The sequence below is a fragment of the Gouania willdenowi genome, chromosome 16 (assembly GCF_900634775.1).
Source record: "Gouania willdenowi chromosome 16, fGouWil2.1, whole genome shotgun sequence".
Lineage (NCBI taxonomy): Eukaryota > Metazoa > Chordata > Actinopteri > Blenniiformes > Gobiesocidae > Gouania > Gouania willdenowi.
In genome coordinates, this window is record NC_041059.1 from 22,046,584 (window position 1) to 22,334,941 (window position 288,358).

The 288,358-nt window shown below is 37.1% G+C and overlaps 1 protein-coding gene and 1 long non-coding RNA gene across 6 annotated transcripts; both read right to left on the minus strand.

The window, feature by feature from the left end:
• Positions 1-85,932: 85,932 nt before the first annotated feature.
• On the minus strand, positions 85,933-222,962 carry LOC114478117 (uncharacterized). 5 transcript variants are annotated; one of them, XR_003675812.1, is made up of 7 exons: positions 222,827-222,962; positions 221,256-221,442; positions 194,798-194,844; positions 183,776-183,881; positions 146,261-146,373; positions 112,855-112,905; positions 85,933-86,711 (listed from the first exon to the last, which is right to left on the minus strand). It is a non-coding gene; the product is annotated as an uncharacterized LOC114478117 (long non-coding RNA). The 5 variants fall into 5 exon arrangements; XR_003675811.1 differs by lacking the exon at positions 183,776-183,881 and adding an exon at positions 221,046-221,190; XR_003675813.1 differs by having other exon boundaries at positions 221,046-221,442.
• A 6,423-nt stretch (positions 222,963-229,385) lies between these two features.
• sox4b (SRY-box transcription factor 4b) lies at positions 229,386-233,758 on the minus strand. The gene has a single exon (XM_028470856.1). It carries the CDS (start codon positions 233,244-233,246, stop codon positions 232,017-232,019), a length of 1,230 nt encoding a protein of 409 aa, XP_028326657.1. The 5' UTR covers positions 233,247-233,758; the 3' UTR covers positions 229,386-232,016.
• Between the last annotated feature and the right edge of the window lie 54,600 nt (positions 233,759-288,358).

Here is a 288,358-nt window from a genome sequence, read left to right on the forward strand (position 1 = left end):
CAGATTAAATGTAATGGACCCTACCCAAACAGCATCGCATGCTGGTTATTTTCTCTGTTTTATAGTTTATAAAGTTAGGTATACTTAGAGCCTGAAAATTTATTTTAGTTTCAGTTCAATTCATTGGTGTTATTTATTGAAAAAAGAATACATGTACAGTTTGACAAACATTTTATCTTGTACAGATTTTGAATACTATTGAATTGAGCTACTTTTTACTTGTACTTGGGTATTTTATGTATGACTTGCTTGTACTTAAAGTAACAGTACTTCTACTTGAGTAGGATATATTAGTTCTTTTTTCACCTCTGGTAATTTGCTTCTGATTAAAAGTTCCAGTTCATTATAATTGATCAACATGGCAATACAAAAGGTCTTGCCTTTAAGTTAATTTACTTAAGTTAAGAGAATAAAATGTGTAAGGCTGCATAATACCAATATATGTATTATTGGCAGTACAATGATTACAGTTCAGTAACACACACTTATAAGACATCATACATGAGTTAAAACACATTTCATTCAAAAGGTTGGAGGTTTTTTGGCAGCTCTGTCCCATTGGTGCGTGAATGTGAGTGTGAATGGGTGAATGAACTGATATTCAGTGTAGGGATAAAGCGCTACGTATATAAATCAAGTTAATTTACCATTTTTTTTTTTTATTATTATTATCAACTTTAAAGGATACGAATGAGGAGTATGACCTGAAATTTAGAGAAAAAAATAACTAAACAAGATTTTAAAGTGTACAGTACTCATACATAATGGAGCATTTATCAAAATGAAGCTAAAGTTGATGGTATTGTCACATAAATGCATTGGACATGTACCTAATGAGGTTTTGGGTGCTGCAAAGCTGTAAATAGTGACATTTTTTAATTATCAATTGAAAAGACAAAAATAGTTCTTAGTTCTTAGTAGTTAAAATTCTAGTATATGGAAAAAAAAAAAAATCCAAAATGTAGACACACATGCACACAAACTCACACACTTTCATTAGTGGAAGTAGGTAATGACCCAGTTGCACAGGACAGCTTTCTAATGAGATACTTATGCAGATTTAAGTCCATGTGCACACTGTGCTCACAAAAAGCCAACCAAATCATGCATGATATACACAATGTCAGCTCGTATGCTCATTGTACAATGCTAAGAAATGCTTTTTTGTAATTCCCTTGTTATGTGAAACAACAATTACAATGATGAATTTTGAAATTGATGTGCATGTGTACATAGGACAAACTCACTTGAGCACATAAATGCATACAGCAGTGGAGTCTATTCCCCTCATTCAACTGAGGGTTTCTCTGGCCAACTGTATGTAAGTAGCAAACAGTGGCTGCCAACTTGTGCTTATCTTCAGGCTATCGCTGCTCTTGGACAGGATACAAAAATAGTATAACTCTTGAGTATGTGTGATTATGCAGAGGCCATAGACAGAGACCAACAGATGTTATCCATACAACTTGGTTTGCTTGTTTTTCAGCCAGTGGAAATCTAAAATGATGGCTTGTGCTGTAAAACATTTTAACAAATAATAGACTATCTATCTTTGGTTTTCATTTGTAAATCCAATAATAATCATTAATGTCACTTTGTACTTGAATAACTCTAATAAATCTCTAATGGATGTGTTTTGGACCAAAGAAGAAAACTAAAAAACATAGAAACTCTTATGTAATACCCTGGCCAGATAGAGCTATATAAAACATTTTATAACCAACTTTTTTTTTCATTTTCTAATTAATTATTTTTTCTCATTTGCAATCCACAATTCCAAAACAACAGTCCCACATTTATAAAAGTATATGTAAATTACAATAAAAATCCATCATTTTCAATGTAATATGATTTACATTTAAAATAATTTTTGTGTCTACATCAACGTGTGCACACTGTTGATGTCAAACTGTGCTTTTGACAGAGATTAATCAGCAGCAAATCCATCTTGGGACATTCATTGTGCTGGAGACGCTAGTTTTGACTAAATCTGAAATAAATAAAACTACAGGGTGCCAAATTACCATTACCATCCTAGAATAAGACTTCAAGGTGATTTCTCTGTCATTCCAACATGCAGACACAAGAGAACAAATTTGAATCTTAAAGCCTTGTTTGAAAACAAACAAGGATTACAAACAGTCTTCACTAAAAAATGTCCATTTCCTTCCTTTGATGCACAAGCAGAAACCGGAACATCAAATACTGAGGTCACTTTAAAAACCCAAATTTACCAGATGGTGTTTAAATTTTTATTTTTTTCAAGGGGGTGATGTAGTTTAGTTGGCACGGTTGATGGGAATATTTCTGTAATGTGCTGTGGGAGAGATGAACCAGTGTAACATGTAGAAGGTTAAAGAGCTTATGCTTCAATCTGCTCGATCACAGCAGCACGTGGTTAAACCTAATGCCCTTCTCAGTGTCTTTTAAAAGAAGAACGGAACAAACTTGTTGTTTAGAGGTAAATTAGATAAATGCCTTTTATAATGATACATTTACATGATACATTGATAAATTTGGTGCATTTGAACTTGTTTTGTATACATTTTTACATTCGAAAATGAAAGTGATGCTATAGGGTCAGTGTATGTTTTGGTCATTGAAATTTCTGCTTAGAAAAGGAAATCGAAAAACAAAAAACAATAGGATGCTTGATTTTTGTTTTCAAATTGAAGAACTAAACTTGAAATTCGAGGCATATTTCTTTATCAGAGTCAAGAAGGGATAAACAAACATTTAAAAATTGGTTGATTTTCACTTTTTGTTTCTAAAACCAAAAAACAGAAATACCAGAGGACGAAAACAAAAAAACAACAAAAAAAAAATGCTCATTTTTTTATTATGGTGAAACCGGACGTTGTTCCTTTCAAAATAAGAGCACATATACCCTGACCATGCCCTAGCCCTTTTGGTGCCTTAGGCAAAATAACTCAATGGCGGAAAATACTTCAGAAATACTTGAGTGTAAAACATCACGACAGATTAATATGTACGAGAATAAAGTTTCAAATGAAAATGAAATAAATCTGGAACATCAAAGCTGTGTAATAAGAATAATATTCCAATTAAAACAATAGAGGTTTTCAAGTAATAAATACTTATTTAGAACATCAAAACAGTATAATGAAAAAAGAAAAAAAAAACATTTAAAGGCACTACATACACCACATCAAGTACAACACATCAGTGTGTTCTTCTTCTACATAAGATTATTATTGTCTAGTTGTGATTATGCATTACTATTATAAAAGAGAATAATTGTTACACATGCCCGAGTAATTGTTTGTTCATATTAGTTACTTAACTTCAGCATAAAAAAGGGCTAAATAGCAGAAGCACTAAGCGGCAGCAGCAACAACAGCTGCAGCAACAGTTGCAAGCACAAGTTACTGGCTTGACAATGACATCCATCATAGACACAATTGTGACTGACTTGTTTTGAACCATTGTTTCCATGAAGCAGAATAAATGAAATAATGGTCAGCAGCAGTGAGAGGAGAGATCGTTCCACTCAATCTATTCTATGTTACATTTTGTAAAAGTAAAGTTCTCTATTTTTTTTAATGGAAAATAGGTCATCCTTAAGTGAAAACTTGATATCCAATTTAAAAAAAAAAAACAGATTTTTGCTTGCAAATACTTAGAAGTTGTGATTACTATTTGTATCTATAAGCATCCGTCTTTCTGCATAATATGTGAGAAAATTGGACTTGTGTAAAGAAGCGTGTCTATGTGTTGGTGATGATAATTAGAGAACATGGTTGTATTATTTTCCTTCATTCACCAGGGAAAGCCTGTCAACACAATGCACATAGAGACAAAATCATCAGGTGGAATTTACAAGGGAGCGCAGGCAGACAGAATGGATGTTCTTAGCTCACATAGAAACAATATTTAACCAGATACTGTTACTCAGCACGAGTACAACAAAAGCCTTGGAATAATGATTCACCTGTTTGGCCTATATGAAGCAAATAATAAGAGGACCTGATAGGACCTAGCAAGAATTAGAAACTTATTAAAGATTGTATGAAGAAAGTAGCTTGGGTAGGAAGTAAATTAGGAAAGGGTAAAATATGAGGGTAAAATATATGTATTAGGAAACAACACATTAAGAAGAGAATAATAAAAGAGCAGGACAAAGAGGAATAACATCTCGTAAAAAGGAGAACAAGACAGAATGGGAGAGGGTGAATAGATTAGCTGTGGAAGACACCCAAGTGAGCCCACAAATTCCAATAAATTAATCAGATTTATGTACACAGATGCAAAGGAAATGTGCAGTATTATCAAAGAGACCATTGTGTTGGGTTTAACATAAATTAATGCCTATTAAAAGCAAAGTTCAGAATGTTGGCAATAAAGACGCATAAGCAGAGGATACATTTATCTCCCTCATGACATGAAAACATTACAGTGCTGCCATTAGTGTTAAAAGAAAAAGGGCATGGAGTTATCCTTTGTGGTTAGCAAGCTATTTATCATCTGAATTGTGCACATATAAATGCTATTTTAAATGTAACTAGATTAAAATGTGATGTGACACTAGTTCCAAAGCATATTCATGATGGACAAAAAAGCAATTCTTCTCAATAATATTGTTTTAGTTACATTGCACAAATTACCATTAATGCCAAAATACCAGGCGTCCTATTTTAATATGAAACAACCACAAGGTGGCCATCCAGTAAAAACCTACAGCAGTCCAATATTTTCACCCATGAATGAGAAGAGCTTTTCACACTATTAAGAAATGACTGATCTAGAACAGTGACAATGATACAGCCTCTATGACAACTTGCTATCATTAGAGTATCAAATGACCCCATGGGCTGTATTACAACCACCCAGTGTCACCAATTACTAAACAAAGATAAGTTGTAATATCACAAACGTGCATTTATACTGCCTGTTGTCAAATGTTAATGTAGCATGGAGGTCATTTGGGTGCACTTAGAGTCCGTGTCGGGGAATTTGATGAACGGACTTACACCAAATTGAACACCAAATGAATGGTGGAGAGGTGCTGAAGCAAGACTAGAGGTACCATTATGATTAGTCATAAAAGCAGAGATAAGAACTTAAGCTTTTGCTTTCAGAGTAGGTGAAAAGATTACCGCTGTGAAATATGAGGATAAAATCTGCCCAGTTGCAGAAGAAAACATTAATACAAAGGTAGTCCAGAGGTTGGGCGTGGCTTCATCAGAAGGCTCGTTTTATTACTAAAGAAAATGTATGTTATGTTCCTCTAACATAAATAACATGTCCTCTTTTTTTAGATGTGACTACTTCAGCCCAAAAATTAACTGATGTTACACTCAGTGTACCCCTTAAACCAATATGAGGAGGCACTACCACCTGCAGAGTCATATAAGGCAAGGCAAGGCAAGGCAAATATATTTGTATAGCGCATTTCATACACAAGGCAACTCAATGTGTTTTACATGATCAAAAAGTGCAACAGAAAACATTCAACAGCTTAAAATCTATAAGAGCATTAAATAAATCTGTATTTGTTTTCCTCATTTTGAGTTTCTCCAGGGCATTCAGGATTTTTTGACACACTTGGTGAAGCTTTAATTATTTCCAAGTTGCTTTATATTCACTTAAACTCACTGGCGCTTTTTACAGAAATATAAAATTATCACATCATCAACAGCGGTACTGTTTGTGTCAATGAGTTCACTTAGTGGGGGTTCTTCCCTACATTGAGATGAAGAGTGTATAAAACATATTAAATGACCACAAAGCTGCAGGATTAATCTCTAAACTGTAATTTACCATGAATGGGACAATTGAGGTATGGTGCACTACATGCAAAGCTGCTACATTTCTTTGTATTTGTTATATAAAAAAACTTAACATGTGTTTTAGTTAATGGGAACTTTACAGCATTTGAATTAAATCGAGAGACATGTTTTCAGTAATGCATTTTCTGTAGCTTGTATCCACTCTACAAAACAGTCCACCATGAATGAGTTGCAGAGTTGATAAACACTATTTTATTGTAGCTAAGGGGTAAATAATCTGCAAAGCAAAGGTTTAACTCCAGAATGCCACTATGATGTCCTTTTAACGGTTGGGCAATCCCTGCTAAAAACAAAACACAATCTAAAATAGTCACGTGGAACAGTTTCATTTTATTGCCCTCATTATTAAAGTCAAATAAAAAATTATTGTTCCCGTAATGTAAAATTTAGACTTAATTACACATAGTGTCTACCTTGTTGTCAGCAGGGACATAAAGATGTGGTTGTCATATCTAGACCTACTCAATCAAGATTCCCCATTTTATTTAACATGAGCATTCATAAACTGGGTCCTCAGAGCCGCTTCAACCATTGATAGATGAGTCCAGCACTATGTGAGATATTGACCATGAAATAATAGAGACCAATCAGCAGCAACTATGCTGCTCTGACTTCTTCTGAAACTATTCTAAAGTCAATTCTGACTTATTTGTCTCAAACTATCAATTGCACCATTCAGTGAGAAGCATGACCAAAATTGTGAAAGTTGCTACTGTTAAACATCTAATAAAAAAAAAAAAATAAACACTGGGATGCCTTCATATTGGATACCTGCAGAGGGCGGCCTCTGACCAACCAATTTTTGAACTCTCAAAGAATATCCAATATTCTTATCGCAATACTAAATTATATAAGGTTAAACACTGACACAAGAAAAGTGTCTCATCCTATCATCAGATATAAGTGATGCTTTTGACATTATTGATCACAAAATGCTGTTGAGACAACTGCAAACTTGGGCTAGACAAAATGGGAAAGTCTTGCAATGGATCAAGTCCTACTTGGAGGTGGTGAGTTATTTTTTTTTAAGCATCAAAAACTTTGGATCTGATGCTTAAAATAATGTCCTGATGTCCTGTGGGGTTCCTCAGGGCTCTGTTCTTGGACCCTTTCTGTTTACCCTTTATATGCTTCCTTTGGGTGAGATTCTGCAAAGCTGTAAAGTTGACTTTCAGAGCTACGCAGATGACACACAACTGTATCTATCACTGTATCCAGGTGAAAGTTTTCCAATAGAGATGTTGCTAAGTAAAACTAAACAGCTGGATAAGTGGCAAATTATTTCAACTAAATCATGTCAAAATAAAGGTATTTATTTTAGGTCAGTGATGAATGTCAATTTCTAAAAGCTGAAAACCAAGTACCAAAACCATTGTGTGTTGATTGACTCGAATCTGTTATTCAGTAGTCAGGTTAAATCAATCAATAGAACTGTTTTCTACCATCTTAAAAACAAGTTTCAGTGACCAAAAGTTTAATGACAAAGATCATGAGAAGCTGCTCCATGCTTTTATCACCAGCAGACTAGAGGTCAGAGCACATTACACAAATTTTTTACCCAAGTCTTTACACTGGCTCCCAGTTAGCCTCAGAATAGACTTTAAAGTTCTGCTGCTGGTTTATAAATCTGTAAATGGGTTTGGGTCGAGAATCCATCAGTGTGAGGTATGAACCCAGCAGGCCTCCCAGATCTATGGACACAGGTCAGATAGTGGAGCCCAGAGTTCACAGCAAACATGATGATGATGCTTTTAATTGTTATGCTGCTAAGAAGTGGAACAAACTGCCAGCAAAGGTGAAGTCAGCATCCAATGTGAACATTTTTAAATCCAAGTTAAAGCCTCTCTTTTTTTTTTGAACCGCTTAAGACTGAGTTTTTCAATGCTTTCACGGTTGACTTTTAAAATCTGAAACTGTCTCTTTTACTGTAATGTTTTTACATTTTGTATTGTGTGATTAGATTTCTGTCTAAATGTTGCATTTTCAATCATTTAAAGAATATTGAGTTGCCGTGTGTAGGAAATGTAAATTAGACTTTGTTCATCTTATCTTTCTCTAACGGCCTTCCTAATGTAGAAAAATGACCAATTCTATGTACAGCGTGGCTAATCATATATGAGAGAGTACTTACCCATTATAACCCACAGGAACAGTTGAGGTAAAAATATCGGGTAATTTGCTGAGCTAGACATATTTCTTTACTGTGTGCGTGTGTGTGTGTGTGTGCGTGCGTGCGTGCGTGGGTGCGTGCGTGTGTGTAAAGTGAAAATGTGTACATGGCAAAGAGAGAGAATAAATGACTTTAATAGATAAAGATGAACATTCCAGGGCCTTTGCTCTCTTCCGGTGTTTTTCTCATCTTTCCTTTCCCCTACTACCAGATATGTATTGATTCCAATGCATATTTATAATCTGCGTTGAACAAGCAAGTCTCTTGTGTTTTCAGAGGTTATGGGCCTTCTTTGTGCTGCAGAATCAACAATATCGAACACAACAGACTCTCAAATCCCTCCTTAGGCTGGATGATATAAAGCATTCATTTGCGACTACGGTTTGTTCTGAAAGTATGCACAGTAGATGTAGAGAAAAGGTGGCGTGAGAGTCTATGAATAAAGATTTGCACCATATTACATATCTCCTCTGTAGATTTTATTTATGCACTGTAATATAATATCTGGAGATGTTTGATTTCTCCAGTTTTCCTTTAAAACTATCGACATCATTCTGCTTTTACAGCATCCCAGACAATCGATAGGAATAATTTTATTTTAATTATGTAATTAAACGCAATTTTACACTATTATGTTTCACTTTTACATTCTCTGTCCACATTTCTTGCATTCGTTCTTCTTCCAGATGACAATGCAAGTAACCATGACTTCATCGTTTATTCCCTATCAATAGGCTCTTTGAGCATGGACCTCTCAAAGGAGAAGCAAAGGAAAGGCAAGAGACAGGTCTCCTAAGTGGCTCTTCATCTGCCTGCTGTCAAACTTGACCTTGGTCTGATGGCTTTGTATGGTTTATGCTGCTGTAATACTGTGACGTGCATTAGAAATGTGTTTTTTGTTCTTGTGTATGTCAGCTTTAAAGTCCTATTTAAAGAATAAATTGTCATCCTTCAGAATTTTAACCTCAACTGGTAAGATTAAATGCAAATCTTAGCATTCATTGGCAAGCTTTTATTTTTACATCCAACCTGAAAAGTTATACTTAATTATTGACTGGACACAAGCACCAAAAATACACTTTGTTGCCTTGTAGTCATGTGTTGAGTGATTTAGTGCCAGGTGCTGCACGTATCGCTAATGGTCGAGGGAAGATTTCCCTCGACGGCTCTTCCACTCGCTCAGTGCAGCAGAGAAGTGACAGGTGATGGAAGACTTCATCGACCAAATACTGTATACACTCCATGTCAGCTTCCTACCAATACATGAAGAAGCAACGAGCATTGTAGATTCTTCGCTGACAATGAAATAATTCACACACTTTTTTATTCTTAATTTTTTATTTTTTAAAGGGGGGGGAGGGTTTTTAAACCTTATTTTACAATGTTATGGCTTCTAGAATCAGTGTTTTTATGGCCAATCACCAATTCCCAACCTAATGATGAATTAATGATGCAAGTCTATGTTTTTGTGCATTCCGAGATTTGGTGGGATATTTGACAGGTCTGCGTGTGCATTACTCTGGATTTTTTTTTTTTTTTTTTTTTTTTTTACAGTAAACACTAATTGATGTACCAAAGTGAGTTCACTTAAAATGTATTTTGGATTGGAAGTGTTAGATTGTGGGAACTAAAGTAGACTATACTCAGAGTAAACACGAGTGTTGAGTCAAAGGCAGCTAAGAGAAAAAACATACATGGATTAGAATATTCAGTTCTAAACAATAAAATATATCTGACTGAGTTTTATTTGTAGCCCTGACTCAAAACCTAATACAACATAAAAACCAACAATCCTATACAACCAGGATTCAAGGACATTCAAAAGAATGAAGCCCATGAAGTCATAAATTGTATACCCCAAAGCATATCCTCTATTCATAGTTTATTACTTTTTGATGTCTACATCAAAGAAACAATAGATAAATAATATTTATTTAGATTCAAAATAGCTTTTTTTATGACAACTGGTGTATTTCATTTGTATCTTGTGAATTGCAAATGATAACAGAGAAATATGATAAAAATGTCAACGTCAATATTTTTTTTTTCTTTATCAATTCATTCTTTCTTTCATCATCAATCAAAACGTACTTTTTTGAGTACTTCTTCTATAGAGGTTATGTAGTTATTTTATTCACTTTTAATGACCAGGACAAAGAACAGAGAGTTATTAACAACCTACTCCAAACATAACTATTGGGTTTTTAGCTTTGAAATGCTCTTCACACACTTGTTTGGTAACTATGTACATAAATATTAATTATATTTTCATCTTATCATTAAAAATCTTGAATCATAAAGTAGTTCGGCCAGAATTAGAGAGTACTGAAGTAGTGACTGACAATTTACCATCAAGAGGTTGTTCTCAAAAACTCCACAAAAATGATTTTCAACATTTATTGAATGCATTTGGCACATCCTTGAAAATATCACCTGAAAAACAGAACTAAGCAGGCATAAAAGAGGGCAAAAAAAGGTATTAAGGGAGTGAGAGAATAGAGCCACAGTGGCTATCCAGGAAAGCACTCTCTGCTCAATTGCTTGCTCTTAGGCCCTTTCTAATGATATCTCCAGTACTAGATCGCCTTCCCTGCTAGAGTACTTGTTTGAGTCAATTGTCCCAGAGAAATGTTACTTACATGGAGCGCTTGAACATTGTGTAGGTTGAGTGAAGCAGCCTATCAGACAATGATGACAGTTTTTACTCCTGCAATCATTTGGACAGCATGCGCTCCTTTCTTTCTTCTAAATGTGTGTTACATTTGAGAAAAACAAGAAGTGAAAAAAAAATGAAAAAATGTCTCACACACCAATGGTGCGTGCAGACTAAATATGGTTATTAGCAAATGTAAAGTGGAACTGTTTAAATAGGGTTAAAATGCAATATAACTTGGTGGTGTTTAGCTCAGTGGGTTGAGCGCCCGCCCCATAAATGGAGGCTGTAGTTCCTCACCTGCAGCCGGTCCCGGGTTCGATTCCCGGCTTGGGACCCTTTGCTGCGTGTCATTCCCTGCTCTCCCTTTCCTGTCAAGCAACTGTCATATAAAGGCCACTAGAGCCCAAAAAAATCCTTTTAAAAAAAAAAAAAAAAAAAAAAATGCAATATAACTTACTATTTACCTTTACCAGTAACTTTTTACCATTTTAGCCCTATAACGCCAAACGAATCATATTTGATACATGAGTTTGGAACTCTACATGATCAGTGTGATGATTAAAATCCAATGTATATGATTATATACAAGGATAATCCACCATGAGGCTGTAATTAGTTCAGCAGAGGCCTTTCCAGAAACTCTACAAGATTGTCAATTATGACGAAAGATGCACAGGTGGTTTTAGACGAAGAGCTTTTCCAATTTGAAAAGATTAAGGTAAGAAAAACATAAATTTTTTTACTGAAACATCAATAGGAAGAGTTACTGGATTGATCCAGCATGATATTAGTTTATATTTCATAATCTCTGTTTTAGTAAAACCGTGTTGAAAATGGTGAATCAGATTTGATACAGTAGGTATATGAGGTCATGTTCTATATCAGTCAAATGTCATTTTATTGCATTTCATGCATTTTACATATCATCAAGCAACAAAAGCTTGTTTTTTTTTCAAGTAAATTAAATAAATGTTTAAATTGCATAATTTGGTAGTCAACATGGGAAACAGACAGAGATGTAAGCACTGTGCAAGCCATGTGTACTGTGAGAAATCAAGAGTTAATCTCTATCCGAACAAGGACAGTAACTGTTTTCAGGTTTAACACCACCATGCAAAACAAAAAAGTTTTTGTTCCACAGAATGAGGAAAAATAAATTAAATATTATATGTTATCGACTTCACCGTGTCAATTCCATTGGTGGATATCTCACTGTTGCATAAAAATAGCATTAAAATGTACTTAAGTATGTGTGGAATGACCAATTTGTTGACATGTTGCTTATTTATTGTGTTTTTGTTACTAAATAAAAACAATATTTGGGCTTTAAGACCGGATGTATCAAATATTATACAAATAATAGCTCAAATGGAACTTGATATTTGATTTTTTTTTTTTTTCTTTTTTTCGGTTGTTCATATGGACCAATAAAGTTTCAAGTTTCAAAACATTGGAATTTTCTGCCAATTATTTAAGGCAGTGGCTGTCCGTACAGTTGCCGTGTCAATTTACCGCCATTCTATCTGTACACAGCGCCCCTAATTGGCCAGTTTAGGTCACATGACTAAGAATAAACCCTAGAAATTGTTGCAATATAGGGTTATAACCAAACCCTAAATCTAACCCTAACCCTAAGACGCTACGTATGTGTACTTTGGTAAATGTACCAATTGCACCGGGGGTTGTTCATACGCCAACTGTACGAGTAGACACTGTCATTGTTTAATGAAGACTTTACAGGGTTTCTTCACAAAATCTCAACAAAAACGGGTAAAATAGTCTTCGTCAAAACTCATGTAATTACATAAAATGTGCAATCACAAAATTTAGAACAGTAATAAAGTTCTTTAAGTGCAAAGAAATAAATATCTTTCTATTTTTCACGCTCAATGTACAGAAAGGCGTCTCCTCTATGGAGCACGTCCCCCTGTTTGGGAACCACTGGTATATGGTATTGTGAACTCAGTGTATTGTCCCACTGCTACTCTTTACTTTTAATAAACAAAACCAATTATGAAAATGACCTCTTGAAGGAAATCCTTTAGTGTATTTGTCTGGCCAGTGTGTTTCTGCAGATAAGACTAATTGTAATGAATAAGGCTGTAAAAATAATGACCAATGCTTAACAAAGGACAAACAACACATGAATACACTGTTTTACATCCCTACTGACCACAAACTACACACTAATATTGAGTGTAATGTAGTGTGTCATGATCCTTGAGTGTGTGTGGTTTTAAGCTTGTGCGGGTTTCACTTTTAGTTAATATTCTCAGTCAGTCCCATTTATGTTTATTTCTGTAGCTTTTATGTTTATTGAACTAGAACTGTTCAATGAATATAATTTATTGTTTTGATCTTTAAGTCTTGTGTTTCTCTGTGCTTTCAGGTATTCCTACTTGTGTCTTTGCTCCCAGTCTTGTCAGTGCAACAGTGCTAAAGCGCCCTTTTGTTTGGCACTCATGTGTGTTGCATTACGTGAAGGTTTGCAGGGTCATTCTTCATGCTTCTCCCTACTTACTATATAAACTATCTGAGTGGAGGGATTTGGTTAACGAAACATACTGTACCTCTTTTTCTTTTTTTCTGTTTTGCTTTGTAGGATTACTGAACCCAGTGTGTAAGCTGTTGGTTAGAATTAGCACAACTTTCACTCCAGTTGACACAAGCTCAATGAGAAAGCCAGCCTCTGTTAATGTATTGCTGTAGTGTTGGTACCCCAGGGAGATTATGCCTATTTTGAGCATGTCCACCAATCCTCAGCTGTCCCATCCGGTTAATTGTCGTGGTCATTTTACCAATCGAAACTTTGTTCGAGTCATGCTTTGTTTTGCCAAGATGACATTTTACAGCATCCAGAAGAATAAATGTGACTTTGTCTCCTTGAGTTTTTGAGTATACTGTAGTCGACAATAAAGGTTGTTTTGCACAGTGGCTGGTCAGCTTTTGTACCTTCAAAAAAATTATGGTAAGGTGCAGGGTTGGGGTCAATTATAATTGTAATTGTGTAATTGATCATTAATTACAATTATGGAATAATTATAACTGTAGTTTTAAAAATCTGTTGCTGTCGTAATCGTAATTAAATTGTAACCGAGTTCAGATAATTGACTTTATAATTGTAATTGTTATTTCCATGAAAATTCTATAAAAATGGTCAATTATATTTTAATGCAAAACTGGGTATATTAAAGTTCTATGTACAGTTCTACATATATGTAGTAAGCAATTATTGAAATTTGTTTCCTACATTTTATTGTTTTAAAAAAAAATATTAAAAACCTATATTTTCATTGATTAGGTAGCCTAACAAAGTAACCAATAGATAGTAAAGATGAAAATACATTTGTTTTTAGTGTATTTTACAGCTGATTTTGGGCCCGTTATCATAAGAAATGCTAACGGAAAGCTAACAAATGAGGAAGGTTAACTTTTATTAGGTTATTTATTTCAGACTCAGTAATTGTGAGTAATTATAATTGAGAATGTAATTGTAATTGACTTTCTGAGCATAAACAAATTATTGTAATTTAATTGCAATTGGAAAGTATGCTTGTAACTGTAATCATCATTGAATTGTAATTGAACAAGTGTAATTGAAAACGTAATTGTAACTGAAGAATGCAATTCACTCAGAGCCTGGTAAGGGGTAAGATTTCATGTTTATGCATAATTCTAAATAAAATAAATCACAACTATGCTATCATTTAGGTTCTATTGCAATCATCGCAATACTCACTGTTCATTTTAAAAGTGAAAAATGTATTGTATTTATGGTATAAAGTTAGAGCTAGTTGTACCTCATCTCTTCAATATAGGACACTATGCTTTTACATATAATCTCTTTTATATGAATATGTGTTTCTCTTCTCTCTTTTTATTTCTCATCCCTTTCAGCCAACGATCCCTTCAAGTCGCTCCCCTTTGTAAAGGCTACAGTTTGTCACCACACCTCCCCAACCCCCTCAGGGCCAACACCCTTCGCTCTATCCCTCAGCTCACAGGAGGGTCAAGTGCACAAGCTTTTGTCTCAAAACATGTGGAGGGAATTAATTGGCTGCAGCGTTTGGTTCTTCGCGGCCGACTGCTTCTGCATGGCTGTCACCTGGTTTCACTCCCTCTTACTGTTCATCTCTCTTTTTCAGTAAATCAGCCTGTCCTTATGTCCCCCCTTTCTTGTTCTGCTTGTTCGGTCTTTCTTCCTTTGTCATGCTTGGTGCTATGGCCCCCTTGTAGGATCAAGCCCTCTGCTGCAGCTGAGGGGCTCCTCCCGTTTTATATAATGAGGGAAGATCATTCTGTGCCGTTGTAGTAGATGGGCATGGAGAAGAGAAAGACATACAATAAATGGAAGGAGTGAAGTTCACCCAAAATGAAGAGACATTTTTTATTACAAATTAAGATATTAAGTGACTGGCTTCGTTGAAGGGGTATACACTTTGGTGCACATTGCAGCCAATGAATGTACACAACTTGTGCACATGTAGTGGTCTAGCCATCCATACAGAACCATATACTGTATTTTGAACTTTACCTAACAAAACTATCTTCCTGTTTATTCATCTGCCTTTAGCCATACTTAGTTTCCTCGTACCATTCTCAAATCACCTTCCCGCAATCTGCAATAAACCAAACCCAGAAAAGTATTTGGTCAAAATCAGTACAATAATTTAATCGACTTTCTTCAGTTTTTTTTTTTTTTTCTTTTTTAAGCCAAATTACTAGACAAATCTCTTCAGTAATATCCCACCCCATCAGAACTCTTCTGAGGAAAGACACATGAATGAGACTGCATATTAATTGTACTTAAAGGGGGGGAAGGGGCATGTGCCTGGTGTACTCCTTGTTTCCATGACAACTGGCTCAGAATCCATAACGATTTGAGGGGCAAATGGGGTTGTGAGGATGGAGGTCAACCCAAAAGAGGATAAGCATATTAATATATGTCCCAGAAGTTATGTCAGATTTGTTGCAATTTTTGACTTTTTTTTATATACTTTGTCTGGAATTATTCATTTAAAAGGTCAACACCACACCACACGTTAGAGTTATGAATAATGGCCACATTCCTTTCTGTCCTAAGGATATTAGCAAGGCAGACATCCCTGTGCATCCCTTAGTCCCTCCCCAAACTACTTCAACATACACATGTTCATAGACAGACTTGATGTATTATGCATGAATTTGGATTAATTGCAGTGATCTGATTTGCATAACCTCCCCTAGTTTGATCAAACATACTTCTCTGCATTAAGCCCATCTGACCTTGGCTAGAGGCAAGTTCGATTTTTCTTGTTACTTGTGATTTTGTGCATGTGTACACATGATTCTGGTGTGGGACATAGTATTTGTGTACTTGTTACCTGTGTATGTGATACATTTTGTTTGGTATGCGTGACAAAGTCTTGCAAAAAGTGGAGAAGGTATACTCTCAATGTAAATGTGGTGTGTTAACTTGAGCCATTATCACCAGAACAGTGATTATTATTAACATACTGGCTAGACAAAGCAGATCATTTCTTCTTCAAAATGAAAACTATTAAATTAATGTAATTTGCCTTCCTATACTATGTTGTATGCTGTAATCAAACTTTTTACCCGATAGTGTTCTGCTCATTATTCTTTTACCACTTTAAACAGGTTAGCTTAGCAGTGAGCTAATATCTTTGAAACTAATTTAATTAACTAGGACATCGGAGTCAAGTTTTGAGGTTTTATCTTTCTATTTATTGACAATAAGAGGATTACACAACTGCCCAAATGCATACATGTTAATGTACACATCTGCATGGTGAGTTTATAAACATTCAAGCTAACGTCACTGAAGTTTTTCACAATAAAAGGCTGTTACTAGCAACACCGTCTCCTCCAAAAATTGTTGTTCCCACATTAAAATGCTACCAAATCTGATAGATATTTACAAATCAAATATCTTTGTAGAAATATAGATTTTAAAAAGGTTGATGTTAATAAGCTGACATTATTATGTATTTAACCACCCAGCATGAGAGTAAATGGCAAACATGTGGGGCAGAACACAAGATGTAAATAAGGTTTATAAGCTTTACATTGAAAAGCTGATGCAGTGAATACAAGCAATTAATGCCCCCTAATGCATTACCCACTTAGGGCCTATTTTACTAAAACCCTGTTACTAAGAACATTGGTTGTGCACACTAATAGATTGTACATGCTGTGTGTTTGCTATTTGTGCAAAACTTAGTACGATGACAAATTCATACAACAAGTGCAAAAGTGGCGAAGACCGCTCTGGTAAATGGACATGCTTTATATAGCACTTTACAACCATCAAGGTAGTCCCACACAATATCAGCTCATTCACACACCAATGGGACAGAGCTGCCATGCAAGTTGCTAATCAACCACTGGGAGCAACTTAGGGTTCAGTGTCTTGCCCAAGGACACTTCGACACAGAGACAGGTATAGATTGGGATCGAACCCCAAACGACTCCTCTACCACCTGAGCCACGCTCTATACGCAAATGGTCAAATATTCAAATTAGGCAATGCCGTCATTTTTTGCGACAGCCAATGCCAACTTACTGTAAAGTTGGCAACACTGCACGGTGAAATCTACAAGAAACGGCAGATGAAGTCTAAAAAAGATAGCAAGACATAAAAAGAAAAATACAAGAAAAAATGTAGTTTGTAAATGTTTCAATTCTTTTTGATTCATCCATTTCAGCACTGCTGATCGAACAAAAAAAACATCTTCACATTGGATGTGCTAAACTGATCTTTTTGCATTTCTTCCTCTCAATATTCAGCACATGACAACAGCTCCAGCCAGACTGTATATACATTAGAGGCAAACATGCTAAATATCTTGCTTGTATGACAGATGCAACCTTTAAGGTCAGGAGATCAACCATAACCTGTAAATCTTACTAGGTTTACCAGTCTAGTTTTGGAGAATCACAGATTTACTACTTTTAGGATATGAGGAAATCTTTGTATATTGTGAGAACTGTAACCATTTTCACAGCTCTTAAATCACTTCAAGAGCCCTCTGTATCACCTAGGCCTCTGGGTTATGCTGCTGTCTCGGACTCTAATTCAAAACCAAGTTTGATGGATGGATGGGCAGACAGATGGATGGGGGGATCGATGGACCGATAAACGAATTGGCAGACAGATAGAGGGTTGAACAAATGGATGGTTGGTGAAGTGATGGGTGAATGGATGGATAGATAGGCATTTTTACACACGGCTGTCTGTCTGCATCCCTGTCACGTTGATTATTCACCCAGCTGTGCGTAATGTGAGCCCATGTGTGGACGCATTGATGAGCATTTTTGCTTATTTTTAGGCACACCTCTATGCAGATGTATGTCATACAGTGGTGTTCAGGTTATCTTGGAGGAATAGGGTTCAATTGACCAGAAGATATTCATTTGATGGGCAGAATTGTAGCATGCTTTGAATTTTAGCTACCGAAGGCTACCTGCTGTTTGGACCTCGAAAAAGACTTGCAGTAACTGAAGTGGAAACAGGTTTTCTTAACCCTCCTATTATCCTCAAATATTACTAACACCTTTTCCCCTTGACCACAAGGGTAATTGACTCCAGTAAATTATTTTCCAAAAATTGTTGACCAAGTTTTTGTGTCAGGCACTTTGTTTAAGGAAAAAAAAGTTTTTACACTTTCACAAGGAGGTATTTCAGACTTTTCAATATTGAGATGTGTCGCAAAAGCAACGTGACGTACCTGGTCACATGACCACTTCTCCCCGAGTAAACATGACGCGTATGTGTGTACAGAAGAGTACTGTACTTATTATATTACTGTCACATTAGGCGTGAAACAACAAAGGAATACAGAGTGTTATAAGGAGGTTTGGAGCATCCGTCTTCCACAGCCAAAGTCTCGCGGGATGTGATTTCACAGGAGTTGCGAGGCTCATGATCTGTTCTCTAGCGCCACCATCAGGCCTAATTTTTAAATTAGAAATAATTTATCTTGAATAGTTTTCATCCAAATCTACTCAAATGTAAGATTAATGACCACAAGAGTATGAACCCTGTTGGTTGTGATGATATGACCTTTCCTGCAGCGCCAGCATCAGGTCAAACCCTCAGTTTTAGAGTTAGTGTATCTTTAAAAATTATCACCAACTGTTTTCTAATTTGGGGTGCACATTCATAGCTCTCACAGAATGAACTATATTGATTAATATTGGTGATCAATCAATCAACACAGCTAAAACAGCGGGGTCAAATTGACACCAGAGGAAATATCATCATGATTTTTTTATGCTTTTATGATTATTATGTGCCCATCAAATTAGAAAACGTCATAAAATAATAAGAAAAAAATATAAAAGTATTATTATTTGAATAATAAACATTGAATGGGATCAAATTGACCCCACGGTTAATAGGAGGCTTAAATGGAAAATAGTAGAGATTTCAATTACACTAAAATAGACAGAACTGACAAATCTTACCTGAATACCTTAATGTCCTTATTTATTAAAAAAATAAATAAATAAATATGTTACTGTCTTGCCCGTCATGATATTTCATTTTGCTTTTTATTTTTTCTACTCTCAGTTATCCAAAATTGTTAAAGATTAAGTTGAGTTTTTGTATTTTACTTATTTATAAATGTTATATTAACATATCAAATAAAACTGATTGATGTAGCTTCTAAAAAATATTGATCACACACAGAATCTGTACAGCCAAGTGCACCTGTTGGTTGAAAATACAGATAACGTTTTTTTAAAAGATGACAATTCATGATACGATTTATTGTCTTGCGCTTTTCTCACCATTGTTTACTCCAAAAGCAGTTTTGATTCATTTGGAACTTCAATAGCATTTTTGTCTGATTTAAAAGGTCTTACTTTTTTCTCCCCAGGGTCTAAAAACAAACATTTCAGGTTATTCAGATTTTTTGGAAACAGAAGTATAGTTGTTATGCATCCATTTTTTCAAGACTTGATTATTGCGCACAATAAATAAATGTTGAAAAAATTGACACAACAAAGGATCATCATTATTTATTTTAGATATCCAATCAGTCTAGGATTCAAAGCCTTAAAAAGGAAGTCTATAACTTTATATGACTGAAATGTTGCCAGGATGTAAGAGAAACATAAATTAATTTAAAAAATAAAACAAATGAATAAAAAGTAGTCTATGATGCATCAGAGTCAAGTATGTAACCCATTAAACGACCAAGCGGGACGAGTTTATAATTATGCAGACTGGCAGATGATATTTTTTAATTCTTACATTTTAAAAATTTTATTATTTAGATTATTTTATTTATTTTAGAATCTTTAGAAAAATGTGTGATTACTGAAATTCACGTGCATTTTACAAAGCAGTGTATTATGTATGTATGTATGTACATTTTAAAATATCTTTGCTGTCCTTTTATTAATTCTATAAAAATCCAACAAATAAGGATTAGCCATTTTTAGTGTTTGTTCACCTTTGCCCTTTGTAAGGTTTAAGCTGCGAATAGCCTTAACCTTACTGGAGGGGATTTGAATGAGTCATTAATTATGGGACAATGGTTTGGCAAGGGGCCATTGAGTGCAATCTATGAATTAGGATCTGGCCAGTTGTTCCATTTGCATAATACCAGGGGTCTAAATTGTGCTTCTGATGATCTATGGAGAAACACTTGTGGGGCAAAGCTAATGCACCCAAGTCAAAAGAAGCTTAGGGCAAATTCATAATAAATTATCCATCATCTATGCAATCACTTGAAGAAATGATTGCTCTCCTCTATCTCATTAGTTGTTCCTCTCCATTTCTCTTCAGTTTCTTCTTCATTCCTTCTTTACTGCATTCCTCCAATTCTTATTTGCATGTGTATGTGATTTAAAGAGACAAATGGCTGCCATTATTCAAGTGCACTTCAGTGTCTACTTCCACTGATTATTTTCTTTTTCGTTGTTAATTTTATCTTGTGTTTTTATTATTTCAATGCTTGGTGATCAAAGATAAAATTGAAAATTATTATCTGTTTTTGCAAAGAAATTCCAACTCAAATGGTGTTTGGGAATGAAGGGCAGCAGACAGAAGACGAAATGGAGCACTTATTCCATTAGTGGTTAAGCATCAGGTTTTGTTAAAATCCGTAGGATTTGTATGTAATTAGCACACACTAAGAGCCAGACAAACACTGGAAACATTCACATAGGACGTGTTCTCGCTGGTTTTTTTTTTTAAACCCTCAGAGATTGGCCTGTCATGGTCAATGTAATTAAAGCTGAGACCATCCAGCAGGAGGTCTACATCCCTCAACTCACAAAATATAATATGCCAAAGAACCCATTTAGCCTTCATGTTGCAGCAAATGTTCTTTGACATATTCTGGAAAACAATGCAGAATTAGGGTTTTCCATTGGAAACCATGCACGATAATTCTTAATATTGACAGACAGCGCAGAAGAATATGACAAATAAATTGTTTTAATCATGTAATTAAACATTTTGTTGTAAATCCATGTATATATTGACCTACTTTGGGAAAAAATGGGTAATTCATTAATCCAAACAAGATTAAAACCCATATAAAATCTTGTAGCAATATCAAGTCATTTTTTGTATGCTAGAAAATACAAAATAATGGATTTGCCATACATTTCTGCTTCGGTCAGTTTTATAAGTGGAGAGTGAGAAAGGTTTACTGAAATAGACTGTCTCACTGTAAATTTCCTGTTGTGTATAGATGCATTTAGAGGCTCCACAACTAAGATCTGGAGGATGCTAGGTATCTATTAGATGTGAGTTAGTGGTGCTGAATACATAACCATATCCCCCACAGCAGAAACACACAAATAACCCCCACTGTGCTAAAGTGCACGGTACACACACAAACACACACACACACACACGGACGCTCACAAAGACACAGACACAATCATGCAGATTCCTGTATGTAACATTTATTAGGTATCTGGGTTCACACTGGCAGGAAAATATATTGCCCCCCTGCTGCTCTGCCACAAAACTGGAAACACTGTTTGCGATGCTGTGCTTTATCGCTAGTATTATTCTGTCTCATGCCTCATACTCCACTCTTTCTCTAGCCTGTCGTTTTCTATATTCAATGGCTATTAAAGTATCATTATAATTAGTTTTGTTGCAACTTGTTGTAAATAATGAAAATATTCAACTAATGTATTTACAATACTTGTGGGTAATGATTATGGTTTCAATGAAATAAATCAATGTCCACTTCTTCATTACAGTTGACTGAATAAGTCTAAATCACAATTCTAATGCATGCATTGTAAAGTAAGTCAATTTATCACCTGATCACTTCATGAACTTCCATTTCATAGCTGGGTTGTTTTCACCAGATGTGATGGCGGCCCTGCAAAAATAGGTCACTGTTTGGTTTGGATAGATTCATCTAAATGCTTTCATTCTCTTACTTCAGATATTTGTTTAAATCTAATTCATGCACGGCCCAGTTCAGTGTTATTTTTGACTAAATAATTTGATTTAGTTTTAGTCATACTGTTTTGACTAAAATGCAACCTAGTTTTAATCAGAATGAATCATCATGTCTATTTCAGTTTAGTTTTCCAGTCTAGTTTTAGTCAACGAAATGATATTAAGATTTTAGTCGACTAAATCTGCTACAAATATAGTCGACTAAAATATGAAGCATATGAGTTGATGCATTTTTTAAAGATTCAACTACCATTTATGGGACGATATTAATGATTGTAAATACACACCAACAGATTTGATGTGATCAATGTATAGGACTACATTAGTCATCTTACTTCCCATTGGATCTCGCCTTCCACACAACAAAAGTAATTTTGATTGGAAAAAACTAAATTTAGTTTGGATCGGATTTAATCCCATGTGAACTTTATAGTTTTTATTAGTTGATGAAAATATGACATATTTTGATACAATTTTTGCTTTTTTTTTTTAATTAGTCAAAGTCTTGTTATTGTAACTAAAAACAATTGTGGTAAATGAAACATTTGCCAAAAAAAAATTTGATGGTCCAGATGATGATGTATGATATAAGCAGAATGAAATATAAAAAATGTATATGCATGTAAATATAACTAAAATACCAAGAAAGTTAGTCTTTTCTTTTTTTCCTTTTTCTCGTCTGAATAAGTTGATTCATCTTTTTTTTTTGTTTCTATTCCATTATAACTAATCTGAAATATAAGGGAAAAAATGTTGTATCATATAGATGAGCATTTACAAGCATTCACAAAAGTAAAAATCTATCAGATAATGAAGCCAACTAACTAGCTAGCCTATGTGCTTGCTAGTAATGAAGCTAACTAGGTACTGGCTAGATTGTTATTATTTATAAAACGATTAAAAAATGTTTTCTATTCAATGAGAAAGTCATACGAACGTCAAACTGTTAACCTGTCACCTTTGACTACAACAGCTATCACAGCCCCTGGTGCAGATGGAATGTGTTGTCGAGGGAACTCCTGGTTGAAATTTCATGCAACTTTAAACACATTTTATATACAGAAGTAGCTACATTAGTTAAATTAAAAAATCTAACTTTTTTTAAGGAAAAAATTAGTAGTCTCCGATGACACAACTTTAATGTAAAATGTGCATATATTTACCTTACTTTGTCATAGTAAGGGAAAAACTGTTGTTGTTTTTAAAATCTAAACCTATTTAATAAACCTCCCTACAAACCTTGCCTGCAAGATGGATTCTGGTGTTCACAAACACCAGAATTCATCTTGTGCTGCTCCAGCCCTTACCTTCCGTAAGAGAACCAAACCGGTTCGAACCAATCAGGAGGCAGTGTTGTGGTTTAGGGCGTGATATCCGGGTGTGACGAAAGCAGAAGCGTCGAAGCAAAACTGGCGCATGCACAGTTGCGGGGAGAGGAACTAGCTGGGCTACCACTATTAGCATAGCTCCGAATCAAAACAGAAAGATGTCGACACAGGAGGATGAACATACTGTATGTAAGCTGCTATAAACTCAGTTATAGAAGAATACAGCATTTCCTTTTTGAAAGAGTGAACAAACCAGTGCTCCATGCAAACCTCATTTCAGAAACTATTTCTATTCAAACACAGAGTAAAATTCTTCACTCTGAATAACTCAATTCAAAACAACCAACTCCAAACCAAAAAACATCATGGAACCGTAGTTACTTGTTTGTAAACAACAACTTCTTTTTTATCTTTTTCCTTTTTCCTCATTCACATATGCACGCTGATTTTCCCTTCAAACTTCCTACAGCAGGAAAACAGGCAGAGCCAGAGGATGAAAAAACACACCAGCAGCAGCAATAACGACAAATCTGCAGGGTGCGGGCCAAAACGGGGCCGTCCTTAAAACAACTTTAAACAGAGCTGAATCATTCTTTTTAACCAGCTTCAAGCATTCCGTTCATGTCCCTCCCTGGTTACGAAAGAATTTGCCAGACACAGTCCCAGATCGATGTGAAGAACTCGAGTTAGAGGGAGGGGCTACACATCAATCTGGCTCTTGCCAGGTTACCTCCCTACTACTTTGCCCAGAAATGTCTACAGTCAGAATGCATGGTTTATGCTGACTAAAGAAGAAAAAAAGAGTTGAAAGTCAACTCTCCCAGAGATATAATACTATTGGGTGTTTTCATCAGCAACATTTCAAACCTGTCTGTACATTAAACTCTATATTGTGTCAGTATATGTGCAGAAACCAGTACACCCATTGGACCAAATCCAATGCTGCTGCACGCACTCCGCACTCACATACACACAAGCACTGTGCAGGTGTTTAGTCTGCGAACAAGCATCTTCTCATTATTATCTTAGAGGGCCGATTAACCACTGTAATCATAACAATCATGATTGCTAATCAACTGATGAATACCACAACATCATAACTCAGGAACTGTGACTTGTCTTAATGGCATACACTATTATAATCAAAGCAGTTGCTAAACTAGTCTACACAGTCGCTTGGTATCTGTGTAAGCCATGTGTTTGTGGAACTCTAAATCTAAAAAATGGCACGTTTGGAAAGACAATCACACTCAGTGTATTTAAACAAGCTGTCTGTCAGCATCAGGCAAGATGGGCTTTTGTGTTTGGAGGGCTGCGACAATGTTTCAAAGTTACTTATTGAGACATGGATTACGCATCATAGCGTAAAAAAAAAAAGAGAGAGACCTAAACATTCCATTAGCACAGGCTTCTGGCCATGCAGGAACTATTTGGTACCAAGGGATTTACCCTCAGCTTATTCCTACGGACTAAGTAGGCGAGAGAAAAAATCAATATGTGGTGACAGCTAGTCAATCTTAGACACAATGCTGAGACTCCAGTTTCCTTAAGAGGACAGATCTTCCCCACACACATTCAATCTTAACAAGAAAGCCGATGGAGCTCAAGATGCAGAAAGCTCCATGTAAATTGGTTGAAGTAGAAATAAATCGAGTGACAGCATCACTAAATAACTTTAAGTCCAGCTGTCCCCGACTGGAAATTGGGTTTAAGTTGACTTGTACTGAAAGCATATACATGATGGTGAGCTTGCTGTGGTTTTACAGGCACATGCTCTATATGAATGGAAAGCCTGACGTATTGAAAAACTGGCTGAAGTTCGTGGGTCTTAAAAGATGCCCTTCAGCATGAAGCAGGACTGTTGTTATACAAGGGAGGGGAAAAAAAAAAAAGCAATTTCAATCTTTCATGGTGCTTGAGTAAATCAGATCATGCCTTTCTGTGTGCATGCACGAGTTGATTTATCAGGCAATATCAATGGTGTTGCAAAAAATCCCCCATTGAGCTCAGGTATTTGTTTTTCCTTGGTCTATTGCCTTGCAAAGAGGATCTTCTTTTCAAAACCTTTTACATAGGCTTATTAGGTTACAATTGTGTGCAGATTCTGATATATTGGATAAAAAAGTTTGATAGATGTTAGAGAAAGTTTGTTAACAGCAAAGACCTAGACTTAAGCATAATACATAAACTGCTAATCCTTGTTTATGGAAATAGTGTCTCAAAAAGACACCAGCTAAATCCACTGCTATTTTTAAGTTATTTACTTTTTCAAAGTATTGTCATTAAATGCTTGAAGATTAAAATTAAGTTAAAGCACACAATGAAAACAATGTCAACATTTTTAAAATTCTAATACTGTCACTAGACACACATGGGAGAACGGTCCAATACTCCCTAGTCATTTGAGGTTGCAATCATTTAATTGGTGCACAAAATAAACCATCCATCGGTGTTTAAAGAACAAAAAGATCAAAACAAGAATAGTAGAAAATATCAAACCGTGTCTTGACCCCTGCCTAGACCCTAAGATGATCAAACCCAGATTAAAGTTGCAATATGTAGAATATGCGAGAATGGAATGGAAACAACTACATTCCCCGACCTGTTTTGAATCAACACCACTGTGGAGTTGTTTACAGTGACTTTTTTGCTAAAGCGACTTTCCAACTCCTTTTACTGACTAGCAACAAATCTAGAGACTTTTTCTTGTGTTATTGGAGAGTTTTATAATGTTTTAGAGACACTGACATGAAAGCATGTATCATTCTGTAGTTTCTGTCCCCCTCAAAAAGCTCACAGGTGGTCAGGTTAACAGTAGTAGCCCCCAGCCACAGCACTCCCATCGGCATGTCAGAGCAGAGAGGAGACCCAGTCTACTTCATGCCCAGACTGCAAAAATGAGTTGCGCAAGTTCTCTCCACCTTGGATATGCTTGTCAGAGGTTGACAAGCGATCTATTCCATCTTTTATCACTCCCCATTTGAATCGTAAGCTTTTCCAAGTATCTTTGGGCCTTTACAGTGTTGTTACTCCATGTCGTTCTTCCTTTTTTTGGCTTGGCTTGCTTTTCCGTCTAAGCTGTTGTACCATACACGATGGGGACTTTTCCTGCCGAAACGCCTACCATTGCACCTTCACTACCGATAGGACGTGAACGAGCATCAACTTTTGTCAAGCAGCCAATAGTAACACCCAAAAGATTTCATGGCCCACTTGGCTTAAAAAGATCTCTGATTGGCTGAAAAAGCACCGCTCCTTGATTTTTAAAGCTTAAATATGCAGCCAAGAGAGGGCGTAGAGGTCCAATTTGATTCAATTCAATCCAACTTTATTTATATATCCCAAATTACAACAATAGTCATCTCGAAAGCAAGAAAATGTTGTAGCTGGACAATGGGGTACTTGAATTCAGAAATAAGAACCACTGCTATCGAGGACATATTGGAAATGTGTACTTGTAAGATTTTTCCATATGCTGGATCCATCTCATCTCTCTACTGTGGCATATTCTAACTCCAGAGATGAACCAACATCTAGCCTAAACTCACTTAGGTTAAAATACAGTCTGCAGCTCCTATTTTCAATGGACATACTGTATTGGTCTCTATTCAGTAGAATCAGTCCTAGTAGAGAGAAACATCTCTAGAAAAATCTGTAACCTTGAAGAAAAACCTCCAGCTTTATTCTCTGCTTCCTACTGCTGTTTTGACAAGTGAAGCCCAATCAGAGACGTTGGTTGAGGTTCCATCTCTCACTCTCTGGTGGCCGTGAGGGGGTCATAGGGTTTGCGAGAGAAGGAGAAACACAGAAAATGAAATAAATAGGGAAGAGGAGAGCAGTGTTGAGGGACACTGTGTATCATTCTGTGTAGGTATTATTCTTAAGGGTGACATTCACTTTCACTTGTTTGGGGGGCAATATGTGGTGTCTTTCAGTCCCTGTGTGCTGGAGGCATTCATTCAAACCTGGTGATAAGGGTATGATGGCAGGCAGCCATGGGCCCTTGGACCTAAGGGTAGAAAGACCTCTGACACATCTTCCTTCAGGTTTGTGTGTGTCTGTGAGGGGCATCGGCATTTATGTTTCCACCATGTTTGTCTGAGTGCACACCACACACCTTGTTTTAGTGAGGTCTGAATATTGGAGGCACACTACCTTGTCAGCTTCAACTATCATGTTTTAAACACATTTTGATACATGTTTAAGTAATATTAAGTAATAATACAGTATTTTGAGGCCGTGTGTGTGTGTGTGTGTGTGTGTGTGTGTGTGTGTGTGTGTGTGTGTGTGTGTGTGTGTGTGTGTGTGTGTGTGTGTGTGTGTGTGTGTGTGTGTGTGTGCGCGCGTGTGTGTGTGTGGGTGTGTGTGTGCGTGTGTGTGTGTGTGTGTGTGTGTGTGTGTGTGTGTGTGTGTGTGTGTGTCATGGTGTCATGGGCATTAAACTTAAACTGAAACTAACTAACACCAGAGGGAGAAATTTTGTCTTTTTTGTCCGAATTTGTCTTGATTTCTGGAGCTATGGTTGAAAGAAAGAAAGAAAGAAAGAAAGAAAGAAAGAAAGAAAGAAAGAAAGAAAGAAAGAAAGAAAGAAAGTTATAGGGATGAGGCAAAATGAAACAGAGGCTAGTTGAGCTGACAGATCACAGGAGCCTTAGAGCAGGGCCCAGCTGTCCTCTGTGTATGGCTGGCTGGGGGGTAGGTGATGTCAACCCCTGACAGGTAATTTGGTCTGAGCCAGGCTCCCTGGGGTCAAAGGCATATATATACACTCCTACACACACATGCGTGCAAGCATGGACAAAAAAATGAACATTGTACTTACAAAAAAAAAAAAAAAAAAAACATGCAACAGTGGCAAGTACTAAGAAAACAAATAAAAAATTAAATGAGTGTAAAATTTTATCTTGCAATGACGTCAACATTTACAAATCCTGTCATAATGTAATCTCTCACCTGTATGACCTTTTCAGTAATTTCACAATGAGCCTTTGGTAAGAAAAACACCTTCAGGATGAATGTGATAAGCTGGGTTTCCATTACAGATTTTGAAAAAAAAAAGCGATATTTCTAAATGTCGACAAAGTAAAATGGCGCTATGAACGTGTTTGCATTGAAGGTTGTTTTGGGAGGAGCCTCGCAACTCCCGCGTACTTTCATCCCGCGAGACTTTGCAGACAGCGGCAACAAACCCGGAAACAACTCAGAAGAGAGATGATGAATGAAGATATTCCGGCAAAAAAAACAAAGAACTGGTGTAAATACGTTGTGAAATGGGACAGAGAGTTTACCTTCATAAAGAGCAGCAGGATGTGACACAGTTACATATTCTGTTAGATTAGTAACTGAGATTTTAGCGTCTCCCACAGCGGAAGGAACCACGTAAGTCACCATGAAAAATCAGCCAATCACAAGCGCCACAAATATACACTCCTTTATAAAAGTGTTAAAGGTAGTAAAGTCTGCAACAAATGTGTCTAATAAGTCATTAGTGAATACCAGAGAACCACATGAGTGAGCATGACAAATTATAAGAAAATATGTAATGAAAATAAGATGTTAATGTCTAATTTAAAGACAAGCAACAAGAAATAACGGTAAATATGCCACGTGTTGACTCATATATAAACTGTAAGTATATTAAATAAACACATGTGCTTCATATGCACATATATGTTTTTATTTAGGCTGTTTTATAATTTAGGAGTTCGGGCTGGGCATTATGTCGAGATTCAAGATGTATCCAGTTTTCTATTTTGGCAATATAGAAAACTATAATATTTCATATATCAATATATATACATATATATATATATATTATAGCTTATACCAGTTTTAGGAGTCGTTGCTTTTACTTCTCAGAACAACATGTAAAGCTCAGTTAGATGGATTTCTGAGTGTCACAAATTGTGCAGCTGAAATATATTGAGATATGAGTTTTGGTCCATGTCACCCAGCCCTAGTAGGAATGTTCACAGCATTTTTATGTTAATAAAGGTCGACCAACCAGATTCTAATCACATAATTGTATTTAATAAATGGTTGACAAGTGGGTTTTTTAGATTTCTTGTACACTTGTCTTAAAATATAAGGGATACTGGAGCTTGGTTGGGCAGGTGAGACGGCTCGTAGTGGGCGCCAGCAAATTTACCTTATTTTCAAATTCAAAACTTGACAGGTATGAGAGGTGATAATTTACCTCATGTCATGTGACCACGTACGTCCCGTTCTGTGACGTGTCTTTGCGGAAAAAGTGTTTCCATAGCACTTTTGCGATATTTGAGTGTTTTTTTAATTGATGTGTGGGAAGTTAAGTTAGGACCGGCTAAGGAAATCCTTACAACCCTGAAAAGAATTACAGTTACATATTCATTGGTAAGTGGTAAAAAAAATTACAATTTATGTTAATAAAAAAAAATAAAAAATGTGAGCAGTTATGACAGCTAAAGGTATCTATTCTGTTGATTTCCGACCAAAATATACATCTACTTCTGCGAGAGAAAAACATATCTAATGAACTTGTTTGATAGTTTGTTGAAATTTCATTGTATATGCAATGGTTGTGTTGGCAGGATTTTAAAGTCTGACACCAATTACTATATTAGGCGCAGTAACAAAAACAGAGACACTCACCTTGTCTGCTCCAGCTGTCCATGAAGGATCCCCAGTGTGTTGTGAAAGTCATCTGGCAGGCTGGCTTGGTCAGTTATAGCTTCTTTGGCAGCGAATTCTGCAATCTGGCTCAGAGCCACAGAATTAACATAAAGGAGACTTGAAATGACATTGCTAAATCTTTAATAGAACACATGGAGGGGCACTGGATGTTGCTTTTTAAGAGCTGGAGTCACCTTTACCAGGTTTATTTCTCTTCCTGTCATTGAAATAGAATATTTAGTGTTTGGTGAAAAGAACAATAGTTTTTTTTTATAATTCTTTAAGTCAGGGATGAATAATAATAAATTATATATATATATATATATATATATATATATATAGTCCAGTTGAAGAAAATGTATCTATTGTTTTCTGTCACAAAAAATACTTACAGTTTTATTTTATTTGTATTGCACAAAAATATGAATGAAATAAAATTAAGTTGTTTTTTTTTTTTAAAGATGTCACTGTTTTTTGTACAAGCCACTGGTAGGATGCTCAGATCCTCCCCAGTCTCTCATGTCTAACCTATAGTGGAGCCTGCACCCTGGTGTAAGAACATGTCAGGATAGTAGTTGGCTGGGTCAGTACTGATTTGGCCTCGATGGACTCCCTAACTCTTAGTTTATATCTGTCTGTTTGCCACTTGGATGTGTTTGGCCTGGCTTGGGTCAGGCCTGTTTTTCCTTTGGCCGGTTCTTTCCCTTTATAAATCCCATGTGTGCTGTAGCTGTCACAAAAGGTTGGCCTGAACTGTGTTACTTCAATAAGCAATGGACACTGTATCTCAGACATAGGCAACTGGCGGCCCGGGGACCACATGCGGCCCTCGGTCTAATTCTGTGCAGCCCCCCGAGACAAATCCACCAAAAATTGGAATTGAAGAAATTGGAATCGCAATATAATACACAAAATAACTCCAAAAACACACAAAACAACAGCAGAATGCACAGAATGTCAACAAAAATACACAAAGCAACAACAACAAAAGCACAAAGAAGACTCCTAATACACACAAAACAGCCACCTAAAGTCACAGAACAACAACAATTACCCAAAATGACAAAAATACTGAAAAAAGGCACAGATTGATAATAAACATAATGCAAATATAACACACAAGAAATAACAAAAACACATATATTTACTTATGAAATACACAAAATGCCTGCAGAAATTCCCAAAATGACAGATAAATACACAAAATGACTAAAAACTCAGAAATAAATACACAAAAAGATAATAATCAACAGAAAAAAAAAAAAGAAAAAAAAAACTTTAATCTTTCCTGTGTTAATGCTCAGATTATTTGTTATTCTTAATACGAGCAAGAATGTGGCCCTTGTATCAGACAGTCACATTTTTGTGGCTCCACTGTGATAGCAGTTGCCCATCTATGCTGTATCTGTAGAAAAAAGTTTTGAAAGAAATAATGTCATGTTTGTATGACGTATGTAGTGTAGTGGGCTGTATCTACTTAAGTAGTCAATATAAATTCAAATCATTCAATTCGTAAAAGATAAAGGATTTACACAGAAGTTATTCATGAAAGTGCCCAAAATGTTACTTTTAGTATATCACAACTGCATTACTTATTTATTGTTTTATACAACCCACCTCTTACTCCCTTTTTTTACTCTTCTTTTCAATCTCATGTCTCCTCTTCCTCTACACCCCCCACAAATATCCTCTTCCCTTGAATTCCCTGAGTGGCAGCAACAGCTCTAAATACAAAGCATCAAGGAAAAGGAAGGAAAAAAAAAAAAAGACGGCGAAAAGATGAAAATAACAGAAAAGTGGAGGGAATCCTGGCACAGAAACACATGTATTTTGTTTGTTTTGTTTTGCTCTCTGCAGTATTTCCTGTTTTTAAGTTGTTTTTTTTTTTTTTCTTTTTTGACTTTTCTTACTTCCCTTTCCTCCATCCTCACAGCTTCCTCTGCCTGCTATTGCTTTTCAGTGTGCAGTGCTCGAGGCAGATCAAAATCCAACTCATTGATGTGTGACTAACAGTAGGACACACAATATGCAGCCACGAACACTTTGATCATAATTCCATTTAACAGTGAAAATGCACGCAGCAAATAAAGAATGAGAGAGGAACGGGAGAGGAGGGGGAGGGAAAATGGAGAATTTATTTTTTCATTGTTATGCTGTCTTTATGCTCCATCAAGCTTGAAACAGATGGTTTAATGTCAGGGAGAAACCAGACATACACAATGCACAATTAAAGACTAGTTATTAAAAACGTGCCTATAGCATGGACGAAATATTATTATAATTCTTATTTCTACGATATGTTGTTCACTACATTCAGAGCAATAAATATGTAAATATTTAGTAGTAGTCGTCAGGGTTGGGGTCAATTACATTTCCATCCATCCATCCATTTTCAAACCCACTTGCTCCTCTTTTACAGGGTCGCGGGGGTCTGCTGGTGCCAATCTCCGGCTCTCATTGGGCGCTGGGCGGGGGTACACCCTGGACAGGGCGCCAGTCCATCGCAGGGCAACACAGACAGACAACCACTCATTCACATTCACTCCTATGGGCAATTTAGAGACCCCAATCAACCTTACAGTCATGTTTTTGGATTTTGGGAGGACGCCGGAGTACGGGGAGAACATGCAAACTCCACACAGAAAGGCTTGAACCCAGAACCTTCTTGCTGTGAGGCGGATGTGCTAACCACTAAGCCACCGTGCGCCCTGTCAATTACATTTTTCAGTTACAATTATGTTCTCAATTTTCCAATTACAATGAAATTACAATTATTTTTTCATCCTCAGAAAGTCAATTACAATTACGTTCTCAATTCCTAAAGTTCAATTACAATTGATCACAATCACTCAGCCTGAAATAAATAACCTAATTAAGTTAACCTTCCTCTTGTGTTAGCTTTCTGTTAGCATCTCTAATGATAACGGCTCCAAATTCTGCTGTAAAATACACTAAAAACAAATATCTATCATCTAATTTCTTTCCTAAATACCTTATTAGGCTTCATAATCAATGAAACTCTAGGTTTTAATATTTTTGGTGTGGGCATCTGATCTGAGCCTTCTATTTTTTATGTTTATTATTTTTTTTAATGGAAAATGCAAAAAACATTTCAAAAATTAACTACATACGTGTAGAACTGTAGATAGAACTGTAACATGGTTCCCCAGTTTTGTGTTAAACTATAGTTGACAATTTGTGTTGTTTTATGTGTGTTTGTTTATGGTTTTTATGGACCCCAAGCCTGAGATAAAGCTGTCTGTCTATCAATAGAAGGGTTTTACAATGTCCATTATCGATTATGACAGCAAAATAGTTTTTGAATTACAATTGCAATTGTAATTACGCTATAATTGTAATTAATTATCAGTTACACTATTATCTAACTAAAAAGCAAGGGAGGTCTGTGTGTGTGCGTGCGTGCGTGCGTGTGGAGCAAATATCTCCCCGACGCGGTGCGAGTTCGACCTGAAACTCGGTCAACGGGTTCCAAATACCCCGAGTGTGTGTATCTAATTATAAATGACCCCAACCCTGGTGGTAGTAGTTTTTTGACTTACTTCATGCTACCTGTTAACAATCTGGTAATTACAATATATGATTTGTTTCTGGTTTACAAAAAACTGCATTCTTACACTGGAATCTGCCAATGAAAATTATTGGACCTTCATGCTGGTCTATATTTCCTACAATAACAGAATGTTGTGAAACTTCTACGAGTAATGCAAGCCAAAACATCCTGTCAGGAAATGATGAATTTCCGGTATGTACAGTATGTGGTTGATACCAACAGTAAAGTGTGGCGAGCATGCTATTGTAATGGTAAGATTAAATTAGACACTGTTAAGCAAACGAGGTGTAAACAATTCCCTCCACTACCTACCTACAGCAATTCTAGTACAACTACGGTGTGTAAATATTTCACAATATCACACTATACTATTTTGTGGCTCCCTGTGAGTTGATATATAACCATTATTCTGTCAGTATTGACGCCTTTATAACAATTTCAGAGGAATGGGAGAAAACAGCCATTTTTATCATCACTGTTACCCACAGAGTTTCAGAACCTCCATTTTCTCATGCAAAATGAGAAACTAGCCACTGTGCCAAGTGCTTATGTAATGGTCGATTTTAAAGTGAATGGGAAATTTCCAATAGGTGCATTTTCATGGTTGTGCGGATGTGCCACAGACCTGGGGGTGGTTTCGCAAAGTTATTTTGAGAAAAAACTTACCTATTCTGCCATCAACTCATTTAAAGACATACATATATAAGAGTTGCAGCAATAATCTACTAAAAATTCAAAGTGTTCACACACCTACAGCACAAAAATTACATTTGTATTAGCTGCAAAGCTAAGACGAGTGGAGCATATGGACAAAATGGATGTGCATGACTTTAGATGAAGCTGAGCTCCATAAGTATTCTCATAATAAAAAAAATAAATAATTAAAACAAATGGCCAGAGCTTAGTTTACCCTCTTCTTTAACACTCATGGGAGTAGGTTGGTAATAAGCAATGACAATACAGTTCACATTTGTTTAATAAATGCATATTTACCATAGTTCAATATGAAAAAAAATTCACAGGTTGCCAGTTTAACAACTTGTTGTCAAGTAAAGCATCTAAAACAAGGCCCTAATCTTTCTACTGCCTCTCACACCAACCGTTATGCCTTGAAAATATGTAAAGATGAATTTGCTTTAAAGGGGCGGTATGATGAAAAATTCACTGTATAATGGTTTTCCTACAGTAATATACATCCCTTTACCCTCATTCAGAGTGACGTCATTGGACGTCATGTGACGTTTTCAGTACAGAATTATTTTATTTTGTATTTTGGGGAATTTTGAGTCTTTAGTAAATATATTGTTGTTAGTTCTTTTTGTAAATTTCCAAAATTAATTATCTTGTGATTTGTTTTACCAACTCCAGGAAAAAGACTGAGAAAGCTGTAAATATTGTACAAAGTACTGCACGTGGATCTGGTGTCGGTAAATCAATTTTTTGCACAATAAAATCACCCAACACGAGTCTGACGAAGCCATTTAATTTTTTTGGTGTCGAACCCACTACACATGGACATAATACACGCCTCCTAGAATGTGAGCTCCTCCCTCTCCAACTATCTAACAGCTAAAACAAACAGCACGGTTTAATATAGAATATATATCATACTTTATTGCCATATATGTAAATGCAACCTACACTACTTTTTCTGCTGCCAATCGTGTTGGGAGTCACTGCTTGGAGCCACGGCCATTGTTTAAACCCGTCACCTCTTAGCACTCCGTGCTAATGCTACACCAACTGAGGATGTCGCATGGAGATGTTTACGGATTCGCGGCTCACAGCGCGAACCAATGAATATTGTTTTGCGAAACTACTATCCTTTAAGCAATGTTCTCAAAATACTACAGTAATATTATATAGGCAGCAGTTGAGCTTTCCTGTATAAACTGTATATAAAATGTTGGATTTTAAATAATGGTAAAATAGTGGTAGTTTTTACTGTAAGTATTGAGTACAAATTATTTGATGTAGTGTGAAATGAGAGGCTGAATACAGCATTGGAAAGATGATGATGATGAAATTCAGTCAATTTTATTTTCTTCTACGAGCAAGTGCAAACAGGAGGTGGTAATAACCTAGTCCTGCAATATATTTGCATAAAACACTTCAAAAAGGTGTGTGTGAGTGTGTATGTGTGTGTGTGTATGTGTGTGAGTGCCTATGAGTGTGTGTGTGTTTGGGTTGTGCTGACACTGTCAGCAGCAGTTGTCACAGCAGGTGGTCTCGGGCACATATGAATACACAAAAAGCCAAATCTTTCATTCAGTGATCACAAATGGAAGGGCAAGAAAAATAATTATAGAAATATACGTAGCTAGAGAGTCAAGAATCTTTATTTTCTAAAATTATTCATATAGCTTTTTGAAAACCAACAAGTGGTATGGCACTCACCAGTAAACACAATGATGGTGGAAGCATATTTATGACTCGATACATTATGGCAGCATTTTATCCTGTAGATGAATATGGTTGGCTTCGATAGACAGAAATAGATAACGTACAAGTATGATTTGAAAAAAAGAAATGGATGAACCAAAATCAAAGGTTTTGTAAAAGTTGTTATCACATGCACATCAAGCATTCATGATTCATTCCACTAACCCTTAATGTATACAATTAAAAACACTGTAATATAATGAATTATTAGAATACAACCTTCTAAAAACCATGTATAAAGCTCATCTGGAAGGTTTACTCGACAATTTGCAAAACAGATTTACAAAGAGAAAAAGTAGATTTGAACTAAAAGGAACTGAGGTTTTTATAAAAGATGTATCTCAATCAAAAGAGTCAGTTTGTGGAACACTATGGATTGTAAAATTAAAACTTCCAAATCCATTCATGTATTTAAGAAGAATGTTAAATATTTATTGTTACAAAAATATGTCACTGCAGAGTAGCAGATCAACTTTTGTTTATATATGTATTAGGGATGCACCGAATATTCAGCCACCGAGTATATTCGGCCGAATATTGCAAATAAACCAACATTCGGCCTTCAGTTTTGTGAGTTAAAATCAAGGCCAAATAGTAGCGTGTGACACAATGACGCAATCAAACAACGTGCAGTGATTTTGAGTCGGAAAAGTGTATGCGCGTTGCTGCAGGAGCACAGCAGCAGGAGCAACAGCTCCTCCTTCTCACACACAAACACAGCCAGACTCGCTCCTTACCGCTCTCCGTCGTCCGTCACCGCGTAAACCGTCCAATTCCGGAATTCATTGTTAGCGCTGTGAGCTACGAATCCGTAAACATCCCCATCGTTTTCCTCCTTACACTACATCGGGTCTCGCTGCATAATCTAGTGTAGCATTAACATTGAGTGCTAACAGCTGATGTGTGTGAACAATGGGTCCGTAGCTCCAAGCAGTGACTCCCAACATGATCGGCAGCAGAAAAATTAGTGCAGTTTGGGCGTCCAGTAGTGCAGCTGGTATTTATATATATGGCAATAAATTATAATATATATTCTATATTAAACCACACTGTTGTTTTAGCTGTTGGATAGTTGGAGAGGGAGGAGCTCACGTTCTAGGAGGCGTGTTAGGTGACGTCACCTGCCAACGTTGGCAAAATCCAACTCACCCGTTTGGAGCTGACTGTGTTTTTACAAAATGTGGAATAACAAGGGAGGGAGGAAACAGAACTTTTTCAATTTTGTCCCTCTGTATAAGGCTAAAGGGATGTATATCACTGTCGCAAAACCATTAGAAAGTGATTTTTTCATCATACCTCCTAGCTTTTTTTTGGAATGCATGTTTTGTTTTACTTGAAAGGCCAATATAAATGAAAAACTATGTTGTGCTTTTTATGAAAAGCAAAGGCTACTGGAATATTTAAAAAATGTCATAATATTCAATAAAAATGTAATTTCTTTAAAAAAAAAAAAAGTATTTTAGGCTATTTGTGCACTATTTAAAAAAATAGTGAAAAACTTAACAAGCACATTCGGTATTCGGTCAAGCGTTTATATTATATTCGGCTTTGGCTTCGGAAAATTTTCGTTTCAGTGCATCCCTAATATGTATTATTGTGTATTGATCTCTTGTAATTGATAAGACGGCTGCATCAGACAGCTTAAATGAACTGGAACTGTTAATGATTTTGTGTTGATAGAGGGCAGACATTATAAATTATTACTCATTTCTGCTCCTTTTCATTCATATGTTAAATGCTGCTGTTGCATTTGCTTTTTAAATCAATGAAATAAACAATAAAATAAAAAAAAAATTAAATGAAATGATTTCCAAACATGCTAAAGTAAAAGATAGATTGTCAGATTAAAAAACAGCTCCAGAACCTAAACAGGATATAGAAACAGGATAAAATGGTTAAATAGCTGATATTTTCTTTCCTCTTTAAACAAAATATCAACACACCCTGAATGTAGAAATAAAATATATTAATAACAAGACTTTACCCTTAAGGTAATCTTGGATGCCTTATTCTCATTTATTTACTAGAGTCTCAATGGATTTTGATTTTTTTTTTTTTTTTTACCAGCCCAGCTTTTATCCTATTAGCCATCTGCAAGCTAATAGAGTGCCTGTAAAAACCTATTGCTTCTATCTGTGTATTTATCACCCACCCTTGAACCCTCATGTTGCAGGTTGCGTGCTGTGAGGCTCACCTAAATGTTGTTGGTTTTTTTTCTACACTGAACGCCATTAGGTTAATTGAATTAAAATGGATAATTGCTGTACATGTTTTTCGCGTCTCGGAATTATAAAGGCCTATTTAGAACCAAGGAATGACGAGGTTATGTGGCCTTGGGCAGGTCCTACTTATTGGAGCACAAATTAGTCACACAGTGAGGCAAATTAAATCTGAAATGACCATGCATATGCAAATTAAGTTTGTGTTTGGCGTTGTATAGGCACATGGGCATGTTTCTACAGAACCTTATAGCTGGAGGATGTTTAATATGAATCTCTAATTCAGTTACTCAACCATGAGAGCAATGTTGGCCACATTAAAAGATAAAGTTAAACACAACGGAGGTAGCTCAGATCAATATTTAGGTGTTAAAGAAATAATTTCCCACTTTCTCAGGCAATGTATTTGTATTTTGACAACATTTTAACCAAAGATAGACCTTACGCCCTAGATTCCCAAAGTGGGGTACGCAAATTGTCATAGAGGGTACGTGAATGGAAATTAGAAAAACATTGATTAATGTACCCAAGTTTTTACTTTACATGACGTATAATCATACATGAAGTATGCAAGGCGCCAACAATATCCAAGCAATAAGTGACATATCAGTCCCTGCAGAATTTGCTCTTTCAAATTTCATTAATTTTGTGACCAATTTTCATTTAATTTGTAGAAATTGTGTTAAATAATAAATACATTTTAACAATTTTAAATTTAAAATGACTACTAGTCATGGGAATTGATCTCTACAGGCTTTTCTTAAACTAAAGTGCAGTTCCTATATACTTGCACAACACCCATCCTTAAGATGACCTTGTCGGACTGTTTACGTGCCCTCGTTCAACTCCTGGATGCCTGGCTTTGGATTTTTTTTTCACCATACAACAAAATAATGCCTTGCCTGACAAAGGAATGCTTTAGAACTGCTGCTACATGAGATGTTGGCAATAACATCCTAATCCTTTCCTCTATCCAACAAACTGCATAGCATAAACTGTAGAGGTGGGGGGAAAAAGCAAAAACAGATCAATTATTTTATTTTTTCATATTGTAATGCAAGCGCACCATTCTCATTTTGGATATTGCAATTACGCTATGTTGAAAGTGCTGTGAGATGTTGTTCAAAAGAGAAGCCAAAAAAATTCAGCTGCTGACTGAAATGGAAGATTGATTATCAGCAATAATTGAAAATCGAATCGATAATCGTTAATAATCAAATCGAGAATCAAATCGGGAAATTGGGCTGATTAACCACCCCAAATACATTGTAAATGGTCACTCTAAAGTCCTGCACACGGTGAAAAATACATGCACACAATAACACATGCAGGAACCAAATGTCATTTTGGACTATGGTAGTAAATCTAGGAAAACATGCAAAGTCTTCGTAAAATGACCTGGTTAATAATATGCCAACTTTGGGTTACGAGGGGCAGTGTCGTCTCCCTAAGCATCACCAAATGAAATGCTGCTGTTATCCTGTTATTGCAGGACCCTGAGGATGTAATCATTCCAGGATTGTACATATCATTGTCAGCACACAGTATCTTGTAAAAAAAATGCTGCAAGGTTAGTCCCAATGAGGATACATATGTGCCACTCTGCGAAAGATCATATCTTATTCAGTAAGTTTCACTCTCTTTCATTTTCAATGAGAAAACCCAGATAGATATGCATGAATGTATGCATTTGTAAATACATCACGAGATATTCTATACCAGTGGTTCTCAACTGGTCTCACCCTGGGACCCACATTTTGCCACAGTCATTAAATCGCTTTTCTTTTAGAATTCCAACAACCAAATTTAGTTTTTCAAAAATAGCTGTTGAAAACACACATATAATATTTTTTTAAACATACATTCAGTTTCCTGTGCAACATGCATTTCACAGCAAAATAAGTCCCAACATGAGAGACATTAAGTATTTATTTATTATTGACCCACTTTTGTGTCCCGACCCACAAGTTGAGAATCGCTGTTCTAGACAGAATCAGACCAAAGCATGCACATTTTTTAAACACCAGTCAGTTTTGGAGCAGTCACTGTTAGATTTAGCTCCAATAGCTTGCAGAGAAGGAATTATAACCTCATATGTATTTTTCTAAGATTTTAAAATACAGTGTCATCCATAGAGTTAGCTCAACCAGTTTTACATGCAAGTCTTTCAAATTACGCCAAAAAATCTGCAATAAAATGTTAAAAGTGCTTGGTATGTATTGGGTATTTCTTTGTGTGTGTTTACATGTTTTAGCATCAAAAGAGCTTCAAAGTGCAAGAAAGTGGTTGAAATGACCTCGGGTAAAGTAGCGGCTCTGGAGAGGTCGAATCAAAGCGAGCCTTGAGAGATAGCGCGCTAATGGCTAAAGGTTATTCACGATATCATGGAGGATTCTACATGAAAGGGCGCCGAGTACGCAGCAACATTATTGTGACTGCCTGGGTTCACTTAAGGTGCCTCAGTGTCATCATCAACAAAGTTGCAGGTTGCATAAAGCGAAGGCTACAAATTGCCCACAGGTGTGTTTGTGCATAAATGTGTTTCCTGCTTGCCTTCTGCTCCGTTTTGGGATACCCCCCTCCTCCCGCCTCATCCGCCTACACAGCCTGGAAAGGAATAGGTGAATATGGAAAATTTATGAATGAATGAATAATATAATAACCTGATAAAATGTGAGGGGATTTAAAATCAAATAGGCTGTGCCTCTAAAAAAAAAAAAAAAAATGTATTCCACCTTCTGCTTTGGTGAGAATTGAATTATTATGTATTTATTTATTAATTTTCTCTCTCTGAGACATGAGGAATATTGAAAGTACCCATGGCAGCAAGCCCAGCTCATAAGACTAGACTATAGAGTAAAACTAAGATAGAAGTGTGATTTTATTATCTTTGGCTTAGACTGAATACAATAGTTCAATTTGTGTGTGTTTGCCTTCAGGGTTAAACATCAGGAGCATCTTCTTCGTCTGCTGTTAACCAGAGCTGTATAGAGAGAGAGTTGCGACAACGGAAGTCCAAAATAATTGACCGTCACGTGATTCATGTAAGACTGAATTTGTTCCCGGAAGTCAGTGGCGGCCCATTCGAATCCATTGATTCCTAGTGACATAACTGGGATTTTTGGTAATTCGTTGTCAATAAGTGCATTGATTGACAATATTTATACATTACACCATCATATGTATGTGTATATATAATATATGTTTATGTAGTTCTATAAACAGTTTTTTTTTTTTCCTAACGTTAATTCGTATTAATGATTATTGTAAACAGCTAGCTTTCCTGCTTTTTTGACGTAGTTAATGCCAACATTAAGTGTCAATATGTTTTATGTACAGGATGTATTGCTTTGAATTTTCTTTAATTTTATTTTAAAAAAAGGAGTAATTAAGAAACACCACATCAGACCGGACACATTGAAAACAAATGTATTATGTTCATACATATATAAAAATAGAGGTTAAATTTTTAACTATGCACTTACTTATGTACCAAGATAAATGCATTAAATAAATGTCTAACAAAGTCAGAAACATTAATAACTTGTCATACAGTTTGCTGTGCTGTATGGGGATGCTGCACTCGTTCTGAAAAAGGAGTGAAAATGGTTGGCTTCCTAACCGAACCAGAGAGGAGAAAGAAATGGTTTGTCAAAGTCAGCAGAAGCAATCTAAAAAAAATAGAAATAAAAAAAAAATCAGGATTATAGCAAAAAAAATATCTGTCAGGCGATCATTTTCAAACACAATGGAAAATCTTATTGTTTGATAAAAGAAGAAGATATACATATAGCCTATGTGGGTAGATAAAACTGTGTAAAGTAAATGCTGTGTTTCTGGTAATGATCCTTTAATTTTATAAGAAGAATTTAGAATGTTTTTCTTTTTCTTTTGAACATAAAAACAACAGCAGTGTATCTCAAAATGAAAAAAAATGATAATAATAGTAAAAAAAAAATGAAAATAAAAATGTACTAGTTTAGCAGGGGATAATCCACTAACATGCCTTAATGCACACGTTAAGGAGTTTAGATACGCTGATAATAATAATAATAACAATAATAATAATAATAATAATAATAATAATAATAATAATAATAATAATAATAATAATAATAACGTCTTATTGCTCAAAAGTGCATCACATACTGTCTAATCAGCTCTAGCTCCATTGGCTACAATGGGAACAATTGTGAGGATCCATGAGCCGCCATTGCTGTAAAAAAAACGAGCCAATGGAGTGAACAGAGTTGTCGCAATTCTCTCTCTATACAACTCTGCTGTTACCTTCCAGGGTTAGGATTAATTCAGCTACTTTCTACTTGTACTTGAGTATTTTATGTACAACCTGCTTGTAATTGTGCTTGACTACAATTTCAAGTGACTACAATTGAACGTGGACAATTGAAAATGTAATTGTAATTGAAAAATGTAATTGACCCCATCTCTGCTAGTACTTTCTAGTTCTCTTTTTCAAGCTTCTATTTTTTTTTTTTTTTTTTTGTTATAACTGCACCAGAAACAAACACATATGAAACAAATACCCTGATATAGCTTCATTTTTTTTCATTTATTTTTAGTTTAAATGATCATTTCCTGTTTCGGTTCCGTTCTGTCTCTTTTCTGGGATTTTACTTTTCCTCCTCTCGTCTCCCTCTTTCTAGTCTCAGTTCCCTCTTTTTCTCACTGATCTGTCCTCACATTCACTCTGTCTTTCGTTGAGTGCCAGGCCCTGGTGGTTGGTGGTTCCCTGTCTCCAGATGGCCCCCTCTGATCATTTATTGATGACAGTAGAACAGAGGAAGGCCTTCCCAACTGCTGCTGCCTGGCACCACACCACCCAATGCACGTGCACGCACGCACACACACACACAGAAAGATAAACACATCTATGCACATTGACTCACAGGTCCATGTATTTAAAAAAACTCAAATCCTATCACTCATACAAACTCTCATGAAGCTTACAAAATGATCGTTGCTAATCGAAAAGGGAATGTGCTTAGACTTGCAAGATATAAGACATTTCTCTTGCACTTTATATGAGTTTAAAATAAATTGCCACCTTGTTGCTTGATAAAAGCTTGGTTGTATCAAAATGTCATTGCAGGGTTCACAGGAAGACACTATTGTTAACCTTAAACAGTGAATATGAAGACTTTAATTAACTCGACAAGCATATTTTGGCCTTTGGAGGAGAATCGTTATGCCTGGAAAATATACTTTGACTGAAAAAAAGCTCAGAACAGCATGAGGAATCACAAATAGTGTGTTATTGCAGTTTGGTAGCCTGGCAACACACAATCTTCCAGTGACCTTTAAAGAGTTTTGTTTTGGTTTTTTGGTTTTTTTAATCCGTAAAATGATTTTCTTCTTTTTTTCTTTTCTGTTAATTTTGATCAGTTCTCAATTTTGGTAAATCTCTAAAGTTCATTTAATCACTTACATAAAAAAGGCTCATTATATTTTGGAAATAGATAACATGAGATCTCGTACATCTTTTTTTGCCCTGATTTCCTACTATTTTAAGGGATCCAGTGATTCACTAACTGCTAATTCAATATATATTTTCAGCATAATGCTTTCAGTTTACATTCACCAGCAGTTTAATTCTGTGAAACCATGAATACTTGTATCACTTTCACCCTATCCATAAATGTGTACCGGTATGTGCCTTATTTATCCACATAGACCAAACAAGAAACAAAGCTCAGAGTTAAAAATGCAAATGATACTGAAACCTATAGGAGATCATAAAAGCAAAGTAACAAACACCTAAAGCGAGACACAATGCAAGGAATGAATCCAGCAATGTGTGTTATGTATAATAGGATTTAACCAGGTTGCCATGGAGGCAATAAGATCACACCCCTTCACTATATTCTTCCAATAAGTTTTTCCTAAAACTAAAAATGTGAACTCAATGAGAACGGTCAAATACTTATTAGCAAATCAAGTTTCAAAGGATAATTAATCTTGAAGTTGTATGAAAGACACAAGGAGTGAATAAGTGTCTTTGCTCTCCAGGCCTGGGGAGGTTTGTCTGCAGCAAAAAAAAAAAAAAAAAAAAAAACCTACTTCCTGACATGATATCCTTGAAATAAGAACATAGAGACATTGAGCAGTGCTTTAATACATGTCCAGTTCTGCAGCACAAAGCCATGCACATGTGTCCTTCCTGTGACTGTGTCATAAATAGCCTGAACTGAGCGAGCTGCGACTTTGAAGTTACACATGGGAGACTTCTGTGATATAGAGCTGGCCTCAGCTGGGGTACCCCCAGAGATGCATGAAAACACACACACACACACACACACACACACACACACACACACACACACACACGTGAATATGTTCTACCATACATCACACCCAACATCACGTAGAAGCTCCCTATTACCCTGGAGATGATATGGGTAGTAACACAATGTGCTGCACTCGAGTAAAGACTCAATTCCTCAGAAACTTCAAAAATATTGAAAACGTAGGATTTCATGTGCACACCAACTGAATAAACAAGAAAAAAAAAAGGTTAAACAGATTCATATCATGTAATTCATAACATGTGTAAAGTAGCCTATATATTATATATACCTATGTAACCACTAACTTTAGATTTTATTTGTTTTGCAAGGTTTGATGATGTTACAAAGTACATCTTTGTGCGTTTTTGCATTCCATGTCATCAAAAGTCATCTGTTATTTTTGTGTAAAAAAAAAAAAAAAAAAAGCTGCAAAAGCCATGTTTTAATCATACTGTCATTTGATTAAAAAATGCAAATGCACCTCTAGGTGGCACCAGTACCATGTGTGAAGTTGAAAGATTGTAAGAAGGAATTAGAGCAGGAAGTCCAGCAGGTTTCAGGCTCGCAATAAATACATGTGTGGACAGCAAGTGTGTTTACTTTGGAGATGGGAGAGTGATTTGTTTCTCAATGTCTTTTATTTTATAACCAGAGGGAGAGTTGTTATGAGTAGAAAAACAGACTTAACAGTAAAACAGGGCATAAATAATCCAATAAAATAGATGTTTAGCCATAGAATAATATGAGTATTATTAGTTCACAGTCAGAGATGGTATCATGGCTGAAGAGGTCAGTGAAAGTGTAATGACAGGCGGTGGGATTTGTCCAGAATTAGAAAAAAAAAAAAAAAAAAAAAAGAGTTTGGTCTCAGGAAACATCTGCATGTCTGTGGAAAAGGTTAGTGAGGTGGAGGACAGGATGATAAGCACACAGCCGATGCATTGGTGTGTTTGCGTGCGTTCACCCACTCATGTGCGTATTAGGGACCGAGGACAGGTTGACAGCCTGCAGAACCCTGCTGTGATTTAATCCCCCTCACAGGTCATCAAGGTCAGAGGCTCACCAGTGTGCTTATGTGTGTGTGTGCGTGGAAGAAAGAAAGTGATTGTCTTTGTGTCAACATACATATGCACTTCAGACACACACAAACACTTAAACTTAGGTATTTCCATCCTCACACTACAGGGTTGGGGTGAGCTGAGGAGCACAGAGGCCCCAGTGTGTGTACAAAGCCAACTGTACATTCCTTTCTGTCCCATTGGACTTTCACTTACACACAGTGCCATGCAGATACCTCCAACTCTCCAACAAATGTGCTGAAAAAGCACAGGCATTTATTTCTATAAGATTACCAATATTAGAAAACATTCTTGTTCTGTTTTAAGGTTACTTTTAGATTTGATGTTTTCACCTCCTTAGTCACAAACTTTAACTTGACAGCACACGTTTAAATACGTTTTTTTTGCAAACCAACCAATCTTGTCAATCCCACATATCTTTTTTTCTTTGGTTTATCCTCACCTGGTTGCCTTCATGAATACTTTCTTTGCAAAAGTAATGTATTTGCAATTATTACAATATAATTGTTGCTATTTTTCAAACACAACACAATATGGATACAGCTGTAAGGATTCTAGAAAATGTAATGTTTGAAAATTGTGTTTGAAAATGTACCAGTTGTCTACTTGGAAAATAAAAAAATAAGTATATTTTGACTTTGACCTAAATAATGGCATAAATAAATGAAGCTTTGTTCAGCACAGCTGGTGATGAAAGTGTGGAGTGGGGGTGGATGGTGGGGGGTCGATGGGGTGAGTGTGTAGTTGTTAAATGAGTTACGTTAGATTTCCTAGCTGAGTTCATGCTCAGACCGTGTGAGCGTCAAAGCTGCATCTCAAAGACTCATCTGCATGTACAGTATCTAATGTTGGAAAAATGTTGCTGACTCATTTAAAGCCAGTTATACTTGTTTTGATAAAGAGAAATAAAAAAAATAAAACTGAAATCCTATCCTTTCAGGGGCTTTCCCCAATGCATTGTGTGGACAAAGGAAATGGAAATGAGAAAAGGAGATTTGAAGTTGGTAGAATGTTTGAATCCGGTGATGAGTCAACGCCGACGTTTGTGTTAGATCACCCTCTCACTGAGATCATGTGTTTGCAACGTTTCTAATCTAAGCCAACGTGTTTTTACCTTTGGACTCAAAACCCAATTATTTCTCCTTTCTTTTGATTCTGCACAATCTAAGTATTACACTTTGGTGTCACAGTGTTTTCGGGATGCTGCTCATTGATGTGTTATAAACACGTTTGGGAAAAGCAAACCTTTTCCATAATGGTTGAGGGTTAAATATCCGTCAGCTGTGAGTGTTTAAGTCCAATAAAACAGCAGAGGCCTAATGAGTGAGCCAGAAAAGAGCCTTTAACGTTGTGGGGAAAAAGCTTACCAGAGTGCACATTTTCCATGGCACATTCAATGTGTTCTCACAGAGGCAAAGATGCTTTACTTAGAAAACCTCAAATTAAAGAATGCTCTCTTTATTTCTTGGCTAGAACAGGGTGATTAAAATAAAACTCTATAATCCAAGTGTTTTGTTTTATAGATTGTCATGGTGTCTTTTATATTTGAAGGTTTTCGACTCTTATTAAAGATTTAAGCGGATAAAAACTTGCTCACTGTTGTCCCAGTAGCCAGAAGCTTTTATGAGAATCATCTGTGAGTATTTAACGTTATTGTAGCAACAGGTCCGACGTGACAGAACTCCAAACACATGTTGGATTTTGTGTTCCTGCTACTTGTAGCAGAGGATGTTTAAACAGTAGTTTTCTGCACTATTTCATTAGGTGTATAAGTGATATTTTTACAGTCAAACTTGTTGGAAAAATCAACTTACATAATCGAACAAAATAATCAAAAAAGCTTAGTAATGATGTCACTGTGCCACATATATGAGAAAAAAGACCCTTATATGAGAATAAAAGGGAAAATATCCCAACACTTATTCATCCTGAAACATCTCTTCACCGACAGTATCTCAGTGGTTCCTAAAACTATGGCAGAACTTTCCACATCTGTGTCTGCTAGAACATACGATGTCATGGTTTGAATTGATGTTACAACTTCAAAGTAGACTACGTCTTATATAATCTAAGTAGAATATAACCAGAAATGCAAAGATATTTCTGTTTTCCAGGACATTTAATTCATTTCTTTCCTCAAAACCAGACATTTTTGTTTTAAATATACATATAATATAAGTAATGTTCACTTTCTTTCTTGTTGGATGAAAGATAAACACCATCTCCACTCCAGACAGTATGATACAGCAAGTCCAACAGTGTACCTACCATATATTATTAACTATACAACAATCAGTCAACAGGGGGAGCTATTTCACACAGGATGGACTACAGAGTGCTAACGAGCATGTCCCACTGTGGGGTCTTGAGTGCAGTGTGCTAATGGGAATTCAATGACTGGGATATCTTACAAGACAGGTGGCCATGCTGTAAGCTTTGGGTGCTACATTCCTTGTTTATTTATTACACAGCTTTCCATACTTTTGTTTACAGCTGCAGTTAAGAATAGCAGTAGGGCTTTAGGGAAAGGCTTTCAAATATGCAAGTGCAGCAGTTTTATAAAGTGCACACAAGCTGATGGAACCAGTTGTTGTTGTTTTGTTTTTGTCTTTACAATAGACACCAGAGCTGGGCAATATGTGGAGATTCAAGATACATTAAGTTTTCTATTTTGGTGACACAGAAAATTACAATATCGCCTATATCGATATTTTTTATCACCAATCTTTTTATTAAAATACTAATTTTAGGAGACGCTACTTTCACTACTTCTCAGAACAGCATGAAAAAAAAGAGTGAGATGCATTACTGAGTGTGTCCTAACTAGGCGTGGGAACCTCTGGGTACGATACAATACGCGATACAAAGCTCACAATACTGTGATTATCGATATGTTGGTCAGAAATCAATCTACAATAATCTATGACATAACAATAAAAAAAGATTAAGTGAATTTATATCTCTGAAAGACAATAAATTGAAAAAGTGTCCTATGAACAGTGACACTATTTTAGTGCAACATTTCTGTAAATAAGTGTCAACAGACCAATGTAAAGGAATAAGTATCTCCAGTAGAGCTTTCTGTAAACAAAAAATAGGTACTTTCTTACCAGTGACACCATTATAGTGCAATATTCCAGTAAACAATATATTGGTTCCTTCAAAAAACAGTGATAAAGTTTCTGTGAGGACCTACCTGCACATTTTAGTGAAAGGGGAGAAAAGTTTTTGAAAAAAAAAATAAAAAATTGATACTTGGCGGGAGCATATCGATAATCGATCGTGCGGAAAAACACAGCAATATATTGCCGTATCGAGATATCGTCACACCCCTAGTCCTAACCCAGACCTTCTCCTAAACAAGACACACAACAGAGCTCACTCACACATACTGTCTCTTACAGGGGTAAAAGCCAAATGTTGTACAAATTGTGCAGCTGTTTGCAAATAAATGTGTCTGGGGGCAAAATTTAACCAAAAATTGTTTCTCTGGTCAGACTTTATTTGGATTAGAAATATCCAGATTTATATCGTATATCGCCATTTTGAAATTAAAAAAAAAAAAAAAAAAGAAAAAAGAAATAAGAGTTTTGGTTCATATCGCCCAACCCAAATAGTTACACATCTACCAAAGGGATGAAATCAACCTCAAAACTGGAACCGGTGTGAATTAATAAAGCATATGACAGCAAGTGGCATGTCTATTCCTTAAAGCGGAAAAAACACCTTCAAATATGAAAGTAAGAATTTAGAATCCCCTTAATCCCTTTTTCCCTCTGTCAGCTGTATTATCCTGTCTTTCTAAGCCACGTTTTAATTACTTCACAGAAGTAAAATAAACAAATAAATAATGTTCAGGCACATTTTCATTCTCTGTCTGTCTGTAAACTCTTTTTTTTTTTCTTTTTATCTGACTTCTTTGAGTATCACCCTTTGAATGACATTGCCTTTAGGTACATCTGCCTTTAAAGAGCTGCCTAACCATTTCCTTTTCCTCCATCTGTCGCTCCCTCTTTAATGCTAAGCCTGTACAACATGTGTCCTGCAAGAGAACAAAACTCCAAATTTCACAGCCTCATTATTTAAAGCGTGTGTTCATTGAGTTGTAACAGTCTCTCTCTCTCTCCGTGTGTGTGTGAGTGAATCTGTGTTCAATGGTTGCCATTTTGGCTTCAGCAGGGTTGACTTTAGACCAAAAAAAACAAAAAAGAGAAGTTTGAAATTTGGCTTGGCTACTGAGTTCAGCTGTGGTGGGTGCTATCTCACACACATACAGAGTTCTGGTGGGAATGCTTTCAAAGAGAGAGATGCCTGCAAGGCACAGCAGCCTCAAGCTCAAAATTGATTTACAGAGTGAAAGAGAGGTAGAGGAGAGGGAGAGAAAAAAGGAAACACATTAGATTTAGAGCCCAGGAAACAGATACAGAGTGCTATGCCAGTATATGCCCAACAAAAATGGGAAACCTGGTTAATTCAGGGGCCTTGAATAACTATTATTTAGTTTTTTTTTTTTAAATGACCTTATTCTTATATGAGGCTTTCATGGATTTAAAGATTAGAGTATCTGGCTTTTCAGTTTGTCTCAACGCCTTGTGTTTGTTTAGCTTAACCTTGAATTACAAAAGTTAATTTCACCACCCAACTTTGAGAATATAATAAACAGGCCTTTCCTTTATTGATTTCTGAAAAGATTCCAACAAAAGTACTGCATTTAAAGTTCTAGCCAAGTGAGAAAGTCAAAACTCACACTTGAATGTTGTTTATTATTTATTTGGATTATAGTAATTGGCACTTTTTCCAACTAAGAAACTATTGCCTCAGGTTAAAGTGTGTGTTAAAGTGAGTTAGAGTGAAAAACATGGTTTGATGCATTGGAAAGAGGATTTAAGATACAATGTGTACTCATGGCCCATGGTATTAGCATTATTGATATTATTCAATAAACATCAGACAGACACTTTGGGTTTAAATTGGTTACACTATGTCATCATGTATAACACTTTAAGGGAAAATAATCAAAATAAAAAGTACAATCGCTTAAAGTCTCATAACATAATGTTCAACTGATTGCAGGAGTTGACTAATGACAATTATTAATATTGTGATCAGACCTTCAGAACATCTTGTATGTCAACACTTGTTCAGTGTTCATTTCTGTTTACACTCTCTCTCTTTTTTTTAACTGATACCCTTTTTATCCCCTTTAATAAATCCTGGGTTTCTCCTAATCACTTTTCTGCCAAATCTCAGCTGGATAAGGAGATATATGTGAGCATCAAATTTGCTGATTCAGTTGTTTTCAGAGGTCAGACAAAAGATTCTTCCTCTATGGACTGTAACATTGCTGGGAGCTTTTCCAGGGTTCGGGTTCTATCTCACCTTTAGAGATTTTTCTTCTTTTCTTTGTTATTTAAAGAGTAACAAAAACCATGAGTTCTTGGCTGACATCCCTCTAGGCTGGAAATTAACATTTCTAAGCCTTTATTATGGAAGAGGCTCCTGGAGCAGTTAACACACATCTATCCAATACTATAAAATCTCCAAAGAACAATCTATGTTTTGCTAACTACCTACTCAATATCACTATACCTCTCTTTTCACAATTATCTCAATTCAACCTACTAATCACAGGTTGCAGAATCTACAAGTGGTAGTTTTTATAGGAGGGGCGGGGCCAACAGTGATGTAAGAAGCCTGCAAAAAGTCATCAGTCTTAGGCAATAGTAAAATTTGATTGTAATAACTGGGTTTCAACCCAGAGAGGGCAGTCACTCAAAAAGTTATGCCAAATAATCGGAGTTTCTGAGAAATCTATGTTTATGATATGATTCTTTTGAAATGCAAAAAAATACCTAACTAGTCTTTTACTATGGTCTAGTGCCGGTGGTCATTCATATACATTATTGTATATAAGTCTCGCCTTCGTCCTATAGAGCCCTATACAAATGCAAGAAACTTCACCCAGCCAATAGGCTTCGACTTCCTGGAGCGAGCTACTGTCAATCAAAGTGAATGCGCGTGCACCGTCACAACAGCTAACAGGTATCACTGAGCATAGCATCATGGAAGAGCACTCTGAAACTCCACGTATAAAGCTTCCACTAAAAAAGAAAAGAAAAGTCTGGGTACAAAGCATGTGGATAAACGTCTTTGTGACCGCAACAGAATTTCCAAACACACCAGGATTTGGTGACATTTCTCATGGATGGGTAATAAACATGTTTTAATGAAAAGTTATGCCACTCTAACAATAAATGTGTAGTTTTTGTAGTTATGCGACTTTGTTATGTTTTGCAATGCGCATGCACAAACGTAGAGGCGTAGCTTCTGGTAGATTGGCAGAGGCAGGGGAGGAAGTTGAGCTGTTGAGGGCGGGACATCAAGACGTTCTCTCAGAAACTCCCTATAGCAGCTTTAAAGTGTAAGTACACCCCCAGATTTTTGCTGACCTGCCGTTAGGAGAAATTTGAAAAAAATGCCTTGATTAGGGGCGTTGCTCATAGTGTAGTTAAGACACGCCTAATCACAGTAGCCCCGCCCCCACAGTGCTGCACAGTTCCACAAGGAACTGTCAATCAATGCTCACTGAGGGCTGTGAGTGGAGGAAACCAGTCTCTCTTTTATAGGATGGGCGGGGCCAACAGTGACGGTTAATGACATCACTGATCTCCAAAAGTACGTCACTGATCTGATTTCAGCCAATAGCAAAATTCAATTCTAATAGCCGGCATTTAACCCATAGAGGGCATTCAGTATGACATTTTACAAGCAAAAACGCTAAATTTAAATACTTACACTAAAATGTGAAGAGTGGGACTAGAATTTATAAACTACATTACTTCATACCTAATCATATATGTAAGGTATGCAGTAATAAAAAGTGGTTTTAAGGTGTACTTGTACTTTAAATCAGAATCAGAATCAGAATCAGAATCAACTTTATTGGCCAGGGGTGTATGAATACACACGAGGAATTTCTTTTGGTGACCTGTGCTCTCTCAGGTAGTGTAACATTAAATAATAACAATCAACTAGAATAAAGAAAAAGAAATAAAATAAAGAAAAAGAAAAAGAAAAAAGAAGTATAAACATAAATATAAGAGTAGTTAGACTAATATGTGCAAACTAAATAAAAATAACAAGATAATAATAATAGTAATAATAATAATAATAATAATAATAATAATAATAATAATAATAATAATAATAATAATAATAATAATGAATAAAATAAGAATACAATAATAATAATAATAAGATAATAGTGCAGTAGTGCATTGATGAGTAGTGCAAATAGGTGAACATTTAAATGAAAAAATTATGTCCATGAACATTCACAGTGACAAGGTTGTTCCAGGGTTGATATGCTTAGTTCCAGGTTATATCACAGTAACAGAAACAGGTCCGAAATGGCAAGAGTTGGACAAGAATCAATTAATAACCCTACTTCATACCCAAATACATTTGTTTTCAGCAGCTTCATTATGACAATTAGACATTCTGAGTGTTTGCCTACAGATTACTCCTTCGGAAATTATTGTATTTTGTTTCATTCTTTCTTTTTTCATACAAAAATACATTTTACATAACACCATTAAAGAATCTAAACTGGTACCTGAGCAAAAGCTATTAGAGAAATCCACCAAAGAAAACATTGAGCGATAGTTTTCTAAGACAGTTAGACGATACCTTAGTATAAAAGTGGGAATCAAAGGTAATAAAATGTAATGTAATATAAATGGTGTCTAAATTGTAACTATTGCCAAAGTGCGGTTTGTTTGTTTTCTTGCTGAGTCATGAAAACGAATGGCTGACCCTTAAAAGCTTGTATTTAAATCAACTGAAAGCTGTGGGAAAGTATAGTGACTGCTGAAAATGAAATTAATGTGTGTACGTGCTAAGAAACACAATAATTCCAAGGCCACTGTTTGCTTTTCTGATGTTGATTTCCAAAAAACACATTACACCATCGTTTGGACAACATAACAAGCGCCTGCAAAAAGCACTCGTGATTTTATTAGAGGAGTTTTTAAAATGTTTTTTTTTTTTTTTTTTTCGCCCTACGTTCCATACACTGTGAAGTGCTCTAAAAAAAAATCACAAATCTGGGTTTAAAATAGTGCTGAGGCTAATAACATCAAAATGCAGATTGGGAAGCTGTGGCTTCGACACAAAACCACCTCTCACTTCAGTGACAACTGTACGCTGCATATGAACACACACACACACACACACACACAGCTGTAAGCCCCCACATACAGACATCCAAGCAGAACTGTAGAAGCAACCATTCCTTTACTCACTTAGTTTGCACAGTTGAATCAAACTGATTTGCTACCATTGTCAGAGGAAATTAGCATAACAAGGAGGGGATCAAATGAGGTAGTTACAGCTTGAATCATAAATTGCAGAATTAGCGAACGTGCGGCTGCAAAAGGATGGCAGTTCACATCAGTATTCATGAAAAGGGGGGAACAAAGTAAGCTTTAGAATTGGGTTGTTTTCACCCCTTCATTCACAGTTTTATTTAAAATCCCTGTATCTTATTTTTGTCCTCCAAATGACCACTCACAATATCTAATCAGGTTTTATGACTTTTATGATTAATACAGCACAGTATTATATTAAAAGTGAGGATGTTAGTGGTCGTTTTATTATGTCCTTATATAAGTTCAAGTCAGTGCAAACAGGTTATACGAATACATTCACATTATTTAGAAACCATATTGCTTTCATAGTATTATTACAATGTGAAAACATGAATAGCCTACTTTAGTCCAACACAACCTATATCCATGCATATGAGATAGATGTTTAAAATATTGCATTATGCAGAGAGTTAGGACTGTGATCAGCACTGAAAATGGCATTTTCTGTCAACCAATAAGTTGACACCAATGAGCCCAGTAATCATACAGTGTCTATTATACCCACAGTTGAAGTGTGGCATATATCCTTTATTATGGCCAGGCATGCATTGATAAATTAAATGTCAGCCATATCCAATTCTACCTTACTTATTTTAAATAAATTTGCAACTGCAACACCGGTGTTTACATGAGGCCAAACAATCCACAAACTAATCCTGGCGCTGTTAACGTGAGCCAGAGTTTGCTAAGTTTACGTCTCTTGAAAATCACAATGAAGTAAATCTGCACAATCTTAACATTGTGACATGAAGTTACAAAAAAAGAAGAAAAAAAATATGAACATGTTCATGTCTGATGTAGGGGGTATTTTTTTTTTTTTTACCAGTTCCTATGATTTTAACCTTTTGTCCTTTTTAAGTGGTCAAAAAACTAATCATGACAGGTTCTGAAAAGCTTGACTAAATTAGACTCTTTCTCGCTCAAAACTCTGATTAAAATTATTTCCATTAAATAATCCTATGATTACTCCTCTATACACCAGTTGTCCTTAGCTGGGTTAATGGTGGTCATTTTTTTTAAAGTAATTAAAATAGCAATTTTTACTTTAGCTGGACTTTCTTTTACCATTATCGTTGTTCTTTAGTAGAAATATGTTTCAAAACTACTTTGAATCCAACTCTGATTTTATATTGCTGTGACCTTGTACTTGTATGCCATTACTGGCCCCTGTTTATGAGACTTCTGCTCTGCACTGTCAAGGGTCAAAATCTGGTTTCTTCAAGTTTTTTTTTACTTACAGTTTGTTTCTCCTGTCAGGCAAACCCAGAGAATAAATGGAGTAGCATGCATTCTCATAAAAAGGCTGGCATTTCACATCCTATATCTATATAAATTAATGTATTTATATGCAGTAACATGCACATGACAGAAGACTGTAACATACAAAATGATATATAAATAACGTTATTGTGCTCAGGACACAATATGTATTTTATTGTGTATATAATATTATGTTACTATGATAAGTGAAGGTGACCGTGGTGTGTTTGCCTGATGCAATTACTGATGGTGCACACTGGCTTTTTTTTAATTTGAAAATAAAAAAAACAAACTTACATTACTTGCATAATGTACATTTCAATATGACGAGGTTAATGCAAAATGCCCATATGACATTTTGCCTGCTAAGTATTCACTATCCCGGATTTGAAGAGCCTAACCTTTCTTATGAATATTAGCATATTGGAGAATGCATTCTAACCTGAACGTCATACTGATAACCAATATAGAAAAGAAACCAAAACAGAAACTTTGGTCTTAATCAGAAAAGCCATCGTTGCGTATTCCGCTCCACGGCTGATAAGGATGTGTGCCTGAAAGTAATTAAACTTGAGCCTGTAAGGATAAAAAAGTAAGCTTGTTAATACGTTCTCAAGGTAATAAGAAAATAGAAGAAGAATAAAATACACACAAGTGCTGTCTCCAATTTATTGCTTTGGAAATTATATTGGTTGTAATAACCCGGAGATGGGAGACCAAATGTGCTTCTGCCATTTAAAGAAAAAAGCCGAAAGTAAAACGGAAATCATGAGGAAAGGAGTCGAGAAATATTCACAAAGTAACCAGAAGACACATTAACAATCTTTGAAAATGAACTTACATCTATTATGTGCAAGATGTGTAACACATTGAAACAGTGGAATCTCTGGGAAACCATTTGTATTGCTCTTATTCTAAAAAAAAAAAAAAAAACTATTTTAACTTTAATACTCATTAATTAAGATCCACATGTATTACCTCCTGTTTTGACATAGTCTACTGTCTTTAGTAACTTCAGTTGATCGTTATCAGCCCTATTTCTCCTTGGTACAATTTTTTTTTAATTTCATTTTCAAAATCAAATCAGAAGAAATCCACATTAATTAACAACATACCTATCAGATCTCTCTGGAGGCTTTTAGATACTTTGGTAAAAGGGTCCCTAAACCATTCAGTGAAATCCAAAAACAGTTTTACCTTGATATTGAAAATGGAGATTAAAAACTCTGGGCTTCAATGGAGGCATATACTGTATAAGTAGTCGTATGGTTATTATAATGAATGTTCATTTATTTTAGAGTATCTGATATATTTTAGATTGATTTCATACTATTTTTGAGCCTGGGTGACCATCTTCTGATAGAAAGGTTGGTTGTTTGATTCCAAGGCTCTACCTGCCCCTTGTGCCCTTGTGATGAATTTAGTAGTAATTAAAGCAGACTTATGAAAATACTATATAAATTCCTTACTTTTTTGTTGAAAGTCTTCCCTTATTTTTTTTTTAATGTTTTGTAAAGTCTTGACCCTGTCAGAGGACATTTCAAATTCAGGCATTTTCTCCCAATTTCTGCCATGATTTGGAGCTGTTCATGGCAATAACTTTTTTTTTTTTTTAAATAAAACTTTTGTGTGTGGAAGAGGATTTTTCACAAAATGGGGAAAAACTGCTCTGATCAAAACATCTAGTGAACTGTAGATGAGGCCCTTCTATCCAATGTTATTTTGTGGCGATGATTAAAAGAAATGATAATACTTAGTAACTACGAATGCTTTAAGTGGACGATAATGACGCCTTCCTCAGAAACGATGTGTTGCGACTATCAAGATATCCGCCAAAAAGATTTTCTATTTGCCAATGGCTCAATATAATAATATTTCATTTCTAATTTCAGTCTCGTATTTGATAAGGAATTCTTTGTAGATATTTTCATTCTATTTTCACACTTGATGTTTAATGCGCCGCTAGCGCTGAAAAAAAACCCAAAGCTTATTCTATCCACTAGTTAATGACTTACAATCCTGGAACTGTTAGCGTTCGCTCTGAGTTCACAGAGTTCATTTCAATTATAGTTCTCACTTCAAACAAACAGGCCGTGACTTCCTGCAGACGCCACTTGGAAACGTTCCATAGCCATCCTCTTCCTCCTGCTCCTCCCCTTCGTCATCATCATCATCATCATCATCATCATCATCATCATCATCATCATCATCACACGCTCCTACCTACATGGATGTACTGTACACGGCTGCAAAATCAATGTCACCCTGGCTATTAAATTAATGCTCACAAATGCAAGCACAAATTTCCATTCAGACACCGCACAATTTAACATGTGCACAGACTCGAGCATAATGCAACAAACACTGCCAGACATCTGCACAGACCTTAACACACACACACACACGCACACACACTGGGAAACAGCACACTCTTCTCTTTTAAAACCACACTCATTTGTTTTTAGCAATAAAAGGAAAAAGGGAGGTGATGTGGGGGAAACAGCCTCTTCAGAGGCCGAGAGACTTTACAGTGAGAAACAGTAAAGTTGTATATGGAGAAAGATGGAACATCCGACTGAGCCTGGATCGTCGTAATTGCCTGTGTCTGTACACAGGATAGAAAGGAAGAGAAAGAAAAATGATGTGTGTGCATGTGTGCCTGTGTGGATGTTGCCAGCACCACCTCCAGGCGGAACTGATGAGCTCATTATTTTTGCTCCTAGAACCCCCTCCAGTTTCTGAACTCACACTCGCACTCAGGGCTCCCTGTGAATTGCTATGTGTGTGTGGAAGGTTATGTGTGCACATGCTGGACGATGGCCTTGTTTTTTTTTTTTTTACTTCCCTTACATTTGTGAATGTAGTGGAGATAATAGAGAGGTGGACGATGTAGGAAGTAAATGAGGAAACAAGCATCAAAATGAATAAAGAGAAAAGCAACAGAGTGTGAGATCACCTGAGAGAACTATTCATTTAGGTGTATGCGTGTTGGGCCCAAAGATTAATAGACAGAAACTAATCAACTGGCAGTATTCCAGGCTCCTAAATTGTAGCTGTTACCAAGATAGTGATAAATAATGGCTTGTGATCACAGTAAAGATTCTGATAATTAAGAGGATCATAGGCTGACGAGATTAGAAGCCAGCAGCTGATAAAAGACATTATGGAGCATCCTGTCTTCTGACAATCTGTTTGTGTTTACTAATCCAGTAAGATTTTAGAAATCAGATACAGGTAAATAGTGCCTACAGTGGCAACATCTTTAAAAGAAAAAACATAGACTTCCCACTTTCTGATGGAGTTACCTTTTAGGAGTACTATCCACCTTCATCTGAGCCCTTTGTGAAAACGCTCTGGTAATATTTTACTGAAAAAGGATCTACGAAGGTCAATTTTCATCTGTCTTTTAACCAAGCTTGGGATAAAATGCTATGGAAACAATATATCATGCAACGTAACACTGTATATATCCATATTTTTGTGTTCTACTGTATAACCATTGTCTTGGTCTCTATTGATACTTTTTACTTGACTTTTAATAATGCATGCATCTTTTGTTAGTGCAACAGTATGTTACGTTCAGGTTTTATTTTTTCAGACAAGGCTTTCCAGGACATGACAAAAACTGGCAGTTGACAGTCGAAACATGTTGGGAGATAAAACAAAGAAAAATTCCTGTAAAACGATACCTCGACTTGACATACTTTTGATGGTGTGTTTTTTTCACCTTATTGTAATTTTTTTGAAGCCACTGCACTGTTACAAAAGTCATTTTCCCCAGGGATTATTAAAGTAATCTAATGCTGATGCTACTTTTACGAGGTGGTGAGAACAAATTCTAAAAGTTGGTAATTATTTTATTTGTGCTTAATTTATTTACTTTATTAGCAGAGGAACTAGTGTTACACATTCTGAAAAAGTAAGAGTTCAATAAATAATAATCTGTACTTTTTTATTCAAGCCCTTTGTTATTGAAATTGCCTTTAGTGTAGGGTGAAAATACGTTGTTTTGCCACTTCTGACGTCCTGTCCTACATGTTCAGGATGGGTTTATAACCAACATTGACTCAACACAAGTCAGAGAAAAACAGGAGCAAAAAGGGACAAAAAGTGACCATATAACAGCAGATTTGAATGAAAAAGGTCAGTAGGAATACTCTTCTAGAAAAGTCAAACCTTTGAGGAGGTTCAAAGAGGGACAATAAAGAAGCCATGGGGGGAGGAACTTCAGGGGAAGAAAGTTGAAGTTATTCCTACATTAACGTAATAAAAATGGTCCCCCCTTTAGTGCAGGGGTCACCATTCTTTCTGAAACCGTGAGCTACTTCAAAGTTACTGAATAATCCAAAGTGCTACCAGTTTGATAGACACAGAAATACAACCACAATTTCCACGTTTCATTTTAATTAGAAGAAAAGATAATGAAGAAGACTTTGCATCTACTTAAAAAGTTAAGAAATATTGAAGTTTCAACATGAAACACTTTATTTCTCTTTAATTTATGCCATTGTTTCATTTTCAAATAACCACATCTGAAACATTTCATAGGGCATCATCGTGTCCCTATTTTACTAGCCACTAACTTCTATTTTACTAGCCGAAACATGTTCTTACAATTAAACAATTCTGTTAGATTTTATAAAACGTCACTTTTTCTTATTTTATTTCATTTCATTATTGTTTTTAGAAGAAAAAAAACATCACAATCTAAACACCAAATCTGCAGCAGCTTCTGTCATACTTGAATACATTTGACCTAGTGTTTCAGTGAAAATAAACTCAAATAAATTCAAAGATGGTTAATTTATTATTATTTTATTTTATTTTTTTACTTATCAGGTCCAACAGTATCTAACCCTACAAAGGTCGACTACATCTGTCATCTTTGTGAGTTGGAAGCTGGGTAAATCAGATTTTAGATGGAGTTAACTGGTGACGAGTGCTGAAGGCATCTCACCTGGGGCCCACGAGCACCGTGTTGGTGACCCCTGCTTTAGTGTCTCTTTGTTTGAAGCTATAGTCAGACCTTTATTGTTAATTTACTCAGACAAATCCATCCCTCTCTCATCTTCATAGTCATCTTCCTCAGGGTCAACAAAGCTGTATGAAATGATCCTATGAGCAGCTCCCTGTGAGACATGACTGATAAACTTAGAAGTGTGTGTGAGTGGTGGTGCACATGTGGAAAAAATGTTGTACGCCCGGTTGAGTCACATGTGAGAGGTTTGATGTAAGATGATGTAAGTGATTACCTCGAATATTGGGTTATGTTCATGTCTGCAGGCTGTGACAAACCAACAGGGCCATGTTTGAGGATTCCATTGTAAAAGAATGCTGGCAAGGAGTCGTAACCCTTTAGCGTTTTTTTTTTTTTTTAGCTCTTTAGACCTATTTTAATTAATAAAAGTAATCTTAATTTGAAAGTATTGACATGGTAGACATTTAATGGTAAAAAAAAAAAGAAAAAAGAAATCTACATTATGATTCTAGACAGACAAACCAAGCTGTGCTTTCATGTGTTTGAGTTCAAAATAGATACGGTTGGTGTGTGTTTAATCGAGTGTTGATACATTCAGCAAGTTTTTTTCAGAGGAGAAAAATGAAAATGCTCAGGGCAGGTCATCAAAGCTTTTGATTCTGTGTATATGAGAACGAGACAATGTTCCTGACGGGTATTGTATAATTAAAAGAGTGAAAACCTCTGCTGTGTTAAAATGCAATTAGCATCAGCAGTCTTCTCTCACATCACAAAATCACAGAGAGGCATGAGCAGGATGAATGTGTGCTTTATCATTTATTAAGGATATTCTCTGTAATTATATTTGGGAGAAACGTATTTGCATCAGAGCATCTGTCATCTTTTGTCAAAACTGTGTTATCCCTCTCTAATTGGTATGGATTGGACTGTCCTTGTGCTCTATGTACCTTTGTATAAATAATAATTTCATGTTTGGTATATTATGGGGGTTTGGGGGACAAGAATATAGCTAATAAACTCACATAGTGGGCACTTACATCTAGTGTTGTGCTCATGACCACACTATCCGAGACCAAGACTTGCCCCAAGACCAGAGTGCACCAAGACCAAGAATTAAGCATAGTTATCGTTTTATCCAGTTCTTCTCCTTGTTATCACATTAAAAAAAGGGTTTCCGAAATCCTGAGTCTGGGCAATCCAAGACCAAGACAAGACCAATTAAAAAAGCCTCCAAGTCAAAGACAAGACCAAGACCATCTTGAGACCAAGATCGTTGTCACGTACTGAGTTTACCTCTATACTGAGATTATAACCCTAACTGTAAAGGGCCCATATTACACTAAATTAACTTTTCTGTGCTTAAACATAAGTGTTATTTAGGCTTCAGACACATGCCCAAAGTGTTTTTTCATCGATTCCCTCAATCATTAGTTAGAGGGTGATTTGCTCCTTTCTTACTGCAGGGTGAGCACAAACACCTCTGCCGTGATTGACATGTAAACAGAGACGCCCACAAAGGTGAGCATATCGGCGTCCTTCACGCAGTGCTATGAATGTATTTTCTACAGTCTTTGTATGTACCGGTGAACGCCCCGCCCCCACGCTCTGTCTTATGTTTATAAAGCAGCATGAGCTCGGCTACGGAGTGGGTGGGAGGAGGGCGGGCCGTCCTCTGGCCCCACGTCACCGTGCGGGGAGGAGGAAGTCAGTGTCCCGTCTATAGACACGCCCACTCATGAATATACGTACATAAGTAGGCCACAAATCAGCCTGTTTGTGTAGAGTTGCTCAGAAAGTGACTTTTCAGAGGCTAAAACTCTGGAAAACAGGTGAGTTTGGGAAAATAAACAAAACAAAAATAAACTAAAAATATTTTTTTATTTTTTGCAAAAATTAATTTTCCGGTAGTGTGCATATGCGCTCATCAGCATATATGCGCATATACAATCTCAGTACGATGTGAACTCAGTACATGACACCAGTCTTGAGCACTACAACACTACTTACATCTACAAAACCTTAAAACCGACAACGGCCCATGTTGTAAGATATTTTGAGCAGGTGAAAAAAATTACAAATTTCATCATTTTATTTATTTATCAAAATTAAAACTAAAAAAAATATACTAGAAAGCTGGTTAAACTTCAAACTTTCCTATCATAAAATAGCTTTGGTTCCCATTTCTTATTATTCCACTGGTCATCACATCAAGCCTCATGTCTGGCCTGTCAGCAGCTGGAGCTGCAAGCCTCATTTACCTCGATTCACATCAGCAATGCTGCCCCACAGTTTAGCTGATGAAAAGTATAGGAAAATAAAGAATGATAGCATCTCAACTAAAAACAAACCCATAAAAAAGTCCATTGGCCACAGCTATTAAAGTATTGTGTAAGGCTTTGAGGTGAAGCCAATGGTATTACGAATTGAGCATTGTAGCCTGGTGAAAAGGTGCTTACATGGCACTTTTCATTGAGATAAGAACTCTTTTTTTCATTAAGGTCTCACGTTAACTAAGAGAAAATAGGAAGGGTATGATGTGCCATATGGGAGAAGATGAGGACAGATGGAAGGGGAGAGTTTAAAGTCAAAGATCTAAAATTTAAAGAAATCCAGATGGTTAGAATTGCTTTCAGATGTTGTTGAGTGCAGGGAAAATAACACAGACAATTCTGAATTAAAGCATTTCATTTTATACCTATATGCATCTTTATTACAGTATTGCAATAAAAATGTAAACAAGGTCCTTTGAGTGAAGATCAGAACAAAGAAAGGGGAGGAACATGCTTTACTGTGGGAAAGTAGCATGTAACCCAGTAAGGAATCCAGCCCCTAGTAAACTGTCAAGCATGAGGGCAGTAAATATAGATTTGCTTCTCATGACATATAACAGGTTGGCTCTGCTTTACTGCAGAATCAGGCAAATCATTGGTCTATTTAATTAGCCCTCTGAAAAATGTATTATTTCGGCAAAACATTTTCATGTACAATTATTCATACTGTATATCCTTTTTTTGACTGTATGAACACTAGTGTCTGAGTCAATCAAGACTATAAACCAATAGAAGTAGAAAATATGAGTATTTACAGTTTTTTTTTCAGCAAACATGAACACTGTGCTTTAATTGACAGCTAAATTATTGAAATATTAGGCTAACAATTCAGTTTTCAGTATTTTATTAAACAAAAAAATGTAGATTTTTCCTTCCAATGGTATATGACAGTTGTTCTTTTTTGCCTCAAGTACCTCCTTTCTCTTACTTTTGAATCCTAGTACCCCCTTTGTCCGACAAGAACATTTTGCTCAGAATTCTGTGAAAAAACAACTAAAAAGCATAACGATGGAATGAATGAGTGATAACACCTATTTTAAAGAATCTAATTTTGTGAATAAGTGGAAACTGTATTCGTGTACATCACTCGCACTAACCGCTGGACCTTGGGGGACCGAGCTTTGGCCATCGCTGCCCCCACCCTTTGTTTTTTTTTTTTTTTTTTTTTTTTTTTTTTTTTTCCTTGTCTGCACATGCTTTCGAAGGTTAACACTACAAGAAGTGCAATCTTTTGACAGCAATGCATATTTTATTATTGCAATTAAATAAATTTATTTATTTCATTGCATAATTGTGACCGTCACCAGCCCTCCCTAGGGAAGGGTAAGAAATACTTTATTAAAGGGAGGATGTAAAAAAGGCTGCCCCCACCCTTTGGAACTCACTCCCACCACCCATTAGAAACTCAGACTTACAACCAAACTTCAAATCATTACTTAAAACCCACCTGTTCAAACTGGCTTTTCCATAAACCCCTTTTGTTTTGTTTTGTCTTATTTCCCATAAAAAGCGTCTTTGAGAGTCCAAAAAAGCACTATACAAATTTGATTTATTATTATTATTATTATTATTATTATTATTATTATTATTATTATTATTATTATTATTATTATTATTATTGTATTTAGTGCCTCCTGAATAGATTTATTTCTTGAGTTTTTCTCATTTCTGGTCATCTCCTGCCTGTTGTGGGCAAGACTCAGTTCATTTTCTAATCAATATAATTTCCATCATCATTTTGCGTGTTTTTGTTTCTTGTTGGTATTATTTAAATTATTCTGTGCATGTGTTTTTGGTGTCATTTTGTATGTTTCTGTTATTTTTGTGTATTATGGAGCGATCTTGTGTACGGTATTTTTCTCTCATGTATAGTGTGTCTTTGTTGTCGTTTTGTGTGTTTCTGGTAATAGTAAATATTTTTCTCTCTTAGTGCGTGTGTTTTTGGTGTATTTTTGTGTAGTTTGTCTGTTCTTTTTATTATTCACTATATTTTCTCTTATTTTGTGTGTTTTTGTTGTCGTATTGTCAATTTCTGCCAAATTTTAACTAAAAATAAACATTATAAACCCCCATATTTTTAATGAATTCATTAGTTAATTTCTCTCTCTCTCTCTCTCTCTCTCTCTCTCTCTCTCTCAAGTACCCCCTGTAGTGGAATAAAACTGGAACAGAGAAAGACAATCGGATTGGATGGAAGGTAAGAATAAAAAGTGGATTCTAGCTCGTTAAATCTTTTGTGCTCTTTCTATTTCCCAGTCAGCCCATTTAAATTTTTTCATAACATTTTGAACTTTTCACTTTTTTCCTGCAAAAAAATCTCCCATTATTCGCTGAATGGCTGATTTAGCACTTGGCCCTAAAATTCTCAGATTCAAGAAAAGCTGGTACTTGTCAGAGTAATTGTTTTTACTGAGATAAATTTAGATCACCTTAAAAAAAAAAGGGTCTGTCTAAATTATCTTTTTTGTAAAGCACACTTGGTAGAGTGTTATCAGTGCTATCTCACAGCTGGAAGATAATGACTTTACATGTTCTAACCAAGCTGTAGAAGTTTCCAAGTCTTAAAATAAAATAAAATAAAATAAAATAAAATAAAATAAAATAAAATAAAATAAAATAAAATAAAATAAAATAAAATAAAATAAAATAAAATAAAATAAAAAATATATATAAAATTATGCATGTTAAACTACTTTTCCATGTATTATTTTGTTGGGATGTTTGTGTTTGTTTTGAAGTATTGTTTGGCCATCTATATTTGAGCTTTTTTCTTGTTTTCTATTGTTCATATATTTTAGTGGATGTGTTTTTCCTTATGCCTGTTTGTGATGTATTTGCTGTCTGTAGAGCTGAAGAAGAGTAGCTTCTTTACCCTGGTGGGAGCTATTACAGATCTGAATATTATAATTATAAATAAACTATTTGATAAACCACATCACACATTGAATCAATTATTTGATATATTGAATAAACGTTCTGCATTGAAATAGGGTTGGCCTACCCAAAGAGTTTTCATTTTTAGTAGCTTAAAATTAGGCAGCTGGACTTCCTTTCAACTCTATTGAAAGACCTAAATAATTAAATCAGAGTTTACACTTTTAAAGAAATGCGTATGAGCTAAATATTGTGGTAAAGACTAAATTCAATTTTGTTAAACTTTGATTTCATAGCCACAAATACAAGTCATTTCAAGACACTCTTCATAGGCCTGGTCATTTCTTCTCCAGCAAAGTGGCAGAAACCCTATTCAGTTAGCTTTTCTTAGCTTCACAGCTGCAAACTTAATACGCTAGCTGTTGGCATAGCAGGTGGGATAAACAGTAGACAAGACACAGTTGTCCTTGGAAGCTAAAGAAGCTTGGGAAGACACCAGGCTGTTCTCATAGCTTCTTACTTTGCTGTAGTAATGCTAAATGTGTTAAAACCCCTGGAAATAAATTATTATTTCTTTTTCCAAATAAGTGAAAAATAAAGACATTGCTTAAGCAAATATTATGCCATTGAGTTATGTTTTCTAAGAATATCTGTTGTCCATTATTAAAGATAAATGGAAGAATGTGTAAAGTGAGCACTTTATAGCAGTGTAATCTGTGTCACTGTTATTCTACAGCTTTAGAAAACCAAGATCTGACTGTAACAAGTATTAACTTCATTATTTATGTTGACATGCCAAAGTTGTAAAAATGGTATCCGACATATTCCACAGTTCTGATAAGATATTCAAATTATTCACAGTCGTTTGCTGCTGTTTCTTTCCTCTTTTTCCAAATCTGTCTTTAGGATTTTCTGTTTGTTGTTATTTTAGTAAGCGTCTAGCATATACCCATACCTGTACTCACTTATCACCACGGTGTCAGTATTTTGGATATCTAAGAAGCAAAATAAAAGATTCACAGAACAGAAAAAAGTTCTTAGAAAAAGCAGTGTAGGAGAATTTTAGTATTTTTAAACCATTCCTTATACAGAGTGGATCAAAAATAATGTACGCAAGGAAAAAGAAGAGCAGGCAAGAGATAAATCAGAGAGATACTGCAGTGGGGAAATAAAAGAAATCGCAGAGACAAGAGCAACATATCAAGAGAGGAATAAAATAGAAAACACTAACAAAACCGAGACAGGTTGAAATGATAATAATAGGCTGAAGCAAAGCAGAGATGAGAATGGCGTATGAAATGAAGGCTTGATTGGGATGAAAATGAGATGACACAAATGAGACAGAGGGAAGGAGAATTGATATGCCATTCAGTGACAACACAAAGAATGCCATACACATTCCTTCATAAACAATTTAGCCATATTTCACACACAGCACACTCCTAAGTTATGCCGCACCATATGCTTGTCCCATTTACTTATGGCTTCACATGCAAGCCGTGCTGTGGCTATAATTTAAGAATAATTTGTTCCTGCTGTTTGATATGCCATCGTCTTATTGCTGCCCATATGGCCAAGCAGTGTGGCATTCAGTTTACATACAGCGTGCCTCCATTTCCAACATCTCCATCTGATAGCATTCAACACAATCACACTCGATATTGAACTGGCTATTCCTTCTCTCCTATCACAATGTTATTCTGATTACCATCAGAGGCAATATGGGACACTGCAATTCTCTTGCAAATGTTGCATGTATAAGACAGCATTATGTTTTTATTGCTGGGTGGATGTATTTCTAATATAAGGACAGACACAGAGGGGAGGAATAAGAAGGCACTGTGCTGGGTGCAGCCTTCACTAATACAATTTTGTGTTCAGCCGCAATCGAGGACTCCCTCTTGTTCCACGTAAACACAGACTGGCCTGTCAAACAGGCTTTTATTATAAAAGGCAGAGAAGGAGAGATCATCTGAGAGAGCAGGAACAATTACAGTATTATTTAGGACATGCCGATTTCATGACACGCTACTGTCTGTTTATGGAAAAAATGTGGAAGGACGTCTGTGCTGAGGTGTAATCTCAGCCTTAGTTTTTTAGGTTTAATTAGACAATGAAAACACATACTGTGTGTGTGTGTGTGTGTGTGTGTGTGTGTGTGTGTGTGTGTGTGTGTGTGTGTGTGTGTGTGTGTGTGTGTGTGTGTGTGTGTGTGTGTGTGCGACCTTGCGACATCAAAAATATTAGATCGGTAACAGTAATGAAGTTTTCGCTCATATTTTTGTACATTTGTGCTGCATTGTTGGCCTTTATTCCCATATTGTTTTTCATAAGATCAACATCAAATAGTCAGAGGCTGCCAATGTATACATCGGAAAGAACTGGCTAGTGATATGCTAATTAAAAACAGTTTATTCATCTCTTGCAGTTTGAAATCTGAAGGTAGTGATGATGATGGCAATGCCTACATTTACAGTTCAGTAGTCACTCCACTGATTATTGTATGGTATTTACTTTAATAGGATGGCATTGTTTCAATGAAGACAAATGAGTTCTTCTTATTGGCTGTGAAATGGATGACCATCAATATATTAGCTCTTAATACAAGGGATCTCCTGATCCGATATCGATATTGGATATTAGCCTGAAAACAAATATCAGATTCACATTTCCAGATTTTTTTACTTCAATTATTATTTTTTTTTTTTTCTATTATTCAATTGTAGAATACTGTAGATATTATGTTGAAGGTTAAAATGTATGTAACCAATTGGTTAATAATAAATGGGTCAGTTTTTCTCATACCTACTGTTGCTGACTGTTGTTCTCTGTTTGAGTAACATCACTTGATCAAGCTTTTTCTAACATTCCACACTACAAAATAAGTCATTATTATTTTTTTTTTATTAAAGAAAAGAGAGGAAAAAAAAGAATGTATGATTCAGGCTAGTGGTTGTCTGTCTGTGTTGCCCTGCGATGGACTGGTGCGGGGTGTACCAGGGTGTACCCCCGCCCAGCGCCCAATGAGAGCCGGTGATTGGCACTGGCAGACCCCCGCGACCCTGATAAATGGGAATAAGTGGGTCTGAAAATGGATGGATGGATAGATGATTCATGCTGATATCGAATCAATATCGGTATCGGCCGATACGCAAGGCTGCATTATCGGTATCATATCGAAAATGAAATAGTTGTGTCGGGACATCCCTACTTAATACATGTATACATGATATACAATGTATATCTAAACAAAAAGCATTGTGGAACAAATACGATATGTTACTGAAGGAGCCCAAACTGGGGATGTGTCATCAATAGTCTGGTTCTATCACACTTGGCCTGTTGCTCAGAGGTTTGGTCGTGCGCTACCACATCACACATACACAAACTGTAAATTATCCTCTCATAACTTCGGCATCCTTGAGCTTGCACTACAAAATAAAAGCGAGAAATAAAAATGGCGGATTGCTTGAAGTGTTGGGCCTGGAGTCGATGTCCTAATTTGGCAGTTCCGCTGCAAATACTGTGACGTTATTGTTCAAAAAAACGTTATAGATAATCGAAAAATCGAAACAGATTGAAAAATGTGACTAAAACAGAATATAAAGATATCAACGGAGCACCTGAAGAGACTAATTTGAACTTTTCTGTACTTCTAAACAATCTAAATAAACAACAAAATGCATTTAAGGGCTAAAAAAGTGGATTTAGCATGATATGTCTCCTTTAACAAAACAGCTCTAATAATGAAAGCTAGTGAATACAATTAATTAGGGTAAGTTTGATTAGTTTTATGTGATCTATAAATGTATATGTATATTGATAAATAACTGTAAATGTATATTGATATATTGTGAACATATTTTGCTAAATAACTCAACATCTGATTGTTAATTTGAACTAGATCCGACTGTATGAATGTTGCTTTTGTTTAGCTATGTAATCTGTTTTAGTTGTTGTCTGTTTGTTTTGTTGTGTGATGTGTTATATATAAATATATACAGCACTAATAAGACAATTGTATTGGCTGTGGACTCCAGGAAGAGTAGCAATGGCTCTAGCCAAAGCTAATGGAGATCCAAATGAACAGATACAACTCAAGTTTCACTGTATAAAGTGTTTGCATGTTAATGTAGCACCAATACTGCATGTTTTCAATGAAAATAGCTGATTTGGTTTGTTTATGTGTTGACAATCCCAAACTATTTGTGTGCCAACACCTGTCTGGCAGATATTGAAGGTTAACAGGTATGTGACCTTCAATTGCTCAGAAAAACTATAAATTTAATGGGGCAACAAAATACCTGACCTCCTTTTTATTTGTGCTTGACTCTGGCTAATGGATCCTAATGATCCAATACTGAACCCAAGCCCAGGATTTTTATAGCAGCAGCTGCTTTGCTCATACACTCTTTCCAACTTCTAATTGGACTTGACCACAAAAAAATAAGGGGGTTGTTATTTTGGTATTCAGGTTAAACATGTTCCTGTTAAATTCAGCTCATCAGGTCAGTGGATAATTTTCATTACCCCCGACATTGGGCATGTTCCAGACCACAGGTTTTGCTGAGTTGTTGGGCATTAAAACAGCTCATCAGTCATCTCAACTACAGTCCATTTAACCCTCATCTAATGCAGTTTGGCTTTAGGAAACATCTTTCAACAGAAACGGCCATTTGTTACTTCCTGGACAATATTAAAGGTGTGATTGATAAAAGAGGGGTAATCTGAGTTGTTTTATACACATAAGAAGGCATTTGACTTGGCTACTAGCCAGGTTTGGCTTAACAATTTGGCACATTTGATGTTTTCTCCAAGAACTATACAATGGATTGAATCATAGAACAAAGTACAAAGAAGATAGTATGTACAGAATACTTTAACCACTACATGCGAAAATAATCCTCAAGGTATATGCTGATGATGCAGTTGTCTTTGTTCATTCTGAAAACAACAATCAATCAAGAACTGTTATCCACAATGTGCAAAAGATCTAAATGGTTGCAGCAAAACAAGGTCAAATACTGAAGATAGCACCCGCAGTGACGATCCAGATCACAAACCTTGAAGTAGTAAACAAATATTTGAATATTTAGGTATTTTATTTGACTCAAAACTGAATCAAATAACCTGTCAAATTTCAGATAAATTCCTCAAAAATCAGACACCTGATTCAGTTAAACTGCAATTTGATACAATTGCTGTGCCACACATGATGTATAATGTGAATTGCTGGACAACAGCATCAAAGACCACCTTGCAACAGAGTGTAACTGTCTATAAACAGGCACTAAAAACTTTAGATGAGTAGGTAAAATATAACTGTTTGTCTTATGAGCTGACCAGGTCTGACTTTTTAATGTGAAATAGGAAACTGCACAATTAACAACCCAAATATCTTTCAAAGTAGAATAATAGGGCAATGTGCAATTCAATAATTTAAACCAATGTCCTCTTTAAAAAAAATAAAGACATTTGAGTTCTGTAGTGCTCGTCCACATACCATGAATATTCCTGTAAACCTGCTGCTGGAGAGAGTCCTTACAGCTTTGGACAACTGCTGAACTCTGTCACGTCTATTGTTTATAGCTGGGAACACCATCAACACGTTCTTACTGTGTGCCATTAAGTAGAAGGCAGCACATTTATAAGGAAAAAATGTGTCACCATGCACCCTAAAAAAAGAGTTGACTTCCATCCAGTGTCTTTAACTTTCCCAAAATCTATTTCCATTACTAATCAGTGGCTAAGTCGAAGGAACGAGACTAACTAACTTAGGATAAAATCATTGATTCTGTATTAAATCATGTAATATAAAACATGTTCACACACATATTTAATTGCATTGGGTATTGCACATTGATAGAGGTAAATATTCACTGTTAAATAAAGCTAATTGAATATGTTTAGTAAAAGTGCAGCTTTTTCACACTTTTAAATTCATTCAAATAATCTTTGTGTAACATTCATGTAAAAATTGTGCTGTACCATTGAACATCCTTGTAATAATCAATGGTGAAAAAGAAATTGTCGTATGATTAATGACAGAAAACGAATTTACTGCCACTAATGTAAGTTAATGGAAAGTCATTTGTTGAAGTCCATTTAGATTTAAGCTGTGACGCACAGTTTGATGTTTTTGGCATCCCACTGTTATCACTTCATTGAATATAAAATGACAAAGTAATTATCAGGTGAATGACTGGCAGCTTTAATTAAAGGATACTGTCAGCCATATGGAGTGAACAATTAAATAACTACTGTCATTTCACATCCACATTAATTAATACATCAAGCAATGTATCACTGTCCAAACAGAACAAAGTGAATCAGAATATGAAATATGCCAACGAGGGGCATTTGAAAGGCACGTTTGCTCCTGTAGATAATGACTTTTAGTATTTCTGGGTAAGTGTCTCTAAGACAGGGGTTCTCAACTGGTCTCACCCTGGGACCATTTTGCCACTGTCATTAAATCACGACCCACTTTTTTTTTTTTTTTTTTTTTTTAGAAATCAAACAACCAAATTTAGTTTTTAAAAATTTGCTGCTGAAAACACACGTGTGTAATCTTCAGGGTTCCCATAGATCCTTAAAAAGTCTTAAAAGGCATTAAATTAATCAATCTAAAAATAAGGATTTTTGTAAATAAAATGTCTTGAATCAATGTTTCAAAAGTCTTAAAATCAACACATAAGTATGAATTTATGATTGTAATTAGTCTCACATTTCAAAATAAATAGCAACGTTTGTTTTGTTTTTTTTTTTTTAAATAAGATTTTTCTTAATGGCTTTTTTTTTTATAGTTTTATTTTTTGTATTTAGTTGTGTTGTTGTTTTATAGATTTCTGGCTATATTTTTGTTTTCATCTTATGTGTTTTTGGAGTGATTTTGATTATTTTTGTCAGTTTTCTTCGTGTGTGTATTTTACTCATTTTGTGTATTTTTGCGTGTTTACTTTGGTGGCCACCAGTTGCATGTCTGCACTAGACATTGGAAAAAAGTGACCCTAACCCATATATGTAATTGATGTAGCGCATTTTCCCCTTAATTGTGTTTACTGTGAAGATGGTCTTAAATTTAAATTCAAATGGGATTAAAAAGTCTTAAAAAGTCTTGATTTGATTTGATTGAAGCTGTAGGAACCCTGATCTTTTTTTTTTTAAAACATAAATCTATATATTTTCCTGTGCAACATGCATTTCACAGCATACCTGTCAATAGAAAAGATTCTTTCAAAATAAAAGACAAGTCCAACATGAGAAACATTAAATACGTATTAATTTTTTACCAGTACAGGTCCGCAACCCACTTTTGGCTACCGACCCACCAGTTGAGAATCGCTGCTCTAAGAGATCAAAATACAGACTGCACGTTAACATAGTTTGATTGTTTTATTTTTAATCTATTTTTTTATTTTTTTGCTAATAGTAGCAATTACATTCCATTTCATGTAATTTGACCCAATAGTGTTTTGGTCGAGTCAATATATCAATCTTAAAGGTTTCATTCTAAAATATGAAGAGTACATAATAACTCATTAATTAATCCAAGATATAAACAAATTGCAAATAACAGTTTTTGACAGATTTTGGGGGATTTTGGTATTCTGATATCGTGTTTAAACCAAAAGACATAAAAAACATGTAGAAAACCTGGCCCTGATAGTGTTTCGCTATTTATTTTGTTCTTTTTTTTTTTGGGATGTTTGTTTTTCTTTTGTTTTGGCGATCATGGCTAAACCCACACATGACATAATCATGTTTCATTCTAAAGAAACATGTATTAATTTATTCAAACTTGATCAATAACCGTTTAAATTATTTTTAATGCTGCCGTTTCTTGTTAATAGTAATAAAACTGAAGCAAAGATGTTTGTTTGTTTGTTTATTTTTTTATTTCATTCAAGACATAAAAATATATATATATATATATATATTTTTTTTTTTTTTTTTTCCTCCACATTGAAAAGGAGCAGAAAGAAGTAAAGCTCATAACATCTGTCCCCTCCTTAAAAAGGAAAAAAAAAATTCATTAAACAAAGTCAAGCTGCAAGGCAGTCATTGTCAACAATAAAGTTACTCTTCAGTCTCATATCGCTCCTTCTGCTTAATAATTTTTTTGTGCCATATTTATATTATACTATTTCATATTTAGGACACAAATTCCATCAATTAAAAATAAAGTGGCAACATATTTATTAACAAAAACCTTTTATTATGTTTAAGTATTAATATATTTATAACATTATATACATATTATATATTATTGTTGCCCTTTTTTCTTATACTTACTAATGATATATGATTTAAATATATATATTTACTGTAAGAATTATATATATATATATATATATATATATATATATATAATTCTTACAGTAATAGTCATGACTACATCTAAACCATACAAAAAACTTTGTGTATATGATATAAGAAGAGTAATAAATAAAAAGTATTGATAAATAAATAATACATAGAAAATAAAAACTCAGTAAGCTCTACATGAAGTCAGCACAGAGTACAGTGAGCTATGTGGTGGAGCAGTGAAGATAGAGACTGTGTGGATCAGGAAGAGGACAGAAGGAGACATGAACGAACCCAGCCACCTGTCAGATAGCTGAAGCCCGGAGAGATGAGCTGTGTTCAGGAGGAGTTCAAAGGGGGTTGTGAACCATTGATTCAGAGCTACTGTAAAATGCAACACTCTGCTCCAGTTGAGATCCACATTTTTGGTGAATAAAATCATCATTTTTCTAAGGGTCCTGACCTTCCTCAACCAAATAAATATCAATAAAAACTAAATATTTTCATGTTAATCATGTCGACTGTTTACTCAAATCAAACTTTTTTTTGCAGCAATATTTGATTAAAACCATTTTAGTTGATGTTCAACGCTGTTGTACTTAACAATAACACACTCGACGAAGCTTTCTGTCCGACATAACCAGTGGATGTGCACTGTAGCTGTTCCCGCTCAACGTTCTTGAAGCCAAAATACGGCGCTTAGGGGCGCTTCCATCTTGCAGTTTTGGAGCCAGAGACTGCACAGCAGGGTCCGGCGGGAGGAGCCCTAGTAACACGCCCCGCCCATTTAGCGTACTGCCCTGATGACTTACGCAGTACAGTTACGCTAAGAACATAGGTATCTTTCCCGCTGGAAATTCTACCAACAGTTTACTGGAGAACAACTCATTTTGACAGCTCAAAAAAGATGAAAAAACTGAACGGAAAAGTTAAATGGCGTCTCAGCTTTCTTTCACGACGTAACTGCTATTCACAAAGAGAGCTATGCAAGATCTGCGGCTGTCAATCATTGTCATATATGACGTAAAATCCAGTTTTTAAACCTCAAATAACTTATTTAAAACAAACTTTACAGAAAAATGAGCACTTGAACACATTGTAGGGTGATAATAACTGATTATCACAGCAGAGTTTAGGTTTGGAAAAAATATACAGTTTGACCCACATCCCATCTGTTAACATTGAGGAGGCAGGGGTTTATGACCTATACTGCATCCAGTCAGCAGGGGGAGCTCTAAAATGAAAAGCTTCACTCCACCGGGGAGCTTGTCCCGTCCATTGTTCTTACTGTCTCTATGGACATAACAGTGTTCATTTTGTGAACTAAAAGTTTTCATAATAGTTTTTGTCGATTACATGTTATTTGACAACAACCAGACTACATCAAAAAGATACATGTGAACAAAAACTAAATGAAAATATATTGCTATTTTTGTCTACTAATAAAAACTAAACTAATACATTTAGATGGGATGGAAATCCAATTAAAAATAAGAAATCCAATCAGAACTATTTTTTGTTAACATACACATCAGGTTGATAAATGGTCATTGAAAAATGCAATAACTTTGCTTTATATTGTAGTCAACTATATCTGTAACGCATTTAGTCGACTACATTTTTATTTTATTTTTTAACCTTGTCTGCACATGCTGTCAAAGGTCCCCGCTACATGAAGTGAAATCTTTTTTTACGACAGCTGTGCATGTTTTGTTATTGCAATTAATAAAATAAATTTATTTTATTGCATAATTGTGACCATCACCAGCCCTCCCTAAGGAAGGGTAAGAAACACTTTATTATAGGGAGGATATAAAAAGAGAGGGCAGTGTTACACCTAGGTGGGGGAAGGAAACAGGGAGTCAGGGATGTTATGACTTGGGCTTGCATGAGCTACATGTAAAGCCCTAGGGCAACAACTGATCTTTTGTTTTTACCAAGTTATTCTAGCAAACATCCAGTAATATGTTGGTGTCAATCATGATAGTTATAAACCGTACACTCCACACACAAAACAGGAACTTGAAGTTATAAGTTACAAAATAATTAGACAAAAATGGCAACAAACATGAAGATGAGGGTGATTGGAGAACCAGGCCACAATAACAGGTACTTGCAATCACACAGAGAGGGTGATGTAAACTGCCTTCAGGCTGCGCCACAGGAGTGAAGAATCCTGGATGCATCTGTATTAGTGACAGGTTCACATTGTGTCATACATGTAAAAAAAAAAGTGCACACACACATTTCACTACTTGTACACTTTATACTCACATGCACATATGTGCACATGCTCATGCTCAATAGGTGGTCTGACAGAAGTGGTCCATTGAGCTTGAATACTCCAAAAATTGCACAGTGTTGCATCAGCCAACCGACTGTGTTTTCTACTAAATTAGTTTGCCCTTGATTTCAAGTGCGACTGAAACACTAAAGCTGTGTAAATCACACCAAAATAGCTACATGCGCATGCAAACACATGCACACAGATAATGCAGTGATACAAATACAACAATAGGTACATTCTTGCTTGAATGCTCATTTACATGACCATCAAATCAGCCGGTGAACACTGGAGCAAGTGATTATTTTACACTCAGACACGGTCAAGATGGCTCATTAAAGTTGAAATGGAGTGTAATGTGTTTAAGATTAATGTGAACTCTAAAGATAACAGTGTTGTAATGCCTTAAGCCATCCATTCAATACAACTTTGAGGTTTACAGCGAACAATCAGTGAAAATAACAGTATCCATTGGGCATCAGGAGGCGCACTTCTGTGATTGTTAGTCGCAGCAGGGCTATTTTTCATTTTTTTTTTTAGTTCAAACATTGATAACAGAAAATAATGTTTTCAGGGAACATATCTTCAGATTTCAGAAAAACTATATATCAAATAGGACTTGGTTTCTCCACAATATAGTAAACCAATACAACATGTTGAAAGGTCATTGATTTTCAAACAGAAATAGAAAATGTCTGTTTTTCTGTTTTTACACTTGTAAACCAAATATTCATTGGTTTACAACTGACTAAGAAAATAAAAAAAATATTTTGGAATGACATCCCCTGAATTCTAGCAATTGCACATCTTTAACCCCAATGTGCAAAGACCTGTATATCAACAGAGTGGGTGGGTGTGGGTGGGGGGGGGGCTCCTATAATAATCAGGAACATGCAAAGTCCTCCATAGAGATTGTCACTGTGTGAGATCACAACAATCACTGGTCATACTGCTTTGTATCAATACATAATGATACAGGAAGTAGTGAATTATGTAGTGACGTGTCACCGCTGAGCACCAACGGTAAACATACGACATTGTTTTGTTTTGGAATAAGAAACGCTGCTTGTTCATCCAATACCAAACCTTTTCAGGATTTTGTCAGCTGTGTGAAATGGTTAGCACAAAACCAAAATCCCTCAAAAACCCTAAACCATGGTGCAGTTTTATGTGCCTGAGTTTCTGTGTTTTTAATATAAAATAAATAAATAATTAAGACGTCTTCTTGGATGTAGGTGATATCTGGCCCTGCACATGTTTAATTTTTTGCTGCCTGCTGTCCAAATAAATACATTTTGAAAAAGAGTTTCTTTCTTTAGTCTTTGGGAAGCAAAGAAAAAAAGAAAAAAAATGTGTGTGTGTGTGTGTGTGCAGAGATCTGTGCTTGCTTCTGTATCTAATAGACACACAAGCAGGCTGCTGACAGGCCTGCTTTCTTTATTGAGGATACCAACTGTGTACGTCTTTTATCATGATAAAATAAATGAGCACATGTGGGCTTAGTACGGGTTACATGCACAGCCACTGCACACGGTCCAGCCCTGCTGGTATTCTGAGCTACTCTGTTAGTGTTTTTCTCTCCTCAAAGAAGATTTGTAGGATCTTCATTATTAATTCATGTTCAGTCCAAAGTAAATGCTGCAATGTGAACAAAACAAAAAAAAACAACAAAATTAAGTTTTCATTTAGGGTACATGCATATATTATTGATAGATACTTAAAAAAAAAAAACATTGGTGAGAAATGGGGAGACGGATAATGGTTTAATTTGATTTTATTTCCTACAACGCATTGGACCATTTGTGCAATTGTTTGGCCTTTAATTCAAATTTAAAGCCACATTAACATTCATTATTCTATTGCATTTTAAAAAACAAGAAACTGTGTCATTACCAGCATTTAAATACATTTTGAGCTATTGCCTGTTAACCTGTGAAATTGTCTTTTTTTTCTAATACTTCCTCTCTCCAAGATGTGTGAACTTTATTTTTCTCTCTTTCGTTTCATTTCTTGCTCAAACCTTGCATTTCTTGTACCTCCAAATCAGGTGCAGTGAGTGACGGTTATTGGCCCTTTGTCAGTAGCTCAGACTCAGGCGTTACCTCTCTTTAAAGCTGATCTCATTTCCTGCACACTTCCTGTGCTGGGTTAATGGTTGGCAGGCTCGTACACATCCTGGATGAGGCACACAGGAGGGAAAACAAACCAGTCATGGCAGCCAACAAGTGGAAGATGACATGTGCACAGTGACAGCCCATGGAGTAATTGCTTTAAAACTCTAATTAATTAAAGTTAGCAGGTGTCGTACATCACTGTGCGACTGTGAAGACAATAATTTTTCTTAATTGTCCCTCATAATCTGCCGTTTTTTAATGCACGTTCCCTCTGTGCGTGTGCGAGTCAGTTGAGCTCTTATAAATATGCGTGACACATTCCCAGCTTGTTAAAAAATGTGAGTTTAATGCAAGTAACCTTACAATTAAGCTTGGGCTGGCGGGGGATGTGATAGATGCAAAAAAAAAAAAACAGGATATAAAATGCATTAATTTTAAATATGTTCTTTATATAGAGCCAGAAACTGTCATTAGTTAAATTACTTTCAACAGCCTTCTACTGCTTAGGAGTAGAAAATGCTTGAGATATTAACATTAAGGTATTAAGACAGTGTGTATGTTCGTGCTGTTTATTGTCGCTATCTTTGCAAAGTCAATCTTGTAAATCATACGTTACATTCCAGTGGTTTTCATCTCCAGAGTTCTGCCTGATCACATCCAAACAATGATAGCAAATACTGCCAAATGTAAAAGCTTAAAGTGCCCAATAGTGAAAACAGTGTTGAATTGTTTTTTTTTTTTTTCCACACAAGAACCTCCTTCATGCAAAAACAACTTGGCAGCAACTATCCACTTTACGTACCATGCTGCAAATGATGAAGTGCCTGATGGATGTTACTGTAATGTTATCATGATTATGTGGCGGAATATTACACGTAAATGTAGGAGTTTTTTTCATCAACAAATGTATTCTACAAAGTAAAGGTAACTGGGATAGAATGAGCTGAAAGCTAAACTAAATAGTCAACAAAATGAACAACTGGTATCCAAAAAGATTATAAACCACTAAATTATCGTATTTGTTCTGAAATTATTTGTTAAGGGTGAAAACAGAAAGCCAACATCATCTTTATGTCATCATGTTGCAGCCAGCATGTTTGCATTGTGTGTACATTCACAGAAATTGGCCCGTGCATTTTTTTATGAACTCGTTTTTTCGTCATTTTAATTTAAAGGACAACTCGTGACCTAGCTGGAAGCTACAGTAACATTAGAGATGATAGAAAAACATGACTTTTGTGTAAGAATTCCAGAAAGTGAATTGACTGATTTTAACATATTATTCAAAAAGAAGACAAATAGAACTTGCTGGAATTATAAGGACACATCAAAGCGATCAGCAGATGCCTCTAAAGAAGACTGACAGTTGACAGTGTGAATAAATGAAACCTTAACGTATTGAGGCATGACTTTAAATGGAATGCATTATCCCCTAATGCTGCGTTCTCACCGAATGTGTCATGAAATGTCCGTACGTCCAGATTACATAGAAAGTCAATGGATAGATGCGTCCCAGATGTAAAATCTTTCCTGTGCAGTGGTGCAGTCCATCTGCGCGTCAAGTACGTTGGCCGTGCGAGCGCGCTCCCGATTTTTCGAAATATTCGCACATTCCCAAAAGTTGAAAATATTGAACTCCTGCGACTTTTTTGCATGACAAAAGCCAATCAGATTCTTTGTTGACGATGATGTCGGGCCGTCAATACGGACACCCGTCTGTTCACCCATTCAACCATGGAGTAGAAGCTGTGTGTGACCACCTGGAGCTGTATGACACGGTCTTTATAACTGGGACTGGACTAGGAAGGATTTGGCGTGGAGGAGAATCAGCGAGGAGGTGGTAGTAGCAGGTAAAATTTCTCTCTGTAGCACTGAGCTAGGATAGCATTAGCCGCTAATCACACCAGCTTTTTTCACTGGTGGTTTATGTTTATGAGAGAAGAAAAAGGAGCGCAGTTGGATATGTCGCTGGTGGGCGATGCTTCGCTTCAAACACGCATATGAAGCAAATGGGGACATTTTTTGATCCTGCAAAACCTGAGGAACATTTTGTGCGGCAAACGTGTCCGGTGTCGCGGTGGTTGTTCAACTGACTCATGTTTTCATGAGTCAGTTGAACAACCATTAAAATTCTTTATTCAACAATATATCACCCACGTTGTTCACAGAGCAATACAGCATTCATTAATAATCCATGTTGTGATGATGCGGTGTGAACACAGCATAAGGTGTGCTAAGCTAAGATATCAATCCCTGATAAGAATATATATTTGATCATTGTTTGATAAAATTAGCTGATGAAATATGAACTTTTATTTTCTTAAAGGACACTCTGACAAGCTTAATATAAACCAATTAATATAATTGACAAATTAGCGATGATCAAACATTTAAATCACCTTTAGAGTGAAACTGTTTCTTCAACAAAGCTATCTTGGCCATCCTTGCTGTAGTCTATTTTAAACACTCATACAAGTTAGAATAATTATATTCAGACCATCCCCCCATTATGCACTGGTGGGATTTTTAAGTTATATACCATCAGCATGCTGAATAGTACGCTATGCCATTTGCACTATAATGACATGTCCTCGAGTCTTTCATTTTCCTGTCTGACAGAATGAGCAGAGGGAGAGGAAGTGCGATAAACTGTTGGTGGAAAATATAAGCATGGGGGTGGAGGTGGGGTCCCCTGGTTTGACCACCAAGGCAGGGGTTATTAACCACACAAAGATAGAGTGAGGGAGATAGGGCCTCAACATTGACACCATCACGTGTGACAGTTTAACCCTTGTTTGTGTTTCCTGATGTTGTTTAATATGGTCAAAAATGTATTCGATGTAAATTACTGAATATGTTTCCATGTGTCATAATACATAAAACAACAGGTTACAAATGTAACTGATAATTAGACATGGCTGTGGAATTGGAACACATAACTATTCCACAGCCATATAAAAGCCCTCAACATCAGCACCATATCCACAACATCCTTTCAGTCATTGGAACACATCACCTTCAAACTCCCCGGTCCTTCCCCCCTCATCGTTGTTGTCATTTACCGCCCTCCTAAACCCAACCCATCTTTTTTCCCCAACTTATCTAATTTTATCACACAGCTCTCACCCATCTCACCTTCTATTGTCCTCCTCGGTGATTTCACCTTCCATCTGGACAACATCAACTGCCCCCATGCCTCTGAATTCCTTGCTCTACTGGACTGCCACAACTTCACTCAGCAAGTCAACTTCCCCACACACACCCATGGCCACACCCTGGATTTAGTCTGCTCTACCGGTCTCACCATCCAGCAACTTTCCAGTACTGACCTCTGCATCTCCGATCATCTGGCTATCACCATGGACCTCCACCTCCCCACCCTCCACCCCAAGGACAAGTGAATCATTTGTTTTAGAAACCTGAAATCCATCTCCCCTCATGATTTTTCCTCTTCTCTTCTTAACCTTCTGTCTGCCTCCCCCCTCCGCCCTCCGACGATCCCACAGACCTTGTTAATCATTACAATAATTGCCTCTCCTCCTCCCTCGACCAACTTCCCCCCTCCAAAACCAAATCAGTCTCATTTACACACACCGCCCCCTGGTACACCCCCGACCTCAGAAAACTAAAAAGCCGCAAACGTCAACTTGAATGTCTCCACAAAAAAAGCAGTTTAACAGTCCATCTCCTAGCCTACTCCGATCACCTTCAATTACATAAAACTGCCCTCAACACCGCCCGCTCTAACTACTACTCCAACCTTATCCACAACAGTTCCAATAACCAAAAGACTCTCTTCTCCACCGTCAACAAACTCCTCAAACCCTGTGACAACATTTCCCACACATTTAATACTGACAAATGCAACTCCTTCCTATCATTCTTCCAATCAAAAATTAACACCCTCTACAGTTCGCTAAATATTCCTCTCACATTTGCCCACTCCTCACCTGCCTCCGCCCCTCTTACCACTCGTTCTCTCTCCAAATTCACACCTGTCCACCCAGTTGAACCGTCAAAAATCCTCTCCACCATGAAAACCTCCACCTGCGTACTTCATCCTGTCCCATCCCCCTTTGTTAAGCACTGTTTCCCCACCATCTCCCATCTCGTCGCAAAAATCATCCACTCCTCCCTCACTTTTCCCTCCGTCCCTTCATCACTGAAACTGGCTGCCGTAACCCCCGTCATCAAAAAACCTGGTCTCAACCCCGACATCATGAGCAACTTCCGACCCATCTCCAACCTCCCCTTCCTGCCAAAAGTTCTGGAACGCGTTGTTGCCTCACAAATCACATTCCATCTCAACAATAATCACCTTTTCGAACAATTTCAATCTGGATTCCGCACCAAACACAGCACTGAAACAGCCCTCCTCAAAGTGACCAACGACCTCCTCCTCTCATCTGACTCCGGCCTACTCTCAATTCTCGTTCTTCTTGATCTCACTGCTGCTTTTGACACCATCAACCACTCCATCCCACTTTCCCGCTTAAAATCCCTCCTCAATATCACTGGCGATGCCCTCACCTGGTTACAGTTTTACTTCACTAACAGAAAACAATTTATCTTCATTAACAACTGCTCCTCCTCCACTGCCCCCCTGTCCCAAGGAGTCCCCCAGGGCTCTGTGCTTGGTCCTCTCCTCTTCACCATCTACCTCCTCCCCCTCGGTCAAATCATTTGTCGTCATGGTCTCCATTTTCATTGTTATGCCGACAACGTCCAATTATATATCACCTATGAAACCCACTCCACACATTCAAACTGTCTTTCTGATATCAAAACATGGCTCCAAGAAAACTTCCTGATCTTAAACAGTAACAAATCAGACATACTTCTCATTGGTCCAAACTCCCTCACCCAAACTGCCTCTGACTTTCACCTCACCATTGATAACTCTACCCTGTGCCCCGCCTCTCATTGCCGTAACCTTGGTATCATTTTTAATAATAACCTTTCCTTCGACCACCACATCAAGCAAATCATGAAACCGCTTTTTTTCACCTCAAAAACATTTCTTGTCTCCGTCCTAAACTTTCCTTCCCCGCCGCTGAAACTCTAATTCACGCCTTTATCACATCCCGCCTTGACTACTGCAATAGCATCCTTTTTGGTACAACCTCCACACTCCTAAATAAACTCCAATACATCCAAAATGCAGCTGCCCGCCTCCTCACCCACACCCGCTCCCATGTCCACATCACCCCTGTCCTCCAAAACCTCCACTGGCTCCCCGTTCCTCAACGCATCGAATTCAAACTCCTCCTTCTCACCCATAAAGCCCTTAATAATCAAGCCCCCTCCTACCTCACAGATTTGCTCCACCCCTACACTCCCTCCCGCAGCCTCCGCTCCTCTGATGCAAACCTCCTCACTGTCCCAAGGACCCTGCACAGAACCTGGGGGGACAGAGCTTTCTCTGTAGCTGCCCCCACCCTATGGAATTCCCTACCAAGCCACATCCGCAACTGCACTGACCTTCAATCCTTCAACTCACTACTCAAAACTCACCTGTTTCACTCAGCTTTTAATGTTTAAACCACCCACCCACTCACTTCTTTTCTCTACGTCATATTCTCTTCTATCAATGCTCTTGTTGTTTTTAATGCTGTAAAGTGTCTTTGAGTGTCTGGAAAAGCGCTTTTAAATAAAATGTATTATTATTATTATAACAATAGGTAAAATTTACCAAATGTACATCGATTTAAAGATGCATAAAGTGATAGTGAATGAAATATAATTTTGTGTTTATGTTGTCCTATCTGGTTTTTGTCAAGTAACACTCATTGACAGAAAATATTCTTGTCACAAAGACTTTTGGGATTTGTTTTGTAGTAATGCAGAGTATTTTATTGGGGTGATAGTTGTTGTATCTGCCTCTGTGAGTCTAAACTCCAGCTTCTGTCACTCTGTTAGTTGTGTGTTCCCAGAATACAAATGACAGATGTAGTTAGTACTTAGTAAAGTTAAATACTGCCAAAATATAATAAAATAATAAAGTTTTGTATGTTGTAATATGATATATAAAAGATATATTCTTAAAAATGCAAGGTGGATTTTTGTAAAATATGACATGTTACAAATGTTACATGTTGTACAATTAGTTAAAAGTTGTTTGTTCGGAGCTAGTAAAATAGGAACATGATACTTTTCTCTGAAATGTAATGAAAGCGAAACAATTGCATAAATTAGGATTTCCGACCTTTTTAAGTTACTGCTAGCCTTCCTTATTATCTTCGCCTCTAATTAAAGTGAAACCGTGAAAAAGAAGTATTTAAGAAGTTATTTTTTAACTGGTAACCTTTCGGACTATTCAGTACCTATGAAGTAGCTCACAGTTTCAGAAAGGTTGGTGACCCCCTGGCCTAAACATATCATCCTCTGTTCCAATATTTAAAGTGGGACTGTTTGCAGTGTAACTGCTTGTTTCTTTGTTTCCCTGCTCGGTCAGATCTTAGCCATTTTGGTATATCGTTTTTATATCCAACTTCATTTTAACTTGTTATCACCCATAAAGGTGTCATCATCGTGCTGTGAATTATATACAGTACATATTGTATATATATATTTTTATTTATTTATTTTTTTTGGCTTGCAAACGAGATTTATATACAATTTAATTAACTAATATAGGAGTCCATAAAAATACTGAATGGTAATAATAGGGAGTGTGTTAAAAAAATAAAATTACAGGTCTGACTGGACTCAAATAATGATCCTCCAACATATAGTTTAAAGAAAGCCAAAGAAGCTTAAAGGTCCCATGTCATGCTATTTTCACCCATAGTATTTGAGGTTTATTTTCCCAAACTCGCCTGTTTTCCAAAGTTTTAGCCTCTGAAAAGTCACTTTCTGAGCAACTCTACACAAACAGGCTGATTTGTGGCCTACGTATACATATTCATGAGTGGGCGTGTCTATAGACATGACACCTCCCACCCACTCCGTAGCCGAGCTCATGCTGCTTTATAAACGCAAGACAGAGCGTGGGGGCAGGGTGTTCGCCGCTACATACATAGACTGTAGAAAATACATACACAGCACTGCGCGAAGGACGCTGAAATGCTCACCTTTGTGGGCGTGTCTGTTTACATGTCAATCACGGCAGAAAGTTTCCTGGAGGCGTGGCTTCTCCACCTCAGTGCGGCATCAAATTCGTCATCAAAGTGGGAACGCGTCATCAAATTGGAGCGAGGTGGGCTCGCCCTGCAGTAAGAAAGGAGCAAATCACCCTCTAACTAACGATTGAGGGAATCAATGAAAAAAACACTTTGGGTATGTGTATGAAAATAGTACTTTTATGTTGTTTAAAGCACAGAAAAGTCCATTTATCATAACATGGGCCCTTTAAAGTATCATCAGCTTTATTGTCAAAGACCACACCATAGGTCAAACCCAGACATGTTGAAGAGAACAAAACTGTCCACTGCATATTGTCACTATTGTAGAGCCCAGAGACTGTAAGCTAGTGAAAGAACTATAACACACAGATCAGGAAAATATATTTATTCTTCTACTTTCACTATAACTGCAGGGAAAGATGCACTTCATATCCTTCCCACACAATGAGTACACGTGACAAGTGTAGCTTCATGTTTTCATGAGTCAGTTGAACAACCATTAAAATTCTTTATTCAACAATATATCACCCACGTTGTTCACAGAGCAATACAGCATTCATTAATAATCCATGTTGTGATGATAAAAGGGAAACTCCTAACATATATTGTCACAAGGGCACTACAGCAAGTACCCATTTTTCCACAGAGCTTTACATATTGTATGAGTGCATGCCCTTATTGCTGCCTTTGCTCCCCTGTGACCAAACTGTGATCACTACTTCTTAACTGCTACAGTACACGTATATCATTATGACTGTGCAGCATGCACTAGTAATAAGTACATTCCTTTGACCATGTTTATTCATCTACATGCATAAAAGGCGTGAAATAGGAGCTCTGTCTCACATATGAGTGTTGTAGGAGTTTATTACAAACAGTCCCGTTACATAAAACACAAAAAACAAGAATTTTTTTAAATATTTTTTTTTTAAAGCAATTAAAATAATTCAAGTTACCTGATCATTATAAAGTTAAAAAATAAAAAAAATCCATTAATACTATTTACCTCTAATATGTATTTTGAGCAGTTTTCATCCATTAGAGACAGAAATATTAGATAGAAAAGCATTACAGTTGAAAGATATTTCACCATAACACGTACATTATTTTGTAATTCACACTCAAATGCCACCAGAGGCTGCCATTATACCCATAGTCACATCATTTATGCACGCATTGGTTTGCAATGTGAACAGAATAAAGTGTAATATACATACACATTTAGAGTTAACAGATTATTTACATATTTTTTTTATGGAGCTATTTCACCTTTTTACCTTCATTCTTCTCAGTTTTCTTTGTGTTCTTTGTTGAGATCTGCGCTGAACAGCCTCCGACTGTAAAAATAGACAAAGACATACTGTAGATGCAGAAAAAGTGCATTATAATAATAATGCAAGAGACATATTTCTTTCTCAAATAAAGAAAAAAGTTATGATTAAAAGCTGACTACACTCTTTTTTTTCCCTTTTTTCTTTACAAGTTTTGTGTTTTATAACTAATGCATGACTTATTAAAGATATGGATTCATATAAATAATGTAATTATTGTAGTTGAAAAATGAGTAGCACAAAATGATGTCTGTCTCAGCCTATTCTTAGTGTTCTCTCAGCGTTATACTGCATTTTAGCGTTCTCTCTGAATGCATAGGCCCTTGGTTCCCTGGTATCCTCCAACAGTCTAAGATTTATTTTTTGGGTATAAGTTGGGTTTTCCAGACTAACCTAATTTGTTGGTCATCCACCCTTTTTACTTTAAGAGAAGATCTGATAGAACATCTGATAATTCCAACACCTGAATTTATAGGTTTGCGTTGACAATTCACTTCTTTAAATGCTACAAACTGAAAATTCCATCAGTTACAAGGGCTGCTTTTTTAATGTGCTATAACTTAAATTATGCAGAATCGCTTACTCGCCACTGTGTGGCTGCCCTATGTGTGGCCAGGGCTTCAAGCCAGCCATGATAAGTGGGGGCTTGTCCAGGATCTGAACTTGGGGCTTCTTGCACCGAAAAGTGGAAATCCTAGACCAAAGTCATTGCTTTGAGTTGGTAATGAGTCGTGGGGGGATTTGTCCTGGTTTGCCTAAGGTGACTGTGAAGCGTGACTTGACCTCCAGAAATGTTTTTAACCCAAAAAGACTGAACAGGTTCATACCACTTTGATAAAATCAGATGTAAAGCTCCTGTTTTATAAAACATTTTCATATAATCTATTCAAATGGCAAGGCACATTTTTGACAGTTTGTCTTTTAATTGTCAAGCCAACAATATCTAACATGCCGCTTTGCTTTCTGGAAGTAGATGAACAACACTTGCCAATGGCACGGATCTTCATCTATGTGTACTATTCTCAGGACTTTTCAGACAAGGTTGTGAATGCAAGGACAATTGCTTCTTAACATTATGACAATGCTATTCAGCATTTTGAGGTGTAATCTGAAATCAGTCAGACTGTCTCTGTAAAATAGGGCCTCCATAATTCATTGCACTTTAAACTGTGTCATCAAAAATGAAGTTACATATAAATCACTTGGAAGTCTGTTTCATCCCCAGGGGCCATACATGTGTTGTTCCCTGCCAGGTTTTCTTAATTCTAACATGTCTCTATGGAAGACTTCACATCTGGATTACAGTAATAACGGAGATCATATTGTTTAATACAATAAAATGCCCAATGATGGAAAATACTGTCTTCTCATAGAATATGCAGTGTTTTTGTGGAGTTGATAATATACAACAAAGTCTGAAAAATCTGCAGCTTTTCAACCTTTGAGAGATATAATAGATGCTTAAAGGCAGAATTTGATACAATTACCCACTAGACTGTGACTTTCATGTCTGACAACCAGACAGTCCAACTCTTACGGGGTGTGTCATTAAACAATGATCATTTCAGTTATGACTCATTATGACATATCTTAGCTCCAAGCCACACATTCATGTGAACACAAAGACCTTTTGTGTAATGAGCTAAAATTGTTCAATAGCTGTTTTATTCATGTAAAGGTTGCAAACATTAATTATGACAGCTGGATGTGATTAAACAAAGAATCAAGTAGTCAAGTCAATTGTTCAGTATACAACAGCGTGGTCATCGCTGTGCACTCATCATCTTAACAGCCACGCTGACACAGACAATATTCTTTATTATTAGTGAAAGCGGGTCCTTGTAGTGTCTCACTCATGTGAGCTCAAGCAAGTGGAAACACAGGCAGTCAAAACAACAACCAAGTCAACCCATAAATAGACAGCGCTGAAGGGAGAGAAAAAGAATGGCAATGAAAAAAAAAAAAATAGACATACTATCAAACTCTCGACAAGTTAAATTACATCCATATTCTACTTCTTTTCCTCTGTCTTACCCGTAGATTTCTCAATCCCTTGTTCTGTCTGCTCTTTCATTTTTTAACTCATTTTGCTACCTCACTATCTTCCTGCCCACCCCCGCCATTCTTTCTTGTCAGTCTCTGTCTCTCTCTATTTGAGAAGACAGGCAGAGACAGGGAGACTGTTGTTGTGCTTGCAGTCTGACACTATCAGCTCATAAATCCCTGTCAACAGCTTGTAGGGCTCCTCTCCTCTCTCCTTCTCCCTCCTTCTCTAGTAAAGGAGTAGAAAAACCCAGTGACCTGATGGAGGGGGTTTCACTGGCACTATGGCAAAGACAAGCATTCAAAACAACACTTAGTAGACATAGGTTGTTTGTTCATGGATGGATAGATCAATAGATGGATGAATTTACAGTATTTCACCCCCGATATGCTTTTTGTCATTTCTCCCCAGCCTTTCCTTCCTTCAGGCTGTGTTTCCCAGCAGACAGTTGTCACTGACAAGGGCTTCCTGTGGTTAGGGGTAAACACCCGGGTAATGAGGCCATGCTGCACAACAGTTCAATTAAAAAACACACCACATCAACAGGGTGTGCAGTACTTCTTCATATCCCTTTACATTATATGCGGTAGTCTTTCAACCAAGTCCTTCTGATATACACTGACTATACAAACAAAATGGATTTGGCCACACTTGGTTTTTCAGAGTTTGGAGGCTTGGATCTTTATCTCCCGTAAAGGAAAATCTTAATGCTTTAGTAGACATCTAGGACAACACAAGGCTTCCAACTTTTTGGCAAAAGTCCTTTTTTAGACTAACGGACTGTGCCCCACTACATAAAGTCCCATAAAGACATGGTTTGATGCATTTGACCATTCCGCACTTTAACCCCATTGAAAACCTTTGGGATAAAATGGAAAGGAAATTGCAGTCCAGGCCTTCTTTTATAAACATATATATCAGTGGCTGACCTTTTAAATGCTCTGCAAACACATATTATCACAGCAACATTGCCACATGTTTTAGGAATAATTTCAAGAAATGTGGAAGGTCTTAAGACTTTCAAAATTGGGACCAAATCTATATTAGAGTATATGTATTTAAAACCACTGCCTGTTGCTGAAACTTCCATTTGTCCAAATACTTTTGTTGTTTACCCCAGCTGATATCTATTATAAAGTTTAACATTAAAGAGTACATTCTTGCTTGCTGACTAAGAAAGAAAGGGGATGGTGGACGAAGGGCGGGTACACTCTAGATTAGATATCAGTCAATTGTACATGCAATTATATGCATTACATGCCTTCATTTATATTAATCAATTTGATCTAACATGAGACTTTTAATATGTCCTGCATGCACACACACACACACAAGCATGCACGCACACGCTTGCATATGATCAGCTCAGACTGCTAAACAAGCTCTGAGCCAAAACATCCATATGACATAACTCAACATTGTCTATCTGTTGAAAGAAAACCTCGCTGACCTTAAAGCTTCCACCACCATTTTACTGTTATTTATAGTTTTGCATCCAAACCCAGAAACAAACTAGTGGCATACAGTGTCTCAACAGAGGAAAGGAAGGGGTTTCCCAGCTTTGTTTGCAATGATCTGTCATTTAGTCATAATCTTTATAGTCTGACATGCAGATCTGTCTTTGAACCTTCCTATTACTCATCCAGGTTAAACATACAGATGTCGTGGGCACAAATAGAGAAGTGAGTTGACTGCAGGAGTTGATACAATGAGTTTGAATGGTGCGGAGCCCTGTAACTGTGTTGAAATAACAGTTTGTTTTGTCTTACAGATTAATTCTATTGTTCTATTGTATTAGTAGGATAAGTCGTTTGCAAGGCCAATACGGGTCAGCCTGGCATCAACAATAACTATTGTGTCACCAAATCTACCTACACCTGTTCATAATTTAGTTTTTTTACACATTTGGTAACTGTTATAATATATTCCCAATAGTGTCGCTGTGTTGGAGGCATTTGATGATGGTAGTTAATGGTGAGAAGTTTCACTTTTTTTAATCCCTTTCAAATGAAACCGATTACTCCTGAAGGTTTGGCCTGAGCCTGTAAATCAGTGATAACTGGTAGATGACTAGTTTTAAACTGCACAATCAAAACTATGCAAGTTAGAAAATAAATACTCAAGGTGTGTTTATTTTTGTTGTTGATAAAAACTTCCATCCAAAAATGCTATGTCAAAGATTTAAGCTGCATACACCCTGCATCTGCAATGTCTACCACAAGCTGATCCTATGATTGGGTTTAGATTTACAGTTTTTTTTCTACTTACTTTCATTTGCCATGGAAATTAAAGCTTCACTCATATTCAAAGCTTTGAGGCAAAATAGGCAATTTCCCCATCAACTGCATCCAAAGGTTCATTTTCTTGCCACTGTTACTCCTCACAATGTGCTTTTATCCAAATTGGTTTTGTCACAACAGTATTAAGTCTCCCCGCTCTACTGCCTCAGAGTATTGTGTACGTATCAAAGCCTAAGGAATTCCCATGTCCAAAGCACTAGACGTAGAAATGATTCAGTTAAGACTGATGCTATTATGTTATTTCTGGACAATAGGGCGAAGCCTGCATCTCATGTGTCAAAGGGAACCACGTCTACTAGATCAGCCTATGACCAGCTTTTGTTCAGGGAATGTTTAAAAAAATCTATGTAGGTCTATTTCAGAAATAGCTACAGAAAAAAACAAACTTGTGTACCTTATGCAGCACTTACATAAGCTAGTGTATAGGCGAAGAGTTTCTTTTGTCTTAAAGTGCATGTGTGTGTATGTGGCCCAGGCATGTCTGTGTGTAAAGGCAATGTCTGACAGTGAAAAATGTGGTTAATTCTAATTTTAATTGCCAGTGAAGAAAAGGCCCAAGTATTTATGGGCTCTGTCCAAACTAACAGTGGAGTGAGGTTTAGTCATGAAAGTATTTGTTATCACAATTAAAATGTGTTTTAACATTACTGCAACCCTTTCATGCGAGATTAGGAGCAGTGATGGAAGAGATTGGCCACAGCTTTGAACAATTCACAATGATAACAGAAAAATAAAGGATTAAGACGAAAAGTAAAACCTTCTAATGTCGGTCCCTCATTGCCTATGGTTATTATCTTGTTCTATTCTTTCTGACAGATGTGCACGTGTGTTTGTGGTTCTTTTCTTTGTTTAGAGCAAAACAAGCTTTAAGACAGGCTTGAAATATTGATTGGAAGCACTGCAAGAGAAATGTATGAAATAGTAGGACAGTACAGGTGTAGCTATTACAGAATTCTACAAGTCTACGTTCAGATGTAAAAACAAGAACAAATGCATTCACAGAGACACTGGGGATAGTGCAGTCTCCGTCATTACAACAGAAAATTTGCCATTTCAGAAAAGCAAGGACAAACAAATCCCAATGAGAGGGCACAGGTTGAAGCTGGGGACATGATAATTAGAAAAAGAAAAAAGACAGATGGAACTTAAGCCAAGGCATAGAAACAGGAAATAATCATCATTTTCTGGGGAAAAAAGGAGAGAAGGAGAATCTGCAAGCATCTGCTGAGAATTTACAGCTAATAAATTATCTAAATAATCAACTGTAGGGGGAAATGGAGAAATACAGACGGGGGGAAATCAGGGCTGTTTAGAGAAAGAAAAGGCAGAGATTTGCTAAAACTGACACAAATCCTGTAACACATCAAAAAAGGTAGAAAAGCTTACTACTCTTCTTCTACATAAAGTGATACTTCATACTAGGGATGCAAATTTTTATTTTTTTAATCAGTTTACCCAAATTCCATTTTTTTCAGTCTTTCCTTACATTTATGACTTTACTGGCTTTTAAACTTCCAAAAACTGTGCCAAACATGCTAAACAGGGTTAATTGAGTCAACTACTGTTATTAATTTAGATGAAACTACGGAAGCCAGGAATACCAATCACAGAAGTCGCAGCACTGACGTAGACCTGAGCACTATAAAAGTTAAAAAACACCTTAAAACATTATGAATGGCTCTGATGCAGACGGCAAGCTGTTAATACGGACAAACAAGTGTGGAAGTTTGGGCAAACTTACTAGAAAAACAAGGTTTTAGCATGTTTAACGCGGACGACAATGACGCTGCCTTGCCGTGAAGACACGCTGTGTATCACATGCTGTGTTGAAGCACGGCTGTGTGACAACGGCGCGTCATACAAAATATTCTGAAAATGGGATTAATTCACATCTCAAAGCAAAATGTAAAAGCTACACATATGTAAATAAACAGAGACCGACTGAAAAGGCTCGACAAACACATTGAAAAAAAATATGAAATGAAAAATGTGGCTTTTAAAAATACATTTGTTTTGGCATAACCTTAATTTTTGTGCTCATCCAAAAGTATATGTGGTTAAATATATCCATATAAGTTTAATGTGCCATGATTGATAGGTCACCCATTGAAAATGTAGCTTCAGAATTTCACAGCAAAGTAAAAAACAACATTACTTAAAAAATATTTGTTTCTGCAGTGCATTTTTTTTAAAAGAATCAAAAGCCAACTACCATTAGAAACCTCATAACATTTGATAAATATGGCATTTTACTAAATAGAATCCACTGAAAAAGCTGTAGCTAGATTTAAAGATTTAGTTTTAACATTGCTTACCTCTGATATCTCAACAGAGAGTAGCTATCAACATCCTAAGACAGAGATATATAAATAGATGGAATAGATAGAAGATGATTTTATCAACAGCGCAATGTTGTCACTATACACAGCCCTGGATGCTGTTGCCCCACTTAAAAAGAAGACGATATTTCATAAAAAGGTCGCACCCTGGTATAAATCTGAATTGCGTCTTCTAAAACAGGCATTGCGAAAATTAGAAAGGAAGTGGCTCACCTCAAACATGGTAGAAGTTCATACTGCCTGGAGAAAAAGTTTGTTAGCTTATAAAAAAAAGCTCTCCATAAAGCTATCCTGGATGAGCCGTAACTTACTCTTTCTTAACCAGGATAAAACTGAAGTGATTTTATTTGGTCTAAAACACCTCAGAGATAAATTATCAGAGCAAATAGTGTCTCAGAACGGCATTATTCACCGAGTACCATAGTCTTGGCGTTATCTTTGAAACTGACTTAAGTTATAACTCTCATTCTAAACAAATCACAAAGACAGCCTTCTTCCACCTCCGTAATATCTCCAAAATCAGGGATATCTTAGCATTACAAATTTGTTACATCTAGATTAGATTATTGTAACTCTCTGCTGTCAGGATGTCCTAGTAACTCACTAAAAAGTCTCCAGTTAATTCAGAATTCTGCAGCCAAAATACAAAACCGGTACTAACAGGAGAGATCATATTTCTCCAATATTGGCTTCCCTTGATTGGCTTCCGTTAAAATCTAGAATAGAGTTTAAAATCCTCCTGTTAACCTACAAAGCTCTACATGATCAAGCTCCTGTATATCTTAGAGACCTGTTAGTGCCCTATTGTCCGTGCAGAACCCTCCGCTCTCAGTCTGCTGGTCTTCTTGAAGTTCCTAAAGTGTCGAGAAGTAGAAGAGGAGGCAGGCTCCTCGCCTTTGGAACCAGCTCCTAATCTTAGTACAGGAGGCTGCTACGCTCTCCATCTTTAAAAGTGAACTCAAAACTTGGTCTCGTTGTTTTGGTCACAATCACAGACCATTACACGTAAATGGTCAACACCTCAGACCACAGGGAGGAACTGTTACATTCAAAACCTACTTATTTACTAAAGCGCACACTGTATCATTGTGATAATCAAAGCATCCCCTCTGTAGTGATTGCTGAGATCACTACGTGCACCCAGTACAAGACGAAACCTCGTCTGTAGTGGTAGTATTTCAGAGCATGGAGGATGGCCATGTTTAATATTAATATTAACCTAACCATTAGGAACCAGTGTATAAAAGTGTATCATGTTTTTCCTGCAGTCTGTGCCTTCTCCTCGCCCTTCTATCTCTTTTCTGTTTCAGGTGTCTTGATGCTGGAGCGGGCAGTTCCTGATTAATGGTACCTTGATGCTGGAACTGGCATGACTTCCTGGTCAATGGTTCATGGTTTGTCTAGTCTGGGACACTCTGACGGTCTATCCCTTCATCCTTCTGTTCACTAAACCCCAACCAGTGGAGGCAGATGACTGCTACCTCTGAACCTGGTTCTGCCGGAGATTTCTTCCTGTAAATATGGGAGTTTTTTCTTCCCACTGTCGCTAAATGCTTGTTCATGTGGATCTTGTTGGGTTCTTTTTTATCTTATTATGATTTTTATATTGTCAAGCGCTTTGAGATGATTTTGTTGTATTCTGAGCTGTATAAATAAAATTGAATTGAATTGAATTGCTATGTAGTTTTCATACTGCTTCATATTTTGTGTCCAACTTGCTCTTGATTTTTACCACAGAACTCCACTATTAACTGTTGAGTACAGACTACATTTGAGATGCTCTATAAAAATAACATCGATGCACTCATTGCACTCAAGTGCTTTTAAAACAGACCCTGATCCACAAATTCCCATGGGTTTGGTGGAGTGGACCAGAGCCACACACTGAGCCTACGGTGTCTAATGTGAGCACAAACAACCCCAAATCTCCTACTTACACATCGCATCTGAGTGTGAGAATGTGTACTTAGGCACTTTTTATGTGTACACAAAGTAAGAAAAGAGATAGGAGCAAAAAAAAATGGAATATGTGTGCGCTTTCTTGTGTGCGCTTTCTTGCGTGTTTCATTGTAATGATGCAGCATTAGATTTATGTGAGCAATCTCAGCAACAATGCAATAAAACTAAGATCCTGGCTCCTGTCAAAAGTTCATAGTGGGTCGCATTATAGCAGAGCAAGTGGTGCATGAGCATGAAGAGAAACAGAAGGAGGGAAACAGGAGGTCAGGGTGGAGACAAAGAGACATTGAACTGGGGAAAAGGCCAGAGTGCAAAGGAGACAAACAAAAAACAATTTTGAAATAAGAAAAGAAAAAAAAAAGTATAATGACACGCATTGAAAACAAAGACCCAGACACTAGAGACAGAAAAAGCAAGGACCCCCACCCCCCCTTTCAAACACACAAACACTTATTCTCTCTTGGTTTTAGTGCAGTGACCACATCCACACCACAATGCGGGTCCCTGAGTTTCTTCTAATAGCTGGGTGTGTTCGAATACCACACTATAGTCATTGGCACTTAAATCCCTTTCCAAATTAAAAAGAAAAAGGAAAATGGTTAAGGAACAATTACAAATTACTGAGGGAAAAACAAGGCTTTTATACAGTCTACATGTTCGGGTGTTATTATGCTGCACAAATATGACCTGGTTATGCAACAGAGACAAAAAAAAAAAGTTTAAAACAGTTTGTCTTCTCTGGCTTTTTTTTTACAGAAAAAAAATGCAATTAACTATAAATCATATTTATAAGTTATTTCATTTTTTTAAACAAGTTTTTAGTTCAATTAATTAAAAATAATTTTAGGAAAACTAGTGACTGTGTTAAAGCAGGTTTTTGATCACCTAAATATTTAATCTAAAGGTATGAATAAAACTTTTTTTTGAGCCCTGCTAATATCCCCGTCAGGGGACGGGACTTAGATAAGCAAACTGCTTCTCTCTTCTCCTTTTTCGGCATGTACAAAAAAAAAAAAAAAAAAAAAGTGAATGTAACCATGTAGGAAATAAACTGAATAAATAAATAAAAAAAATAAAAAAAATTAAATTTTAAAGGACACAAACTGTGTTGTACTTCGAGTGGGTGTTGTTATTATTTAATCTAATATAATATACAAGATTCATAGGCAGCGCAGCTCATCCAGGTTAGATTCCTGAGTATAAGTAGCCTTCCTATCAACATTCTGTGGAGTTTGAATGTTATCCTCATCCTTGTGTGGGTTCTCTCTGGGTTTTCCAGTTACAACATTTATGTTGGCTTTATTGGATTTGTCGAAACTGCCAGAAGGAGAAAATTAGACTGTAAAAGGTCTTTTGTCCCTATGTGACCGACAAACTCCCAACAGACAAAATCCTAACCCCTGATGGGAAATCCCTATTTTAAATTTAACCTAACCCAAACTCTAACTATAGCCTTAATATCTAATCCTAACTGTGATTAAAAAAAAATTTTAAAAAATGTGTTTTTTGACATCATTTTATGTTAAAACGTGAGATTGCAATTTGTCAACAGACTAGCATCCTGTACAGGGTGTACAGTTGTGCACCGGCTGTGTGCACCATGCACCCCTCTGTGTGTAGAGGGCAGCTCTGTGCTGTGCTCTCTGTGTGTTGCACTGAGTGCAGTGTAGGGTGTCGGGGTAGGGATGTGTGCTCTGTGGGCGTCTTTCTGATTTGGCCTAGGCTTGCTGCACAACTTGGGGACCAGTGCCTGCCCGGAGAACAGTTGTGTCTGTAATGTTGACTCAGGCAAAGAGGCTGCACCGTGAGCTCCTACTCATGGGCTACTGCAGCCGTTTTGCGTAAAGCTGACAGTTAATCGGCCTGCCTGCCTGTCAAACGTAAGACTGAATCTTGTTACTGTATGTGTTGAACTTAACAAAACCATTTGAGAAATGTCATTTTGAATCTGTGAACATCAGCTAATAGGGGAAGCTTTGGTTTGACTCTCCAGTATGTTGTACATTTTAGGACATCCTCAGGTCTCAGAGTGAGGTATCAGGTATAAGGAAAATTTATCAGACCAAACAAACTCATGTCTCAGCAAAACCTCCGTCAAATGAAGCACCGTCAAATGACAGGGCCTCAGGCTTCAAAATAAAAGTCGACAGACCTCAACGGCCCCAGTCTGTAAAACACGACATGGCTTTTTGTTTTGAAGGAACCGGAAATAGGGGCCCAAATGTTTACATGTCATTTTTTTGGAACAAAATCAATTTCCACCAACTGTAAACATTTTAAATCATATTCAAATGGTTTTGGGGTTTGATTTTGTTATAGTTACAAGTGCAAAGTGTTTCCTTTCTCTTACAAGCTTGTTTTACTAACTTATTAGCATGTGTGTCAAAGAGTTTCCATGACAACGTAGTAACGATATCCTTTTCAAGAATAGCTTATAATGTTCACATATGTTGTTTATATATGGCATTGATAAGACTGTAAACCCAAGCAGCAGGCAGAAAAAATCTGTGGAATTACATATGTATGAGTTAGAAAAGGTTTCCTTTGGGTTAACAAAATTTGAAAAATAAATAAATAAATCTGCCAAATATCATTACACTTCACATTTTTCCATATTCTTTCATTCTAACATGTCAACTAAAGTCAACAACTCAACAATCTTGACTGTCCTAAATATCTCTCCAGTGCTACGAGTAACATTTTCGATAGTTTCTGAGTGATCTTTGCAATGTGTTTCTCCATACATGTGACGAAGGGTTCATTGCCAGGAGCGAACAGCTGCACAGACTGTAAATCACACCATACACGTATCATAAGATTAGAGTTTGTGAAACCATCAGCTGAAAAGCAGTGCTCTGAGCACAGTGATGTGAGAGTTTTTAGAACATCATGTGCGGGGCCTTTTTTTTTTTCTCTATGTAACCTGATCTAAGTCGCAAGCATGCAGCTCGGAGATGAATGTGAGTCATCGCTGTCAGTTTTTGATTATATATTGCTTTTTTGTCCTATGCTGTAATTCATTCCATAAGCTTTAAAAAAAAAAAAAAAAAAAACCATGAATAAACAAATGTGTATCCATCAAGGGTTTGCTTTTCATTTCATCATCCTTTACTGTTGTCTTTGGTGCCTTTTTTGTTTTCTCTCCATCAGATTTTTCTCCTTTTCGTCAAATTAGGCTTCTCTCACTGTTATGTTAGAGGGTGAATGTGCTGACTAGTGTCATGTCTATGATGTCAATTCAGTGCAATGCGTCTCTAGAGAAGAGTAGGGTGGAATTCTTACTTGATTGACAAGTGGCGAGTCAGACAACTGCGTGCTGAACGTCTGCTTGGAGAAGAAAGCAGAGAGGTGGCATTGTGATTGATTGAGTGCTCCTACTGAGCAATTAGAGTGAGATTAATTTATTAGTTGTCACTTCATTGGACTGTCATTAGCCAACACAGACTTAAATGACAGCTAATTGATATAATTGTTCTAAAGATGGCAGAACTCATGTGGTATAACAGAACACAGTCGGGGTTTTTTTTTTCCCGTGTGCTGACAATGAACTAAATAATTGACAAACTGTTGGAAATCAGAAGAAACAACAACATGAGAAAAAAAAGAGGAATACAAAAAATGAGCTTTAAAATGATGATTTTTGTTTTAAATTACATGTTTTTCTTTAAATTGAAATAGTTGAAGAGAAGTTTATTCACAAGGTCACTACCTCCCTGCCTGCATGCACACTTGAGTAGAGTGCGTGTGGGCTAGAAGGCGCTGAGGTCATAGAAACTTAACCACTCGAGTGTTTAGGCCTGTGAGTTAGCCTGGACATGCCTTCACTCTAAAAGGAATGCTCTTCTTTTGCTCGCACGCACACACACACATATACAACTATCTGATGCAGTAACTTCTATAGCCTATATGATTTGCACATCATTAACGATCACAGAATTACAGTTAGAATAACAGTAATACTACAACCTACAACTTTAAATAGTTAAAGGGTAACTGTAATCAATTTGATTTGCAAGCTCTATCAAAAGATATAATGTTAGAGGTTTAGTCAGGTAACTTTCTTTAAGTGTGCGTTTACACTGAAAAATCCTACAGTGGTTAAAACGCTGTAGGATTTGTGAGTCTAACTGGGATCAAGCAGGCAAATTCTAGAGCGACTGTTTTTGCCGTTTACAATCAAAGTCTAGAGCGATTCAGGTGCTCTGTGAACGCAAACGCTCTCAACTCGGACTAAACACAGGAAGCGTTGAAGATTGCACAGAATGCACGGCACTGTGGGTGGGCAGGATACCGGCTGCGACGCAAACAAAACAATGGATCAGAAATTTGTTGCTGATCCATTGTTGAATTTTCAGAAAGAACAGGTGGAGAAGGCGGAATTTCCTGTGCACTCTCACACGCTCGCTTTGACCAAAAGATCAGGGCCTCTTCTTCTCATTCTTGTTTGTTTGCCCATAGAAGTCTCTACTTCAGTAATGGCAGAAAAAAAACTGTAGCAGTTAATGTCATGTAGCAATTTTGTTGATCTATGTTTCTACATAAATTATAGTCTAAAGAGTTCGCCATACAATTTATTCTATAAGTGACACCATACCTGTACTAGTCATGTCTACACATCAATTGTGTCTTAGATATTTTAAATAAACAAAACAGGTGCAAAATCGTTTTAAAAACATCTTCAAAGTAGATTTTGGAACAATTTTATTCTTTGAGGCTAAATGAAAGGGAAGCAGCCATTTCAGGCCAGATGTTACTATAGCCACATACATTCTTCTAATCATCTCATTCTAGTGATTCTGTAGAGAAAAAAATATGACCAGAGATCTATGGGATGGCAGATGGTTATCACCCAATTATCACTTAAATGTTCTACACTTTTTTGATAGAGCTTGCAATTAAAGTTTACTACAAACCCTGAAAAAACAGAAGAAATAATGTTTGTGAACTAGTGAGCGTTACTAGAGATCTCTAAGTACCATAAATGCAGCTCTGAACAGAATGATTGGGATACAAAAAATAAATATGAAAAAAGATAAACAGACTAAGATTAAGTGGCACTTAAACTGTCAACTCTGTAGTCATTGAAAGATCTGTTCTACCTCTTAAAGGGGGGGTATCATGTAAAAATCACTTTTTCAGGGTTTCTATCAGGTTAGTGTGTCATTCCCTCCTGAAAAACATACCTCCAGTGTTGCTCAGATTGATTCACATATTTTTGAGTCATCTTTAAATCTCCTGCCAGCAGCCATTTTCTTGCTGTTTTGCTCGAGGGGATGAGGCTCCGCCTTGGGGACGAGGCCCCTCCCCTTCCTAAGTTATTTTCCTTAGTTCTGCCCACAACACCCGCCTCCACAGATTTAGCTTTTAATTTACTTATTTTAAATACTTTTCTAAGAAATCCCTGGCTTATGTGGTCTGTACTCATGTATACATACTTTAAAAAAAATTTAAAAAAAACTTGATGTGCCTGAAAAAAACATGATACCTCACCTTTAAACCAATATGATAATTAGACAGTATGTACTATTTCTAAGAAAAAATAACTACAATTGTCTTAAAAAGATGCTTAATGGTGTCAAGTTCTGATGAACAGACATGTCACACAGAGTTGTTGACCAATAACAACAGTATCCCACTAACCCACATATTTACCTATTGCTTAGTAAGTGATTATCACTGATTGTTGCCATGGTAACAACCACTGCTGACTCAGTTGAGTTTGAACACGTCGCTCATTCTTGGTTCTGATCCATTGCTGTTGTGCTTTTCAGAGCTCTCTGAAGTCAAAGGCTATAGCAAGTGGTTTCTATTTAGTCATAAAACATAACTACTGTAGATAGTCCATTCAAGTATTGATGATTGTCTCATAAATGCAAAAGATTTCATGCAGTGCCTTTCTTGGGAAAAAAAATGGTGGTTGTAATGTGTAAAGCACTGTTGGGAGCACTTGTATTTACTTGAATAATTATTAAAGGACTTCTGAACCTGTATCCTGTAGATACACCCTGTATCCGTTTGTTTAATACTGTACGTTTTCCACCCATCAGCTGGAAAAAATTACATTGCTGTAAAGTTGGACATAGCTGTATCCAAGTGAACAGGAAATGGATTATTTCTCCATGAGTAGGGCTCGGCCCAGTTAGGGAAGTGGGTAACCACATGAAACTAGTGTGATCCACAGTGTGTAAACACGGGGATTTGCACAGGTGAGAGACGATGGGCTGCTGGAATGAATGCTGCAGTCTTGTTTGGCTCTCACAGGGAATAAGGTCATTTGGGAAAGTCATGAATTCATTCAATTCATTAATCCCAGACTTAGGATTTGTCGAGGTTTTAAATTCCATTTGACAGCAAATATTTAAGTTAAACAGTGTTGCTTCAAGGTCAGAATATTGTACCACCTGATTCAACAATGAGAAATCTGTTTAATTTAATTATACTAGTTTCAACTGCACAATTTTGTCACGTGGTAATGAAATGTAGCAAAAATATTATCTTGAAATCGATTAACTTTGATAGAATTTTATGTGTAAGTCCTGTTCAACAGTCTGCTCAGCTTTATTATTAGATAGCCAAAGATGGTAGAGTTCAGTAGCTCAAATATCTTTCCATTTCAAAAAGTGATTGGATCTAAAATATAACAGGACAGGGTGCTGTTTATGTAGACATTTCTGACTCATAACCAGATGTTTCAGTTCCTTCATTTTAAAAGACGAATCAGGCAATTTAGACTGAAAAGGAACTTATTCGCTGCCTTTAAAGGAAAGTCTTTTTTTAACAAGTTAAAACTGTAATACAATAAGTTTGTTTCAGTGGAAAAAGTTAATTCTTTACAAAAGTGGTTCATGTTATCATCCATCCATCCAAAATTGCAATGTATTGATTATAGACTGCTGTTTTAGATGAGAATAAAAGAAATGGGAGTTTTCACAAAAGTATTCACAATAAACAATAAAAAACTATTGAATTAATGTAATGATGTACTATAACGTGTAGGTAACACCCTGACACCTTTAAAATGTTTCAAACAAATATTCATCTTCTTCATGCTAAATGCTATAAAAAAAACATTCAAGCTATACACCACACAAATCGGGGAAAAAAGGGCCCCCATAAAATGGGCCAAGACCTGGTTCTTGGGAACCCCTGCTGCTTTTCCATATAATGATGGGAACCTTTAGTGTGCATGGGGTTGGCCTGATGGCAGGATAAGCCAACACATCACTTCACGGCTCTACTGGTTATTTGTAACAGACGTTTTTGGCGAGTCGTACATGGGCCTCTGCCAAGCAAAGTGCTCTGACCCAAGAGACATGGGTGACCAAGGTGCTACAGCCTTGTTATGACATTGTGGTAATGAGCAGCACTGTTCTAAGGCTTTAGGATGGACAAGTCCCTGTCCAGAGATAACTTAACCATCAACATCATAAGCTTTAACACAAAATGCACCTAATATAGTTGGATGATAGTTTCCTTTGAGTTGTGTTATAATGAAACATAGCAATTTTCTGAAATATGTATGGACACTTGTTTCATACAATGTGTTTCAATTTGTGTTCGTTTTCAACTCATTAACTGCCTGGACATTGAGACTACATGATGCCATAACTGTAAGTTCAGTTGTATTTGCCATATTTAGGAATTTTGGCAGCAAATTTGAATATTTAGTTTTATTAGTTAGTTTGTTTTAGTCAAAATGTAATCATCAGGATTAGTTTTGTTACATATTCTAGTTTTAGTCAACTGATTTGGATTATAGTTGACTAAATTTCTTACAGATATCAACTAAAATATACAGCATACGAGTTTATACATTATTTTTAAAGATTTAATTACCATTCATCAACCTGATATGGGATGGTATTAATCTTTGTAAATATTTACAGATAGATTTAATGTGATCAATACCATAAGACCCCGTTCGCTGTCTTACATCAACAAACACCATCAGCTCACTTCCTATTGGATCGTTTACTGGCTTGTACCAATTTCCACACAACAACAGTAGTTTTGAATGGATACTTAATTCCGATTGGTTTTTGTCCATTGTGAACATTATAGTGTAGTTTTTTTTTAGTTGAAGAAAATTTCAACATACTTCTTCCCCCAGTTAGTCATAGTTTATTGTCACTTCAAAAATGTAGTCAACGAAAACTATGACAATTTTTTGGACAAAAAAGTAAACACTGGTAAATACAGTGTCCAAATTCCTTCATTTATCCTAATTAAAGTGTTTTATGCAAGTCATGGTCATGAGGTTTCCTGTGTAACAGAGGACACAGGATAAGGCAAAGCTTGGAATCGGCTCTTGATAAACTAATATACATGATTTTGGGTTATGGTGAAAATCTACATGTACATGGTAGAGACTGTGAGGCAACATCACATTTACAAAGAGGCTTTTTTAATTCAACTTTTTTATTATCTTGCATAAAAAAAACTTCCAATCTAACCAACCTCAAGTTGATTCACTTCTTTTTATAAGGTCATCTTCACTTGTTTACAAGCTCTCCTTCCATTTTTCCCCTCTCTACAGTCATTGATGCATCAGTCATAATTGCGCTCCATCCATCATTTATACAGCCATCCATCCACCTTAGTCATCCATCTTTAATGACAGTTGTCAGCGCTGCTATGATCTTAGGTGAATGCCCTCAGATGTTAGGACTAAACTGTTCTTCAACTATTTACCCTTTTGTTTATTAGACCTTCTCTCAGACATCCGCATACATCATTTCTATTTTTTACCCTTTTTAAAAATGAAAAAAAAAAACAAGTTTCATTCATTTCTACAAAACTTTGGTGCTATTCGTCTTCGTTGTCTCTTTAATCTTGTTCTTTTTCACTCTCAATTATTTTTTTTTAGGTTTGTTTACTATATATCTCGTGCTCTTATTCCTTGCTGGTCAACTTCTGAATCTATTTCTTTTTCCCATCTACAAAGGCAGCATTACTTGACTAGTTTGCGGCTGCCTAGTTCTAAGATCTTTGCTACAAAGGGTTTACTATACACATATTTGTCTCCTTAGACAAAAGGGAACATAGAAATTGCAGACATTGATGTAGAAATAAATGGGCAAGGTAGCACTGTGCACACGTGTGTGTTTAAGGGACATAAAATGTAACACTGACATCCATTTCATGCTTAAATATTTTCTTTATGCAGCAATCTCCGCTCACACCCATGTGTCCGACTGAGCAGCTGCCGTTACTTTTTTAAAGTGTAACATTTCATAGACCTTGAGTAAAAAATGGAGGAGCGGATGAGAGGGAGAAAAGAGAAACACAGCTAAGGTAATAACCTGATTTCGTCTCAGTTGGTTTTGATTTAAGAGAGGAAGAGTGTGTCAAAAAAAAAAACAGCAGGCACTCTGCTGTCTCAGATCCATGACAGATTTCTGAAAAAAAGCCAGAGGTATGGAAACACTCAATAAAAAAAGAGGAGAGTGAACAAAGAGAGATGAAGACAGTGAATCACACCCCATGCCACTAAAGAAAGTAAACTGACAAAGAAGCAGCATTACCATTGAGAAAATAAGCAGATGGAAGGGAGAAAGGGAAGGATGAGAGGAAGGGTATTAACAATGAATACACTCTTAATAGCATTGAGATCAGCCATGCCCACAAGCATGAGTAGAACGCCCTCCTCCCAAGCCGCCCCCGCACCAAGGTTTAACAAGGCTGGCATAATAAAATTCTAATCATGATGTTTTTTTCCTACAAGATTTAAGTCATCTAACAAAAATGATGTTACACTTGACACCAAAATGGAGGAAGAGACCTTAACAGTGAGACAGGCAGAGACAGAGATGGGGGGGGTTATGAGTAAACACAGTCTTGACATCACAAAGTACACATACACAAAGCCAGTTGATTACCCCAGGTGTGTGCATTCACACATGAGCAGCATTTGAATTTTAAACTCCACCAAAAACATGTGTCAGCTCTCACCCATCTGCCTGTCATCCCGCTACGCCCCGACAATAGCATGAAGACAATTACCTTAAGCTGGAAGAAAGTGCCAATTTAGCCCCAATTTCCTGCTTACAGCATTGGACCTTTCTTTCAAATGTGTGTTATTTTAGCATAATAAATGAGGGGTGCAGTTTTTCCCTTGCCAAAAGCATTTCCATATCAATGAGGATGTCCCAATTTTCCAATTTTGAAGCATGTCTCCACTTATAACATTAGACTTTTCAATACAACTGTATATTCAATTCTGCTTCTTAGAATAACAGGCTATTTTACATTTTTGCACTCGGTTAGTTTTTTAAAAAAAAGTGGTTTTCCAACACTTCAATTTTAATAATGAACCTCATGTCAATAAATTGCCTTACTACACCTTGCATTAATGTTTTGAGCAATAGGATGTTGACACAGCAATGCAATTTTGGAAATAAGATAATTGTACACATATTGAGGGACCCAAATTCTTTCCTAATCCTGTTGGTTTAAAGTTTAGTGTAGTCAAAAGTAGCCACATTATAACATTAAACCAAAGGTTTAGTTTAGGGGCCAAATACAGACCGGTTTAATCTCAAGTAGTGGGCCACAGAATTTAGCTTAAAAACTATTTTAACATTCATGTGCCTTAGTTTGCACTTCCACTTATAAAAAATATATATATATAAAATATGTAAGGCATCTCTAATATTGGAACAATAAGTAAAATATATGAGTCCCAGAAGGGTCTTCACTTTAAATGTCCTTCATTTTGTGACCAATTTCTGTTAAAGTTAGTAGAGGTGTCCCGATATATTGATATTGGATATCGTTCCAATATCAGCCAGAAAACAAATATCAGATTTTATCGGACTGCATCTAAAATCACCGATATAAGCTTTCCATTAAAATTTTCCACTATGTGGTTCACACTGCAACAAAGTAACCTACTGTTGCTGACTATTGTTCTCTGTTTGAGTAACATCACTTGATCAAGCCTTTTCTAACATTCCACACTACAAAATAAGTAATAAAAGTATGTATAATTCGTGCTGATATCGCATCGGATCATTATCGGTATCGGCCGATAAGCAAGACTGCAATATCGGTATCATATCGGAAGTGAAAAGTTGTATCGGGACATCCCTAAAATGTGGGGAAATGTGGAATAATTTGAAAAAAATTGTTGAGTTCTTTCAGCAATTTGTGATCAAAAATGACTGACATCATGTGAAGCACAGGGAAATAGTAAGCTCCTGCAATTATTGTGGCGTTTCAATAACTTTGGAGGGACTAAGGTACTGAATTAGTTGGTAATTTACATGAATTCATGTTTTTTTTTCAGTTTGACTTTCTCCTGCCGGGCTGAATTGGATGCTTCAAAGGGCTGGATATGGACACCTGGGAATTAAGTTGGACATGTGCATTAAACAAATGCATTAGACAAATGCTTGTTTTGGATTAGCTTTCCGCATCTGAATATTTTTCAGAGTTGAATGCAGCTCTGCCAGACTAAAATCAGGTGGGTGACTGAGACTGCTTAGAATTGTCAACCTCCACCACCCAGAAACTGTCAGCAATTAGTTTGTTTGGAAACACTTTCATGTTAAATAATTAAATCTGGTCCATGTTGAGTGCTCCCCGTGCACTCCATGCTCCCTTCTTCTTCTTTCTCATTGCTTGTGTCAGCAGATTGTCAGTAAATGCTGTGGTGCCCATTTTGTTGGCAGAAATCCATGCCAAGCCAAACCATCCAAACCATGACTAAATTACCACAGATGTGGTTTGTGGGACATCAGAGGTTCCTTTATTTCCACACTTTTTCTCCATTACATTTATCAAGGTCAATTGCTTCTTTTGAGGCTTACGAATGTAGCGCATTTCATGGTAAATCCTGTAAGAATACGGCGATGGGGTCTCTGCTTTTTGAAAAGAAGACGTGTGAGGTTATAATATGCAGAGCTTTGTTGATAAGCTGTACTCTCAGACAGTGGTTTTCATCATACAAATTATATTTCTGCTGTCCCAGAAACACACTGTATTCAAAATATCTCCTTACTCTACGACTTTCCAACAACCACTCCTCTATTTTGAACCAAACAAAACAAAACTAATAGCAAAAAGCTGAGATGCCAAGTAACACATTTTTGTATTTGTACTTTACCATACAGTAGTAAAAACAGCAAAATATACTGTAGCAGTGTTTCACTTACACAAATATCTGAACCTTTCACTTATTAAAAAAACACGGAGCGGAAAGAGGAAAGTAAACCACTGAAGAAGTTGCGTTGCCAGGTTGGGTTTACAGTGTGGGAAGGAGGTTTGAGTGACACATTGGTGCATTTTTGACAGGCAACGCTTCAAATACCGACACATTGGGAAATGGAAAAAATAAATACAGTAAGTAGAAAACAGAGAAGAAGTATACTGCTCACTCGTGACTAAAGAGTTGATTTAGCCAACACTGTAAGTCAATTTAAAGGGTTTGGAATGCTAAATGAGTGCTCTGTATTATTAGCTTTATTAGCACAGGCTACATTCCCATGATAACATCACTGACCTCTATGTAGAAAATACTACACATTAAATGCAGATGAGCCACTGTGTAAATTATATTTTATTGGCTCATCTGCCCGAAAACATCAGTTGGTGTAGTTTAGTTCAGTTTAGTTTAGTTTAGGGGAAATCTGTGCAGAAAATACATGTGTTTTGTATGTGAAAGACTGTATGAAAACACTTTCAACTCTAGGCATTTAAAGACTGTCTTTGTTGTATTTTGACGTAAAATGTGGCATTATAGTGGGCTAACCATAATCTAAAAAATGGATAATAAAAGTTAGATGCAGCAACTTACCGACTTTTAACACGTTATTAAAGCTTTATTTAATCCAATAAAATCATAGTGTATGCCTCATAGATCAATTAATTGAACTTCATTTACTCCAAAAAGAAAGAAAAAACATCCAAATTAACGCTTGAAAATTGGAGTCTCGTAAACAGATGCATATAAACGTTTTTGTAATTCATTCTGATATATCACAAGGAATACTCCTTGTCTGGCAAACAATACAAGAAATCATGGTAAGAATAAAGTAAAAACACATCTATGCATCCTTTAATGGAACTCCACATCCCACAATGCAATGTGCGAACATTTCAACAAACGGATTGATTAGGATGGAGATAATAACATACTTTCCACCAGTCATTTCAATCTTTTTCCTTTAATTTTGGAGTAAACATTAATCAGTTATTTGATCTATGAGAACTACACTATGGTTTTGTCTAATAACTAAATTATCAGGGCAGCTGAAGCAAATTTTTCCACATATACTTTCTTTTTTTAAACTTTTACAAGTACTTTTAACACACGTACTTGTACTTAAGTAAATGCTGTGTGTACTTTTGCCTCCTCTGGCTAAATGTCCTCAATTTTCTCTTCAAACATTTGCAGTAAATGCACTGTTTTCCATACGTCACTTTTAATTCTTCGCATAAACATCCTCAATCAGCCAAAGGCTGTAGATGAAAAGTTCTAATGAAAGACACAGTTGTGTCCTTTATTCTATAAACTTACTCAAGTTTCATATGCAGAGCCTCACAGATGAAAATACAGCTTTTCAGTCTGATGTGCTGTGAGGTGCATATAAAACTTAGCTGCAAATCTCTGTCTATCATAAAAAAAAGAACACAGCAGACGAGTTTAAAGCAGATGGTACAGATGCTGCTGTTATGTCGGTGATCTAACTCATTCCATCTCAATGTCTATGCACATGATCATAAACACTGACATGTATATTTCTCTCTTGCATGAGGCATCTGTTGAGTTTTCAGTTTTATTCATAAGAAAACGACTGATTAGATTTGAAACTCAGCCTCTGAAAAAGACTTGTTTGAAGTTGAGCAGTACAGTTTTAGAATTATAGAGACGCTGATCATCAAATGCTACAGTAGTTTTTCTCTGGTTTGGTTTTAATTCTGTGCAAATTGCTACAAATTGCAGAGCAAAATTTTGGCACAGGATGAGAAAATAGTTATTACTCAATCTACTACAAATTAAATCTAAAACAGACCTAATGTTATTTTGAAAAAAAAAGTAGCTCATACAAATGTGGATGGTGGTTAATAGTAAATAGACTTGGTTAATTTAATATATTGCTTTTATCATGACCTAATTAGTCCCTGAAGGCACCACATTTACTTTTTCACACTCAAGTTTGCACATCAATGGTAACAGAACTGTCATACAAAGCACTAATCTTCCACTGAACCTTCCATTCAACAATTTACTTAAAACTCCAGAGGTGTGTGATAGACAGAGCATCCCTTTTCCCTAACTGCTACTTGGTAGTGCAGCATCAAGAAAAGAAAAGGGAAGAAGGTAGCATAAGTTTAAAAAGGAGCAGTGTTTTAATTTTGGGTTATACAAATTATTGAGTTGGAAAAACTCAAAAGCTACAGTCTATGGGCTGGGGGAGCAGCCGCCACCGCCGCTGGAGGCCTGGTGCTCGGCCCTCCTTGCCGCGTCGGTGGTGTTCCCCTACTCCCTGGCCTCACCGCAGTCATCGGCCCCCTTTGCCGGAGTGGAGGGGCGACCCAGTGCATGACAGGTTGCCCGTCCCCTCCGACCCCCGCGGCAAGGCGACGGGGAGAAGAGTGCGGCGGTGGCGGCTGCTCCTCCAGCCCATAGACTGCAGGCGCGGCGCGAGCCCAGCCCTGAGAGCCAATCCTTATGGATCTGACTTGCCGACTTCCCTCACTAAAGAATCCACGTTTAACTGAACTATCAGGGAGATTAGTGCACCATTAATCCAACACAAAACTACCATATTGTGCTCTTTTGGCTGTAAACAGAGGCTAACTCGTTTCTGTCATGTTCTGTTAGTTAAGTTCAGTTGTTCTGTGTCTTTGTGTATTTTGAGTCTGTATTTTGAGTCTCCCTGGCAGTTTCAGCTGCCCACAGCAATGGCGCTGGGTCAGTAAATGCCCGTATGTTATGAAGTCACGTGGGAACTATATATATCCGAGCCTGTGGTCACGTGACTGCCGTAAAGTGAAACGCTCTCAAGGCATTCACCAGGTCACATGACCTGGTGAAAGACGATCCGTCTCTCCAAACTTACACAGTCGGTATTTCAAGAGGGAAGCCCCGCTCTGAGCATTGATACTGTCAAGTGCTGTATATTGGCCTGAGGAATAATTTAAAATAACTCATATAGGTCAACTCTGTAGGTCAAAAAGTCCAGGGTGTGACTTTAAGTTGACTCGCCTTCATTTTAAGCTTGACTAATGCAAAACAATTTATCTATTAAGTCTATATCAATTAAATCAATTTGTTTAATCTAAAATATTAACTTAATTTCAAAGAATTTAACTCATTTAGGCGTTACCAGTTGAAACAATTCAATATGCTTGGACCAACTATAATGTGGAATTCACTAACAATATTATTTTACAAATGTTTGGGGGTAATTAAATGTATGACTTTATTCTTTTTCACATCTGATCTCATTAATATACTGAAGCAGAGAACGGGTTAAATGTGCTGTATTGTAGGATGTTCTCAAAGTATCTGGTTGAAGAAGTGCAACAGCTGTGCTTTACAGTGTGAGAAAAGATGTGTATTGTGAATTCATTTCAAGCAACTGTTTGAATGTGTATATTTTGAGTGACATGAATAACTTTTGGTTTCCAAGTTAAAAAATAAAGACACAAGGAGAAAAAATACATTGACTATGTTTGCATCTTTTGGGATGAACATGGGTTTGGGATGTATATCTAAGTGAAACGGATAACGTTTATTTTGAATGGACCTTCCACTAATTCAGTCATATTTTATCAGTAGTCGTTTTTAACAGAGAAGCAGATGCTTAAGCTAGGTGTCAGCAAACCTTACCTAACTATCTGTAAAAGTTTAAAAGCTGATGAAAATTGGTCAAAAACTAAAACCAAAATTTTTCCCTATCCTACCTATCCTATCTGCATTTGTTTACCATTGTTTATAACTACATCAGTGATTTTATTGTTGCAGAAAAGGACAATAAAACCCCCTCTCTTCTTCTTCTTCTTCATCTATTTATCATGTTTTCCTAAGTCTGCTCATATTTCTTATTTAGTATGTTTTCCCTGACTTTTTAAGAGCTCACATTCTGTTTTAATGTCTACATCTTTCAAACCATATATTTTATTTAATGGAGTAAAAAAAAAAAAGAAAATGTTAAAAACCATTAAGGGCTCATTTTTTAATCAGACAGATCAACAGTTTTTTTTTTTTTTCTTTTTTAAAGAAGGAAAGCCAAGCCATTAAAATGATTAGACAGAAAACCAAGAATGATGGCATGTGCCCTCAAATGGCTCTGAATATGATTCATTAGGGTTAGAATGAAAGTACTTTGAAAACCCTGCTTTGTGCACACACACACACATATATATATATATATATATATATATATATATATATATATATACATGTATATACAGTATATATATATATACAGTATATATATGGCAATATCCACATACATTTTATAGAGATAATCTATTCAAAGAAAAGGGTTTCAAGCTCATCAAAACTGGAGTTCTTATTGACTGTGTATGTGTGCTACACTGGCCATACCATCAACAATATTCTTTCACCATTCGGGGTGAGTATTGGCAAGGATGTATCACGATACTTGGGTTACAATACAACATTATCACAATATTGTAATATCAAGATATATTGCGATATTCTACCCAGTTAATATCAAAATTCAACGTAGAGATAAAAAATCCAGTAGCTGTATATGTTCATCAGAAGATATTGATCATTCAGAGGACAAATTGAGGCAAAACAATTTGCTTCAAAACATCCTATTTATTATTTATTATTATTGTTTTTGCACATTTTCACAGAAAAAAAAGAAAATGCAGTGTTACACACTGCCATCTTAAAATTGAGTAATTACTGATTAAATATCACAAAAAAAAATTAAATCATTAAAACACAAATAAATATATTTTTAAAAAATTCAAATCGACACCCAAAAAATCGCGATATATTGTGAAATTGATTTGATTTGATTTTTCACACCCCTACTACCATCCACCACCACAGTCCATATCTTTATGCTACATTCATATTAAAAAAGTACTTTGTGTACAGCTGCCCCACAAAAAGTGAGTCTTTTAAGAAGCAGCATTGCAAAGTCTTTTCCTCATTTCATATCATAGAGCAATGGTATTTTTCTTGCACCTACTACCTTTATCAAGGGCTCTTACAATGACTCAAATTAAAATTTCCATTAATCCAACAGTGTAATCCCCTATTGCATGGAAAAGTCTTTTCAGGTCTTTTCAGCCTGAGTATGGATTAGAGAACACTGAGACCCTGTGTTGGTGGTCACTGGTGTATAACACCTCATAAAGATAAAGTGTGTGTGTGTCCGTGTGTGTTCGTGCATGTGTGTTTGTTCATCCTGCTGTGCTGGTGGCCAAACTTGGAGTGCAGAGAAAGCTTGGTGTGAGTGGGCGGAGCAGGGTGCTTTACTCGTGGATAATATGCTTCTGTTACTCTTTGTGGTTACCTGCTGAAGAGGAAAATCTCTGTGAGGTGGTCTTCTCACAATGAAGGATGCCTGCAACAGAGGAAACAGTGAATTATTGGAATAAGCCTCATCGGGCTAATGCTGTTTGATTAGTCAGAGTGCAGAAATAAAAAGCATGAAGGAAAGGTTTGGCTGAATGACATTTGTTTTAAAACAACAGCAAAATTGGGCCAATACTGACTGTTCTTCACCATATTTGTTTGTTTGTTTTTTTTGTTTAAATGAGGATGAATATTTACTTCCTTATAATGATAGTTTTACACCTAACACACTCACAATTATAGACATTAAAAGGTTCCCTGGCATGCTACTCATAGATATAATAAGACCAGTTTGTATTACAAATACATTAGAAATTGAATTAGCAGGGTATTGAAGCATGCCTGCACATTCTGTACCCGCTTATCCTATTAGGTTTAGATTCTAACAAATAACCTTTACATTTGGAAGAAAACAACAATAACTAAAAAGAAAATGCACTCTGTGTGACCATAAAAACATTGTACATGAAGACATTGTTTTGGACAAATGAAGTTCAACCAACAATCAGAGGTGTAAAGAGTATGACATATTCTACTCAAGTAGAAGAACAATAAAACAGCATACAATGCTGTTTTAGCATCGTGCTGATTGGTTGGCTATGATGTGATGCATTTGATTGTTGTCTGGTTATTTCATTTTTTTTGTAGTTTCACAATGTTTGTTGATCGTTTTAGAACAAAAAAAACACAATTTACTCAGTAAAGGTTGGTTGGATAAATGTAATAAATTACTTCTTTTAAAACTGTTTTAAGTACTAGTAAAATGACTGATTTAGAACCCATAAAGTACCCATAAAAGCAACTCAATTACAGTAATGTGAGTACCCTTAAATTCTTCACCTATAGGATTTTTCCAACTAAATGTTGCATGTTTTGGCACAGCATACAATGTTGTTTTTTTGGGGGTTTTTTTGCCTGTACTTCTCTAATATAATTTATGATCGATTGTTAGGATAGACTAGAGATAGTCTTCTAAAACTTAAGGGGTGAATGTTTGAAGGATGGATGGATGTTTTATTTTAGATGTTTACATTTACATGTTTTCCTTAATTAATATAAAACAATCTGGGCAGTAAAGCAAGCGATCATGTCTAGAAATTCAAGTGATGACAATGTAAGGTTTTTATTTTTTTGTTTGGATTGGCCTCACTTAGAGGGAACTTTGTCTCATTTTCAAATGAAACCATTTGAGTAGTAAATGTCTGCCTAGCGCACTAAACCAAACCTCAACATCACTAACCAAATCCTTTCCTCTCAATGCAGAGCAGATTTTCTCCAGTCACACAGTACAAAGCCCGGGCGGACCCCCTCAGTGTGTCAGGTACAGTGCAGAACAAAAATGTCCTAATCTCACTCTTTGCTAGTCATTATTTTACAGGGCAGTCGTCCCAAATACATACGGCCTCTACCCTGCTCAGTCCACACTGCCAAGCTCCAACACTGGGTTTGATGTCCTTCCAACATCCAAAAAGCTATGATTATTTTATTCCTTCTTTTTAAGATACAACATCAATTATTCAACCTTTGCTAGACCAGATTTAATACATTTTCTTTAACAGAAATGGTGGTGGTGTGGTGTGAGAGACAGTGTATACATGTCCTGAACCTGCTGAGAGGGATGATTAAATAGAAACATTCCTTGCAAAGATCAAGTCTAATGCAGTAAATAAGTAATGGATGGCAAAGGTGTGAAAAGGGAAAAAAGAAAATAAGTGTATGAGGAGCAGAATATGACTGCATTTGCATTTTCTGGTGAAAGTTTACTTTATTTGCAAACGAATTGCTTTGATCCTTAAAAGCAACAGTTCCCTGACTGGTTCAGCTCATGTGGTGAAGTGACTTTCCAAGGACAAAGCATAATTATTGCGTAACATCAATATATGAGCGCTACTGCATCCTAAAAGACTGTTTTGAGGGGGGAAAGGGGGTTTATTACAGTATACCAAATGAATTCAACCTAAAAATGTCACATTTAATTCTGAAGATAAATTGAGTCTTGATCTAAATAAACATAACTTAAACCCCTAACCCTATACCAGTACTTACTGTACATATATGTGAACATAAGAACTGCATTGATAAAAGTGTGTTTTTCTTAAAATGTTGTTAGAGGAGTGAAGTAGAGAAAAATAACCTAAATAAATCATAAGGTAAAAATCAAGACTTTTGCCTTTAATTGAAGGGATTTCTAAAAAAAAAAAACAATCAACCAACTTTTTTGGACAAACTTCATCCAAAAAAGTTGTTATTTGTCATAAAAATTTGCTTCAATAAACAAACCTCTCATTAATTCATACCTTTACAAAACTGATCCCTTTATCCTTCAACCTCATTTCTTTCTCGCACACCCTCCAGTCCTCACTCTCGCTACATGCTTCCCTGTGCCTCCCTGCCATTCCTCTCCTCTCCTTACATCCTCATCTCAGCTAATGAGCCCACTTAAATCTGTGCCAAAACACAAACAGCATGAGAAGAAGAAATAGGTACAGAGCTCAGTCTGTTTGTTAAATGATTCATCATGTGAGCTGCTTTCAATAAATAATAAATGCAAATGCTGACTTTTGTCTGCAGACGAGACTTCGGGACATGAATTATGCATTGTTATTCTTGGATCGGGCAATGCAGGGACAGAAACACAGTGTTGGTGTGCATGTGTATATGCATCACTGTGTGTACATGTGGCCGATCCCTGTGCACACTGCGCACAAAGTATCTTAGGCTTACAATCAAGGTATTTATGTGGACACGTCTCACTGTGATTACAACTCTAAAAGCACTGTTGTGCTTTGTGAGGCCTAAACCTTAAGCTGCTTGATGCTCCATTTGACTTTGTGCTAAAACTTTACTCAAAAGATCACAAACCGTAGGATACTGCTCGACTGTTATTAGTACATTATCTAATTCTAATTAAGTCCCTTTAATGGCTGGCTGATAAAGGGGAGGATGTGTGCGTTTGACTTGCTGGATCCTGCGAATGGGGAAGTGTGGGAGGTGGGCCTCCCAGCACATTTGTGTTTATAGTATCTTTTCCATTTGATCTCTCCTCTCTCTTTTTTCCCCCAGTTTTTTTCTACTCTGTAATCATTATAACAACAAAGAAAGCTGCATTCCCACTAGACAGAGGAAAGGTTCCACCAGCAACGCTGTTATATGTGTTTTTTTGGTTCCTTTTTTTTTTTTTTGCATTACTTGTCTGTTGTCACTGCGAAACATGACTGAAGAACTTGATTGAAAATCAGGAAAAGGGGGAATAATTACAAAGAGGAGAAAGGCACTCATCCACCCGCAACAGCAATCATCACTGATCTCTGCTGTCATTTCACTGTGCAGTAAATAATTCATCAAAAGAAACAAAGAGGAAACAAATATGCAAATAAACCCTAAAAAGGCCAGAAACACTAGTCTCCTGCAACAAGGGAAGAATAGTCATGGATTATTATCATGGCAGGTTAGAACTGTGATGAATTTGAATTTCTCTTGTTTCATCTACCTTGACAGTACTGCAGTCACACAGACATGGAAGGGGGGAAAAACCTGGAGGGATTTGAGGGTTGATTGAGGAGGGGAGGGAAGGATTAAGGACACGAGGAATGGGAGGATTGGAAGAGGAGGGGGGGAGCACAGAGGCAGGGAAGAGGGGTAGCAGACATCGGAGGGGGAAGAAGAAAGAGATTTGGGAGGGGATGGGAGGAAAAGAGGGAGGGAAGCTTTTGAGGGAGTATTCGACTATACTGTGAAAGGTAGCCATCAAGGGCTTTGATGAAAAGTGCAGGCCTTCTCTAGCTTAGGAGTGACAGCATATGATTTGGTCAAAGCATGAAGCTTTTTAAAGGTAGACATTCTCACACCCATTCATCTCTTTCAGATTGAATGGAACTTTTGGACGGAGCTCTAGAAAAATTTGGAATGGATTTGACAGATTGACTGAACGTGGTATTATCACAGTGACTGGCACAGAGAGGCTACTTTTACACGTAGATGTCTAGAAAAGAAGAGGAATTATGGGTAATGTTTCTACAAACAGCTCCCCTTCATGCAGAAAGGGGAGTTTTTAAGCAAAATTAAATCAATTGGTTAACTAAACTACTGTAAATGCCTAAAAACCCTATTATGATACTGTATAAATGCCAGGCATCACAATCATGCACTGGATCAAACGTATTTGACTTACTACAACCAAAAACCTAGAGTACTTTAAATTTCAATCTTTCTGACAGCTGACAACTGTTTGCTTTATACATTTGTAAGCACATGACTTCATGAATTCTAGCAACACGGATTCTTTGGGAGAGGTACTCCAAAATTATTAGCAGCTTGGCTAGGTGAGGTGGCAATATGCACTGAGCTTTTTTGAGCCAACACTCGTTAAAACGGTCCCGAGTCAGTAATAACAGGCAACAAGCCTGTCAAATGATACCCATGTCATTTTCACTCACATACATGAATGTGTGATATTAGCAATAGCACGCAATTTAACACCTACACACACTTGCAGACAAACATGCTCATGATACCGCTCTTGCACGGAAAAGCATGCATGTGCACAAAATTGAAAACACATGTGGGGCTCTTGACAAATAATTGTCTGGCTCTCTCTATGCCTTTCTATCACACACACACATAGATAATAGTGTCTAATTTGGGCCCTCATATCTGTAGAGCACTCAAGAGGAATAGACCTCATCAGGAATATACTGGTGACCTACATACTAGGAACATGCAGACAGACACATGCATTATGACTCCATATCCTTTCATAGACAAATGTACTGCAGACGCATGTAAGGCAACATGCTTGTGCTCTCTGGGTGTAGCTGCCCACACGTTTAGATAGCCGCAGACATTGTGGAGTGTATACATGTTTGTATGCTCTATGTGTGTCTGTGTGGGCCGACTGCTTCTCTCTCACACACACACACAAACACACACACAGGCTCACTTTGCATATACTGGCTGAACTTCAATCCTATTTTGATAGATCTTTAATGTTATTCCAAAGCTCTCATGAGAAATAACCTGAGAGGAAATAAAGTGTGTTTGTATTGAAAGAACTGTGCTCATGGTCAATAGCGTATTGTTGATCAAGCTTCATGTACTCATTTTCAATGTAAATCTGCCATATGTACTGTGTTGAAAATATGATGAAACATTAACCTTCACTGGTGGTGCAGTGGTTCTGACTAATCCAGTTTCGTCCAGTGCGTGTGAATATATATTTGGCCCCGTTTGAACTGTTCAAAATTGCCAATGATGATTGTTCTTTGAATTCTTAGATCTTTTTTCCTTTTCCGACCCAATTACCCTGAGAAAATCCACAGCTTCACCAGCATTATTGAAACTATGAAGCAGCCATCTGTGGTAAATCATCAGCAGGAGTGCCAGTGGGATGATAGCGTACCAGATTCCAATGGATCAGAGTTGCCATCTCACCTCATCAAACTTTTTCTGCTTTTCAGCCATCCTTTCAGCACATTTTGGTTGAAAGAACAAACTTTGTGTACGACTTGTCCTGTATTAAGGATGAGATCCAGCATAATAACCCAGAGGTAGAGATGAAGCAGGGCTGGACAACTGTAGTACACTTGGAAGGCCGTGTCTACAATGACGTTTTTAAACTAACTAGTAAGACACAACACTAGATGGCAGCGGGACTTTGAGCGCTAAACTCCCCCCTCTCAAATCTCCCATTTTTAGAAGCCTGCAAACACTTTTGGTGACAATCTAACATAAAAATATAGTTATCCTACAGCCATGACTTAAAAATAAATGCGAACGACTCCACTGGAGACCTAGCTACATTGATACAGCAAACCATGGCTTTGGCTGACATGCTAAGAGACTCCCTTAAAGAGCTATGGGGCCCATAGAAAACCATATGACAGAACAATTATATCATCCAGTCCCTGAAAGAAGAAACTCTCCAGTCTTTAAACACAATAGCAAACATCCAAACCAGACATCTTGCCTGTGCCAGTAAAAGTAAACACTCCTAATTCCTGCCGAGGGTTAATCTTCACATACAAGGATGTAGGAACTTAACTGTATACAGTTTAACCAAACAACTCAATAACATACATTGGTTAATGCCAAAAGATGTATTTGTTGTAATGTAACAATAGTTTTTGGCAATTTGATCTTCAAATAATGTAAAGCAGAGCTAGATGGTGGGTTGCACCTACTGTATTAAAAAATTGCCAAAACGTATCCTCCAATGCCAAGTAACAATTTTTTAAGTATCGTGATGTGACTGTTTTTGGCTGTGTGCTATTCTCCCCCTGTACTTAAGTCAGTCACTGCACGCCTTCATCCCAGTTAAGCACTGTGGGTGGAGCAGCCCTGAAAAGTGGGCATTACCATTGAAATCTAGCTTTACCCGTATTCTCCGGTGTGCGTAAGTCTTTTCCTCTTACGGGCTTCTAACCCTGAAATAAGTGCAGCGCCCCGATAAGGTGGAAACATTATATTGCACTAGAAATACGGACTTAGTTACATTTGAAGCCACACGGACTTGTGTGTCGTGCAGCAGCAGCTGTGATCAATTAATTAAAACTCTGACAGACGCAGACTTCTGTCCACGTTGGTCACAGTGATTCAACTATTTTCATACTACGTCCAACATAAAGTCACAGTGTGATCCACTACAGAGTGAAACTAGCTGTCATATACGGATGAGGATGGACCAGAAACTGTTCCTACACATATTTTAATGAGGCTCAGCTCAGATCGCTTTAAACTATTTATATTTAAAACTACGAATTATGGAAGCCAATAGTTCTGTTTCACTGCAAACATCCCTCTGTATTAAAGCAGGACACTGCGACCGCGTTATTTACTCATGTCTCCAGCATCTAACTCGGTCACGCTTTACTGCGATGATGAAGATGATGATGATGATGATGATGAAGACAATGATGCTGATGACGCACTGATCAAGGGGAGAGATTTTAACTGTGACTCAGTCACAGCAATAATCTGATCAATAATCTGATCAAATCAACCTGTTATATTGTTTATCAATGAAGGCGTTTCAAATTAAAAGTGAACTTTATAATTTTCACAGATTTCAATGACATTTACAAGCGTTGGGAAAACTCCAGGTTTCATGATTTTTAGACAGCCCAAAAAAATGACATCACCACCTCCTTTCCTTCAGCCCGCATTCATTCACACATACATGCTTTTTGGCTGCTTACACGCGGTGGGCGTGTCAGCAGCCTGGACCGGAGAATGCACATCGGAGAGAAGTGCGTACCTGGAGGGGCGCAAAAAAGCGCTTTAGTCCAGACGGGAGAATAAGCCCCTTAATGATCAGGAGCATCATAAGCAGCTACATAAGCCTAGTCTCCTTCGGCCGATCCCCAGCCTAGTCACACATTGCTGAATGACAACCCACTTTTCAACTAGCATTTGTTTTCAGTCATTTAACATGGATTTGATGGTTTTTCTGGCACACACAACCCAAGCCGAATTCACAAGCGTTGGGGTTGAGGTCAGGTCACCTGGTAATCCAGAGACCGTTCTCTTGTGTCTGATATCTGACTCCCAAAAAATGTGGTTTGGCATGAGCACAAAGGTTTCACAAATTTTTCATTTTTTAAAAATTGGCATAATTACCTCTCCTGCTGACCTAAACGATGCATGTTCCTTACAAATGTGGCACTATTTAAGAGAGAAACTCGAATACTTATTCTTAAGAAGCCCTGTTGAATCAATGTATCATTAGTATACATTGTACTTTACATTCTATTGGGACTAGACAGACCCTCAGTCATTATTTATGATTTATGAGCATCCTCTGTCAAAATTACAAGCAGATAAATGCCTAAATGGCATAAAAACAAAAGAAAAGAAAACCAGGTGTTAAGAAAGGGAAAAGATTTTGAATGTTTCGACAAAGCACAAGAAAAAAAGAACAACAACAACAACAACTTATCACCAGTTAACCTGTATAAAAGAGACTAAAGGCATCATTACTTCTCTCAATTCAATCAAAAATCCTTTATGATCCTGGAAAGAGTCTCACAACATGTAGAAGGTGGTAAAAGAGACATTTAAAGCCCCTACAGAAAGATCTAGCATTGGGTGGAGCAGTATGCAGACATTTATGGTCGACTATCTGCTTAGCACCAAGTTTAAAAATGGCCTGAAGAACCTGAGTCATACACAGTATTGGTTTAAAGGAACTGAGGTTGGGACCACAAGGAATAGACATCTGAAACAGGCATGGAAACACATGAACTATTTTCACATTTATGTGTGGTTAGACGGCCTTAATTCAATGGTAAAATAGAGCTGACTCATGCATGGCAGTGTCTGTTTATAACACTATAGCCAAAATGTTGCTGAAGTTGTTGCACCTCAGATGGTGGTGTGCCCTTTCAGTCCAATTTAATTTACAGTAAGTCCTTAAATGTGTTTCGCTGATAAAATTAATGATTTCTTTTTCAGTTTTTATTCCAGGAAAGGCCTGAGAGTAATTCAGAGAAATGCATTAATGATTAAAACATTTGTAATAAGTTAGTGTCATAAACTTTCAGCACCTGAGGAAGGCGTAATTTTGATTTCTGTTTTAGGATTTCTGGGAATGAAAGTGTATAGAGTTTGATTTATTCACCAAGCAAATAAAAAATGTATGCAAAATATGTGATTTTCCAATTATCTATAGTAAGTAAGTCATTTATTTCTAAAGCGCTTTTTGCAGACAAAAGTGCTGTACAGAGCAGTGAAGAAATTATTACAACAGGTGCAACATCATAAAATAATAAAACATGGGTGCATATACATCATAGGAGCATCACCATAAAAGGATAATACAAATTAAAATCCAGTTAACTAAAAGCTTTTCTGAAAAACAAACAGTTTCTTAAAGAGCTTCCGGAAAGACTGGTGCAGGTTATTCCGGAGTCTGGGGGCCACAGCCTGGAACGCCAGGTGCTCCTCAGGTTTTAAATTTAGTTTTTGGGATCTTTAGGAGACCCTGGCCTGAAGACCAAAGGCTGCGCCCTGAAGTGTAGTAGTAGTAGTAATAGTACCACAATAAGTCAGGCACTAATTACCAGCAGATTTCAAGTGAAAAGTTAACTAACTTAAACTGTACACCTGAGCTTTTGAAACCTGAAAATAAGTTTAAGGTTTTTGGCATTCCTTAGATGACCCATATACTGTATATTAATTAATACAATAAGCCTCCCTTTTACTACATGTCAAATGTTATGTAATGGCTTTTACAAGTTTTTTATACTAGTTCACAGAAACACCATCCATCTGTTTGTGATCTGCCCTCGAGTAAAAAGTTTGTCCATCCCTGTCTTAGTTAAAATGCTGTGAAACTGTCAATTTCAAGTTATATAATTGCAATAACCACTGTGATAACTTTGCTAGAGTTGAGATGAATTCCTTTAGCATGAATTGGCTAAGCAAGTAAGTCATCCTCCATGTCAGTAGGTGGCAGTAAACAGCACAAACAGAACAAACATGATAACTCTGTTGCCTCTGGATGCTCAAACCGCTGCTGTTCCTTCCTATACAAAGCCACAGCTTTGCATATATTATATAAGGCAGTGTTTCTCAAATGGGGGTACGTGTACTCCTAGGGGTATGCGATGGTACTACTTGAGAGAGAGAGAGAGAGAGAGAAAGTGGAAAAAATTAACAACATTTTTAGTTAAAAATGATTACTATAATAATATTGATAGAAATGATATTGATTAGAACATGCACTGAAAATACAAAGGTCCATCTTGGTCCCACACCAGGCGGGAGATGACTGGTAATAATAAAAAGTATAGAAATAAATCTATTCAAAAGGAAATACTGTTTCATTTCACTTATTTACAAAGTGATATTCTTTGAAATGTGTGTTATAACTCATTAATCTGATTAAAAAAAAAAAAAAAGGGGAGTACTTGGATTTAGAAATAGAAGAAAGGCGGTACTTGGGCCAAAACAGTTTGATTGTTGAGTTTATTGATTATATATTTGTAGCAAAATATTTTAATCATTGTAAATGCAGATGAAACCAAAAGGCAAAAGAGAGGTACACTTAAAAGAACAGCAAATGCATGTAAGTATATACAAGCATCACACATACATATAAAACCCCAAATAGCTGAGCCACTGTTATGTAAACCAGAATTAAACATTCACGAGGAAGCCATCATCTTGCTCTCAAAAATTCAGGATAGTGCAGAAATGACCCATATGGTGGGTTGGCAACAGTCTAAAAAGCGTTGTGGTAAGAGAAGCTGTGATGGGGCCGGTTTTTATGGTAGCTGATGTACCAAAAAGAGATAAAATGCTTACAGTAAGAAAGTCAAGGAAAGTCAAGGACTAAATATGAAGTTATTTAAAGCTAGTAATGCAATTGAAGTAGAACACAGACCATAGGGAGAGCTCTAGATATCCCATCAAGTGATGGTTTGTAATGTGAATAGATGAAGGAGGAGAAAATGGAGAGTAGATGAGATCAGATGAGTTTAGAAGACGGTGCTGACACACGCACACACACGCACACACACAGAGAGAGAGAGAGAGAGAGAGAGAGAGAGAGAGAGAGAGAGAGAGAGAGGGAATTAAGCTGAGTTGTGATGTGGTTAGCCGTGTTCTGACTGGTTATACATATATGAGATTTTAAGAAGAGGGGCTGCACTGCTCTGTAGGAAGTTGTGCCAAATTCTAAACACCACACCCCACCAACATGAGGAGAACGGGAGTTAGTGGGACCTGGGTTTCTGTTGTGGTTTCTTTAATTCCCCATTTTTATTTTTTTATTTTTTTATTTTTTTGTACTGTCTTTGACTTTTATTCCACTAATGCCTGTCTCTCAGTTCACTGATCTGTTTTATTTCTGGTGACTCTACCCAGCCTTCATTAGTTCCCGAAACATCTGAGATACTGTGATTCACATCAATGAACAAAGTTTGCAGAGATTTGAATGTAGGAGATCTGCATACAAGGATTTAAAAGAGTGAATATTACTTTTTACTGCTTGCCAATAAAAACTGTCAAAGGGTATAAAACGTATGCTTTTTATTGCATTTTAGACTATATATACATTGATTCACAGGGACACTAAAGCGCTCTGGCTTTTATAGCATGCATACTCAGAACAGTCTGGTTTACACTCTGATCTGTTTGGCATGTTGAAGCCAAAATACTGTAACAATAGAGGAGTTTAGATTATGACTGTAATAAGTATAGGGACCTCCAGCCAGATTAACCACAGCACTCTGTGATCATAAGGTGGTGAGCTCTGTCAAGGTTTTTGGGCCTCTGTTGTGGTCTCTTTGTACTTCACTGCTGTGCTTTCCGCCCCTGAAGATTATCACGGCATTCTCCATCACTCAACCTCTTCTCTCCCTCACCCCCAAATCCCTCATTCTCTCTCCAACAGAGTCCGATTACAGTATCTTTAATGACTTGAATATGAGCAATAACTAGAGCTGTGGTGTCTCCTTTGATTTACACACTACTCCCGTCATTTCTCTCTCTCTGTTTTTTCTTCTTTCTTTTTTCTTTCTGTTCATATTGCAAAAGTAAAGTAAGGGGAGAAGGCAAAAGGCTGAGTTGTTTGATAATTTAACAAAGGTTTTACCCTGCATTTTGTATCGGGAAGCACGCACATAGGATCAAGACATTTGGGTTCTGAGTAATCTTACACTAACATGCGTGTACACCCACACATTTTCTAAAAAGAGACCAAATCAGATGCAGACACTGATGCACTTTTACACCCATGAAACTTGAGAATTAGCACCATCTTTTTTATTTTATTTTGTCAAACAACCCAAAAGCTGGTTTCTCATTTTCTTAAATGGAAAACACAAATGCACACTCTTGATTCAATTAAACTGCCATTGAGTTTAGATGGTGGTGACATATACCACATGGGGACAACTCAGATATCCAAGTGTTTATGTGTCTTTCTCCATGTGTGTGGTTAAACACGCAAAAACTCATGACATCCTTTGCCTTGGGCCTTCCGGCTCCTTCTGAAAATGGATTGGTGACCTTTGACCCTCTAATACATTCTACATCCCAACCCCCTACACTCATTCCCTCCATTTTCTTGTTTTTTTTTTTTTTTTGTCTGTCTGTCCGTCTCCCCGTCTCACTCCTGGTCTCTTTCCCTAATGAGACGTAGACTGGCTTTCCTGTGGGGGAAAGAGGTCATTGCCCATAATGCACACATGCACACGCACAGATAAACATACAAACATGGAAAGCACATGTGCCTGCACATGCATATTAGACATTTAAAAACATGCAGACATCCATCCAGATAAAAAGACAGGCCCCCACTGACGTCATTTGTGGAAAAACTCATGCAAAAACATAGAAACACACACACACATACACACACTGACCCAGAAATCCCATCCCTATTATGCAGAATATCAGTTAGCTGATGGCAGAGCTGATTATGCAGCTACCCTCCACAAGATCACAACTCCCTAGTGGATATCTGCCTTTAAAACCTAGATCCCAAATGTCTTTTTAGCATATCAATGGAGAATTATATATTCCTAAACAGTAGGACCTGCATACATACAGCTTTTCACAACTTCTTCATCTAAACATGTCACACTACGGGGTATATTTTTTTTCTTTTAAGAAAAAAGAAAACTGAGAACAGTTCCTTTTGAAATCATCCTGAAGTAAGACTTGGCCATCATACTGATACAAAGACCACTCTGAGTCCCTGTCACGGTTTGTTTCTCCATCTATCATCGTTACGTATTCTATAAATATTAGGGCAAATGTGTTGATGTGATTTAAATTGAAAGGAAAAAGTTTTACTGGTGTGTTTACTCTCATAATCTTCCACTTTTAGTGACGTTCTTCTATTCTGTTATTGGACATTTTTTTGGTCTTCCATCACTCAAAGCTGCTGAGTATGAAGAGAACATTTTACATTTTGTAGCCATTTTAAATATTCAGTAATCTTTTAATTGAAGTTTCTTAAAATTGAATATTTAATGATGAATATAGAACACACTTAGAAGGACTGTTGTGCAGGTCAGCAACTAATTGCAGGATGTCAGAGTGATACGATATTTCTCTCTACTGCCGTATGGAAATAACAAGAACTTGACATCTCACCCTACTCCAAAAGCCGAATGTCTTACACACTATGTTTTAAATACTGCAGTTCCCAGCTAATCACGTTTTACCACAAGTGCATTAATATGTCTGTTGTTAGACAAGTGAGTAGATCATTTCTGTTAACAAAATTTTAATCGCCTTTAGCTGCATGCTGCAACTCTCTTAAGGTTAAAACCTCCTGAGTGGGGTGTGAGATGCAGCAGCATCATAACTAACTTCATATCACTCTCCAAATGCATTGGCTGGTCTAGGTCCCAAAGGGCAGGAGTTATAGATTGGTGCAGAGTAGAGGTGAACAGCAGTGACCCTAAGAGAGATTGCTTGCTAAGCAAATAAGCAACATAATCAAGTCCTGCATTGGTCTATGTGCTTTTGTGTGGATGCATTCTTGTGTGCACCTACCCCAGCATATCTGTGAGTGCATATATCCCTGAGCAAGTCTGCAATGTGCGGCTGTTTGTGCATGTACAGACGCTCCCACTTTTGCAGATCACTGATAACATTTGGCATGTTTTAGCTTGGTAACTGAACTGCCATCTGTGGTCTAATGGGGATGTTTAATAAAGGGTAAACTATAAGGGTCATTATTTTAGGAGTCCAAAACCATCGGAAAACTCAATTACTGCAGGAAAGGTGTGTCCATGCATGGTCTTTGGAGTTTATGCTGACTTTCAAGCACAATTTAAAACATTGTTATGTTGACTTGCAGTCTAAAAAAACTACACTGGCTAGTACTTATCCATGTGACAACACAAACAGGATCATTTTTAAATCTAAACAAAATAACGAGAAAATTATTACACATTAGTGAGTGTTTATATGCGTCTGTGATTGCATATGCTTTGTCTGCAAGGTTGGTCAACATGGAAACAGACCCGGCCTGCATGTCTCAGCAGTTTCCTGTGTAAGCTGAGCTCTGTGCAAGTGTCCCTGTGGTTCTCCTGTCACTCCTCACGTCTGGAGCACAACCCGCTGTACTCTATTAGTGGGTCCCAGTGTCTGTGCACCAGCACATGTGTCTACCTTTACATGCATGTGAGTTTCCATCTGTCTCCTGTCACCACTTATCCTCTCTGCATCATTAGGACCTGTTGAGATCAAGGGTCATTTTTTTTTGGGAGGTCAAAGTTCTCTCCTCTAAAGGTGAAAAGTTACCAGGGTCAAGTATGGTGTGAGGTGATATTGAGCAAGCACACAGCTGCAGGTTTAACACCTTCGGGGATTTAGTGAACATCCCACTTTAACAGTTTCAGTGTATCGAGCACGTTTAAATGTCCAAGTTCTGTTTAGTGGCTGAAAAAAAACAGAGAAACAGATTATAAATAAGCAAAACCTGAAACTGAACCTTGTGGAACTCCGCGATTAACTCTGACGTGCACTGAGGAGAGACCATTAACATGGAGAAGGTGGGTTCTGTCTGATGAATAGAATTCAAACTAACCTTGTGTTATTCCTTTAATCCCAAAAAACACTTTCCAGTCCCTGCAGCAAAAAAAAATATGATCAACTGTATTGCAAATATGACTTTGATGTATTTGAAAATATTGATTGTCCCCTAGTTTGTATCCAAGCAGACAATCAGTAAGCACTTGCTGCCTTGCCTCAGCACCAAAAGACAACATGTATGCCATGATGATGTAGGAATAATGCAGTCAGGGCTGCAATGATTAGCATTGTTGCCTCGCAGCGTGAAGCTCATGGTTTGAAGGCTTGCTTGTGCCCCCAAGCTCATCTGTCTCTGTGTGTTAGACCTGCAATGGACTGCAGTCCTGTTCAGTCAGCTGGGACAGACTCCAGGCAAACCTGTACAGCACAGACAGGTAAAGAAGATGGATAGCTCCATGTAGTGACTGATGTATTGATTGATTGTTAATTTATTGTGTTTGTGTGTGAATGTTTGTTTTGTGAGTTTCCACTGTCCTGCATCTTGTAATCTTCTCCATACCCATTCAAGGGCCCCATCCTCTGCTCACACCCTGTCTCCAACTGCGCCAATGCAACACATTCATCTTTTGATGTGTTAATGGGTGCGGTCATATAGCCAATTCGTGTTGTTGCCGTGCTCCCCTTTCACCCTCTGACACATACGTCATCACGTGCATATACAACATACTCATGGCTTAGGTGATCATTACACGCAGCACGATGGAGAACAAGCCTGAAAACATGCCTCGCAGTTTGACTGCTTTGTTTTTTTGCTTCATTTCAAGACTAGTCAGCACTCGAAAATGTCCATATTTATTGTGGAGGATGCTTGGACCGCCAATAGTTCTTCAAGATGAAGAACCCACAGCACACCAGGCCCTGTGAGGAACTAGAAAACTAACATTGTTCTTGTAATATCCTTAATGTATCTGTTGCTTGTAACTTCAAGCTGTTATCTAATTGTAAATTTGGTTTTGAGAAATATCACAACATTTTACTTGAAGTTTTATACATAAAAGCTGTCATTATTATGACATGACACCTGTCATTAGCATGAATAAGGTGTCGTTAAGTGTTGTTCGTTACCCTAACCCCTAACCCCAGCCCTAACCCCACCTAACCCTAACCCAATCCAACCCCACTAGATCCCTCCACCTAGCCCAAAAAATGCCAATATAGCTCCAACGGTGTCATAATTTAGCAAACAACACTTAATGACCCCTTATTCAGGCTAATGACCGATAATGACAGCGTAATGTCAGCCTTATATATAAAACTTCAAGTAAAGTGTTACCGTATCATATTGCATATTATTTTCTGTGTCACACTATCAAAGTAAAATGTCAGCATAAAATTAGACTCTTTTTCCTTCTGCTCCGCTTTGCTTTTAATTTTTAAAAAGCTCAAAAAGAGGAAGTCAGCATTTATCCTTCAATTATGGATAGGGGCTGTTTGGCTTACCGACACAGGCATGATAACATCCGCATACAAACATGCCTTCACGCGAGTAACACACACAGACACACACCATCATAACAATTTTTAACACAAGTGCCAACTCAACCTTTTCACCCAGTCCAAGTTTGAGGTCCAGTATCTTAACCCCCACCAGGTAGGAGAGGAGAGCCAGGAGAGGGGAAGAATGAAATAGCGAAAGTGGTCCTAATTATGTGCTTGTTCAAACAAGTATGTATTAAGTTTTGCCTCAAGGGTGTAGGGAGTAGCAGCCTTACTGTACTGAGGGGCGGATTCACAAAGATCTGAAATAAAGGGTGGTAATCCAGTTGCTTCCCAAAATTCTTTAGTGACGCAGTTTCCTCACCTGCTGTGCAGAATTCACTAAGATTGCAGCAATGATTAGTGCACAAGCAGAACTGGTGCAGACCGCCCCTATTTAAATTTAAAGTGTTTTACTCATTTAAAAACAACATAAAAACCAAATGATATTTTTTCCCCCTAATTTAATGCGGATGCTCCGTCAGGACCTGTAACTTTGCTCTAATCAGTCCATGAAAAATAGGCAGATTCGGACAGAAACCGTCCTATTGATCTACCATTGAGTTAATGCAGCAAGTCTGTCAATCAGTCTGCATTATTTGAAGATGATCTACTGACCATAATCCAGTAGGTCTGAGCAGCGCTGTGTCACGCACACTCTCATATATGAACATTGTGCCATCAGTGATCACCACTGCATAAATTACGCATCTGATCTACTGATTCTAGCCTGACATCGACACGACATGAGACTTTGACGGACAAAACATGGAGAGAAAGACACAGACTGGAGCAGTGCGTCCAAAGCTGCATCGATCCATGGTCATATCTATATATCCATCTGCACTGCAGCCGCTGGGACTGCATGTCCAGCTTTTTTTCCTCACACACACACACACACACACACACACACAACTGGAGCCTTTTTTCCATCTCTGCTGTGTGTGTCTGCACCTGCTTCTCAGTTGTACAAATTTTCCGTACTAAAAAAATCCAGATTTCATGAACCGCATTGCATCCACTGCATTAATTTATTTGCATTTCCTCCTCTCATATTTTTGCTCCTCCTGGGAGATCAGCCTACTATGCATTGTCATTAGAGGGAAACGCTCTAAATGGAATGAGGGCGCATTCTGACGCGCAGAAGATGCACAGTCCTGATTCCCTGGACTTTGTAATCTTTATTAGCGTGTGGAGTGACGTTTGCACATGTTTTAATTCCACTAAATCTTTTGTGAATCCGCCCCTGAGACTGGGAGCTGCTTCCATGTACGAGGAGCCTGATAGCTGAACGCTCTGCCTCTCATTCAACTTTTAGATACACTAGAAATACCCAGTAAACCAGCAGACTGAAAACATGGCCCTAACAGGTCTTTAACATATACTGAGGCTTGATTATTAACAGCTTTGTATACTAACAAGAGCATACCTGGTAGTTCTCAGGTAGTCATGCACATGTAGAACCTTGGACAACCCTAACCCTAACCTGTGGTTATGGCGGCCACCTGAATTTAGTTCTTCAGCATGATGTGTCTTCATGGACTGTGAAATAATGGTTTTCATATAGTTGAATATTTGCTGCATCAATTTAATATTTAGTTTAAATTATAATATTGTAACATGTAGAAGGTTTTTTTTCAAACATTTAGGAGCCAAGGGAAAACTTCGGACAACATTCTCAATATTATCTTTTGCAAATGTGAGCGTTTTAGGCAATCATTTATTATTTTTTAGCACAATTGCTAATTGCCAAATAATAATAAAGAAATGTCATCACAAACTAATGGTTCATGAACCCACACCAGTCTCTAGACCCTAGTTTGATGAAAAACCGTGCTACACGCCTTAAGCCTTTCATACAAACCTTGTTATGGTGATGTTTAAAAAGGCTTAAAACGGAATGGACCATTTTACGAGTGCTTGTCATTTCTCCAGTTAAGCAGGATGTGGGAGGTCAAAGAAGGGATCAGAGGTTAAAGCCTGACTAAATAATTTCCAGATACCCTCTCCAATGAGTCACACACCACTATCACAACTATAGGGGTTGTTATTTTTTAAATGTCTGGACAGTGTCTTCCTTTGAGACCTCCTTTTTACAAAAGCACACTCTAATATGCCCAATTTTGCCGTCTGTTACTATGGCTTTCAGACAACACACACAGACACACACACACACACACACGTACGCACCACATGCATGCAGGCACAAATTTCATGTCACCAAATCATTTCCCTTAGTCTAGACAGACGTATATCAATGTAGTGGGAGGTTGTAGATTAAATTAGGACACAATATCAATAATAACTACACATGCACACACACACATGCATGTATATAGACACACAAATTGTCCAGGAGCTTGTCCCCACTGACAGGCTATCAGTCAGGAAACAGAGGAAAGAAAAGGAGACGAGGGTTAGAAAGAGAGGCAGAGTGGCTCGATTTAGCCTGTCAGTCTCATTGGGTCAAAGGTTACACTGAATGCCCGCTGACATATACGCTCACAAACATACCTGGGGCCTGCACACTGACAAATACACACAAGAGAGTGTTCATCAAAACAAGGTCAAAAGTGGGGGGCAGACAGCTGGCTAGATTTACAGAGAGAAGGAGAGAGAGCAGACAGCTGGGGAGTTTTACTAGTGTCTGCCCTTTAAATAGAGTCTGGAAGAAAGTTTAAAGGGGGCACAAGTGAATGTTTACAGCAGGGCATAGAGGTGCAAGGTTTTATTTCAATTGTTCCGAGTGGGCCAAATATCAATAGCATACCTACTGGAATTTAACGGTTATTTCATTGTATAAAAAATAAAATAAAAAAATTGCATTCAGAAAAAAGACACTGCTTAAGGTAAAAATCGAAACGAAAACCTTTATCTTGACATTTTGCCAGAAACATTTTTGCACTCCTTCACCCTTTTTCCTGGTTTTATTTGGAAACTGTTACAGTAAGAAGGAAGCAGGTACAGTGCAACAAAACCACTGCCAAAACCAAATATTTAACACTACAGCACACCTTTTAATCAAGCACATCACTAGCTGCATTTCCAATACCCTTGGAAAGGCGCAAAACGGGTTTTTGGTTTGTTTTTAAAGACGAAAAAAAAGTATAGAAAAATGTTGCAGAAAAGTTTCTTGAAGATGATTAGACATTTTGATTCATTTCTATCAAAGTTAAAGTTTAAAATGATTGTTTAAAACGACATGTTTTTTCTGTTCACGGTAGTGGTGCTCTTACCTGCAGGCTCACCACATGACGTCTTTAACCCAAAAGATGGAAAAACCCATAAAAAACTAGGGCTAAATGAGAAGCCAGGGCAGACTGAACAACATGAGAGGTCAGGGTAGAGGCAGCCATGTGGAGTACAGGGAGCACCGTAAGAAAGGCAAATGGAGCTGAGCATGTGGTCAAAACAGCGGGAACCCCAGTAATCATTTCACCCATGAACACACACATGCCCAACACAAACGGATAGACTCACAGATAAAACAAAAGACGCGTGGCAGCCAAACATGGGGTACGATAGGCCAAAAGCCAGATGAACAGTTACAGTGTAAGCAGACATATAGGTGTACACAAAGCACACACAAACTTAAGTACAAACAACACAGATATCAGCCTATAGTCCAATTCTGTGATTATTTTTGCCTCTTGACTAAGAATATATTGAATTACTCAGCTGAGATTGTTTTGTTCCACAAATGTTACACTGCCTAAGTCATACCAATCACATTTCTTTCTTCATCACTCATGTAAAAATATTGTTCTACTGGTGTGCAATTTCCTTTTGTCATCATCATAGATCCCATAACAGCAATACATAGTTGGGTTTTGCTTGAAAAGTGAATATTTTCTGGTTTTATGTTTAAAGTTTTGGCAGAATTATCCAAATACAGTCCACATATCTGATACAGCACAGACGGATGGTCAATATTGAGGCAGTCATAGAGTTACATTTGTAAGCTTCTTTGTATATTCATTCATTCATTCATCCTTTAGGTCAGGCATTCCGGAGACTCTGAGTAAGAGAACATACCTGTTTTTAAACTGTGTGTAAAAGCCAGAGTACACGGAAAGATCCAACACAAACAAGAGACACTGAAAAGTCCTACATCTGGATATCAAACACACAAGGGCCCAGTTCTCACCACCACACTACTGTGCTGCTGCCTTCCTCACATATATTTATTTTTAACGTCATGTTAAGCACAAAACAAATGACAAAAGCACACAGACTTCCCTCTCAGTGTTTATGTGTATGTACAAACCTCACTTGGTCTTACCCAAAAGGATATTTAGGACGCATTAATCGCATTAGTTTGTTTTGACAGAAAGTTAGACAGTTGCTCAGCTGTATACTAACAGACTGTCGCAGAAGACTTGTATGCTGCTCCTAAAAAAATCAAGCTTCGGGCATTTGTTATGATTACACACCCATGCCCTGATTTATTACTGGCAAACAAACAAAAGTGAAATACCCAAATACAATTCATTAGTGGGACTGTATAAGCAGAGTAAATATTGTATAATAAGTCAAAAATTATATCTAATCTGGCTTAAATGCATTTATTTTATAACTAGGTTCATCCATTTGTAAATATGTGTTATTTTGAGAGAATAATCAGATGACGAAGAGGATCTACTTGTGTACATTTGGCCAACATTTTTGTTCTGTTAAATATCTCCAAAGTACTTGTATTGTAGACAAAACATTCTATATATTCATAAATCTGTGGTGATTTATTAGAGACTGGAGTTATTTTCCTGAAAAGTCTTTAGTCAACTTTCATTGTGAACATTTATTCATTTATAGGATAAACCCCTTGAGATGAACCATCTCATTTTCAAGGCTGTCCTCAGTTGTGTTCGAAACAAAAAAGAGACGCACAAACAGTGAAGTAAAACACTTTGGTGTTATAGACAACGACCAATCTTTAACTTTCCAATAAAGCAGATAGAGAAAAGTTGGGAAGAGGAGATGAATGTGACACAATCCTCTGTCAGGCATGGGTTGTTGTGCAAAGTCAGTCTTACTCTCAGCCTGAAACTGGTTCAAACTACAGCACTGCTTTTACAATCCACTATTACAAGATAAGAAACATGTTATGGTTTGATAAGGACTTGAGGTCAGAGTTACTGCAACACACAATAAAGTAGAGCCTTAGATCGCCGAAAATGGACGAATTTCACTCTCTTGGTTTAAAGCTGGGCCACAACATGACATGGAAATGCCTGTTTTGGGACAATATCAGGTATTTACACACTATTTTTAATTGGAAAACGGGTGATTGAATGTCTAGAAAGTGTGACAAATGGACATGTATGTACAATTCCGGTGATAATCCATTCAAAATCTCTCACTACGCTCATCTTAAGTGCGTGTTTTAATGTGTTGTGATGAACAAGTGGTTTCAGATTATTATGACTGCCATTCAAATCTGAAAAAGCATGGGTAGGATTAGCTGTTGGTGTATTAGTTCAACATGGTGATCATTAAAATAGGGTGATAGAAGCATCTCAAATCACACGGCTGTGCAAAACAAGAAGTGAATCGCCAGTAAATGATTATAAAAGTTTCACAAATTATGTTATTGGGACCATATGATGCATTTCAATGGTATTTTTCCCATTAGAGATGGCTAGCATTATGGCTAATGTCACTCTAGCAGAATAATCTCACATTAATTCAGTTTAACCACCCCTAGCATATAAAAATGTAAAACTGACAACTGTAGTTGACTCTATTAATAATAATAATAATAATATAATAATAATAATACTTCATTTCATTTAAAAAGCATATTTCAGGGCACCTAAGGACACTGTACAATAAAACAGAATAATAAAAACAGTGCAATACATTAACTCATTCAGTGCCAGCCATTTTCAAAATTTCTATCCACTCATTGACAGCCGTTTTAGAGCATTTTGACTGATTTTTAAAGACCCACAGACTATTTTGTCCTATAACAATCTGACATCTTCTCCACATTCTGAAAAATTAGACTCTCTTTCATCAGAAGAAAGAATTTTGTTTCTAGCTTGTTTCGTTCTTCTTCTTCAGTAATTGAATAGAGGAAAAGTTTCACACAAATCGCCAGTTTGTGACAAAAAGCTGAGAATAAAAACTTTTTAAAACACATAAAAATAAATCACCGTGGGGATGTTGTTCAAGTAACAACCCTAACTGCTTGTGTTGTACGTTGCTTTGGATAAAAGTGTCTGCTAAATGAAATTGTAATATTGTAATGTGCAATAAACTGGTCAATAACTTGCTTGCTTTAGCTTTTCAATAATTGTAAAGACTCTCTTCTTGCATTTTAGCAAATATGAACACAACATTGATAATCAGATTCGGTCTGTAGTCAGTGTGTCTGAGTATCTGTTGAGATATAAATCAAAAATCCCTCTCTGGATGGATGGAACCAAACGCCACACAGCAGCTACCAGTTTGAGAGCTGTCGACTGTGTTCATAATCATCTAAGCCAGACCATAATGGTACTTTATTATAATGTGGTGCGACAATCCAATCTGATGGTAGTAAAAACTCCACCAAACCATGCTGGGAGTTGTGAGACTGCATGCAAACACAGTCTCTTTTGCTAAATTAGGCAAAGAGAAATGATATTGTTACACAATAGTTCTGTTGTATATTAGGCCCTGTGAGGAAGTGACAAGTCGCAGATTGGACTCCCACAGAAGAATAAAGTCTGGGAAAATACCAGCATCCTGCCCATAACTTCAGCGTTCTGCTTCCTCTCTCTCTCTCTCTCCTCCTCTCTTTCTCTCTATTTTCTTTTTCCTTCACCCAATATCCCATAAATAATGTTTCTAAATTCCAAAACAACAACGAATTGATACAAACGTGCACTGTGCACTCAAACTTGCACACACCTGAAAAAAAAAGGAAGACACCAACTGTGCCAGTTATTCTATTCACTACACCAGCGGCAGTTATTCTTCCATCATTTATGCTGACATTATAAAGAATCATTTAATTCTGCTTGTGCAAAGGAAAATGAGATGAAGAGAAATGTGAGGGTGGATGAAAAAGATGAGAAGAAGTGATGTAGAACAGATGCTATTTAATTCACTATTTATACATTTTGTAAACATTGCTGAAAATTGGTCCAGTTTCCAGAGCTCAGATTTGTCATAGAGAGAGAGAGGGAATACCAGGATCTTTTGAAACTTAGTCTCTAAGTAAGTTGGTAACTAAGGCAGTCTGTATATCCCTTGGGCTGCACACACTATCTGTCTGACCTCAACTGAACTGCACTCATCTGCATCAAGCGTCTCACTGCTGATGAAGCTGAGAGAAAGATGAAGAGCTGGAGAAGGCAAGTTAAAGAGAAGCTAATTCAGATTACATGCTCCACGTGGGGGATGATATGCTACATATATTCCCACTATTATTTTTGCTGCAGTGAAATCTGCCAGAATTAATTCAGCTCAAAAGGCTAAATTGGGTCAAGATTTGCCGATCAATACCACCGTGTGTTACTCGTTTGCTGGGATGCTGTTAATAAAATAGGGAGTTGGTAAAAAATTATTTCTGGGAGGGACGTTCCAGTTCAACGTGTTGTTAATATACCAGCGAGATGGCATGAAAGATTGATGTTGCACATTTGGCTTTCTCGCTGCGAGTCAGATGAGAAGATCAATAGCACTGTCATGTCTGTTCGCTTAATGTGAAGCTACAGTCAGATCTGTCAAAAGGTAACAGGATTCCAATCGCAGCACCTTGAACACTCACTAATTAGAAGGCCATGATTTATTTATTTCCTCTGTAATATTTACCTTGCTTCCTTTCCCTAATGCTAAGCCAAGCTAACGACTGTAGCCTCTTACACAGCTGATGATTATGAGAGTTAATGATCTCCTTAAAGTCTGCAGCTCTTTATAACTCAATTCACTGCTTATAACGTCCTAGTTGTGCTAATTGATGCAATGTTAAGTTTGACAACAGATTTTGATTTATTTTTAGTCAAATTTTAGTAATTAGGACCATTTCAGTTATAGTTTAATAAAAGTAAGAATTTATGCATTTCTTAAAAGATTCAATTACGATTTTTCAACCTGATATGGAATGGTATTAATGTTTGTAAATAAACAGAGAAAAATGTAATCTATCAATGGATTTTGTACCATATGACTTAATTATAGTTTAGTTCTTAATAGTTCACAAAAATATCAATATATGTGTATATATATATATATCCTGTATACATATATCTGTTTGTTTTTTTAATTATTCATAGTCTTGTTATTTTCACTTAAAAAGAATGACAAAAACTATGACAAAAATATAGAAGAATGTGAAAAACTTGGTAAAACTCATATGGCTTACATATCGCAAAGTCCACTCCAGCGCTGCAGTATTAGGATTTTTTTTTTTTTTACAAGTACAAGAAAATTTCAAACAATAGAAATACAGAAAGAGTAGAGGCCATCAGAGAAAGAAGCACAACAAAATAAATGAAATAAAAAAGTTTTTAATCCACAGCTGCAAAAAGAGGTTTTAGAGTTGGCAGTGAAATATGGAAGATATGGTCAAATGTAAGGGCAATCACAAAAGCAGGGAAAAAACGGAGCGAGACACTAAGGAGAGGCAGGAGGATGGTGAAGGAAAAGGCGAGTGGGTGTTTTTGAGTGAGAGACATAGTAGGGTAAATGATGGAGTTTGCACTGCAGAGCAAAGGTAAAGAAGGGGAGTGATGAATTTGGAGGGAGAGTTCAGCAAAGGCCTTAAATCCAATCAAGAGACTGTTTCGGATTCTGTTTTCAATTCACCTAAAATAATGTTTCAATAGTCACTTGCTTACAGCTAAGAACTAACTTTGATCTTCGAATGGGTGCTTGTTTGGAGTAAAACACTTCTGCCTGGCCCCAGATGAACTGTACAAAGCTCACTGCAGCTGAACCAGTCACTGCGGGATAAGCTTACTGTGCTTCACAGCAGACCATGCAGAATTACTTGGACTTGTAGATTGGAGGCTTATACCAAATGCGTGGGTTAACATATTTACCCTCCATTATGACTGAGCAAGACTACCATAGGCAACATAAACAAGATGTTGCTATGAATGGGCCAGGAGCTAGTTTAGTTAATCACTAATCAATATTTTCTTTCCATCCCTAAAGACAATACAGTATTAAGAAAAGGTGCATCCAATCAAGTATGGGTCCCTAACATAACCAAAACAATAATTGGCATTCAGCATAAACAAGTGGCACATCGAGCCAAATCAATAACCTTTTAAGAACAGAATCAAGAGTGGAAAAATCTAACAACGTTAGTGTCTTCCAAGAGATAGCCAAAAAGGTGCTTGATCAGCAAAATCTACACTAGCATCTGAGCAGTGGTGCAAGACTGAATGACTGCAAGATTTCTTAGCCTGAAAGTGTTTGAAACTTGCCAAATCATCATAAAACTCATTGAAACAGAGGGAGTATCAAGTTTAGTGTTTGAAAATATATAAATAAACTGTATGTTTTCATTACTTCATGCCCAAAAGTTTGTTTTCAAACCAGCTATAAAGCATCCAATATGGCAACTGTGTATGTGATTTGAACTTAACCAAAAGATAATTCAAAGGTAATCGGTTCTGTCATTCCACAAAATGAATACAAAAAGGATTCTTAAGCACCTAAACTCTCAGGGTTTAGCTGATGTGTGTCTAGGCTGGAAATTAAGAAAATGCCTTGATTATGGGCAGTCTATGCTACACTAACTACCCACTCAATACTCACTTTACCTCTCTAGTGACAATTCTCTTAATCCACCTACTCGTTACAGACTACAGCGTTGACAGGTGCTAGTTTTTATAGAAGGGGCGGGGCCAATAGTGGTGGTTAGTGATATATAAAGCCACCGAAACGTCACAAACAACCATTCTCAGCCAATACACCTTTTCTCTGTGACATCATCATCTGGGACATTTTCCTTAGCAAAGCCCTCCTCCATTTTAAGAGGGGTTTACATTTGCCTGACAACCGCTATTTACACTATTTACCGCGGACAACACAAAGGTTTTACTCAAAGTTGTACGAATATTTCAGCAGATTAGAGCCAAAGGCCAAGCACCAATATGAAGGGAAGTTACATCTGGTTGGTTTACATATTTACTGTTAATTTCACGTTACTTGTCTTCAAGTTAGACATACTAGCCATAAACATTTCAGTCATTGCTGAATAAATTACAATTTAAATGTAGGCTAATTCATAATCAATGAGAAAACCAAGTTGCTGCCAATGGAGGGCTGGCACCATCAGTGTTGGGAACGTTACTTTAAAAAAGTAATTAGTTATAGTTACTCACTACTTGTTCAAAAAAGTAACTGCGTTAGTAACTAAATTACTCTATAATAAAAGTAACTCATTACCAAGGAAAGTAACTATTTGCGTTACTATTAAAAAAAAAAAAAAAGTTGCTCTATGTCAAGGAATTCACATTTTTTAGATGCGTGTATCGTGAGGTGCTTCATTAAATTTGAGTTGCTTACAACAGATGTGGACAAAGTCTTCTCTCCTGGATATAATGAACACTTCACATACACGTTCTTGCCTTTGTCCATAATTAATTTAAAGTAGTGTTTGCATCGTCACCTTAAAAATGTCAACTTTTCATCAGATTGCTCCACGCTCACCATCTCTGCTGCTTCATCCAATCTGTAGTGTGTGTGTGTGTGTGTGTCACGGGTGCTGGCACGTCGCCTTAGCCAATCATAAGCGCTCACCTTGTTTTTAACCCGCCTCCTCACAACAGTCGAGTCAGAAGCTGGGGATGCTTTCGGATAACATTTTATTTAATCAATGCATGTAATGCACCGCATTTAACGTTCAGTAACGATAACGGCGTTGTAACGGCGTAAAAAGTAATTCGTTAGATTACCCCGTTACTGAAAAACAAACGCCGTTACCTATCGCCGTTACTTTAAACGCCGTTATTCCAAACACTGGGCGCCATGCATGGCAGGGGTATATGAATGATGGGTGAATTTGACTAGACTGCGTGTGTGGTATAAAGAGCTAGATAAGTCAAATCTATTTACCAAAAACAGTGCCACATACACGCATGGAATATTCATAGAGTTTGGCAGTCTTTATGTGCCAATGTAGAAACAGGAATTAAATTTTAATTGTTCTTTAAACAATGCTGTGTGCAAATAAACTGTCATATTTCACAACTTGAAAATATCTCTGATGCATTTCTCTTTTTAGAAAAGTAACAAAATGCTTTCAAGACTTTCCCAGCAGATCGTCATTTTGAAAACACTGGCAAAGTGAGGTTTCTCAATAACACAAGCATGAAGACACACACAAAACCTATAACAAATGCATAACAAAACCTGCATGTGTCAAGCCCTGCACAGACTCATACATATATGCATAAAGTGTTCTCACAAGCACACACGTGCACTGCGGCTGTTTGCCTCCCACATGCAGTGTTTGTGACGCATAGGAAAAGTCATTAGACCCACACTTCCTTTCTGAGCAGAGAAGGAAGAAAAGATTGTCTAACATGAAACAGGCAGGAAATGTGTGGGTGACTGCCTTTATGTAAGTGTGTGCATGTATTCGTCTGATTTTGCACACGCCTGTCTCACGGTCTCAAGTTCTTCCCAAGGGCTGGTGACCAAGGTCTTGTAATTGCTCGCCTTTGATTGCTTTCATCAAGTAGACTGCTGCTACAAATGCACTCAATTAGGACACTTTGTGAAGCGGTAGTTTGCTCAGCAAAATGAGTCCAGTGGCTCAACAAACAATTCTGACTTGATCTAAAAAGAGCTAAATTGACAATGCTTTGACAAACAAACCATGGTAATTTTAAGCTTGTGTTCTCAGGTAGAATCTTGTGTTATTGATAGGGATGTAACGATTCACTCAACTCCCGATACGATTCGATTCACGATACTGGGTTCACGATACGATTTTCTCACGATTTATTTTACAAAATGGGAATGTTGACAAATGACTGAAAAATATTTCTTTATTTTTTTGGGGAAAATACTATACTATTTTCCTTTTATTTTTCATTGTCAAAAGAATCCCTTGATAAACTATTCAAAATGATGCAATTTAACTAAAAATAAATCTTGAATGAAATAAATAAAGGAATAATACAAATGAAGAAGCCTATTAATTTAAATTCTGGTTCTATAATAAACAATTCAAAACTGCGTAATAGTTCTTTTTCTTTTTAAATGTGCAACTGAAAATGTATTTTGTGCCTTAACAATTGGACTTTTAAAAAAAAAACAAAAAAAAAAAACAGTCATTTTACTGTATTTACGTCAGATATTTGTTTAGACCAGCAGAGGGCGCTGGTAACCCAGTGGTCGGTTGGCATGCAGTTTTTCCACCAGTGAAGAAGAGAAGCTATGCTAGCAGACAGAGTTAATAGAAAAACCTGACTTTTACAGATATTCACGTAATATTACAGATATTCTTTCGGTGCTAAAGGAGTAAAGAATCATTTATGAGCATGTTTAACAGTAAATGGCGGCCAGAAAGAAAATAGTAGCAGATTCCGCCCGTCACGTCCGCTTCTGGAAGGATAAATATAAATATAATATAAAAAAGTACTGCGATTCAATTTTCAGAGCATCGATGTGAACCGTGGTACGTATGAATCGATTTTTAACTGCCTAACGATTAATCGTTACATCCCTAGTTATTGAACCTGATTTCTATGGACGTAACAGAATGGATAAAATCGCAACCCTTGAGCTGTGACGATGGACAAACGGAAGGTTTCATGACAATTCTTATAATGTATATAATATGCAAATATTTTAGGTGCCGTAAAACACAGCGACTGTACAATATATGAATTAATTTGTTGTTCTTTTAAAAAATACAAGTGATATTTTGGCGCTCAAGACATGTGACTTGGTTCTTCTTCTGTTGCGCAATTCTTCTTTACCATGTAAATGGTGACACTGCGCCCAGCAGTTCATGTATGGTACTGCAACAAAAATGAAGCCGAAAGCGGCCTGATTTTATCATGAATTTACAACATTAATCTAAACATTTTTATTTTTAATGACAGTCAGCCTCACAGAGCTAAAAACAAAAGTATGAAGAAATCAAGGCGCAGCTGATTTCTTCTTGTAAAAAGGATGATATATATATATATATATATATATATATATATATATATATATATTTTACAGCAGTTTTACCATTTTTTAGACAAAAAGCTGGGATTCATTGGATTTTTGAATGTCTTAGGAAGATTTTGATGTAACATATGGATTCAGTAAGACATGGCATTGCTTTAAAAAGGTGAGGAGTGGTGGCTTGTTTATGTCGCCATTTTTTTCCCAGGTTTGACAAAATAATTGACTGCGTTTGCTGGGATGGTTGTGTCTTAGATTGATTTATGTGTTTAAAACCTGAAGGTTCTAAGCTTTCAAACGGTATACAGGGTTCCCAAACATTTTTCACAATCATTTTCAAATCTTTTCCAAAACTTTACCAAATTTTCGTTCTGAACCGCTAAGAACTATTCAAGACCGTTAGAGCACAAACATGAGCAGGTCTTTCCAGTGTACATCCAGCCATTGTTGGTTTTCACGTTTGCCAGCTACGTTGCATTGATAACTCAATTTCCGTGCATTTCTTAAAGTTTGATATACCATTCCGACCACTGATGCTCACAGGTTCGTCTCAGCAATGTGCAAACAAACTTATCTGGAGAGTGAATTTGCGTAAATTTGTCAGATCTCGTGATTCCCACTCAGTGATGCTGCTTGTATGCAGCACTTTTACTTTGAGATAAAGCTTAACATTTTTGCGGTTCAATATTTTTCAAAGATTAAAATAAAATAGGCTATAGTTCCAAAACATTTTTTTAAAAAAATACATTTTTCCATGACTTTTGAAGACTGGAAAAATCGTTTTTTCAAATTAAATAGCTTTTCTAGGAATTTCATGAGCGTGGGGACCTTGGGTATATGATACTTGTGATATGCTGCTGTATCTAAGAAGCATTTAATCCCCTGAAAGTGTGAATGAGTGAGAACATGCATTCTGACCCATACTCGGGACGGTGGACACATTTTTGTAGTCAACATTATTACATTATACATTACATTATAACAATTATGTTAATAATCATTTTTGCATTATTGTATATGTTACACACATTGTTGGCGCAAATCTCGAGACGGTCTATATGTGTAATTCTATTTTTTCTTTTGCCCCCCCCCCCCGACAACGATCTCAAACTCCACCAATGACGTTGGCTAAGTTTCATTTCTCTGTCTCTGTTGAAAAACAGCCAGCGCTTCTGCTTTTTAAAGCAACTCATGCATCTAATGGTGTAAGTGGTCACCTGACAATACATGCTTCTTGTATGTCTTTCAACAGCTGAGCTTGCTTTGCATAAGGTCTAAACCAAGCAACACTTCCCTGTCAGTGTGTGGGTGTTCATCTGCATCCCCAGTCAACACCAACAACTTGTGCTGTGTGCGCTTGTATACAAATGCACAGATGTATTCAGTAGGTGTGTGTGTGTGTACCAGCTGAATGCAATAATCCACAGTGATTGTATTCAGAAAAAAAAAAAAAAAGGTTTTGGACAAAAGAAGCATTTTTTTTCTTTTTTTAGGGGATGTGCAGAACTTATAAAGCCAGAACAATGAAAAATAAGACTGATAGAAGGTGGCAGCAGATGGAAGCTGTTTGTTTAGAGATCTGCAGAGGTATCAGGACAATAAATCACTTTTTGACTGTAGGTGGACATTTTACCTGTGTGCAATAAAGAGTGTCAGCCTGTGAGCATCTACATACAGAGCAATAAAGCTAGTCGAGACAAGTGAAGGACAGCTTTTCTGAAGTCTGGAGGAGTTTGGCATCTTCAGACACACACACCAGTGGATTAATCACTGTATGTGTCATGACCACCAATAACCTTGGCCCAGACGGCTATAAAATGGAAAAGAGCACACACACACACACACTTGGTTCTTTATTTAAATCTAAAGTTTGAGGGCATTTCCCAGCTGACCCTAGCTCAGAGTTTTATGAGACTCCATAGTTACCTGCACTCAGCCATCAAACGTAGCTTAATCCACCCTGACTCTGGTATGTAGTATAACAAAGAAAGTGTTGTTTGCCTCAGCGGTAGGAACTATCTATTCTATTGATTCTTACGTAATAATAATCTCTGTGTGAGTGCTGAGTAAAACCTCTCTCCTCAGATTCTCAGGGGTATAGCTTTCTCTACTGGACGAGCGAACACATATTTAGGTGCTGTCTATTAGCACATTAGCACATGAGAAAAACCCAGAGTGTATGTGTGTCCGAGGCTCAGACTATTCCCACTACTGTGGGAAATCCCCATGCAGACACTTAGAAATGTGCAGGTGTAACTAAACATATTCATTACTTCTGAGCTTCAGGGTGAACAGCGTTGTACAACCGTTCAAAGAGACTGTTAAGGAGTCTTTGTGAATTCATCTTAAATAAGAGATCAGAGTAAAGGCTTTTAGTGTCTTGTTGCATTTGTCTGAGAAATGCCTTTAATTCAAACAACATGTTTGCATAAACTTGAATTTTAAACCTACATACAACCTGAAACCTATATGTGGTTTAAGGGACAACTATAGTGGAACACAGGTATTGTATAAGCATAACATTTAAATACACATGTGCTGTATAACGTGTAACTAAATAAAGATGTGCCAAAGTTTTTCTATGAGAGAAAGTGATAATATCTGCAAATATTAATGATATTGAAGCTGCTACCCACGATCATTTTTTTATTAGATAAAATCATAGTTTGTTCCTCATAAATTAATGAATCAAACATTATTTACTCTATAAAAAAAGGACAAAGGTCAACACTGAACATTGCCACTCAAACTTTGTTTTGTTCTCCACTGTAAACACTATTCTGCACATTGCATTGTGGGATTTGGAGTCCTGTAAACAAATGCAAAGAAGTGTTTTTACTTTATTCTTAGCATTATTTCTTATATTTATCCACCAGACAAGGATATCAGAAAGACGTAAAAACACTTCTATGCAACCGTCTTTAAGACTCCAAATTCCACGATGAAATATGTGAAAAAAGAATGTCAAAAATGTATTTACAGTGGATATGAAAACAAACTTTTGAGCAGCAGTTTCCTTTCTTTTTGGAGTAAATGATGTTCAATTAATTTATCTAGAGCAGTGGTTCCTAATCGTTTTTGTCCCGTGTGCCCCCTTTGCATTTTTGTCCAATCATAGGTACCCCCTCTTCATATCATAAGTACCCTCTTCATAATTTCCTACACTTTTTCATTTGTGGAACAGCACTCTCCCCTAAACCCATAACTGTGTCTCGAACATTGGTTCTAAGGCTTAATCTACAAATTGAAAACAATGAGTGGAATTTATTAATCTTTTAAAATACCCTGTAACTGTTATGTGATTACTTCAATAGTAACTAAAAACCTTGTCAGAAGTGTGATAAAATGGCCTCTACAGCATAAAATAATCCTGTTTCAATAAATTACATGAAAATATAATACTTTATTGACCAACGGTAATATTTTTTGTAGTGAATTTGTCCAAAATCGGCCTAAAAAGGAACTATGAACATTTGCTGATTATTTTTAAATTAATTGTTAAATCTTTCTGAATACCCTCTACAATGCTTTGCAATGTAATCATGGGTAGCAGCTATTTGGCATGTCATATATTTCCATTACACCTTTTGGATATAATCTTTATTTTGGGTGTCCTGTATTTTCTCCCTGAAGGCACACCCACGTGTCTTTAAAATCATGTGTTAATCACCCAACAGTAACAAACCTGACCTTGTGATAGCTGTAAAAAGTCTGCTCACAACTGGTGTGACAGCAACAATTTAAACACTTTGAGGAGTGTTGCAGCTAAGGCGTAGTTTCTCGCTGTGTGAAAGCAGCAAACTATATACTACATTACCCTGAGGGAGTACTCACAGAGAGTAAAGAGTGAAACACTCACAGTTCACACAGTTCAGTATTATATAATCCAATTCCTTACTGTTCAACTTTTTTTTTGTTCACGCTAGAATAAAAAACAAGTTAAATAAAACCACAAAACTTAATTTAAACCACGGTGTTGATTAGCTATAAGCTGCAATTTCTCTCAAGCCTGGGTAAATTGCACGCAAATTAAGATCCTTACCATGTTTTTGTATATTTAACATTGCCATGTAATTGCATCATGAGTACAGAAAACACACTTGCTTTAACTTCAAAGATTATTAGGGTATATTCGCAGTAAAAAAAAACACATTAGCACAGTGCCCTACCATGGAAATCCAATTCCCCTGTACCTTTTCACTGTAGAGGTCTGCAGTCGATGAGGACTCCTCTACTGTTAATTAAACCGTCTGTCTTGGAGAGAATTAGGGTCATGATCTCCCAGACCTCACCACTCCCGAACTCCCTGAGAAGAAAGGAGAGAAGAAGAGCGACTTAATGAAGGAATAAAAGGATGAAATGGCTTAATGAACCGCCTAACAAGACCTGCGGCTATGTAATAAGGGCTTATTAAAGCTTAATTACGGCAATAATCCAGCTTGTTTGGAGTCATTCAGTGTTGACTGGTGGCTGATTGTGTTTTTTATGGCAACTGGATAAACAAGGAAAAGTTGAGAGTATTTAGGAAGGGAGACAAGTTTGGATATATTTGGATCACAGAGTGTCTCTGTGAGTATGGGTAGCTATATTAAAAATGATTAGCTGAAATGACAATGAAGAAGTCGACATGCTAAATTTATAACAAACGAATATTAGCACATTTGAGCTAATCAGTATCCAAAGTTGATCATAGAACGGACATGATTACTTCATGGATATGAGGGACTCTCGAGAGTTAAACCACTTAAGGTAACATATGTCGGTGCAACATGTTACATGTGTTATGCATATCTATTTCATTTGTATCATCGACAGCCATTAGCGTAGACACTAATTACACAACTGTGAGACTGTGCTGTATAAATCATGCTATTACATCTGATGCATACATGCACAAACGAGCTGTGAGCTGTTCAAAGCACTGATGATTCAGCTAGGAAACCTATACGCTCTCCGACTATAAGAATGCACGTTGTTTTCTCTCATCACTCATTTGAGTCAGAGGCTGGGAATTGTGGAGACAACTGCACACAATATACACAAAAAAAAAAAGTAACTCGAGGCGAAAAGTTTTCATTATTCATGCGGTGACGCCACCTTCCCTTTAGGGTCAGAGTCAGGCTAAGCATATGGAATATCCTACTGATATGTGAACGCTAACGTCTGCTCCTGTCTGTCTGACAGGGGGTGATTCATTTTATACTGATGATTCAGGTTATTTCAAACCTTTGACGTGCATTTTTAAGGCTTGGCAGAACCCATTTTACCAAACAATTAAAGGAATTACACATTATCTTTCATTAAGACATAAAAGCCCAGCAAATGTTCATCACAAGGCATAGAATATGTATGAAATGTATTAATAATTACAATCAGTTACCCTGTCTGTATTTTTTCCACATTGCAAAAAGTGAGTCTGCATGTTCTCTCCCCGTGCACGTGGGTTTTCTATTGGCACTAAAGCTCACATACGTAGTTCACAAATATGCATGTTAAATGAAACAATTTGGAGAGTGTAAACTGTAACAGGTGTGCACCTGCACCTAATGTAAAATAGGATACACATGAGCAGATCCCTACAACCCAAACAGGATGAATATATTAGAGGAGATAAATCAATACATTTGTGAGGCAAATGACAAGCAACTCCAAACACATTATCCACACAGAACACAGTGGACTTCATGAAATAAGCCATTTAAGAATGAAAATAACAGAAAACTTGTTGTCAATTAATTTTTGTGCTTTACCAATGTTTTGTTATCTTATGTTAAAGCAGAATTAAGTCCTGTGAGGGTAATAATATAAGTGTTTATGGAGTAATTGGGGGTCTTTCATCCCCCTGCTGTCTCTGGCCAGAAAACAGCACTTGCAACTTTCCTGCCTCCGACCCGGTGGCAAGACGTACTGCTTTACAGCAGCCCAATACAAACTAATGCTAGATTAGGACCAGTTCCGTGGATGCACACGGTTGTCTACAAATTCACGTTTCTCAAACTTATGTCATGGCAGAGTCAGCGCCGCGATGACAGTGTGTGTGTGACTGCGCAACAGGCACGCACACACACTCGCAACCTAGCGCTCCATCAGGCAGCACACACACAAATATCCATCCATCCATCCATTTTCAGAGTCGCACATAACACACGTTTCCACACTCCCTTCCGTATTACTCCCACATCATTCATTTATTTTACTTGTCTCTCTTCCTCATACTGTACACATGGTCACATGGGACTATATGTGTGAAAGCACCCTTAGTATCTCTGTTGTATTAGGATTTTTCAGTGATCGGTTGCTACTGTCTTGGGAGAGCAAAGGTGCGGATGTAGCTGTGGGGTGGGGCAGGGGGCGGTGGGTGTGGAGTTTTTACGACAGTGACATAACCAAAAGGGACCTTTAGGGGGAGCGCTAAGCGCAAGTTACTTAGAATATTCTACGTGTACTAAGATAAACCATCACAGCCTATAAAATGTTTGTCCAATGCATAATAACACACAAAAAATGACAAATAATATAGTCTAACTTACATTACATATTTTCTTTTTTTAAGCTTTTGTGATTTAAAAAAATGCCAGAGTTTAGAGCATCAGAATCAGAATGGTTTATTGTGATTGTGTGCGAAGCAAACAACAAAATTAGCCATGAGCTCTTTAAAACGGACACACAAACACAAGACATAATATCAAATGTGCATGTTTTGACAATGTTCCATTTTTGCTTTGCCAATATCGCTATGAAATATGAAATTTTTCTCGTGTTTGATTTGATTTAAAAGTATTTAAATTTCACTGCTGCTAAAGTTTTTGTTTTTTTTCTTACAAACTGTTTTTGGTGGCATCTGTCAGCAACGTAAAACCTCTCAAAAAAAAAGAGCAAAACACAGGAGAAATTTAAGCAAATTATATTATTAAATTGTATTATAATATACTGTATATGTATCATCAGACTTAAAATGTGTATCTGTTCTGCATTGATTCAATGCAGTGACACATTTGTAGTGTTTTCTCTTCTATGCATGGTTTTGGTTGAAAAGTATTTTATTAATTGGGTTAAAGGCGGGACATACCCTGGCAAGGATGCTAGTCTTTTGCAGAGCTAACATATTAAGACAGGGATCACATTTACGCACTCACTCAATCCTATTGGCAATTTAGAAACTCTATTCAACATACCTGTTTGTGAGCTGGGAGAGAAAGCCAGAGAAACTGCAGAGAAACCCACACTAGCCAATGAGCAAAACATGTAAATACTGCACATTCATGCTCTGCACATATTTTACATAGTGAAGGTATACTTATAGAGCTAAGCTTATGCATGAGAGAGAATGATTTGTGAACCAATAAATGCAACATTACATTGAGGGTAAATTCAGAATATGCATTCATCATTCTTGTGAAAACTACCATCATTACGTGCATTTCATTTTGTTTCCTGGCACAACTGTGTTGTGTGAACACACACATTTTCACACATCTTATTCAAACTGCTTGACAGACCTTGAACATGTATAACAAAAATAATTCTTCTTCAAAGTTTTATTAAACAATTTTAACCTTGAGCTTAATAGAGTGGTAAAAAAAAAATGTGTAGCCTTAAACTAATTTCCTTCTTTTTATATTAGTTCCACTGAACTGTTACAGTGTGAATTATGTCATTCGGCATTAAGGCACACTGGAATCACACTGCAGAAGGTTTTCGGGTAACTATGACAACATTTATTAAGACAGTTTGAAGTCACAGTTCATCAACAGTATGGCTTGGAGACACGCTGTCTGCAAAACAAAAACAAAGAAACTATCCTGCCTTTTTAATATCAGATCGCCAAACAGCTGATGAGTCCTGAGGCCGTTTCCCTCCACATTCCTTATGAGAGGATTAGGGATGAGAGTTGACTTCCTGGAGTCATACAGTGATGTCAACTTTCCTACAAACCAAACAAAGGATTTCTCCAAAGATGGCAACGCATCACATTATTTACAAAGAGATAGAGAATGATGTCATCTTTCGAATAGGGCTTTAAATCTCTAAGCTATTAAGCTACAACGCTGGTGATAATAATGGTGGTGCTGATGACAGTGCTGGTCAGTGCCGTAGTCCTGGTGATGACAGTGATGATGTCATTTTATTTAAAGGGATGTTATTTCCCTTTTACCACTCAAAAAAAACATTGGTCTTTAATTAAACAGACTCATCAAATAAACAGTAATTTTTTTATTAGAAATGATCTACAGCATCTTCAGTTTAAGGGTTATTAATTCATTGGGAGAATTAAATAATAATGACAATTTCCCATTCAAACGTATTGGAACATTGACACAGATTTCAAGTGGTTATACTGACTCCGAGGGGTTTTTAGGTATACAGGTACATCTAAAAAAAAAATTAGAATATCATGAAAAAATTCCTTTTTGGAAAGTCATGGGCTTAGATAGTTCCTCCTATCTCCTTACCTATTCACTTTTCCATAACCCTGTGGATGACATCACAGGGTTAAGGAAAAGTGTTAGGAGAGGATTAAGGAAAGGCCATCACCTTTGTTTTGACAATAGGTGACGTAATAATCTGACGTTTAAACTAGAATGCCCGTTTACGATAAAGCCATCAGAAGCTTCATGGTGCATTCAAGTACACCTCAAATCACACCAACAGTACTGTACATGCGTATTGTACCAAAAATTCATAAAAAATCTAATTGTTTTCGGCAAACTCCACCACATTCTTGTTCTACAGCCTCCCAGGTACGTATGTGTCCATTTTCAACTGGATTCTCTGTAGCATTTTCTCATATTCACACAAAACACACCCAATTTAACAGTACTGTACCGTGTTATTTACCAAGAATTTATAAAAAATCTAATTATTTTCAGCAAACGCCAACACATTCTTGTTCTACAGGCCCTCAGGTACCTCTGTGCCAATTTTCAACTAGAATCACTGTAATATTTTCTCATAATTACACAAAACACACAATACTATAAAGGGTTACTGTACCAAAAATTCATAAAAAAATGTAATTGTTGTCAGGATTCTGTACCAGATTCTTGTTCTACAGGCTGTAGTATGTATTGGGTGTGTTTTGTGTAATTGTGAGAAAATATTACAATGATTCTAGTTGAAAATTGGCACAGAGGTACGGTACTTAAGGGCCTGGGCTTCCATTACAACTGAGCAGTACCACAGGTTGATCACCTCCATGCCACGCCGCATTGATGCACTAATTCATGCAAAAGGAGGCCTAACCAAGTATGAACATACTTTCAGAAGCCTTACATTTCAGTTTAAAATATCCTTTTATTATTGATCTTAGACACTGAATTTTTGGTTTTCATCATCTGTAAGCCATAATCATCAAAATTTCAAGAAATAAAGGCTTGAAATATTTCACTCTAAGTGTCTTGAGCCTATGTCATATATGGGTTTGAATTTCTGAAACGACTGACCAAAAATATTCAACGTTTTCATGATATTCTAATTTTTTTAGATGTACCTGTAGATGGCCCCTTCAAAATAAAAGTTGATCATGTCATTAGTTGTGCTCAGATGCCAAATCATCTTTTTTTAGAATAAAAGCTGATTCTGTGAAGGTTGCAGATGGCCCCTTCAAAATAAAAGTTGATTCTGTAACGCTTTCCTGTCCTACCTGAATCACCTGAATCCTCACTTGCATTTTCTTCAGGAAATGCAAATCAACTAGTGGCAATTTTCCTCCAATAAAACAATGTATTTAATTAATTAGACTGTTAAAAACTATAATTTAAGGAATGTAATTGCCTTTAGAAAGGTGAAGCACCAGGAGGTAACAATATTTATACTATTAACTAGTTTAGTTCTAGGTTTTAGTTTCTCTGTATCTATTGAAAAGAGTAATTTTTTAAACACACCTGTATCTAATGGAATGATGATAGACAACATTTGCTCCACTGCTTGGATAAAAACTCACGCTACAATAATCGCTTTAAGTGTAGTATGTACAGTAATCATTTTTAATACTTTGTACTTTCCAATGTTTCTGTGTTGCCTTTTAGCCAAGGGGCTAAAGAACACTTAAAAGGAGCAATATCAATACTGATGATAATTTATTTCTGTTCTTTGTATGAGCAAGGAAAAAGGATTTAAAAAAAAAATCGTTAAGCTCTCAGTGGTGAGTTGCCATGTAGAAACACGCTCCCACAAGTTAATTGAAGGGTTGATTATGGGTTGTTAGCCGTACATTGGTTTGAAAAAGCTTTTAAAGGAGTCTAGAACCCAGTTCATGCACATTGATGGAACGTAGATATTTTTGTTTGTGCTTTTATCCAAAGCAATTACTTTAACATGCATGACCTTCTAATGTGAGTAAATAATACCTTATCATCATTACCCTTCTCAACAAAACCTCAGCAGTCATTGTTTCCATTGTTTGCAGCTTTCCTTCCTACTGTTTCCAAAAGCCACCCCTGGGTGTCTGGTCTACTCACTGAATTCTGCCACTCTGCCATAATATATATATATATATATATATATATATATATATATATATATATATATATATATATATATATATATATATATACTGTATATAAATACTAGAGGTGGGACTCAATTTTAAAAAACTCATTAATAAGAATGTTTGTAATTAATTAATCTCATAACAATTTTTGACACACAAAGCAATGTTTTTCCAATTTAAATGGATTTTGGTAAATGACTGAATCAAGGAAAACAATATATGAGCTTAAACAACAAAATGGTGATTATTATTTTCATCACTGAGTGCTAACTTAAGTAAGCTTTTGTTCATGATTTTCTGAGTGTTTTGTAAATTTTTTAAACAAATGTGTTTTTGCGTTATCTTTTTAGTGCGTTATTTTTCTGTAATTAATTCATCACAATTAACATATATAAACAATACAATTAATAAGCTGAACGTCAACATGATTTTGCATACTTGTTTATCAAACATCGTCTTTTTTTTTACCCCTTTCATAAACTTCTGTGCTGGACCTGCTATGTAACTGTGTCTTCAACCTCAACCTTTTGCATGATTAAAAAAAAAAAGAACAAGTAAACGTGACACTCAGCAGTGAGTGGACTTCCCTATCTCTCCACAAGTTTCAGTTGTTTTCAACAAACTGTCCCATTTCCTACATTCTCCAGGTTACACCCATCTGTGTTAAAATATATCTGGCTCTGCACTGGGCATGACGTTATTCTGCCGGTGGGGTTTTCCCCACATCCATGGCTCAGCTGATAACACATGTGGTGGAGATCTGTTAAAACACATGGGTGTGGAGCCGTCCTCAACTCTTAACCCATATCAACCTTCCATGAGAAACAAAGAAAGAACGAGTTTTGGCAAAGGAAAACAAGGCTCTTCTCCCCATGACAGTGAGCAGCAGCTTTAAAGCTCATTTAGTTTGTGATTACATTGGCTAAATTTAAAAACCCGGCCCATATTGTTGTAAGCAGACTACAGCTGTGCTTTATTCCATGAAAACACTCCAGAATTATAGCTTCATAGCCTGTTGGTTTTTGCTGATTTACATTTACAGAACTACAATCTCTGCTTGGTGCCATTAAAATCTAAAATCCTTGCAGCTTCTCAGTCAAACTCTGCTACTGCATAGTTAATCCACATACAAACAGAGCTCTACCAATAAGTAACCCACCCCTTCACCCCACCCCACTACACACACACACACACACACACACACACACACAAACACACACAAAGTCACACAGCGTCATTCGCCGAATCTCTGTTAGAAATATACCTGTGTGACAGCAAAATTAGTAAAGATGGTGTAAATTATATATAAAAGATATTAGAAGAAGACCACAGCTTCAAAGAGTAAGGTAATAGTTCAGAATGGAATAGAGGAACATGATAAAAACCAATCCCACTAGAGCAATTGCAGGATAATCACTGATAGAAAAAAAAAAAAATTCAAGAGGAAACTGGTCTTGTTTACAAAGGAAATGACATCATTGGGCTTGGTTTAGATGGTGACTTCATGCAGACAAGATAATAACAGAGAGAGACAGAGAGAGAGAGAGGCGAGAGAAACAGAAAACAGAGTGTGCAATGTTTCCATGTGAACCTATAAAAAGGTGAAATAGTGTAATACGGTCTCACTTTAAAGTTAGCATCGTAATATATTTGCTTAATGGCTCTTTAACACCACTGATTCATATCTCAGGAATGTCCATTTCATTGGCATACTCACTATGTACCATTGTTAAGCAAATGTCCTACTTTCCCTCCCTTGTAGGTGTACGATAGTTGACCGAATTAAAGAATCATCAAATCAAATTCATTTTTACACTGACACTGTTGTAGAACTCAATCAAAAGAACAAAAAAGTGAGAAAGTAAGGGTTTGGGAAATGGGAAAGGTCGGAAATGTGTTGGTTTCTAGTTAACCCAGTCATGATATAACCCAAACTATGTGTTTAATTTTTTGCTCAGTAGCCTTATCTTCTTACTGGTTCATATCCAAAGCCACTGGATCAGTGACACATTTGAACCTAAACTAAGGTTAAACAATAGTACATTTCGTGTGGTAACTGTACATCTCTACTATGATCACATGATATTTGAAATTACATATGTTGATCAGTGCAAGATGCAAACATAACTCTCACTTTGGAATTCAAATACAATCTAATACTTGGATGAAGTATTATCAAAGGAAAAGGCTTTTTCCTTTAATGTTTAGGCATCACAAGCTGATGGAATTCTAACATTCAAACCCATTTTCATTTCTTGACAAAGTATTTTTTTCCATCATAATTTGCATTTCCAAACCCATTTATTCCCTCAAGGGACCACTGCTAACTTTCCAAAATAAAACTATGTTGCTCTGCACTTTCTGTAAACTGCTCTGTGACGACCTTTCATTGTCCTGGGAATTGGGACAGCATGATTGAAAATAAAAAAAACGGTTCTTGCCAAAAATAAAAAGACTTGAGGGGTTGTTGGGAGCTGTTGGACCTCCCAAGAACAGAGCTGGACTAAAGCCCAAAAACAGAGTGTGCTGCTGGGTTAAGGATCCGAGAATATGCCCTGGATTACAAAGTTAGGATGCCAGGACGTGCCTAAGGAAAGCAGTGAAAACGAATACTGAATTTGGCAGAGAAGAATACTGACTCGTAGCAGACACAAGTTGTTCATTGCTGTAAAAATATGGAACGTTTTCCAAGAATAAACGTAATGAATTTCACAGCAGCAATCTTCTGTTTGCCAAGTCTAGGTTATTTGGCCACAAATATCAACGAAGGGTAAACTCAAAGTGACTAAAAGTCATTTATAAAGCAACTTGCAAATGCAAACCTTTTGCATCCATTAACAAGCATCCAGTCACTCCCATAACTCTTATTGGATCTCACATAGATCAAGATTTCCCAAACGGTTGCAACCCTAGGACTCTTTACACCCTCACATTCATCATGTTACTTACTAATTAAAAAGCAAGTGAAACATGGATTTCCATGCCTCAGGGATTAGATTTTGTGAAAAAAAAACAGCTACTTAAGACCTGATTTACAGAAATGAACTAAAATTGTGAAATGATTTAAATCAAATTAGATAATAATACAATCATTTAAAGAACTTAAGAAGAAAAATAGAAAATTAAAGGTTTACTTACTTTTTAGGACTACAGTGCTTAGAATGTGATAAAGGGAACCTAAACTTGGAGTTTGACAACCCATAGAAGTTGAATTTCTTTTCTTCCAATCGAAAAACTTTCACAAGTGATAGATTTAAAACTGAAACTCTCTTGTAGCTTGAATTGAGTTTATATACAGTACAGTTTAGGGCTGCATGGTTTATCAATATCCAATCGAGGTTTTGACTACTGCAATAATCTAACCCTCAAAAGGCTGAGGTTTTTTTCTGGCGTTTGAGTGACGTTCACCAATCAGAATGGTGGAGCCTTGTAATTTCAGATTCAGCTGAAACAGATGGAAGGTCTGAGTTTCCATAAAGCAGATCCTAAAGTGTTTAGACAGAAGCTCTGTGATTCCTCCAGAAGAGGGTGCTGTCCAAATAAAACCAAATAGTTTTGATAGTAGATTCGTGTGTTTTGTTCTAATGTGGGGCATTTTTAGCAAGAATGTGTTGTTTGACAGTCTACAAGTAACATGACTTCCTTCACTCATTATTTTAGCAGTTTATGCATTTAAATGTAGCAAATATAAAAATCGCAAATCGAATCGCAATCGTACTATTTGTCCGAAAAATCTCAATTAGGTTTTTAGTCAAAATCGTGCAACCCTAATACAGTTTATATGTGCATGTGTATTGTAGAATCAAAGGCGTAATCTTCCCAGCATGCCAAAGGGTGACACCTTGAGTCATGTGGTTAACTTTATTGGTTGCTAACTTGCTAATTGCTCTCAGTCAGTACGTGAACAACGACACAGCTGTAGAGGGATGTTCACATGAACTGTATATTGAGATGCTCCTTTAGCAAAACACCATGTCAGGTCTGAATTTAGACAGTACCTGGATATTAGTTTGTTTTTTAGCAAATATTAATTTGTTATCTGTCTGTCAAGTAAAAACATACGCTATTATCTTGATTGTCATTTATCTAGGTGTGTTAATTGTAGTACGTATAGTACTACAATTAACGACATGCATTTGAAAAACAGTTACTATCAGACTAAGCCATTTATTTGGTTTTCCTCAAGTCACATGTAAACCTTCCGCTGAAATAGGTCTGATACAAATAACGTCCCGAAAACATTGAACAAACGCTGGTACAAATGAAGGTGTAACTGAGAAGTGAGATCTTCTCACATCTGCCAATAGTAAACTGTCACCTATCCTTGCAAACTAAACTTAATATTCACTGTAGATACATACAGTACACTGCAAGATGATAAGAAAATAGCAGTAGTAACATGCAGATGTTTTGAGAGGCTATTACCTGGTCAATGCACTCAAGATAAGAATCCAATTAAATCTCAGACTTGAACAATGTACTTGGATATTAGTTTTTTTTAGTAAATATGAATCTGTCAATATGTGTCAAACAAGTAAAGAGAAGTTTTCATGAAAACATTTTTAAAGGCTTGTCGAGGATTATCTTTTCAGGTCTCGCCACAAAGAAGTAGAGGGAGCTAATTTACACAAACAGAATGGTCCCATCTGGCCTGATTAACATACTACATTGGTAATGCTAACTTTTAATGGTGTGATCATCTCACACACTCATTTTCACTGAATTCAAAATGAGAAATTAGCATATTAGAACAACATATTGTCTCTTTCTAGCCCCAGGGCTTGACGCAAGGGGGTGTCAGTCTCCGTTTTTTTGTTTTTTTTTTTGTCGAAAGCTGTCATGTGACTTGTAATAATAATTTAGGCACGCAAATAACAAAAAAGAAATAAAGCTGAAAAATGTTTTCTTTGACAAGAGTAGAAAACATTTTATCGCTTGGTTATACAAAAACACAAGTTAGATTGTGAAAGTAAAACAAACATTCATGCTTTGTTGATATTTTATCAACATTTGGGGAAAACACCTCTGCTAAGATAGAAGTGGCGTAAACTAATTCCACTTGTATTATAAGCTTCATGTGTGAGTGAAGAATACAGGCTCAGGGAACGAAAAAAGAGATTTTGGATTCCTGCCCAATCTCACCCAACAATGTACTGTCCTCTCTAGAGGTGGGAACCTCTGGGTACCTCACAATACGATACAATGTGATACAAAGCTCACGATAACGATGATCTCACGATATGATAATACTGCGATTATTGATATATATTGGTCAGAAATCAATCTCCAATAATCTATGACAACAAGAAAAAAAGATTAAGTGAAAAAATACAATTTTTATTTTATATCTCTGAAAGACAATAAATTGAAAAAGTGTCCAATAAACAGTGACACTATTTTAGTGCAACATTTCTGTAAATAAGTGTCAACATACCAATGTAAACCAATAAGTATCTCCAATAGTGCTTTTTGTAAATAAGAAAAAGGGTATTTCTTACCAGTGACACCATTATAGTGCAATATTCCAGTAAACAATATATTGGTTACTTCAACAAAAAGGGACAACATTTATGACCTACCTGCACATTTTAGTGAAAAGGTAGAAAAGGTTAAAAAAAAAAAAACTTTTAAAAAAAATTTGTACTTAGCGAGAGAATATTGATAATCCATCGTGCAAAAAATATCGTGATTTATCGCCGTATCGAGATATCGTCACACACACCTAGTCCTTTCAGAATCCATCACCAAAAAAGACACTCTCTTATTAGTGCAATAGATCTCATCGAAATGCAAACGCTGGCAAAGGCATTTTAATGTTGCCATAAATCATGAAGGGCTGTCACAGGTATCTGGTAGCCGGGTTGGAATAACTCCTCAAGTCAGCACAGACATATGACAAACAGATAGGACTCACGGACAGATAGATAAGGGTTGTGAATACAATCGATTATGGCTTTGCTGAATTTTTATGGCCTTCGGCACACATGCTTAAGACTTGAGACCACCAGTGAAGCTGATAATAACTCTGATTATCAGTAGCAGGGACAGAGCTTTCTTTTCAGATCAGAGAAAGAGGCAAGGCTGAGAGAGGGATGGGGAGAGTAGGAGGGAGCCAACATTTCACCTCTATTCACCTGCTGACACGGCTGCTCAAAGAAACATTTCATTAGACCTTGAGAACAGGCAGCTCTGTCTGCCCAGTGCCGTCAATTTACCTGTCATATTACACGGGCTCACTTTGTGCTCTGTCATCTAGGAGGGAATTTTCAACTCATGATTTTTAGATGGGAAGACTGGCCAAGGCTTGGGCGTAAGCAAGGTTTCACTAACTGACCCTTTAGACGCATGAAATAAAAAAGGATTTGGTAAAGGTTTAAACATAAGAGTAAATAAATCACACAAACAAACACTTTTCAAACCTTTTTTAAACAAAAATGTAAACTAGCCTAGAGATTATACCACTTGCCAAACAGTGATTGACTAACTTGGACATAAACTGCAGCATGAAACAGCTGAGGTCTGTAGTCGCCAGAGCATCGTATGGCTCACCTCCACAATGCACCTGTGATTGATTCCAAATGCCAGAATGAAGCACGCTTTCATACCAGTCATTTTCTTTAGATTGGTGCAGGGGATTTGACGAGTGCACGGCCTGGTATTGATCTACGGCCCAGTGGTGGGGAACCCCCAAACTAAAGCACTTTGTTTTGTTTGACTTTGATCAATAATATTTTGTCAGCTGAATCCTTTGTATGAATAAAATAGATCACACAATTACAATGGGGGGGGGGGGGTACATTTTTAAGTTGATTATATATAAATATATTTATATTAGTCAAACAAAAATTGATGTGCAAAGGAAACTGAATGATATATTTTTATTTCAATCATGTAAATTCTAACTTCATTTATTCGTTTTTTTGTATTGCTTATATTGCTTTTGTTATTGTACTCTTATCATGCACCAAACAACACTATAAGTAATTAATAAGTATTTCTAACTTGCAGATCATAAAAATAATAATAATAAAAAAAAAAGGCTTCAGTATCGCGATATTACCCGAACCGTGATACTTGGTATCGTAGTTACTCAGTTTGGAGCGGAGTATTTAGCGGAGTATTTAGATTCAGGCCGATTTAGTCCAATATTATTTTTTTTGGCTGATATCGGACCAATATCGGATCGGTACACCCATGGTGACAAATATTCTTGGGGGACTGATCATGTGACAATACATTTCTCTCCCTAGTCCAGAATATGAAATCAAATCCACAGTCAGACGACAACTATAATTTAACAGTAATGATTTAATCTCCACAATTAACAATTGCATCATGCTCCATGCATGCTTTAGAAAGGAAAGGTATCAAATAAAATAATCAGCTGAATCTATACACATGAACAGTGTGTGTGAGTGAGTGATGTTAGTGTTTCTAAGGTGAGTGAGTGCAGGGACGGTCTTTCTGAGTGGATCATTTCTCAGGGATGTCGTGTTAGTTTTTTTTTTTCTTTTGTTTCTTTCGATTGAGAGCAAAGCCAGAGCATTGAGGCCATTTTATGCCATAATATTCCTAAGGAAAGATTTTATCATCTTTAAAGTTGAGAGCACCTCTCTGATTATTATTATTATCTACTGTACATTGGTGTGGTGATGAGGACTTACAGTTTCTGTAAAGGATAAAGAAAAGCCTCTCTGATAATACATAAAAAAAAAAAATACATTACAGTTTCAAAAGTCAAAATTGGGTAATATATAACACATAAGCCCAAGACTATATTAAATGAAGTTACAGTATTGGAGCATTTAAAATGAATTTAAACATTACAGATAAATTCATTGTTGTATTAAGATGAGAGAAAAACATTAAGGGCTGTATATAGTCTATTCAAAGATAATTAACATTTGGCTAACACTGTACACAGAAGCATAGCTGGTTGTACAGCAAATTCAGCTCTGTTCCGTCTCCAAACACAGCACTGTGCTCATACACTGTGTGAAAAATGCGACTTGAAGTTCCAAAATGCAAAAAGTTGCTCCTCATTAGTTAAATTAGCCATCATCATCATCATCATCATCATCATCATCATCATCATCATTATCCCGCTGATTGACACACAAGCAGGGCTTCCACAGCTGCTCTATTTGGAAGCCCATTTCTACCAGATAAAAAAAAAAAACTACGAAAAGTAGAATACTAATAATAAAAATTGTTAAGTCACAATTATGAGATACCTCATAATTATGAATTGCGAATTTTCAACGCCCCACAATCCTAAAATTCTCCGACTCCGATTGGCCATTTATTTATTAATCTGCCATGGCAACTGCATATGATTGGTTATTTTTCTGCACTACTTGGGTGATCTGAAAAGCGCCCCATGACATAAATGATTCGATAATGTGCAGAAATTCACTTGTGAATGAATGTCAGTAGGTGGGAATTGTAGTTTATGTAATTCATATTGCATGTAGGCAAACACTAGTGGGTAAAACCGACATTTATAACTGAATTCATAAAAATATATTTTACATTTTCCCCCCTCTTATACGGGAGGGCGGCACCCCAGCGCCCCCTATGGGCCGGCTCCCACTGTGTAAAACATATAACACTGCTTAATTTGAGCAACTTTAGGGTCTCCTTCTTTAAGTTACAGGAGGTGCTGAACATTTCAAGCTGCATTTTGGATTTATTTTGGGAGGTCCCAAAATTATTATGTTCAGAAATGTGAAATAAATAACAATAATAAAAAAAGTTAGATTGATACATTTGTTGTCATTGCTTATTTGTGAAGCAGAACTCGAGACATTCTATACATTTAATTTTTTTTTTTTTTGTTTTTTTTTAGCTTCTTTCAAGTTTGAAATGACATTAAACCTGAAGTCTGTTCCTTTTTTTTGTTGTTTTTTATTTTATGGGAATCGGCTTCATCTCTTTGACATTTGCTGCTGATTTGTCTGCTTCACATGTTGGGTCTCAATGGGTTTGTTCAGAAAGTGATAATTTAGACTGCCAACACCTTCTCTGAATCATTAATTTGAGGGAAGTTGTCTAAGCCAGACTTTTCCTCTCTCTCTTTACATGGAGCATTGCAGTACTAAAAGCACACATGGACAGAAGAGGGAGAGTCCATACACAGAGAGAGACTCTCAAAGGTTTTACCTTAAAATAGAGTGCATCAATAACATGCTCCTGTTGATGTACGACTCAAGAGGATTGGCTGGTTTCACTTTCCACAGAACAAGCTCCAACTGCCCTCTTGCATCTCGTAAAGCGTTTCAGGCCACCCACAGATCGCACACAGACTTTCTATATACTCCAACGCTCTAGAGTGGTGTCAGCAAGTTCTCCCTCTTTTTCCCTTAATTCTTGTCCATTTTACCTGGTTTAAAATGACCTTTACAACTTTTATTCAAGTTCCTATAATATAAGCAGGAAAATATCCACAAAGCAAACCCATTTTTGCACAACCACCTCCTTGAAACACACGTAATAAAAACGATTTTTTTTTTTTTTTTTTTTAATACACAGGCAAACTTTAAAGCAGCCCACCTGTGCTCAATTTGAATCGTGAACTACTGCATGAAGAGAGCACAAAAAAGGAAAAGAAATTCAGAGTGGAAAAGTAAGGGGCACACAGCACGCCTCACATTTGCACGCACGCAACCACACAGCGTCCCACTGCACTGTTTTAATTCACACTGAGTCGACCTGACAATTCAGACGTGCCATTAAAACGTCCACAGCTCTCTTGGTTAACGAACCTCTGCTATACACAAATATCAAGAGCTCAACAGCTTTGTGTACAGTAGCCCGTGTGAGAAGGGGAAACACTAACCGCCATTAGTACCATACAATGTTGCCACACCTGTGGACAAATGTGTGTAACAAACCCTGCTGCAGTAATGTTATAATGCTTTATAAATGAGATAAATAGAGACATACTTGTGGGCGCAGCTTAAGTTGAAACTCCAAATGAACTCTTTGCTATTTATTAGCTAAGCATAAATAATGTTGACCACCAAATATAAATGAAGGGATCTATTGTGCTAGCTCTCACCTCTACCAGCTGCAGTAATGAGCCCTGACCTCAATAAAGGCTGCAGGCAGTAGATCATCAAAGTATGTGCAACTCGCAAACAATGACAACTTCACAGCTTAACAGGCTGGATGGCTAAAAGTACATGCATGGAATGCATTCATATAATAAACACTGGCAGCGGCACATGGCTGAGCATAACATTCACAAATCTATCAAATGTTCTCTTAATTCCATCACTAGCTGGGTTTCCAGTATAAATTTTAGCAGAATAACAGTGATATTTCCATTGAAGGTGGCTTTGGGCAGCAACCTCATATCTCCTGTAAAGACGGACACTCAGAACCTCCTTACAACACTCTGTATTCCTTTGTTGTTTCATGTCTAATGTGGCAGTAATTTTTTTCTAATACTAAGAAATGTCCCACTCTCCTCTTCTGTCTACACGTACCGCGCCACGTTTTCTCAGAGTAAAGTGGTCATGTGACCGGGTACGTCACGTCCTGTGACGTGTATTTGCAGAAAAAGTGTTTCCGTGGCGCTTTTTTGACACATTTCAATATCAAAACGTCAGAAATTCCTCCTCATGAAAGCATAAAAACTTGTTAGCGATACTTCAGTGTTTTTTCAAAATTCAGGTGTTTTAGACCTATTTATTTATTTATTTATTTATTTATTTATGTATTTATTTGAGAGGGAATTATACATTCCCACATTCAGCTCACACAGATACACACACTAACTCGTCACACCGCACTCGCACTATTAAAAAAACATTATTTACAAGTGGGTGCAACTTTGATTTGTTTTAAGCCACAACTTGAGCCTGGACGTGAACAATTAAAACTGTTAGATTTTGCGCATTTCCAAGGGCAATAGAAACGCTGCTGGTGACACATTTCTCACTGATGTCAGAATTTTAGTGATGTAGTGCTTTTATCACAAAAATGTTCATAGCTCACCTTCACCTCAATGTAATCCAATCTGGCCACATTAGGCCTTAAAAGAAGAATTTCTGCTCAAAAATTGGATTTTCTTACAACAGAAAGCCAGGACTATGCAAACAAACAAAAAGTTGCTCTGTGGCAAATACATGAGAACCCAAACAGACAGAAACACATGTCGGCCTACTTTGGCCACCCAGGATGTCAGACACACAGAGAGAGAGAGATGGAAACTTTAACTATGTTTATAACTTAAATGTAGATTACAGGGTAGACTGAGGAGTGTGAGTGTGAGAGCGTGTGAGTGAGTAACACAGAGAGAGAGAGAGGAAGTTTCAGTTGCTCAGCTGTAAATAATTAAAGTGCAGCCCTCCCCTGCTCTTGCTCTCTCGGTCTCTCAACCCCCTATGCGCGCACAGGCATGCACCCAGCAATGCAGCAACCTCTATTATCGTTATTATAACTTCCTCAGGTATATTAGTTGTCAGTTTTACAGAGAACACGCACAACAGGCCTTTCTTGTTAAATCGCAAGGTGTGTGTGTATCTGTCTATAAGGAATGTCTCCTTTTGCAAGTGTCAACTGATTATGGAACAAAAGTTCCCAGACATGTCCTCATCTTTAATGATGGACAAACCATCCATCAATCCATCCATCCATCCATCCATCCATCACCATCAAACCTGCCCATATTTAGATTGGAAAGTTAATGAATATAATACACTATATTCATAACTATGAATATAGTGTATTACTAGAAGCTTCCCTGAACTTCCTCACCATTGACATAGGGTAGGATTACTGATGTGCAGCCTAGCTAGAGGTCAGTATAGACTCTCCTTCATGAAATCCAGTTTGACTATAAAATCAATATTTTCCTAAAAGTCAAAAAACAACATGCATTAAAGTCAGCTGCAAACTATTACCACTGAAAGCTGGATACTAACTGCCAAGTATTAAACAGCATGTCCTATTGGCAAAGCTAGCACACAGCTGAAAGTCTTATAGATGAAAGACATATTGTAAAAAAAAAAAAAGGTCCAAGGCTTGGCAAGGCATTAATAGTGCAAACCGGGCTGCAAAGATTACTATTGGAACACAAAGTATTTCTGATAATGTGTCACCTGTTACAGACTGCAGTCACGGAGGATTTTTTTTTTTTTTGAGAGATCTTTCATCTTAAAAAGTTGTGGAAAAGCAAAAATGATTTCACTCATCCAAATGAATCCCCGCATGGTAAGTACTGACATGTTGCTGGCTGTTCTAATAACCCAAAGAGCCTGCGTAAGGAAAACAGATGCAGTTAACTGCTGGAAGAAATGCTAATGTTGCATTACTTTAAAAAAAAAAAAAAAGCTTCAGTATTCATGAGGTTGTCAAAAAAAAAAAAAGAAAAAGCAAAAGCAAGATTCTTTAGAAGCACAAACTAGTTATTTTTGTAAAATGTTACAGTATGTTACACTGTACATTAAATATTGTAAAACAAAAAAACAAAACAAATAATAGAATAGTTTCTTGCGTTTCTAGGCTTAACAAGACGCGCGCATTTCTCCCACACACCTAACAAGCACACACACACACACACACACAGACTCATATACATGAGCACAACAGAGCTGTTTTCTGAGTACGCTGCCAAGCAATGCAGGTCCTGAGCCAAGCATTTGCACTCCAAGAGGTTAAAGGTTTAGTGCATGTCTGCAGTGCATTTGACTAGAAACATCCAACAGGCTAACAGTTGCACACACAAATGCTCCCAGTTACACAAGTGTGTGTCTTTCTGACACCTGAAAGGCCAAAAGTCATGAACCCTGTAAACATTAAAGCCTTTAACATTTTGTACTCTTGGCACTGCCATTAAACTCCAGCAAACTTAACTTACACAACAGTTGAACTTCACTGTGTATTTGCAGAACATTGTACTTTTTGTTAAATGTTCTCATAAGTGACTCTTGTGTTATTTCCTTCCTATATTTTACTCTTACATCTAAGCCCATCTAGAGTGTTCAATCATTGTTAACACGTTAAAAATGAGCTTAATTCATTTTTTTTGTTATGAATTAATGAATTACTAAAATTAACTATATATATATATATATAGAGAGAGAGAGAGAGAGAGAGAGAGAGAGAGAGAGAGAGAGCATCAATGTTTCCTTGTTAGTTGTGTGTTTATTGTATTATTAATTTTATTGTTTTTAATTAGAGCAATGCAAGTCTTTGGAAAGTTGCCATTTTTCAGCCTGATGTCAACAGCTGGATTACATGCATAGAAATATACAGTTAGTGTATCTTTATAGCAACATTGCTAGCAACATGGACACTTTAACAAACTGGTATTGAGTAATTTATTGACACAGTTTCACTTTACTGGCCATGTCTATTGAGTTCCATGGCTTAATATCTAAATCTAACAAACCAGCTGCTAAACCAAGCCTGCGTGGTGAACAGCTGATTGTTAACAGCCATAAATAAACTGGTTTCATCGTGTATGCTGGGCCGGTGGAGGAGTCAGAACAGTAGCCTACAGCAGGATTAATAACATTATCATCACTGGGCTCCATATAAACCCTGTTTCTTCAGCAGAGAACGCTGCAGCTGGACATCAGGGGGTCGCTAAGACTGAGAAGACCTGTCCAAACCAGCGGCTGTCCTCATCAGGTTTGTTCACAGAAAACATACGACCAGCATGCTTAAAAGAGGAAGAATCTTAAAGGCTTCAATGTTTTTATGAATAAGCACCGGGCAGAGGCTTCATTAGCACTTCACTGGGCAGAGCGGAGGGTTCGGGGAATACTGCGTTGCTCATGGGCTCGAAGGTGGTCTTGGAGACCCGATGAACGCAAAAGTAAAATATTGATATTTTTATTTAAAGAAAACCTATACTTTGTATAATGCACACAATGTATAACAAATACTTTATTAGATGTAATCATTATCAAGGATACTTGAGTGCTTTCACTTCCCCTTTAAGTGTCCGTTATTATTAATTAAAAAGATTAAACTTGTCGATCATTAGAGGTGTCCCGATCCAATATTGATATCGAATATCGGTCCGATATCAGCAAAAAAACGAATATCAAATTTTATCGGACTGCATCTAAAATCACCAATATAGATTATATTATATTTATTCAGTGGTAGAATACTGTAGATATGATGTTGAAGGTTAAAATGTACGTAACCAACTGGTTAATAATGAATGGGTCAGTTTTTCTCATCCCTACTATTGTTGACCATTGTTCTCTGTTTGAGTAACATCACTCGATCAAGCCTTTTCTAACATTCCACACTACAAAATACATAATAAAAGTATGAATGATTCGTGCTGATATCATATCGGATCAATATCGGGCCAATACCCAAGGCTGCAATATGGGTATTGTATCGGAAGTGAAAAAGTATCGGGACATCCCTATCGATCGTAATAAATGTTTTGAGTTCAATGAACCTGTAGCAGTCCAAGCTTATTGCAGAAGTTCTCCTAGTATTTGTCGAACGTACGTCTGACAAAAACAACGTATCAAATGAAGCTAAATTATCCTAAACGTGGGCAAATGGAACCATCTTGGTCAAACAACTTTGAAGAGCCCATGTATGCACACCATTCATTCATGAGTTGACCTTTCTTTAAAGCTGCATAACAAACAACAGGAAGAACCTCCACACACACACACACACACACACACACAGCTCTGACCCTCCATTGTGTCTTTACAGGATGTTGCTGGCTGTGCTACTTTTGTTTTTAGTTTACCATGCTTTACATGACAGTTAATGCTCTATGATACTTTTGAGGCGCTATAGGGAAGGAGTGGGATAGGAATACAGCAAAGTAACATTAAACATTAAACATTTTACTTTATCCTTTAAGCCTATTTTCTTATTATTTGGCATATCTATTTTTATGGGATGTCCCGATACAACTTTTTCACTTCCAATACGATTGCAATATTGCAGCCTTGAGTATTGGCCGATGCCGATATCGATCCGATACGATATCAGCACGAATCACACATACTTTTATTATGTATTTAGTAGTGTGGAATGTTAGAAAAGTGATGTTACTCAACCAGAGAACAATAGTCAGTAAAACTGACCCATTTATTATTAACCAATTGGTTACATACATTTTAATCTTCAATACAATATCTACAGTATTCTACAATTGGATAAATATTATATAATATGCATCAGAGATTTTAGATGCAGTCCAATAAAATCCAATATTCGTTTACTGACTGATATCGGACCAATGTCAATATTGGATCGAGACACCCCTACTATTTTTCCCAAAACCAGACAGTAGCTGTTAGCGTGAAAAAACAGATTTCAAACAGATAATTCAGTTATTAGGACTAAAATAAACAACTTGGATGGAGATGTTGGTCATTTCTTTTTTAACAATGATTTATTGGCTCTATAAGTGAAAAAAAATGCAGTTTTTGAATTGAATCCAGTTAGCATGAGAGCGAAATTCTAAATTCTGTAAAAAAAAATTCAGTTTTTAAGATAGAATTCTGATACTTTCCAAATATCAACCATGACTCCAAATTGTTGGTACATTTTCTAAATGGACATTTAAAATATAATTAGCAATAATTCTAAGTATATATTTACATCAACATTTACAGCCAAACATTTTGATGCACTGTAGGCTAATTATTATTATTATTTTTTATTATTTGTTGATGGTTTGTGTAGGACAGTATGACGATGAATATGTTGTTCAGTTTTTTGAAAATTTTGATTCTATAATTTGCAGTAGGTTTAAATGGACAAAAGTCTCTTCAGTATCTGAGCTACGTTTTGGTGGAAGTTGCAAATCTTTAGCACAGACATTTCATTTGTTGCAATTTTTCAAAAAGTGAAAAGCTTGCTGCTGTGCCACCTTTAGGATTATCTGGCACGGGACTGGACCTTAGTGCAGAATCTGGTGGTTGTTCATGCATGGGAAGTAGGATTTCCTTAGAAGAAGAAGATCTTAAGTGATGGTTGGCCTTTTCTTCAATACAAAAAAAAATTTAACTTGCAAAAAAACTGATACATATCTTTCCTAATCACAATCCCACAGGAGTTTATTGCCTCTGTTCACTGGAGTATACTGGTAGTTTGTGTGCACCAAAATCCCACAGTAATGTGGTAGATAAGTCAGTTAAGTTTAACGCTTCATCTGCTTAAAGTGTACATCAAGTTAATTCCACTATTTCAATGAATAATATAGGAGACATTCAACTTATATGGGTTTATTTGAAATGTAGTCATTTAATCAACGTTAAATGCTTTGTACCGTTGCCGTTTGACTCTTTCACCTAAATGAGCATTTCCCCTTTAAAAAAAAAAAAAAAAGGGAACAAAACAGGGAGTGAAATAACAAATGGAAAGCAAGACCCAGAGGACAAAGTTGGCTCAAAGCTGACAACCAAGTCAAATGAATGACCTTCCTGAGACCTCTCAATTGAGCCAGCTGCTGGACAGCTCACTTCCTTCTAATTCATGCTCTCTCAAGTTACCCTCTTCCTCATTTCTCTCTGTCCAACACCGTGCACGACACACGTGCACGCCTCCCATCCAATGAACCCTTTTCACGTTTAGTATCTTTATTTTCCTTCCTGCGATATTCTGGCACTTCTAACCTTGGCAATGTCAAGCCCTTACTATTTTATTCAGTTTACACAATAGACCCTATGCCCATTATACTCTGTCTGCCATAACAGGTAATGATTACAATCTCAATCTCCCAAATGCCCTCACACGAGAAATATGTGATTTCTTTTGTACTCTTTAATTTCACTGTAAATCGCTATAACCTTTCCTTCTATTCAGTACAAAAGGACTGCAATGTCCCGACATACCCGACAGGTATCTATAATAGGGATTTGCTGCTATCACACCAAGTAACAATGAATATAATTACACGTTATTTTTGATAACCTGGCAACTTTTAATGCATGTTGGGTCAACAGCATTTATATACATTTCCTCTAATTCTAAGAAGAAACACATATTTATTATAATAAAATAAAAAATCTGTAGAGATTTTGATTTAAACTCAATGTCTCATAAAAGTGCTGCTATCATTGCATTTACTGTATTATTGGTTTGAATTTACCAGGATACTGGTACTAATTTAATGAAAAATATATATTTCATGATCACTTGCCTATAACAACAACAGTTTACACTATATATGATAATGATGATGAAAATGTTATTTATTTTTGTCGTAGCCTAATTAAACTGGACTAAATTATATAAATTATTATTATTAATAATAATAATAATAATAATAATAATAATAATATTTTTTAAACGGTATTATCCTCCTACTGCCAGAGAGAGCCTCTTAAGATTACTTCTGAATAGCTTATTTAACATTGCTCCGTCCTTTTACACAGATTTATCAAATGAGCAACATATTAAACAACACTTAACGGTTTAGAAAATATTTCATTTTTCAAAACATTTTCCTTGAGTTTCTATCTAGGCAACAGAAAATTTCAAGTAATTGCATTATAGTTTTAGGTATCCTGTCTTTGCTTACATTATATTCATAAGTAACGTTGACAAGAACATTTTTAGTTGACAAAATTAACACTGACAAATGATGGCTGATTTTTCTGTTTATGAACACCTAGTTGTACGCCTAATAAACCAGTGTGTTTTGACAAAGATTTAATGTCATGGTTTTTGTCGAGTACATTCTCTTTAGACTAATTTAATAAAAATACATGTGAAAAAAAAACTATTTAAAATGTGTTTATATTTTTGTCCACTAATAAAAACTAACCTATAATGTTCACATGGAAGCTTCTTTTTTGGAAGGTATCCAATCAAAACAATACCATCCCATATCAGCTTTAAAAATGGTGAATGAATATTCAAAAACTGTATATACTCTTATGTTTTATATTTTAATCGACTACATCTGTGACCGATGTAGTTGACTATACCAGGGGTTCTTAAACATTTTTGGCTCAAGTACCGCCTTTCTCTAGCTTTTAAATCCAATTACCCCCTTTATCCGACTAGAACATTTTGCTCAGAATTCTGTGAAAAAATAAGTTTAGAACAAAAAGATGGAATGAATGAGTGATAACACACATTTTATATCATCTAAATTTGTAAATAAGTGGAGTGAAACAGTTTTTAGATTTATTTTTATTATGTACGGTCACTACCTGCATGGTGTGGAACCAAGACTGACTCTTGTATTTTCAGTTCATGTTCTAATCAAAATCATTTCTATCATCACTTTCTTTGTTTTTGGTGTCACTTTGTGTTTTTTGTTGTTGTTTGTTCTTTTTATTATTCAGCATCTTTTTCTCTTCTTTTGTGTGTTTTAGCCAGAAGACTACAACTAAAACTAAATCAAAACGAACACTGCCATAAACTGACCGTGAAAGTATTGAAAGATCACGTATTTGTTGTAGGGGTTTCTGTGTTTTATTCATTTTACAGCTACGCTCTGTGACAACACAAAGGCTCAGAGGGTCCTTCCATACATCTTCACAGAGGCTGAATTGCACTCTCCTGGTAAGAGGTGTTTAAAGTGACTCCAAATTGATCATTGCAACTGACTGCGTACCTCTCATCACGTCTGGACCAAACAAAGCTCCTGTCCATGTGTCCCTTATCTTTGCCAAAGCCGTCCTTATCTCTCAAATCAGCCCCACATAGAAAACAATAGTCATAGCACTGAGATGAACACAAACACACACACACACACACACACACACATTGCAAAGAAAGGATATCACACACATTAATGGCACTGGACTTGATCTTTTTACTGCTGTCCATTTGTGGTGAAAGATACAACATATTAAAAAAAAAAGTGGAGGGAGCAGGAGAGAGAGACATCTTCACTGATGAAATGAAAGGCCTGCGTTACAGTGATCTGTCAAAGCAAGCAAAGGTTCAACTGTGGGTCAGACTGCTGAGGGACTTTTTCACTGTGTTCCTTCTCAAATTACATGCTGGAAGAGAGGAATATAGGGAGATGGATGGGGTGGTGCTCAACATCAGAGGCAAAGAAACAAAGGTGGATTTGATTCAGAAAGACAGGTAGAGATAATCTCAGGAAGTTTCTTATCGTTGCTGATCCCCCATACGCCATTTATCTTAGGATAATTATAGGCAGCTTTTTTGGCAAACCGAGCATGTAATAACACTAATTGTTCCTTCAAACTAAAACTTAACAGTTAAGGTGAGACCAATTGGCAAACACAGGCAGATAAGATAAAAGGAAGAAAGCGATATCCGGTCACAAGTCTAGTCTAGGCTTCCATGTGATTCCTTGCTCTACAGAGCTGGCTCTATTTCATCATTTCCACTCTCCACACCTATTTCAGCCTGTTCCCCATTATCTGCTTCCTTTGGCTTCTTCTATTTGCTAAAGCACACTCTCTTTCTCACTCTTCTAGTTTTCAGAAAAGGACCACAGTTACAGTGTCAGAAAGAAAAGAATGGTGCCAACTTGGGGAAAGAGAGGTAATGAGACAGTATGAGGAGTAAAGGTATGGTGGGAGAACCAGTGGGTGACAAAAAGGAGAGCCAATGAGAGAAGGAGCCAAACAGTGAGATGTTACTCCGGGGCCAATGGTAGACGAGGTTAAAAAGTCACAGGCATCATAAGCATCAAATGTAGACAAAATTCTGACATTCTGTCTTCTCTTTTCTTACAAGGCTGAATGAAGCGTTGGACTGAAATACTGTTCTAAGGCTACACTTGTATGCATCAAACAAAATGCTGCACCAGGGAGGAAGGACATTTCAAACTGTTCTGAAGGAAGTCAGACATTGACAAATCCTTTTAATAATCAACCACACAGATACAGAACTAATGGATTGGTAGCATGAGCTGCACATTCTGCCCTTTGTGCCATTTAAAAACTCAAGCCATTACTTCCAAAATAAAGAGTTCCTTATATGGAAATGTGTGTTTACTGCAGCTGTCTGTGTGTGCGTGCGTGCGTGTTTGTGTGTGTGACTGGCGCAGCGTTAAAATGTTAGCAGGAAAATAACCATCCACAGTGATTTTTACAATGAACACAGCAGCCAAAAAGTTACCTCCCCAGTGTTGCCTGGCAACCACCACTTGTTTCACTACATTCAAGGACTTGTCTGAAAAGAGGGGGAATCATCTTTATTCAAAGGAATGTCTTGCCGTGCTCTGTGTTTTGTTGTTGCTTCCTTTAATGTAATCACACAAAGTAATACCTGCAAGGTTGCGCTTTGCAGCAAATAACCAATATAATACAAATATTTTGTCTTGATCACTGTTTGATTTCTACATGCAGAAGGACAAAAAAACTGACAGCTTTGGTACTGCCAAGCATGAAACCAAACAGTGACTGCAGTGGAGTGTGGTTAAAGAGGTTGTAGGTTCACACCTTCAAGGATAGGGATGGTCATATATACAGTATATGCTCTCCCGTTGCATGGATATGTTATCCTAATCTATTTTCCTAAAAGATTGAAGGCTTGTTTTATATATTGGACTGCAAAAAAAAAGGAAAATAAAAAATGCATTTGTTCTCAGTCAGTAATAGAAAAGCTCTAATTCCTGAGTTGGTTGGTTGGATGGATGGATGGATGGATGGATGGATTTACATTTATATTTGTCTCATTGTTTTTACAATACCTTGTGTTTTTAATGGGTCAAATTCAAGGTTGGGGTCAATTACAATTGCAATCATGTCATTGATAAGTAATTATAATTATGGAATAATTATAATCATAATTGTAATTTTAAAAATATTTTTGGTGTCGTAATTGTAATTAAATTGTAATTGAGTTCAGATGACTGACTTTGTAATTGTAATTGCCATGAAAATTCTAAAAAAAATTATCAATTATCATTTAACGGAAAAATGGGGAACCATGTTACTGGCCAAATTTAACTTCTACACGTTTATATGTTGTTTATGTTTTTATGTACATTTATATGTTTTATTGTGGCTTGTATGTTTTTTGCACTCTGAATCGCCCCTAATAGGGACAAATAAATTTGATTGACATATTAATTAATAGATGGATGGATGGATGCACCGTATCCTTGCTTCATAACAACAGGGAGAACATTTGACTGAAACATTTATTACTCTAAAATAAAAATGCCATAAAAAGTCATTTAGCATGATGTATTTTTCCGGTTCAAAGCCACATGGAAATAAATAAACTTCTCACAGTGCAGTTGCTCAGAAAGAGAAAAGCCAGGGTTTGCAAGAGGCATATTTAGGGGTTATAAAGAACTTGTGCAGAGATCACAGAGATTACCCAGACAAAAACCAGAAGAGCTGTAAAAAAAAACTCTTAGAGCACTGCAGGGAGAAAGGAGTAGAAATGCTACTGTACATGAGGGGAGAACAACAAGATTAATCACAGACAGCCAAGAAGACATAAGAAGGAAATGTGAACGAGCAAAGGATAAGAAAATAACTGTGGCACTGATAGCCTGAGATTCAAAGGATAGGACGATGTAAGAGAAATAAAGTGAATGAAATAATGAAACCTAGGATGTGGCTGGATGAAAATATATTAGATGAGATGTCTGTAGCATTTAACAGCTGTTAAAAAAAACTCCTACTACAGCTCATACAAAGACAGAGAAGTGAAGCTCCTGTCCCTTTAAACCACAGGCACACTGAAACACTGAATATTGTTGAGTACTAAAGGCTTCTGATTTTCTGTGATCATGCAAAACGGACAGAAATACCAGAAATCTTGAAAAGTAACAGCTATATGACATGGAATCACTCTTACCTCAATAATCTTGCATATTTTGGCCACATTTTCCTCATTCATTTGTTGCTTAAATGTGGAGCAAGTCATTTGATGAGATAAGCAAATGGACTGGTTAAATACCTGACAAAATCTTGTATTAAAAAAGATTAGGCAGGTTCGACAGTTGCCATGATCTCGCAAAATATGCTGAGGTTTGAGTGTACGATCTTGTCATGCACTTCTGAAGCGTAGAGAAATAAAAAATATGTACATCATTTAACTTAAAATGTCACATTAAGCATTATTGGAATGATTTTGGGACATTAAATGAGGGAAAGCCGATAAAACAGGGATAAAACAAACATGGATATATGGGAGAAGCCCTTAAGAGGAATTTTGAGAAAATGTTAAACAGAAAACTACAGGCCTATAAAAGCATAAGGGAAGTCATATTTGTGATTGAACCAATCTGAGGATATGCATAATGCCATATTTGAAAATCGTCAGTCTGTCTTTATCCATAAAATCAGGTTTAAAGTATTACATTTATATTCAACTTAGTATTTCATTTAATAAAAACACTTTATAGTATTTGCTATTATCAGCAAACACATTTTCTTTTTAAACCCATCTTAACACATGACTTTTTGACAAATATTGTCTTTCTAAAGAATCAGCATTATCAGCAATAGTCAAACAAAGTCGTGCTGAGTCATGACCTCTCCCAACCTGTACTGTAAGCATGTAAAGTTTTCTTTTAATCAAAAACACTTTTTGTCACTTAGTTTAAGCACCTCTCCTGAGAAAGTAAAAAAAAAAAAAAAGAAAGAATCAAATCAGGAGCGTAGAGAGGTGAGAGCCGGTCTCCCTTGTGAGATTTTGCAGACAGGTTTTCTTTTTTTTTTACATTGAGATTTATTCTGTTGTATTTCTCCAATAGGCTGTTGAGTGCTGTGGCTGGGGGATAGTCACGCTAGAGCTGCTTTGTATGAATAACATTTCATGTGCAATAATCTGTGGCTTTCTTGTCACAAAATTACTCACACACACAGACACACACACACACACACACACACACACACACACACAGGAACGGCTTAAAGCTAAACTACGGGGGTAAAAAACTCAAATTTAGTTTTTGAGCATAGAATAAAAATGTAGACCACAGCACACATATGTGGTTGACCATTTAAACTGACCGACCAACAACAATAGATGTCTGAGTGCTGTGTACGTCTGCTTTCCATTTTGCTAGCAATCATGAATGAAATATATTCAGGGTTACCCAGTGGTTAATTTGTAAATCATCAGGTCCCGGAGCCAACGCTGGGTGTAAGAGAGAGACAAAAATGTCACGGAATACATTTTTAAAGCGCCTTTTGCTAACTAAAGGGGCCATTAGAACCTTGCGACTGACGTCACGGCACATTGACCCAGGGCCATCTTGGAAGATGACGGCCCTATATGGATGCACCGAAGGTCGTCTCCGTTTTGCCTCAATATGTCAGCGGCCACGAATTAGCCACGAAGCTGAGAGAAGTCGGTACAAGGAGAAACTGGGTCTGATCGGCAGGAAGCTCTGAAGTTGCCTAAGTTTAAAAACAATTTTGGATGTTTGTTTCAAAGTTTCATTGTGCATCAATATAGGGTCAAAGGTTTGTTTTTTTCAGAATAGCTAATGTCACGTGAGGACCTATTGGAAATCATCCCAGGAGCAACAATGCTGTGGTATTAGATGATAACCGCTAATTCCTGGGAATCATGAAAATGTGAAGCTTCCTCTGTCATTTATTTTGCAAGGGTTTCAAATGACTTAATTACCTCCACCAAGGTGGTAATAGATCCACATATATTCTGTTCCCAGGATTACGTCAAAAGTACTGAATGGATTTTGACAAATTTTTAACCAAAGCTAGACATTACATTTTGGAGGGAAATCAGATCAATACTGATTCTGGAATAGTTTCAACAGTCAAATAATACCTACCACTCATTATTTGCAACATTTTTGGTTTGTAATTGACTGATCTTTGTGAAAGTTATGTTGGGCTGGATCTTCAATAATTCCACTGAGTTGCAACTGGATTGGATCTGGATTGCCCGTTTGGATTTCATCGTTCTTTTTTTTTTAATGGGGTGTCCATATATTTGGACCTACTATATTGTTATTAATGGGGATAGAAATGTCTTTAAAGTGTGATCGCTAATCCAGATAACTGCCAATATCTTGCAAAAGGGACATTTGGCGTTTGGTGGAGGTTTGTTTTCGCTATCTTAGCGCTTTAGTGTCTTCTAATAACTTCCAATTTTTAATGACGATAATTAAATCAATATCTCAGTAGCTTTTAGCATTTATTCTTTAACTGACACGTGCGAAGAGTCATTAAATGTTTAAAAATGCATTTGATTTAATAGTTTTGCAAATAAGTAATGTTACTAATAGATTCAGGTACTTGTAGAAGTCTTCAGCTTTTCAATATTTCCATTTTCTTTTATGTGTCAACTAGAACATACCTTTGAGCTTATTTGTTCTAAAAAAAACACTAAGTCTGAATGCACATCTTAAAAGAAAGCACAGTAAGTCACCTTGTGTACTATACTACTATACTAAAATGGCCAATTTGAATGTTAGATTAGGAGTTAAATATCCACCTTAAATGTGTCTAATGGGTCACCTTCAATGGAAGGTTTAGAGTCTGGATGAGCTGAACCCTCTGGTGACCCTCCTGACTGTGTCAGTAAGAAGATCTTCTCTGGTGGAACAAAATTCCTTCAGAAAAATTGTTTAGAATGTAACAAACATTTCATGTCTTTTAAGGAGTGGGAAAAAGCTCCCTTTGTGTGACAATCTAATCAAAATAAAGTTTTATAACTTTTGTCACTTGTCATATTCTAGTCCCTCTGTTATTGTCAGCACTGCGAAAAATGTAGGCACTCATATTTTCTCCTGTCAAAAATCAATTTCAAAGTCAGATTTTTGTGTCATTTTGATAAAATAAATCTGTTTTTAGCAGCTTTACGCTGCCGACTGTATAATGTGATAATCACCTCACATGTTCACGTCTTGAACATATCTTTTTAAAACTCAACAGTAGCAGGGGGAAAGAGATTGAACTGATCCTGAGTAGGAAAATGATAGACAAACAGAAGAAACTATAAGTTGGAGTGTCATTTTGAGGTGAAAGCAAATGCGTTCCTAGCGTAGCGACATGAAAGCCTGTCAGTGTTTTTACCTGTAGCATCACACTTTATGTTCTATCACTACAGAGTACCATTGCTTAGATTCCACAATGCCATTTATAGAGCTTTAATGATTAATGCAAATATAAGTGTAAAGGCAATTAATGATGCTAAAGCTAAAACTCAAGCTAATCTCAAAGCTGTAACTACAAAATAAGTTCAATACTTACTATTTGCCACTTTTCTTTCCCATCTCGAGTGCTTTGCTGTTATGTTTCAATGCCTATATATATCAATGCCATGCCTTTTCAGGATTGTATAAAGTATTAAATATTTCCCAGGTTTCTTTGGCCTTCTTCGAACTGCATTGAAGGTCTTTCCAAACAATAAAGGTAAAATTGCTCAGAGTAACATAAACTAAGAGCTTCTTCCTATGAGATACAGGGAAAAATCAATTTCTTTTTTGCTTTACAATGCATTTGAAAGCAGGTGTATTGTTTGCCAGCAACCCAAACTAAAAAGAAAGGCTGACAAACACTCATTTTTGAGTGCTTTGCAAAGTTATAATACAATCAGAAGTGGTTCTTGATCAAATTTGAAAACCCTCACGGATAAATACAATTACTGGTACAATGTAGCAAACACATACAGCTGCGGTACTGTAACTCATTTACAAACCATGGAGATTTGTGATCAATCGCTACAGCGGGGTACACACATTAGTATTTTCTAAATCTGAAGAGATGTTTAACTGTTACAGACCCTTCACATGAAGATACAAATACAGGCGTTAAGCAGTGTGTGTGTGTGTGTGTGTGTTCTGCTCAACACAGCAAAACACACACACAACTATTCTGTCTCCACGCTGATCTTCCACCCAAGAAATCATGATTTTCCGACATTCGACTTGAAAAAGTCATTCCAACCGAAGTCGGAGCTCCTACTTGGTAAAGACGGGGAAATAATCTAATATTACAGCGGTCAGCCATGTTTGAGATATTTTGACGTGCTGCCGCTAAAACTGGGTTGAACGATGAGATCGGAATGTTTTACTCAGAAAGACCGAGTTCTGCGTTGCCTAATGTTTTTTCTCAGACAGCTCACTTCTTGATTGGCTACTTTCTGTTCTACGGCACAAATCACAGTGTCATGAGTCGGGTTTTCCCACACGCATGAGGAGTTTTGGTCATAAATATTGAACAAGTTTACGATTGTGGGCCCTGACCAGTTTCAGAGTTGATTATCAAGACAAATTTACTCTTAATACACCTCAGACCAAAGGATATACAGCACATATACAGTATATATAGATATATATATATAGAGAGATTTTTATTTTTATTTTTTTGTGAGAAATGACAATGAACATTAATGAATATAAACATGCCACAGGCTAGTTTCCATCCGTAGTCCCCGATAGTTTAATGTTGTGTACAACAGAATGTACATTTTTTTTTTTAAACAGACAACTCCAAAATCGACAGCATGGACAGTACAATAATATAATATATAATAATATTTTCACTTCAGGACAGACCAGAAATAAAGTGACCATTGCAGCTAAAGTGCACGAGGCAGATGATAAAGTGCTTCGGTGCAAACGTACATTGTGCTAATATTTTGCCTTAAATAAGAAATTGCACCTCGCCCCTAGCCTGGTTGGTTGTTAGTTAAAGTGCTAATATTATTGCACATGGTTACTATTAATAGATGTGTATATCATTATTGCACTGAGAAAGAGAGGAAAAAAATGCAATAATCTATGTACTTTATAGAATAATCTTATAAAACATAAAATAATCTGTAATCGATAATCCATCCTAGGTCAGGAAGCAGTGTACCCATACTTAAATTACTATACATTTCATCTTGTCTAAGTAAGTGTGTTTGTGCTCGTACTCCAATTCGCAGTCTTAAATAGAAACTGGTCATTAAAAAGATAAGTGGGACGCAACGTCATGCTGGGGCACATGATTCAGACAATTATACAAACACGCCTAAACTGTCACTAAATCATAATAATGCAAAAAAAAACAAGTTATAGAGAAAAGAGGAGTAAAGGTTAGACACATCACAGAAGTGCAAACTATTGAAATGTACAAGAATGTGCAAATAAAAACACACAGTGAGCAATAGTCTCCATGCCGAGATAATAAGCTTAATTAATGCAACGCACCAACTCACTGCTAAATAACACCCTGAGACCTAGTCAGTGAAAGCATCCACTCATCATCATCATCATAACATCATGTGAGACGTGTCTTAACACACTCACGCACACCTTTACGTAATCTTACAGTCCCCAGGTTGCACCCTGTCACAACCTGATTAGCAGGTTGCTTCTCTTCACAGACATGTTAGGTCATACAGATGTGCAGTGACACTTGTTACACCTGTTTTAGTCATTTGTTTTTTTTTTTACCTGCTAATGGAAGCGTGAAAAACTGGTCAACGAGAAGACACGCGTGTGAGTGTGTGTGTTCACGTAACGAGTGACAAGCAGACAAACTGCATGAACTCTGAGCATGTAAACAAGTGCAGGCACGTCTGAGGTGATGCAGGTTCATTAAAGGGAACCTGTCACGTTTGGAAGCAATGGAAGGAACAGCGTGACGCTAAAATGTAATAAAAAGTATCACTTGTCTGACTTTAGTGAGAAACTCTCTCCCTCTCTCTTTGATGTGACGTTGCCTTCTGTAACTGGGACCCACCGCTGATGACTGATGAGGTGATAAAGAATGTCCAGGATGTGTCCCATGAGCCACATAAAGTCTCATCCACACATATGGAGCTATTTACATGGAACAGGTGGTGGGGCAGTGAACACTGGAGAGACACACACACTCACGCACACACACACACAATAACCGCTCTGGTAATTAATAGTTATACATCTAACATTAGAAAACAATACACCCAACACGTAACCACATATCATCTAACAAAAGGAATCATTGAAGACTGACGAACATCTGTCTTGTAATTTACAGTTCTGTCACCACTGCACATTATACTAAACAAAAAGACATGAGACATGGTCTGACGACTATAAATGCACAATGTTCGCACACATCACAGGTGCATTCAAGAAATTAGACGGAAGACAGAGTTTTTCACAGCTGTTGCTTTACGACTTATTATTATTGGTATAGCCATAACTGTCATTCAACACCATATACTTTTATTTATGAGCATGTGCTGCACTGAGCTTTTATGCTTTATATCTTTTGGAAAAAAAATATTTACCATTCATCAACTCTTATTTGGTGATTCATATTTTGATCTGTAAGTCTAAAAAGAAGAATTATACAGTATTTGCCAGAATATTTCTTTCTTTCTTTCTTTCTTTCTTTCTTTCTTTCTTTCTTTCTTTCTTTCTTATTTATTAATTTATCTATTTATAATAATAATAATTATTATTATTATTATTATTATTATTATTATTATTATTATTATTATTATTATTATTATTATTATTATTATTATTTGTTTATTTGTTTATTTGTTTATTTGTTTATTTTCATTTTTTGGGGGGTTATGCTTTCTTTTTTTCTTTTCTTTTTTAATTGTTATTTTGTATTATTATTATTATTATTATTATTATTATTATTATGGGGGGTTGTTTTGTTTTTGTTGTTTTCTTTTCTTTTTTTCATTCTTTTTTATTTAATTATTTATTTTTTATTATTCTTATTTATTTTTTTAGCTGTTGCTTTACGACTTATTATTATTGGTATAGCCATAACTGTCATTCAACACCATATACTTTTATTTATGAGCATGTGCTGCACTGAGCTTTTATGCTTTATATGTTTTGGAAAAATTATTTACAATTCATCAACTCTCATTTGGTGATTCATATTTTGATCTGTAAGTCTAAAAAGAAGAATTATACAGTATTTGCCAGAATGTTTCTTTCTTTCTTTCTTTCTTTCTTTCTTTCTTTCTTTCTTTCTTTCTTATTTATTCATTTATCTATTTACAATAATAATAATAATTATTATTATTATTATTATTATTATTATTATTATTATTATTATTATTATTATTATTATTATTTGTTTATTTGTTTATTTGTTTATTTGTTTATTTTCATTTTTGGGGGGTTATGCTTTCTTTTTTTCTTTTCTTTTTTAATTGTTATTTTGTATTATTATTATTATTATTATTATTATTATTATTATTATTATTATTATTATTATTATTATGGGGGGTTGTTTTGTTTTTGTTGTTTTCTTTTCTTTTTTTCATTCTTTTTTATTTAATTATTTATTTTTTATTATTCTTATTTATTTTTTTAGCTGTTGCTTTACGACTTATTATTATTGGTATAGCCATAACTGTCATTCAACACCATATACTTTTATTTATGAGCATGTGCTGCACTGAGCTTTTATGCTTTATATGTTTTGGAAAAATTATTTACCATTCATCAACTCTCATTTGGTGATTCATATTTTGATCTGTAAGTCTAAAAAGAAGAATTATACAGTATTTGCCAGAATATTTCTTTCTTTCTTTCTTTCTTTCTTTCTTTCTTTCTTTCTTTATTTCTTTCTTTCTTTCTTCAATCAAGACCCATCTGACCAAACACATTTAAAAAACATGACATGAATACATATTCCAACATTGTTATTTCCTTCCTATTCACACCACCAAAACGCTGCGACTGCTGCCACAGGAATGACAACCCTAGTTGGGAATCCGTCGCATCAAACTAGAAGATTTGAATGCTAAACCCATTAGCCAAGCATCACTCACAGTCAGAGCTGGCGATGATAAATAACCCAACCACAGAAATCTGATTAGGAAAGACGAAAGCAGGGGATCTGAGGGAATGAGTTACAGCTATGTCGCTGTTATAGGGCTTCAGTCAGATTGGAAATCACACACCGAGAAAACATGAAATGTTCATCTGCACTGGGTTATGTCGGATGTTTTTCTAAAACGTGAATTGGGACACCAAATTGAGCTTTTTGGTTGGTTGTAATTAAATGTAAGCTTTAACTTTGTATGCATGTCGCTCCGACAGACCTCGGTCCCTGATGAGTCTGAAAAATGTGTGCATTTTAAATATGAAAATGACAGGTTTTCCAAGGTATTAATGCCTAGAGGAAGAACTTCATTTAACCTTGTGTGTGTGAGTTGTGAGTTAATGTATGGGGTGCAATTAAAAGTAACAAGTAACATTCATCAATATTTAATCTATCATATAGGTTAAAGGCTGTACAGAGTATTAAACAATGTTCTTTGTTCAATAATAACAAACATAGGCAACTAGCGGTGCAGGGGCCACATCCGACACCCAGTCTAATTTTGTGCAACACACAAAATGACAGAAAACTACATAAAACAGCAAAAAAAACACATAATGACTCCAAAAAACTTACAAAATTTACAGCACAACAATTATACACAAAAATAATTTACAAAACCTCAACAAAAACTTAGATAATGACCCATAAACACACAAAATTTAAGAAAAATATACAAAACGTGTGCAAAAACACACAACACTGCAACAAAAATATACAAAAATCACCAAAAAAAAAAAAATGCAAATCAACAACAAAGACATAAAACCCTTTAGTCTTTCCTTCATTAATGCTGAGATTAGTCATTATTGTAAATCTGGCCCTCAGATCACACATATCTCACATATTTGTGCCCCCTGCTGTGAACTGAAAAGTTGTAACTATATAAATCATACTGTAGATGGAATGAAAAATAAAATAAATCTTTTTTTTATCCTTAAACGAGTCACAACTTTAGTGGAAACACTTTCACAACTCACAACACAGACGCACCTGTTATTTTAGTTGTTATATTGAGGTAAAGAAATATGTGTTAATATCTAAAGTGTTACTTGTAGTTAAGCGATTAACTGTGCTCTCTTTGGCTCCTGTTCTGGTTTTAATGGCAGAGTAAAGCTTCACTGGAATCACAAGCTCTATCATCAGGTGTGCTTTGACACTCCCTTTGTCACCAGGGAGAAGAGGTTGGGTAAAAACAAGCCACTTATGAGATGAAGCGATGTTTTTAGGTTCAGATCAGGAGTAATTTGACTCTCCACTCTGCCAAATCCGTCACAGGGGAAAAGGGGTTACTAAAAACAAGGCCACTTTGGCGTGGAATGGATGCTGTATTTATAAGTACAGGTAATTTGAACCTGAGCAGCCAAAACATCTGAGGAAGTGATGTTTTGGGGGTTTAAATTGAATTTAAAAGCTCAGATGACTTTGTGAATGGACTTTTAAACTTTGGATATTTGTTTTAACAGCATTGTTTCCCAGGCCAGCTTCACAGCTTGGATAGAAAAATGACTCACTGCTTTTGCCAAGGCTTGGAAGAAAGGACCAATACAACTTTTGTGTTCGTAGCCACACTATCAAGCTTCAGTCTAGCAATGATTTCAGCAGAATGAATCCTGGAAGCTGCAGGGGGAGAAAAAAAAAAACAATAAAATTGATCCAAACAGGATTAAAGCAACAGTCGGTTTATCTTGTAAAGATTGTTTGCATAGCACAAGTATTTTATAGCAATATCCACAGCATCTCATTTGTTTGTGGCTTCATTCCATAAGATAATACTGCAGTGTTGTTTTATTGCGTGTCCAGATCACCCACCACAGATGATTAAATCTGACGTGAAAAAGGACATTCGTTTATTTTTGCTCATCTTTATTTATTTATTTTCAAAAAGCCACAATTCAGAGCTCCGTCACTAAAAAGGTCAACCTGGACTTACATGTAACATCTCATTGAAACAATCAATTGAAACCCTTTAACCCGGCAACACAGGTCACACACACATTACACACACACACACATATATCATTACAACAAGCCTTAAGGTCAAACTAAAATGGAATTAAATGTTTTATGTCTGCAGAGCGATTAAACCTATAACTAAAGTCTAAATGAAGGTATTATAGTTGCATCATAAATACATTTTACTAGCAATGAATGATGTCTTGTAGAAACTATTACAGTCTCCCAGGTCTTAAATACTAATTTGCTTTTAGGGTTTTTTTTTTAATGTTTCACTCAGAATCTCATCCCAGATGGCAAAGCAGCAGATTTGAAATCTAATAATGGCTGCTGGAAGAACAAACATGATAACATGCTATAGACACGATTGCAAACCCTCATTAGTAAGATTTGTTCCCTGCAGCCCAGGACACATAAGCGCACAACATCAAGCCATCAGTCCTAGTTAATTATTAAAAGCAAATTCAATTTACCCTCACAGTTTGCTGACAAGCCCATATACCTCCTGTACTGAGCCACTTATAGGCTGCATTTCGTTCCTGGTGACAAACAATTATACAAACACGCACACATGCATTGATTGACCTTTCCTACTGAGTGTTATTAATACATGCCGGTTGTATTAGGAAAGGTTAACGAGCAGTAAGGCCAGCATTGCATGCATGGAATACAAACAAGAAGGCCAACCCTGCTCAAGTCGCATACAGGTAATGGCCTTAGTCGCTTTTCAAAGGTACTTATATTAGGGTAATTATGAGAACTACAGAGTATACCACCTGAAAGGAATGACCTCAAAGGCATTAATAAGTAATAATAGAGATGATTAATGGTTTTGAAAGGAATCGACCAGCATTTGCGGTGATTTAAAGCACTTAAAAATGACCCGTGTTAAAGAAAAAAGTCTCAGCTCTCCACTTTATGAGTCTGCAAAGCCTTCAAGCTCATCATATGGTGTTCATTGGTGAATAGAGCAAATTCAGATGTGTCCAATCGGTCCAGGCATCCTTTTTTTTTTTTTTTTGCTGTAAAATGCATAAAGTAACTTATTCCCATAAATCCATCAAAAAAAAAAAAGAATAACGTTTTATTTACAATTTATTCTATTTTTATGAGGCGATCCTCAGGGTATGACAACAGAGAACTAGCATAAGGGTTTTGGATTTTGATGACCTGGATGAGCTTAACATAGTATGATGATTAGATCATTAGTGCAGCAAAAAAAAACAACTTTATTTTAATTTAACTGCTGGTTTCAGTTTCCTCAGCTAGCATTGACTTCTATTTTGCTTATTTACAATGCAGCAGTTTGCAGTAATGCAATTTATGACGTAAATTGAGGGAGCAAAAGTAGTATCGACTCCAAATATCGGCTCAAGAAAATCAGTATTGGTCATCGGCTAAGGCTGATGGAAAAAAATCGGTATCGGCCCTAAAAAACCCATATCGGTCGATCCCTAATCAATATTGTAATAATGATTATATTCACAATTATTATCATACATGGGAAAAATCTGTGTTTTTATTGCACTACTTTTGAACAAACAATATGTGTACAGTTTACAGTGCAAAATTAAGAAATGAAAATATAATTTTTTAAAAAACCAATAACAAAACCAACCCAATAATTCAAAATGTACCAAAGGCTAACTAAATAAATGTTACAGAGTGCAGAGCCCATATATGAAATGTAAATAATAACGATCAGGTTAATTTAATCGTGGCAACCAAAATCATGATGACAATTAAAATTTGATTAATTGTGGAGCCCTATATACAAAAACATTTTGAAAATATATATACACTATTCATGACTTAAGATCAATATTTGTTGCTCCACAATGTTTAAATACATTTTTTTACAGATGGATGGATGGATGGATGGATGGATGGATGGATGGATGAATGGATGGATGGATGGATGGATGGGTGGGTGGGTGGAAACTGGTTTCGTTGGCTGGCTAACCTGAACGAACACTGCTTGAATAAGTTATGTAAGAATATTTAATACTTCTTCACCGTTTTCACAAATTAAAACCGCAAATAATTCTTATGCTGTAATAAAGCTGTTAAACCAAAGCAGTCATTAGATTTGCCACCACTAAAAGGTCTAATCAGAAGTTTAATATCTGCACCACAGGTGTCCCAGCATGACCCATTCAGCTTAGTAGCTCTGCCTTTTTATGGAAACACGACTATAAAAGAGAACAACAATATCCATAACGGCCAAATGGCATAACGACCGGCAGTTTCCAAGCCAAGCAGATTGCAACCATGTGTGTCATTTAGAACAAAAGGTAAAGAGGAAAAACATGTATGGATGGAAGGAAATGCACTATCTACATTACAGATCATTTGAAACCTATCTCTGTCTGTCTCAGACAGACGTGAGCAACTTTTATCACAGCGGCGCCACAAAAAAGTGATTTTCTGATATGAGGGCCACACTGTCAACCTTTATGTCTGCATTTAGAATAATGAACAATCTGAGCATTAATACATGGAAGAGCAATATGTGTGTGTGGTCATTTAATGTGTTTTTGGTATAATTAATTGTCTTGTTTCATCTTTTGTGGTCATTTGTGTTTTTTTTTGTTTTTTTTCTCATTTTGCGCTTTCTGTTGTTTTCTTGTGTGTTTTTACCATCGTTTTATGTGTTTTTTTTTTTTTTTTTTTGGTCATTTAGTGTATTTTTCTCTTATTTTGTTTGTTTTTTGTTGCTTTCCATATATTATTTTTGTCCTTTTTGGATTTCAGAAAAACATTTTTGTGTATTTATTTCCTGTGTTTCTGTTGTTGTTTTGTAATTTTGTAATTTTTACTATCATGTTAGTGTTAGTTTTTTGTCATTGTTGGCGTTGTGTGTTTTTGGAGTCATTTTGTGTATGTATGTTGTCTAGTGTATAGGGATGTAAAGATTAATCGTGAGGCAGTTAAAAATCGATTCAAAGGTGTCACGGTTCACATTGATGCTCTGAAATTGAATCGGAGTACTTTTTAAATTTTTTTTACAAATCAGAACTGTGGAAGCATTTTGGCTTCTCCAAGACAAAATGAAAGAGGTGAGAAATAAAGAACGTGAACTCCAAGGTAAGAGTGGCACAGAGAGGAAAGGGAGAAACAAGAGACAGAGAATAAAAACCATAGTTTGTATATTTATATTATTTCTTTGATATGGGATTTGTTTTAAAGTCCAAAAAACATTTTCAGTTGCACTTTTAAAAAGAAAAGGAACTATGATGCAGTTTTGCATACTTTACTGTAGAGCCAGAATTTAAATGAATAGGCTTCTTCTTCATGTGTACTATTTATTTATTTATTTATTTCATTCAGGATTTATTTTTAAATAAATTGCATTGTTTGTCAAGGGATTCTTTTGACAATGAAAGACAAAAGAAAATAGTACAGTATTTTTGTTTTTTGTTTTTTTTTTGAAGAAAAAGCAAATAATATTTTTCGGTCATCTTTTGTCTACAGTCTCATTTTGTAAAATAAATCGTGAGAAAATCATATCGTGAACCCAGCATCGTGAATCAAATTGTATCGGGAGTTGAATGAATTGTTACATCCCTACCAGTGTATATTTCTGTAATATCTGTAAAATCTTATTGATTTTACTGATGATTTTAAATGTTCTTATTGATTTTAAACAATTGAATGTTTTATCATGTAAAGCACATTGAGTTGCCTTGAGTATGAAATGCGCTATATAAATAAATTTGCCTTGCCTTGCCTTGCCTAATTTTGTATGTGTTTTTAACTCATTTTGTGCATTTACTTCAGTGGCTGCTCAAAATTAGAGCGAGGGCCGCCTGTTGTCCATGTCTGGTCTAAGATGTCCTGAAAATACCCAGTGAGCATTATTCTGAAAAGACCTGAAATAAATCTCTCTTTGTGCTGCTACACAAGTTTATAATCAATGATTTATTGGCTTCCAAAAACTACTTAAAGACAATGTAAAACAAACCAAAATGATTGTCAGTCACAAATGACTTGGAACAGCTCTCTGTCTCTAAGTGGGTCAGTGTGATGGTGGCGTCAGTGTCTGGACTCAGCAGTAGCATATTTGCATCAGTCATCCCAACTAGACCGTGAAGAGAAGGATTTCCCTGCTCAGCTGTGCCAGTGAGTCAGTGAAATATACCCTCATAAAACCCTGCTGGACTGAAGGAAAGGCCTGAGGATAGCTTGGATCCACTTAATGGGCTAAACTTCAGGCTCTATGCTTTTGGCAATGTAGATACATTCCAAGTAGAAAGCAGCTTCTCATGAGACCCATGCTTCTCATTGCAACCTGCAGGCATTAGGGCTGGGATAAACGATTATTTTTTAAACGATTAATCTAGCGATTATTTTTTTGATGCATCGATTAATCTAATGATCCATTTTTCCAATTCGATTCGATGTGATTATCGATAATCTCCCCATTAATTGACTAAAAGTAATTGATTTAAGTTGATTTATATCTAAAATGAAGAAAAAAAAACATGAATTCCTTAACATTGCATTAGATGTTTATTGCTCTTCAACTCAAAATTCCAAAATAAAGTTCAAGTTAGAATATGAAAGTGCTAAATAATGCATTTTACCTTAAGAATTGTGTGTGTGTGTTTGTGCGTGCATGCGCGTGTGCGTGTGTTGTCCTTTAGGAAGTTTAAGGGAAAAATAAAAGGTCAAACTCCAATAGATGCCTATGTGTACAGCAAACATACATTGTCTTTAATCTACAAATCAGTACGGACTATAGGGTATCACAGCGGTATGTACATGTTCTCTCTCATCGCATGCGGAGGCGGCTGCTGCTGATGATGTCACGGCGGGTGTTTCCTCCTAGTCCCATTGACCTGCTGCCGTCCGGTCACACCCAGGATAAAGGACAAGGGTTACGGGGAACAGCAACCTTCGACGAACGAGTGCGTGCCTTGCACTTTTGAAACTCGGAGGATCCACTCGCGTTAGCTATTCTCCGGTGCCGCCATCTTTGTTTTGGTCACGCATCGGCGCGCACATTTTGCGTCAACGTATTTTGCGTCGACGTGTTTTTTGTGTCGACATCATCGATTACGTCGACGCGTTGTCCCGGCCCTAGCATGCATGTTTCTTTACAGTACTTATTGATGAGGAAGGTTATACGCCTGTGCACATGTCTAACAAAATGCTTTATACTAAATGTCAATTTTCAATTACTGTATTTGTAATACGAACAATTATTTGTGTCTAAATCTTAAGAAGAAAAGCACTTTCTGTAAATACATGAGCAAAGATCCTCTGCATGGAGTGAAGAACAGCAGGAGGAACACATCCAGGGCCGTGAGCTGCATCAACACTTGTAAAAGTCTGCACTTAATTCTGCTGAAACACCAAGTCAGCCCTCTGGTGCACTTTGGGGTTGGATGAAATTCAATGGTGCAGTGAGTGCAATGAAACCAAATTCAACCTCTAATTAGGCCTGCTTATCCAAATTTAGAAGACTGCGGTGGAAAAGAAAATAAAAAAAAAAAAAAAAATCGCTGCAGCCTCGGGACAGCCCTAAACTCAAAATTCTGGCTGTGATGGCAACTTTGGGGCCTAATTAACTGAGAAGGCAGACTTGTTGGGTCATATCAAAACAGCTTTGGATGATATTACAAAATTGTGAGGAATCTCAATGGTGATTAATTAAAGTGGCATTGAGAGCCGGGGATAATGTACGAGAGCTGCATTTTTAGTTGCTTGCATAGATTTTTCCCTCCTATCATCTCACTGACAGGCGGTCATGCAGGACTGCATAATATTTTAGTTTGTTTGGCTGAATTTAATGGTCGCTCAGTGAGGTGTGGAGTAGTCAATCTCCTTCAAAGTTCCTCCAAGTTATGTTAACTGGGACTGGCTCTGTTACACCTCTAAACTGGATAAGATATATGGATAAAGTGACAGAGAAATTGAAGAATCTTCCATCTTCACATTGGGTATTTAAAAATGACAAAACTAACACATCAATTTAATATGCTGTGCTTCCAGATGAATAATCATGTTCTTAAATTCACCATCTAGATTAGTGGTTCTCAAACCTTTTTTGACTCAAGTAACCCTTTCTCTTACGTTTGAATCCAAGTACCCCCTTTTCTTGTTTACAACATTTTGCTCAGAATTCTGTGAAAAAACAACTATAGAGCATAATGATGGAATGAATGAGTGACGACACACATTTTAAAGAATCTCACTTTATAAAAAAAGTGAAATGAATCAATGTATTTCTATAGTTTTTATCATTTACAAGAGACTGACTCTTGTATTTTCCGTTCATGTTTTAATCAAGATCATTTCTAACATCGTTTTGTGTATTTTTGTTGTTGTTTTTGTGTGTTATTGGTATTATTTACTGTAAATCATTCTCTCTCTGTGTGTGTTTTTGGTGTCGTTTGGTTGTTTCTTATGTCGCTTTGTATGTATCTCTGTTACTTTTGTGTATTTTGTAGTGATGTGTGTTTTTTCTCTCTTTTAGTGTGTCTGTCTGGTAATAGTGAGTATTTTTCTCTCTTAGTGTGTGTGTTTTTGGTGTGATTTTGAGTATTTTGTTGATGTTTGTCTGTACTTTTTTTGTTATTATTCAGTATATTTTTCTTTTATTTCATGTGTTTTTTATGTCGTTTTTTTGTGTGTTGTTGGTATTTATCATTTTTAACTAAAAAACATTTTGGAAAAAATCGATTCGGTGATATATTGCGATATTACGTTGCACAATTCTCGGATTGATTCAAAATGCATCCATGGTGATTTATTTAACCAGGAAAGTCAAGGCAGGAGACATTATATGTAACTGCATCAAGAAGTGCATTGAAATCTGGGCATGTTGACCAGCTTGTGTTTTTTCAATAAAATCTAAAAAAAAAAAGTACTAACTTTCTGCATTTATTTGTAGTTCTAGGCATAAACCTCAGTTAAGTTGCACTAAAGTCATGTTGCACTAAAGTCAAAGTTGGTTTAAAAGCCACAGGCAGATTGTATGTTATTTTTTTTATTTGAAGTTGTTGGCACATGGCATGTTAAAGCCAATGTTTTGTGTAAAAATGCCAATAAAATATATGTCATACATAATGTTCTCTTGAAGGTGTACATATTTACAGATTAGGTGTTTCTTAAGTCATACATTAAAAAAAATGCAATAATCGCCTTATATTTAATATCAGGATATATTGTATCGTCTTGTATTGTGACCTATGTATCGGGATACAAATCGTATCGCCAGATGCCAGGCAATACACACCCCTAGAATTTAGTGGTAGAGTTTCAAAATGAGATAAAAGTCAAAAAATCAAACCCTACTAAAAATTAGAAGAAAAAGAAAGAAAAAGGTAAAATAATAGTAATTACAGATATATGGACTGCTGTCACATAGGAATAGCTTTGGGCCGAACAGGTGTACAACAGTAAATATTTTATCACATTGTTTTGGCTCGGTTTGTGTTCATAATGCACTTTTGGAATTGCTCCAAACTGATAAAAAAAAAACCCTGTCAGTTACAAGAGTTGCTGGTTTTTAATGGACTATGAGTGAAATCATACATCGTACTGACATGATGTGAACAAGCAAAGGTAAAGTAAGTCAGTGCCTCCTTGCCGTTGCTTCTCTTAAGCTGTTACAACATTGATGTTTTCATGACAGAAAACCTGATGAACCCTGGTTATTCCAGAGAGTTTCTTTAAACATCCACACTTATATTACTTCTGCATATGAGACAATTTGAATGGTTTTTTATGTTTTATTACCCTACTCGCACTGCAGCACTGCTGTCTGTTAGTCAGCTCTACGTCAGGGCTATGAATTGAATTTCAACAGCTCAGAGCTGCTTTTCATCTACATAGAAATAACTTTTCTGCATGCACTCTAGGAATGCACAAATAATCAGATTTTAATCTTGATCATGATTTTGGTTGCCACGATTAAATTAACCTGCTCGTCGGCAATATTTCAATTTGAAATACGGTATCTGCACTCTGTAATAGTGTATTTGGTACATTTCAAATTCTTGGGTTCTTTTTTAAAAATTAGTTTTTCATTATAATTCCATTTTAAAGCTTAATTATTTCTAGTGTTGTAGTACTCTTTTGGTTTTAGCCATTCTGTTAAATATAATATTTGCATTGTAAATTGTACACATAGCTAGAAAAGTGCATTAAAAACACAGATTTTTCCCTAATATGATAAATAATTGTGATTAGAATCAGAGCTTTAAATGAACTTTTTAGATCACCAGCCAGCATGGCCAGTAGATTCTTAAAGTTACCATCCAACAACATTTTCCACCAGCCAAATTTTTTTCCAGCAAAAATAAGCTACACGATGAGTGCCACAGAATAGATTTAAGCATTCATGTTTCTTTAAATAGTTTGTATTTTAGTTTATTGTAGAAATACATTAAAATGGTAAAAAAAATATATATATATATATAAACATTTAATTTAAAAACAATGTTGTAACAATGCCTAAAAGGTGCAATACGAAACGTTGGGTATGTCGGAGAAGTGAATCTTTTATAAAGTATATTCTCATAACTTCATAAACAAACTTAACTCAGATGAAAATTGAATCCCCGGAACACTGTTTGAAGTTAGAAAGAATAGAAGTAATCAGTACTAGGAATTACATGTACTGTAGACTCACGACCTGACATCCATTTAGTAATAAAACTCCTCAATTTCTTCTTCTTTTCAGATCCTCTTTCAGTGACGGCAGCAGCCTTCCTTTTTTTCAGTTCAGGTTTTTCAAACACTCACTAAATATCTCCAAGTTTGTTTGTTTTTTCCTAACTCATTTTACAACCTAATTTCAGCTCCTATTCTTTGTTTTGAGCCGTCCCGTTTGACTTTTCTGATACCACACCATAACAATCACGCTAACGTAAGCACGTCGCCAATTGTTGTATGACACCTGGGAAATGGGAAATCATGGGAAATGTAGGATTAGTACAACCAGCAATAGGGGTGTCCCAATCCGATATCAATTTCTTTCTAATTCATTTTTTATTTATTGTATTCAATTGTAGAATAGTGTAGATATTTAATTGAAGGTTAAAATGTATATAACCACTTGGTTAATAATAAATGGGTCAGTTTTTCTCATACCTACTGTTGCTGACTATTGTTCTCTGGTTGAGTAACATCACTTGATCAAGCCTTTTCTAACATTCCACACTACAAAATAGGTCATTATTGGGGTTTTTTTTTTAAGAAAAAAATAAATAGATAATAGTATGTATGATTCATGCTTAATATCGGTATCAGCCAATATGCAAGGCTGCAATATCGGTATCTTATTGGAAATGAAAAAGTTGTATCGGGACATCCCTAACCAGCAGCGCTGCCAAATACACGTTTTAAACGCTAAACACACACAAAACCCCTCAAATTTCTTGGCGGAAAACAGCCCAATCTGGCAACAACTACTTGTCGCATAGTTTCGGCAGCCTGCCTTTTCAAACAGACATAGTGATATTTGTTTAGTTGCTCACCAGCCAAAATGGCTCAATTGGCGGGTTGCCGGGTGTTAATTTAAAGCCCTGATAATAACCGTGATTACAATATTGATAAAAATAATCGGAATTTTCATTTTGGCAATAATCGTGCAGCCCTACTGCACTCTAGACTTTGGTTGCATGTTCACAAAGAGGATTTTTTAAGTGTGAATGCACCCATTCCAATGCTACTTCATCTGATACAGAGGAACATAAAAGGCAGATCAAGCATATTCCGTATTATGTATATCATTTTATAAGCAGAGAGGTTTGGGAACCACTTGAGGAAAATTAAATTCAACAAGCAAGGATCTCCTGTTCTCCTCCAGTACACAGCACACCATGACAATGATAGCACAGACAGTACTGAGGAGATTATAACCACAGTGACTCATCACCCACCGGCAAATCCCACCATCGCTAACTTCAATCACGCTCTCTTTCTCACTGTAGCATTTTTTGATTCGAACTTTACAAAGTTTGGAATTTATGCATTTCCAATCTTTAATATTTCCCTTGAACCAGGGTCAGCTGAGAGTCAGCCAAAGGGGGCCTTAATCCAAATGTCACTCTTAGTTAAACTTTTAACTCTTAAAAAAAAAACACACACACACACAAACGTTTTGCTCCTTTTAAGGATTCATCTTCCCTTCCTCTACTTTGCCGCAAAGTCCTTTGTTGATAAACCTGCTTCAGAGTTCAGCAGTCTGTCAGAAGATTTAGCTCCAGGTATTTTTGTGTATATGTTTGTGTTTAAATGACACGCTGACATCAAAACCTGAACTCAGATTTACTCCGCCTGTGCATCCTACTTATTCAGTCCCTATCAAAGGTAGACGTATCCTCAGCTGCAACTTGGTGTTTAAACACAAACTGAGGAAAACTTGCTGGTCCAACTCGCATCACAAGAACAGACACACACACACACACACACGGTCACGTTTGATCGGCGGTACCACTAGCTGTGTGAAAAAGGACAGTTCTTCTGCCAAGACAACATGCTGTTGGCGAGCACTGTGAGAGGCTGTCGTGAAGTCTTCTGCTCACTTAGTACTTCACACACAGTCTGTCATAGTCTGTGTTACTCACTCAGCAAAAGCTTGAGGCGTCCAGCGGGCCTTGGAGTCCTGGATAACCTGGAAACAAGGCAAAGGAGAGAGGAAAAATATTAAGTTTGGCAAAAAAATATCGATGGAAGCCGAGGATTCAAAGCTGCTCTGATTAAAGCCAAAGAGATAGAAACAATGTTAGTTATCTGATGTTTACCACAAGGGGGCCGCTAATGCAATGCAACCAACTTTTAAATTCCATGATTTTTCTTTCTTTAAGTTTGTAGTAAGCATACAGATTTAAAATGATGTCCACGTGGCAATGCTACAGACACACACAACAAACACAGGTACATCTGCTTGTAACATGCTTTCCCTTCCTTTTATGAACTGGTGATGATTGTGCTGACACTAACACACCCCTAACCCACTGTCGCCTCACAAAATGCACACACACACTAAACTTTGCTTTTCCTGGCAACCAGACAAACGCTCTCCCATCTGTAACATACCGATTTATGTACTTCTTTATTTATTTATTGACTGACTATGTTCATTTTTTAACCCAGTCCAGCAATTCAGCTTTACCTGACACATGCTGTCACAAAAGAGCACATTAACTATTAAAAACCTGCCACATTTGCCATATTGCTCAGCTGAAAATGGAATATTTAAAAATGTGATAGCTTAGGCTTAAGGTAATGAGGATTTAAAGCCACACCGTGGACCTGTTGACCTACAGAGTTGACCCATATGAGTTATTTTAAATGATTCCTCAGGCCAATATACAGCGCTTTACGGTATCAATGCTCCAAGCGGGGCTTCCCTTTTGAAATACCGACTATGTAAGTTTGAAGAGACGGATCGTCTCTCCAAAGTCATGTGACCTGGAGAATGCCTGGAGAACGTTTCACTTTACGGCAGTCACGTGACCACAGGCTCGGATATATATAGTTTCCATGTGACGTCACAACATAGGGGCATTTCCCGACCCAGCGCCTCTGTTTACAGTCAAAAGAGTAGTTTTGTGTTGGGTTAATGGTGCACTAATCACCGCGATAGTTCAGTTAAACGTGGATTCTTTAGTAACGGAAGTCGGCAAGTCAGAGCCGTAACTTTGGGATAAGGATTGGCTCCCAGCCCCGTGCCACGGCTACAGTCTATGGGCTGGAGGAGCAGCCGCCACCGCCGCACTCTTCGGCCCGCCTCACCGTGTCGGTGGCGAAGGGGGCCGACGACTGTGGCGAGGCCAGGGAGTCGGGGGGAGCACCACTGACGCAGTGAGGAGGGCCGAGTGCCGGGCCTATAGCTCATAGACTGTATCCGTGGCGCGAGCCCATCCTTGCTTAACCCCAGCCCTTAGAGACAATCCTTATCCCCAAGTTACAGGTACTACTGTCTGCATACACAATCAAAAGACAAAGGGAGGCTGGCCCGACTGACTGTTGATTTTTGCGACAGTGCTGCAGCGCTTGTGGCCACTAGGGGCGCTATTGTAAAAGCTACCGGTCTAGCGCCCCCAGTGGCCAAAAGCTACAGTGTGCTTTTAAATAAACAAACACAAACAAACAAAACAAACAAACAAATGTACTGAACATTTAGCAACTCATCAAAAGATCTAACCGAATAAATAAAGTTAGCGCGATAAGAGGAAATACAGCTTTGTAGTACAGGCCCAATATAATTTTGTTTCAGTGAGCTTGTTGGTTTCCGATCTGCTTAAAGTCTGCTTGGATGGATGGATGGATGGATGGATGGATGGATGGATGGATGGATAGATAGATAGATAGATAGGAATCAGCAACCATTATTTGATGAATGCTCTCTTCTCTCTTACATTGATTGCTCCATCAATCTGAATAATCAAATGCTTCGTGCATTACCTCCAAGTCAGAGTTGAACATAGGCTAAGTACATATGGAAACATACATACATAAAATGCTGCTAGCTCCCCATATGTGATTAATGAAGTGAAATTCTTAGTCGACCCCTCTGACCTGCTCCAAGGCCGTTAAAGGACTGCAGCTCTGGAGGCCCGGAGGCATTGGGCATGTTTGTGTGTGTTAATGGATGAATGAGAAAAAGAGGTGTTTGAGTGCAAGTGTGTCCCAGAGTGCCTTTTCATCTGTGTGAATCTGCATACATTTGTGAGTGTGTGTGTGTGTGTGTGTGTGTGTGTGTGTGTGTGTGTGTGTGTGTGTGTGTGTGTGTGTGTGTGTGTGTGTGTGTGTGTGTGTGTGTGTGTGTGTGTGTGTGTGTGTGTGTGTGTGTGTTGGCGTGCGTGTGTGTGCGTACGTGTGTGTTCACTGCGAGTAAAATACCCGGAGGCTGTGACAGACGGACTCTAAACCATGTTACCCACACACCCCACTGCCTCGCTTAATAGTGCATGAGATGAGAACATTTGGACTTCACAATAACCCCCCTACCCCGCCCCTTTCTCTATGGGAAATTGAGTTTTATGTTTCCACTATTTAAAACAATGCCATCAACTATTTAACCAAGAGGAAAGTCGATGCTTTGTAGATATTAAAAAAGCATGTCTCTTGAGAGGTGCTCTGGAGGAAAGGGATTACTGATCCTTTATTGTGTTTAATCCTAACTCACCTAGTGGCCTCCAAGTGAGACCTGTGACTGCATACATCAGCGGTGGAGGTGTAACCTCACTCTGTGGATGACGCCATCCAGTTGGCTTCATAGCAATGAACCCATTAACATACTCTTGACCGGTACACGGCAGTTTGAAATCCTTAGGGTGTGAATCATCACCTCTGAGCTTAAAACGGCTACATGGTCACGTATTGTTACATAAAATCACAGTGTAAGCCTCATAGATCAATGAATTGAACATCATTTACTCCAAAAAGAAAGAAAAAAGGTTCAAATTGACCTACAAAAGTTTGTTTTCAACTCCACCATAAACACACAATCGTTCCTTTATCCTTACAGTGATTTATTGTGTTTCTTTGCCAGACAAGGAGGCAGTAATTCGCTCAATACCATTTTGGATCTAGTTTGTTCTCAGTATTCCCTGTGACATCAGAATGAAGTAAAAACAATGCAGAGATAAAAACAAGCTTTCAAGTGAAACATTTAGCCTTTTATATATATATTTTTACGAGTAAATGATCTTTGATTTATTGATCAATTGGGCCTATACTATGGATGTATTTAATGTATTTGATAATAAAAAAAAATATATACAGTATATAATGTCCAGCAGCTATAAGTCTATTTTCTTTTCATGGAAAAGTAAGGTATGCCATCTTTATTTTTAGTTTTTTATTTAACCTTTATTTAACCAGGCAAGGAGAGATTAAGAACATAGTTATTATTTATAGCTGTGGCATGGCAAAAGGCAAGGGTCTAAAAAGCAAATCAATAATAAAATGGCATATACAAGACAATCTGAAAAGAAGATTACATACAATGTAGAATAGTATAAAGATAAATACAAGACACATCTGAAACACACACACAATGCAGCAAAAAAAACTAAAAACAAATAGCAGTCTAAGTGACATTAACATTTTCCTTTAAAGTGGTCAGTAATAACAGCTTTAAAGTCAGCTAAGAGAAGAGAAAGGACTGAAAGGACTTGTGGTCACAAGTAAACTCTGTAACGGATGTGTAGAACTGATCAGTTGTGGCATGGGGGGCCTAGTCACAAGGCAAAGCTCTCCGTCTACTGGTCGATCTACATCGCTAACCTCAATAATGTATATTGACACTTAGGTATGATTAACAAAATGGAATTCAGGCTGGAGTTGAGGCAGTTCAGCTCTCTACGATAAAAAAAAAAAGGACTGAGAAGCATATGCATTTCAGCTGGCCTGGCTAAGACTTTGCAAAAATTAGCCAAAAGAAGTAACTATATAGCCTTTCAAAAATGACATTGCACCTCTACGTAGAATAGGCCTCTATGAACACGGTTGAATGAATTATGTGTCAATACATTAAATATTCAAATAACCAAAGAAGAAAAAAAAAAAAACCTCTTAACACAGGCCCACTTGCACCATCAGCTTGTGCTAGTTGTGAATTCATATACTGCATAATGAGCTAAAGACAACATGGAGATGAACGCAACAGACATAGGCCTGCACATATGCATTACGACATACATTGTGCATAATATGGCGTGTATACAAGCAGAGCAAAAACAGCATACTGTGACACATGGAAATGTATTGGTATCTACACGTTTAATGTGTTTGCTTAAACCATCATATCAAGCTGAGAAGTGTGCTGAACTGGTGAGGCAGTAGGTTTTATACACATGGGACAAATGCCTGTTTCTTTTGCTAGATTGACCTCAGCAGCCAAAATTTTGGCCTTTTTTCAACCAAGTAAAGCCAAAACCCAATAGAAAAAAAAATAGAAGGAAAGCAAACAATAAAATATTTCAAGTGATGAGTGAGAGTATTCTCTTATATGAGCACACATGGATTCAGTTAGCATAGAGGTAGGGAAGAGGAAAAGTCATTCAGGTAACTGAAAATATAAGAGAAGTAAAAGTTTGTTCATTCATCAACCCATCATAATGCTCACACTGCTTCACACCATTTACACTGATGTTCACCCCATATACAGTATCAATATGTGCGACCAGTACAAGAAAAAACCTCGTCTGTAGTGGTAGCATTTCCAAGCATGGAGGATGCCGTAAGACGTATAATGTTAACCTAACCACTAGGAACGAGTGTATCATAATATATCATGTTTTTCCTGCAGTCTGTGCCTTCTCCTCGCCCGCCAAGGGCTCTTTTCTGTTTCAGGTGTCTTGATGCTGGAGTTGGTAGTTCCTGATCAATGGCGCACGGCTCAACTAGTCTGGGACGCCTGGATGGACTGATCAATGGTTCGCGGCAACTAGTCTGAAACACTCGGGTGAACTATCCTTCTATCCTATCCTGTTTGCCCTTCTGTTCAGAGTTTTTTCTTCTCATTGGCGCTTTTCGTTAAGCACTTTGAGATAACTTTATTGTAATTTGCATTATATGAATAAATAAATATAACAAAAGTTGAAAGTTGAATCATATACTGTACACCTGCTTTACTCCATACAGGATTTAACATACATTGAATGTAAGGTGGGCTACACCTTGGACATGATAACAGAAAAGAGATAGAAAATCACATAAAAATCACAGAATCCTGGAGTTGTAGTTGTAGAGTAGTGGTCTACAACCACTATGTCACAGGCAGAGTTCAGACCAGTACCGGTACTTGGTATCAGTTCTCAAAGCAAGAAGAAGAAGTTTTTAAATAATGTTTTATTTTATTTTTTCCAGGTGGTTTATTTTTAAAAATTCCCACTTCTGCTTGCTGTTATTCCTGGGCTTCATGCGGTTATACACATACAGTAGGGTGCATTTGGAGCACACAGGAGACGCGAACATTACACCTGCAGACCCACCCCCCCCATGATCCGCGGATAAGTTAACCAGTACGGAATGGTTTCTGTGTGGCCACTGTTCAACAAAACCCACCTAAGCAGCACCCACACCCACACTCTTTAATGACATGCATCATGTAAGTATTTCTCTTTTTTAAAGGCCTCTGATCATTTTAAGGTGTTTTCCTTAATTGATTTAAAATTGAAACGTTGGGAAAGGCTCTCTGATCAAGGCCGGTTCTTCTTTTTGCAGAGTCATGTTTTGGGTACCGTGACTGTAATAAAAAAAAAAACCCTTGGCATTTAGGGTTAAAATAACAGTCTTCTCCGGAGCACATAATAATTTGAATACCTCTCATAGCTGTGAAAGTCTGGTTTATTTTGGATTTGGAAACCCAAGGATGAGAAAGAGAAACATGAAGCTCACTCAGAGAGCAATGAATCACACTGTACAAGTCAGTGGTAATCTGAGGAGGCGAGCTGTCTAAAGCTGTGAACTCTCACAGAGATCAGATGAACATGTGTGACACCGCCAGACAGTGACTCAGTCATCTAGAGAGGGAGGATGAGCACACCTGCAAAAAGAAGGGTCATCGTGAACACCGACAACTATAATGGCTGACAGAAAAAAAAAAAAAAAAAAGAATAGGGAGAGGAATTAAAAATACATCAGCGGCAAGAAGACACTCGGGCACATTTTTCCTCAAATGCAGTAATGCCGACAGAAAGAGACTGGGAGTGGGAGGAGGAGGCAGGCACACAGGGAGAGAGAAATAGAAGCAGACAAGCAGCCAGCCAGAGAAGCAGTCAAAGATCAAGAGAGTAGTGAGGGAGAAAGCAAGAAAAAGACAGACAAGGCATCCCAACTGTGACAGGCAGGCTGCAAGGGAAACTTAAAATGCTAATTCTGAAAGAGTGGCAATATGAAACAAGCATGAAACTGAGGGCTAAAAAAATGCAATGAAGGCAGTGGAAAGGAAAGTCAAAGTGCGACTAGAGGTGGGAGAAAAGACAAAAAGTGATGAAGGAATGGGGTGTAAAATATGTGTGAGAGCTTGAGATGAACACAGATATATTAGGGAACCATTCAGCAGGGATTCATACATTTATGACTTAGGGCATAGTCCAACACTTCACATGAAAAGGACAACCAGTCTCTTTTTAGTTTGCTGTAAGAGAACAGAAACAGTTTGTAGACCAGAGTGTAGTCTGACAAGTTGCTCACACTGAAAAAGTCATTGAGATGGGACAATTTCCTTCATTCTTTCTAAACTTTCAAAACAAGTACTTTTATCTTCTTGAGTGTGTCCTAGAATACACCTTTTTTGATCAAATAATGAGGCTACTTTGTGCTATTTTTGCCAAATGAAAGGCATTTAACTTTCTGGAGGTCTGACAGAATATTTTTAGATGTTTTGGAGGCTCCAAGGATGAAGATGAATCAGCGCAAAGTGACAGCAAAGATGAGAGTGAGTTCCACTGAGACACAGACAATATGAAAACCAGTGACTAAAAGTCTGAATCTGCCCTTTGAAGTCAATGCAAATCGATAGGAAAAGTTCTGTGGAGGTAATGTTAGCATTGCTGTCGCTGTCAAATTTGCATTTTTGTTTCGCATCAGTCCTGTCAGTGAGGATCTGAGTGAACAGGCGGTGAACTGAGGAGAAGGTTGGCATCGAGCTCTTACTTCCTCTTGTGGTGGGGAACCGTCACACTGAGCGTCTGGGTGGGATGGAGGAAATCAGTGAGAGAATTTAAGTGAAGAGTGAAAACCAGCGAGGCAGAAAGAAAGGGGAGGTAGCACGTAGAATTAATAACAGGGAAAGACAAAAATAGAGAAGTTTCTTGATTCTTTCGGCTTTCATACTGAAAACCTGTCTGTGCCTGGTCACAGTTCATTGTGTCAGCAGCTTTTACTGCCACAAATAAAGCTGAGAACATCAAAGAACATACTAACAACAGCACAACTGTCAGTGAATTAAGATGAGTACAGTAGTACACACATAAAGACGGGTTGTTTTGGTCCTGATTTTGCTCCTCGTGCCAGATTCTCATGATTCTAATAATTGGTATTGATAATTGGTTTTGTGATGGGTAGGGGCCGAAAATCGTAAATATTCAATGTTTACGACCAAAACTCTTCATTTGTAGAGAAAGCCTGACTCATGACTCCGTGATTTGTGACGTGGTACAGAATGTAGCCAATCAAAAACCAAGCTGACTGAGAAACACGTAATGGTGCATTCAAGGAAACTCGGAACTAGGCAATTCCTCTGAAAAATTTGATCTCAGAGTTCAACGGAGTTCATCAAAATATCGCAAACATGGCTGACTGGTATACTATTAGATTTTTTTTGCTGACTTTACAGAGTAGGACCTCTGACGTCAGGTGGCGTTCCAAGTCACTTTTTCCGAGTTGCTCAGAATGCAGCATTAGATGAAGTTGTTAGATCTCAGTTGGTCAGGTGAGATTTTTGCCTTCAAGGAAGATCAATGGTTGGACAGAGTCATTTCATGTGTATTGTGCTGTGTTGGGATTATCGTGGCACACACACACTCACAGCACGATCCAAACTTCTTCCTGAACTTTTTGTCTTCATGTGTGGGGTCTGTATCAGATAAAATATCTCCTCACATTCAGAAAATCCATGTGTGTGTACTAGTGTTATTCCGATATCCCTTTTTTTGTTGTCCCATTGCCGATACCCAGTTGTATAGTATCGGCTAATAGTGATACATCCCAATATTGCGATGTTTAGGAAACAGATATGACCTGTTTTTCAGGTCCTCAAAATCGCCGACATTTCCTCTCATGTGTCGGGACGTTTTCGGCCACATGAAAACGCTGCCCCGCTATTGGTTCAAAGCAGCATCTCCGGGCCAATAACGATAGCTTGCCTCTGCATGCACTGAACACATAACCATACGTGTTTCTGTGATCATGGATCAGGGCAGCAGTGAGAGTCAGAAAAGACAAAAACAATAAGAAGATGAAGAGTATGACGCTGTAAATGACATACTTCTATCTGTACTGGCACAACATCAGTGTGTATCCTGTTTTTTAACAAATCACAGATAGAACAGATTCACCTTCTATATGTTACGCACTCATTTCTATTCATACCGCAAAGACTAAAGTGGTTTGTCTGCCAAACCCAAGCTTAAAATTCTCTTAATTGTGGAGGATTATCATTGTATAAGGAAGGTTATTCAGATCATTCTGAGATTAACCATGAGACATACAGGCTAATCTAAACTGTCTGATTTACTGACATACATCCAGATGATTCATAATAGGAATCAATCAGTTTCATTAATGGACACTTAGTTTGAAATGAGTTTCCTAATTTCCTATAAACCAATTAAAGTGCTAACATGGGACTGTTTCATTTCAGATTGTGCAGGATCAGCAAAATAATTTTAACCAATTTTCCAATGACTTTTTCAAAAACCTTTGACCTTACTTGGAACTATCCCCACAACTGATGATTCAACTGGTCATCAGTCAGTCAGTAAGTCATTTACATATTGTTTATTATTTATTAGTAATGAGATGAAGGTCACCAGCCAACAAAGGGAGTTATACTAGTAATTATGAGCTGCATCTGGTATACCCCTGCTGCACCTGCCTCATACTCAAAGCTGGTTTAAGCTTCTGCACCAAGTAAAGCTGATCAGACTCAGCAGTTGTGGAATAAAGTCAACATATTCACTTGCAAACCTCACCTTCGACCGTTATCTGAAAGCTAACACCACTTGTCTGTCAGGGATTGCAGGGTAATGGGACTAATGCATTATTGAAAACATAACTGATGCTTACTCAGCTCATTTCTCAGCTGAGGCGGAAACCTTTACCATCGCTGTGGAGAAATCTATCACCGCGCATGATTCAATAGTGGATGGTTAGCCTCAATGGGAGCGGGGACTTGATGTCGATGTGTTTAGTGAACCGTACACCTTTTGCTATAGGTGCACTGGCTGTGTGTGCATGTGCATGTAATTACACAGTTTATGTCAGAATCTAATATTATTCAGCAAGGACGAGAAGAACCAAGAATTTGACCTTGTGGCAACATATCAGAGTCCAGAACAGCTGATGCAGAGTAATTAGATCATAATAATAATACAAACAGGGTATGACTTGGCCTTACTCAGCCATTTTACCAGCAGATATACTAAAATTATATATATATACATATACACCATCTGGGTTGTATAACCTTAGGTAAACTGGGGCTGGCAATATATCGAGATTCAAGACATATTGAGTTTCGATATAGTTATATATATATCGATATATTTCTTCTTTTTTTTTTTTAGTTTTGATTTATACACTCACACATGAAAATCATATCATACAAGTATTTAATATTATGTATAGAGTAGAGTTAAACAGTGTCCTTCTTTACAATTTTTCCATATTTCTGAGATATATTTTATAGCTTATTTTGTATTGAAATACTCGTTTCAGGAGTCGCTGCTTTGGCTACTTTTCAGAACAGCATGAAAAGTACACTTAGATGGATTTCTGAGTGCGTCCTAACCCAGACCTTCACCTAAACAAGCCACACTACAGAACTCACTCACATATTCTGTCCCGTAGAGGAGGAAAACACTGAAGAGCCACATATTGTGCAGCTGTTTGTTAATAAATGTGCCTGTGTGGCATTTTGCATCAGCAAATTTATGATAGGACTTAATTGAGTTAAAAATTATCAAGATTTATATTGTATATTGTCATTTTGAGAAAAAATATTGAGATATGAGTTTTGGTCCATATCGTCCAGCCCTAACATAAACAACTGCAAGCAACTGCTATATTAGATAGGTTTCTATATGCAAATTTAATGATTATGTTTTCCAAAAGTATTAAAATGTTGACTGTAGTGTCATGCTTTACAAGAAATTGGGCTTGTGTTTACCTGCATCCATTACTGCAGATAGGTTAAGTTTGGGAATACTACATTATTGAGAGCAGGACATTTACTCGGGCTTATTCAGCCCATTTCCCGGCACTCAGATTATGCCTCGCACTGGACTGGAAAATCGTGTCAGAGCAGATACTCTTACGGGAAGGCTTTTAGTCTGAGGCGTAATCTGCCTCCAGGAATCCCAACTTTTTGCATTTGCCAACTCCTGGCTATAAATGGCTCATCCATGCACTGGAACTCAGCAGGAAAAAAACTATTGTAACCAAATTAAATAGATTGTTAATTAAACATATCTAGTCATGTTATATCAGAGGATTAGGATGAATCAGCAAAGCGAGAGAGAGAGAGAGAGAGAGAGAGAGAGAGAGAGAGAGAGAGAGAAATGCCAGTAAGTGAAAGTTTCATGGTTTTACTTAGTTTCTACATTGTATTAGTTTTGTATTTGTAGACATAAAATGAATATCACTTTGGTGTGACAGCTCTCTGATTGAGAGCTGTCACATATCGTTGCAGAGCAAAGTGCAAAAATGATAAAGGAAAATATCGAGCAAATTGACAAGCTGCCTAGTTGCAAAGTTTTAACTTCCAGATGGTAGATGATGCCCAACCCATAACATTACAGGAATAACTGTCATTTTGATTTCACAGATCAAAAAAATTTACAAAGACATGTTTGCGTGGAAACAAACAGGTAAAGGTATCAGGTTTACCCACAGAGGTTTTTGGGACAGAGACCGTTTAAGTATAAGCAGACTGATTACAGCATACCAAGCTAAGCTCTGACCTGTACCACCTGTCAAACGCTGTGTTTCCCAAACCACATTATTAAAAATGATGTGTTGTTAGTATTTCCAATCCTCAAAGACTGTTCCAAGTAATACTAGGGATGCACTGAATTCGAATCGAATATTGCAAAAAAAGCCACATTCGGCCTTCGGTTTAGTGAGTTAAAAGCAAGGCGGAATAGTAGCATGTGAGCGTGTGACGTAATGATGCAATCAAGCAACGTGCAGTGATTTTGAGTCAGAAAAGTGTGTGCGCGTTGCTGCAGAACCAGAGCAGCAGCAGCAGCTCCTCCTCTCCGCACACAAACAAAGCCAGACTCTCTCCTTTCCACTTACCGCTCTCCGTCACTGCGTAAAAGTTAGAAGCTGTCCAATTCCACAACCGAATCCGTTGTTAGCGCTATGAGCCACGAATCCGTAAACATCCCCATTGTTTCCTCCTCAGTTGACAAGCGATGTCGGGTCTCGCTGCATAGGCTGGTGTAGCATTAGCACGGAGTGTTAACAGCTGATGTGTGTAAAAAAATGGGTCTGTGGCTCCAAGCAGTGACTCCCAACACGATCAGCAGCAGAAGAACTAGTGCAGTTTAGGCGTCCAGTAGTGCATTTGCCATTTACATATATGGCAATAAATTATAATGTATATTCTATATTAAACCGCAGTGTTTGTTTTAACTGTTAGATAGTTGGAGAGGGAGGAGCTTACATTCTAGGAGGCGTGTTAGGTGACGTCACCTGCCAACGTGGGCAAAATCCAACTCGCCCGTTTGGAGCTGACTTTTTACAAAATGTAGAATAACAAGGGAGGAAGGAAACATACGTTTTTGCACTTTGGCCCTCTGAATGAGGCTAAAGTGATGTATATCACTGTAGCATCTCATCATACCTCTCCTGTAATGTACTTTAGTTTTTTTTTTTTTGGAATGCATGTTTTGTTTTATTTTTCCTAAAAATGCTAACGAAAATCTTTTGACAGATGTGTTAGCAACAAAACGACACAAACACCCTTTTAAATTCCATCTCTGTTAATTTTCTAAATTTGACACTTCCAGGTCAAACTAAAAGCAGTTAAAACAAGAGCACTCACTGAGCACAAACCTCCATTACACTAAGTACTTTTGATGAAATGTTGCTAACAGGCAAACAAACAAATACATAAACACTGATGGAAATATCATTTATTTGGTGGGATTAAAAAAAAACCTTAGGGATTAGTTGAATTTATTGAATAAAAGGGGAGAAAATCTGAATATATGAAAACAGTAAGAAATGATTTTCATTGTGTTGAAGGTTGGAGTGTGCTCTTATATCACTGTATATTCTTGGTTGTTAGCTTTTACTTTCTATGCTAAGCTAGAAAAATGACCTTGATCATTCCTTTTGTTCCCCATTGTAAATATATTTCATAATTATCAGCAAAACTTTACAAGTATTTCATGAATCATAAAATGTCTGTTTCCGAGGGAATATTAGGCTTTAAAAATCACACAGACTTGCAGGATTTTTTTTTAAATGTTGTTGTGTGACAGGCAGCTGAGGCTTCTACTACATAATGCAGATAAATAACTTCCACTGGATCACAGGAGGGTTTTTCTCAGTGGAGGTTTTGAGGTGTTTACAAGTAGAAAAGCAAGTTCGTGAGCATCGCCTTCAGCCTTATAACTGAGAATAAACCTAAAAATCTCTAATTCACTCTGCAAAGTCAGAGCATTTGTTAACCTACCCCTCAGTGTACAATGGCATTTCAAAAAGTAGCAGGTGAACATTGTGTACTAAAACTTTTTCATCAAGGCTGTTGGTTGTGATGTCTAAACTGTTTTAAATTTGTTTTAAATATAAGTCAATGTGACTGAAAATGAAAATGAATGTTGCTGAAACTTTGTCATTTTCAAAACTTGTGAGTGAGTGAAACCCATGTGTAGTGAGCAACATGGATGCCAGTTGTTCAGATGTCTTGAAACTCTCTTAAAACCAGACCTACGCCTCCTCCTACGCTCCAAGAATAAGTTGTGCATTTATAATGTGCTTTAAACGGCCCACTGATTATACTATCACTGTAGTGAGAAACACATTGGATGGCATCAGTTTTACATCAACTTTTGTGCAGTAGACCAATTTTCTGGTTTGATCAAGTAGTTTAACAAATTCTACTGATAGGGCTGCAACAGTTGGGTAAGCATGGGGGGAAAAGTTTGTTTTCACTAATTAGCAAGGATGTGAAAAAACTTGATTTCACGATATATCGCAATTTTTTGGGTGCCGATTTTAAACCTTTTCCTCATACAGTACTTTTCAGGTCAGTGTGTTCAGTGACATAGAGCACATGTGCAAAATCGTATGCACAGGCATTTTATTTCCATATGATCTGTTCAGATCTGTGTTCAAACTGACACAATAGGATACATTTTTACGTATTTTTGTGCTCTGTCAGTAACTCAGGGTACTTTATCCTTTATGTCCTCACTTACAGAGGTTACAATGTTTTCAATGTGTTGCAATGGATACTTGTTGACTTTATTTTAGAATGGCAGTGTCAGTGTGTAACGCTGCATTTTCTTTTTTTCAGTGAAAATGTGCAAAAACACTAATAATAAATAATAAATAGGATGTTTTGAAGCAAATAGTTTTGACTCAGTTTGTCCTCTGAATGATCAATATCTTCTGATGAACATATACAGCAACTTGATTTTTCATCTCCGTGTTTAATTTTGATATTAACTGGGTAGAATACTGCAATATATCATGATACTGTGATAATATTGTATCGTGACCCAAGTATCGTGATATGTATCGTATTGCAACATCCTTGCCAATACTCACCCCAACTAATTAAGTTGTCCAAAATATTAAAAAAGTAAGTATTTCATACATTACAAATATATGACAGTCTCATACAAAGATTGAATACAGCCACATATAAAAGGGTAATATAAGGAAAACATTCCCACTCAAAGTTATGAATAAACAATCTTTGTCATAATGGAATTACAACATTAAATAATTAAGTAACAAAAGCACTCAGACATTGCAAACCTCCGACAAGCGCCAAATATCCTCTTTTGCAGATATAAGTGTCTGGATCAGTGATCCTTATCATGGTACCATGATCATTCACACTTTAAATGCACTCTTTGGCACACTGATGGTATTGCTGCCTCACAGTGCAGGGATCGTGGGTTCAAGTCCCACTGGTGGTCTGCAACTTGTCTCTGTCAAGCCCTGCGATAGACGAGCATCCTAACCATGGCGGTTTACACTGCCCTACGCCCTATGTCTGCTGGGATAGGCCCCAGCATACCCTGCATCCCTCTACAGGATAAACAGGGATAACGGACAAAACGAGACTTGTGAGAAATTTGTATCCCCATTAATATCAATACAGTTGCTTCAAATGTATGGGCACGAACTATTGTGAAAAAAATTGCAATGAAATGTGCAATCCAGATGAAACTCAATTGAGAAACCAACTTGACATAACTGAGTCAAGTTTCATAAAGATTGTTGGATTATAAACTGAGATATGATTTTTTTTTTAATTCATCCAATGATGAGACTGAGATCTATTTTTCAAATTGATCCAGAATCAGTGAATCGAGTTCATGACGTAAGGTCTATCTTTGGTTAAAATTGTGCCAAAATCTGTTTTCATTATAAGAATGAAGAAAAGTAAGAATTCAAGACATTACTTATATTAACAATTATGTCGTAGGTGACAAGCAAAATAAGACAATGTTGATACTTTAGGTTATGTAAAAAACACATCAAAATGTGCTTGTGTAAGAAATGTGATAAATAGCGTCATGGTTTACATTTTGTCATGGACCATTTCAAACAGTTTATAACAGTTTAACTGCAGTATTTATCCATCACCTGGTCCTACATCACTTTTTGTTGAGAGCTATGAGTTCAAGTGTGAAGCAGTGTAAACATTCCCAAGCAATGGGTATTACTCTCCTTTAGGATGATGGCGTGGGATCGTTTCCATGGGTTCATCTTCAGGACACCAGTGCACTTAGTTGGCAAACACAGGCTAGATTACAGCCAGACTTGTTCTTTCTAACCTTGTATTGAAGATAATCGTCTCTGCACCGACTGCGCTCTGGCAAGTCATAAATCAATTAACATGAGACAGATGTCACTTTAATAGGCTGAACGCTGTCATGTTCGACTAAAAGTTTGCAGCCTCATTCTGAAACAGAATGTTCGAGATCATGAAATATTGCTTATAAACAGAGAAAACTAAGTATTACGCAAAACAAAGTTAAAGAAAAGTACAAAATAATAGCTCACAAGAACAGCTGTGATCGAATAGTGAGTTATTTGATTATACTTACAAGCCACAAATCAAAGCAGTAACGTGCTGATAATGCTTAGCCACACATTACATTTAGAATACAGCAGAGTTCATCCTCTAATGACCCAGTGTGTGTGTGTTTGTGTCTGTAATAGCACTGCTTGTAATCTGGTAACTACCAGACAATGACAGATTTGCCAGCGATAAAATCCCAGTCTTTACACATATGTCTGTGTTTCCACCAGACTGGTCCGTTCTGTTACGTGTGTCTATGTGCTCTCATGTGAGTTTTCCTGATTCTGATTATCTGATGAATGCGTGACCCAATGTGTGTGTGTGTGTGTGTGTGTGTGTGTGTGTGTGTGTGTGTGTGTGTGTGTGTGTGTGTGTGTGTGTGTGTGTGTGTGTGTGTGTGTAGGTGTTTATATGTGCACACTTGCATGTGAGTGTGTAACAGATTTAGCTTTGATAAAATCCTGGTCTTTAGAGGGATTATCAGCCCATCCCCAGACAGAGGCATGCTGTGCATTTATGTATGGAGACAATAAGATGATAAGAATGGCCACACTGGCTAATACTATATGGTTGTTTGTATAAAGTTGTGCCTGGGCTAATATGACAAAGTAGTAGGGCTGGGCAAGAAAATTGATTTAATCGATTCATCAAATTTGTAGATAAAACAATTTTTATCTTGCAAATTCGAGATTTTTTTTTTTTTTTTTATATTCCTTTTTTTCCCACCACAGTTTTTTCTAACTTTTCCGCGTTCCGATGTGAGCCAGCCCCCTCTGTGTTTACATGTGTATACCCTTTGAGTAGGCTATATGTGGGCCACAGGTATGTTAATTTTTTATTCGCACTATGCTGAGATGCTAAGGAAAGACTTTATTATTTTAATTGTAATGTTATATGTCATAGAGTCTGTAGTTTTCTGATTTCCTAATCAGATAATTTAAGCTACTGTGAAGTTGCTGTTGCACTTTTGCTTAAACCTGGATTAAAGCTTGAAATTGTTGAATGACAGAGCCTCATTTACTATTTATTTTGGGATTGTTCTATGCATTTTAACTCTTGAGGACAATCACAGCAATAAAGTTGGATTTTTGACAATATATCTGATGTCTCCAGTCATTTTAAGTGCATTAAAAAAAAATCGAAAATTGAATTTTTCTTCAAAAAATCAGAGATTTTTTTTTTTAGGCAAAATCACCCAGCCCTACAAAGTAGTATAAATATATGATTCAAAGATGTTTCGAATGGTTGTGTGAAGGAAAATGGGACTTGTCATCCAATAAATCAATATTTGGTGCCTCCAAATGGTGCTGTCATACTGTGGTTTATAGGGATTTATTTTACTTAACTTTTCTTGGAGTGTATACATAAAAAGGCTGTTAAAACAGCCAAGTGTTTCTTCTTCCTTACAAAACCAATATCAATGTTCTTAGTTTAATTAAAGGACTGGGTGAGCTGTAACGTTCTCCTTCTTAAACAGGACAAAACCAAAGTGATTTTATTTGGTCCAAAACATGGTTAAAAAATACTTTGGTGTTATCTTTAATACTGACTTATCCTTTAACTGTCATATTAAGCAAATCTCAAGGACAGCCTTCTTCCACCTCTGTAATATCTCTAAAATCAGGAATATCTTAACCCAGAGTGATGTTGAAAAACAAATCCATGCATTTGTTACATTTGGACTATATTATTGTAACTTCCTACTGCCAGGATGTCCCAGTAACTCACTAAAAAGTCTCCAGTTAATTCAGAATGCTGCAGCCAGAATACTAACTGGAACAAAAAGGAGAGAGCATATTTCTCCAGTATTGGCTTCCTGTAAAATCTAGAATAGAGTTTAAAGTCCTCCCCTTAGCATACAAAGCTCTACATGATCAAGCTCCTGTATATTTTAGAGACCTGTTAGTGCCCTGTCGTCCAGGCAGAACTCTCCTCTCTCAGTTTGCTGGTCTTCTTAAAGTTCCTAAAGCGTTTAGATGTAGAACAGGAGGCAGAGATTTCAGCTACCAGGCTCCTCACCTTTGGAACCAGATCAGTCTTATTTTGAAAGGCTGCTACTCTCTCCACCTTTAAAAATAAATTCAAAACCTACTTACAGTATTTGCAAAAGCGTATACAGTATAATAGCGTTAACCTAACCACTGGGAACAAAGCAATAAACCTAAAAATAGGAAGTAAAAACACAAACGCATCCTTTTATGGGACTCCACATCCCACAATGCAATGCGCAAAACTTTATAAATAAAACACATTAGAGATCAAAACAAACTTTTGAGCGGCAATTTCAACCTTTTTTCATCTTTTTTTTTTTTAAAAATTACGATTTATTTATTATCAGACAAAAAATTATAATTAAAAGCAGTTTTGAGCTTAAATTATACATATATGTTTACAAGTTCACTAAGTAGTTGTGTCAAAGCAGTATAATTTTCCTTACATTTAATTAGGGCTGAACAATTTTGGAAAATAATCTAATTGCAATTTTTTTTTTTTTCCTCAATATTGCTATTGCGATTTAATATGCGATTATTTTATCAAGGGCCTCTTGTCATGTATTTTTCAATGAACACAAGCAATAAATCAATCTGTTTCATAATAAACAATTTCAGATTTATTTAAACTTTAAATAAATATAAAATGTAGATTTTAAAGCACAGATTACAACAATAAAGCAAACAAATGTATGGCTTTACCTCTTCAACATATCTAACTAACTTCACGTTTCATGTAAACATGTAAACATGTGGACTTCACTTCTTAAACACGCTGAACATAACAGGACAGGACAAGACAGAACAAGAAAAAAATGAATTCATTAAAAAATTAAATAAAAATTGCAGCCTTTGCGATTAGAAAATCGCGTTTTATGATATGGCGATAATATCGTAAATGCAATTCATCATTCAGCCCTACATTAAATGCGCAATAAATCAAACTGTATGCTGCTGATATAGTGCCATTATGTACTTGTTTTAGATAAGTATCTTACTGTAAACGTCCCACCGACTCTACTCACTTCTCCCTCCACCTACCACTGTGAGAGGAATGCTATAAACTGAAAGACTGATAAAGAAAAGCATGCACCACAGTCTACTATCTGTGTACACTTTCTCTTTCAACTCTTTCCTTCTCTCATTCTGCTTCCTTCTATTTCATGCTGTACTTCCTCTTTTTTCCCAAAACCATGATTTACCCCCTGTATCCTCTTTCTGCCTCATCTCCCCATGTTTCCCATCTATCCTCTTTAGTACACTATGCCGTGTGCGTAGTCATAAAATAATATTTCCTTCCTGTCCCCCAGAGCTGGTGTGTATTAGCATGCCCGTTGAGTACGTTAACTTATCTCACAGCTACAGGCATGGAGTTGTAAAACTAAGCTCTGATAGTTTGCAATGGGATGACCACACAATGCCTGTAGCTTAAAGAATTAGGACTGTCGTCACGATTAGTAATGGTTTGTCTAATGTTTTACTGCACTGTAATTCACTGTACTACATTCACTGTGTAGTTAGCATCCAGTATGACTCGATGAAATATTCAAAGGAAACACTGACCTAAATTAAATTTGTGGGGAAATTTGAAGACTATTTCTATCACACAATTAAACCTCATGCAATGTGGTCTTATTCAGGCACATACTGTACATTAAACATCCCACACAATGTGAGTTACAACAGGGCATCTTTTGATGTTTTATTCTTTCTATCACAGCATTAAATGACAAAAGCATTCAGTGAGCGCAGACCTTCGCCAAGCACCAAATATCCTCTTTTCCAGATATTGGCAATTTTCTGGATCAGTGATCCTGATCATGGTACCCTGATCATTCACACTTTAAAGGCTTAGAAAAATGTTTTATACCCATTAATAACCATACAGTAACTTTTCTTTATTTCATAAAACTGCGATAAAATGCACAATCCCGATCTGATGCGTATGAAACTCGATGGGGTAATTGAGAAAAAAACCCTACATAACTAGAGGTGTCCCGATCCGATATTGATATCGGTCCGATATCACCCAGAAAACGAATATCGGATTTTATTGGACTGCATCTAAAATCACCGATATAAGCTTTCCGATAAAGTTTTCCGCTGCAGTACTTCTATCCATAGGTGATTGTGGTTCGCATTCCAACAAAGTAACCTACTGTTGCTGACTATTGTTCTCTGTTTGAGTATCACTTAATAAAGCCTATTCTAATATTCCACACTACAAAATAAATAATAAAAGTATGTGTGATTCGTGCTGATATCATATCGGCTCAATATCGGTATCGGCCGATATGCAAGGCTGCAATATCGGTATCATATTGGAAGTGAAAAAGATGTATCGGGACATCCCTAAACATTACTGTTTTATATTTCATAAAGATCAGCCGATTACAAACCGAGACATGAATTTTGGAAATTTCGCCAATGATAAAAGACTTAATTTTTTGAAAATGATCCAGAATCAGTGTGTTGATCCAGATATAATAGAAACGTTCATGGTGTAAGATTTATCTCTGCTTAAGATTTTTCAAAAATGTTTTAAGTACATTTGACGTAATACTGCTAACAGACAAACATACAGATCAGTAAATGCTGGTTCTTGATGGATAAGGTACTATTAAAGGGGACATATCATGCTAAATCCACTTTTTCAGCCCTTAAATGCATTTTGTTGTATATTTAGAGTGCTTAGAAGTACAGAAAAAATCAAATTAGTCTCTTCAGGTGCTCCGTTGATATCTTTATATTCTGTTTTGCTCATATTTTTTCAATCCGTTTCGATTTTTCTATTCTCTATTACGTTTTTTGAACTATTACATCACAGTATTTGCAGCGGAACTGCCAAATTAGTACATCAACTCCAGGTCCAACACTTAGAGCAATTCGCCATTTTTATTTCTCGCTTTTATTTTGTAGTCCAAGCTCAATGATGACGAAGTTACGAGAGGATAAGTCAAAATGTTTGGTTGTTGGATGTAGTAACCCACACGCTTCATTACACCGTCTCCCAGCATCAGAACCTTTTCAAAGTGCCTGGTTGAGTTTTATTTTTCACGGAAATGTACCCACATCTGTGGGTAAGGTCATTTTTGTGTGCGTGAAGCACTTCAAGGATGACTGATCTGCAACCTCCGCCAGTATAAAGAAGGATTTGCCGAAAGACTTTGTCTGATTGAGGGTTCAATTCCTTCTATCTTTGGAGACGACGAACAGAGCCCTTCGGTAAGCTGTAAATAACGCTAAAAAGTGTGATGATAAGACGTCCCTGTCATTGTTTGTTAGCATTAGCAGTTGCACCGTCTTCATATGTTAGCGCTGTGTGCTCATTTTAGATCCTTGATGATATGGCCTACGTGGTTTAATTTAAGTCTAAAGATTTCATTAGTCATTTCATTTTGCCGTTTTTGTCTTTGAAAAGACTGTATTAAAATGCATTTCGTGACGTTAGCGTGGCGCTAGCGTTAGCCCGGTGCTTGTGTTAGCTCATTTGTTAGGGTTCTGCAGGTTCATCATCTTCATTTTCATCTCGCTCCGCTGGGTCCGACTCTGGCTCAAACATGTAAGGCTGGATGGACAAGTCTTCTGTTGTTGACATTTTGTAAATAACCTCTGAATAAAAAGTTTATGCGCCGCTACATAGCCGTATCTCTTCTATCAAACTACAAAAATGGCCGAGCAGGGTGGAGTTGAACCGAGTGTCACCTGGAGAGGGGGCGGGGTATGAAGTGTCTCATTTGCATTTAAAGAGACCGCACCAAAACGAGTTGCTCTCAGAAGCACATCAGAAAAGGGGTAGAAAAGGGGCCTGTGGAGCTATAATAATGAGGAATTCAGACCCAAGCATTGCAGTTCTGCTTTATATAGACCACAACTGTATGATTTATATGTAAAAAGGAAGGATTTAAAACCATGATATGTCCCCTTTAAAGTAAAACATATTGTGATTTCACTGTAGATTACATTAACATGAATATAGTTTTTGGTCAACTGTTAAAGTAACAAAGGCGAAAAACGCTGTTTACTGGTTGTTTTGTTTTTGTTTTTGGGAACCAGAGGAAACACCTACTGCAAACAAGCTAAACAAAATGCTACATATATATATATATATATATATATATATATATATTTATACAGGATGTTTTCCAGAATTTGGCAGACCGTAGTGATTACATTTCTCCCAAAATTGTGTTTGGGTCTAATAGATTTCGCTATACAATTAGTCTTTTTTTAAATTATTAATACATGTTGAGCGTTGCAGTAATATAGAATTGGAATATTGTTGTCTTAAATATGCTTCAGGAGGATTTGTGTATTCTTTGACATAATTACGCCTCTTTATTGTTACTTTCAACTGACTTCAAATAAATGTTATATCAGTGCAACTGAAAAGAAATGAATGAGATTAGAGTGACACAGATTAAATGTGAGGATTCCAGTTTTAATGAGCATTCCAGCTCAAAGAGCTATTGAGACTATATCACAACTGGAAGATAACAAAGATTGTTGCCTTAATGCTGTCCTGTGTAACTCGGTGGATTAGGTTTAACTTTCAACTCCCAACGGGGCGTCTGTACGGCTCTTATAAAGTAGAAAATGTTAGAAACTGTACATGATTACAGTATTACTGATGTAATTAAGACGCACACATTAAGCGGAGCAGAAACTGTGCCAGTGCAATGCTTGTTAAGAGCTCTGCAACAGGCCTGCCACAACGATTAGCTCTGTTTAACCTCATGGTTCTGTTGAATTCATGAGTATATTATCTAGCAGTGGATTTAATCTGTTCACTTGTGATACAGAGCATCAGAAATGGGTTGTGAAGACTTAGTTGTGGAAAGAAAAATATAATTTGCAGGTCCTGATTTGCACCATACATCATACAGAAAAAGTTGTAATTGATATTGTGAATTAACCCAACAATGACAGTAAAGGTGTGTAAATGGCACCCAGCGCCGCAAAGATATAACCAGGGTGACTACAGGTAGGAAGAAGTTATATTTAAGACATTTTAATACCACCTTAAATAAAATTTAAAACCAAACTTAGGATGGAAATACAGACCAAAGGGAAAATATATTACTTTACAATTAAAGGCATTGATGTCAGTTAATAATGTACAATAGAGAAAAATTAAAATAATCAGTTGTTCAAGAACATTCTTCAAATGTGTTTATTAATGTGGGAAGGGAACAAAAATATCAACAATAAGAAGACATAGTCATCAACATCCCCCGCCAAAAAAAATGAAAAAAGGGCAACAACTCGCTTCTCATTTTCAAACTCCATCAAGGTAGTGATACCCTGAAGCCACACATCAAATTTGGTTATCCTATCTTAAACTGTTTCTGAGAAAAGCTGTCCCCTTTAACTCGAACGGACGGACACACGGACATGGTCATGCTCTAATCTAAACTAATGCATAAACTGTGCCACAGTGATATTTTTGCAGTATTTTTTTTTTAAATAAAACAAGCCATGATATTTGGAATAAATCCAGCACAGCATCACGAACACTAAGCATGATGGATACATAATCCCTTCCCCTCTCTTCCTCTCGTTCCCACTCTCTCTCCCTCACTGATCCCATATGCCTGCTTACTGGAGATGCATGACTCATCAGCACTCTCACTCTACCACTGACCTATATCCGTCCTACCTGTGTGTCACATTGTGGTATGACCTTGATTCCCACTGACCAATTCATTTCCAGGAAGTGATCTGAGTCTGTGTCACGGTAGCAACAGAAGGTGGGGATGTGCCATTGCCCCCCCCCCCCCCGAGTCATACAGCTTCTCTTTTTACAAGCACATGCAATTTGTTTTTTTAACAGCTAAATAAATGTTAATAGATTTATCTGTCTTATCTGTAACTGAAATGATCTACTCTTCATTCTCATTTTAAAACAACATTTTGTGTAAATTGTGAAATCGAGAAAATTTGTGATTCGGGGATTTTCACAGTCTCATCTCATCTCCTAATCAGAAAGCCTGCTGTGTTTTTGGCGTCAGAAAGTGTAATCTGTCTTTTTGATATTCATGTTGTGCCTGGTTTACTGTATGTTTACACGAATAAACAGGATATGTCTGAGCAGACATAGTAAATGAACATCAGCACATAGCCACGAGCCACAGTTTGTGTGCGTCTCACTGCTGCAGAGTAATGCACGGTGAAAATGTGATGCTGCAGGACCATGTGGGCTCTCACGCACAAAGAGGCTGGAGGCGGAGCTTGGATGGACTGTAGTATGCTGTGATTGGCTCTCAATGACATCATTGATAAGGAGGCTGCTTCTCTCACATTCACACATTGTCTAATATGACTGTGTGTGTATCCTGTTCACTCAAGACCTTAATAGGATTGAAATGTATTACAACAGCTTCTTTCTTACCTTAACACGCTCATACACTTGTAACCAAACTTAAACCATGTTCAGGAATCTCTCTGATGGTACATAATGTTACGATACTTTTGAAAAGCTTCTGTATATCAGTGTGTGGAATAAGATTCTGGAGCCGTTTGCCAATGGAAATTAAAGAGTGTACAGATATCAAGAAATTTAAAAGAAAATACAAAGAAAATATCACGTTGTTACACAATTTTGAAAGTGTGTAATATGGGTTTTTTTCTGTATGTATTTAATCAAAATCATGTAAAGATATGACAAAATAATTTATTAAAAGCAACAATGGCTGGAAAACAGAATGCTGTAAACGTATTATGTATTAAGTGTAGCTGTAATGTAGGACAAGGGGTGGGACTTGTAAGTTTATACTTTCACGTGCTACCTTTCTAACAGAAACATGTATAGAGTAATATATGTAATTGTTTTGTTTTTTTCTGGAGGAAAGCCATCTGAATCAAATATTTTGTTATATATAATGTAAGCACATATAAGTATATCAAATACTGAAGTTCTCACCCCAGTTTACTCCGTCTATAAGACGTTTTTTTAAATACCAAAGTCAATGGAGCAGGAAAAGAGGAAACTTGTAAAAATAAATAAATATAAAAAATAAATCAATAGTGCAAAACAGAAAACTAAATTTACAATGGTGTTAGCTGTGATTATATAAGCTCACAGAGTGCTATCCATCATCCATTTTCTAAAATGTTCTTGTTGCTGTTTTCATGGTCACGGGGGTCTGCTGGTGCCTATCTCCAGGAGAGCTGTGCAATATATCGAATTTTTTGATTTTGGCGATATAGAAAATGGGATTATCTCCTATATCAATATATATACCTTTTTTTTCTAGTTTATTTTGTATTAAAATTAGTGATAGACTGATACATTGGCCGGAAAATATTATAGGCCGATTTTTGCGTTTTTTTACGTGTATCGGCATCAGCCAATACGGGCTGCTGCGTTCGCCGATCCGCATTATTTACAGAGAGCAGAACTGTTTTTTACTTGTTCTTGTTCTACATCACCTGTTTTTAATAATTGTTAAATATTTTTTACTTGTCGTCGTTCTACCTAACCTTTGTTAATTACAATAAACGTTCCTTTTTTTTTAAAAAAATTGAGACTCATTCTATTTGTTATCATCATTGTGTAATTTTTATGATGTAAATTGAGGGAGCAAAAGTAGTATCGACCCCAAATATCGGCTCAAGGAAATGGGCAGTCCGTATCAGTCATCGGCTAAGGCTGATGGGGAAAAAAAGATCGGTATCGGCATTGACCCTAAAAAATCCATATTGGTCTATCTCTAATTAAAAGTCACTGCTTTCACTACTTATCACAAAAGATTCTGTTAACGCAGACCTTCATCTAAACAGGACTAACAACACTACAGAACTCACTCACACATGCTGTCCCTTAGAGCAGAAAAAGTGCTGGTATCAATCAAACAACATATATCATGAAAAGGTGACCATACCATCATAGGAATAACACATACAGACAGACAAACTATGGCACACAAAGAATCCATCTGACCTGACATGCTGTACACTATGGCTGCACAATTGATCAAATTTTATTTGTGATGACAATTTTGGTTGCCACGATTAAATCAACCTGATCGTCCGCAATATTTACATTTAAAATACGGGCTCTGCACTCTGTAATAGTGTATTTATTGAGTTAGCGTTTGGTACATTTTCAATTCTTGGGTTAATTTAATTTAATTGTAATTCCATTTTAAAGCTTATATTTTCCCTGTAAACTGTACACATATTGTTTGTTTAAAAGTAGTGCAATAAATACAGATTTGTCCCTAATATGATAAATAATTGTGATTATAATTGTGACTACAATATTGACCAAGATAATCGTGATTATCATTTTGGCCATAATCGTGCAGCCCTACTGTACATGTATTAAAACAACAGAGTAAAACAGTCAAAACAGACATCTCACTGAACAACTGAACCCGGCTGCAGTTTTACTCCATCACCTGAAATACGACCTGTAATACCAACGTTAAGTTTCTTTTGAAGGCGATTGTTACGTCCTGGTCGTTGTCCCGATACTTTAACATCAATAAATATTGTCTAATAAATCCACGCAAGTGTAAAAAGTGTGACTCGAAGCCACTTTAAGTCTAATGAATCAACATTTCATTCGTGTGTGTGTGTAGGTGTGTGTAGGTGTGTGTGTGTGTGTGTGTGTGTGTGTGTGTGTGTGTGTGTGTGTGTGTGTGTGTGTGTGTGTGTGTAGGTGTGTGTGTGTGTGTGTGTGTGTGTAGGTGTGTGTAGGTGTTTGTAGGTGTGTGTGTGTGTGTGTGTGTGTGTGTGTGTGTGTGTGTGTGTGTGTGTGTGTGTGTGTGTGTGTGTGTGTGTGTGTGTGTGTGTGTTGGGACCAGAAAGCTTTGCCACAAACAAGCGCTGAACAAGTGACACATTCCACCAAAAAGTGACATTACCTACCTATGTAAAGGGACCGAGGAGGATCAGAAAAGCAATATCCTGCAATCCTGAGGACTTTGGCCTAGGACATGTCTTGCAGAGAAGCTTACTACCCAATTTTATAATCCTCAAAGTGTCTCCATGAGTTTTGGATTTCCAAGTGTGCCTAAAATGCAATCCGACCGTCACTGCTTCTGCTGAAGTGTAAATCCTTGAGAGATAAGTCCTCACCTTCTCCTGAAGAAAACTGCAGAGTGTGTTAATCCTCCTCTTCGTCTTAAAAGCCTCTTGATAGGCGACTGTACATCTCCAATGTGACTTACACATATCTGTGTTTTATTGGTTTTTTTCACCACCCATGGAAGAAAACGATTCTGTGGTTAATCCGTCTGTAAATCCTTTATTTTCCCACGCATTCCTGAAAGAAACAAAAAGCATTTAAATTATGAATAATTACAGGAGGGAAACATGCTTATTTGTTTTAAATTAAGATTTGACAAAACACTTTAATATTTGAAGTGATTGATCACTGTTATTGTTATTATCAATAATACCTTAATTACAACAAAAAGTGTGAAAAAGTTTTAAAAGATAGCACAATGGACAGAACTTTTTCTTTCTTTCCTTTGTCTTAATTTTAAAAGAATGCAATACAATTTTTATATGAAAGTTTAGAACCGTTTTAAAACTTCTCTGAGTTGAAAAGTTGGGATAGTGTAAAAAAAAAAAAATGCAGAAAATTCCACCAAGTTGTTTGGCCACACCTTATAAGACAAAAAAAAAAAGCTTTTTCGTATATAAAGCTTAAATAAAACTTTAATGGTAAAGAAAATGCTGAATAATATCAGACGGGATGCAATGGCAGTTTTGAAGAAATAGAAAATAAAAGCTTGCTTGGTGTTTCTATTATTAATGGTTTACAATAAGAATTTAGAGATATTCTTGTTCATTTTGGGGGGGGGGAATAAGTAAAACTCTAAAAAAAAAAAAATTTTAAAAAAAGTTGTTTCCTGATGAATTTGCGCTTCTTTCTACTGGTTTCCTTTGTATGCAGTGAGAACAAAGGAGCCTTTACAGTAACAAAGAGGCTGCAGCAACTTATACCTGTTGATCTACTTCATATCAACTGTAACAAGTTTCTAAAAGCATTTGAAGATGAACACATTCATTTCCCATCCTTGGGCATCCGTTCAAACTTTATTCATAATTTGTGCGTAAAGTTAGATTCTCTGTCTCCACTTTGTCTCTCGGAGACTTTACACCTGATTGCATTGTGCTGAATTCCCATGGTGAGCGGCAACTTCTCAAAACCATACACAACCCAGCCAGAAAACTGGTGCAGGACCAAATTAAACGGTTTTTTAAGTATTTAGAAGACGATTATAGTTACGTTGTCTGTTTTTTGGCGTGCGTAAAGGCTCCTTTTCTCTTCAAACTTCTGACAAGCTTTGTCTTGTGTCGCAACATCCCCAGGAGACAAAAACACGGCACCGGCGCAAACTTCATCTCCATTAACGCAGACTTTTAAGTGACTTAAAGTAGCCAAAGTTATGCATTACTGGGAGCAAAATAGATGCATGTCCGAGCATCCCCTCAAGTTGTCTCCTCAAAGCGCCCCGCATCAGACAAAGGAAAGGGGACCGCTTCTCTCTCTCTCTCCTTGATGCAACTCTTTCTCTACGTCTCTCGCCCTCTCTCTCCAGCTTTGTGCTCAAGTTAGAGCGCTGACGCACCAACTACAGTCGCAACTTCAGACTGGCAACAAACAAACAAAAATGACAGCAGAAAGAGTGTCCACTCACCTGAAGTGTGGTCACTTTCATCTGTGCGCGTTGCATGCGTCGTGCTAAAAAAAAGTTTGAAAGGACACATCCAGCTCTGTTGTGTCCCCTTTGTCTACACGTGTGATAGATGGATGGGGCTCCGTCTGGCCGCGCCTAGTTCATTTCGCTCTCCAAAGAGTCCCGCCCTCTCAAAGTCAAATAACTCTGTACACAATATCACAGTCACTGATGTTGTCCAAACTCCATCCTTTTAACTTGAATAAACCTGGACAGTTTCACACACTCCAGTGTCTTTGAGAGAGAGAGAAAATCCCAACAATCTCAAGTCAAATTGATATTTTAATCCATATTTTCCCCTGTTCTTTTCTTTTCTTCCCCAACAAATTGATAAAGGCCTTATCATGTAATTTGTTCATGAAAAAACTTTTATTATCTGTTCCAGTTTCCTCTCTCAATGTAACATAATTACAGTATATATAGGCCACAACCCATGTCACTGTTTTTTAAAACAGGTGGATGTATGCTTGGTTAAACTGGATGCAGTTTGGACACTGACTTTGTGGAGGCCAACAGTTAGCAGAACACAGGATGAGACAAAAGAGAACAAATCATAATGTTTGGTAATGCACACAGGACAAATACACAATCAGCAGCAATACTTCTTGATGCCACTTTTTGTCATTGCAAAATATTTTTTTTAAAAAAGGCCATGAGGAGAATAAATGTCAAACATCTTTTTGTGCAAATTAGCAAAAGTAAGAACATCAACCTCCACCAAGCACCAACTATCCTCTTATTGGCAGTTATTTGGATCAGCGATCCTGATCATAACATGGTAGCATGATTATTTTATTTTATGAACACTTTAAAGGCTTGTAAAAAAATGCGTATCCCAATTAATAATAGTAGGCCCAGATGTATGGACACCCCTTTTTTTTTTTAAATCACGATTGAAATGCGCAGTCAAAATCTGATCTGGATGAAACTCAGTGAGGTAATTGAGACCAACATAGCATATTTGGGTCCAGTTTCATAAATAATTAATTTAATTAAGAACCGAGATATGAACTGTATGAAATGTAGTCAAGATGAGAGCTAGGAATTTTTTGAGTTTTAAAACTGATCCAAAATCTATATATTGATCAAGATCCTCTCCTCAATAGAACGTTCGCACCGATGTCACAAATTTCCCATGATCCTCTCTGATTCGCTAGTTTCCGCCATCTTTTACGACAACTTTTATTCACAACACGACGGTAGCCGTTGAGAAAAACTCAAAATGGGAGTTATGTGCGCAGTTGTCGGGTGTTCGCAACAATGCTTCATTTTTTAGTGTACCTACTGTTTATACAGCGTGAAGGGCCAGAAATCGAAGGATTAACTCGCAGACGTCAAAGACAGTGGCTCGCAAATCTGCACAGATCGGACATCAAACCTACAAGCTACAAATGCACACGAGTATGTGAAGAGCATTTTGTGAAGGGTAAGTTTATTATTCATTACTACCCTGACTTCCACTTCCACTTCATACTACCAGGCATGTCCACGTATGGGTGTGTGTGCATGTGTGTGTACATTTGTTTCTGCTTTGGCATTGTTTTTAATCAAGCACTTTGTATTACATTTGATTGTTTAAAAAGTGCTATATACAGTAAATAAAGTCTCTTTAACTACAATATTCCTCACCCATCCCGACACAAAAAAGTTGTATGAGGAGAGGCTTTTGTACAAAACTAGTAGTGAGTACCAAGTAGTTCACGATGTCCATGTAATTTACACTCGACCACATGCCTGCATCGTCTTCAAATTTTAACAAATTGCTGTAGGGGTTGACCCCTCCGTACTCCTCTATATTACAGCGATACTGTACCTACATTTATGTGGGATATTTAATCTTCGGGAAAAATCACATGAATCTGCCATTGAAGATGTGTTGTTATGCAGCTGTTTACATAAGAGATGGCGGATCCAAGCGAATCGGAGAGGATCATGGGATACGTGACGTCAGTTGCAAACCATCTATTTATTGGAATCATACCATGTGTATGTAAAAAAAAAAAAAAAAAAAAAAAAAAGAAAAGAAAGTTTCCACCAAATTACTGTATGTCAACAATCATAACAAAATAGGAAGTAAGAGTGTTACATTAGATTACAACTAATTGTGATGCTCTGCTTTGTTGGATTTCATGACATTTTATTAAAACAAAGTTTTTAACTTGGTTTCAACATATAAACCAGCTGCTGTTTGCTTTGATCTAAAGCTGATGACAAATATCAACCTGAAATGTACTCAGTGCAGAAACAGACCACCCGTGAGAGCTTATAGTAATAAATGTGACCAAACACTTTCACTCAACAGCACACGTAGGAAAAAGCCTAATAAAAGCTGGTGGTGCTGGAGTGAGCTATGGGATTGCAGAGGAATGTAGAGGGCAGTGATGTGCTGGGATCTTCAGCCAGCATTTGAGTCTTGACAGAAATAATTCCAGTGAGGAAACCACCTGACAGAAAACAGACATACATTTGCTAACACATGCAGGGGCAGCATTAACCGATTACAGGAAGATACAGAATGTAATGTGTGTGTGTGTGTGTGTGTGTGTCTGGGTCTTACAAAAAACAAATAATTACTGTATGTGATTGTTGTTGTGTACCAGCTTGTGTGATGTCTCTGTTTGTGTGAAAGGAATCCAGTGGGAACATCTGGACCAAGCCACTCAGTATAAAAGATAACAGACACTACTGTTGTATCCAATCGTATGCCAGATGGACACAGATAAATAATAATAAAAAAGGAGACCACAGCTGATGAAGCAGTACAACAGTGGTTCCCAGTCTTTTTTAGTCCCGTGTACATTTTTGTCAAATCATGTGTACCCCTCTTTATATCATAAGTACCGTCTCCATAATTTCATAAACTTTTCCATATGTGGAACAGCAGGCTCTCCTGAACCCCTAAATGTGTCTCAGACATTGGAAGGCCTAATTTACACATTCAAAATGATAAAATGATGAGTGTAATTTAATGTGGAAGTGATTTTGTTTTACAATGTAATGCAATGTAATACAATGCAACTTTTATGTGATTACTTCAAATAATAAATAAATACCGTCTCCTTTGTTAAAAAAAACAAAAAACTAATTATTGTCTCCTATTGTTAGAAGTGTGATAAAAAAAATGCCCTCTACAGCAGTAGTTCTCAAACTTTTTTTGGCTCAAGTGCCCCCTTTCTCTGATTTCTGAATCCAAATATGGTCCGACTACAATATTTTGCTCAGAATATTATGAAAAAAAACAACTATAGATCATCAAAATGATGGAATGAATGAGTGATAAAACACATTTTACAGAATCTAACTTTTTCAATAAGTGGAAATAAACAGTATTTAGTGCCTCTTGAATAGAATTATTTCTATAGTTTATATAATTTCCTATCACCTCCCGTCTGTTGTGGGACCTGGACTGACTCTTGTATTTCTAGTTCATGTTCTAAGAAAAGTCATTTTTATTATGATTATCATTTTAACTAAAAATAAACATGTTTAAAACCCTATACTTTGAATTTAATGCTTTGATTTGTAAATGTTCCACTTTATCTCTCTCAAGTACCCCCTGTAGTGCCATTGTGTACCCCATGTGGGCGCCGCAAATGGCTGCTCCGGTGTGTTGATGTGTCTTCTTTCACTGCAACTACCAAGTCAAATTCCTCGTATTGTTCTAAACTGTACCTGGTCAATAAAGCTCTTCTGATTCTGATTCTGATTCTGATTTGAGAAACACTCCTCAACAGCATAAAATAATCCTATTTCAATAAGTTACAAGAAAATATAGTAATTTTTGGGTAAATAGTACTTTAAAAAAAAATGTAAAAAAAGGAACTAGGAACATTTCCCGATTATGTTTAAATGAATGCGTACCCCTGTTTGGGAACCACTGCACTACAAAAACCCTAACATGTATTACTGTAGCAAGCAACAACAACAACAAAAAAAAAAAACGAAATGAATATAGCAGATATACCAGAGAGAGAGGAAATAAATAATCATTCGCCCACTACCACTCCACCACTCCACTCCCTTTAGGTTTTGCTCTGAGCAGCTACATGTAACAGACAGGCAGACATTAAGATGCAGTAAAACCTCCCCCACCCACACCTCTGGCTGAGCTCCTATACCTCCTCCCCCCATGCTGGGGTTTTGCTAGGCCACTGACTGCAGCAGTCAGCCTGTTCTGTTCTCGCTCTGCTTTGCTGTCTGCATACATCCCACTGAGGAGTCAGCTGAGCCAGGCATGAGACTGCACACTGACCAGGCACCATGCAGCTTAGAGCAGCTTAGCAGCAGTGCACAGAGCTTCAGGAACTGTCGGGAAATTTGCAAAGATTATGCTTTACACACCAAAGATATTATCTCCCGGCATGAGGTGTATTTATCACATGAAGGCTGGGAAATAAAGTGAAACACAAACAACAGTTTGAACCACAAGCAGAAAAGTAACTGTAGTGATTTTTTTTTTGCAGCCATTTAAGCTGCAGAAATATGTATTTATTGTATGTACATTTAATGAGGTTATTTGTGGCGGATGTACAGTAATATAACAGTGTGAAATTGCTGTCTTTCTTTCACAAGTATAAGCATATTGCAACAATCCGACTGTCTCGTATATTTAAAAAATAACACCACACAAGCACCTATATTAGTGTAGTTTACAGCTTGCTTGGTGCTTTGTATCTTTCTTTATGTACTCTGCTGCCATCCTACATGATTACACTCATAAAGTTGTAAAGCAAACTTGCATTCTTGTCGTCTTGGTATAATTTTGCATCTAGTTTCAGCATTAAAAATGCATAGTGTCATCAAGAGAACAAAAACAACATAAAACAGTCCTGCATATTCAGTGAGGCTAATAGTTTCATGTCTTTAAATGATAGACAATTTATTACAGTAAACAATGTTGTTTAAAAAAATAAATAAAAAATCATCTTTCAAGTACATAATAAAAGTAGTGATGCATTATCTTCGCCAATATTTTTGTATGATAAATCTATAAGGAGAGTTATGATTGCAATTTGGAGACTGGAGTTGAGATGAAGCGATGCCCATGTCATGTAGTGTAATGCACATGCATGCATGCACACACATGCCCTCCGAGACACATGCACATTCTGCAGACAGACAGACAGACAGACATGCTTGTCAGCTAGGCTGGAGGGCCCTTGGCTGACTGCTGCTGAAACAACCCTTCCCCCACAATAAGAGTGCGTCTGGAAGAGGGGGAAGGGTAATCATGACTGTCTGCAAGCAGCATAGGTACTAACAAGAAGATATAGATAGAATAGAATAGAATAGAATAGAATAGAATAGAATAGAATAGAATATTGCAACAGTTTCAACATTGTGTTTTAAGCCTCATCTGTTTACTTGATCATTCTCAGGTTTTTATTAATTAAATTAAAGCCAGTGTTACTTGAAATGAGCAACACTTTCTTAAAACCAATATAAAATATTTCCTACATTGTCCCAATCATTGTTGAATCAACACTTATCAAATATTATATTATGCAATAAATAGTGCTTTAGAATGTTAAAGGCTTATTAAAACATTAAGAGGATAGTGTTTTCACTCAAAACATGTCACATCAAATCAAAATGTGACGTACATCGGTTGAGCTACTATTATGATGTTCCCTGTAACCAGTGAAATTTATCCTGTTTCACCATGTACCGACGTGGTTTCAGGTTGATGCATTATGCATTGGATTGTCATCCCCTTAAGCCACAAATCAATTCACCATGGTCCTTTGAAGAGATAAGAGCAAGCTCTTTATGGTGTTTCTTTCTGATGGTTGAAGAGAGGAAAAAGCAAGTGTGGAAAACAGTTTATGACACAGATGTATTGTGCATTTGTTTTGATTTTTTTGTGTGTGTTTTAAAACCCAGAGCTTAATCTGACCATATGGCTCTGTAATCATAAGTATGGGATATCCAGGTCCCAGATCAACACTCCCATACTGAGACACACATCGAATGCATGATGTAGAATTAAGCCTGATGGGAGCTCTACGTTAACGTATCAAAATATGTCACGATAGGGTTAGGGCAATCTCATTGATTTTGTCGAAGTAAATATAAATATGTCTATCTGTGCAATCCACTTTTATGTTATAAGCTTCCCAAAGGATTTTCACAGAATCACAACTATTTTGAGTGTGTGGAGGCTAAGGGGAAAAAAAGCTATTTTTAATAAGATCTATAGAATGTTTTAACTCGTGTAAAATAAAAATTAAAAATAACCGGAAAGGTCAGTTATAAAACTAGGATTACATCTAGTCACATTAAAAGTTTAAAGCTAAAATACAATGATTTTACAATATATTGTAAATAACAAATGCAAGTATATTAAATGTATATGGTGGCATGTATGTGTTTATATGTATATGCTTATTTTGTTATCTGGTTACCAAAATGGTGTTTAATGCTTTCATGATACAATAATGATCAAATGTATAAGAAAAACAGTACTTGTGATAATCAATATAATGAAGTGTTCAAAGGAATCAAAGAATACTTGAAGAAATTCAGTTCCAGCTGATATTTATTTCCTTCTTTGAAAAAGTTCTGTACACAAGTTTGTATCAACAATCTGACAGGCAGTGAAGAGACACACTTTAGCTGGCATGAGTTCCCCTCCCTTTCTCTGGGTCTCAAAAAAAGGGCGGTTCCTTTCTTTATGGCATGATTAGAGACAATAAATGATAATTCTACACAGCATATTGCACAGGATGGATGAAAAATAAAGTTAATATATTTAAAAATGCTTTTATATATATAAAAACAACAGTCTGAACCGACCATCTCAAATGTAAGTAAGGATGTGTAAAAGATAGCAGTTCTTGACAGTGCCTGTCCTTGATAGCAACAACGTACATAAACACACAATCTTTTTGCTTTATGATACAGTCAAATATACAAAGATCGAGTTCACGTTTCATCGTTTTTCCTCACTTTTTCTTTTTTTTTTTTTTCTGAAAAACACAACAGCTAATAACCTGAATCTGAAATACAAATGCTATTCACCATGCCATAAAGATACTAAAACAATTATTAGCTAGTAGTTAGCCGACAAGTAGAAAAGATTATATATTCAAATACAATGAGAAACGCAGTACAAGTAGGTGTTTGCGGAACTCAAGTCAGAAATTTGAATATGCTTGATGTTATCATCCTTGTTGCTTGTTTGCTATATTGATAGCCTGTTCAATCCAGTGGTTGATTGGCAAATGTGACATCAGTTAATGAAAACATCAAGAAAAAGTCATATTTAAAGCTACAATCTCCTTCTTGTTGTCAAAGGCATGATATCTGACAGAAAAGTGTAAAGAGCGAGTGGCTGCTTTTAAATAAGATGCTGTTGAACTGACAGCTTCAAGAAATAATGCGTTCCTGTGTCTTTAAGAAGTCTGCCGTCTGGCACTGTAAACGTAGAACGTAGGCTGACCCAGACCGGTGCTGCTTTCAAGTACTGTTGGAAAAACCGTCAAATGAGCTTTAACAACAACTTTAGCGTGTTTCGCATGCAGTCTACTGCCAATGCAGGGGAGCTGGATGTCAAACGAGTCTTGGGAGTATTTGCTGGTGGTATTCAAACTCAATTTACCTGCCAAGTGAATAGTAACACGAGTTTATATACCTGATTTAAAGCTGCTCCTCATCCAGATCCCCTTATCTAAGAATAAGCAGTAGATTGGTAACTATTACTAAGAGACTAAAACGGGCACGACAGTGTTTGAAGGCCTGTTCAGCTGCTTATACTTACAAAAAAAAAAAAAAAGGAAAAAAAAGCACTTCATCTAGCAACCAAGTAGCACAATATTACGAATTTACCACAAGCACTTGAAGGCAGCATTAAAACCAGTCTACCAATGTATTAAAAATTAGGAAATCCAGCTGTAATAGTAGGCTACACAAACCGATTGTTGAGTCCCCTTTTTTTTTTCTATATAGATTTGTACAAAAATACACTGAGAAAATAATCAAACTGTTTCCTCTCTTTTATGTGTCCAAAAGTGTGTACATTTAAATATAAAAAACAAATGAAAAAAGTTGTGTATTTAAAACTCTAGCCCTTGGCCTGAGAAGGAAATGTTACAGACACGAACAATATAAACAAACAAAGTGTGTCAGAAATAATACAGGACTAGATCATGTATTTAAGAAATCAAACTGTTCAAAGTCAAAAATGCTTGGCCCAGTATATAAATACAACATTCCATTATAAAATGGCATCAGAATACAAGTACAAAAAAATGAAATAAAAATAAAACAAATCTTATAGGATGAAAAAAAGCAGTGAGGATTTCTCTATAGCTATCATCTGAAATTAACATTAAAGAATTTTGGTCCTGAATCACAGAGAACAAGTGTATATAAAGTTCAGCACAGATGAGAAGTTGAGTTTGAGTCCTGAAGTCTTAAAGATTACAACAGCTGGTGATTATTTCAATGTCCTTTTTTTATAATAATAAAAAACAGAGAGAGAGCAGAACCGGAGGGAGCGCCACCTACCAAATAATCCCTAATAGTAGTTTTAAAGTGTGCAACAGTCCCACCGAAAAGTCTCAGCCCAGATAGAACCAAAGTAGGCTGTCATACTTTACAGGTTTTTTGCTTTTGAGAAAATATTCGGCTTAAAAAAAAAAAAAAAAAAAAAAAAAACCTAACATTAACCCACCTTGGTGCTTTATTAAAAATCCCACTCGTTATCAAACCACCGCAATAAAAAATGTCCCATTTTTTTTGTACCTTTTTCTAGTGGTGAAGTTCACTTGGCGATTGAATAATAAAAAGTCTGAAGAGTCCCTTTTTTTTTCTCGAAAATCAGCAACAACATTGATTTGGGTGAACGGCGGACCGTGTTACGTGCAAATCAATCACAGTACAGTCGAAAACAGTCCCGGTCTGAGCCTTTCACCGTCAACATTTACCCAGCTTTGCTCTCTGTTCTTGGTCCCTCCACTTTCCGTGGCAGTTTCCAGTCCCTCACAGTCCACACATCCCGAGGAAATGCGACTATTAAAGTTTCCAAGGAGTCGCGGCTCTTGCCTGGGACGGCGAAGAAGGGCCTCGTTGGGGTTTTTTTTAGCGTCGTATGGTGCACACAAACTGCTGGAACCCGTGTTTGTTTGTGGTCGTCGCTCGGTGTGCGCCATCAATACGTGAACACCAGGTTGGAGATGGTGGACTCCAGCCAGTCCCCGGAGATCATCTCGCTGACCTCCGGCGTGCAGTAGTCGGGGAACTCGAAGTGGGAGCCCCCGGAGCCGGACTCAAAGTTCAAATCCCAGTCTCTGTCCAGAACCGAGGAGCCGAAGCTCCCCAGCGACATGCTATCAAAGCTGGGGCTCGGGGTGATGTCGAGCAGGTCGTCCTCGAACTCTTCGTCCTCCGAGGAAGAGGAAGAGGAGGACGAGGAGTGGGACGAGGCGGAGGAATGCGAGCCGGAGGGAGTGGGTGAGGAAGCCCGCCGGCTGCTGTACGTGTGCCCGCCCAGGCCGCCGCTGCTGCCGGGGGACTCTGCTCCGTCCTCCCTGCCGCTGGATGCGTCCTCGTACAGGCTCAGCGGGTCGCTGGAGTCGGCCGAGCTGCTAAGGGTCGGGCTGGCGGGGACCACGACGGAGGACGCGGGGCTGACGCTCAGGCTGGCCCCGCTGTTCCCGTAGACGTAGACCCGCTTAGGCTTCTTACCCTCCGGTATGTGCTTGGCTGCGGAGGACAGGGATTTGGACTTGTAGAGGGAGTTATGGTGGTGGTCTGACTGGTGCTCAGAGGCGTACAGTGAAGCTTTGGTGCTGCTGCTGCTCCCGAAAAGTGATTTGTGGGGTCTGCTGCTGCTGCTGGGTGATTTGGATCCGCTCTTCCTCGAAGACGAGGACGTCTTAGTGCTGGTGCTGGTCGAGCTGCTGTTCTGTTTCTCTCCCTTTTCCCCGCTGCTCCCAGGCTTGGACGTGCTGGACTTTACCTTCTTTCTTGGCCGGTACTTGTAGTCGGGATAGTCCGCCATGTGCTTGAGCCGTAGCCGCTCTGCCTCCCGGATGAAGGGGATCTTATCGCTGTCTCTGAGCAGCTTCCAGCGCTTCCCCAGCCGCTTGGAAATCTCTGCGTTGTGCATGTCTGGAGACTGCTCCATGATCTTTCTCCTCTCTATCTGAGACCACACCATGAATGCGTTCATGGGTCGCTTGATGTGACCGCTGGGAGTTTTACACCACGCCGGGTTCTCCCCCAACTTGTCACCGGAGGTGGAGGAAGCTGTGGAGCCGGGGGAGTGAGGCGAAGCGGCGGGGTCCAGGTCCATGCACGTCCCGGAGTCCGAGCTGGAATCCCCGCTGAAGGAGAGCGCCTCGGCGGTGCTCTCCGTGTGGCTCATCTTCTGCACCATGCTGCCTGCCTGGTGGCTCTCACAGGGGGACAGCGTGTGCTCGGGTCTGTCTCCCCCACTCTCTCTCGGTGCTTCGCTGGTTTTACTTTAAAGCCAACTCAGCTCTTTTTCTCTCTCCACTTCAGTCTGATGAGTTGAAACAGTGCAGTAAAAAGTCACTCCTGAGATGAAGTAAACTTGGCAACACTTGAGAGTCCAAAGTAGCCTTTAAAAAGGCTATAAATGCGTGGAGAAGCTTTAATGTCCAGGACTGGTGGTTTAGCCCACGATCCACTATGTAGCCTGTGTTTTGATCTTTCTTAAAGCCAGCTGGGCACTGACTAGAGTGCCACGCTATGTGTCTGGGCACATACAAAGTGTGTAAGTTAGTGCTGGTCTCTAGTCCCTCTCCTACTAACAACAGCCACGCATGGCCTGGGGAAGAGGGAATAAGAATCTACAGCGGGACACACTGTCCGCCTCCCATCTGCAGACCTACAGTCGCGTTTCAAGCAGCCCTCCAAACTCAACCCCCTCGCTTCCATTTATCCCTTCCCGTGATACAACGGCGATAAAAATCCACCAATGGCGTGCTGTCGTTACCCTGCCTGCGCGCCAAGATCACGCCCACCTCTGCTCCCATTGGCCCAAAATTGAATCTAATAATAATCAACGCGTGCAATGAGAAGCCTCGTGTCTGACCTCATTCCAGAATACAAGAAACTTCATTTTTTTTAAAGAGACACTGGCTTATGTTCCCTCTCACTGCCAGCCCATGTGTATGCCATTAACATGTACGGCTTGCTGTATAGGAAGCTATGTAGCCTATGTACTTTACCATATGGCGGTTAGAGTACGAGAACAGTTTGTACTGCTAGGACTTTTTTAAAAAAAATTTTTTTAAGTACCTTCAGAAAAATATTCACTTTCACCTGCACTGGTGAGGAATGTAGTGGATGGTGTGTAAGAGATTACCTCATGTTTACAATGTATTAAAGGCACAGTGAAGAGTAAACAGATAAACAATTTGACTGATGATAGATAAAAATTATTATCTAAAGCATGATCATACAGTGTCATGAACAGGTTTTTTTTTTTTTGTGTGTGTGTGTGTTTACCCACAAGTGATCCCAGTGTAAGATTGAAAGGTATCGTCATACACCAGTTGCGCTAGTTCTTTTTTTTTTTTTTTTTACTGTTGGCATCACAAACAGGAAAATGTCTGTTGAACACATCATGATCGTTAGGTTAGTGTGAAAGAAGGTCCACGACAGGCAGTGCACACCCCCCCCCCCCCCCCCCCTCTCTCTCTCTCTCTCTCTCTCTCTCTCTCTCTCTCTCTCTCTCTCTCTCTCTCTCTCTCTCTCTCTCTCTCTCAGGCGGGGTTGGTTGTTGAACGCGCTCTTTCTGCGCCTCCAGACAGAAAAGAGAAGGAAGCAAAAACAAAAAAAAAAAAACTGGCGCAGTGTGTGAAAATTACCTGTGAACGCACACACACCACATACCCACCTCAAAATATTATTTTTTTTCGTTTTTTTTTTTTTTTTTAAATCACAAAAGAGTCGTTGGATGCAGTTTGTTATGACAAAACATATAATAATTATACTGAAAGAGGCTTTAGGGAGAAAAAATAGTGTATACATTATCATTCAAAAAGAAAGATTGCTTGTTTAACTTATTTTAACTATTTAAAATAAATAAATTTTAAAAAAAAAACATTTTTTCTTTGTTAAGGGATGGATTTTTGTTTGTTTGATTTATAATTTCTATTTGTTAGAAATAACTTTTTTTTGTTCTTTTTTGGTGGGGGTATCTTTAAAACTTCCATTAACATGTACCCAACTATTTGTTTACAAGGGTTTAATCTACTTCTTCCTGTCAAACATTTTGTTGTTCAGTGTCTGCACCAGAAGGAACGAAAGCATTATACGGGCCATAGTCACCGCTAGATGGCGTCGCAGAGCCGGAGAGGACACTGAGTGCATGGCTGTGCAGCATTAATTTAAAGAGGGGTAAAAGAGATCAGCCAGAGCACAGAGAACAGTTACAAGGGGCGAGTTACATAATGTCTGTGTGTGACAGGGCAGCGACCAGCCAATGCTGGTGTACAGTACAGTGTGTAAGTGTCAGTCAGTGTGTGTGCATTGAAATTGAGTAGCCACACTTGAATGTGTTGAGCTGAAACAGGCTGTGAAATCAACTAACACAAAGCAAAGTGGGATTGTTAAAAATATCAGTTCACATTTGCAGATTTAAAAAAAATCCATTAAAACAGGAACTGAAAATCTGGTGTTTCTTTTTTGAGAGATGGTTGGATGTTCTCTGTCTTAATAAAATTATAGTATGTGTAAGAGGTGACTTGGAGCGCCACAGGGAAATTAACATGAAAGTACAGTCACCAACACCACTGGATGCAATTGACTGAGTACAATTATATTCAATATCGCCTCATATCTGCAGTGTATCCAAGAGGAGCAATGGGTAATTGGGCTCCAATTTGTGTGTTCATGGAGCAGAACTGCAATAGTGATAAGAATGTTAACTCGTAAACTCGCAGTGTTCCACAAAACCTGTTTGTAATAACAGAAAATACAAAATAAATAGTCCAAATGCATTATGACTTGCATGACGGAGAAGCAGGGCTGTTCTTAGCGTTTTAATAACAAAAACTCTGTGCATGTTTGATTTATAGTGTAGTTTTTATGAAGAACCCACATTATCATGGAAAAGTTGGGGAAAAACAGGCTGGTATTAACTCAGTCTTTAGTATTGAAGATCAGAGGTGAAAATAATGGATTACAAGTACCCACGTTACTGTAATTGAGTTGCTTTTATGAGTACTTTCTAAATCAGTAATTTAACTTGTACTTAAGTACGTTTTAAAAGAAGTAAAGTAATGTATTACATTTCTACACCCAGCAGATATTGAGTCAATTATTATTATTAGTTTTAAAATGATCAACAGACATTGTGAAACTACAAAAAAATTAAATGACCAGACAACAATCAAATGCATCACATCATAGCTGACTAATCAGAATCAGATTAAACGTAATGTACCGTACCAAAACAGCAATGAACGCAGGTTATTTTACCACTTTCTTTGGTTCAGGTTGGGGTTTCTACTTATTACATTGTTACCCACATAGCACTGTTTTAGAGTTCATAAATTTATCGATACTTAGAGCCTGATTATTTTTTTGTATTTTGAATTGAATTCATTGGTGTTATTTTATTTTGAGGAATAAAAATGTACATTTTGACAAATCTTTTATTTTAAACAAAAGCTTTTGTGGAAAATGAATTAAGTTCCATTTGTGCAAGATTTGGTCTCTTCCTTTTGAAGTTTATACGTTTACTGTATGCAAGGGAACCGTGGCAATATTTTACAACCAACAATAAACGTGGGAGGGGGCAATTTTTTTAAAGTAACACCTCATTCAGTGCCTTGGGCGTGTCCAATCTATTCTGAAAGATCTATTAAACCACACACATTAGAGTTTGGTCTATTGCGTGTACTAGAATGGACTTTTTTTTTTTCCTTTGGCAAATCTATGTTTCACATACATACACATACACAGAGAGAGTGACAGGGAGGGATACAAAACTCAGTGTTAAATTAAGTATGCCCCCCCCCCACCCCTGTGGTGCATTCAAACTTCCCTCTCACTCTCTTCGTCCGCTCTCTTTTACTGCCATTGTTGGAGCTAGCTGCAGCTGCCACGCGAGTTGAAGTAGGTCGCGTGCCAACCCCTAATCTCAACAGGTGTTCCTTTTGCTCTTCTCCTCCACACCCCTCCTTTTTCAACCCTCGCTCTAAATCCTCCAACTTTCTTTGTCTCTCTTTCCACACTACACCGTCTGCCCAAGTTCATGATGTCTGTGAGAAATGGTCACATTTAAAGATTATGACAATGAAGTGTTCAATATCAATATAAAGGAGAAACATGTAAGTCTAAAATGTTTTAAAGCTGCTACTCCCCAATAATGCTTTTTTTTATTAGATTCAATCATAGTGTATGCTTCAAATACCAATGAATTGAACATCATTTACTCCAAAAACAAAGTCAAACAGTCAAAACTGCCACGAGAAAGTTGGTCCAACCTAAAAACTTGATTTGTTTTTGTTGTTGACATTTTTGCACATGCATTGTCGGATATTGAGTCCCGTAAACGGTTTTTACTTCATTCTTCCCGTGATTTCTTGAGTTTCTTCGCCAGACAAAAAGGACAGTAATTTGTCTGACATCATTTTTGTACGTTTGTTCCTGGTATTTTATTTATTTGATATCAGACTGAAGCAAAAACACTCCATGCACACGTCTCTTTTACTCCACATCCCACAATGCAATGCACAAAAATGTTGACAAACAATGCTTATGTGAAGATGAAAACAAACTTTTAAGAGGTAATTTTGACCATTGTATCTAGTTTAACGCCGCGTAGCTGCATACCTTTCAAATGACAGCTGATGATAAATTAATGAAGTCAGGTTTTGTGAGAAGTATGAGAAGAATAGAATTCCAGTTGGACAAAAATATGTGTTGATGTTCTGTCCTCTCTTTCAAATTGCCTAGAATAAATTTCGGTTCACTTTTTCGCTATGTTCTCATCCATCTGTCAGTCTGCTCCATGTCTCTCAGCTTTTCTTTCTCTGTCTGCAGCTTTTCTCGACAGCTTAGGTCAGTATGTTTTTCATCCATGAATATAAATTAAGGTTGTTGCCAACAAACCCACCTCCATCTCAGTTTCTTTTCTCTCCCCATCTACCCTCGAAGATAAATCTGATCTGTGGTCATCTGTTATTCAGAACACTGACAGCATATGGCCAGCCACTCATTCAGAGTACACCCAGCCAGTTTCATTAAAGCTTAAAATCTTCCCATGTTTAAATATTGATGTAGGTGTTCACTGACCGGCTGTTGCAAACTGTGCTTAGAATGAATTTAGTAATTTAGTTTCTTTATTACCAGGGAAATAGTTTTACCCTTAAATGATATGATATCATGAATCCTATGGTTGATGATTAAAAAATACTTTTAAACCTAACGAGACATTATATGATATTGTCTTTCATTGAAATTTACCAGCATTAATGAAACCCAACACCGTTATATGAACACTCAAGGCTTAACTCTGCCTGACGGTGCTGTTAATCCGAGCTGTGGGTTGACCCTTCGCAGATTTAGTTCTGACTGTTTAAAAAAAAAAGTGTTTGAGCTGTTTTGGATACAGGAATTAGAAGATAGATGGAAATAGAAAGAAGTGACTGTATACGGTTTAGGTAATCAGAAACCAAATTGTCATGCCACAAGCCTTTTCTGTAATTATTCCTCTTCCTACACCGTTGTGGATTTTCCCCGGCTATTCTGGTTTACCCAGGTGTGTGTATGTGTGCACTATCCCAGCTTTCTTCAATAAGAAAGCTGGAATAGGCTCCAGCACAAAACAACCCTAACAGGATAACCGGGTAGAGAACATAGGGAACACAAACTAAATGAAGCATATCTGCATTCCTGCTATACTATCCATGCAAGCAAGGTTGTATGATCGGGAATACCTCAGTAGGGGGTGGGGGGTCATGGTGAGGTCAGCATTTGGATAACATTAGCACAAAGTGGGGCTAAAGAAGGTGACTGACTGTGATGCTGGCCTTCTTTTCTCACATCCACTGGCACCATCGGTGTGATGTCATTGTGTATTTAGTAGTTGGCCTGACACAGTCACGTTTGATCTCAGTATGGAGCAGGCTTTGTTGACTATTTTAATCATAGTTTTGGCAGACTCAAACTTTTCACTAGGCTTTACTCCAATCTGATCAGCTATATTGGATCAGCCGATATTTAGCATTTTATGCAATTATTGTGATCGGCTGTAATGTCTTAATTTGCCGATCTAATCAATGACGTCATTGTTGTGATGCAACTTTCTGTTGATGCTCTCACTGCATTGTTCAATCTTTGTCATTTACACTTTTATACAGTTCCACACCACCGACATGTTTGCTCTATGTGACACAGCTTGATAGTATTTCACTCTCATTTGTGCACAGAGGTGAAAAGTATGTGCAAACAGCAAAAATGTCTCTCAGTCGGAGCATAGTGGCTGAGCCTGGTCTACTTACCAAGTCTACCGGCTCTGAAAGCAGGAGTAGCGTCTGCTGTTTACGTCTGTGTGTGTGTGTGTGTGTGTGTGTGTGTGCGTGTGCGTGTGTGTGTGAGCTTGTTTTGATTATTCAGCCCTTGCAACTACATGGTAAATGGGAGAGTCCTAAGAGTGGAGCGTTTCTGTTTACTTTAGCTTTAATACCAAACTCTTCTGTCAGTTTCAGGAGGATGGTGGACACAGAAGCGTGTGCGTGTGTATGTGCACGCCCCACCTCCGCGGTGCACCTGTGAATACAGACTATAAGCAACAGTGGGTTTTCTGATCCCACAGAACTAGGAAACATCTCTTTGCAGGCTTCACGTAGTTCCAGTGTCACCTGCCTCAGCAGTTTGATCTCCAACTCTTGTCGTCAACACAGCTTGCTGTTCAGGGGACTAAATTAAATGGTTTTCAAGTGCTGGAGTGAAGCTCACGTTTACACCTGCATTGTTTTTTGCAGGTGCATCGCATTTTAAAAAGCTGAGCCATACCTTGGACTGTTTATTATTAGCCATGTTTACTCAACCAGGTACTGACGTCTTGATGCTCCTTTGCATGCAGTGTCATGTTCAGGTACATTTACATTCCCTCACTGTCACAAGAAAGGTACCAAAACATGGTACTGTTTGATTTTCCGTGAATTAGTATATTGTAGTACCGAATGAATTCAGTCGGTACCCAAAAAAAAAAAAAAAAAATTTGGTACCCATCCCTACTTATATGATTGGTTTTTTTTTTTTCAAACTTACTGATAGATGATCGGCCCAAAAATCCGGATTATTTAGAACTTTCTTTTCACCATACCAAAACTAAACTAAGACCAGAAGCAAATTTAGACAACATGACTATAACTCAGAGAGATCAAACCTCTGCCAGCACTAAATATCCTCTTTGCAAGATATTCACAGTTATCTGAACAAGTGATTCTGATTATGGTACTGTGATTGTTCACACCAAATGCTCAAACACGCTTGGGCGGACTCTGCGCACAGTGCACTCCGAACGCAATTTAAGCAACTGCAGTCTTCTTCTGCCAAAAATCTAGAGAATCTACTCACAAATGTTGAAGGTTTTTGAATTCATCACAAACATTGGGTTTGTTGACAAATGGCCATGTGACTCAACCTTGGAAAAAGTTTCACGCATTGCAATGTGGGATTGAGAATCTTGTAGACAGAAGCAAAGCTGGCCCGAAGCAGATAAGTTCCATTAAAAAGGGTTTTTACTTCATTTTTAGCATGATTTCTTCTTTTTCTTCACCAGACAAGACAATGAATTGCTTGACGCCATTTTTGTTTTGTTTTGTTTATTGTGTTCCCCGCAATATGATGTCACTCAACAAGATATTACATTTTGGCCATATTAGGGCATTTCCGTGGAAATCCACAAACTCAACATCTACCAATGTTTTGGCACAGCTTTCAATGTGTAAAAATACCAGTTCGGTAATTTTGGCAATGTTTTTGGGGCACACTGACATCAGGATGAGAACAAATTTTGGATGAAATGCAGGTACAGTTTAAAAAAATAATAGTTATCATCCCCGGCCTCTTTAAGTAAAATGAATTCATCCAATCAGTGATTGATACTGTATTTAGTAAGGGGCCAGTGTGTATTTTGAATTTAGTCAGTTAGACTAGACTAAAATATTTTTTTAGAAGTCTGATGCTAAAACTAAATAAAATTCTCATTAAAAGATTGTAACTAGAATTTAATTCAAATTTGCTTTAAAAATGAACACAGAGGTTTAAAGTTAACTCGAGTAGTTTGAAGGATTAACTTCTAACACTTAATTGCATCTTTTCACACTTAACATATACTGTACACCACCTTCACGAGTCGACTCCTCAACATTGGCTTTAGCGAATATAAAATTAGAGATTTTTTTGTAAAAACAAAGTGATATTATTGTGAATGCAAAAAAATAAAAATAAATAAATAAAGGTCCCTCTGTACACAGTACACAGTGTAGCAGATGGCAGACATGCCGAAATCAAAATGAATTACCGAATGGCTCCCCGCTGCTTTCCTTAGAACAGTTTATCAAGGAGCAAAAAGCCACATATCAACTTGGAAATAAGCTATGAAACTCATGTTTTCCCAAACCTCAGGGCATTCTGGAAGTTTGTCTTCCTGGTTTATAACATTTGTGCTGTCATCAAAGTCAGGGTTCCCAATGGAGCCTTTTTTTACAACCCAGTAAGAGACAGATGGCTAGTTACTGTACATGTGAAATGTATTTATTCTGTCATATTTCTGACACTTTGTTTGAACAGGTGTTTTCAGGCACAGATACAAAGATGCAAACATAAACACACATTCAAGAACAAGCACACACTCTCTCTCAGCAGTAACGTCTTATCTTATCCAGAAAGAGCAGCTGCAAAGTATGACCCCAGTTTAGCTGTTAATGATTGGTGATGTGTGTATGTGTGTGTGTGTGCGTGCGTGCGTGTGTGTGCTTTACTCCCACAATCTCTCCATTTTCTCAACTGACAAGAGCTCATTATTAGTGGTCCAGCTTTGATTTGTGAAGTTCAGCAAGGTGAGTTTGAACATCTGTCGCATTTCAAGGTTGTTTCTGAAGGGAAGAGCAAACACTGGCAGGATTACACTACCAAGGTAGTGATTAAGTGAAACACTTATACAAACACACACACACACACACACACATTTGAGTTGGTACAAGTCTGGCTAACCAACCAGTGAATAAAATCAGAGAATTTTCCTCATATTAATCTGTTTGACTACTTTCTGTGATAACTGAACAACAATGCAAAATATTTAGAACTGCTTCATGAGCCTAAAGCAAATATATGTTGCCGTACGTGTATAATATATGTAAAAAAAAATTCTCATGCTGTTACCCAAACATGTGCACGTGCAAAGCAAAAATGACAGTTTCCAAGTGTTTTATGTTTATTTGGGGCGGCAGTGGCTCAGTCCGTAGGGACATAGGTTGGGAACTGGATGGTCGCTGGCTCAAGTCCTAGTGCAGACCTAAAAAATGGAAGTTGTTCTGGTAGCACTGCCGAGGTACCCTTGAGCAAGGCACCAAACCTCAACACTGCTCCCCTCATTGTAAAGCGACCTTGAGTACCCAAAAAAGCGCTACACAAAATTGATGAATAATAATATTCTTTATTCTTCTCAGTGTGACCATAAAACTATGTACGAGCACTGGTTCCTTGTAAAAATCTAACCGATTCACCAAGTTTTACACAAAATTGATTCGTTTTAAAAGATTTAATATATTCTTTTACATTACAATAATCATCCAGCTCAACAGAAAGCCTGGTGATGAGTCATTTCTTGTAATCAGCTCTAATGCAGCAGAGAGACATGAAAACCTAGTACCGTGGGTGGACTCAGGTTAGAGTTTGTCTATTGCATACCTCTGCCCATAGGCGGACTTTTAGATTATTGCCAGGGGGGGCAGCAAAATAAATTTTAAAAAATGGCTTCACAAATAGGAATGAAAACAAATGTACCAATCCAACTGTTTTTATTGATATTATTATTTCTCATTTCCATATGTATCATTATATTCTGTCCTACCTGTGTCTAAGTTAGTGATTTACAATTGCCAGCAAGTGTGTCCCTCCATGTTAAAGCATCTCCCCCCATAACATGGAGGGACACACTTGCTGGCAATTGTAAATCTTGATTAAATTAAAAAAAAAATTAGGTAAATAATAATTATTATTTTAAATACCTGTAATCAAATGAAAAATAAATGTGGAGTGTGTACTCAAGCATTACATAAACGTGGTAAAAAAGTATAAATTTTATCTGCATATTAATGTGTGTGGTTAAGTGCATAAGCATGCGTGACAAGACTGCATCTTTCCCTGGATCTCCAATGGCATGTTGTTCATGTAGCTGCGTGTGTATCAAAAGTTGTCATCTCTGAGCTTTAACAGAAGCCAAGTATCAAGAGACACGAGGTCACCTTCAGCCCAGTGTTTAGCTTCAGTGTGTGTGTGTGTGTGTGTGTGTGTGTTGTAGGTGGGGGCATATGTCCCCCGAGCTTCCTTCAATCCCGCCCAAGGCACAATGCACAGATGACACATATGGAGGTTTCCCAGGAGTGAACCTCAGGTGAGAAGTCAGCAGCGTGTGTGTGCTTCTCATCTCCTGAGATTAACTACTTCCATGTTCAAATGATAAACACACGCAAACACGCAGGTACACAGGTGTGTTGGATGACAAAATCTGGATTTTTTCACGAAACTGGTTTATATATATATACAGTATATAGATTTATTTTTGTTGTGGACCTGGTTTATAAGTTTTTTGTGCACTGTTAGTTTAGTCTTGTTGGAACACAAATGCGCCATTTTGATATTGTTCACAAAAAATGAAGAGAATGAAATTGTCTATGTCTATGTAGGCTTAAACATGAGGAACTCCTTTGTCTGAAACCAAAAGAACCAGACTCCATCATCTCCCCTCCACCATACGTTACACTGGCACAAGACAGTGACAAGTACTGCTTTATGGACTGCAAAACACAGTCATCCACCAGATTGTTAGAAGGAGAAGCATAGCTCATATTAGAAAAAAACACATGATCCACTGCTCTACAGTCCAGCGTTGGTTTGTTTTACACCACTGCATCTGATGAAATTTAGTTTAAGTCCAGCTACTCTGCTCTGTAAACCCATTTCATGTAGTTCTCTTTGAGGTGTTCTTCTGCTATTTCAGCAAGTTCATTCAGTCTTCTTTTTAAAAAAATGGTATGTAAAATAATATCAAAAAGTTCCATCATTCCTAGTGATGTTAAAGCTCCACTTCCTGACATCAACAGGGATGAGGGAACATTCCTACTCTACCATACCTGGGACTCTCTTCTCCAGAGACCAACAGGGAACAGGGGGCGTGGCCACGAAGAACTCATAAAAACACGTGTAAACGATCAGTATATCCCTCTGAGGAAGACTGACAGTTGGTGGTTAAAACATCTCAGGAGATCAAATTACATTTCCTGAAAAAAAGAAAATAATATTAACATATTGTTCTTCAGCTTATCTGAAAGCTTTTGTATTAGCTGACCCTGCTTTCTCCTGTTCTCTGGCTCACAACTTTGAGGGTTATTTAATGTCGTTCCCAATCAATTTCATGCTGACATAATACCACTGAAAGTTGACTGTTGGAATTTTCAGGATTTTTTTTTTTTTTTTTTTCTGGACTGGATTTGTTACACAGCTGGCTTTCTATCATAAAGCTAGAATTTCGGAGATTGGCCCAAACTTTCACAATGAGTTGCATATTATGGTAGATTTCATCTGCTATATTATTAATAATTAGGATGTTTGTGTAAATGAGCGTGCAATGTATATTTATTTATTTATTTAGACTTTTATCAATTACTTACGAACATTAGTGCCAATTGTGTTAATAATCACATGGTAGAGTCAGGAGCATACTGTTGGATTTCTTGAGCGTTAATGTATTGAATTTCTATTGTCTGGTTTATATCAGAAACATATTGGGTATAATGAACTGTTAGCAAAGTGACAAAGTGCTCTCTCACTAATTAGTGACTGCTTTGCACCTGACAAGCTGTGTGTGTGTGTGTGTGTGTGTGTGTGTGTGTGTGTGTGTGTGTGTGTGTGTGTGTGTGTGTGTGTGTGTGTGTGTGTGTGTGTGTGTGTGTGGGTGTGTGTGTGTGTGTGAGTGCGTGCGTGCGTGCGTGCGTGCGTGCGTATGTCAAAGTGCATTTCAGTGTATTTCAGATTCCTTTCAGTCTCATATGGAACCTTTACTGTTGCAAAGACAACACAAGGCTGTGCTTAGCAAAGCAACCTGAAAACACTGGCTGGCTAAAGTTTTGATTACAAATATCAAGAGAAACTAGACATAAACATAGAATTAGACATTAAAACATTCAAAAAAAAATAAACAGAAACAAAACAACAATTAAATCAAATGTAAGAGTTAAGTCTTTTTAAAAAAAAAAAAAAAAGGAGAGAGCTTAAACTCTCACCCTAGCATGAACAAGTGGGTCGTAAAGTAAGAGAACAGGCATAATTTTAGATTATTTATTTATTTGTTTATTTATTTTTGTCAAATGAAAAATGACCCACCAAAAAACAAATCAGATAACTTTCAGAAATATGTCTGACTGAGAAAACAAGGATGCTAAAAAGAGGGCTGTAGTGGGATTCAGAAGACACCTTAAAGAGGTGGAAGAGAGTTTGCCTCCAATCTCCCCCCCAAAAAAACGTGTAAAATATGTAACTGGTGATGAGGTTGTACATTAGATAAAGAAAATGAAAAGAGGGACTTGGATCAGCACAGTTACATCAAAAACACCTCAGAGTGTGAAGAAATAGAAACACTGGGTAAGAGTTACAAACTGTCACTTCCTGATGGTTTAGGGTTGCGGTGCACACCTGTTAGCTCGTTCATTTAGTGTAAGCTAGTAATTTGAAATGTTTTAGGTCTTTTCCTCGCCTTGCCCTTAAAGGTGCAGTCTGCAACTCTTATACATAAAGGCTCATTAATACATTTTCAGAGCAGCTACCGAATACAATGATTTTGTTCTGATAGAAAGTAGTCCTATGCATAAATGCAATGCCTAACACTTGGTTTTAGTGCATTAAAGGTGCAGTCTGCAACTCTTATAAAAGTGACTTTTTGTCATATTTGCTAAAGCTGCCACTATGTAAGGAAAGCTTTACATGAGGCTGTGTGAAATAAACAGGCTAATTGAGTCCCTCCTGCTGCTCCTGCAGCCTTTGGCAGATTGACAGAATGCACCGCGACCAAGAGGTGTTTAATGGGCTGTCTGACAGCTGTTGCTCACAGGCCCTGCCCCTTTCCCGGGGATGATGGAATTGGTGACTTTTCTGCTTGAAAGGTAATTACTGCTGCTTGATTTACATTATGTTTGATTTGTAATTGTTACACTAGAACTCTGTGGTGCATGTGTTGTTTGTGTGCGCACAGCAGCCTCCATGTGGGCAGCTGTAAGTGACACTGTGTTGTTGCTGCTGCTGCTGAGGTGTGTGCACATAGAGAGAGAGAGAGAGAAGCACTGCAGTAATATGCTTTTAACAGAGCATGTTATATTACTGTGATGATATTACTGTGATGTTGCTGTCGGACTAACGTTAGCTTGTTAGCTCCTCTGAGGGAGGGACTTTGGAAAGTTGGAGGCAGGGCAAGAGAGCAGCGGGGAGGGAGGGAGAGAGTGATCTGAGAGTTGCGGACTGTACCTTTAAGACACATATTTGATATTATCTCAATTTTTTAAGTCATTGCGTGACATGACACAATGGACCACCAATTAACAATCACAACAAAACAGGAAATATTCATCAAAGACAAAGCCCAAGTGAAAGGTCAAAGGTCTTGTATACAATATCATTTTACTCCTCAGGAAAGGGGGTTATCTTATCTCTTTATCAGACATTAATAACATAATCGTGCTGAATAATTGAATTACAGTAAATTTGGGTATAAAGCTTGCAGTTAAAATGTGGGTTCAGCCAGGACTCAGCTATGGAGTTTCCTTTCCACTTCATTTCCACTCTTTGAATAGTATAACAAAGAATTTGATATTTAACATTGAGGTTTTCATTATTTCTTGACTTAAAGGAGCATAGGGCAGTAATCTAGAAATCAGACTGCATAATGTTTAGTGTAACTGCAGTCATCAGCCAAGCCGTAGCGGGGGTGCACATCAACTCTTTAGGATGGGAGCACAGCTGATGCTGGGACTAGAGGATGGATACCCGACCCAACCCACCGGAGGGGTCGGGTTTCAGACAGATATTTAGGAGAATTATAAAGGAATACATCGTTGAAACATTCCTTTTGCTGCACAATAACATGGATTATCTTTATCTTTAATACATGGATTATGTGAATAGATCCGATGGGTCCCTTGCGTGCATTGTGCCGCTGTTTGTGTTTGACGTTGGCTTGTTACCCGTGCGCTGATCTGATGTTGAGATAATCAGTTGTTTGTTAATAAAATCAGTGCTTATCACTAAAACAAACGTAAATGTGTAATTTCTTTAAGAAAAAAATGAGGTTTTCACTGTTGAGTCGCACGCCATCATTACCACGTGACTGAAACCCAGTTATTACCGTTACATCTCGGGCTACACACCGCAGTACGCTGTCACTATGTTCACACTGCAGGTCTTAATGCACAATTAAAACTGCTATTTTTTTGTGTGTGTGGCCGTTCATATAACATATGAAATGTGTCTTCAATCAGTTTGGAGTATGAACGGAATGAGACCCTGAAGTGACACGCATGCGCAGAAGAGGTCCTAAGGTAACACATGACCCCACAATGTTTACGGAAGTAAATATGGAAGTGATGCAATCACACCAGTGCTGATATTTCATCACAACAGCACTCCCTCTCATGTGATATTACTTATATATATAAAAAAAAAAAAAACTCTTCCTCACCCTCCGCGGGCAGTCTCTTTTTTCCTCCAAGCTCGGGTCCTCTACCAGAGGCCTGGGAGCTTGAGGGTTCTGCACAGTATCTTTGCTGTTCCTAGAACTGCACTTTTCTGGACCGAGAAGTCTGATGTATTTCCTGGGATCTGCTGGAGCCACTCCTCCAGTTTGGGGGTCACTGCCCCGAGTGCCCCAATGACCACGGGCACCACTGATGCCTTCACCCTCCAGGTTTTCTCCAACTCTTCTCTGAGCCCCTGGTATTTCTCTAGTTTCTCGTGTTCCTTTTTCCTGATGTTGAAGTCGCTTGGTATTGCTATGTCGACCACAACGGCTTTCCTCTGCTCTTTGTCCACCACCACAATGTCTGGTTGGTTCGCCATTACCATTCTGTCCGTCTGTATCTGGAAGTCCCACAGGATCTTGGCTCAGTCATTCTCTACCACCTTTGGAGGTGTTTCCCACTTTGACCTTGGGGTTTCCAGCCCATACTCTGCACAGATGTTCCTGTACACTATACCAGTCACTTGGTTATGGCACTCCATGTAAGCTTTCCCTGCCAGCGTCTTACACCCTGCAGTTATGTGCTGGATTGTCTCATTGGCCTCTTTGCACAGTCTACACCTGGGGTCTTGTCTGGTGTGGTAGATCTGGGACTCTATTGCTCTGGTGCTCAAGGCCTGCTCCTGTGCAGCCATGATGAGTGCCTCTGTGCTGTCCTTTAGTCCGGCTCTGTCTAGCCATTGGTAGGATTTCTTGATATCCGCCACTTCAGTTATGTTTCGGTGGTACATCCCGTGTAGGGGCTTGTCCTCCCATGACGGAACCTCCAGCACTTCATCTTCTGTTCCCCATTGTCTGAGACATTCACTGAGCACGTCATCTGTTGGAGCCTTGTCCTTGATGTACTTATGGATCTTGGATGTTTCATCCTGGATAGTGGCTCTCACACTCACTAGTCCTCGGCCTCCTTCCTTCCGGCTAACGTACAGTCTCTGGGTGCTGGATTTGGGGTGGAACCCTCCGTGCAAGGTTAGGAGCTTTTGCGTCTTAACATCTGTGGTCTGCATCTCATCCTTTGGCCAGCTTATTATTCCTGCAGGGTATCTGATTACTGGCAGGGCGTAGCTGTTTATTGCCCGGAACTTGTTCTTGCCATTGAGCTGGCTTCTTAGGACCTGCCGTACTCGTTGGAGGCATTTGGCCGTAGCCGCTTTCCTTGTCACCTCTTCGAGGTTGCCATTTGCTTGTGGGATTCCGAGGTACTTGTATCTGTCCTCAATGTCTGCTATTGTTCCTTCTGGGAGTGAGACCCCTTCAGTGTGGACTACCTTCCCTCTCTTAGTCACCATCCGACCACATTTCTCTAGTCCGAATGACACCCCAATGTCTGCACTGTATATCCGGGTGGTATGGATCAGTGAGTCGATGTCTCGCTCATTCTTAGCGTACAGCTTGATGTCATCCATGTAGAGGAGGTGACTGATGGTGGCCCCGTTCCTGAGTCGGTATCCATAGCCAGTCTTGTTGATGATTTGGCTGAGGGGGTTCAGACCTATGCAGAACAGCAGTGGGGACAGGGCGTCTATATATATATATTCTTTTTATTTTGTGAAAAAAGTCATAATAAAAAAAGATTTGGCTTTTATAAGTACATTTATATATATATATAAATGTACATATAATATATACATACATATTTATATATGACCAGTCAGCCATCTATTAAATCATGTCTTTGTCAGATGCATATATAGTTTGTTACCTCCGACAAGGAGTGTTCCCCTGCGTTTATTTATTTGTTTTTCTGTTTGCAAGATTATGTGAAAGTACTTCTTGGGTTTTTACAAAATTTTAGCCATTGATGAGGGGATCTGGATCAATATATCTCATCACTGGAAATTAAAAAAAAAATCATATTACGGTTTATAATTGACCAATCTTTACAAAACTTGACTCAGTTATGTTGGGTTGGTTCATTAATTACCCCCACTGGGTTTCATCCGGTTCAAATCCAGATTGCACATTTCATCAAGATTTTTTGCAAAAAATGAGGGTTAATTTCCAAATAAGAACATCCATTCTATGCTTCATTGTTTGATTGCCATGCAATTGTGGGTCAGTGCTTCAATTTCCAGTGGTATCACTTCACGGAGTATTTACAGTGCATTGTACAGGCGTTAAATCTCACATTATCTTGCACATGTAATAACTACACCATGGGTGTGTTTAACATACAGCAAAATTCAGTTCAAAAAAGGTAAAGAGCCATGCATTAAAGTAAAAATTTGGGAATGTGGTGAGGCTTTGTGTCTGCAGCATGCAGGTGACAGTGACTCGTGACCTTAGATGACTGCTGCAGCAGGCTCCACACACACTGGTACACTTTCTGCCAGTCTGCCACAACAGAGTTAGCAACAGTCTGCGTTTTGCCTCCCTCACTTCTCCAAGCCAGTCGCTCTGCACTGCGGCAGGCAGGCAAAGCAGACACACTCACACACTCTTCTCTGCTCCACTCCCATATTTTTTGGGAAGGGAAGGGACGTGGAGCAAGCAAGAGCCAGACAATGCTGTGTGTTGTTTTTTTTTGTTTTGTTTTTTTAATGGTTCTTCATGGAGATTTGTTCAGAAAATCCTTCAAATTTTCTGGGATATCCATTTTTTCTGCCTTGAGCTTAAAGTTTTTTGGATTATTATAATTGCAAAAGGAATATGCACAACTTTTTCTTTTTTGCCAATGGAGAGATGCTTAAAAAAGTAACAGAAGAGAAAAGGGAAAATTGGACCTGTTTTGTGGATTTTGGACGCGTATGAGGGTGCAATTTTACGCTGATCGTTTTTGGATGAAATTGAGAAAGCAAAAGGGATGACAGAGGTTTTCCTGCTCTACGTTGACAACACTTTTGCAGCAGCTGACCTGATATGCCCTGCGTCTGCTGAGTCTCCACCTGCACATTGCTGCTGGTGAAGCAATGGATACGTCCTGCACTCACTACAGCTACCGGGCCTTGTATCTGTGCACATGCTTGCCTGCACCATATGCAATACAAACGGATTCTATGGTGGTAACCAGGCTGCGGAGCTGTCCAGCAGTCTGTGGCCAAAATGGTGAAACTGCAATCCCAGTGGAGCAAAAGAAACAGAGCCAGAGAGAGAGAGAGAGAAAGAGAGAGAGAGAGAGAGTCTCCCAGACAGGCTGACCTATATCTAACATAGAGCAAGAGGAAGAGAGAAGAAAGGATCAGACAGAGGGACAGTGGTATGGAGGCTATAATGATAAATGAATAGAATGAGGGAAAATATATAGAGGAGAAATCTGATCATGTTAATTCTGTCCTCTGTTCTCATCCTTTTAATGCTCTCCTCCTCTTCCCTGTCTGTCTTGTTCTGTCTGCTGCTCTACTGCTTTTCCCCCCTTCACTTGTCAGCCATTGCGAAGGTTGCCTGAGGTAACGCCGCTGTCTGTGGTGAAACCCTAGTCATGTGGCCTGAAACAGTCAGCTTTCCAACATCACTTAGCACACATTTTTTTTAATCTGAGTTCTTTGTGTCTCGTGCTCATAACTACGGTACTACGTCCTCTGTTTGTCTCTTTTCAAACCCTTCCTCATCCTCTCTCTGTAAGCGTTTACTTTGCTCTGGTTTACCTCAGCAGTATTCTTGTGGTGGATTAATTCCATTGTCTGCTCTCCTTTTGTTATTTTCTTTTCATTGGATGGCTTCATATATATGGCATAGACGTAGGGATGGAAAGCTATCTATCTTGAAGCTGATGGCAGAATGTGCAGTTATCAATGTGATAGGGTTAGTCACATACTGCCATTGCTCTAGGGTTTCAAAGTGGTCTGTTTTTTTTTTTTTTGTCATTTATTACATTCCCACCAGTGTCATATGTTTAGGTCTGTTCATATATGCATGCATACAAGCTATAATATGACTGTGTCTCTGCAGCCATTGTTTCCTATCACCTTTTCTTCCTCCCGTTTACACCAATCTTTGACACAATTTTATTCTTCCACCCACCTCCCAACTATACTCGTCCTTTCCCTCCACTTACATGTCAGTCCTCAGGGATCAGCGTTAAGGACAAGAGCGGGGATTGCTGTTGAAGGAGAGGAAATGACATGGGTAATGGAAGAGGACACACAGGCATCTGTCAAGGAAAATCGAGGGTGGAAAGGGGGAGGAAATGAATTATTCATAAAACAGAATTACTCTGCTTTCACCTTCTTGAATGGCCTTGATCAGTATCCTGAGTAAGAAGCAGCCATTGTATTTAAGAGCTTTTAGCAACCATAAAAACAGTATGTTTTCATCAGAAATCTTGGTTTTCTCATTTTCCTGTTCTTATTATTACTGAAGAATTTAATTTAGAGAGTGTCAAAAAATAAATGATCTTTTGCACTTAGCCCACTCTTTCAGCTTTTGTGCTGTCCACATTAATTCTGTTCACACACCACCGAATACTATTTGCAAATACTTTCTATAAGGGAGAAAGAGAATTAAAAACCCGTAAGAGCAACTCACCTATACTTTTGTTCTATTTAAGTAATTTTGGCTGTTGTAGCACGAAAATAATAAAGCTAAGTCTTCTTCTCCAAATGAATGATTGTTATTTTTAGTGGGGAGCTCTTACATTGTTTCCTGTTTTTGGTTTTAAGAGTAGTTAAGTCTACAAACTGACTTTTGTTTGAAGATATAAAGCATTTGGAAAAATTAACACACGTTCTTGTCGTGTTAGTTTCGTTGACTAAAACTTTTCATCATAGATTTGGTTGACAAAATGTTTTAAAGTGACAATAATTAGACTCTAAATAATTATGACGAATTTAAAAAATAAATAAATGTGAATGAACAACAATAGCAAGATATATTGATTTTAACTAACTATGATTTCCATCACATGGGACAAAGTCCAATCAGAAGCCATGTGATCATGTGGTCTTACCCATTGATCACATCAAATCTGCCTATGTGTATATACCAGTGGGCGCGCACTGTAGCTGTTCCCACTCAACCTTCTTGAAGCCCAAATACGGCGCTTAGGGGCGCTGCCATCTTGCAAATTTGATGTCATTTGGAAACAGAGGCTGCGCAGTAGGGTCAGGCAGGAGGAGCCCTGGTAACACGCTCCGCCCATTTAGCGTACTGCCTTGACGTCTTACGCTGCCCAGCTACGTCAAGAACATAAGCATTTTTACCACTGGAAATTCTACCAACAATGTTCAGATCATAGAGATTAGTACAAAACCACAATATATGGCAACTCAAATATCTAGTTAAATGGCCTCTTGGCTTTCCTTCACGACGTAACTGCTCATGCTATTCACAAAGAGAGCTACTCAAGATCCGCGGCTGTCAATCATCATCATATATGACGTAAAATCTAATTTTTCAACCTCAAATAACTTATGACTTCACAGAATAATGAGCCCTTGAACACAATGTAGAGTGATAATAACCAGTGAAGTGTCGTGAGCACTAGGGTTGGGTAGGCAGGGCGTTGCAAATCAAGACCACCAATGTTGACACCAATGACAATTTCAATGAGCCTTTGACAGAGGGCGTGGCCTCCTCCAGTCACTCAGTGGCGTAAGACTTGTGCAGCTTCTCTGCCGTACCAGGAAATAGCGGTGTTTTAATCCTTTGGGCTATGAAAAGCAAAAATTGCTGACACTTTCAAACTTATAGGTACGGTAGGCTATCGGAAATTGAACAATAAATTATAATTAAAACAAATAATCAAAATATCATGTCACCCTTGGGTAGGCACTGCCTACCCTGACTGCACATCACTGAAAATAACTAATGATCACAGCAGAGTTTAGGTTTGGAAAAAAAATTATGTGACGAGTATTTTAAAGCATAACTAAGTAACTTTTTCATCTTCATTATTATTCTCGTAGTCCCTGTGAGGGTAATACAAGTATTTATGGGGTGATTTGGGGTTCTTTCATTCCCCATTGTTGTCCCTGGCCAGAAAACAGCACTTGCATCTTTTCCTGCCTCCGACCCGGTGGCAAGACGTACTGCTGTACGGCAGCCCAATACAAACTAATGCTAGATTATGACCAGCTCCATGGCTGTTCACGGTTGTCTACAAATTCACTTTTCTCAAACTTATATCATGGTGGAGCCAGCAAAAAAAAAGGCAGAAAAGACCTTTGTCCAAGGAATGGAGCAACGCCATACAGTGACAGCTCAGCAGCAACACACAGCAATCACATACCGGCAACAGGCACGCGCACACACTCGCAACCCAGCGCTCCATCAGGCAGCACACACACAAATATCCATCTATCCATCTATCTATCTATCTATCTATCTATCTATCTATCTATCTATCTATCTATCTATCTATCTATCTATCTATCTATCTATCTATCTATCTATCTATCTATCCATCCATCCATCCATCCATCCATCCATCCATCCATCCATCCATCCATCCATCCATCCATCCATCCATCCATCCATCCATCCATCCATCCATCCATCCATCTTCATAGCCGCTTTGTCAGCTCACAAACAAACACATCACACACGTTTCCACATGTGTGTTGTCACTCATTCATTCCATCATTATGCTCTATAGTTGTTTTTCACAGAATTCTAAGTAAAATGTTGTAGTCGGACAAATGGGATACTTCATTCAGATTCAGAAATAAGAGAAAGGGGGTACTTTAGTTGACTAAAACTAAACTATAACTTAAATAGTCCTGATGAATACATTTGGACTAAAACTACTTCGCATTTTAGTCAAAAGACAATGAACAAAACCAAATAAAATGTTGCTGTTCAAAATCAAAACTGATCCTGACCTGATAATAATGATACATTTCTACCCTGAATTCATTCCCTGCTACCCCGCATCAAATTACAGTGAAACAAGTCTGAGGAAAAGCATGTAGTTTATCAGTTTATCAAGACATTTATACGTGAAACCAGTTTGTTCTCTTAATGCATTTGTCATCTTCGCTCACACAACCTGTCTGAGATATGATTGAGGTAGCTTATTTCTATAAGATATAGGCTTATTTCATAAGGCTGTAAAATTTTAGATTGCATGAAGAGATGCTCTGCACATCGCTCTTTAAATGATTCGTGTTCACCCTGAAGTTTTAGAAACCCTGGTCTAAGAACTAAAGATACACACTGAAATGCCCTTTGGACTCCTCTTTATTTCTGATTTTTTAAGGCATTACATTGAATTCAGTTTCTCATTATTTTATCGCCTCATCTTGGCAAACTGTGCCTCTGCTTGCCTTGTAAACCTGACAGACACTAGGTAGCCTTGGATGACAAGCTTGTTTAGGGCACTGTGCTCTTTCTATAATACTATAATAAGGTTGACCTTTACATAAACATGCATCCAATGAACCAATGGCACCCCCCATTTTCCATACAGCCATCTTCCTACATTGTATGACAGGTCCATTATTTGTAAATGGCAACTACATGGCACATCGCTTATTTTAGGCCACTAACAGTGAATCACTTTGCCTACTGCTTAATGCATGCTCCCTTTCTTCCTCTTTCTCATTTTGATTTTATGTCCATGTGGAAACCGGGTTGTAAATCTCTCTTTTTGGTGAGATTGAAGTAAATAACATCAGAACTGGCACTAACAGAACAAGGTGCAAAATACAAGGGAAACAATGCGAGCTGTCAGTTACAGACCAAAAAGCTCTACAAATTGGAGATTCTCCACAGGACCTCATAGAAGATGACAAAATGCACTTTGTTCTGTGGAAAGTAAATTGCATCTATTTGTGGAATGGCGTGAGTGGTGCACTGGAGTGCCTTTTTTCCCCCAAAGTTCTCTCATTATTTCTAAGATTGTAATTCAAGGCTTCCCTTTTACCATTCGTTATTCGTACTGACCAAAGGTCAAACCACATTTCTGACAGTCCAGAGTTGTTAAATTAATCTCAGTTCTGTCATCAGTGACACGACTAGTGAATTCCTTATGTGTTATTCATAATGTCACGTTTTGCTTGATTTTATGGAAATAACTGCCACCCTGGGGAGCTGGCTTTGGCACAGTGACGTCCATGAATCAAACGGTAAACTGACCGCCGAGCATTACGCTAATCAAGCAACAATATTCCTCCCTTTCATAAGTCACGTCTTCCACATTAGTTTGCGTTTCCTCCCTGTGTTAGACACAGCTCTGCTCTCAGTGGGTGGCCAAAGTGCCATATTAAATCCTCATCATATCCCTCTCCATCTCCCTCATCTGCTTGTAAAATTGCAATTTTCTCTCTTAATGCAGTCTTCCTTCTCGGATGTGTCAGAGGCAATTGTTTTAATATAATGTGATATGTTTGACAGTGACAAAGCTCTTCACACTTAACTAGAAGAAGTATTCCTTAGCTATTTGCAATGAAGTGTTCACAGATCTGCTGTGTTCCAATTCTTTCCAGTTAAATCTGTGAAAAGCCTACATCTGCTGTGTGAATGAGGGTGTTGTGTAAAAACATGGTCGATAAATCCTGATAGCTGCCTAGAAGCTGACGCTTAATGTGCTGAATTGTTATTTGTAATCGAATAAAAGTCTTCGAGGGATTTGTGTTTGGATCTAAATGATTTAAATGCCCAATTGTAAGAACTTGTTTCAATTTCTCAAACTTATGAACAGATGTAATCATTATAAAATGCAACATCTGCACTGTTACGCATGCAATCTCTCGGATGGTTACATTACCCAAATGTGTATGATAGAAGTCATCTGTGATGTTTTATGTGTTCATGGTATTACAGTGAAAGGTAAAACAATGTATGCAATTAAATACACAAATTAATAAATAAGTTACATTCAATCATTAAAAAAAACCTTAAAGCAGGGATATCAAACTTATCTTAGTTTGAGGACCACATACGACACAGTTTGATCTAAAGTGGGTCAAACCAGAAGAATTCATGTTTTTGTGACAGAAAAAAGCTGTAATGCCCCAGTTTGCACTTTCACATGTAATACATATTTTAAGTTTTTTTACAATATCCTAAATGCCAAATAATTGCTCAAAATTCCTTGAATTTGCAAATAATTTTCTTGAAATTTGTAATGTAATAAACCCAAATTCTATGGGATAATTTGTGTGAATTTTCCAGGTTTTAGAGAAAAACTGTCATATTACTGCAAACAATGTAGTCAGTACTGCAAGACCCATTGTATTTTGGTTGAGTTTTTGAATTTGGAGAGAGTGAGATATCTTTGAAAAAAAATCTTCTTGCGGGCCAGACTAGATGCTCTGGTAGGCCAAATTTGGCCCGCAAACCTTGAGTTTGACACTTGACTTAAAACTTCTGGTTTCATCTCAACCTTTAATGCAGTATGCTACCGCCTGAATCAATTTTTTGTGATGGTTTTGCAATAAAATGTCCTTTTTTACTGTGCTTGTATTCCAAATATTATGAATAAATGTGTCATTTTTGGTCCCCTCTGGTTGAATCTGTCTTTGTTGTTTTCATATTCCTCTCAGGCCAGTTTTATGTGACAGACAGGTCCAACCGGCTCTAAACTACTGACTCAACAGAGTGACTCACACACGTTCTGTTGTATCAACAGATACAGTGATAACAAATCTGAAATTAAGTGGAAAAAATATCCAACACCCACATCGACCTCAGGTTTTTCGTGGTGTGTGCACAATATCAACAGTGTCAGACACGTAACACATCTGTTTACACTAAGACTTCAGTTTAGCTGTTCCTACGGCTGTTGTTGTACACAGGATTAATTTGAACCTTTTTCATGCTTGAGAAGTAGCCTTCATATTATTGGATTTCCTTATCTCAAATTTGGAATTGTAAAAAATGTTTTACAGATTATCACTTCAATAAGATCCATTAGTCATGAAACCACTAATTGTTTTTTCACTTTTCGACAAGTGATCAAACTCTGCTCCCCTGGCTATTAAAGACACATTTTTGTCTCAACCTCCTGAGACCCAGAAGAAAAAAGGTTTTGATATTTATTATTTATTTTTTTACATACTGAGAGACTTTAGGTTAAAGAAAACATTTTGCAACAAATATTTTCTCAGAAATATGTTTACTTTTGTTTTTATCATCTGTCCTTGGTAGTGGACATCGGGTCTATATTAATACAAAAGATAACTTTAAAATGCAATGACAGCGTATTATCCTTTTGTTGATTATTGTCTAAATGTCTTTGCATTTCATGAACATTACAAGTTAGATGAAGGGAACACATCTAAACACTAAACATTCTTTTTTGTAAAACAACATCTCACAAAGGTCATGGGTTCAAGCCCTGGGGGGGTGGAGTAACGATTAAGGAAGCGGGCTGTAATCTGAGGGTCACTGGTTCTAATCCAACCTGGTCCATCACTGGGATGTTGAACAAGTCGCTAAACCCCAAATACTCTTGTTAGATGTTGCTTTGGATAAAATGAAATTGTATGTACATATCGTACTGAGATTGTATATGCACATATATGCGCATGCGCGCACATGCGCACTACCGGAAAATGAATTTTTGCTAAAACAATAATTCATTTTTGTTTTCAAAGTGAATGGACACGTGTTTTATTTGTTTATTGAATTATGTTAGGGTTAGGGTTAGGGTTTGGGTTATGGTTAAGGTTAAGGTTAAGGTTAAGGTTAAGGTTAAGGTTAGGGTTATAATCTCAGTACGGAGGTAAACTCAGTACGTAACACCGGCTTTTTCCCACACTCCAAAAACCTGAATGTTCGGTTGATTGGAGTCTCTAGATATGAGTTAATGGGAGTGTGAGTGGTTGTCTGTGTGTAAATTGCGTGCGATGAACATGAGCCTTGTCAAGGGTGCCCCACCTTGTACCCGAAAAAAGGTCTACATAAGCACCAGCAGACACGCGCGACCCTGAGAAAGTGAGTAAGAAGTACTAGTACAAATAACCTAAGAGCTCTTGATCTAAATCTCCCTCCACAATTCTTAGGCCTCTGCTTCCTGAAGTATAGAAAATGGTTAAAAACAGGGGTTAGCACAAAGGACACAGAATAAAAGTCACGTTTTGAGAGGGTTAAAATGACTCTGTTGCTAAAAGAAACTTCACTGAATAGAAGTTAAGAGTCTTTTATTGATGAAACAATTTGATTATTAACAACATTAGCATTATGTCACTAATAAAAATTATCATTTACCCCCTTGGTCTCAGAAAATGAGGAAGCTGAGATAGCAGCCATTTTGGAAAGACAGTCCATGTGTTTATTTAGCCACACCCCCACAAGTGAGACCTCATGACAGTACAGTGGGATTGCAGTTGATAAAATAAATAGTGTCTGTTTGACTTACAGAGTGCAGACTGATGTCGCCCAGAGAGGACAAAACTGCAATACCGGTTCTCAGGAGGTTAATGTATAAATAAATATATTTATTTTGTAATCAAGGGTAGCTTCAATTCCTGCTAGCCTAGTTCAGATAATTGACTTTGTAAAATAAGTGGCATGGTAATTCTATAAAAACTGTCAATTACAATATAATTAAATGCAAAACTGGGAAACCATGTTACAGTTCTATAGCTTACACATACGATCATTAAAATGTGTTTCATATCAACTAACTGTCAGTTCTCTTAAGGATCTTTTTTTTTTTTACATATTGAAATTGAGGGGTATACTGACAGATCAAAGGCTCAGACGCCCACACTAAAAACATTAATGCCCATATTTGCATGGATTAGGAAGCCTAACAAGGTAACCAGGAGATAGAAAACAAATTGGATGATAGATAGATAACATTTTTTAGTGTATTTTACAGCTGATTTAAGACATGGGTCAAAACCGACCCGTTGTCATAAGAGATGCTAACAGAAAGCTAACACAAGAGGAGATTAAATTGTGTGGGATTATCTATTTCAGGCTCGTTAATTGTAATTAATTGAATTTCAACTTTATTAATTGAGAATGTAATCGTAATTGACTTTTAGGGAAGAAATAATAATTGTGATTTGAATTGTATATGGAAAAAGATGCCAGTCACCGTAATCATATTTGAGTTGTAATTGAACATGGATAATTGAAGACGTAATTGTAATTAAAAAAAAAAATGTAATTGACCCCAACCCTGCTAGCAGCTATAGCTAATACTGCTCGCCTGTAAAATGTATAATCTGCAGTAGGTTACAGTCTCTAAACCACAAAAAGGCTGAGTTTGTGTGTGTAACTGTGTGGTATTGCTGATAGTTTAGAAATCTAGCATGTAATGACATATTTCTTTAAATTGGTTGGCTTTATTTGTTCTGTCCAGTAAACAGAAATTTATATTTTCTGAATTTTCCAACTTTCCTGTTTCCAACAGAAAGAGTAAAAAAAAGCTTTAAATCAAGATGTTCTCTAAAGCCCCTGCAGGCACAAAGTTGGCACAAGATTGCAAGGTTTGTATAACATGCATTAAATAAACAGGGAGATAGAAAGGAGTCAGGTAAGCAAGCCCGTGGCATTCTGCAAAGTGAGGAGGCTAGGCAAAAGAACATTCATCATTAATTATACATGACACCTGATAATGAGAGGGGTATAGTCGGCTGTGTTACCTCGTTTTTTTTTTTTTCTTCTTCTTCTTCTTTTAGCAGACTAGCAGGAAAGCATAATTTGAGCCATTCTGACAAACACCCAAACTGTGATTGCTGGCTCAGAGCATCTCCAAAACTACTGCTGATACTTAATGTTTAATGTCTGCTGTGGTCAAAATATGTCAAAACTGGTCCAAGGAAAAGATCTGAGCCCCAATTTCACCCAAAGTCATCTTAAACACTGACTACTGCTTTTAATATTTCATATCAGCAGAGGTGTAGAGTACTGATGGCCTACTGAAGTAGAAGTTACATAATTGAAAGTGTACTCAAGTACAAGTACAAGTAAGTCATACATAAAATACTCAAGCGCAAGTAAAAAGTAGCTGAATTAAATAGTACTCAATGTAAACGTTTATTTTTGGTAATGAATCTTGTCACGGTTCCCCTGCATACAGTAAACATCTCATGTAACGTAGAGACCAAATCCTGCACAATTTGAGCTTAATTTATTTTCCACAAAATCATCTGTATGAAATAAAAGGTTTGTCAAAATGTACAATTATTTTTAAAATAAAACAAGAAGACAGTCATCAACGCCCCCGCCAGATTGGTCACAACCTTTTCCTAAATGTCCTAAATCTAAGAACTGAAATGTATACATAAAAAATATTATCACATCAGAATATTAATTTACAAATTATCTTAAACGGTTTGTAAGAAAAGCTGTCCCCTTTGAAGATACTTCGAACAGAGTAAAAAAAAAAAACGGAACAAGGGCAATAACTCCGGAAAAAAATATTGCGCGCTTCTCATTTTCAAACTCCATCAAGGTATTGGTATCCTGAAGCCACACACTGAATTTGGTTATCCTATCTTAAACTGTTTTTGAGAAAAGCTGTCCCCTTTAACTCGCATGGACGGACACACAGACGCACGAACGGACGGACGGACACACAGACGGACGGTGCACAAACCTATATCCTCCTTCCACACTTTGTGGTGGGGGAAAATAACCCCAATAAATTCACATGTTAAGGTTTCATTTATTATTGTATTATCATACTATTATTCATATTACCAACATGCCACATGGAACATGTGAGTATCAACATAACACGTAGAAACCACAGCCTGAACTATAGAAAGCGGCTGGGCTTTGATTAGAATGCATTGCGTTGGATTGCGACCATGAAACGGAAATAAAAAAAATAAATAAATTAATCAGTAACGGTTGAGTGCAGAAATGTAACTAATTACTTTACTTCTTTTAAAATGTATTTAAGTACAAGTAAAATGACTGATTTAGAAATATACTCAAAAAAGTACAAGTACCCATAAAAGCATCTCAATTACAGTAACGTGAGTACTTGTAATTCGTTACTTTTACCTCTGCATATCAAAACTGCAGAGGTGAGTTTCACATTTATCAAAGGTACATTTGTTTTATTGAAAAGGAATAAAATACAATTACCCAAACCTGGTGTTTTACCTGTGATTTTGTTTGTTTTTATTATCATTATTTAAAAATCTACATCATAACTGCAGCCTTTCTACTTTACATGTGCACAGAAGTATACATAGACATCTCTGGTGCAAACTAAGTATCTTGGCTAGACACACAACCTTATAAACACACACAAAAAAGCACACACCCCGCCCAGACAGTCCCATATGGACTCATTAGGGGCCAGTCTATCACCACCTGTGCACTGAGAGGCCCAATGGACCGTCACTGACAGTGGACAGGGGCTGTGCTGCAGGGAACACACACACACACACGTTCAGACTATCTGTCTCACATATGGACAGATGCAAGGCAGTGTGCAGTGCTCAGGGAGAGAATCACACCCAAGGCTGCAGGCTGATGTATGCTAGCTGACAATAAACTACATCTACTTTAAAAAATAACTTCAAAACACAGTAAACTCCTTTGACATCTGCACACTTTCAGGTAATATTAACAAAAACCAAAAACATGTTCAGATATTCATTTCACAGCTAGCTCTGATAAACAAGATTGAAAAATTTGTATTCAAATTAATTTAATTCTTGATACAATGTGCTGGGGAATTAAAAAAAAACTCATGCCTGATAATCAAACTATGTGTCATCAAGGACGGAGAATCGCTCTTACGTCTTTGGAAACAGGTATAGGACACTCATTAAATTACACTTTTGAGTCTTTATTGTGTTAACGTAATGGGAATAATGTAAAGTCATTTAGGTTGGTTTTTTTTCTATTAAAGCCCACTTAAACTTCAGCTTTAGTTTATTATTTTTGCTGATAATGTCCACATGTAACCTATCCAGAAACAATAAGATCTATATATACATTTTTGAAATTACCATTAAATCCATGGAAGTAAGATTAACAGTGGCAATGGGGATTAGATGCTTGTCTTAATGTTACAATGAAGAGACATTAGAGACTACTTGTCAAATCCAAGTTAACTTGGCCTTCTTTAATCCACCCACTCACCCTCTATAGAACAAAGCAGCAGTTTCATATATGTGTGACAGCACTAAGTCTTATAATTAACGTAGACAAAGGAGATATGGCTGCTGAGGAACATTAAAAAGGATAGTCGAGGGAAGTTGGGGGGAAAAAAAGAACAAAAGCAAAGCACAAAGATAAAAGTAATATTAATAGTGGGGAGTGCAATGAATGTAAAAGGGAAGAAGAGAGCAGATGTAAACAGAATAAAAGAGAACATCCTGTTTCAACACTTCCTCTTTGCCCCGCTAGTGTTTGAGCCGTTACCATCCAGGTCCCCAGCAATCAGTTGTGTCAGTGATCCCACAGGATTCCCAGCTGTGGGAAAACTGCATTCCAGTGAAACATATCTATTTGTCCGTGTGTATGTGCGAGCGATCTGAAAAAAAAAATGTGTATTTGCATGACTCAGAAAGGGAGACAGGGGAGAGGTCACTCATGAGCAAACTGTACCAGGAGCATCAAATAAAGTCCCAGTTAACTGCATTATGTTATATTATGTCTGTGGAAGTGTGTGAAGCTGACTTGAATATTATATTAAAGGAGAAGTGGCTTGTTACCTTTATGTATTGTTCATCACTGTGATTGCTGCATTATTATTGTATCAGCTTGAGGGTTGATAGTGCAACAATATTTGGATAGAGCATGAATCATATTTACTCTTATGACTTAATTTCTGAAATGTTAGAAAAGGCTTGATCAAGTGATATTACTTATACAGAAAACAATAGTCAGCAACAGGACACACTGAAGTTTTATACATAAAGGCTGACATGACACTGTCGTTATTATAACATGACACCTGTCATTAGCATGAATAAATTGTCATGAAGGCTGTCATTGAGTGTTGTTCATTAGCGTTACCCTAACCTAAACCCTACCTAACCCCACTAGATCCCTCCACCTAAACCAAAAAATGCCAAAATAGCTCCAAAGGTGTCATAATTTAGCGAACGACACTTAAAGCAGAACTAAGTAACTTGAGCTTAGCGCTCCCCTAAAGGTCCCTTTGGTGATGTCACTGTCGTTAACACTCCACACCCCACACATCGACATGTGCACCTTTTCTCTCATAAGACGGAAACAACCGATCACTGAAAAATCCTAATACAACAGTGACACTAAGGGTGTATTCACACATATAGTCCGGTGGACTCGGTGCGGTTCAGGCGGTGAATCTGACTATATGAACAGTAAGGAGATAATAAAAATAAATGAATGACGTGGTAGTAACACTGATGGAAATGTTTGTGATGTGTTCGTTTGTGTGCTGACAAAGTTGCTCTGAAAATGGATGGATGGATGGATATTTGTGTGTGTGCTACCTGATGGACCGCTGGGTTGTGAGTGTGTGTGCGTGTGCGTGTCTGTTGCCGCAACAACAGTGTGTGTGATTGCTGTGTGTTGCTGCTGAGAAAAGTGAATATGTAGACAACCGTGTGCAGCCACGGGGCTAGTCATAATCTAGCATTAGTTTGTATTGGGCTGCTGTAAAGCAGTGCGTCTTGCCACCGGGTCGGAGGCAGGAAAGATGCAAGTGCGGCCAGAGACATCAGGGAGAGATGAAAGACCCCCCAATCATCCCATAAACACTTGTATTACCCTCACAGGGACTCCAAGAAGGATTTATTAAGGTGAAAAAGTTACTTAGTTCTGCTTTAATGACAGCCTTCATGACACCTTATTCATGCTAATGACAGACAATGAGAGTGTAACAGCAGCCTTATATATAAAGCTTCAAGTAAAGTGTTACCAAACAAATTGTACTTTTAAAGTAGGGAAATAAGTTCACTTAAGTACATTTTTTACTGTCAGTATTTAGTTATGTCAGCTGCTGGGTCGAAGTGTGGAATGAACTGCTTATATAGCAGATTTTAGATTTAGCCGATATAACAGAACTGATTTATTTTTTTTCTGATGTCAGATTGATTTTCAATATCATTATCATATTGTGAAACCCCGTACACATATTTTTTCCCATCATCATCAGTGATGTTCATGGATAATCCAGTCATCTTCTGTACATGCTTAGTCCTGCAGGGTCAGTTTTTGGATTTTGGGGAAAAAGTTGAAGTATCCATGAAGCCCCGCCCCAAACATACACAGAAAGTGTGAAATACACTTTAGTAATTTTGGTCATTTACTTATGACTTAAATTCTATTCCTGGCCCATCACCTGCTCTATAGCCAGTCAGAGTACAGCAGTGGTGTAATGTACATGACTTATTTTTTGTCTTTACTGCACTGCTTCTCTGGCATTGTGCATACCCAATCAGCAAGAATCAATCAAGTTATACACAGCGTGAACTCAGTTTAATGACCAGTCAAGGTCATGCTCTACTTTGAGCTTTGTCCTATGTTTTCACACTTCTCAGGGGGCATTGCATTCAGACTGTAGCACAGCAGGTTGCTGCCACACTGCTCCCCCATGTACTGCTAGGCTTTACACCGATGTCTCTGTCAAGGTAAAAACTTCACCTATGGATGCTTACACACACACACACACACACACGGACACACACGGACACATATTCCAACAATAGCCTAACCTTTATGCTGATTCAGTAACCAAACTCGTTACAATATTTCATAATTTTTGAAGTAAGGTGAAGAATCTACAACACACACACACACACACACACACATGCATCTAAACCATACCTGTCTAGTTTTGGATTTGACATCATGGGAAATTTTCTGGTGCCAGCTACGAGCCGTTCCACCACCCCAACCTAGCTCCAGCATACCTTATATTATATATAAGGGACTATGAACTATATATATATACATACTGTATATATTTAGACAGTTGTACAATAAATCTAAAATAGCCACTTGTCAACCACTGACTAAACACAATTAGGTGATCAGAATGTGGTCGGTCTACATTATGACACAGCCTAAATTAAAACATAAAAGGGTATACCAAGCAAGTTTTTTTTAATTTAATATACTTACAGTTGACATCCTTACTTTTCTTACTTTTATTTTTTCAGATTATTTGTCTATAAGTTAGACATTAACATTTTATTTTAATTACATATTTAATTTTATATATATATTGGCTATAAGGCGACAGTTTTCGCAAGGCTAGCTTTCAGTTTGGAAAGACAGAGGAATGTTTTGATTTATTTATCTTATAATCATTATTACCGTATAATACCTGATATTTAGAGACATTATTCATGCACACACTTAGCGTCATATATAGTCTCTGCCACCGCGCTTTGCACCCACTGTTACACAGCACATAGACCACTGATATCAGGTTACGTCAGAGGGGCGGGGGGCCCAGCGGAATGGGAGGAGCCAAGTCCACAAAACCAAGGAGAAGCCAGGATTCTCTCTTTTTGGCTTCTGGAACACACGTGTGAAGGATCCCACAGGCCAGTGCTGCATAGTCTCTTTCTCACTCGTAAAACGTGTCTATAATAAAAAGTGTCCAATTCTATTCCGTGACTTCAGCTTCATTATAGCGTAAGAGTATTAGTCCTCCTCATGCATTAAAGAACAGCGCGGGTTTCAGCTTCTGTCGGCAGTGTAGATCCTCCTGGGACCAGACTGGAGCACATGTAAGATTCAACCCAACAACTAATACAGAAGGATGAAGAGAAAAGGTTTAAATACGGTAGTTTCCCAGGCTTAAATGGGAAACTTGACAAATATGACATACACACACACACATCCTTCCAACCAACATTGTCTGAACTTTTTCATTAATCTACAAACTCTTGGGAAAGCTGGGTCCAAATATGGAGCTTTAAAGGGCCTATGTTAGGCTAAATCAACTTTTCTGTGCTTTAAACATCATAAAAGTGCTATATGAGCTTCATACACATGCCCAAAGTGTTTTTTTCATTGATTCCCTCAATCGTTAGTTAGAGGGTGATTTGCTCCTTTCTTACTGCAGGTCGAGCCCAAACACCTCGCTCCAATTTGATGACGCGTTCCCACTTTGATGACAAATTTGGTGCGGCACTGAGTTGGAGAAGCCGCGCCTCCAGGAAGCTCTCTGCCGTGATTGACATGTAAACAGACACGCCCACGAAGGTGAGCATTTCAGCATCCTTCATGCAGTGCTATGTATGTATTTTCTACAGTCTATGTATGTACCGGTGAATGCCCCGCCCCCACGCTCTGTCTCATGTTTATAAAGCAGCATGAGCTGCAGCTACGGAGTGGGTGGGAGGAGGGCGGGCCGTCCTCTGGCCCTATGTCACCGTGCGGGGAGGAGGAAGTCAGTGTCCCGTCTATAGACACGCCCACTCATGAATATGCATAAGTAGTTCGAAATCAGCCTGTTTGTGTAGAGTTGTTCAGAAAGTGACTTTTCAGAGGCTAAAACTCTGGAAAACAGGTGAGTTTGGGAAAATAAACCTCAAATACTATGTTTTTGGGGTTCTTAGAACAAATGGAGATCGATGAAAAATAGCATGATATGGGACCTTTAATGTGGTTCGTCCCAAGGTGAACGAGTACCTGTTAGTTTCATGAAGAAGAAAAAAAATAGATATGCTTTTTTAACCACTTCATGAATTTGAATTTCTTGGTTGATTTTTTTTTTTTTCTCTGTTAAGTTTGGAAAAAAAAAACAACACTTTCATCTAATATAAAGGTAACACATAGAGCACAAACAGCTACTTGTCCATCCTTTTCTGAGTTCACTCCTGCCAGTAAAGTCCACGCTAAACCGGTAAAGGAGTGGAAGTGATGCAGTTTACACCACGTTCGCATTTTCACGCGTCAAAATCAATTTTATACCGTCAAGTTTCACACTTGGCCAACGGACGTATATTGTAGAAAATTGCATTGACTGTTTCAAATAATCAGCAGGGGTCCACTCAAACTTCCACAACTTTTGCCGCAGATGTCATTCCGACCCAGAGGTCAATGACGTGCGTAAAATTACACATTTTGGCTGAGAAGTCTGTGATCTCTCATTATGTTAACAAACCTTGCGCCTTTTTCTTTCCAGCTCGCACTGAGAGAGATAGAGACACATGAGCAAATTAAAGAAACAGAAAAATAAATAAAAAAGTAGACAAATAAAGAAAGTGAAAGTGGATATATGATACGCAGCATATTCCTTTTTGTCTTTTTTGTGTGTTATTTTTTTCCACTCAAAATAAGATTTGAAATAAATAAATAAATATAGCTTTCCACCAAAAAAAAAAAAAAAAAAACCTCAATAGAAAACCAAGTAAAGGGTTGTGGTCACACTTTTAGCACGACTTATAAAATATAATAGATTACCTTGAAATTATGACTTGTTAAAGAGACAAGTTCAACATATTAACAAATAGAAGGAATTCTGAATAAAAAAGATAAATAAAAAATAACCCCTGATGAACATTTCTATTTCTACTTCTGCATGATGTCGACCTGCAGCCTATTGATGCTGTTTGTCTCTTTGAAAGCTTAAGTTTTGTTGGAAAACTCTTTCCTCCTTTTCTGCCCTTTGATGCTAAGCAATTAATTTTCAATTGCTCTTCCCTTCATACTGCCCTCTTATACCACAATGGCATGTTTCCTTTTTGTTTTTGCGCTACATGTACATAACCTCTCACATCTCATTGCTGCTATCCTTGAATTTCCAGAAAGAACTATTCATTCACCACAGTATTGCTGTGATTATGCTATTGTAAAACTATCTATTTTTTATTCTATGGTCCTTAAACATCATCAAATGCTACATATGAAGAGTACTAAAGGAAAGAAGAAAAATAATTTCAAGGAAAGAGATGCACACAATGTTTTTAATAGAAATATATTTGAAAAACTCAATTAATCGTTGTTTGGAGATTTTCTTTTCAAGTTGATAATAAGTGGCTCATTTCAATCAACCTCCCGTAACCATGTGATTTTAAGTACATTATTATGCATCATTATGATTGAGCTTCACGTCTTTGTAGCAGTGTGAAAATTTTTAATGGAGGATTACAAAACTTTTGTTTTCAAAAATGCATAAAAAAAAAAAAACCTTAATTATTAATTCTATATAGTTATTAGAAGTTACTTCTTATGACTTGTTCACTTTTAGTTGACTTGTATTGGTGTAGTAGTAAAAAGACCTCCAACATCTATGCTCCAAATACAATGAATAGAAAGAAAAAATACCACAATATATCGCAATATTTTACTGCGCAATAAATGTATCGATCCAAAAAAAAAATACCCTAATCAATTTCTTTAATAATGTTTTTGAACAAAAAAAAAAAAATGAATTGCGCTAACATATAATACGTAAACTCCCGGTCACTAGGTGTCAGTGAATCACGTCAGACCTTGTTAAACTACCTCACTCCTCGATGCATTTTAGATTTATTTTCATAAAACATACTGGGCACTTTTATAGATGTATGTTGTTACCTTTTCTTTTTTTTTTTTAAAGAGTTTAAGAACTTAACAGAGTTAGAATCCGTTGTAAAAGCATAGGTTAAACAATTAAAAAAATAAAATGTAATTTGGCATTTTGATAATCACACCACTTGTTTTTGACACTGGTACTTGAACTAAAGTTAGTTACCATTTACTTGTTCTTGCAAGTTAAAAAAAAACATAAAACACATTGCGTTTCATACCATTTTGTACTTGATAAGGTGAAATGTGTAATTATTGATATCACAATATATTGCGATTCATAGCGTATTGTTTAGTATCAGGATATATCGTATTGTGACATGCAAATCGTGAATGGTATCGTATCGTCAGATTCATGGCAGTGCACACCCCTAATGGCTATGCTTAGCTAAGCCGTATCAACCAATAGTGTAATCTTCATTGTCACAACGTTGTGCTACATCCATAAAACTATTAATCAACTGCTTCAGATTTCTCTTTTTAGGCAGAATTTTTCATCTGTTCCCTGAGTCTAAATCAGTGGTTCCCAAACTGGGGTACGTGTACCCCTAGAGGTACTTGAACACCTCTCAGGAGGTACAACTGTGCCACAAAGTTTAAATTCTAAAATGAACAAAACAAATAATAAATGAATAAAAAAGGCCTAAATTCAATGTTATTGTTGGACAAGACACAGGAAAGCATTTAGATGAGTCCGCAGACACAAATAAATAATGTATAACCTGAGCCAAGGGGTACATGGGGCAATCAAGTTTAGGAAACACTGGTGGAAATCACTGCAACCATGAGCTTTCTTCCTGCATTAGGTTCTGCACAGAGGAACCCAGAATGATCTTGATTTCTCAATGGAAGACATCTAAAATAGTGGTGATCAGCTGATCTGCATTGTGTAAGAGGAGATGCCAAAGTGGGGTGACGGAGCAGATGCCTAATTGTTGGACATTTGGTTTAATTCCATTTAGAGCATGGACACTATCCCACCCTCAGGAAATGGAGGCGTATTGGGTGAATAGGTGACATCTGTGTTAGTCACACCCACAGAGGAGTAAGTTACCAAAAGTTTCAGAGTGTTCCCTTGAGGTATATAGTAAAACAGATTGATTCAGCAGCCTCGGAACCTCCAGCAAAACGCCATAGAAGTCCAAAATAGCACTGCCATCAACTCTTTAGAGGAAATAAATGGTGCAAACGCTGTACAGAAGCATATTGCAATCACTTGAAAATATAAAATAAAATCAGTTTTTTCTGAATAATTCAATTTATTTGTTTGTTTTTGGAGCTATTTTTTTTCTGTTTTTCTGAATACTTTTTTTCTGTTTTTCGGACAAATTTTTTTCTGTTTTTCTGAGTAATTTTTTTAGTTTTTTGTGCAAACACATTTTCTGCACGCCGTGTGGATCCAGTATTTTCAGCAGTCAGAGTGACCACGTAGCCAGCCTAAATGCACTTCAAATGCATCATTTTATATCCACGGAACGTGCCATATGTGTCCAACTGTCCCGCAGATCTGAATGGGCTTTCCTTGTGAACAACCGCAAGTCCTCAGATGCCTGCGTAAAGTCGATAGGCAATAATAGTAATGCCATCATTAATATTGATTAAAGATAAAACTATCTCCCAGTGTTTTAAACCAATTTGAAAGCACAATTAGCCAGCCATGTTTGCTCTCAATATAGAAATAAATGTGTCTGTTTTCTGAACTGCCCTCTAAGCTCAAAAAAAAAAAAAAAGGCCAAAAAACACGGTAAAAAAATAGCACGAAAACCAGAAAAACTGATTTATTTTTTTTGCCTGGATAACAGAAAAAGAGTAGTCCAAAAACAGAAGAAAAAAAATCAGTTTAAAAACAGAAAAAACAGATTTTTATTTTATTTTGTGAATGCAATACGCTTTCATAACAATGACTTTAAAAAAAATAAATTAAACAAAATCATTTGTACAATCTCAAATTTTCCTTTGCGTACACAGATGATTTGTGATGAGTGCCATGAGAGGGCTTTTTGTTGTCTTTGGTGCTATATAAATAAAGTGTTTACAGGGACGAGTGGGTGAGTGACAGCCCACCTTCGTTTTTTGTTCTTGTCTCTTGAGAATAATTAACTCAGGTTTTACTAAAACTAAATTTGACAATAATCAGAATGATTTGGGACTTTGCTTTTCCCAAGAGGGAAATTCCTTCCCGCAGTATGTTAATCAACACAGTCACAGCTTCACTGCTATAGCATCACACTGAATAAATAAATACTCACATTAGAGGAAGAAATAAATGAGGACAGGATCAGTATTTTTTTTTAAAAAAACTACAAAAGTAATAATAATGTCAGTCATTCATATACATTTCATATATTTGCATTTATTATAGAATTAATTAAATATTACTCTTATATTTGTTCCCTGACATGAAATGACTGGCTTTGATAAAAGCCAAAAAAAAAAAAAAAAAAAAAAATCACAGTGAAATGTTATAAAGTTATAAAAATGTGAAAAGATTGTAAATTTGAAGGAAATCAAGAATAACATGCATAATAATAACTGAAAACTAAAATAACTTGGTTCATTTGTATGTATTTATTTTAAATTATGGGAGTTATTGTGTTAAATAACTTGTAATTGAGAGGTTTACATAAAACATGTACGAATAATAGACCAACCACTATTAACATTATTACAAAACTGTAAGAGCAATAGTGAAAAAAAAAAAAAACACTTAAAACACTAAAAGTAAAATCAAAATCACAAAAAAGAAAGAAAAAAAGGTAAAACAGCATTTGAAATGGTAGTGACATATGAATCCAATGTAAATATGAAAAATAGTGAAACATGATTTTCCCCCAAATGTGAATCTAATTCCTGTAACTAGGTAAATGCATTTTGGCTGGAACTCTGTCTGCTCTAAATGCACACACACGCACAATCCAACACCTACATACACACACCTTTCACCTTCCAAAAACACACATAGTTACTCTCATTTACACACAACATGCATGTGCATGCACACGCACACGCGCACACACACAACATCCCATTCAATTTAACACATGTCAGGGGAGACTCCCAACCAGGCAGTCATATTAAACTGGCTCATTATTTATGCAAGGAATAAGATTGCCAGTCCTCGATTTGCCTCATAAAATGTTAATATATTCATCTGAAGATTGTAGTCCTTTAATCTGCGCTAGCAGAAAAACACTTATCTGCCACTACAGCAGCATGTTATACAGTAGCTCTTTCTGTCCTCAGACTCATTCCTCATCTACACTCCTCTGTTTCTTATTCTGTTCTTTTTCAATCTCTCTTTTTCCCTCCATCCAAATACGAGCTGGTGATTATACTTAACATTTAAAATGCAAATTGTTGTAGTCTTTGTTTGGTTTTGGTGGAAAATGGTGTCAGATTTCCTCCCTGAGATTCAGTCGGGGATGTCACTGTGGTACAAAGAGAAAAAAAACTATAATGTGAATGACTTTTGGCATGGTGATTCCTTTGTTTACTGATCTTATTACCAGCAGTTACCAAAGGTTTCTACATTCACATTTATATCCTGTATTACTGTGTCATCATTTTACTCAGAATGTGATGATGGGGATAAACAGTGCTTTAGTTCCTCTGGACCAATCACAGGAGATTATTCTCATATTTCTAACTTTCTCTTTCAGTCTGTCTTTTGTTTAGTGTTGACAGATGAGAACTTTAACTTTCCTCTGCTCCAGCTTGTTCCAGGTGTTCTATTATTACTCCACATATATCATGGATTGTATTGGGCTCAGTCACCCCCTACTGATAGGTCACCACTGTAAATACTACAACTGAAATACTGTGGTGTTCAGCTTCTCCAGCTGTTTGTGTTCTTGGCATCATTTTTCCATGTCTGTTTTCCCCTATTATGTTTTTTATTTATTTATTTTTGTGTATAGAGATATACAAAACATAGAATGCCTGCAGAACCACACAATAGAATCTTATTCTTATGATAGAATATGAAAATATGCTTTCAACAAAAAAAAAAAAAAACAAAAACACTTTTTACCTTTGGCATTAAACAAGGATTATTTTTTTCTCCTCCTTTCTTTTGTGCTTCCTTCTCTTCCTCCCCTGAAATACACCCTCTCCTCCCATTTTATAATAAAAACATTTCTATCACCTAAAATGAAGCAGTGGCTGCTTGCTGAAAATTACCTTGGTTGCTATGCAACGGCAGCATCGTGCAAAGCCCTGTCATTTCCCAAGCCAAACTAATATCCTATAATAACCTCAAATAAGCCCTTCACATATTTCAGTGGTGTACATGTGTTTTTCTCTCCTCTTGTTTCCTGTTTTTTTTAGAGATATACAGTACCTTTTAAAAAAAGAAAGTTTCACAATTTTCAGGCTGCAAATGTAACACTCTAAAGCTAATGTTAGACACATACTAAAGCTGTCATGGTTACAATCACATATACAAGTCATGTCGTTCATGTGTTACTGTAATTGAGTTGCTTTTATGGGTACTTGAGTATATTTCTAAACCAGTAATTTTACTTGTACTTAAATATGTTTTAAAAGATGTAAAGTAACTCAATACATTACTACACCTAACTGTTACTGAGTAAATTATGAATATTTTTGTTTAAAATGATCAACGGACATTGTGAAATTACAAAAAATGAAATAACCAGACAACAAATAAAATGCACCACATCATAGCACCGCAGGTATAGAGTTCATAAATGTAGCTATACTGAGATCCTGATATTTTATTTTATTTTTTATTTTGAATTTAAATCATTGGTGTTATTTTATTCTTTTAAACAATTTTACATTTTAACAAACATTTTGTTTTATACAGATGCCTTTGTGGAAAATAAATTAAGTTCCAATCGTGCAAGATTCGGTCTCTTCTTTTTGAAAGGCACAGTGTATAATTTTTGGCCACTCGGGGCGCTAGGCCGGTAACTGCTGCTCCTCCAGCCCATAACCTAAAGCCGCGGTGCGGGGCTGGGAGCCAATCCTTATCCTGAAGTTACGGATCTGACTTGCCGACTTCCCTTACTAAAGAATCCACGTTTAACTGAACTATCAGGGAGATTAGTGCACCATTAACCCAACACGAAACTACCATATTGTGCTCTTTTGGCTGTAAACAGATGCTAACCCGTTTCAGCTGCCCACAGCAATGGCGCTGGGTCGGTAAATGCCCGTATGTTGTGACGTCACGTGGAAACTATATATAGCTGAGCCTGTGGTCACGTGACTGCACTAAAGTGAAACGTTCTCCAAGCATTCTCCAGGTCACATGACCTGGTGAAAGACGGTCCGTCTCCTCCAAACTTACATAGTTGGTATTTCAAGAGGGAAGCCCCGCTCTGAGCATTGATACTGTCAAGTGCTGTATATTGGCCTGAGGAGTCATTTAAAATAACTCATATGGATCAACTCTGTAGGTCAACAAGTCCACGGTGTGGCTTTAAGATCATACATGAGATGTTTACTGTATGCAAGGGAACCGTGGCAAGGTCTGTTACCCAAAGTAAACATGGGGGTTTATTTATACATCTGCATATGTATGGGTAAGTAAAGAGTTTAAAGTATTAATGAGTAATCAACCACCATGTTGTGTCTCGGTCCATTCATGCAGTTTGTCTGTCTTCACATGAAACATCATTTCTATATGTATGAGGCATTGATGTTATTCAATATTGAAAATAACTAATTTCATGTGTTTAACATTGCCTGATATTTTTTTCAGAAATTGTGCATATTTTATTGTTGAGTTGTACAAATAGAAAGTTAAATAAACCATTACACCAAAACTTTTTTTTTTTTTTTATTATTAGAAAAAGAGCAACGCTAGATGGTGAAATTCAGCTTCACCATCACATGAACCAATGTGAGGCATAAACTGCTATTAGCATGAAGTCATCCTGATACAAGTGGGCAGCACATCGCTAACAACAGTCCCATAGCTTCACTGTGATTTATGACAAAGTGATGAGTGCAATGGCGGGTGGTTGCATGTGTGCCATTTGTGGGATGATAGCAGGAGCGTGCGCCATTCACTCGACAAACGCAGTGAGATGGGATTAACTGAGGAATGATGGTCCTCTCAAATTCCTCAGACTTATTAAAACACGTCACCTTCCGCCTCAAACTGGGAGCTCTTTATTAAGTTATGTGAATTTTCTTGTTGGAAGAAAAGGCCAACGGTGCATTAATCTGAAAGAGTACAGGATGTTTTATAAATCCATAACCCTGCATGGCTCCAAAGTAGACTTATTGATTAATGTTTTTTTATTTCTTTCTTTTTTTGCTTTTGTTTTTAAAGATAACGTTGTCAGAAGGCATCATCAACAGTTGGAGTCTAAATAACTATTATCAAAATGTATTACGTGTGGGGCTTTGTCAGAGCAGCCCAGCCAAAAGATTATAGCATTCTTACATTAACAGTTTTATCTCATTTTAGAAGATTTGGAACACATTCAACAAAAGTTGGGAAATAGTCAGAGTGCTGATGACAGAGTTTCTCCACAGGCGAAACTAAAAACCTCAGCTCTGCTCAGTGTGATACCATTTAAAATGAAAAATAAACAGCATTTCCAGCAGGTTTATTGGCAAGAAACATTGTTATCGCAATATGTATATATTGTTATAGAAAATTATTTACTTTTTGTACTATTGTGTACAGTTTCAGGGATTCCCCTGTGTACAGTGTTTGCTATAATTTTTTATTTTTTATTTTTCTGACTGAATAATGTCTGTGGTCGCTACAGTGTTAATTTTGACACCTCATTTGTATTTAGTTTTAGTCAGTCCTTTGATTAAAATGCAACTTAGTTTAAGTTGAAATGTAGTAATCAGGTCAATTTGTGTTTCATCAGTCTAATGGACTAAGTCTGTTACAGATACTGTAAATCGACTAAAACAGTGATTCTCAACTGGTGGGTCGGGACCCAAAAGTGGGTCGTGGACCTGTACTGGGTGGGTCGGAGACAGCTGGTCAAAAATAAATACTTTACGTCTCTCATAATGGACTCGTCTTTTATTTTGAAAGACACTTTTCTTTCGACAGGCACATATTGCACAGAAAAATATATGGATTTTATGTTTTAAAAAAAACTTTATACATAAGCTATTTTTTAAATACTAACTTTGGTTGTTTGAATTCTAAAACAAACAAAAAAAAAAAGAAAGAAAAAAAAGTGGGCCACAATTTAATGACCGTGACAAAATGGGGTTGAGAACCCCTGGACTAAAATATAAAGCATAAGAGTTTATGCATTTTTTTTTTTTTTTTTTTAAAGATTCAATCAGCATTTATCAACCTAACATTGGAAGGAATTAATGTTTGTAATAAATACACATGGACAAATGTGTCTTGAAATAAGCTCGTCTTTAAGCTAATGGGGATCTAATAAATAAATGAACACATTTGATTTGATTAATGCGTAAGAACACATGATCACATGAGCTCTGATTAGATTTCATCTCGTGTGACCAAATTATAGTTCAGCTTTTATTAGTTGACAAAAAATACCAGTATATTTTGATATAGTTTCCATTCACATGTATTTTCTAAAATTCCTCTCAGTCTCTTTATTGTTACTTAAGAAATATAGTCGACTGAAACTATGACAAGTCAACAAAATGAACACTGCTATCGTAATAGTAGGCTGCGTTTCCCCTACACTTGCCATGTCTTGAGGGTTTTAAAGACATCCAACATGTCGCCAAGGCAAAAACAGTGATGTCCCACGGAAAGGTTAAAAAAGAAGGGGTAGATGTGTAAAATACTTCACCGCCATATAATAAACAAATTGATTTCATTTAGAAATAGCATTACTATTGATTAACCATACACTACTGAATGCTAGCAAGCTACTTAAGCTATCCCTAAGAAAGTTATGACCATATTTATACATGGATGTGGTGTATTTTTTCCTTTATATATATAATCAGATTCTCAAATATCAAATATCAGCCATATGTAATGTACTTAGTTTCTTTTCAACTAAAAAACAATCAGAAAATATCACTGTGTTCCATGTACAAAAAAACAAAACACTGTATTGTACGACTAACATCCAAATAAACAGAATAATGTGCTATATTTCACAGCATTCGCATTTAACTCAAAGTAGCACTGCGAGCCCAAACTTCAGTCTAAACTTTCTTCAAAGAAACAACACTGGCCTTGACAGCATGTAACAGACTGACCTTCTGTACTTTCCAAATATCAAAAGACTCATTTCAACACCCATTCATTCACTTTCACACATTAATCTAACACATTCCCTGGTACAATAGGCCAACATACAAACACAGGCAGATGGCAGACGCTGGGACTAATCCAGTGTGTGTGTGTGTGTGTGTGTGTGTGTGTGTGTGTGTGTGTGTGTGTGTGTGTGTGTGTGTGTGTGTGTGTGTGCGTGCGTGTGTGTGTGCGCACGCTTCCCTGTGGCTGTAGGAGGTTGACAGGCAGTGTGTCCAGTCCAATTCCGTCCATGCCTGCATGTGGTAGGAGGCTTATTCGGGAGTTTGTGAGTATATGTAAAGTCATATATACATACACATTGTGTGGTGTGTGTGTGTGTGTGTGTGTGTATGTGAGTGTGTACAGGGTAACACATGATATGGGTAATTACTGTGTTTAACTTTAAGATCGTCTGTGTGGGAAACGTGCAGCAATATTTAAAATGTAGCATCCCTGCTTCACGTGGTGTTATTATCAAGCTCATGGAGCAACCCGACTAATTCATATTTATCAAACTGGGTTGATCTGCCTAAATTCTTCAGCCAAGCGTCCGTGGTCGGATAAGTCTGTATTATCCAACCCCCTCCCAGCTCCTCACACATCAAACAGATGCATGTTGCTCTGGAAATTGTCACAGTGAACACCTCAAGCAGATGAATTCATTTCAGATCATACATCTCACTCAATTCATTTATCATCCCAGCAGCGAGGGAGCAAGAAACAAGGAATGAGGGGGTATGGGAGGCCCACGGGGTGGAGTGAAGTAAAAGCGATGCAGCACTAGACAATTAGATGTATTATGAATGTAGTCAGCTGGGTATTCATCTCAAGACATAATCAAGCCTAGCAGGGCCGGCTGTGTTTAAGTGCATTTTAGGCATCTTGGATGGTAAAGTGTTACAGGTCATTACCAACCCTAAAAATATTATTATCATTTGCTTTACTTTCCGAGCATTACATTATTGTGTTTGGAACAAACAGCCAACTATTTGTTAAAGAAAAACTAAAAAACAACAACTGGCATGCTAAGTAATAAAGCAAAAGCTTTTGTGCTCACTAAAAAGAGAGAATTTATTGTAAAACAAGAGGGTTATACATAAAGGCTCATTATTAAATTTGCAGAGCGATGATTATCCCATGTATTTAAGTAAGTTATGGCTACTGAATATGATGTTTTTGTTGTGATAGAACACACAGAAATCCACCTCATGCCTTATTATTAGGTGTGAGGTGTTGGAGGACACAAATACAGATAGGGACGATGAGGCATGAGTACTATACAACAATAGAGTCTGTTTCATCACAAAACCAAAAAAAAAAAAAAAGAAAAACATTAAGGGCACAAATAAAACTATCAAATTGACTTACAGAGACCACAGGCCACCAGCCACTACTTTAAATAGTGTGAGAAGGTACTTAGGAAATGAGGAACACCTGAGTACAGAAAAGAGGGAGGGGGAAATTACCCACTTAGCAAGGTCTTTTCTGATACCGGTTACTACTGAGTAATTTTTTAAATGGTTCCGGTGCTTAAACAATACTTTAAAGGACACATGTCATCTTCATTTTCTGATCAAGAAGTTGGGGGTTCAATCCCAGTCTATACATGTCTATGTGTCTCTCAACTGTAAGTGGTCGACTAGCCTGGCAGCTCAGTTACATTGGTGTGTAAATGTAAGTGTGAATGAGCTGATATTGTAAATCTTTGTGTAGCTTTGAGACTACTTCAGTGTGGGGATAAAGTGCTATATAAATCAAGTCCCTTTACCATCTTCAATAGTGCATCCACGAAATATTTCACAATATTATGTCCATCCTAACGTTAAATTTTGCATTTTACTGTTACTTTTCACACATTTCCAGTCTGATTTTCAAAACATGGCCATGAATGTACAGTATGACGTAGAGAAAGGACAAAGCGATGCTTTTTCTTCAGCTTCACTGCAGCGCTGAAAGCTCACACTGATGACACCTACAGAGTTAGATAACAATTATTATCATCACACCAACTACTCTCAATTAAGCCTCTATACTGTAGAGCAGAGATGGGGACTTGAGTGTAAATTAACAATTAAAAATACCAAAAAACAGTCACTTTCTTAAATGCGTACCATTAAAATATTTAACAGACATCGTATGGTCGGTTTACATTCAAATATCACGTCCCAGTCTTTGATCAACGGCACTGACGTCATGTGTGTCACCAAAATGAAGAACCACAATTTTCATTCCAATTCGGTTCGGTTAATACAGTTTACGTTGGAACTGCTGCCATCGTACTGGGTTTTGGAACTCAACCCTACACTCAGAAGTTCCTGAAAGTACCTAAACCTTATACAAACACAGAAACTGAACACATGCACAAATAGAACTAAATTACCAAAACAAGACCAACTGAGCAAGTCAAAGTCCAACTGAAAAAGAAACCCACAAGAATTTGGACTCAGCAGTCAATCCTGTTGGTATCAGAGACATTAATAAAAATGATCTTTTGCATAAAAATGTGTAAATATGTAATTCTTTGTGACTTGGTTTAAAACACAAGACCAGCCAGTGCTTTATTGCAGATTATACACATCCTAATGGTTAATTACTGTTTGTTTTTATGGAGTGAAACATTATGTGAAGCTCTTTCTAATGTATATTCAAAGTGAAACTGTGAATATACATTAGATATAGACATTTTAATATAAATACACTTTAGATTAAAAATAATAATGATAATGCACTGGATTTTATAAAGCGCTTCATCATAGACACTCAAGATTACTCACTTAACAGAATAATGTGCCCACTGACCAGCCACTAAGCATGTGGTCCAGGAAGCATTTAAAGGGTTTAAGAACAAGAATGCATTATCTTATTGTTGCGCCTCCTGTTGAAGAATTAATCCTAAAATTTCAACAAAATTGTGACTATTCTTCTTCAAAACGTATAAAAAATAGCATAAAATGTGCAATAATATATTTCAGCTGATAATAAAGTTATTTGAGTGCAGAGGAAAAAACACTTTTATATTTTTTTTGTGTTTCTCACCCTTGATGTCATGCTCTACCTAGGGAGCACGCCCCCCCCCCCACAGTTTGGAAATCACTGGTATATGGGTTATGAATAATGAAACTTGTCAAAATGGTGTGCCAACCTTGCAATAAGATGGCCACAAAGGATCATTTGCTAATGTCAGGGCACCAGATATCACACAAAAACTATTTTTAAATAAAGTCCATGATTTGACAGTCAGTGATGTTTTGTTAGCAGTAATGACACAGTTTGAGGCAGGTGGTCATAATGCAATGGCCCATTGTATTTTTTACAGCTAAAATAAATTCCATAGTGGCCCCAAACCCTAATAACAAGGCTTTACTGATTTAATCCAGTTATCATAATGCAAAGTCTGGGATGTTCTCTTTAAAACTCTAAATGTACTTTGAACAACATGAATAAAAGGGAAATCGTAACTTTCTTGCTGCATGTGTTTTACAAAGATCAGATATCAATGCACTGGAGACAGACTTCGTTTCTGTAAAAGACATCAGTGACATCATGTCACACAGCTGTATTTATGTGAAGGAGTGTGACATCCCATCAAGTGATTTCACAAGCTACAGGGTTCACACAGTGCTCCACGCAGACCTGCTAACTTCTTTCCCAGCTGCTGTTTTTCTTGCCGTCTCATCTCCTGTAGCTTCAGTTTGTCTACAGCACATCACACATTCTGACATTAGAACAGAAAGGAATCATCGACCTTTCCCACAATCAGGGGCCAAATAATTGGCATGGATTTTCTGTGGCCTTGTCATTCTTGTACATTGAAGACCTCCTTTAAAGGGCCCATGTTACGCTAAATCAACTTTTCTGTGCTTTAAACATCATAAAAGTGCTATTTAGGCTTCATACACATGCCCAAAGTGTTTTTTTCATTGATTCCCTCAATCGTTAGTTAGAAGGTGATTTGCTCCTTTCTTACTGCAGGGTGAGCCCAAACACCTCGCTCCAATTTGATGACGTGTTCCCACTTTGATGACAAATTTGATGCAGCACTGAGCTGGAGAAGCCACTCCTCCAGGGAGCTCTCTGCCGTGATTGACATGTAAACAGACACGCCCACAAAGGTGAGCATGTCAGCGTCTTTCGTGCTGTTTTTGGGGTTAGAACAAATAGAAATGGGTGAAAAATAGCATGACATGGGACCTCTTACTAAAGGAAAAGGACTGTACGGTCTTCCCTCTCTGCCAGGAGTGAACATATGATGACATTTTTATCATCATTAGTTTTTCACCTCCAGGCTGACTTCAGAGGTAGAGAGTTGAGGCAAATTTTGTGTGCACTGCATGTCAGCGTATATGTTTGCCTCTTCATAAAGAAATCTTAAGAAAAAGGAAGAAAAAAAGAAAAACTTTTTCAGAAGTCAAATCAGGCTTATTGAGCTTGTGCTGCCTTAAACTTTAAAGTGGCAGTTTTTTGTGCAGAGTCTAGTTTATTAAACTGGGATTGAGGGACCAAGAATGTGAAATGCAGATGTTTGCTTGTACTCCTGGAAAGCAGAAGTCTGTTTTTTTTTAATGTGTGGCTTCTATCAAACAGTCAATATTGTATTTACCCTGGGAAAATGACACACATATGGATGACATGGAAAGTAAAATCTGACACTGTGATCCCACAGGTCTCAAGACTGACTCCTGATGAGAGAGAAAGGAAGTGTTCAGAAAGCAGGATAAAGGATGTCACGTGTGTCAGTCCACACACAAAGTTGCACTATTAGCATTAAAGACTATGTCAGAATTATTCATCCGCTTGAGTGATGATTCTCTGTTTCCATCACTATAGCAGTGGGTGCTTCAGAGTCACAGGGAGTGAGAGAAAGAGAAGAAACACAAAGCATGTGTCACACTGGCAGCTACCAGGACGGACGGTGACAGTTCTGTCGGTGCGTTACAGCTGTGAATTCTCACGTTCTTGCTTGAGATGACACCTTGACCTTTTCAGCGCTGGCTGCTCCCACAGCCGTGCAGGTAACAGCACGAGTCACATGACAAGCTCGACAAGCAGCAGATAGAGGACGTCTAATGAAGGAATTAATTAATCTTCTATCAAAGTATAATCCCACGACGTGTTACTGTTATTACCCACAATGTGTGTCGAGCAAAAAACAGCAGCTTGATATTTTTTAATCTTTTGTCTGTCTATGAAGTTGCACATATTATTAGAATAATAACATATCTATTTAGAATCCAATAATTGGAAACTGATTAGAATGAGTCAATACATGGAAATAAAATCTAATACAATATTAGCCTGCATTGACTCATAATTCTCACTAGCACTGGAGGCGCTACTGCTGATAATTAGCATAGGCACAGCTTCCTGTGTGAAGGTGTTGGGGGAGCTATAGGTAGCAGGTAACAAATGGTGTGACAATAACAACAGGGTTTTTTTTTCTGAACTAGTTTATTAAATAGTTCTCGTCACAAATATTAAACTAACTTTTTTCAGTTAAAAGATAGCAGTAAGCTGCATTGGCACAATTTATTATCCATAAATCATGGCTATTAAGGGGTTGCAGCTGGAGGTTATTTTAAACATGCAATGTACATGTAGAACATGCAATTTACAGAAATCTCAGGCTTAAATTTAACTGAGGTCAATGTAGAGCAGGGGTGTCTAAGTCATTATCGTTCAGGGGCCAAATACAGAGCAGTTTGATCTTAAAGACACACCATGGACTTTTTGTTCTAAAGAGTTCACCTATATAAGTTATTTTAAATGATTCGTCAGGCCATTATACAGAGCTTGACAATATCAATGCTCAGAGCAGGGCTGAGGAGAGCTGGAGGAGCAGTCGCCGCTGCAGCCCTTAGAGCCAATCCATATCTCGAAGTTACAGTTCAACTACTGTCTGCTTACACAATCGAAAGACAAGGGAGGCTGGGCCGACTGACTGTTTGTTGATTTTTGCGACAGTGCTGCGGCGCTTGTGGCCAAAAGGGGCACTTGCGTGAAATTTACCGGTCTAGTAGTAGGCCAGAGATTTTAGGCGGGAAACAAGTAATTTCAACATTATTGTGCCCTGGTTTGCACTTACACATATAAAGGATTATGAAAGTACAAAACACCGAAAATATCCAAGCAACAAATGACAGACGTCAGTCCCTGCAGGTTCTTCACTTTAAAATTACCCTTTATTTTGTGACCATTTATTCAATTCAAACAAACAAAACAAAAAACAGTATTTAATAAGAGACAATCATCAGATATTCTATGTATCAGAAGTAGAAAAATATGTTTTGTTTGCATTCTTTTAGGCACATTTCTATTTTTCAGACTGTGTTTTTTCTTTATTCTTATTCTCTCTGGTCAGAAATGAGTGCTGCTAGCATTAGTATCCCTAAAGGCCATTTGAGTCTGAGACCGCTGGCTCGAAGCTTATTATGATTTATAACTATTTGAAATGAAAGTAACAGTCATTGGAATCTGTTAGAGAAATTAGTGGCTACATCACTTTTGCGAATACAAATTTGGTGTCAACTTTATTGTATTTTTGCTCCTTTCAAAGTGACTGATTGCAGGCACGTGATCGCTCACTGTCACTTGCCATTCTCTTCATAACCCTTAGGCTTAGTCCCAGTTCATTACCCAGCTCCTTAACCCTCCTTGATGGATCATTTGTGCAGGCCACTTAATGAAAACGCATCAAACTCCTGACTTTAACTTGAGGATTAAATCTGAAGTTTGTCGCCTCATTGTAATGTCTGCCATGCAAACAATATATGCCATCACATCAGGCTCTCTGGTGTCTCCCCTATCTTGATGTCTATTGAAGTGAGAGACAGCCTAAGAGGAGTGAATGGATGTGTAAATATTAGAACAAAAGCGAGATGGACAGGATGTAGAATGATGGGTTGGAGGGGGTGAAAGCAGTGAGCGTGGGTGAAGAAGGCCTGCAGAGGTTGTTAATCAGTCCGTATCAGAGGGAGATTGCGAGGCTGGGGAACAGGTAATGAGCACATGACGTGTTAGTGATGTGAGTGTGAATGAGTGGTGAGTAGTAGTAGTAGTAGTAGTAACGATGCTGAATGGCTGTGTGAATGCAAGAAGCATGATATAATAGGGTCTATGGCTTTCTCTGGCCTTCAACCTGTCATCCACAGCCTTATTCTAAAGCTTTAGGTGTTTCTTTCCCAAACTATAGAATGTTTCAAAGTCTTTGTGCTTGGGAAAAAAACATAAGCATATAGCACTTAATTCCTTCTCCGTTCACTTAATCTTTGGTGCTTTGTGGTTCTTCAGCTCTCCTTCCTGAATGTATTCTCACCTTCATCTCAGAACCTCCTTCCCCTGGGAGTTCCTCTATTCATTCTACATCTTTACCATCTGCCCTAGCTTTTTTTTTCTGACCCATTGTCAGGTCCTTCGTTTTCATCTTGGTCAAATATCCTAACAACAGAAAAGAAGCGTACTGGGTAATAAACCACAGTCTACTCATTCATTTCCGTTCTATCTTCCATAACCTTTTCAACCTGTTTTGATCCTACACATTTTCCATTCAGAAGAGATTTGATAAAAGAGCGAGTGGATGACAAATCTTATGTATATGAGATGCAGCCTAATCATACAGATGCTAAAGAGATTAGCTCGTGTAGAAGCTGTGTCTTCCTATCTTTGTTATCTAATACTATCCCTCTTAGCGTGCTGATACCATGCAAAAGGATTTGATTAATATGAGATCTGACATCCATACACTAAGAAAGCTGATAAGAACAAACATAGGGTATTTGCATATATACTGGAGGTCATTCTCTGGAACAGAGCAAAACGAGGAGAGGGACAAGAAATTTTATACTTGGAGGTGGGGAGAGTGATGTTTGGAAAAGGTACACTAGTGTATAGAAACGTCTTACCTTTGGTCACAGGTTAGCAAGAAGCTTGAGTACAGTAAATGTTGAGTACCCCATGAAAAGCAGGATCAGCAAAGCCTTCTCTGCTGGCCTAAACACAAATGAAAAACACATTCTGAAAGAATAATTCAAATAAAAACTACTCCAGAAAAATTGTAGCAATTACATTTTGTTTGTTTTATCTTGAAAATCAAAATGCATTGGTCATGAAACAATAACAGGATGTCAAATTCAAGGGAACAACAAAAAACAATATTTAGCCATGAGTTTACAAACAGAGTTTGTTTCATTAGTAATTAGCTTCTTGTAGCTTTGTGTTAATAGTGCAGCTTTAAGGGAATACTGTACTCCAGGTGTTTTTCACTTCTCTTACCATTTCCACAAATTTGCGTTCGTTATCATTTTTCACAATAACTTTATTCAAAATGTTCTGTTTTTATACGGATTGAAATGGAACAATACATGTGCATTTATTGTATACACCTAACATCCCCAAAAGTGGATGGACTAAAATGTTTTGATCCCATGTCAATAAAGTGAAAAAAAGCCAATGTTGTATTGTTGCTCCCTAACAAAGCCACTCATAAGTGTCGTATTTGTTGTAATAACTGTTAAGTGAAGGTTTTCTGTAAAAAAATCAGAAGCAGATTTTCAGGAAAAAATTTGCTTTTGCTTTAACTTTAGTCCTACAAGAATTCCCTAGCTTGTCATTACAAACAGTTCACTCTGCAAAGTGACAAACTAATTCCACACTGAGCACAAAGCTTTGTTTCGGGTTAAAACACACTCTTCTCTTTGTCTTCTTTTATATCTACTAGGGATGTAACGATTCACTCAACTCCCGATACGATTAGATTCACGATACTGGGTTCACGATACGATTCTCTCACAATTTATTTTACAAAATGGGACTGTAGACAAATTTTTTTTTGGGGAAAAAAACTAGAAAACACTGTATTTTCCTTTTATAATTTCATTGTCAAAAGAATTCCTTGATAAACTATTCAAAACAATGCAATTTAACTAAAAATAAATCTTGAATGAAATAAATAAAGGAATAATACAAATGAAAATGAAGCCTGTTAATTTAAATTCAGGTTCTATAATAAACAATGCAAAACTGCATAATAGTTCTTTTTCTTTTAAAAGTGCAACTGAAAATGTATTTTGTGCCTTAACAATTGGACCGTGATTGCACTGATTTACATCATATTTGTTTGGACCAGCAGAGTGCGCTGGTAACCCAGTGGTCGGTTGGCATGCAGATATCTTGCAGTGAAGAAGAGAAGCTATGCTAGCAGACAGAGCTAATAGAAAAACGTGACTTTTACAGATATTCAAGTAATATTACAGATATCCTTTTGGTGCTGAAGGGGTAATGAATCATTTATTAACATATTTAAGAGTAGAAGGCGGCCAGAAAGAAAGTATTAGCAGACTCCGCCCGCCGCCTACACTGCTGGTTAAAAAAAGTACTGCGATTCAATTTTCAGAAAATCGATATCAACCGTGATACCAATGAATCAATTTTTAACTGCCTTACAATTAATCGTTATATCCATAATATCTACATATTGTCACATTTTCTAGAGTTTATCAGCGGATCTTTTTTTCTCTGTATTTTAAAGGCCCCACATCATGCTATTTTTCACCCATTTCCATTTGTTCTAAGAACCCCAAAAACACAGTATTTGGGGTTGATTTTCCCAAACTCGCCTGTTTTCCAGAGTTTTAGCCTCTGAAAAGTCACTTTCTGAGCAACTGTAACAAAAGCAATTTCCCCCTGGGATCAATAAAGGAATTCTGATTCTGAACTCTACACAAACAGGCTGATTTGCGGCCTACTTACGCATATTCATGAGTGGGCGTGTCTATATACAGGACTGTCATGGACCAAACAGCAAAAGCAGGAACACAAGTGTAGCTTTCAAAAAAAGATGATAACAAAATATTTAAGTTTAACAAAAATTCACCTATAAAGTAAATTCAAACAAAACTAATGAACTGAGGTGAACACAGGAACTTTACCTTTCCCCACTGACCTCCCAATGACAAATCTGGTGCTCTTTATAAACACAGGTGACTGGCCAACAAAGATAATTAGGGGGTGGGAATTTACAAACATACAGTGGTGAAAACCTATAATTAAACTAATAGAAGCAATGTATCAAACTAAACTATAAACATAATAAACCAATCCAATATAACTCTAAACTAACATTTCTAATTCACTATTAAATCACTAAACAAATTAAACAGACAGCTTCCTCCCCCCCCAGTGGCTTCCCCAAGATGGTAGCTTCTGCTTTAACTCCGCCCTCCTCTAGCAGCCATCTTGGATGATGCCACTCTTATTGTTCAGGGGAGAGCTGCAAACAATACAAAACAAAACATGTTGAGTTTCAACTGAAAGAAATATTGATGTGAAGTAACTGAGAAAATAACTTAACTTAAGTGGAGCTACATAGTGTGGCCTCCACACACTCCCCCTCCTCTGAACTCTCGCTGTGGAAGCGAGAGAGATAGTCTGCTGTAGCATTCCTCTTGCCTGGTACGTGATGGACTTCATAGTGGTAGGGCTGCATGGCCAAGTACCAGCGGGTAATCCGACTGTTGGCATCCTTCATTCTATGTAGCCATGTCAGGGCCTTGTGATCGGTTTCAAGAAGAAACTCCCTCCCAAGAAGGTAGTATTTTAGTGAATCCAAGGCCCATTTGACTGCAAGGCATTCTTTTTCAATGGTGGAGTACTTCCTTTCTCTTGGATACAGCTTCCTGCTTATGAAAGCCACTGGATGACGATCATTTACAGGTCCTTGAAGCAGTACTGCTCCTAGCCCACGGTCAGAAGCATCAGTCTGTAAAATAAATGGCTTCCCGAAGTCAGGACAATGCAAACATGTGTCACTGGTTAGTGCTTGCTGAATGTCCTTAAATGCCTTCTTTGCCTCCTCAGTCCAGCATAGCAGCTTTGGATGTCGTAGGCTCACCATATCTGTAAGCAGAGCAGCTCGAGCAGAGTAGTTTGGAATAAATCTGTAGTACCAACCTGACATGCC

Bases quoted from the DNA above. Each gene is read 5' to 3' on its own strand.
- sox4b (XM_028470856.1), bottom strand. From the start codon at position 233,246: ATGGTGCAGAAGATGAGCCACACGGAGAGCACCGCCGAGGCGCTCTCC.